The 232693-nt window shown below is 31.5% G+C and overlaps 7 protein-coding genes and 1 long non-coding RNA gene across 27 annotated transcripts; 3 read left to right on the top strand and 5 right to left on the bottom strand.

The window, feature by feature from the left end:
- Positions 1-4798: 4798 nt before the first annotated feature.
- On the bottom strand, positions 4799-10977 carry LOC130897072 (uncharacterized). The gene is made up of 2 exons (XR_009059657.1): positions 10732-10977; positions 4799-5668 (listed from the first exon to the last, which is right to left on the bottom strand). It is a non-coding gene; the product is annotated as an uncharacterized LOC130897072 (long non-coding RNA).
- Positions 10978-11185: 208 nt separating this feature from the next.
- LOC130896993 (hydroxymethylglutaryl-CoA synthase 1) lies at positions 11186-30252 on the bottom strand. Its single transcript, XM_057805448.1, has 2 exons — positions 29596-30252; positions 11186-18485 (listed from the first exon to the last, which is right to left on the bottom strand). Exons 1-2 carry the CDS (start codon positions 30018-30020, stop codon positions 17543-17545), a joined length of 1368 nt encoding a protein of 455 aa, XP_057661431.1. The 5' UTR covers positions 30021-30252; the 3' UTR covers positions 11186-17542.
- Positions 30251-42036, top strand: LOC130896992 (angiogenic factor with G patch and FHA domains 1). 2 transcript variants are annotated; one of them, XM_057805445.1, is made up of 8 exons: positions 30251-30818; positions 30871-31077; positions 32671-32820; positions 35773-35896; positions 36050-36448; positions 40866-41070; positions 41121-41220; positions 41779-42036. In XM_057805445.1, the coding sequence occupies exons 1-8, from the start codon at positions 30609-30611 to the stop codon at positions 41944-41946; spliced, it is 1563 nt and encodes a 520-aa protein (XP_057661428.1). In that variant the 5' UTR covers positions 30251-30608; the 3' UTR covers positions 41947-42036. The 2 variants fall into 2 exon arrangements, with proteins under 2 accessions (XP_057661428.1, XP_057661429.1); XM_057805446.1 differs by lacking the exon at positions 35773-35896 and adding an exon at positions 35651-35732 and having other exon boundaries at positions 30433-30818.
- Positions 42037-45336: 3300 nt separating this feature from the next.
- LOC130896991 (15-hydroxyprostaglandin dehydrogenase [NAD(+)]-like) lies at positions 45337-56594 on the top strand. 2 transcript variants are annotated; one of them, XM_057805444.1, is made up of 5 exons: positions 45337-45466; positions 47992-48118; positions 52208-52311; positions 54896-55233; positions 56194-56594. In XM_057805444.1, exons 1-5 carry the CDS (start codon positions 45371-45373, stop codon positions 56339-56341), a joined length of 813 nt encoding a protein of 270 aa, XP_057661427.1. In that variant the 5' UTR covers positions 45337-45370; the 3' UTR covers positions 56342-56594. The 2 variants fall into 2 exon arrangements, with proteins under 2 accessions (XP_057661427.1, XP_057661426.1); XM_057805443.1 differs by having other exon boundaries at positions 52205-52311.
- Positions 56595-67567: 10973 nt separating this feature from the next.
- On the bottom strand, positions 67568-200933 carry LOC130896962 (protein retinal degeneration B). Of its 18 annotated transcripts, XM_057805390.1 has the most exons (24): positions 200735-200901; positions 190788-190825; positions 187943-188078; positions 147350-147490; positions 139461-139593; positions 135463-135666; positions 127961-128218; positions 123579-123728; positions 122194-122383; positions 118403-118554; positions 116214-116309; positions 113587-113778; positions 111246-111408; positions 109456-109619; positions 106296-106457; positions 106016-106204; positions 104404-104574; positions 104141-104266; positions 98201-98463; positions 95842-96096; positions 95288-95448; positions 92533-92713; positions 91069-91340; positions 67568-74911 (listed from the first exon to the last, which is right to left on the bottom strand). In XM_057805390.1, the coding sequence occupies exons 4-24, from the start codon at positions 147425-147427 to the stop codon at positions 74782-74784; spliced, it is 3690 nt and encodes a 1229-aa protein (XP_057661373.1). In that variant the 5' UTR covers positions 147428-147490; positions 187943-188078; positions 190788-190825; positions 200735-200901; the 3' UTR covers positions 67568-74781. The 18 variants fall into 18 exon arrangements, with proteins under 18 accessions (XP_057661373.1, XP_057661372.1, XP_057661375.1 ...); XM_057805389.1 differs by lacking the exon at positions 187943-188078 and having other exon boundaries at positions 200735-200922; XM_057805392.1 differs by lacking the exon at positions 190788-190825 and having other exon boundaries at positions 200735-200922.
- LOC130897595 (uncharacterized) lies at positions 158836-162131 on the bottom strand. Its single transcript, XM_057806530.1, has 2 exons — positions 162118-162131; positions 158836-162052 (listed from the first exon to the last, which is right to left on the bottom strand). The coding sequence occupies exons 1-2, from the start codon at positions 162129-162131 to the stop codon at positions 158836-158838; spliced, it is 3231 nt and encodes a 1076-aa protein (XP_057662513.1).
- LOC130897594 (uncharacterized) lies at positions 162143-164047 on the bottom strand. The gene has a single exon (XM_057806529.1). The coding sequence runs from the start codon at positions 164045-164047 to the stop codon at positions 162143-162145; it is 1905 nt and encodes a 634-aa protein (XP_057662512.1).
- A 52-nt stretch (positions 200934-200985) lies between the features above and the next one.
- LOC130897250 (contactin-1) lies at positions 200986-229042 on the top strand. Its single transcript, XM_057806008.1, has 6 exons — positions 200986-201178; positions 201503-201754; positions 207703-207881; positions 208079-208208; positions 210013-210156; positions 211412-229042. Exons 1-6 carry the CDS (start codon positions 201124-201126, stop codon positions 211564-211566), a joined length of 915 nt encoding a protein of 304 aa, XP_057661991.1. The 5' UTR covers positions 200986-201123; the 3' UTR covers positions 211567-229042.
- Positions 229043-232693: the final 3651 nt, after the last annotated feature.

The raw sequence follows: 232693 nt of genomic DNA, 5'->3' as shown, positions 1-232693 counted from the left end.
GATCGGCCAAAATTGGTTGTAATTTTGTATGAGGTATGCGAAATATATGTTCCAAAAGCTTCAATAAAGCATGTCAAACATCCTAATACTTTTAAGACTACTTTCTGCGATATCAGCTTCAGAATGGAGCAACGCTCCAACAAAGTTACCAAATAAATTGTTTGTGACTTGACCTTCCAGCTAAAATCTCAACAAAAAAGTAGTTTCAAGTTACGAATAAAAATGACAATTATTCTACAAAAACTATTTATTGATAACTTTGATGAAACCAAAATCAGTAATAATGAAAATAAAAAAACGTGGGTTTCTTGAGATCATGGGCGCAATTTTGATTTATTTTCTCACATTTATTCCGTAGAGACGAATGAATATTCAAATTTTCAAATATATAATAATATAAACACTATACGAGGATATATTGAAAAATTTTTAGCCTACTATAGAACCAAACAAAATTTCAATGTCAAAATATTTTATTACTCAACATATTCTCCTCTTAATTGGATACATTTTTAAAGCGTACCTGCAACGTCTCTAGACCTTGCAAAAAAAATGTTTCTTCTTGCTCTGCAAACCAGACCTCCACAGCTTTTATTACCTTCTCGTTGGAAAAAAATTTACGACCTTTTAAGTTTTTTTTCAATTGAGGAAAGAGATGATAGTCGGACGGAGCCAAATTTGGTGAATAAGGGGGATGTTCTAGTAATTTAAACCCTAAATTACAAATTTTTTGCATGGCAACATGAGATTTGTGCGCAGGGGCGTTGTCCTGCAAAAACAAGACACCTTTGGATAGCTTTCCTCGTCTTTTCTCTTCAATTTTTCCCGTAAAGTGGTCAGTAATGTCGAATAGTAATATCCAGTTATTGTTCTTCCCTTATCCAAAAAATCAATCATGATTACTCTATGACAATCCCAAATAACTGAAGCAAGAACTTTTCCAGCGGATTTTTGGACACGAAACTTCTTAGGTCTTGGAGAACCAGAGTGTCGCCATTCCATCCATTGTTGTTTTGTTTCTGTATCGTAGAAATGTAATCAACTCTCATCCATAGTAACAATTCGGTTTAAGAACTCTACAACGTTTTCAAATCGAGCACAGATAGAAGGTGCGATGCTTCTACCCTTGCACGGATTTGTTCAACATTCAAACATTTGGGGATCCATTTTTCAGCAATTTTTCTCATGTCCAAATTGATTTGAACTATATGATGAACGCGTTCGCATTGAATATTCACTGCTTCAGGTATCCGTTTTAGCCCAATTCGACGGTCTGATAAAATCATGTCATGAACTGCATCGATATTTTCGGTGACTGACAAAGACCCGATTGGTTATCATCATCAATCAAATTTACCAATTTCGAAGCTTGCAGTTCAATTTTTCACGGTCGCATACGAAGGACATTGATCACCAAGGATATTAGGCATATCTTCGTAAATTTGCTTACATCTTTACCCTTTCAAATACTTGATGATGTATTGATGATGGCTCAATACTCCAATTGTTCGATTTTTACAATTTCGGTGGACATCTTTTTTCTTCTAATTTATTGCGTAACTGTGGTTAACTTTTTTGATGTCAAACTTTACACTGACACTTCTAATAAGTTATTGTTCGTTGCTATGGTAAAGCAATATTTTGTTTATGCAAGGAACTGGTTTAGGCTAACTAGATATCAATACATTATCCTATTATTATATCTTTTATGTTTCAGATCTATCTGCCAAGTGATCATAAATCTCCATTAATACCCCAAAACACTTTAGCTTTATCACCTAAGAAAGTCAATGTTAGGGATTGTAAAACATCACTAATAAAAAAACTAAATATGTATAAAATTATTAATTGTAATTAGGAACTGTAGAGGTAATGAGAACCGTCTTGAATGGGGGAAAGCTGAAAAAGTGTCCATTGGTAAACAGTAGATTATTGTCTGAAGATTCACCAAAATAGCGTTAGTGTATTCAATATTTTACTCAACTTGTATAGTTGAGTAAAATCCAGCTACTTTCGTAATCAAAAATAGTTTGATGATTATAACCCATAAATCAAAAAACGTGGATAGTGTCATTAACAGTGCATTTTTATTCAACAATCATGCTGGATATTGTATTAACGTTATTGTTTCTTGCTAAATTACCAACCATATATTATATACTTTATGTTCAATTGTTGAATGGATGTGTATATTAACAGTATTGTTAAAATAGTTATGACATTCCAGTAAGAATTTAATTTACTGTTCCACTTAATAATTTTTACCGTTTTAAAAACCTTTCCACTTGCTACTAAAGCGTCAACTTAATTTGCTACCTTTCAGTGGACATTTTTTGAGACACTGAGATGGTTCTCCTTACCTCTACACTCCATAATTGTAGTTATAGTGACTATCAGCAGGTTATTCAAACATTAAGAGGAGACTGACAAAGAGAGTTATGTGACATTACAATGGGTCGAAAAATGGCACAGCTTGCGTTGCAGTGGTCTCCTTTTATATATTTCTAACATTTTAATCAAAAAATTCGGGAAAATATTAGATATATTTGCATCTTTCCTATTGTTAAATTATTAACGCAATAAATTGTCCACATAAAGAATCTTTTTCCCCATTTCAAGCTCTTATGAATTTAAATGACATGTTTGATTCATCTTTTTGTAACATATTGTTGAATATTGACCTAACAAACAAATATACATAAAATATCAACACTCAAACAGTAGCTATAAAAAATATACGTATTAGTAATGAAAAAGTTATCTTTAAAAGTAAACGCTAATATTTGGAGAAAATTTTGACATTAAAAATTAGTGGGAAAATACATGTGATGCATTAATTTATATCTTCTTCATTTTTCCAACAAACAAAATGAAAATTTAAATATTGCTCTTATTTCGTCAATATGGCAAGAAAACTGGAACTAATAAGCACAAATGGATACCAATAATTAAGTTGGAATTTTTGGAACCGTTGGTGATATACTAAAAATATTGTTTAGAACCACTCTCAATCACACTGTCTGATACGCATATCAATAACCAAGTTATGGTCTTCAGATACGGAAGCTAAACAAATCACGAACAACGTAGTACCGATGTCTTTAAACTTATAACACTAATAGTTTCGGTCCCTCCACCGCTGGAGATTGAATTCCAATATTTTCATGTACCGATATGTAGCTGACTAATTTCAATTTTCGTTCATTATGATACTGTATTTATGTCTAAATTATTTGAATTAGTTACAAAGAAGGAAATTTATATAATTCATTGTTGCGAATCTATAAACTAGATCTTCCGTAGAAACTAATAATAAAAATTTTGCAATTCAAAATATTTCCAGTAGCCCCCATATATTTCTGACAAAACTTTCATACATAGTCATCGACATTCCAAGCTTACTAAGACGGAATTTTTGTTAAATTACGCGATGACAAATACCATAATAATGAATTCACAAATCATTGTTCTATTAATGAGAAAATTTCTGTGAGGGGAATAAATATTTGCATCAAATTGTAATCAAAAAAGTAAAGTCAATCAAAGACCTACCGACGATGTTAACACGGATATCCTTTCTAAGTTTCATTTTCGAACAATTATTAAGCATGTTCAGATTATAAATTTAGAATATGTATAAGTGAAATCCTAATTTTATAATCTCTAATAAAAATAAATTGTCACATGATTATTTTTGTCTATTTTCGAAGTTAGAATTCTACTAGTCAATTGGATACAATGCTGGGACTAAATAATCACTGACACATTTTACTTGGTATTTGACGCATAAATATTTATAACAGAAAAATTTTACAATTTATCGTTCAAATAATTAAAATTATATAATTGTTTTATTCTAGTAACAATCGAAATTAATCAATAAATGGATTAAAGCATATTTAATCGAGTCCATTGCAACATTATAAATTGAAAGTACATTCTGATTAAATTAACCCACCTGTCTATTGACCTCCTGATGGAAAGTTGGCAACTAAATAAACTTGTATCTGGTTTTTCATTATACGAGGGTTGTCTGAAATATTAATATATAACGCATTTACGTCTATACACTTAGTCCAATGATGCTTTAATTTTTATATGCATATTAGTATTGCTCCTAAAGGCTATAAAACTAGTAGATATAAGCTAACAAGACATTTTCTCCATATTTATTTCCATTTTTTAACATAGTCTCCGTTTAAATATATATACCTAGTCCAGCGATACTCTAACATTTTAACTCTTCCAACTAATAGTTGCAGTCTTTCTCTTCAAAATAGGCTTTTACGTATGCGATATTATCCTTGTCTGATGAAAATATCTCTCTTGCAAGAGAAAATTCGAAGTTAGAATAAAGGAAAAAGTCGAAGGGTCCAGATCTTGTGAATACACTAGGTGGTCAACCAATTCGAAATGTAATTCATGAATTGTAGCCATGGCAAACACGAAGTAGGAGGAGAAGAGTTAACCTGATGGAAAAGCACTTTGTTTTTTTTTTAATGCAGTCGCTTTTTGCAATTTTGCCTTTACCTTATCAAGTAATGATGAGTACTTAATACTTAATAATATGAGCCACAGATTACACCCTAAGAAGAAATGCAAACTTAGTTGTTATTCAGTGGGAACAACTTAGCGGTTTTTCGAAGCCAGTGCCCTCGATGGTACACGGCAGAACTAATCTATTTTCGCGGTTCATTTAAATTTACAACACAGAATACCTCCTGTATTCTATGTTATTCATTTCCATCCAGTTCCGATTTTGCAGTTTCCTGAATTCATGAGAAGAAAACAAACATCATAGAACTGGGACACGTTTATTTACAAAATAATATTTACATACATTTTCAACTAAACCAAGGAAAATAGTATATATGATTACAATATCATTTTTAAAATGAAAACTGACAAAATACAGAATTTGCTAGCAAAGTGAAAAGTGTAATATGTAAATAACTACTAAACATAAATAAAACAGTAATTCAGTTGAACAAATTGCACATCATTACATGATATAGTACAAGTACTATCATTTTGGATAGAATCAAGATACGTTAAAAGGTTTAAGTAAATCTGTCCATCAACATAAGTCAAAAATGAGCAATATTGATACCACAGATACATAAAAAATCACAGCACTTTAGTAGTAAAATGAATAAACTACTATATCAATATATCACAGTTGAAATAAAATGTTGTATAGACATCTTTTGTACATATAAAGAGAAAAAATTTTATCTTGTATAGTCATCGTTTTGCTGTATCTTTTCTATGAATATTTCTTAACTCTAATTAATGAATTCTTTCGTTACATTATTTAAACTTTCTTCTATACTCTCAAATGTTCCAATTTTATATATCTCCTTCAAGGTCTTTAACTGCTCTGTATTATTCTTCAAACTGTTTGTCAATTTTGATAATTTAATTATTGTATTCCGATTATAAATTGATACATTACCATTTCCCAGGTGTAAAATCGTTTTTACTAGTTCCAGTTACAGTCAAGAAACCCGATTTTTGTTTGTCAAAACTACTAATTTTCTCTGTAACAATGGAGTCTCAAAATTCACTTGAAAACTTCAATAGCTCTCCTATAGGTAAATTGCCGCATGAATACACGGACTATCAACTTGATGCTCTTCGACGATTATAATATCAGTGTCTACCATACCTATATTTACAGCATATGAATGTTCTTGGTTTACTATACAGTTATTAACTTTGCGTAACTGTGATCATAAATGAAGGGAGATGAGAGGTGAAAAAGATAGGGGGGCTTTATAATTCAAATGTTTTCTATTGAAATTTGTAAAATCAATTTCCAGAAAATGATTTGCACACAAGCCTTAATTTGATGTTGAGCATTGAATTTTACAAAGTTACATTCACATTTAGAACACAAATCAGAAGGGTGTTTGGACAATTGACAGTAATGACACATTTTTATTACACTAGCGCCACGATTACTAAGTGGCAGAACTAAATTTGTGTTGCTGAAATTTAGACGCAAGTCAACCTTCTTATTGGGTATATTCTGTGATATGTACCGTGTAACTAGCGACCCCTATGAAATAGAGATATAAAAACAAATTCAAAGGATTTATCACCTTCATAAAATTTCATTATAATGTTGCCAGTAGATTCGGCACAACCGTATAAAAAATACGTATACATGTTTTCTTCAACGCTCTTTATCTTGAATACGGATGGCGTAAGGAATTTTATTTCTAAAGCGAACCCTATTTTTGTTTCAGTTTTCTACCTATCCTTGAAACGGACTCGCCATTTTTAAACACCCTTTACATAGTATAATATATTTGCAATAATACTGAAATATTTCCTAAGGATTTCCTTGATATTTCCTGGAATCTTGTAGTTACTTTTTTGTGGATCATACATCGTGCAATTGCAACAAGGATAATCTTTATGGTCAACCAATCTTAGATATGGTCAATTTTATTCTCTGTTTGTATCTGCCAAGTGTTTCAATTTTTATTCAATTTCTTGCGAAAGTCACAATGTTCTATAATTGTATCGTTCAAGTATGATTTCAAATCAGCCAATATCAATTGATTACACGCTAGAGTGTTTAGAGATGATGTTGTCTCTCATTATCAACTTGACCATTGGATTTATTTTTCTTTCATAAATACTTCCTAATTATTTTAGTCAATTATTACAATAAACTGCTTCAAACATTCCACATGGTTATTTAGTACTAGCCTTTTTTAGATGTACACCTCTGTTCATTAAAATAGCATACAAATCTTGGGATGAATTTTTGGAATTTTTTGGCTGTCTAAATTTATTCGATATTTGTTGCCATGTTTACCAATATTAAATTATCAGATAAGTATTTACAAAAAATTTTAAACATACCATAATTATTAACCCTTTCAGTCCAGCCGTTACAAGGTATGCTTGAGATCTACAGTGGAGTGTCTTATTTTCTTCTGAAGACTACTAAAGTGCTATAAGTCCAACATTCTTTAATCTTAAAAAATCTCTTGTTACTGTTGTATCTATAACAACAAATACTTTTTTTACTCGATCTTTCTGAATCGACCTAGAAGAGCTTGAATTGGAATGAAGCAAAGAAGGTAAAACGATGAAGTCGTCCAATATTTTTACCAAACAGCCACAGAATGATAGCATAGAAACAAAACGTATTGGTTCATGCTAGAACAGCGAATTCGTTTGCTTTCCGGTCTGATTCCAGCAATGACCTTGGCAATCATTTAGTGGATAGATCTGTCTCCTGTACTGGAAGGATTAAGATAGCTTCCCACGACCATAGGCCGCGTCATATTAAAAGAATCCATAATAAATCTTGAAAATACAGAATAAAAGTAATACTTACAATGTTGATGAAGCACTAGATAATAGAACAAATATTGGACAATAAACAATTGAAGTGAATGAAATTCCGACAAATATTTCCATTAAAATTAAGGTCTTCTCATGTTGTTTCAATGGCTTCCCATTGCTCTTCATGATTTCTGGGACGAAAATTCCTTTTGTAATTTTTTTTACGAAACACCCCTATAAATTTTAAATAGGAAATATAACGAAACTGTTTGCCGGCCACGGTAACGTCTCAATATTGTTTTGTCGAAACCATTTTTCATTTATGCAGTCGGAGTGAACAATTATCATGTTAGTAAATGAAATCGTTTCCATCATAAGTTTGATTTACTGATAGCAACATAATGTTATCTAGTAATTGAGGTAAACTTTAGAGTGGAGGCTTGCACCAATATAATTCTACCACTACACCAACACTCACAATTACACTGTGACAGTGTTGGTGTAGTGGTGGTGTAAACAGTGTATTCAGCTTACACCAATTGTCCAACAAACACCAGACCTATTAATACTCATCTAAACTCAAAGCATTTACCGAAAATTTGCCGGACTCCGTTAAGATAATGCTCTTAAAATCTTGAAATAGGTGGTTTGTAATTCGTTCCCAAAAGTCCAGATCATGATACAAATAATAATTAATTGCAAACACAACTCTCGATTAATTGCATTTTAAAGTAATGCTTCTTCCTAGCACTTGTACTGTTTTTCGAATCCGAAGCTTTAATGCGTCTACATGACGTAGAACGGGATCCTGGAAAGTTTGTTGCGTATGAAATACTAACAAGTTGATTCAAAGGGATGTTCTCTTGGAAAATTAATCAATGTAACATCTTGTGCTTCGTTTGAAATGTTTCTTCCTCCAGACTCAAACTTTCGGTGCAAGGTCCCATCTTGATCCCATCGTTTCTTCACTCTGGCTATGGTAGCCGCATTAAGACCTAGATAAGTTGCCAGTTTTGTGATAAACAAGCTCATCTTTCAATTTGGCAATAATGGCAGATTTCAGTTAACTGAGGAGGCATTAAGTAAACTTCAACTAACTCAAATTAATTATTGAATTATCTGTTACTGACAATGACATTAGGTAGAAACTCTGATTTACGCAGACAAAATGTAAATGTATGCTTTTTGACTGAACAGAAGTGTAATTGTATATTTCTCTAGTCCAAGTGCTTTTGCGCTAGGGATGAGTTCCACCCCAATTTTTCATGTATAACTCGGATACCTTTGATTGTATCACAAAGAGTTTACGAAACGAAAATGAAGCTTATTAAAAAAACAATGAAATTGATTTGTTTGAATCTGCTTCAGGCATTATACAAACAGAGTAATCATTTATTGAAGTTTGAAATTTATATCAAACGAATATTTTTTAAAATGCAACGTCTAGTAACGGAAAAACGGTCTACTGTTTGAGGTAATTGTATAAAATATATTTAAAATAAGAGTTAGTAGACCTCTCTAGCATAAAAACTAAGTTATGGAAAAAAAATCGATTTATATTTTTTTCGTAGAAAAGAAACTCAATTTCACCCTTAACAATACTACCCAAATTGCAATAAATATATGATATAAAATATAATCCAATGATGATTTACTTTATTTACGTACTAATAATGATTTCTGGAAGTATATTTTCGAAAAAAATTATGTTTAAAGTCGAAAAATCATTTTTGAAATTTTTAAAAACATCTCCTTTTTTCCAAAATTTCTGAAAAATTTAGAGAATATACATAAAAATTGATACGGATCAAAAATAGAGTTTTTTTAACAAATATTTGGCTTTTTATTAATTTTCTGTAACTTCTAAAATAACTGAGATGTGACCTTAAAAATCTTACCCTAACGTTTGACTGATATCATTTTCGAACCCTTTAAACATTGTCCTTTGAAAAAGATAGTGCTAAAGAAATTTAAAACGTTTATAAACTTATAGGTTATAAAATTCCCTATAAAACTATGTTTTGAGCAACTAATTTGCTTGAAAGTTAATTGAGATATGGCCAAAAAACTAGATGCACTTTTTGTAATTTTGGAGCAGGTAGATTTTATAGTATAGTATAAGTGAAAGTACGTAAATAATTTCACCATTTTTTGTCCTAAGGTAAGATTTATTGGAGTTATAAATTTTAAATACATAAATCTCACGTTAAAAAAGATAAAAAAATGTCAATTTGAAATAAATGAATCAAAAAATTTTATAACTACGTCTGTAAATATTTTTTTCATATTTTTCCAATATAGAGGATGATTTATATTGAAAATTATAAATACAAAATATTCAAGTCAAAACAGGTGATAAGATGTCCATTTAAAATAAATGAAGAATAAATACGTCAATAAATATTTTTTTATTCGAAATAAGAGATTATTTATAAGGGTTGAACGTTTGGGATGCAAAATATTTGAAGTGAACACAAACAAAAAAAGTTAATTGATAATAAGTAAGCCACCACAAAATATTTTTTTCAATTTTATATTAACGGGGGGTGCTTTATTAGGAATAAAATACATCAAGCAAGGTAGACAAATTATAAATACTATATTAAAGCATTAAATAACTTTTATTAAAACTTTTAAAAGTATTTTTTTACTCATTAAATGCTCATACTTATAATATTATTGCTTTTATGCAATAGGGGGTAGTTTCTAACCCTAAGAGTAACAGGTACCTACATATCGGCATCGGACAGATTTTACTTTAAACTTACTTACTTTTAAACTTATAGAACTAAAGATACTAGATTTTGCTCTCTTAAATACTAATTCTAATGTATACAAAAGCTATAATTATATATATGAACGTCACGTCACATTAAGAAAATAAGTAATTTGATAAGTTAATGGAACTTCAAGTTTCTAAGGGACTTATGGAACCGCTTAAGTATGACATTGAGGACGGTCAGTCTACAAGAAATCTTACAATACAATACGAATACAATAGTAAGTAGGTAGATTTATGATTCTTCACAGTGACAGTACTATACATTAATGGAGCATAAAATAAGAGACACATTGTATGAATTAATATATGGTTAACAGATCTTAAATGGTTCCCACCAGTAGTGGCGATAATAATTTAGGATATATTTTAAAGAAGTGTAAATGAAGCTTAATTCCAAACTTTCATGCAAATCGATGCAGGTTTATAATCGGAGATAATACCTCGTTTTTCCCTTGGTAGCCCGGACTGTAATATTCGCTTGTGATTGTGAAATTTTTGGTGTATAATATGAATACAGTGCTAATATATTGAAACAAGTTAGTGTTTATTTTAGGAGAGGTACTTGTCGAAACGATAAAAAACAAAAAAATTTAAGTAGCGTTTTGTAAATATACCATGTGTTTAATTTCAATTTATTTTCTTACCTCAATGGGCTTCACTGACTACTGCCTTGATATTATTCACATAAATTTAAAAACATCTAGTATGCTAATTTGCACAAAACATGCTAAAATTTATTTCTGGCCAATTGGTTTCTGGAACTGATGGTGAACAGAAGTTCCACATTCTGGTACAAGTTTTGTAAAATGTATCTTTTGTGAGAATTACAAATTTCTATTCCGAAATTTTATTTAAAAGAAAAATTTATTCACAAAAACACGATAAGTGAACTTGAATAATCTCAACAATTGAATTAACAAAATTCATTAAAATTATATTTACAACAACTTCTATTTATATTAAAATAAATGCTGATTAAGTATTTATGCATATAATCTTTTAATTTTAAAATCGTCTGGATTTTTCTAGATGTAACTTGAAATTCAACATGTATTGTTGTAGTGACGAACCACATAAGGCAATAAATTAAACAAATAATTATTTCATAAAATTTTTATTTACATTCATTTAGTAAATATAATAAAGGGGAAGATTGTATTTCAATTTTTTTTGTATACTATAAGCTTGATTCATGTTATACTGATTTCATTTAAAAGGTTAACTTTGTCTAAATATAAGATAGGAATTAAGATCTGTGACATTGTACATTTTACAGATGAGACAAAAATTGTTTTTCTGAGTTTTACTGACAACTAATAATCGAATTGTTGATAAAATAAAACCATTTTCAAAAATAATAATTGATGAATAAATAAAATAATTTTTCAAAACACCTTATACAATTAAAACAATTTAGCACCAATTAATAATAAGTATAATGATTTGTCTTATAAATAAATTAAAAAGTGTCAATAATAAAACAAATCAATTCAATTTAAATAATTAGACTAATTATCACCTACTAAAGATCTAAGTAAATACTACTTGTAAAACAAATTATTCAACTATTGCAGTTTTTTTCTTAAATTACCGTTCATTTAATAATGAATTATAATTTTTTGGAAAATAGATTTTGATTATTATGCATGAAAGTGGTCAAGTAATATGATAGGCACTTGAATCGAAATTAGAGTTCTCTAATATTTTTAAAGATAAGTATGCTGCACATTTGATGCATAACTGCTTTAGTACATATATTATCTAATTACACTACCGGTCAAAACTTTTTGCCCACCCCACAATCCATTCATTAAATTCCAAAATAATACACTTAAACAAATTTCTCCTTCATATTTACAAGCGAAACTGAAAATAATAATGTCCGTTATTTGTTTACTATATACGAGCACATGTTTATGTTTTGTTGGTGAGTCCAACAAGTTGACAATTGCAAGTACCGCCTGATTTGTTTGTTATTCTTCAACTGTGAATTAATTCTTGGGTGTTTATGATTGAAGTTTAATCTCAGTTAGTCCTGTGAGACGCAAGAACGTGCTGTGAAGTATACTTTTTGAACCTATACATTGCAAATTCAAACTGGGATAAAACCAAGGAACTATTGTGCATTAATCGAAAGTCTTTATAGTCTAGGCAAATGTAGACTGCCACCGAAATAAAAAGACTTCGATGCACCGTGAACTACAACGTAAAAATATAAGTATCCACCAAGAGCTCTGATGATAGAAAACGCGCAATGCGGTCTCGCTGAAGATTAACGTGTTGTATTGAACTAGGGATCTGTCTTTGAGTACTTCTAGAGTGAAAAGGAGATTGAGCGAAACTGGACTTTTTGGAAGGAGACAGTGAAACCTCTTTTAAGACTTCAAAATAAAATTAAAAGGTTGCTGTGAATTTTAGACCATAAAAATTTGGACACATGAAGAGTAGGAGAGAGTTTTATGGAGTGGTGAGTCAAAGTTATAAATTTTTGGGTCCAAGAGAAGAGTGTTATTGAGCAGGTCAAAGGAAGAACGGATGTTAGATCCATATGTAATTCCTGTAAAATACGGCAGAAGCTCGGTAATCGTTTGGGGATGTTTTGGAGGATGGGCGACTGGACACCCGATAAACATTAAAAGAATTTTCAAGAAAGAAGGCTGTAAAACAATATTTAAGGAAAATATAGTACGTAATGCATATATTGATGGAAAATAAGGCACCAGCAAACATAACGAAGATAATCCATAACCTAAATAACAATAACGAAACAAAGGTCAAGGTAGGAGATCAATTCACACAGATGTAAGCTGGTGATGGAGAACAAGTTATGCAATTCAGATATCTGGGCATAGACATATCAAGTCCCACGACCCAGTTAAAGACCTAAGAAGCCAGATTAACAAAGCATCCGCACTATCAGGATGCCTACGAGATATAGTCTGGTCCAACCCGTACATGCGCAAAGATAGCAAAATTAGAATCTACAAGACTTGTATCAGACCCATCACGACGTACGGCACGGAAGTCCACGAGGACACCAACAAGACAAAACAAATGCTGAGAACAATAGTGGAGAAATCAAGAAGAGACAGAGTGAGAAATGCAGATGTCAAAGAGTAATGCGGGATACAAGACATTGTGAGATGGGGAAGACAACGTAAGAGGCAGTGGTACAACCATGTAAGACGGATGGACGAGAACAGACTTCCGAGAATAGTCCTAGAAATCAACCCGCCCGGCTCAAGGCCTCCCTGGAGACCACCTAAAAGGTGGAAAGATAGTTGGCAATCCACCTCTCAGGAAAAGATGCAGAGGCAGCTTCAGAATTAACAGATCGACAGTTCTCTAAGAAGTAGAAGAAGAAGATAGTACGTTATGGCCTAGCTCTGATCGGCATAAAATTTATCTTCCAGCATGACATCGATCCCAAGCATTCCTCAAAGTTGTGCAAAGAGTATTTGAAAGAATTGAAAGGGGAACGAGAATGTTGTCAAAATAATGATTTGGTCGACACCATCGCCCGACCTCAACCCGATTTAGTTGTTGTGGGACAAATTGGTCAGGGAAGTCGGAATTTCCTAATTCCACTTCACGTGGAATATCCTGAATAACGAATGGAACCAAATCAACGACTATTATATGTGGATAATGTTGCAGAGTATGCCAAAATTGTGCACTGAAATAATAAAACCAAAAAGATAAATCACAAATTTAAATATAAAACAGATTGTATTTTTATAATGACTATATTGTTTTCTATATGTGTTCTTTAAACAATAAATCTGAAAATCTACTGAATTGTTTTTATTTTTGTGTATTACGCAAACTATAGGATGGTTAACATTTTTTGACCGGTTGTGTGTAGTTTGTTGTATGTTAAATCCAACCAGCACAATATTATTTCATTCGTATTTTCAATAACTCTATGATTGTAGATTCATTTTCATCTTATTTTTTATAGCACAGTATGATAAATATGATGAAAATTTTATAATAAAAATAATTTATTGTGGTGCATCATATGAATGCAGATTTTTTAATAGAAATATGTAAAATGTATCCATCCACAAAATAACTTTGGAATAATGCTCCATAATTATCCATAGTATCCATAAAATAATGGATATTTTGAATTCAATCTCGGAATACCACTTGTGAGAACATTGGTGTGAAGGGAAATCATTTCCCAGTTTCTTTTGCTTATTCTATTTTCACACTTATGTTCTCTATAATCAATGTTCAACTCAGTCAATAAATCAACTTTCCTCAAAGTAACCACAATAAAAACTACTATTAAAGACTTTCTCTAGTTTACTATCTCTGCAATATGTCAATGCAAAAAATTCACATTCGCATTTCTGTGTTTTTATATTATATTCAAGTCATGATAAAATTCAATTTGAAACCTGGAAATAGTTGTATAGTGGAGAACATTAAAATCGACGAATAACACCACTCTGCATCAATTAACAAATGACAAAAGATCTTCTTTAAGCAGTTTTCACGCTGATTTTAAAAATACAATCCTTTTTTTTCCTACCACGTCTGGTTAACTCTTAAATAGATAATTTCTATTGTGAGGATTAATTCCCGGCCACTAAATAATCATACACCCGCGACGCAAAGCGGTGATTAAGCGTGTACAACGCGTAAAGTGTACAGTCACGATTCTCCTGTGAAGTTAGGATTTACATGTACAACGTCGGCCTGTTACATGTTTTTTTTTTCTGTGGGCAACTTACTGACGAGCGCAAATTCCTTCAAATCATGCATCGACTGCAGACATCTTTTTTTGCAAGTTGCCGAAAACAAGTTCATTTATTTTTCTTCATCCGATAACTGTGAAAAAAGTGTCGATTCAAAATGAGCGAGTCGAAACGGAAATGTTTTGTTCTATTTGTGTAAATTTACAGTAGCGTAACAGAGAAGTGAGATTAATGGGTGAATAAAGAACCTGTATTTTGCCTATTTCAACTTAATACTTGGAGATCAAGACAAATCATGGGCTAAAGTGTGTGGCATCTGTGTAGAAGGATTGCGTCTTTGGAAGGCAGGAAAAAAGAAGCAAATGCCCTTTGGGATCTCTATGGTATGGCGCGAACCGCAATATCATGTAAATGACTGCTATTTTTGTATGTTCAACACCAGTCGATACAGTTCTAAAAATAAAAAGAGCAATGTTTACTACAGCATTCCTTTAGCAATACGACCTGTATGTATCAGCTAAATCTGAGAGTGAAGCCCATTCATCAGAGGATTAATTTACACCAGGAAGACGCACACAGCTGTTTACCCAAGCAGAATTAAATGATTTGGTTAGAGATTTAAAACTAACAAAAGAGGCATTTGAAATTGTAGGTTCAAAACTGAAATCAAAAAGTCTCTTAGCCCCAGGTAAATTATTTTCATGGTATCGCTTTAAAGAACGAGATTTACTACTTTTCATTGAAGATTCAATCTTGTTCTGTAATATTCCTGATCTAATGAAATTTTTGAGTCTGAGTCGAGATTTTTCATTGATTCCTCTCAAAGAAGTTCTTCTAGATAATGGCAATAAATACCCATCCATTCTATTGCCCATTTCAATCACATATAAAAATATATTGGTCGGCATCAAATATGCGGAGCACCAATAGCTTGTGTGTGGCGATTTGATATGTCTTCTGTTAGGTCAACAACTGGGTTATACGAAAATTCCGTTCTTCTCATGTGAATGAGACTGTAGAGATTGTGGAAATAAAAATTGTGACCTAAACGACAAAATTTTGTACCTGGTATGAAAAACATCCTACACGAACGTTGATTTACCTTAAGATTTTGCTACCACCGCTGTACAGGAAGCCCTAATTGATAGAGCAATTTGTAACCGTTTTGTCAAAAGAAGGAGCTTCAAGTATCTTTCAGAAAAAGTCAAGGTGGGAATTTTCGTGGGTCCACAAAGCCGAATTTTGAGGGAAGACGCAAATTTAAAAAAAAAGTATGAATCAGAAAGAAAAATTAGTTTGGATGAAAAAACGTGTACGCTATTTTCTGGGCAACAATATTCCCTCCTTGACCATTTCCCTGAGAGCTTAGGGAATTACAGTGAAGAGCAAGGTTAAGTTCTACAAAAACTTTATTGAAATGGAAAAATGGTACCAAGATAGTACGTTACTGTTGAAATCTCAATAGGGATTGCCAAGAGACCCATCTTATCTAATTTTACATACTTCAAAATTTTTGTTTAAATTTATTCAAAATTCATCCTTTGTCAACTATTCATTATCATTCATACATCTCTGTAGCGTAAACGTACTAGTACTTGATATCATGTTAGTATTTGACATTATCGACTTTAATCGTGGAAACAAGGAATTAAAAAACATTTATGACATTCTGCGAACGAAGATAAGTTTATATTTGTATTTTTTCATTAAACTTTGCTTCTTAATTATAGTTATAACATTTTGATATGCAGGTATAGAAGAAATAAGTATTCATTAAGAAAAACTGAATTCTAACCTCTAAATGAGGAATAATCATGGTGTCAAATACTAAACCAAGAAAGATAAAGTTCATAGTAATTTACATTGATGTCAACTACTAGTGTTGAGTGCAGACTCTTTATTTTAATACTTTTTCTAATGCATTTTGCAGTGATATAACTACAGGTAGACTAATATTGAAAACAAAATTTGTATTGTTGATGTGTTTCTCTTCATAAAATCCATATCATAGTCGAGTATAATTACATTATTGAATGAAATCTAGACGTGATAGAAAAAAATGGAAAGCATATATAGAATCAGCTAAAAAAAATTTCAGAAACAGTTATTGGTATAGTTCTTCCAATATAAATTGCAGAAGACAGTTATGAGAGGAACAATAATATTTCATAAATACGCACTACACTCGTATCAAATTAAGATATGAAAAATAATGTTTACTCCCTATACAAAATGCGGTGAAAATCTAACAAACCGTCAATCCACGTGGACTCATATCTCTATTGTTTACTAATGAAAACATCGAATCTTAAACATGCATTTCTATTGGCCGAAGCTGTGGGAAAGCGTATCTACACAATTTCTTTGTAATATTCCTGCTAGACAGTCTGTGATAAGCAGTGGCGTGGCTTATTTAATTCATGAATTTTTCTTAATAAATAGAAATTTGGCGTCCTTTAGACCATGGGCGATTGCCTTTTAAAGAATACTTTCTCGTATAAGATATACATATTTTTAAAAGTATTTATAAAAATAATTAAATCATAAAATGTTTATAATCTGCAATTGATATATGAAGAACTATACAAAAGGCAAATATGCCACATTAATAATAATCAATGATTTTGGTTGGTTGTAATATTAATTATTCACTTTTGAGTTTTTTCGCAGTTCTGCATAAAAATTGTAGCATAATTATTTGTAATTATTGTATCCACTTTAATAATACTAATATTTCAGTAATGAAATACTAAGAATAACCATTAGTAAGTAAGGGAACTCTATTGTAGAATCTTCTAAACATTTCATCAACTTTAACCAAATAGTAAGTACCTGGGAAGAAACTATCAATACTACTAACGGGTTCGTAAGGAGCCTTATGACTGGTTTCTTGTCGTAATTCGAGACTAGCCTCGAATTTTTTGGGTTCAATTTTTTGGCGTTGTTCTAGCCGAGTTTTTATATCATTCAAATTTGTAATTATATTTTGTAAAGAATCAGAATTATTATTTACTGTTATTGAAAACATTGATGCGGCCAAACCAGATCCATAAGAAAATAAAACGATTTTATTGCCGATTAATTCTGAAGGTTTCTTATTAATTAATAAGGATACCAAGCCACCATAAAGTGAAGAAGTGTACATATTTCCTACTTGAGCTGCCATAAGCAGTGATGGTTGAGTTTTTTTAGTAAACGCTTCTTTACTAGCTTGAACGAAAGCCTTCTCTACATCTCTATCGAAATAACTTTCTTCCAACTTAACTTTTTTGAATTTCTCTAATTCCGGATAGTTATCAGAATTATCAAGGAAATCGTTAAATGCTAGACGCCCCACAGATTTTTGAACAAGTTTACAATATGGAGTGTGAAATATTACAGCGTCAAATTCATTTAAATTGACATTAGTTTTTTGTTTTTCTACTACTTTTTTCTTATAAAGTGCATAGCAAATATCTAATGCACTCAAATAACATTGTATAGACAATTTTCCATCAACTACAGGGTATTCTGAAGTAAGATCCGGTTTGTAAAAATCATAAGCATGTTTTACATACGTTGCTCGGAGTCCTCGGTCAAAAACTAAAGGAGCGTTTGGTCCCAATAACATGGCGACGGAGCCAGCACCGCCTGTTGGTCTAGCTGATCCTTTTGCGTACACTGCTATATCAGCTGTTACTACAAGAGCATATCTGCAACAAAAACATATAATGTGATATAAATCACCTAATATCGAATTTTAAAGATTAGTCAATGGAAGAAGTCAGGGGAAATTGATAATATACAGTATTGGAGAATTTACTTACGAATATCAATGTAAAGTCTACATTCAACTTAATTACAATCTATCAGTATTCCGTGACAAATTATAATAAATTTAACTGTTTCACTGAAATCTGACTTGTTTATGTTTATGTTTATTAATGTTATTAAAAGCATGCGCAGATGAAGTTCAGCTCATTGTTTCATGCAAAATCTCGCACTTGCAATTTTATCTATTAGGTGCCATTTTATCTAAGTTTCAATTTTAGAGAGAAATGAGTTTCTATACTGCTTATATTATGTTTTATTTTCCTCAGGAGTTTTTCAAATGTTTCTTCATTTATTCTCAATTAATTTTTCTGTTTTCTCGTCTAATTTTCCAGCTAAACTGTCTAGCAGATTCCAAAAGCAAGGCAGAGGCAGATATTCAGTGTTTGAGGTTACGAATTTTGATTAGTGGCAACCATGATGCAGTAAGAGACTTGCATAATGTCAAACGACGTGCAAAATTCCTCTATGTAAAATTTTGATCTTGCAAGGAATTTCATGCAATTTCTTGCAAGTCTCTGCCATTGTCTCATGATTGTCACTAACTAAAATTCCATAATTAAAAGTAAACAATTTGCTAACCTCAAATTTTATCATATATAATAATTGTGGGCGGTTTACAAATGAAAATAACAACGCTAAAGGCCGCTTGACATGTTGCAATGCAATGGAAAACACAATATTTCTTGATGAGAAGAATGCAAGATTTTTGTGCCATTTTTTTGCGTGAAAGTTGCAATTCTAGGGAGAAATCTAGTAAATTTTGTCTTAACAACAGATCAGCCGACTTTCGTAAAACTTAGCTTCGCTATTTTCATTGTTAAACTAGGCACAAAATATTAGATAAAATTTGAGGTTAAGAATTTGTTTACTTTTATTTATGGAATTTTAGTTAGTGAAAGCCATGATACAATTGCAATATACTTGCATGCAATTTCTTACACTTTGTATTGCATTATGTCAAGCGGCCTTTAGCAACAGAATCAAACATAACTAGAAGAAATTTTGTTATCATTCTTTGAATTAAATAGTATGTACTAAAAATTAAAGAAACATAAATTCCAAAAATAATGGAGTTGTATTATTTGTACATTGACTCGTTGAAATTTGAGGCTCTGTATGTGAATGCTTCTAAATGTTCTTGATTTTAGGTCTCTTCTGTTTTAAAATTAGATTATTTTTTAATATAAAATATTTTGATAAAGACTGAAATAAGTCGAAAAGTCAATTTTTATGTCTTTCAAAAATTATTAAAAAAAACTAAATTTAAAACGGAATAGACCTAAAATCAAGAACGTTTAGAAGCATAAATTATCAAAAGGTCTAAGAAATAAAAAATTAAAGAAATTTAAACATTTTGTTTTAAATATATCTAAAGAAAAGAATCACTTGCGAATAAATCTGTCCATCTGAGTAACCACTTGATCACACAATGTGAAGAAATAATTCTATTGCGAAGTTTTTTCAAATAATTTCCAATCCTACGTTAATAGAAGACACATTTTCAAAAAGTGATTTGAATGATATATTTACCTTCCATTTGACACGGAAAATTATTATAATAAGTTTTTATATTATTATAACATTTAACACCCAGTTTTAAATTTTAACTAAAGCGCACATTACCAATATGGCGGTGTACTGACGTCAGTACATAGTAAGCTTGTAAATAGTTAATGACACTCTACTGTTTATTTAGTGAAATAAAATTTCAAAACTTATAAGTGGTGTATAGTAAATCGCAATGTATTGATATTTCCCGACAGCAATAAAAAATGGAGAAAACAGCTTTATAATAAATATTATTAAAATGTAGAAATGAAAAATCTACATCAGTAACGTAAATATCATAATTTCAATACAAATAAAAAAAGAACAACCTACAACAAGAACAACAACAAAACAAATAGTATATACTTATACAATTATTTTTGAAGAATTTAGTTTCAATTAGCAGAGTAGTCCTCCAAGCAATTGATTATTATTAAATTTGAGTGGAACCTAGTATGGTAATACACATAATCTTTGATGTCGCTAGGAGTAAACAAGTTACTCTAATGTGGTTACCGGCCACAACGGAGTGCACGGTAATCAGTTTGTAGTAGGTAGTCTGTGAGCGCGAGGCTGTCCACAAATAACAAACATAGTTATTTTCAAGCTTCTTACACCCAGAAGACGTAAACCGCTTAGCCCCCAGACAGTTAACTTATTTGCAAAGTCGTTGCTACTTGACTGGTAAACAGATATAAAGATCAATAGCTTAAAGTGTTCACGAGGTAGATTCACGACCTTTACGCACATTTATAAATTCTGCAACATAAAAATCAGTGGCCGCAAAAAATTTTGCAGCAAAAATTGCATCTAGCATTGGGAAGTTGTCCACTTGTGACGAAATATTTAAATTTAGTAACATACTAATTTAACAAGTTATGAAAAAATTGTTTTTGGAATTTTTGAATTTTTGAAACTTTACAAGTATTTTTGAATTCATAGAGAAGTGAAAAAAATATTTAAATATAATGTAATTGTTAATAAAAAATGAAAATTATTTATAATTATATATTTAGCAATAATTTATAAACTTTATAAGAGATTATTTTGATCGGGACTACCGGGATTCTAATCGCGCGCGCTCTACCCTTTATCTCAGAAACGATTCACAGTATGAAAAAATATTTGAAACAAAATTGTAGAGAATTTAATGTTCTGGAATATTGATAATAGAGTAAAACCCATAGGAGTTATTTGCAAAAAATGTGCAAAAAATCGATTTTTTGACTTTTGCCCCCCGATTTTTATAGTTGCTCACATCGAATTATATGTGAGTTGAGAGGAGTTTTAAGATGTCAAATTAACAAAATTAAACGACTTTATAGCTGGATATCTCAATTTTCCTAGGTAAACTACCTTTAATGATTGGACTAGTAAGTCGTTCTGAGATAATTGAATACTTAAAATTCAGAGTGTACATAGTTGATTAATTGGTCTTTTCCACTAACAGTAGACATGAGTAAATTCAAACTTAAATACATTAAGTATATCCTTTTTTTTACAACAGTTGACGCACATACGTACACTCAAGTAATGATAAACATCCTGGATGCCCCATAATAATGAAAAAAGAAACAAACAACGTTAATTCAGTGAAATTTCAGAACATTGACGTTGTTTTTTCCAGCAATCAGTATTAACTCACTTATGTATATGTTTATTTGGCTTATAATTTGACAATGTAATTTGAATTAATTCCGATGGTCGAATTGATGTGAATGTTTTTGCATGGCCTTCTGCAGCTTAATAATATAATAATCAAAGCTTCCTCGCAGTTAATTTGATGCAAAAAGTATCTAGTTGATACAAATTTTAAATGTCGAAAGTTAGCATTTTAAACTGCAATGAGTAATGTGGAAAGTTTGTCGGTCTATCACATTTGAGTTTTATAAAACCGTTAAACTTACAATACCAGTCAAAAGTTTTTGCCTATCTCATAATCCATTCATTTAATTTCAAAATAATACACTTTAACGAATTTCTCTTTCATATTGCCCAGCGAAGGTCGAAACGATGTCTAACAAACCATGATGTTTGTTATCATGATAGCTTAGTGACCCTACCATTGTCGACGTATTAAAAATACCTCGACTTACCGTAAACTATAACGTGAAAAAATTTGCTTCCACCAGGAGCTTTGGCTATAGAACACGTTCAGGGAGACCTCGAAAAACCACAACCGGTGAAGATAAACGTATTGTATTGATCAACGACTCACGGGCCCAGAAGCTCAGATCAATGAAACTAGGGATTTGCCTTCGAGTACTTCTACAGTGAAAAGGAGATTGAGAGAAGCTGGAATTTTTGGAAAGGTGGCAGTGAAGAATGAAATAAAATCATGAGGTTACTGTGCGCTGATAAAAATGGACGCACGAAGAATGAGAGAGTTTTATGAAGTGAAGAGTCAAAATTTGGGGTATTTGGATTTAAGAGAAGAGTGTGATTTCGACTATAAAATACGGCGCGGAAGTTCGGTGATGGATTGAGGATGTGTTGAAGGAAAAACGACTGGAGACAGGAAATCCCAAGCATTTCTCAAAGCTGTGCAAAAAGTATTTGAAGAATTGCAAAGGAAGAATATACTGGAAGTTGTGATTTGACCGTCACAGAGGGTTTTATTATTACTATATTAGTATCTACATATGTTCTTTTAATTTTTTTTTATTTTTAGTGTATAACTATAGGTAGGGCAAATACTTTTAATCCGTAGTGCCTTCTGAAGGCAAAAACATTGAAACAAAAAGTGAGAAAAGCGAACGTCAGAACTTTTTTCAATAAAATTGTGAAATCTTTTGTGATTAAATGAAGCAAATTGGAATTGCGAAAAAAATTTTAAAAATTACAGATTGTTCTATTGATTTTTTCAAAATAAATAAAGAAATTAAACGATGAATAAAAAAAATTTTAGAAACGTATTTTCAATCTAGGGGAAAAAAATCAAAACAAACTATTTATAAACCACGTTTTTATGTCGCCTAAAAAGAGAAAATTAATTTTTTTTAAATTCTAAGAACAGTAATAAAAGAATGTTCAACTAACTGTGAAATTTTGCTCCTTCATAGTGCCCTTCTTACACACATACAAAACAAGATTACACCATAAAAGTTTATAAAAAGTAAATACTTTGTTTATAATAAATTTTTAAGTAGAAAACACAATGATGTTAAATTTTTTTTCTTAATTTTTCATTAAATCATCCTTTTTATGTTGATAAAAAACAATTATTTACTAATAAGAGTAATTTTGCATTCATTTATTTATCAATTATATTATTATTTAATATTATATTAATATTTTATTATATATATTATAAACAAGGTATTTATATTTTTAAAACTTATATCTACTACAATCTTTTTTTGTATGTATATAATAAGAGCTCCACAAAGCGAAAAAATTGTAGGACAATTATTTGAACATTCTTTTAGTATAAATCAACAAAGTTTGAGAAAATTTTGTTAATCAATAATCGTCTAGTTTGTTGAAAAATTGACTTGAATGGAACATTCTGATAGAAATAAATTCTCCAAAGTCTTCAAATTATACCAAATAGTTTTAGAAGGGCTATTTTCAACGTTAAAATAAAATTATAAATAATGGAGGTACAGCTTCGGGTATCCACACCTTTTTTAAGTAAATTTCTCCTTCTCAAGGATGTTTTTTTTTCTAAATTCAAAAATAGTCATACGTTACAAGCTATAAGCGAAAATCCAAACACTATTTGTGTTAACTTTCGAAATTTTTATGGATCAATACGTGCAATAATCTAGGCATCATTCCTAATAGATTGAGGTAATCCTCATAATTTTAGTTATAGTAGGTCGAATTAACACCTATTTTAACTTGTAGACTAGACTAAAACCTCCAATTGGTATTGCCCCAGTCAGATTGCCAATTTCAAATTTTATATAGATGAAACATTTTTTTCGAAACTGTTGCACATTATTATAGAAAATATTTTAAGACATATCAAGAAGCCGCATTACGTTTTTGGTATAGTTGTAGTTATAAAATAAAATTTCATATTGGCAAATAGATTCGGGGAGTACAAAGCATTGAAGGTTTATGTACGAGGCACACTATGTGCAGATGACAATAAGTTTTTTAATTACGAGGCATATTTTTTAAGTAAGTACGTTTTGCGATTCCTCCGCTGCAACCCCAAGGTCGGCGTTCCGCAGATGCGCGCTGGTTACCTACATCTCTTGTCTACGCATTGACGCCATTACAGTTTTAATTCTTCATTGTGTACGTTGTTTACTGAGTGTTTAAGATGCCTCCGACAATCGTGAGTCCCGCCGATTGTGAAGTATGGGCTGTTATACGATTTCTTAGTGCTAAAGGCGTAAAACCGATGGATATTCATCGTGAGATCTGTGAAGTTTATGGACAAAACATTATGAGTGATCATCACCCAAAAAAGTGAAGTTTAAGCAAACAATTTCTGCCCGGAAAATCATGTGGACAGTTTTTTTTGGGACAGAAAAGGAGTATTGCTAGTGAAGTTTCGGCCTCGTAATGAGACAATCATTGCAGCGTCTTATTGTGAGAGGCAAGTTGAGTAAGGGTATCGTTTTGCTGCATGACAATGACCGTCCACATGTGGCTAATCTGACCAAAGATCTCATCAAATCTTTTCAATGGGAAACTCTAGATCATCCTCCCTACAGCCCAGCGACTACCATTTGTTCCTGCACTTGAAGAAACACCTGGGCGGTCAGCGTCTTCAAGACGACAACGGAGTCAAAACTGTTGTTATACAGTGGTTAACAATTCAGGAGGCACAATTTTAAGAGAAGGGTATTCAAAAACTGGTGCCATGTTATGACAAGTGCCTCATGATTCACGGAAATTATGTAGAAAAGTAGATTAAGGTACAGGCTTTCATGTAAAAATAAAATTATTGCGATATTTCTGCACTTCTTTTTTTAATTCCAAAACAGTACTTACTTACTACTTACGTACTACTTAAAAAATATGCCTCGTACATTGAGAAATATTTACTTTCTTTTTTTTAGACGTCATAAAAGATTTATGATATTTATAACAGAACATTAAATATTGCCTGCATAGCCTGTCTTTTCTCCCATACAGATTTTTACTTCGTTTTAGACCATGACAACAAAAATTCCGGATTCGTAAATTAGCAGAAAATATCAGTATTATGTTTAATAAATATGAGATCTTAACCCTTCATTCTCCACTTTATTTTTTAAAAAGTAGTATCAAACTATTGAATTGATCATGCCGACAAGAATAAATATTAAATAATTGTAAGATGTATTTACTACTCAAAAAAGATAAGACAATCATGGTGAGGACAGTAATAATACAATTAACCCGAACATGGTATAATGGTCTATATGCAATTTAAAAAAAGATGTAACCGCAAAACAACTCATCAGTTTTTGTAAAAAAAAAGGATTTTCATGATATCGGCCAAAATAATAGACTTATACCAGACAATATATTGATAGGGATTGAAACTTATGAAATAAAATTTGTGCCTGGTGGAAAAATATCAGTATAAGGAAAATATAATGAATACTTGAAATAGAGAAATGTGAAAACTACAGTCATCCATGGGGTGTAATCCACCTCAAAAAAGGAATATGAAGGCGCCCAAAGTGCTAGTCATCATCCAAGAGATTGAACGGAATGATGATGATGATGATGCTTCAAATTATACAGAAACGGGTAAATTATTGCGAAAACAAGTAATGTTTCAATTTATTTATTATCATTACTCTGTGACATTAGGAGTATTGCAGGATTGCAGCTGGAAGAAATAATTTCGTGATAGGATATGACAAAAATATCAAAGTTTTGCGTTTGACCATGTTCACGAAACCAGGTAGGTCTATTACTATGCATACACTATATCTCAAATATGAGTGATTCAAACGTCGAAACCCCATTCGACCTGAAAAATATATGGAAAAAGTGGAACGTGGAACTTATATGTTTAATCAGACTACGACTATTTGAAACCATGTGCAGATAAAAGATTTGAACCATGAACCAACGGTTTTCTTCCTTATCATGGCAACGCACTTCAACTACTTATTCCCAGAATTAGTAGCATGCCACTTCTGGTTATTTACCAAAATAAAAAATGTACTACTAGAGAAAAATTTCGAGAGTAGAAGATTATGACAGAACAAATAAAAGCCATTCCGAAAGAAACCTCTTAGAATTGATTCTAATTAATTAAATTTTGGAATACATTGCCAAGCAAAGGCAGTAGTTTGAAGGAGATAAATTTTAATTTTATGTCACCTTTTTGTTAGGTTGAAGTGTTTGTTTTGTAACCATTGAGCTGCTAATATGATAATTATTCTCATATGACCCAGTAATTTAACTAATATCCTCATAACATCTAGTGAGAATAAGTTGAATATTTGTTTCAAATAGAAAATGTACTACAAACATTGAAAATTAGCAAAAAATGAAATTTTTATTATTTAATATATTCATTTAACCTGTAAGTCATTAGAAAACCAAAATAATACATAAATGATACTGAAATAATTTTGTAGTAATTATTGAATTGATTATAAAAGTTTTAATGGATGATAATTTTAATTGATAATAATTTTTTATATTACTTAGTATATAATAGTTTTTCACTGTTCTATAATGGTTTTCACATGTTCTTTATGTCCTCTAGTATTCAGTAGTTTCCAAAGTTTATTATTTCATATATACCATCAATCAATAAGTACATAATCTGATGAGTGGGGGTTACCACAAATCTCATATTTATATTTATCTGTTGAAGTACCATCTTTCAAACAGCAAATGACAAATTTTTAGCTCAATCATTGAATCGAAACGGCAGACATATGAGTGGACTGGACCCTAGAAAGTTGTCCTATACATTCAAAAACGTAAGTCCACTATTACTGTACATAAACTATAAAAAGAAACCGCCAAGAATCAGCTCCATATGTAGAAAAGAATATCTTTCATCAAAATGATGCACCATGTCACAAGTCAATAAAAGACTGCGTGTTCTTACTACATTTTCCACTTATTTTCAGTAAATGTTATGTTGACCATAACAATGAAAATCTTAAATTTTATAGATGCACATTCAAAACAAGTTAGTTAATTTGCAAAGTTAATACGAATCAAAATTTGTAATGAATGTGTGACACCAAAACGTCAGGTGGATATGTAGATTACATTATATTAACGAAAATAAAAATAAAATGAATAACTCTCAATTATTTTCCGATATCTTTTTAAATGCATAAACAAAAAATAGTAACAAAAACTCGAGAAATCACCTTTTTCTATTGATATAAGAATATTTGAAATACAGTTGTATTTAACAATTTTCTCTTAAATGTTCAGCTTTGCACAATATGTAAACACAAAAATATTGGACTGTATATAGGTCATATAAGATCTAAGAGGGAATTAAGTTATACACAATATTTTAGGCGAGATGTGAATTTTCCATCCCTAAAACTAAATGAATGATATAGTTTTCTGTATGAGGATTATGATGACATAATCTCAACGGATATAGTAAGCTATCCTTTATCTTGAATCTTGACCTTTTTTTATTTGTTTTGAAATAATTGGACAGTCAGTATTTTTGATGTTCCCTGACAGCTTGACTTTTTCATACATTCAATATTCAATTTACTCAAAACCTAAAGAAACTATATTGTTATGATGGTGTAAAGAAGGTATTGTTAATGTAAGACCTCTAAAACTGCAACCTTGAAAGATTTATTGTGGTATTTTCCATACAATCTTAAATTGCCATGTTCTAGGCCCATCCTTTTAATTTATACAGTTTTGACTCTGACCCCTCCATGTTCTGGTTTTTTTCCACCCGAGCCTGCATAGACCCACACTATAAGTTGTTCTACTATTATCATCATCTTATGGTGATGGCTTCAAGGTCTACTGTCTGCAGTTTTCTGGTCTATGTATGCACCAATTTAAATTCCTCTGTTATCCAGTTTTGAATAGATGCTTTGAAAATGCATGTTGCATTGCTCCAAAAAGGGTGTGACTATGTCATAGCTTCTATATATCCTTTGACTATATGTTAGATTCTTATGGTAATCATGTTGTAAAGCCTTATTTCTTCGAAGCAATGTATACAATCCCTGACCAATTTAGACTTTATCTTCTGGGAACTGATTTTCGTAGTCTCTGAAAAAGCCAAATTCAACATTTAACTTGATAAAATACCTTTCAAATGATTCTTCCTCTTTCTTCCATAATAGTAGCCTAATATATCTTTCCTCAACCTGGCTCTAGACTGACACACCATTTCTTTCATGGTCGACCTCTACTCTGTATTCCAATTTTCAGCACATATCATGGTGTCACCCATTCTGTGACTATGGCGTAGCCACACCTTTTTTCCTTCATTACTATGTTGAGTAACATGGGACTAAGTGAGTCTCCTTGTGTAATACCGCTGTTGACTGGTATGGGGTTTCTTTGTTTAACAATAATGCGAGCCTGAACTTTATTGTATGAGTATATATATTTTCAAATGCATTTTCAGAAATTGACTTCAGTAGTTAGGGTGAATTCTATGTTATTATATATTTTAGATCAAAACAATGAAGGGTGTCAGAGTAATTGTAAGTGTTCAGCAAAAGATAACTGGTACCAAATGAAAAAGATACTGTAGTTATTTGATTGGATTTGTTCAGTAAAGAAAATCAAGACCTTCCCATAATCAAGTATTATAAATGTGGAATACCCAAAATTGTCAATATATGTTTATTGGTTTAACTTTCTCATTTCCCCATAAAATGTTTTTAGTGCATGTTATTGACATTTAAACAGCAATTAGTTAGTTGAACTCAATCATAACAAGGAAGTAAAATAGAAAGCATAAGAATAGTAGTATTGTTCTACTGAATACAAATAAAATTTAGAATTTTAATCTATTAAAACATAATTTGTGAAACTGTATATATGTATATATATAACTGATTCAAATATTGTTTTGTATAAACTTTTAGTATATTTCACTCATAACAAAACTTTCTAATTATATTATAGTGGCTTAAGTAAAAGTACAAATTTTCTACATAATAAGTAATACCCTTGTATAAAGAATAAATATTATTTATACAATGGTAATACTAATTCTTAGTATTAACAAATTTATTTTTTTTTTTTGGAATTTAAAAAGCATTCACTACGATTAAGATTTTAATAACTAGTCCAAATTAACATATCTCTTAAACACTAAATAGAAATATACCACTTTGTGTGAAAATTGGACAGGTAAAAGTTTTCCAAAAGTAAAAGCACTTGCAAATGTGTTTGGCAACAATTATAATAAATTATTATTAATGTATAAAAGCGTTATTATTTTCTCTCTAGATGTATTTATATCATTAATTTTAAAAATAGACAATACCCCTCAAGTTTCATAATAATGAAATCTACAATTACCTGCCATTCCAATAAGATGACTCAATCCACGAAATAGCATTGATCAATGCCGCTGTACCCCCATAACACGCATTTGTTGTATCTACACCCTCTATATCTGTTACTCCAAAAGGTTCAAACAGTTGCATTAAAACTGTTTTTACACTTTTAGATTTATCAATGATAGTTTCAGTTCCCACTTCTAAACGACCAATATCTTGTGGTTTTATATTGTAGTTTTCCATTAATTTTTGAACCACAGTAAGGCATAACGAATTAATATCTTCCCGGTCCGTACAGAACCCCATTTTCTGTTGGCCCAAACCAATAGTGTACTTTCCACTTGAAACTCCATCATAATCCTCTAATTCTGCCTGGTCAACATATAAAGAGGGTATATACAATTCTAGAGCTAAAATACCAACGTCTTTTGGCCACTTATCCATAATTTAAGTCACTACACTACTATAGAGTTAACACTTAGTCGGTATTAATTACAGTTCTGCGTGTTTCAAAATTTACTACTGCATGATACATTTTTATAAGTTCTGTAGTAATTAAATATTTATCGGTACCACCACTCCTCAATGAGTCTCCAATAATAATTTTTTAATCCCTTCTCATCCTCTACAAATCGTCCCCAAATACTTAACCTCATTTACCGAATACAAACCACAGAGTAGATTTAGTTAGATGCTGTCATGTATGATGTCTGCTCCCACTACACAACAGAGTAAAAAGAATGTGTATCGTGTACTTATGATAATGCTTACCGCACTGGGACAGTAAATACAATAAAGCAGTATTTTAACTCAATAAGAGAACAGAGAAATACAGAGATAGAATTGCATAATAGCGATCTATTATCTACCTGGTGAATATATATCTCTGTGAGCAAAGCCATCGAACTTCAGACCAAGTTTTTAGGGTAATACATATATTCCAAGGGAGAGAAATTATATTGACATATGACAGAAGATACCAGTGATGTTTATATTGAAAAATATTCTAAAATAGGTATTTTAATATAAAACATGAATACTACAGTAAATCAAAATAAAGAAATCAAAACAAGTGATTCGTCATGTAGTGAAATAGACATAATTCAAAAAGCGCATACAGATACCAACTTCAAGATGAAATTGTTACAAGATTACCCAGAAGCTTTCAATTACATTGAAAAATTAGAAAATCTTATTAATCGGTACCTGAAAAAAATAAACAAATTGCGAAATAGATTAAAGGTGGTATACCTACCAATTATTTTCTGTAAGTCCTCTGATTAATGTATTTTAGACAAGAAATAAACATATAGATAGTAGTACCCAAACAGAAGTAATCAGTACAAATGCATTAGATTCAGAAACCCAAATGAATGTTCAGCAGAGTTTAGTTGATGATATTACAGAAGCAGCTGAATCAGCTATGCAAAATACTGGTTTTGTTTACGAGGAAACATCAGGATTATACTATGACTATAATACGGGATATTACTACAATGCGGTATTATTTTATCAATTTATCTACTGAACGTGATGAATTATTACAATATTTAATATATACAATAACAAGTTGCTGCCCTAGAGTTACATAATCTTATGTTATAGTTATTCAATTTTGAGAACAACAACATTAAAAATATTTACCTTTAGATCTACTTAAATTTGAACATTTTCTCAATTTCTTACTGTGTCTGAATTTGTTTTTTCAATTTTTATTGGATTAAACAAAAATACGTAGGAATCTGTTATTCTTAAAAAGTTCAAAAATTTTGGATATCGTTAACATAAGATTGCAAAACTTGGAATTAAATGGAAATAAAAATTACAAAAAGTAACAAATACTTATCTTATACTGGAAATTTTCTTTTTTATTTGTTTTTATTCTACTAAAAATAGTTTTATAAAAAGTTTTATCATATTTGGCATCCACTTGTACTTTGTTTTGTGCAAATACCAATGCATAATCATTTTTTTCTCAGTATTTCAGGAAATGTTACTTTCTATTGTAACACAAGATTGTCCCCAACCAATTCTTTGTCTTATACTCGAAGATTCTTATTCAGACTCAGAAAAAGAGCACCTATATCTAATCTCGTAATTTGTTGAAAAATTGTAAGGCACCTTTAAAAATGAAAAGCTTTATAATTCGTTTTAACCAATAGTAATTAAATTATAAAGCTCTTGTTCTCTCATTTGAAGTAAGCTCTTTAGAATTCACTTTTACTACTACAACTTTTTCCTATAACTTATACATTTTCCTTATTGATAGGTCACGTTCTAGGAATTGCCTTTTTGTTTTAGCCCAACAAAAATGTCTCTACTAAGAGAAACATTTTAATATGATCTTTTACTAAATTTTTTCAAGCTTATGGGAATTTGTTGCATGGTTATGAATGGTCTATTTAGGTTTTTGGTTTATAGCCTGTCTTCCACAATAAAAATCTCTACAAACATGTTTATTCCATTATTTAAAATAAAAAAATATCCAAAGCTATTCATCTTGAGTTTTTAGAATTTTTCCCCCTACATCTTCTTTCAACCTTACACTTTGTAGTTGTATATAGGATTAACATTCTCTTTCCATTTGCATCTAACTTATAATAGTTTAAATTTTTTTTTCTATTGTCTTTACTTACTTTCAATCAATCCTTTTTTGTTAAAACGTATTTCTATCCTCTATTAAATATTTTCTTTAGAATATTGTGTGCCCAGGTCTCGAGTCCCTAGTTCTTTTACATGGAAGCTTCTTTTCAGCTTTGTGCACCACTATATCAGGCTCTATATATCCCCAGATTCAATTAACTAACTGAAAAACCTAACCTATAATTATTACGAAACAAGAAAAATTGAGAAATACCAGGGTGTCATCATGTTATTCAAAAGGTTCTATGTATACCTACATTATACACATAACTATATTATCCTAAAATTTAAAATTTTCTTAATTTGTTATGTACATCCTTTTAATACTAGGACAGTGAAGTATTGTATAGATACAACTTCTATATAATTTTTTTTATTTAATGTCAATGTTTATGAGGGGTGGGTGATTACTGAAAACTACTGTACATTATTGATTTTTATTATTTTGTAGGAATATGGTTTATATTATGATGGTACTACTGGTAAATATCTAAAATATAATGCTGATACACAATCTTATGAATTTCATTCACAAGTACCTATTCAAGCAGAGGCAGAAAGTGGACATGTTATTAAAAGAAAAAGCAAACATAAAAACAAAGTAAATACTTTCAGTACATTTATTTTACTGAATACTATACATACAATCAAATAATTGTTGATGGTTTAAAAAGTTCTCACTAATATTTTCAATTTGTGACATTTTTGCATCCAATGAATCCAGTGGTGTCGCTAGGCGTTGGCGGCTTCTCAAGCATTGTAATGATTTAGGTATATTACTTTGAGAACACGAAAATAGTGTCATATAGTCTTTCTTACAATATAAAGAACTTCAGCTTTTAACAAGCAATTCACTAGAATCTATCAATGACATTAAACAGCTCCTTCAGTACATTTTGCTAAATAATTTGGAAGAAGTATGTCTGAATTTTTACATAACAATTATAATACTATTCACATTTCTTGTCAGTACAGCTTCCGCTGAGAGAAATTTCTCATTGTTGAAATTGATGAAGACCTACTTGAGAAGCACAATGATCTGCTTTATCCGCTCTGTCAATTGAAGCTGAAATAGCAGCTTATCTTAGCTATCATATAATCCTGAAAAAATTTAATCAGGCTAAAGGCAAAACATTCATCTGTTTCAATTTCTATTTTTGTAAATAATGTTTGTCATCATTTTATTAGCAATAACAGAAGTTTTTATAATCTGGCTCTTGTAATTTCACATGTTTTTTTTCTCTGGGAAACAAAGGCCTGGCAAACCTGATATCACAGACGTTCACGTGTGTTCTAGCGTCAATACAAAAATTTTAAAAAACCTCATTCAGAAACCCATTTGTAGATCAACATGAGTTTGGTTTTCTCACTTGAAACTAATATATGAGTATCTCAAAGTCAGTAGATAGCAGCACTAAAAAACGAATACCAAAGTTTGCAGCAAAATTTGGTACTAATTAATTAGTTGCCAAAGAATTAATTTTATTGTTCTGTTTGATCCATCGGAAAAACCGTTAATGCTAATTCTACATCATAATCGAAATTTTGTAAATATAATATAAAATCTCTCCATATCGAAAAATTTAATAGCTTTCTCACACCCAGATTACTTTATTTTCATATAGTTTAAAAATGCCTTTGAGATCATTTGGGATATATTGAATTTTGCTATTTCAAAGCCTATGGAATCTTCCAAGTTTCTAAATACTCTAAAATCATTTTCATTTTGTTGTAAATGGATTTTGTCATTAAACTTGTCTATAGGAAATCAATAGAAGAGAAACCCAAATTGCCCATAATAGATGGGAATGGAAATTTACTAACTTCACAATTATTTTTGAATACTGTGAAAATCATTTGGAATTTTTTGTTGTGGTATTTTACTGTGATTTATTATTATCAACAGAACCAGCAACAAAATAGAAAGTAAGAAGGAAGAAAAATAACTTGGACTCTGATATTGCTAGTATCACAGATAATTTTAAGTACTTTCAGAATCATTTTTAATTATTTCTAACGAATTTCATTATAATGATATAGAATCATACAATTGGACATGTTTTTATAGAAAAATATCAAAAGTATCAAAACGAACGTAGTCTCTTTTGCTTCTATACTTTTGCCTGTTTAGTAGGCAATTATAGTAACAAACTGTCTTAGTAATAAATTCAAAATGACTCCAACGTATTTTAAAAAACTTCCAAAATTTAATTTGATGGTCATTTTCTCGAAAGATATGGACGACTTCTTGCAATATGCAAACCTTATTTAAAGTTAGCTGTCAAGCTTTGATTTAATGCCAAGATATTCTTCTCAAAAACAAGGTTTTTTTGTTTTTATTTTCTTGTTAACTCTGTAGGTAATTGTAACAAAGTGCATCATTAACAAATTCCCAGTGACTTCAAAAGACTGACAAAATTAAAAATTTGGGCCAATATGGCTGATGTTTTTTTCTCCTTCTCCACAACAAATTTCAAAGGCACTTTTAAAACCTGAAGAGCTAGTAAAATTCGAGTCTGAGAAAGCAGCTGCAAAGAAAGTAAATTCTTTGACAACTAATCAGCAACCATTTTTTAGTATTGAACAATATTATATTTGCAAAATTTTAACTATCTTAATGTAAAGTAAATATCAACATTGCATTTAAGAGATTAGCCAGAGCAACAAAACTAATTCTTTGGCCACTAATTAACAAATTCTGTACCTTAATGTATTTCATTTTGCTCACTTTTCAAGGTTGTAGTTAGCACACATTAAACAGTATTCGTAGATTTGATTCCTACATTTAAAAAATACACTCTGTAGCAAAATTAACACATAATTAATTAACAATAATAATCCATATGTTATAATCCATGAAGAGTGTCTTTGAGAAGGCTTCTCAAAAGTACGTGGTGATTGTTGAAAGCTTTCTCTTGACTACAAGACCTATTATGCAACTTACCTTGAAGTGATTTTAAGCAAAACTTTTTGGAGTGTCATTAATTTTGATTGATATGGAACCTATCTAGATACTATTGAGATGTAACTGCTGCTAAAGAAGGAAATAGGCACTATTCAAATAGGCCCTCTCATTGTTTTCTATAATTTGTATCAAATTTATTGCACATTTGTTAATTCAGGATATTCTGCCTTATATTTTATAATTTTTTTACATTGATTACAATAATCAACATTACAAAATCCGTTTACTTTGTTGGAGTATTTATTTAATACGTTGAGTAATTGGCACAAATCTATTACTATAGGTATATGATGAATGTTGATGTACACTTGTTTTATATTCTATTGATAAATTTTCAATAACTTTTCAATATTGTAGTAGTTTTATGATCTTTTAATTCATTGTGAGAACAATAATGAAAAAAATTAAATAATATAGTGTTTGTCAACTATTTACGACTTATTATATACATTTTCTTTGTTTTCAGGTAAAGACTACTTCTGATTTGGGCGAGCTATTGTTATCTTTCAATAAAATGACATTAAATAGTCAACGAAATACTGCCTTGGGTACGTATTAAAATGAGTAACTCGAAATTATTCTTTCTAGGGACTCAAAAAAGGGCGTAAAACAGAAGGAAGATCTGGTAAAATAAATAAGGATATGGAAGAAGGAGAATGTACTTCTACTGAAACAAATAGTGATGATGCAGGGGTCGATTCTGATTCTAGTGGTAGTTATTTTTGTTTTTTTTTTCTAATTTCCCTTATTGTTGAAAAATAATATGGCACCTAGGAGTTGAGGATTGTAGCAAATTGCTCACTTTGAACTGCATTGTAAATTATATAAGAGCATGATGCAAATTTTGGATAATTTCAATTTTCAGATATATCCAAAAGTTGGCCACCATGTATGCGAGTAATAGTAGAGGCTTCAGAAATACCAAGTATGAAAGTTGGCTCCTTACATATAATAACCTGTAGTGGAGGTTCAATCGGTCGGGAAGGATCCCATTCGATTCTGTTAAAAGATCCGAACGCAAGTAAACATCATTTGAAAATTTCATTTGAAGAAAAAACTGGACATTACCAAGCAGTGGATTTAGGATCAAGAAATGGGACTTTACTTAACGGAAAACGAATGTCACCATCAAAACAAGAGAGTGAAAGTATGATTATTATTCATGGCAGTAAAATACAAATCGGGCAGACAATTTTAGTGTGTCACATACATGAGGGTAACCAAACATGTGGACATTGTGAACCAGGACTTATTCAAGTTAAAGGTATGTGTAATTTTAATTAGAAATATAGTTTGTTAGATGATAGTTAGATTGAAACATAGCTTTGTTTTACCTCATGGGATATTTTTTCTTTGCTTTCAACTTTGAATCTTTAATTTGAAAAATATTTGTTGTTACTCAAGTCTGTCTTCTTCTACTTTTTCATTGGCAGCAATCTGCTTGAATTATACATACTAATCTGGACAGTTATATGCTATTGACTCATATAAATTTTATTTTACAGTTTTTGATAGGACTTTCCTATTTTTTAGTTTCCTTTTGTAATCTTTTATTTATAATAACAATTGAACAACAAAAATGTTACAAAGCATCAATAGTAAAAGTACTGATTAGTGATGTTTGTTATAGAGTAATCATTGAGAATTCTTAGATTACCGAATTTAGAAAAGTACACATCTTTTGTTCTTCCATCAGTGCCTGATTTACATTATTGTTCTAATTACCCCTTATCACTTTGTGGACTCATACTGGCTTACAACACAAAGTTTAAAGGTAGTGTTATTCGTAAGCTGTGTTTCCTCCAGATAATAAATTGACCTAACTTGAAAGTGATCCTTTCTGATAATTTTCCTTCATTATTTTTTCTCTGACGCATGTTTTCGAGTTTATAGGGGATCTAGTATATTAGTATATATTTAGAATACAAAATGGACAGATATATTTTCTAAAATTGTTAAACTCACTATTTTCTTTATTGAGTAAACAGTTAATTTGTGATGTTGAATATGAATCATCTCTTGAAAACTCACTTTTTTACAATTTTATTAGCTACACTTTTACAAGAAATTCAGCAGTATACACAATTAATAATATAACAAAACTAACACTAAAGGCAGACTGAGTTGTATAATTTTAATTTGATTTGATATCGAATGTTCCAGTGAATGTATTGTATATATATAGCTTTTTCACTTTGCTGAATTAGCAAAGTTATCATTCAATATAATTTGTTTCCTCTAACAAACTATGATGGTTTTGTTGTTTTGTTTCTTTGATTTTGCTGGATTGGCAAAGGCAGCATCAAATATAAATTATTTGGTCTAACATAGTTTGTTTAATCTAACATAAAGACATTCAACATTCTGTAACTTGTTCTTAGAAAGTTTGTTAGAAAATATTTAAAGCTGAAAAAATAATTGAAACAACTTTTGTATCAGTTTATTATGAGTTTCCATGTATAAGTGAAATTATTGATGAAATTTATAGCCACCAGAGTCGTAGCTTATGCTTAAAAATATACTAGATTTTTTTCTATTGCATGCTGGTCGATGAATAAATTTTTAAATATAATTCATTATTGATTAGTATGATCTGTCGGGAAAATATTTTAAATTGGTGAATAAATTATAATAGAAGATATTAATAGTAGGACTAAATTTGAAAATAAAAGCTTACATGTTCACTGCCAGAGCGTTGTTTTAAATATTTGTGCTTGTTTGAAAAAAAATTCTGAAATTTCTACGATAATATGATTATCACGAGAATTCATGAGAATTGTAACATTAGAATAAGTATAAATGTAACATATCGAAATTAAAAACTTAGTAAGGACGAGTATACTATCAACAATGTTCTAAGAAGTGATCTGAAACACTGATCTGCCTATTCCATCACCTTTTTTGGCTGATTCGAAGGCTTCAATCTTCCTGCTCTCTGGAATTCTACTGAGAAAATGGAAGCTGTAACTATAGCAATAAAAATGATGATTAAAATAAAAGATGCTTATCATCCAGAATACCATGTATATTAACACTATCACTGTTGGCTTTGACCAATTTGAGCTTGTGAATATAGGGGTACTATTGGAAGGCTTAGTCTTTTCGGCGCGCATGGGAAGAATATTATTGGCGAAATGGGAAACAACTGTATGGAACTCATCTTTTCAGGAAGATTTAGAGAAAAATTATCATTGTTATTGGCACTTGTCATAATAGAACAGAGTGAGGTGGCATCCAAAAGGGATTAATGATGTTTCCTTCAAATTCAGAATAATTCGAATTGGATTTAACTGGTGTAAACTTTGCATCTAATGCCATTTTCATAACAATTGAAAAATCACAAACACATCAATAGCAAACAGTAGCTAACGGTTTTCCTCAACTGCAGAACACTATTCTACTTTGTAAAACTACTACTTTTGAGTGGGCAGTAATATTGGCAATTTCTGCAGTTTTCTAACAAATAACGTGTGTATTATTCATCTCCTACTAAAATCTGCGTTATTAAGGCCATTATAGTTTTCATAGTCTTCCTTAGCCTGTAATAGTTGACACCAAATTTTAAAAGAACTGGTCATAATATGGGAACGAACGAAAGGCAAATTTAACTAAATGTCGATAAGTGGATGAAGGATAATAACGTTTAAAACTGATAACAGAAGTCCTTGAAGTGATGATTTGAAAAAAATTTGATTCAACTACATTAATAGGTATCTAAATATACAGATAATTCGAATAGATTGCGCTACAACCTTAATGTTTATTGTGTCCCCATTAATAGAGCTATTTTCAACATCTACAGCTCGCCTTTTCTATAGGTACTTAGGTTATATCCCCGATCATACAAGTTTCAAAACCAAAGAATTTTTGTATATGCTTGCAATAGCAAGGCATTCTAGAACCATGTGAACTTGACAAAATCTGAAGTCTGTTTTTACTACCTAATTTTATCTGCGTGCTTCCTTAGGCGACAGTTTAGCTTGTTTATGGTAAAATCCAAATACTTTGGGGATCTAGAAGTATCACAGTTCCAAAAGAATAATCAATACCAAGAAGACGTTATCAGATGATTTCTTCAGTCTCCTCTTTCCAAAACTCTTTTGCGTTTGTGCTCTTTTTTTTGAACTTTGATTCTTTTATGACCTGAAACCCATACTAAAGTATTTTCGCCTATTCTCTTGCAGATTTTTTCTGGTATCTGCTTTTAGTCAATTACATGGGTGATCAGACGTTCTCTAGTATCAGAATGAATCTTCCAGTAGTAAATATGTCTATCTATAAGACGATTATACAGAAGCCTAGATGATAATAATTTGTTATCAGCCCCAAATACTCCAGCATCAGCTCGTAATGTGATGCACACACTGGCAGGCTTTTGAATATTTCCTCATGTTGTTCTGACCTGCTTTAATATGCTAGACTATTGCTGCCCCATACGTATACCCCCATTCTTCTAGGCATTCATTATCTAGTAGTACATCCACATACATGAAATTTTCTACTTTCTCGAATTCTATTAGCGTTCCATTATGTTTATGTAGTTTATGTAAAATTGTTTTTTGTCTTACCTCCACATTTATTCTTTATTTCCATAAACTTTTTTTGTCATTATTGAAAAGTAGTATGAAGTGTAGGCCTATCTCTTCTGCTGCTGTTATTAATTGTATTGTGGTTTCTTCAAGCTTTCTTCTGTTTATTTTAATAATTTTTGTATTTTGAAAGGTTCACTTCTCCTGTTATTAATTTTATTATATTGATTGTGTCTTCTAATGTCATTTTTGGATTAACTTTTTTCTGTTCATACTATCATAAGCTCTTTTAAAATCAACAAAAAGAATCTGGGTTGGAATCTCATATTCATAACAACAAGTAATTAGCTGTTTTATCATAAAAAAATTGATCGGAAGTTCCTCTGCCTTTTCTAAACCGTCCTTGGTACTCTCCTAACGATTTTTCTGCATGTATTTCCAATCTATTTTTCAGAATTGATGCGAATATTTTTATGTGATGTCTAATAAGGCTATTCCTCTATAATTTTCACTCAATGTTTTGTCTTCTTTCTTATAATGGATTTTCTCGATGCTTCTGGCATTTTCTCGGTTTTCCAAATCTGACAAAGTACATTTGTCCTTTAAGCTATTCACCGCCATGTTTTATTTGTTCTTGTGTTACTCCATTGTCTCCGGGACTTTTATTGTTTTTCTTCTTAATTATCACTCCTTCAACTTCTCAGTTTGGTAGGGCTGTAAGCTGATTTTCCAGGTTTTCTTCTTTTGCTATTAATTCGAGTGCATTTTTATTTCTGTCATTTTCGACCTTAAGTATTTCTTCAAATATTCTTTCCATCTTCTTATTTTTTTTTCTTAGACGCGATTACAGTTGTCTTAATGACGGCGAGTATCCAACACATCTTTTTAGCTTTATTAGCAGTTATTTCAACAGAAACTTAATGTTTAGGGTTAATCCTATATATTTAACTTCAGATTTCCACTCTTTTACACCATTTGTTCTTGTCAGGTAAATGGTATTACTGTGGTCTTATTCGTGTAGTAAATCTAGATAGAGGTCACTGAAAGATTATTGTAATTGAGGATTATATTGTTGTATATTTCATAATAAAACACTTCTTTACATTTTTTACACTGCAACAAGAAAATCGGATTGATATAATATTCTCTCAGAACCAGAAAAAGAACGTCTTTACATGCCTAGTAAGTCGAATCAACATAAGAAGCAATTAAATAATTTAAAAATGCTTTATGGAGTCACAGAATTTGAGGGTGAGGCAAAATTAGCCAGTGGATATACAGACAGGGCTCAAAAAAGAAGAGAAACAGTAGGCAGTCAAAATCCACATGAAAAAACTCAAACAGCTTCCGTTAATGAGTAAGTACTGTTTTCCTTGTATTGAATATACGTTATCATAATTATTATAGGTCGATAAATAAAGAAAATAAGGGATTCAAATTACTACAGAAAATGGGTTGGAAGGAAGGAGAGTCGTTAGGTAAAGAGGGAGGTGGTCTTTTGGAACCGGTAAGTTGATTGATACACATATAATATCCAGATATACTTGACTGTATAATTTTTTTCTTTTTTTTTTAACATAATCTTTTCTAATCCGATTTCAATATTTTTAAATCATCGAACGCGTTTCTCACATCTCTATTTGTTGGAAATCTAGTTGGAAAAAGTTTCATCTACTGTTATATGTCGAAATAAAAATTCACTTAACACAATAATTTCATAATTTATATTTTTTTATATTTAGTTCTCAAAATTCTACCTTTTATGTGATAGTAATTCTGTAAAAATATGCAACTTTGGAGATCTATTTTCAGTAAAAACAAAATAAATTCAACATCTTACTTGTAGTGGTATCAATTACAGTGAAATTAGTAACTTACACCCACAAATTTGATCGGAACAAATGACATGGTCGTGAACCAGCTAAATATTTAAAAATGGCAAGTTGAAAACACATTTTAAGTGAAAAAATTCTGACTGCCATATTTTTTAAATAGGGCAATAACATCACAACATACTTGTTATGTATATTTGTTTCAGTAACTTTAAAAGTAACTTATGTTGTAGATTAATCCACAATCCAATCAAGGAACTACCGGAATAGGTTCAAAAAACATAGAAGTACAATCAATTCCAACAAATTCAAGCAAACAAAATATTTGGAAGAAGGCCAACGAACGATTTCAAAAATTGCCTGAAACCAATAATGCATTTGATGCAGATTCAGATGACTAATTATAATTATTTATTGAAAGCAACAATAATTAATTATTTTTTGTATTTATTTGTGAGTTAATTGATTAATTAAATGTGGTTATCGTTAAACTCATTCTTTCATTCAATTTCACTTATAACTTAAAATGCATGGTATGTAAAAAATCCCAATGTCAACAAAAGAATGGATGACAACGATTATCAGAGGAAAGTTGGAGATTTATTCCTCTAGGAAATGGATAAGGATACATTTAGTGAGTACATATCAGTGTTCCCATTAATTGAGATACCAGTGTAGACGTTTCTTGTATGTGTTATTTTCACATTGGTTTACAAGGTGGTCTAAAATTATGAACATTAGTTTGTAGAACTGATAATATGTCTAAAAATAAGATTACTTATGTAGGGACACTTTCTAAAATTAAATAATAAGGAAGATACAACCCTTTAAGGGTGAAATATAGAACCTTTTAATTAACTGCCAAACAACATTTTCCGTGATGGCAAGAGATTCGGTAACTAAGTGGCATAGACTTTTTTCTCTACGCCTCCACTTATCAGTGTCAGTCCTTTATCTATTTTCTGAGGTGACAGTGTCCTGTAGTGAGAAGACATTACAGATCTTCCAGTATTCTGAATGATCCTTTTGCCGCTTAAGGAAAACAAGAGGGGTTCAGGTCAATGGAAGTCTTTTGCGTTTCTTTACAAACAAGCCAAACTTCGGCGCATTATTGCTGTACTGACTTAGATTTCAACTTATTGCTTCTAGAGAAGCTTGCAATCTCCCGATATTTGACTGCATATTTCTACTCTATGATATCTCCATTTAGAGATATCCGGTGGTTCTCTTTTAAATGGAAGTAATATTGTCTTGGTTGAATTAATATATAACATTATGTCTTCATCATAGCGATACATTAGAAGCCAATATCCTTGAGCCTGTGAAGTAGCTCATTTACTTCCAAACTCCAAAGAATTGAAGAAATAACTCCCTTCTGAGGGGTTCCACGAGTAGCGGAGTACTATTAGCCACAAATTTAGTAACATATGTTTAGTTTCATTTCTTATAAAACAAAATATACACCCCACAAAAATTATCGCATCACTCATTATTTTTTAAATATTTTAAATGTGTTGCCTGTTTTTCCAATTTTATTATTATTACGAATTAAAACACCAATAGATATGCCTTTTGCAACATTTATTTTATATCAGTTCAATCTACAGAGGACAAAAAGTTTGATTTATCAAATCATAGAAAAAATTGTACAAAACATCTATACAAAAAAATGAACGATGCTCAAACTAAAACCAGCCAATGAATTTCTAATAGCGTGTGTTGCTGCTCCTCGCTCTAATTACAGATTCCATTCGTCTTGGAAGGCTTCTAAACAGGTTCTGGACTTATTCTTGCGGGACGTTTTCCCAGAAGTTAAAAAGAACATTTTGAAGATCATCTAGTATTCGTATTGGTGCCGGATTTTGCTGAATTTGCCATCCTAGATGGTCCCAGACATGTTCTATTGGGTTAAGGTACGGGCTAAGTACAGGCCAATTCAGGGTGGGTATCTCGACCTCTTCTAAACATTGCCGAACCACTCTAACAGCGTGTGGATGAGCATTATCGTGCATTAGCACAGAGTTGTCACCGATATGAGGCATATAGGGCACTAAATGGGGTTCTAGGAGTTTGGTTATGTAACTGTCAACATTTAGTCTTCTATCATTCACTGGTACTAACTCCGTGCGACCCTCGAAAGAAATTTCTCTCCAAACCATGATAGAGCCACCACCAAAGCTTTCAGTATGACAAAAATTAACCTGATCGTGCCGTTCACCACGTCGCCTATATACTGGTACACGCCAATTTGATGAATACACACAAAATCTTGATTCATCCGTGAATAAAATATTGGACCAATCTTGAATATTCCAATTTGCGTGTTCTCGAGCAAATTCCAATCTTGCTACTCGATGTTCTCTAGTAAGACGTGGACCTCTGGCTCGTATACTTGCTTCTCTCAGCCTATTTCGAACTGTTTGTAGGTTTATTCGGATATTACGAGCAGCCAACAGATCTGTTTGCAGCCTTCAAGCTGTGGTATTCCTAATTCTTCACGCCGTTAACTTCAAATAACGATAATCTACTACCGAAGTTACTCTTCTGCAGCCTTGTCGAGGTCTTCTGGTTAGCTGCCCTGTTTCTTGGTAGCTAATAACAACTCTGGATATGGTGTTTTGTTGAACTCCAATTACTAGCGGCTATTTCATTCGTCACATGTCTTGTTAAATGATATGACACATCCATTATTAACAAAATAAAGTCAAATTTTCACTATACAATAACACAATTTGCTTAGAAAGTTTTCGATCTCCATGCATTCTCCAAGACAGAAATGATTTACTCAAGCATTTTTGCTTCCTAAAAAATTTGTAAGAAATTGTGATATTTTTTGCCCATGATAAGAAACTAGAAATATCTATTAAGTAGATACATATATAGATTGTCCGAAAATATCTATTAAATTGATACATATAAAATATCAAAATTAAGTATTAAAAATATCCTAAAATACCAGTGATACGATAATTTTTGTGGGGTGTATAGTTATTGTAAGAAAGACGACAATTATTTCATGTAGATTTTTCTACGCTGATCTTTAAATTAATATATGTTATAAGAAAGGACTGCTGTAAATTTATACCTAAAACATATTGTTAACAGTTTATGAGCCCAATTAACGCCTTATTTTTTTTGAAAAATTCACGGAAAGTAAAAAATCGGTGAAAGTTGAGCAGCAAGGAGAAAATAGCAGTAAGCGTTTCAAAATTTACGGGAGATAACTGGACAGTTTGGACATTTTAAGTGTCATGAGACAGTAAAAACACAAAAAATTATCGTATTAAGATTAGATGAGCAAGTCATTAAACATATACTGTCAAGCCAGACATGTTTTAAAATTAGTTGAAAACTATTTATGAATACCACTCAACATGAAGTTAGTGTCCATTTGTTGATGCAAAGATGTTTCAGTTTATTATCCAATGAGGGTAATACTGTAGATTTTGTGTTGTTAGTAGTACAAATGTCTTTATCAGAAAGCATGAAGTATTTCGTGACAGCTTGGGAGTCAACTCCTGAAGAAAAATATTAAAAGTAGTTTCCGATTTACTCAGCTAACCGTGCTATATAATATATTATTCTAAACTACTTTGTATGTAAAGCAAAAACAAAACAAAAAACATATTGAAGTTGGAATCTTTTGTAGTAACTCCAAATGCTGGATAAAATAAATAATACCTTTTATCACACTCTTTAAGTAGAAAAGATTATAATGAAACATTATCTAATCAATTATCTAATTGTATATGCATCATCTTTATATTACATAATGTTTATACAATTTATATATTATAAGTACAACAAAATAAGTAGAATAAAGAAATGTTTGATGTTTGTGATAAAGTTGCCCTAATTACTGGTGGCGCCTCAGGTTTAGGATTAAGTTATGCAAAGGAACTGCTGCGCAATGGAATTAAGGTAAATCGAAAAAATACAATTCTCAATACATTGATCAATTGACACTGACATAGTTTTACATAACATTATACCTATAATAAGTTAAACCCCTTGTATCGTCATGGCTCCCAGCCGAACCCAGTACATCCAAAAAACTTGTGGCAAAGATGATTGTTCTTCAAGAAACAGTTTGAGCCCAATCCTGTTGTTCATCTATATTCTATATGAATAACATTAAATAAATTTTGAACTTCTCTCTTAAGTTATATATGATTATAGAAAAGATTATTCACCGAAATTATTTTCTCAATGTCCAGTACAATTGGAGCTTCTAGAAGGCCTTTAAAAGAGATACTCTCTATCATGGATAGACAAGATATTTTCATTAAAGGGTTATTGTCACTGAATTACTTTTTTTTTAAAACATTTCAAAGAGTTCAGTTGCGCTGATTTTAGTTTTCTGAAGAAGTCTATTTGGTTTTTCCATATAGTGGTTTCGACTGATTAAATGTTTCTTGTTGATCTTCTAAGCCCAGCAGTTCTTTGACACATTTGTGGAATCATCTCCCAAAGAGAGATAATCCGAAACAAGCTAGTTGGTCCATGTGTGACAAGCTCTGGCCATTGTATTTCGGCTTCATCCACGAACTCCTGAGGGCAGATTGTTTGAAGTGATTTCGGTTTAGTAGCAAAGAATCAATTATCCTGTTACATTTTACTGCTGAACTCTCAAACCCAGGACAATCCCTGTCCCCGGGGCAGATAAGGCGGGACACGGGACAAGCGAACTGTCCCGGAAATCCAGGATGGTTCGCAACATTTTTTTATCCTAAAAAATACGATCACAGTGTTTTGTAAGGCATAACAATTTTTGAATTATTTTTTCAAGACTTTTATACGGATCTTACATATGTTGTATCTGGTTGGTCTATGTGTCGTGATATTGTCAAGCATAATTTGATGAAAACATCAGATATCGTTGTCATCGCACACTCTTCCAATTACCTTCATAAGACTGATTTAATGGCCAGGTAGATTTAAAAGCTAATGCCACATCTTAACAAATGATAATGGAGATCACGTCTAAAAGTGCAAAATGTTTATATATTAGTTTTTAATACAACTTACGTTTATCACTTAATTTTGTTCTACTTCTACTAAATATTTAGAAGATGTAATATCAATGAAATAAAGAGCTTTTGGATAGATAAGTTTATTAATAAATGATAATCTACTAAGCTTAAATGTATTATTAAAATTATTGTTAGACAACCTAACACGAAACAAATAATCTCTTTCCTGATTCCAAAGGCTCAATCTGTCCACTCCCTGATATTCTACCGAAAAAAGGACAGTTTCATAAAACAATAATTAAAATAAAAAAGGACCGTGGACACTAACACTCTCACTAATGGCATTAAAATAAACTGACAAAAACCCAACATAGTGCCTATACTGGGTACATACTCGATTTTATAAACCAAAATCTTCACTTCATTTCACTCCTTCAACTTCAGAATATTTCGAAAAGCTATCGTGGTAGCAAAACGTCCAAATAGCTTAAACACAATAAACGATAGCTAGATCAACTTGAACATCATGAACATGATTATATTCATCATCATTAGACTCACCCCTCCCCCCGAACACACAATAATGTGTGAAGCAAATAATGCATTTTCCATGCATTATTTGCTTCAAAGCCAGTAATAAAAGCGTTAGTTTTCACTAGGTTCTCGATGGTAAGCAAATTTTGTTTTATTTTAATTATTATTTTTATTGTTGAAGCTTTTCTTTTTGGTACAATTGCAAGGAGTAGACAGATTCAGGCCTTAGAATCATTCGAAAAGATAATATGTTACATAGAGCAAGCATATTGATAACATGGATTTGGATCAGGTTTTACATCGATAAAAAAACCACATTAACCTGCCTCTTAATAATGACTTCAATGTGGAAGTAGAAACGTCGAGAATCTCCGAATTTGCAACAATCCGGTTCAATCAGAGAACCTACTTCATTTTTTCTTAAATTTTCGTATGACTATGCTTAAGCTTTTCCCACTGGAGGAAAATTTAGTATATAAAGCTAGATCAACTTAGTAAGCTTTAGTTTACCTTCGGTCTCTGAAGACGATTATTTGGTTATCGAAACACAGACAGTGTAATTGTGATAATTGGTGTAGAGGCGGTTGTAAATAATCGGTATATATATTTCACACTGTGTCTACGGATCGACATACCTGATTAATTGTAAGTGAGGCTGGCATCAGGGACCATCTGTTGGTGCATTTGATTATTCGGGCCAAGTAACAGAGCTAGTGTCATCATGCCAACATGATGAAATAGCAAGCCATTAGAGTTGAAGAATCGACGAAAAAGTTAGTTTTGCTTCTTAGAAAAAGTAAAACCGTGTTTTTGAATTATTTGAAAATCGAAACTTAGTGATTTAAAATGTTTACTGATACTTAAGTTGTTATGAAGATAAAACTTATTTCTGTATGGATAACACTGTGATATTAGTTTGAAAACGTATTTATTTTTAAGGCCGTGACAATATCAGATATAGACGATAAAGCAGCGGAAGTTGCATTGGCTGAAATTGAAAACGAATTTGGACACGGAAAGGCTATATTTATTAAGACGGATGTGTCAAGTAAAAGCGATTTTGAAGGTAAGATGCATATGAGTATATGTTTTCACATTTTCTAGCAATAATCAATTAGAATAAGAATAATCAAATGTATTAGATTCATATTTCCAAGGAGGAGATATTTTTCAACATGCACTAAGTCAAGCGTAATGCAGTAATCACCAATAAACTCTTTTTTAACAAATTTCATAATCACACATTAACTGTAGAAATCTACTCAGAGCTGTTCAAACATGAATTTAAATAAACCTTCGTTAGTTGTCACAACTCTTCATTTTCAAATAAATAATGATCCATGATAGTTACTTTTTTCTCTGTTTCGTGATCGAGGCTGCGCTGAAAGGGAACACTTGTTATTCTGGATGATGTGACCTTCAGCGTAAAAAAACTAACATTGAATTAATCAGTGTTGATTGTCTTTTAATGACGCAATTTTTGGAGGATGAGTTCCTAGATCCTAGAGATCCTAGATAGACAACACAGATATATCAACAATGTGTGAAACTATTTCTCACAAAATATGACATCATAGTATTCGAACATCCACCGTATTTCTTTTTTCTATTTCTCAGGGGTCAATTCGACATTGAAGGAGAAAAAAACAAGGAGGAACAACAAAAATAAAAAAAAAGATGGTATGCAGAAATGATAGAAATCCTTAGAGAGAAAGAAGAATTTAGCATTGGGAAACGAAAGTAAAAAATAGGGAAGAGTGGAAGGGATGCTATGGGCATATATATATATATATATATATATATATATATATATATAGAAATGTCAACTTCCTCGGAACAACTATTGAACATATATCTGGAAACCCTTATGATTATGACTTGGAATTATTGAAATCACGAATTACTGCTGTAGAGGTTAAAGAAAATGAAATCATTAACAATCTTAATAAAGAAATATCTTTTGGACACTCTATTGATACGAGATTTAATAATCTAAATTTGATAAATAATAATAGTAAAATAATTGTGGCTGCAGTAAACAAGTTATCATCCGATTTAAATGGATACGTTGCACTTCATAATGAAATACTAAACCTTCAAACTATAAACGAATTCCTTTTGAAACTGATTCGAACTATAACTTTATCCCAACAAGACCTTTCGAATATTGAACTCTTTACTTTAGATGAACTGGAAACTTTGAAACAAGAATTATTAGAAACATATTCTCGGAATGCCCTTTTAATCAGTGACGAACATCCCTATCAATTAATTGAAGCTTCTAAATCATTAGTTTGCATTACCACCAAGACCATGCTTATAATACTGAAAATACCCATCCTTTATCCTCATTCTTACCCTACATCTAGAATCTACCCAATTACCAATAATGATCACATTATGATCCTGCCACCCGCACATTACTACGCAAATAATAAATGGTAAGAAATCTGCACCAGCTTAGCGGAACACATCATTTGTACGAAACCTATAAGATCGCGATGCAAAATCCCGAATATAGAGAATTGCACCAAGTCAATCACAACAGAGAACTTTTCACAAGAAACCAGCAAAGTAATTCTATTCTATTATTCTATTAGGAATAGTTCATCCAACCATAATTCAAAACCAAGAAATTAGGAGAAGTAGCATCTTAATGACAAACGAGCCAATTACTATAGAAGGAATACGATACAATAAGAAAACTGTGCAAGAAATTACAGTGCCGCAAGTAGTCCCAATCAAGCTGCATCCGAAGCACGAAATTATGCTAGAAAAACTCCAAATTCCAGAGACGCATGGACAAGTTCAACCCATTGAACCAATTCCACTCCTGCCGCAATTTTCCGCAGGACTCAGTATTGTTTCCTTAATTACAATTCTGATTATTTTAGCCATTTTAATAACAGTCTCTGTAAAGAAACGACAAAGAATTTCCAGATTCTTATATGGTCCCAAACTACACCCACATTCTCCAAGATTTGTTCTCAGAGACTTCGAGGACGAAGTCAACACCAAAGGAGGGAGGAGAAATGTGAAAGGTCCCCGACACTGCCACACGACCAGCGGATTCCAAAGTGCAATAAACAATATTCACATAGTCAACGGATTCCAAAATACGTATCAAATAAATATAAGTTCATTGCATTAAATTCGAGTTCATTCATTGTTTTGTTACTGTTCATTGTTAAAATATTGATTTGTCTGTAAAGTTATTTTCTGTAGAAATTATAAGTTGTTTATTGTAAATAAAAATACTTTTTAAAAAAAGTTAAAAGTGTCTCAAAGAATATTTCTATATATATATATATATATATATATATATATATATATATATATATATATATATATATATATATATATATTGTTATGGTATGAATATATCCAAAATAAATTATTAAATAATAATAAGATATAAATAAAGCAATAAGTTCAGTTCTGTTATTCGGTTACTTAGAGCAGTTTATCACAATAAAATAAATAACATTCTTTATATTAAGTTTTGGCCAACACTATATTCTAAATTATTATTTAATTTTGACAAATCCTGTATAATCAAAGAATTTAATCCATAAATTGACAGATAAAAACAGGAGCACCAACTTCAAAAATTTGTGTGACATACCAACATAAATTTTAAGGTTATAAATGATAAAATATAAAAATTTTGACAACTGCAATGATAAAATTAATAACATAGGAATGAAATAAATACAACAAAGAAATTATAGCATAATATTATTTGAATAAAGTCACAATAATTTAAAAATTTAGAAATGACAATTTAGTAACTAACTTTTAAAATAAATATCATTGGTTAAAAGAAAAAAAAGTTTGTTTAAAAAAAAAAGAAAAACAAGGAAGAAGAGAATCAACAACGAGAAAAAAAATTTTTTTTTTGGCAAGAGAAAAAAGAGTAAAATAATTTTAATTGAAATTTAAAAAAAAATTAAAATCTTGATAAAAAGGCATAAAATATTCAAAGGATTGATAATTAATAATTGTATAAGTGTAGTAATAAGAAATTAGTGAAAACAATTAAATAAAGTGAAATGAGTGAGAATACTCACAAAGGGACAATTTCCAAGATAAAGAAGTTGAGAAAAGGAAAAGAACAGGAATGGAACTACAGCGGAGTATCTGTTTATTCTGCAAGGCCGTAACAATTTCCAATTTAAAAAAAAAAAAAATTAAAAATACAACATAACAAACACTTAAGGTACTGTTCTATTAAGTTTAAGTATTTCTTTTAGTATATAATATTTGAGTTCACATTTCCATATAATTTAGTTTTATGAGTGTAATTATGAGTATGAATGAATGAATGAATGTTTGTAAAATAAAATAATTGTAATAGCTAGTTAAGAAATTGTATATTTTGAATATTTTATTCATTATAAAGAACAGACCCGGTCTTAAAACTATTATAATCTGACCTTATAACCATAACAATTTATCGCAATAAAATTTTTTAATTTGACCTCACAATATAATACCCTGAGAATAAAAAAAATAATAATAACATAATAAAATAAAGAAATTCAAATAGTTACTAATGGCGCCCAAATTAAAATCTGATTTTATTTAAAATAAAATTTATAAAAATAAACATTACACACTATAATACCATAACAATATATATATACTATTATTCAACATTACTACCTTCTTGCTAAACTTCGTGAAAGAATAAGGAAAAAACGGCCCGATTCCTATCAACGTTCAGCACCTGAATGTTAAACCATCCGACTTACTTGTCGGATCTTGCGCGATTAGATTTCTATCTGTTTTCTGAGGAAATCCGTCCGTTGAAATTGTGGAAGAGAAAGTAGCGTATTTTATGAAGGAGGTGGCAGAAGAAGACTGTTCCAAATAATGGAAGACTCGCACGGAGCATTGGAGCGTAGAGGAGAGTTTTATATCGATTAAAAAAAAAGATGCTCAAATTCAGAATAGAAAAGTTTTCAGCGCCTTTCTCGTTATTTAATATTTTCTCCTGAATAGTTGAAAAAATATTTAGAAGTACTTAAACAAATCAGTTTTTGATGTGTTGAGTTTGAGTTTTCACATTGGAATTTTCATCTAAAATCCTTCAGAATATTGAACTAAGTTCCCAAAATTATAAGATAATTATACTTAACATCTTTTTCAGCAGCGTTCATAAGAACTGTTGAAGTTTTCAAGAATGTCGATATACTGATTAACAACGCTGGTATATATAATGATTTACAGTGGGAAAAAGAAGTGGATGTGAATATAGTAAGAAAACCAATTTATCTATTATACGTCATAAAAATATTTTAATGTTTTTAATCACAAAACGGTGGGATAAATTTATACTCACGATGTGTCTTACCTATGTGTTTTATTTATACACTTATTATTCCTAACACTACACGCTCAAATATTCACTAATGTTTATATACACACTTACCATCTAATTTATTTGAATACACTTTTTATTTCACTTATCATTGTCTCGATGTTGTTGTTGTCACATCGACATCAAATTGTTGATTAACTACGGCTGCTAGAATTCCGTTTTATATATCAAAATTATTTCTAGAACCCCTCAATTATCGAAATCTCTGGTTTGCCATAATCAAACAAAAAGGTCTTAGTACAAATTGTCTTTAACAACGGTCACGATATAAGATAAAGGATACAGGCCACAAAAATAAATCCGCCACATTTTAGCTTAGGTAACATATTAGAACAGGATCGGCATCGCAGACTCAGTGGGCAAGTTTGTAACAATATATAATTCGATGCAAAGAAGAAGTTGTTATGAACATGTGAAAATTGGCTGCAATAGACCTAATCTATTTATAAGAACGCATTCTCACATCAGAGCTTGACAAACATAGTTAATGTGAAGAAAATACTAATTTCTCTCGGAATTTTGCACATAATTAAATACGGGGTGTTAATTTGAACACTCACATTAGAATTTCAAATGGGAATTGAGACATCATTTTGATAAGTGCTTAGGTTTCTTTCCCATCAATCAAAATGATATGTCATGTGACCTTTCTTTAGAAAATTCTTATGGGAAATTGAACCCCGAGAGCTGCTCTATATTTTTTTCTGGAAGAAGGATATAAAGGGCGAAAAATTTCCAATCTGAAGATAATACATTTATTCGAGAAAATATATAAATTTATATTTATAAACTTTTATAGATTGGTGAATTTCAGTAACTTCTATTTGTATTCTAAAATAAATATTATTAAACAAAGTTTTGAAAAACCAATGGGCCAAACAACATTTGTAGGTCTGATTGTCGATTCATTTCATCTTTTCTTTTCGGATTACAATCCTACAATCAAACCTATTGGTTGGGAAACAATTAATACGTCTTTCTCTAGGATAAGCATGATCGACCCCTTTGGATATATTAACCGTCTTTTTAAAGTAATTCAAAAAGTTTAGACAAAAAAAATACGACGCCCCGTTGCTTTCACCTTTCAAACAGTACACATCATTCGCTTACCAATTTATCAATTACTTTAATGGCTTTTATGTGCGTTTTAACATTCCTTAGTTCCTTTAGGTTCTTAGTGCAAATTAGTGGATATTAAACATAAATCAGTGAACTTAAACATAAATCAGTGAACTAACAGTTTAATCAACCTCATTATCAACTCATAGTTAGGAAACAGTATTAAGAACCAGTAAACAGCACCTAAAATCGTCACGGCTAGGTCTTCTCATTAATTTTTGTTGTTTTGAATTATTCCTTTTACGTAATAATCAAACTTTAATGAATATTTCGGGAGATCTATTGTATTATCACTAAAACGAATGTTCAAGTTTTTTGTACTAACTAGGTGGTAAATGTGCTACTTGTGGAATTGTGGCGATAAAAGCAAAGTATAATCTTTTTAACATAAATTTTGATCAGTGATTAAAAATATGGTCAAAGTATAATGTAAAAATATGAACATTGTATATAAATATGAAAATAGTGAAAATTACTAATATTGATGAAATTGAATATACATGATTCAAAATCAACATTCGAAATGACAGTAATTATAAATATTGAGTTAGTTTAATTTTATAGGTTACATTTGTTTTGGGAATTGAAAAACATGCATCCAATTCAAAGTTCTGATAAGTAATTATGAATGACGTCGAATTTTTATAGGTTAAATTATGAATGAAATTGAATTTTTATAAGTTGAATTATAAAGGACATTGATTTTTTATAAGCTATATTATGAATGATATTGAACATTTAGATTAGATAAGGTCGTTATGAATGAATCTTCATCGGATAGACAAGGTTAGGTTGAGAATGAATGAAACTTCATTTTTTATGGAATTAGTTTTTCCAAAATCTAAAAGAATTACATTAAGGTTATTCCAATCATCCTAACCTAACATAACCGATCAGATTCTTAATAATATCTTGATCATAATGAGCATTGTTGGTATATGTGGATTGCTGGAAATATTATAGGTTCAATTAAAATTCAATGCAACTCTGTAATTTTGCTTTTAAACAAATTATTCATCCTACTTTTTGATCACCTCTAGTGAAACTGAAATTTGAACTGTTATTTAATGTTCGTTTTGGCATACAATAAGCAGTTCTTCTTAGATAGCTAATACTGGTTTTATAGTTAAAATTAAAAAAAAGTGAATTTAAATTGATAATTATATTGTGTATTTAATATCCTATCCAGAGCATCGCCAATGTTTTATACTTCTGGATATAGACATATTCGTTCTCGTATAGATCTAATTACAATGTTTTACATTAACTAAGTGAAGTGCAAGGATTTACTACCTCCCAGTATACTCTATTAGTTTAAGGATTTAAATTTATTATTTACAGAGAGGAACCATTAACGGAATTATTCTAGGCCTGGAGTTGTATCTCAAGAAATATAAACAAGGAGATGAAGCTGTTATCCTGAATACATCTTCAATAGCTGGTATTAGGCCTGGTCCTTGGATGCCCATTTACGGTGCCACTAAATTTGCTATAGTAGGTATGACGCTCTCTTGGGGCGATGAATTCCATTTCCAAAGAACCAAAGTAAGAGTTCTAGCTATTTGCCCAGGAGGTACACATACATCCTTATTCAGAGTGGAACAATGTGCTTTACATCCGGATTATATGGAAGCGCAAAAAATGGCAAACGAAAAAAGTGGACCTGCTAACAGACAAAGGTATTCTATCAAATATCAAAATAGTCTTATCGACCCTAAGCCTATCATTCAGTAAAAAACACTTGTGATACATCGGTGAAGATATTGATAATATATTTCATTTTATTTATTAACTTAAATCGAGGTTTGTTAAAGTGTACACCTAAATTCAGATTTTTTTCTTCTAAAATCATCAACTTTCTTGTTCTTTATACATATAATTAAATTTTCTCGATTTTCTTTCGAAAGTAGCCGGAATAGATTCAAAAGTTACAGGGGGAAAAAGAATAGCCTAATAAACAGTATAACCTATCTAACCTCGTTACAATGTTAATAGCACTTGGATTCTAACAAATTAGGAATGAAACTAGTTAGCTATATTGTCGGAAAATAAAAACAATCGATTTCAAGCACGACCGTGACAATTTAAAACTAAAATGGCAGATGCGGAGCTTTTGCTAAGTACTGTTATGGATAAAAATAACTTAGCATGAAAAAAACGTTACAGTACACTAACAGTTCCATTTAAACAGAAACTGGTTTTGATAAATACCATAGACTTACGCTACATAACGCTCCGAATAGTTAGTTGAAAATTCAAGATGCGTGGCAAATAATAAAAGTATTCCGGGCGGTGAAGAAGAAATATCCTAGTGCAGTGTTAGTTATTACAGTATTTGTTGTGTTGTAATTAGTGTGGTCAGTGATGTAATGAAGTTTTAAATGTGAAATTAACGAATACAATTTTATCCTCGAACCTTTTACCTGAGAAACGTTACAATATCAATAATGTAGCTGACTAATTTTATGTTTAGTTTGTTAGACTAAGACTAAAAATCTTCGATATTTTTTGTGGTGACATGCTTGCTGTTAGTAAAGGAATAAAAATAATATAATTTCAATAACTCGTTTTGTTAGGTAGTGTACTTTATTTCCAATGTTTTCAATCTGTGTCAATGTAAATTAAAATCTATTTTTTAGCTCTGATTTCGTCGCAGTAGAAGGCGTTAAACTTTTAAAATATGCACATAACGGATCACTATGGGTTGTTGAATCTGGAAAGCCAGCATATGAATATGTATTTCCTGTAAGAGATAGTTTTAAAAATAACGTCGTAAAGGAAGTTTAAATTTGATCTAAACTATTTGTATCACAACTTATAAAACCACGGAACCACAATATTTTCTGAAAAGTTTCTGATATCATCCTGAAGATATCAGCACTTATCAAGAAAAGTTGAGAAATATATTTGCGCATGTTTCATGATATTCTCACTAAAATTTCATGTATTCTGGATATTTAGTTTTTATTCGACAATCATTTAAATGAGTTTTGTGAGATTTTTCTGAAAATAAATAAAAGGGAATCGATCTGTCATCAAACTTTTATTTTTAAAAAGTACACAAATGAAAGAGAAATTAGACACTGTGTACGGACACTCTGCACCATTATTTCGGACCGTAAAATTTTGGTCAGCTGAAAGAGACTTGTCCGTATCCATAGATCCGTATCCTATAGCCAACTCGAGTTCTCATTTCAGCGCCATCTCTTGGTTCATGAGCACTACACGTATTGAACAACAGTTTCCTTTCTAATTTTGGCGGCATATTTCAAATTCAAATCTTTCGTCCAGCTATTTTTCGAAACAGTTCAATGGAATTGTATCAACCAAAACTATGATATCATTTTGGTTGATACAACTCCATTGAATTGTTTCGAAAAATAACTGGACGAAAGTTGGTCTTAAATATTCTCTAATTTCAATTATGGGGAGAATGGGGCTTCTGAAATGAAACAAGAAAATGAAACAAACGACAGTTTTTTATTATATTCGAAAAAATACTAAATAAGCATATACATAAATACATGTACGCATGTATGTATAAGAATCATCATATGTCATCATGTACTAACACTTTTAGAGAATGTGGATAGAGGTTTCGTTCTCTGCGGAACAAAATCTGCAGGCTCCATTATCTAACGTCTTCAGGTGTCTTTTGAGGCGACAGTGCCTAAGAAAACCAATAATCATTATAAAACTACCACTATACCGTTTTTTGTATTTTTTTAAGTGAGACCTAAGGCACAAATGCAGTTTCTGTAATAGAAAAAAAAAATAAAATGCAGTATGCTTCTTAGACAACAGTTACAATTTAAAATTTTACATTAAACTTATCTGAGGGCGTATTGAAGCACTCACAAGTATGTTTACAAATATTTTGGGAAATCTAAGAGATCCCCGACTCTAAAGTTCGTTCGAACAGTGATGAACTATCTGAGAATATATTTCTTGAAGTACTAAAATTTTACCTAGTAACAGATTTCAAGTAGATATGCCAATTATAGCAAACCCAAACAAAAAGTTAGGACACTCTCTCTTAATAGCAAAGAAACAGTTCAGTTACTTAAAAAACAAATTTGAAAGTATTGAATTTTTTTAAACTTATAGACAATTTTTGTTTGATTATTTCTCCCTTGACCACGTTAGAGTAGTACCACTATATTTGTTTTGCAATATATCGAATGAACACAACTATTTCGTTCTCCACAGAGTTGACGATCGAGATTCTTCAGTGTCTTCTAATTGACGTATAGTTCTTAATTTTTCCTCTCGAACTGATACTGGTTTTCCTCGTAACGATGTTGAAAGAATATGTATGATAGAAATCAATCCCCCTTAGCGTCATTTGCAAAATGTATTTTAGCATGAGTCCTTTCGTTTAGATGTATGCAATTTTTGCAGCTTAGTTTTGGCCAATCTAGTACTCCTGTTCTCGCTACCAGAATGTTAAAGGACATCCTAAAGAACAAAAATCCCTCATTCTCTCTCGTTAGAACCGCAATTCTCTCATATAAATATATGAACGGCATCATTAGTAGAGTCTCTGAATACAATCAATTAAAAACCCTTTATGTTGAGTTAACATTTAACCGCTACCTAACGGTATCTCATACCGCCGGTGTTGAATTTCCCGCCTTTCAAGGTTACGTTGATGCGTACATTAATAGCGCGCTGGCGGTCAGTGGAATAGCGATTTTTTGAGACATACCGGGGAGTAACATAGGTGCTGGAATTTTTGTTATTGTTTTTTTATTTCTTGTTTTTTTAGGGTTTTTCTTTTATAAAGATGTCACAGAGGGCGGGGCCATCGTCGATGCATCCGGATGATCCAAAATTTGAGGAATGGTACTTGAATTAACTAGAAGACAATAATTTCATAAGCGATGAGGATGAAAGTTACGTCTCTGAAAGTGAGCATGATACAGAATCGGAGCAATCCGATGGTCAAAACAACCGCCTTCAGCTAATTCTAGAAGAAGAAGTCACAACTTAATGAAGAGTTCATCCGGGTACGAGGTTCAGCAAAAGCATTAAGAGAAAATGCAAGCCCTTGCAAGTATGGGAACTATTGTTTAGTGCAGATATGCTGTATGAAGTTGTTCATTGGACAAATCGTAAACTTTCTCAAATTCGGATAAAGTACAAGACCCAAAACCATTCACCATTGAAAGATGTAGATGTTGCTGAGATGAGAGCTTTTTTGGGGTTGCTTACATACACAGAAGTTTTTAAGGCAGGAAGAGAGAGTTTAGAGGGTTTGTTTGCCACTGATGGCACTAGAAGAGATGTATTTAGGTGTACAATGTCAGAAGAAGGTTTGAAACTTTATTAGTCGCATTAAGATTTGATAATGACACGGATAGAGCAGAGAACACGAAGGAAGATAGAGCTGCAGCTATTTCTGGTCTATTTAGGAAGTTTATTGATAATTATCAAAAAAACTTTTCCTTGGGTACACTTACTTGCGTGGATGAGAGCCTAGCGGGTTTTAGAGGCCGATGAGGATTCGTAATGTACTTGCCAAAAAAGCTTGCAAAATTTGGCATAAAGATTATGTGCCTCACAGATCCCAGAAATAATTATTTGTATAATGCTTACATTTATTGTGAAAAAAGTTCGGATTGTCATGGATTATCAGCAAAAGAAAAAAAATTGCAGGTTCCCACTCAGTCTGTGGTAAGGTTAGTAAAGCCCATAGAAAAGACCAACAGAAACATGACAGCAGATAATTGGTTTAGCAGTTTACAACTTGTAACAGAATTACAAAGCAGAGGACTAACATTTTTGGGTACTTTGAAAAAGAACAAGCCAATGATTCCTGCCTCTTTTTTGCCAGACAAAAAGAAAGAAGTCGGTAGTGAATTATACGGATTCAAAGAAAACATTACTTTGCTTTCCCATGTTCCTAAGAAAAATCAGGCTGTATTGCTAATTTCTTCAATGCACCATTCTCCAAAAGATGACCCAGATACTGGAAAGCCAGAAATGATTGCTAATTACAATATGTCTATCTACGGAGGTGTAGATAGCTTAGATAAGAAATGCGAAAATTATTCTTCTTGTAGAAGGACTCGCAGATGGCCTATAGCTGTTTTCCTACAAATAATGATTATGTGCTTAATCGACGCCTACATTGTGTATCAAATTTTGTATTTTATATAATGACTCGATACTCAAATTTTTCGATTTTCACAATTTCGGTGGACATCTTTTTTCTTTTAATTTATTGCGTAACTCTGGTTTACTTTTTTGACGTCAAACTTTACACTGTTACTTCTAATAAGTTATTGTTCGTTGTTATGGTAACGCAATATTTTGTTTATGCATGGAACTGGTCTAGGTTAACTAGATATCAATTCGTTCAATCAAGATCGTAATTAGAAAAATTTGACGAGTTGTAAAAAATCAATACATTCCACTTACAACACCTCGAATCGTACATAGTGCTCCTACTATGATGACAGTTTTTAGTGGGTAATAAGAAGTATCAAAGGATAAGTTATCACATTTTATTGCAACAATTTGATACATATATACATATAAATATTTAAAATACATAAACATTTTTAGAATCTATCACAACCTACTGTTGAATTTATGCAGTAGGTTAAATCAAGAAAATTGAGTAAATTGTAAATGAAGTATACATATTTAATTTTATTTATAAGTCTTCATAAAAAGTCATTTTTGAAAAAATGTTATTTCTACCCTTAAGCACAATATACAACAAGCAGTTACTTAATACTTTCAGTTGATACGAAGTTAGTCGACAATAGTAAGTTTTATAAAAATTCTAATAACAACTAACAATTTTTGCAATATGGTGAAACTGTGAATTTCATACAATTTACCTAATTTAGATTTTTTTGTGATTTTTAAATGGTGGCGATCAGTCATATCAAGAAACCGTATGTGAAAAAATGTATTAGTCGGAGAGCTGGTCGCCACTTCGACTAAGGTATTTTCACAAGGCTGAACATTTTTCTACTCATAAATGTTATTCAACATACTCAAAGTAAAAAAATCAACTTCTGGCAGGATTAACGCGGTTGCAACTATACCCACTGTTTTTTGCATATTGCAAATTTTTTATTTAAAAAAATGTATGTCCACAAATCTGGGTTTGTGGACAAACGGATCGAAAGTTGCTAAGACGGGTAGTACAGTATTTTCATCACAAAAGTCTACCGACCCTGTCGACCCTTCAGCTGAAGAATTTTTACCTGAATATAATGTTGACATACAGGTAATACATTCTAAGGTAAGGGAGTAGAACATTTTAAGACAAATATCTGTTAGATTTGTTTGTTGCAACGCTGCTTATTTCAGAGCAAGATGACTTACATAGTTTCGTCTAATGTATTAACGAAATACATAAATAATTGTATTTTTACACTATCTTTAGATACTTGATTGTTCAATATCTATTTCTTTTCATATTTGAGTGTTTTCGACTCAACTGTATATTTTTTTCATCTCATATCTCAGCTATATTATTATGATCGGTTGTGCGTAATAATTTTCAATAAGTAACAAAAGAGAAAAGACTACTTGCCTTCAACAGTTATGGAAGCGCAAGAAATGATGTGTCTGTTTTGTAAGGAGAACAATAATAATAAATTCATTAAATTTAAATCTTTGATTTTATCAGTATTGAACATAAGAAAAACTCTGAGACATAAATATAGTGATATTGTTTTACCTGATGAAATACACGATACAGCAGGATATCATAGTGGATGTTATAAAAATTTTTCTGCAATAATGACAAAATATTCGTCGGTCTTATATGAATCTGCAGGTAAATATGTAAATATTATCTCTTTAATATTATATTACATATACATTTTTTTTAATACTTGTTATATTAAATTTTTTATTTTTATAAATGATGTGATCTCACATATGTAGAATAATTATTTCGTATTATTTTCTCCAATATATTTTAAATGGCACGATCGATTGTATCGTACCATCATCTATATATGACGTTTTGTTAAAATCCAATGAATTACTACTTTGGGTGAGGAATTTTTTACATTAATTGAATAAAGTGTATGACCGTTTATGTGTAATAATATTAAGTATTTATAATAATTTCTTTTCGAGACAGCGAAGAAAATGTAGAGGAGGACGATGTAATTTCGAGGGATGAGATCATTTCTTAGGAAGAGGGAGACGAATGATTAATTATTGGAAAAAAACTTATTGTAATCAAACAATTAAGCTTTTGTAATTGAAGAAAAATATGTATGAAATAACCTATATCATGATGTTTTATTATAAATACCAAACTTTACAAAATACTTTACAAGATATTTTCTTTAGGAATTTGATTTGGAAGATTGTACCAGCAATCTGGCAATTTTTTTATACTCAAAATTGTCTAATTAAAAATATAATCGAAAGCTAGATTTGTGAAGATACATTTTTTTTAAATAAAAAATTTGCAATATGCAAAAAACAGTGGATATTATTGCAACCGCGCTAAACTTGTCAAAAGTTGGTTATTCTTTAAATATATTAAATATATTAAATATTAAATAACATATAGAATAAGTTTTAGCCTTGTGAAAGTACCTTAGTTTAGTCGAAGTGGCGACCAGCTCTTAGACCATATTATAAACTATAGGCCTAACAATTAATTTTTACCCTACAGGGCTCGTGAAATTATTTGATAACAGGAACATATCTACCATATACCATACGTAAAATGGTCTGATTCATTAATTGAACATTTCTGCGGTTTACCGTGAGAGCGCATCTTTTCTGGAACAGTGGTATGTCCCTATCCCTGCCACAATTATACGCTACTGAATCCTGAGTGTGACGTATCATAGTATTCATCGTTCTCTTATCTATGGAATATTTAAATGTTTCCAGCGATTCACATTTATTTCGGCTCGTAATTATTTGATCATAAATTGTTATTGATCATTCCAATGATCGTCAATCGTTTATAAACTGAAAAAATAATCTTCAATATTGAAAGTTTCCTATTCCATTTCAATATGACCTTCCCTTCGTTCTAAAGCATCTGATCCCAATTAATCGACATCCTCTTTCCTTGCGTCTTTTTTTATAAACTCTTATTTCAAAATTGGACATGTTTCCTCGAAGTACATTCCACTTACTTAAGACTTAATCAATGGAATTCGTAAATTTGTCGCGATAATTGTAAGACAGACGATCTCTTGGGAGCAGACAATCGTGAATCTTGTCGTAAAGACTTCATAATACTCTCAATATTGTCTTCGATCCTATGATCCTTACAATGACCTTTTGTTTGTAGTTTAAATTTTGAACCAGTCTATTCAAAACGCTTTATCCATACTATAATTACATTAGCATTCGAAGATTTATTAATTCGCCGCAGTCTAAGTAATTCATTGTGACTAAAACTATAGATGAACTACATCCTAACTAAAGCTCCAAGAGGAAGCCTATCCAATGGTAAATAGGTACATCCATTCGCGAGCTTCCTATCCCGCAAAAAAGATTATGTAGGTAATATGCACAACGTATATGAATACAGAATAATTCTCTAAATATAAGAAGTATGTATTCGACGAATCCGAAGATATATTGAAAATTTGTTATAAAGCATGATTTTCAACAATAATTAAAGTTAAAGTTTTTCATCAAGTTGAATTATTGTCTATTTGATGACTTGATGTATTGCAGTTTGTAGTTTGTAGTAAGGTGGCGTAAGTGAGTAAGCGGGGTATGTAATAATTTTCAAATCTAGCCACATGTTAAATCATGGGTAACACAGTGTGCAACAAGTGCAATTTTTCACTTCTCATGTGATCTCAATTAATCGGCATAAGAAACTGAGTTGTTTATTCAAGAAATGTGTTACTTAACGGAGGTATGAATAAGCATAAATATTTATTTCAATTCTATTAAAATACTTTAAACCCCATTAAACAATCATGTCGGGGCCAGTGAGTAGTAAATGACGTAAAAATTTTTAACTTCATGTAGATTTTAATGAAACTATTATTTAATATGATAATGAAGCTATAACAGGTATTATCTGAGATGTATCTACAATACGTATTTTAATTTCCTTATATAACAAAAATTATAAATAATGTCATATAAACAGCTTATTAAAAATACCAACATTCCGTAGCACATATTTCATATACATTTACAATAAGTTACAAGCTTATTTGGCACAGACGTTAGCAAATATTTTTTTAATTATTATCATTATATTTGAAAATCGCTGCAGCTTAGATATCTGAAACAGTTTCCTAATAAAGTTTAGATTGCTAAGTTTATTTACCACTTCTATTTTCGCTATGTTTTTATATTAAAGTTAACTTATTTAAAGTGTGTATTACTAGATTTTGTCAAATATTTGAAACGCTTTTCTGGAACAAACAAATATCTCTGATTATAAAAAAACTTTTCTCATATTCATTTGCTATAACATGTAGGTAGTTTCATTAAGTTATTTTGATTAAGTTAATCTATATAGTACTTATTTATTTATAATTTTTTTTCAAGGTTTCAAAAAAGACCGATTTGCTGTTGTGTGGCACCGTCATTTAAAATAACTTATTACCTCACCTTACATTGTGTTTTTTAGTAATAATCACAATCATATGTATGTGTATTAAACACGACGCAAAGAAGATGTTATCTCTAAAGAAAAAACAAATTTTTGTTCTGTGTAAATATGTACTTTTTACATTTATTATAGCATAAGCATTTGCTTCGTTTTTTTGATGATATCCATTGAAAAACGTTAAATAATTTCACTGACAAATGTTTCGACTGAAACGCATGAAATAACGGTTTAACAAGTGATTCGTTGCGGAGATAAAACACAAAAACAACTGGAAATATCTCGAATATTTCAAGATAAATTTCAGGATTTGTCGCCTTCAACCAAAGGAGCAATTGGTTTGTGTACGCTGGAGCATCACCACATTATAGCAATGTACGGTAGTACTTCGACGCCATTTGTCCAAATAGCTGAAAATGAAGGCAGGGACTGATAAAATATTCAGCATATATCGGAAGACAATTTTATAAAAATACAATATCCTTTATTTCAATTCAGAAACTCATTGATTGAACTGATTTTATGAATTTTTATTCAATATATTGTAGAGCCTTATTGTATATCTGCATTTTTGCTTGTTATAATATTATGTACTTATATTTGTTATATAAATTAGAACTCGAATGAGCAAAAACATATTTGTGGTGAAATTTGATTTCCTAAACAATATAGTATTTCAATGCCTTCTGTACATACACTTTCCAATGTATAGTGATTATAAAATCGAAAATGTCATATTTTTGCAACAGGCACTTGTGACGCGCAATAAAAACAAAGAGTAGGGCCGCATTAATTCGAACGCTTCGCATGCCAATATAATATGATTGTCCCTGGCTTGGATTATGGCAACTGCTTTATACTGTAGAATGGTGAGAGGAACATAAGGCCTAAAACCAAAAGTGATGAACTGAATGTACAAACTCGTTGTGTGACATATCATAAGCTATAGAGCTTCCATATGAACATAGCATACAGCCCGGCGACCTGACTGGGCATCTAAGCATTTTAAAAGAATGTATGGTGCCCATAGATATGATCACAGATGCCAAAAAAAGTCACAATAAAAAATTGATAGCAATGAGCATATGCAGAGTTTGCGTTTCCACAAGGCCCATTAGTATTCTACACTGATGGCTCGGAAACGGAAAATTTAGCGTAGAAAGATATAATCCAGCTCGCTCTCCCGATTGGCTTAGAACCTTTTATTTTCCAAGCGGGAACTTACTCAATTCGTACGACATACGACGTAACTATTAGATTGTAAAGATTGTTAAGAGATAAGCACTTGACTCTTATGAAATTGAGTCAAAACTATTATGGGAATGCACCACCCCATCTTTGAATTTACTGGGAGCAAACAACAAATTTATTATTATGTGGGTACTTAGCTACACCGTGCAAAGCAATGGAAAAAACTGATCACCTGGTAAGAAAAGGCGGGACAACTCCTTTCATAGGACTACGGCCTGTTATAGATTTCTTAAAAAGCCATCAATCCATGGTCAAGAAAAAATGTGAAAACGAGAAGGATTCAGAAACTTGGAGTAAGACCCCAGGTTTATAGATTTTTCTTATTCTACCAAAGAGTCTAAAAAAGTCATTTCATTAAGCAAATATGAGCCAAGAAACTGTTAATGGTATGCTCACTGGATACTGCCCAATGAATTCCCATCGGAGAAATTCCCGATAGTTCTTATTGAAACCAAAAGAAACAGCCGATCGTCTCCTCTGTGAGTGCGATTCTGTCCATAGACAAAACCTACGGTACTTACATCTTCTCTTCTCTTGAAGCAAGAAGAGGTTAGTCGAATAGCTTCCAGACAGGTAACTCACTTGCGATTGCGTTGCTACCTGACTGGTAAACACTTCGGGGCCTTTACGCCCTAGCTCATCTAATCTAATCTATAAGTAGTCACTATTTTTTTTGTATATAGCTGAATAGATTGTCACATAATCTACTGAAATAACTCACTTGTGGAACTGATAATGATCTATATACTTACAATTTCAAAAATAATGCAAATATTTGGCTCGGTGATTAGATTCTCCAATTTATATTCGAACACGTTAGACAAATAAATATCACACACATTGGTCCTTTCCAAAACGTATCACTCAAAAATGATGCAATCCAGGAAGAGCACCTATTACTCCTTGTCGTTTCAATCAATGGGGTCATGCATTTTTTTGCTGTTCATTCTCCTTCCTTCTTTCATGGGTAGTGCCTTTCATTAAACTCGTACTTCTTGTTTGTCCAAATTCGATGAATGAATATATTCTAATAAAAGCTGAGCCTTATTTTTTGACTCCATTTTACTTAAACAATGATAGTATCAGACATTTTTTATATTATAGAGAGGTAATTTTCAATGAATCTATTAATGTGAGAAAAAATTTATAGAAATTGATCAATTTGACACTTTTCCTAAAATAATTATATTGACAACATTTTATGTTTTTGATTTAGGTAAATTATGTCAAGGGATGTATCAATTAGTTGTAGAAAGTAAATACATAATAATAGATAATTAAGTTGATGATTATTCGAAAGATTCTTGATCACTCCAATAATAATACAAGAAATTTAATAAAAATGATAGTATAACAGGAAAATAAGCTTATGTAAATATTTGAAGAACTATAATGTTCAACAAATGCAAGAAAATGTAAGTAAGTACCGCTAAAAAGGAAATCATTTTCACTATAAATTTGCGTATCAAAGTGAAGCTGAAACGGTCGCCATGCAATGACATGTGCACGGTCGAGTTGTGCTCTTACTGACATCGTTTTGTATCTACCGTAGAGTAGTTTGTAGGTTGAACGCTCTAAACGCGTTTAATTTAAAAACAATCTTCTAATGTTCCATAAGTTACATATACACACGGTTATAAGCTATATCAGGTCAGAAATATGTGAGTAAAACCGCAGAGCTAAGCTTATCTCAAATAATGAAGCTGATACTTACTTTAACAAAATAATTGGAATATTTAGTGTTCTAGATTTCATACAAGAATAAATTTTTATTTCTCCTTCTTAACGTTATAATTAAATGAAATACAATTTGAAGTTGGTTTGATTTTTTAAATTACTTTTTATTTTATAAGATATGTTATTGTCAAATGATTAACAGTAAAAACGATGAGTAATCACATTTGAAACAAATATGTGAAAATTGTAGATTTACAATCCTTCAGCTTGATTAAAATTGTGTAAAAAGAGAATAAATACGGGTTATATCATCTGCAAATTAATATTATTCCTTTTTTAATAATATACCCTATATGGATGGTATATCAAAAATTTTTAGTCAAATGACAATTATTTATTGACACATAAATAATTTCTCATTACTTTGTACTTCTATTATATCTACTTAATATAGATTTTTCATCGACACGAGATACAGGTAAAAAAATATAAACAACAACAAGATCTATAACACTAAATTTGTATCAACAGTTTATTAATTCTAATGTACACAAATCGGAAGAAATTTATGAAATTTACATTTGAAAACTTCTTCATTACATAATAAGCTACTGATCATGAGACATTTTTATAGTTAAAAATATTGTTTAGATAAAAATACATTTGAAAAGATAGATCTGGCATAAATGATTAGATGTATGTAATGAAAATTAAGCAGAAATAACAACAATGTTGAATTTATCTCCACACTCTTCTTTGAAAGAGAATCACAAGTTTTCGTACCACAAAGTCTCTATTCCAAGATTGATGAGCATATGTGCATATCATTATAATATTTCACTTCAAATCAATAAAATATTTATTTGTTTTTATAGTTCTTAAATTTAGGTATTAGCATATCTAATGCATAGTAGCTTTTCATCACTACTATTTACATATATCTTCAATTTTCGCTCTCTAATTACAATAATTTTATAATGTCAGATCATTTAAAAGGTTAAAATATTTTGATTGTACTTAATAAAGTAGATTTAACTACAACAATCGTTATCATTTGAAAGTCTTTTCACGGGATTTTAAATATTTTACAAAGAAAACACAAAACTAACGATTTAATTTGAAATAATACGTATTGTTACATAAGTTCACTTATACATATATACACATTTTCGAGCCTATTATACCAATGAATTTTTGCAAAATGTATAGTATAAAAATATAAAAAGGAATAGAAATTATACAACAACTAACATAAAAACTCAAATGAAATGATACTCAATACTCAAATTGAAAGTAGATAAAAATATATTATGTGTCAGCTCAAGATCGAAACTTTTTTATTTTAATATTAAAAAGAATGTTTCTTCTTATACTGGTCTGCAAGGTAAAAACCTAAAATGTAGCTATCAGTTCTTGGACTTTCCCCCATCATACATGAGGTATTTTGAGAAATATGAATAATAATTTTTTTAACTACTATCTAATAAACAATCTTTCATAAATAAAGTGATACATAATAATAATGCAATGATTTAAGAATAAATACTGTATCGTATCACTAAATGGCGTAAAGTAAAAATTCTTTCCAAATTTTGGTCGTTGTTTGTATACAATTTCTTCTAAGTAGTCCCAGAATAAATAATCTTATGAACTGAAAACTGATAACCAAGCTAGCCAAAAATCTTTGAATATATTAGTATTAATTTTCCATCAAAAGCATTTTCCAAATATTACTTTATTTCCAAGCACTTATACTGCACCACCCTGGAAGTACTATACCTGTGGACTTTATTTATTGATAAGTCATTAAGAGACTCAAACAATTGACTTTCTTTTCATCTTTTGACGATATCTACCTACTCAGTGCCTGCCACATGTTCTTTGCCTTCATGTAGGGTTTTATAAGTTACGTGGATAATCTGATTACTGCATACTACTAACATGGGTTTGGATCAGTTTTATATTAAGGGTCATTTTGGAAATTTGATTACGAATACGAATCACGTCGAGTCTGCCCGTCAATTCTGCGTAGGTAACTCATTTCTATGGTTTGCAATCGACTGATCCGTTTTATGGTGGGAACCAATAATATAGCACAGTTTGTTAATGTAGGCAAGTACGATAAACGTTAAGCTTTGTCGATTTCTTAGATATGAATTCTGCATTTATATCATAAATTTTTTCTATAGTGCTATCCTTGAGGTTATCTCAGCATCTATTTTTTTTATCTTGATAAATGACGACATCAATATACTTGAAAGAGACCTATTCGAGTTTTTCTAATTTCTTTTAAAGGAATGATTAGCAGGGATTCAGGAACAAACCATTGTTTTGGTTTTCAATAGATGAATAATAAAACCAAACAATTGAGTCTTGAATACTTCGATATGAAGTCATGAAATACCAAAAAAAAACGGTTCGATAAATAAATACCAAATATTTGTTTTTAATGAACATTAATCATGCATAATTCTGGGAGTTAACCATTTGAAATAGTTTGTCTGAAAAAAATATTTTTTAGCAATAAAATGATCATCAAGTTTTTCTTTGATAAGAATACAAAATTCTAATTTCGTAAGATTGATTGTGTGAATAAATTTCGGTTGAAACTTATTTATCTTAAAAATTTTTTAAATTGCACTTTTACTTTTCATTTTAAGGAACAATTCTCTCTTGCACAGAGAATATGGAGTATTTTGTACAATAGGTAGCATCAAATCTAATTCCATCATTTATTTTCAATACCGTCATATTTTGAACTTTTCCATAATTCTCATTAATTTCGTATTTTCTATCTTTTCCTTGATGCCTGTTATTGAATGTTTCAGCTATCAACCGATATGTTTTATGATTATCTATCTTGCAGTATATAATTATTATATTTTTTGGCTCTTGGGGGTCTAGTCCCCTCATCCCCCTCAGTCGCCGCTGAGTTCGAATATGTAAATATCATAGCAACTTCTTTAAAAATGTATTCAGGCATTTATTACTGTTATAGGGTGAACAATAGGAAAATGTATAAAATTATTGTTTCAACAGTTTATAGAAATGCTTAATAACTATTTTTAATATCATAAAAAATTAATAGCTGATGGTATCAAGTTAGATTTTACACCATGCAGGACTTATTAAGAATAACCTTTTTAATATTAATAATAAGTTTATTATTAATTTTGTTATTAGAAATTCCCACATGCTGTGAACTTAAATGGACACATTGTACATATATGATTATACGACGAAAAATAAGAGTTTTGTTATCCAATTGAAAAATAAAATATTATATTTATTTATCGATAAACATACCATTTACAAAAATTTTATTTCCACTTATTAATAAAATTGATTGTCCCCAAATTATTGAAATGTAAGTAATGATATTGAACACTGTATATTGATATTTGATCAATTAGTTCTTTTTTTAATCCAGATGTATTAAATATACTTTTTCTTCCGATTTCAACAACACATAAACTAGCTTTTACTATATATAAATTTTCTGATTCCTTATATATACAACAATACGAAATTTTTTTATAAAATATTGCTAGTTAACCTGTAAAAGATTCACTGCATTTCAAAATAATAAAACCTAAATCTTCAAATCTACTAACACCTTACTTATATAACTTAAAAATCTTAAAATATTTAGTAAGAACGTTTTGACAGTAATTTAGTTAAGAAGTTATACCGACCACTTTGGAATTTACTATAAAAAATTATACATAAATATGCTATCATTTGCAGTAAATATTGAAAAATTTATTTTTACTGAGGTTATTTGTGCCCAGTTAGCTGTTTTTTGCACCATAAAAAACAAGAAAATGATATCTCGCTACTCTGCTCATTCACATTTTTCTGGATTTGAAACAATACAAACGAATGAATCTCTTGTGTTTAGTTTTTGTACCAAGTTCAAAAACTGTGTGCATCAGAATATCTTTCGAAATATATTTTATTTACTTACCTTAATTTTATAAATAGAATAAAATATCAATCTCACAATATGTATACTGAAATTAAAAAAATAATTTTTTATGTGAATTTTTAAATATGCATATGATAGCATACTTTGGCACAATTTTTCATGTCGAGAATATCACCCCTAGAAGGAGTTGAATAGAATTTCTCTTATTTTGTTTTTTCGAATTGCAAATGAGAAATCACTGGTAATTTTCTGTAACATTATGAGGGAGTGAAATTAGCAAGCTTATTTATTTATATATTGAATCTTCTTTCCAAAATTTAGATTTAGAATGTGATAATATTATTTAAAATGGCTATTTATTTGAAAATATATCTAGTTATTTTCTAGAATCAATCAATCCTTGAATTCATTCAAGGATATATTTTTATTTTCGAAATCAAATCTCCAAATATTGAATAATAAATAAGAGTTGCTAATCTCCCTGTATTATAATATAACAGGAATGCTGAAAAATACTAGTATTAAAATTTTTATCTTGCTTAAATTTGAGAACAAAATAAAACTACTTTATAGAGGAAATTTTGTTAAAGGAAAGACCCAACATGATTTTATACTAGCAATTATATCTCTGGAGTCTTGTCGCATGAATTTAGAAATACTCCGTGTTTAAATTTCCATATTTTTTTACTTCTTATACCTTTTTATATTAATTTTTTCAAATAATAATTCTTAATAATTGTCATAATTTGATAATTAATGTAATTTGTTTTATATATAATATACGACGTTTTAGCCTTTATATCTTTATTAAATTTATAGTTAATTCTATAACAATACACATTTCAAAGCTTTTGTGAATTGATTTTCGTCGTTACACTAGTTTCTGTCAAATTTAAGGTTATATACCATCTAAATGGAATAAATACATTAGCTCCGTTAATATGCCTTTTTCTACATAATTCTGACAAACGTTTTTTGCCATTCATAAAATTATGTAGAACTGTTCTAATATATTTCTAAAACCTCCATCAGGTGAATGTTGCAACGTAGGAGCTTATATGCTGGCTCATTTGAAAGATCTTTTATTTAAAAATGCTATAGTTTTCAATTTTTCGTAGAAATCAACAACAAAAGTGAAGTCCATACATTAAAAAATAATAAATAATGCCGTTTTGTAATAATATGATGAAATGAAAACAAATTCACTCTCTTAACATCTCATCTGAGAGAAAAGTTCAAAAAGTATCCAACTGGTTACGATAAATAACATTTCAGAAGTATCCCAGAATGACATTGGTGTAGATGTAGACAATATGTATGAATTTAGCAATTATAGAAGAATTGAGGTATGCAGAATTACAAAATTTAATATAATTCTGACTCGAGTAGTTTATTATTGAAAATTTCAAAGACTTGTGTTGGGTAAAATAATGTAGTAAATATAACCAAAAATAAATTGGCCCTGACGCTAATGTGGCGCCATCCTTATTCAACACATTTCGACGGACACTTTTTCATATACACATATATAAACTCTTTATTCAGCGATTTGTAAATCGTAATATTGCCGAACTTTAACTTTGTAATGTTATTGTAGACCACATGATTTGCATTTAGGTATATAAATGTCATTGTTGTTACATTATCTTGAAGTAGCTTGAATGAATTTTTATATTCGAATTTCCATCAATGAAGAAAAGATTAAAAATGCAACTTTTTACAATTTTTTTAATTTACAGACAAATGATTTAATATATCAATTTATTATATAAACTTGAATATCTTTTACAGAACATTTGTCTAATTATTATATTCATTGCACCTCAACATTTTCATAAAAAAGTAGAATTCTTCTTCAGTACAAATTGTTTATTTTCTAACTACCTGAATTTTGGGTTCAAGCTTTTCATAAAAAAGCTGAACACCTTCGAGAATTAGATGCATGAGACTTCTATTTTGTCGCAAGTTTTTAACCAGATAAGAATAGAAAAGAAATAGAATACGAACCAAGTAACTTCTGGAGTTTATTTCGTTTATTAGAAAATATTACTGTCTCTCTAATGTTCTGTTTCTTGGTTCTTTCAAATATGGCGCTAAATGCTTTTAGCACTTTTGTAGCAGCTAAATAGGTCGTTTCTCGACAACTCCAAATGATGCTTTCCTCATATGTTATCATAGTAGTAGTAGTTTATAGGCAAGGGCATTTATTGCTTGTTACTAATAACAGTTCAGATCCCCAAACTGACGTAATTAATTTTGTTTGTTATAAAAAACTTTTTTCGTTTTTGTTGTTAATTTAGAACCATGGCAGTTTTGAAAAGAAAATGGAATATAAAAACTCCTATTTCCAATTTACGTAATATGATCTAAAAATGCATAATAATGGAGTTGCTGTATTTACTCTATTCGGCTTTATGAAGAATATAATATTTTCCACAATAAAAATTATCTAATCAATAAATATATATGTAACACCTCTCCTCCTTATATGGCAGACATATTACATTATCAACATATTTTAATAGTCAAAATCTAAAACACAAAAATAGTAGTTTATAATGTTTCTTGCAATAATTCTGTTGGTGTTTATATAGGTCAGATTTATCAATATTTAGAAAATAGATTGAGAAATCATCAACAATTCAAAGATCTCTGGTGCGAAATCGAAACCAAAAATGAGGATTTTTATAAATTTTTTATAAAACTATGGGAAAGAAGACATGATTTTCTTTTATAAATTTCGAATATCAAATATGGATTGATACTTGTTTCTTTTGGAGATTAACGAGCTGACAGAAATAAGAAAGAGAATAGCCAAAAGGAAGAAAGGCTATGAATCATTAATTAATTGATAAATAAAATAAAAAGGAGTTATCTAGAGCAGCCAAAATTAAAATACACAGGATAATAATATGACCAACTATAACATACGGAAGTTAATATAGATTTTAACAAAGGCTGAAGGAACAAAACTGCTTATATGAGAAAGGAAAGCGTTGAGAAAAATTGTAGAATAAAAACACAAGTGAAGCCCAAATTGTAGCTTGTGTAGAAGTGGAATCAGTTGAAGACTGATGAGAAAAAAAATTAGATATCTGTAGTACAGAATATATACTGTATATATATATATATATATATATATATATATATATATATATATATATATATATATATATATATATACCTCTTTTTCGTATAACTATTGAAAGTTGAAATCCAGATCTTTGAATCACAGGACTGTATATAAATAGGTCTAAGAATTGAAAAATTATATAACATATATGTTAGTATTTAAACGGCATACAGGATTTTTCACAATAAACAATAAAAATATGTGACTAACTGACTTTATATAAAATTATATAAAACATTTTACAAGTTCCTAATTTTGCCCATTCCGACAGTTTAGTGCTACAGATCTTGTTTTATTGTGAAATAATCTGTATAATAATATGCTTCAGAAACTATAAATAACGTATACAATTGTCCACATAGTATTGAATGTAACAATATTTTCTTAACAAATAACGCGTTGTTATCAATAAAAATATTTACAAATTGTTTAATATAAATGCGTCACTTTTGTAATATGTACAACTTAGGGGAAACGTATTGACTAGTATCTATATTTATTTTAGTTATATTTTAAATTAGTGAATTGAACAAATATATAATAAATCAATATTTTTGATTGTTTATGCAATTTAAATGCTAATTACAATAATATTTTATTACACGGCATTAAAATTTCAGTTTTGGAAGAAAGTAGTAGATAGTTTGTTAGCTGTAACTTTATTTTCCAATTAGTGAAATAGAGAGCATCGGTTTCGGCAACTGATATCTTCGGGTACTCAACGATCTTTCCATTAGTTGTGTTGAATCAGGAACTATCGGATAAGACGTAGCTCTCTTTGCAGAACGGCTGTTACATAAAAACAAAAAATTAAAATAAATTCATAATTTTAATGAAATAATAAAAAAGTGGGTATATATTTCTATAGATAAAGTTGTTATTCTTACTTTGGAGGAAAGATATATAAGATGGAAATGAAATGTGATACAAGTTTCTTGGTAATAATTATATCAAGAATTTGGAGAAAAGACTAGTATAGGCAAGAATAAACAATTAATTAGTAAATAAATCAACACTCGGATTTTAACATTGTTAGTAGTTGCTAAAATGTTTATTAATTCAATTCAATATTTTAAGGACGCTTAGCATGCAGTAATCTAACGTGCAATACAGTGATCAAAAACATACACACATAAAGTTCGCCTAATTGAGTCATACGAGGATTTATTGAAAATTTTTTATCCGACTATAGAACCAAACAAAATTTCAATGTCAAAATTTTATTACTCAACATATATTAATCTATATATCTTATACTTATATCTATATATATCTTAATTAGATATATTCATTATAGTGAACCTGCAGCGTCTCTAGACCTTTCAAAAAAAATGTTTCTTCTTGCTCTGCAAACTAGACCTTCACAGCTTTTATTACCTCTTCGTTGAGAGAAAATTTACGACCTTTTAAACTTTTTTTCAGTTTAAAAAAGGTATGATTCGGTCGGAGGGAGCCAAATCTGGTGAATAAGGGGGGTGTTCTAGTAATTCAAATCCTAAATCACGAATTTTTTGCATGGCAACTTCGATTTGTGCGCAGGGGCGTTATCCTGCAAAAACAAAACACCTTTGGATAGCTTTCTACGTCTTTTCTCTTTAATTTTTCCCGTAGAACCAGAGTGTCGCCATTCCATCGATTGTTGCTTTGTTTCTGGATCGTAGAAATGTATCCAAGTCTCATCCATAGTAACAATTCGGTTTAAGAAGTCTACATCGTTTTCAAATCGAGAACAGATCGAACGCGTTGCTTCTACCCTTGTACGCTTTTGGTCAACATTCAAACATTTGGCGATCCATTTTGCAGCAATTTTTCACATGTCTAAATTGACGTGAATTACATGATGAACGTGTTCGTATGAAATATTTAGTGCTTCAGATATCCTTTTTAGCCCAATTCGACAGTCTGATAAAATCATGTCATGAACTTCATCAATATTTTCGTGGCCTTTCCGATCGGTCATCATCTTCAATGGAAAATTTACCTCTTTTGAAGCTTGCAGTTCACTTTTTCACAGTTGCATATGAAGGACATTGATCGCCAAGGGTATTAAGCATATCTTCGTAAATCTGCTCACCTCTTAGCCCTTTTAAATACAGGTACTTGATGATAGCTCGATACTCTCAATTTTTTGATTTTCACAATTTCGGTGGACATTTTTGTCTTTTAATTTATCGCGTAACTCTGGTTTACTCTTTTGACGTCAAACTTTGTACTGACACTTCTAATAAGCTATTGTTCGTTGCTATGGTAACGCAATATTTTGTTTATGCATAGAACTAGTCTAGGCTAACTAGATATCAATACATCCTTGTACAACCTAATCGATTTCGTGCCATTTTTATTGCATACCAGTTGCAATTCTAGTAAATTTATTTACTTTTAAATTAATAACTAACTAAATGTCTGTTAGATTAGCTGAAGATATTTTGTAATAACAACTTTTTCCTCTTCTGTGGTAATTTAACCTTATTTCGCTTTCAAGTTTGTAAGTATTGGCAGACCAACAGAAGAATAATAAGTATATAATGTCAAGCAACTTGTGATACTCTAATCTAGCAAGAAATAGCATGCATTCTTTTGATGGACTTGATTTAAATTTGTTTTTACAGCACACCTAAAATAAAAATTAAAGATAAACAGCAAAGGATGTAAAATCTATATATGGAACATTTTCTTTGAATTCTATCTTCAATTTATCTTCAACTTTCTCTTTATTACTTAAATTATTTGTAGAATCTTAGATATCATCTGAAGTTGACTACTTGCTAATTCAAGTGTCGAATTTCTGCGGTCATAGATTAACATTTTTTCTAGAGATTGTTGTTGGAATTTGGCCAACAAGTTACCTATATTTAATCGAGTTTATTTGTAGTGAATTCGGTCTTCCGTTCGGTATCACTCTGGAACTCTCAAAGTTGATCATTTGTTATTCAACATTTGATAAAAAACTCCAGATTTTCCTTTGTACATGTGTCACAATCTTTAACATCAGCATTGAAAATTATTTTAAGATGAAGACAAAGCTTTTTGGAATTTGTTAGAACAATTATTACATTAATCAAATAATGTAACAATATCAAGTTATATAGAAATATAATCACAATTTATTCCTTGGCATTTTGCAAGAAAAATCTGAAATCGTATCTTTGACTTCATCATCAAGTCGTTCAAACCTTACAGATTTTGGCTAGTGCTAATTTATTGAGTTATAGATTGATATACTATTGTCATATTGGAATCTACTCTGTCATTGTCCAGAAAATTTTCGAGGTTTTCTTCATTATATGTCCTACTCATTGTAATAGTTCGGCTTTTATGATCTTTATAAGGTTTTCTCGTTCCAATACATTTCATTACTTATATTTCCATCTCTTGTAGTGTCTGTCCCAGAATCGTGCGCATTATTTTCGCTCTACTACGAGATTATTTTTTATTGTGCTTGTTTCTATTGCCTCAGTGGTAACTGATCATATAATTGTTTATTTGTTTATTTTGTAATATTGTTGTTTTTCGCCATAGACTTAATTTTATTTTAATATCCTTTCTGCAATTCGTTTTCTTACAAATCGTTCCCAAATATCATTCCTAAATAATTCTTTCTTACAACCGTAGCTTATCTAGATATTGTATATCGTTATCTTCTTCCATGTATAACATCCATTTATAATGTGCATCTCATATGTTTCATTTCTATAATCGTGTTCTGTTTTCCCAGTTCTGTCTTTTATTCTTCTAATTATGTTTCTTCGGTGGTAGTGTTGTAGTTTTACATTGTTTTAATTTGTTATAAAACTATTTTCTGTATTCGTTTTAATTCATAGTTAATGCTATCATATCATGTTTTTCTGTTCTTTAATTCATTATCTAGAAAATCTTGTTTTTAATCCATTTGTTGATCATCTGAAATTCGAAAGTGTTTTTTCAATGGAAGCTTCATCGATACTCAGATCAAGATAAAAATTATCAAAAGCAATGTTTTATACATATTCATTATTTTCACTTGAAAACAAAGCTTTTATTCGATTATATGGGCTCATAATGAGAGAATATATGTAATAAATTTGAATTAATCGAGATTTGATACCATCAAATAGTTTAAAATGATTTGGCTGATAGCTCACATGAATGCAATTTTTAACAACCGATTTAGATACAATTACATCCTGATAAAATTAGGTAATCCTTTGCAGTTGGATGTACTTCTATTCTAAGCTACGTCATATTACTGTAAGAATCCATATTTTTCGAAAAGTTATGTTAATTTCGGGTCATAATAACTAACACCCATAAAATATATTCAACACAATATGCATTAATTTCAAAATTCTAGTATATTACACTAATTCCCTCAAAATATTTTTTGGAAACGCTAGAATAAATAAAAGAATAATAAAAAATTAAAACAATTCACTTGAAATATTTTACTGTGATAGAAAAATTAACATTTGGGGAATGCAACAAATAAGATCTTTTTGTAAAATATTTCAAGAAATAAAAAAGCATCCGATGACCAGGCAAGGCAGTAATTTTAAATATATGATTTATATTAGTAAGATTTTATTTAATTATTTGTTTATATCCAAATGTTTATTTTAATTAAGGAACCTCGAACTTATGGAGTGAATATTTTTATCATGAATGCCAAATGAATTAATTAGTAGAAAATCATTTATAATGATGTTATTATATATTGAATAATATAAACAACAATATAAATGATTTTCCTTATTCTATTAATAAACTGAACAAACCAAACATCTAATTTAAATACAATGCTACCCGACTTGAGTAAAATGCACTGAGACGTGAGAAATTCTAGCTGGCCTATTTGACAGTGATAAGAAGGTAAATTGATAGAGGTTGTTTGTATTAAACTCTGACATAAAAACGAACAGCAAGGTGTTAGTAGATATAATTTTGTAACAATAATTTTAAGTAAAACAAAGAATGACGGTGTAGATCTAGGAGTATTCAGGAAACGTTCTGGCGAGCGACTGACGTGAAAAAGTGAAGAAAGATTATTGAACAGTTGGGTCTCTAGGACCTGATTTGCTTTGGTATAGGTGTATATTATACTTAAATAATATTTAAAGAAAGAAAAAATGTAAAGCTGTAGATGTCACATAGACCTTATTCAACCTAAAAATAAAATAATCCAAGTAAGTAATATATCTTCATATATTATGAAGTACCTAATCTAAAAGTGTTAATAGAAATATTGATTATTTGATGACCTTAATTTATGATGGTTATTTAGGCATTTTTTACACTGGTTATTAATAAAAAAATTTGTTTCGCTCGAGCAATTTTTATTTAAACAATGTTTTTCCAAAAGTATTATGAATAATGTTTGACAGTGGACGGAAGAAAAGATAAATGAACCATAAATTTGATTTATCATAGAATTCTACTACATAGTGAAATTACCAATGGATGTATTCGTTTCTGGGTTACGATAGAGAGTATTGATATTAGCCTGTTGTCTATTAGACTTATATAGGACTACTAAATAAATCTTTCCCTAATACTTGCTTTACTCCTTTTCCCTCGTAATTCAACAGCCAGTGGTGGATTGACTAATTTGCCGCCGGTAGGCTATTTATGTTTTGCCGCCTCTACTGACCTCTTAAATCGATATTTAAGTTCACAATTATTTAAATTACATTGTTTATCAATGAAATTTCAACTTATCAATGTGAGAACTAATAATTGTTAAAAGACATTATTTTAAGCATATTTTACAAAGGGCTGAGCAATTGTTCATGTATTTTTTTGTTAATTTTGTAAATCTAAATAAATAAATTTCGAACAAAATTTGCCTTCCTTTGAAATCTGCCTCTCCTGGCTAAAGCCACCTCATCCTGCTGGTAAATTCATCACTATCAACAGCATAATTACAACATATGTAAGAATTAAGGTGTGATTAAAATCAACAATACAATGTATGTACCTACTCGAAGATAATAAACACGAGTGAAATATACGTAACAATACTTTACATGAAAAAACAGAAACTTTCTTTTGAATCGGTACCACAAATCCAAACTTCATTGAACACTCATCAAGATAAAACCTATTGCCGAAATTTCATATCACCAGGATTGCGCGAGTGTACGTAATGTAACGTAAATGTTTTTTTGTGTACATGTTACGATCAACTTCACGTGACATAAAGCGATAGTTTATGAATGTCCATCTATTACGTCCGGTACCGTTATTCGTTTGGCCAATTCATGTCACGGTGCGTTCAGATCTTATAGTGTTACGTTAGTAAGTAAATAATGAGTTTTCCAGTATTCCACCTCTGAAAACCCTCTCTTCATAATCAAAAACAAACTGTACAAAAACAAAAAAGAATTCTAAAAATGCCACACGTTGTTGGAAATTATTTTAAGCAATACAACAAACAGCTGAAAAAATTAATTCTTCTGAAATTGCCAAAAAAAACTTTAGCATGATAGTCAAATGATTACTTGAGAGACGAAAATTACCAACAATTCATGAAAATTAATATCCCTGTTACAATAATGAGCGGATAAAATGTATTATCATGACCCAACTAAATTCAAATCTAACACCAATACATAAATTTTAGAAGAAAACTCAGAATAAAAAGAATCAGTAGAAGATTAACAAATTTTGCAATAATATTTTTAAAAAACAAACTGTAAATAATAGTTTATCCGATGTAAAGTGGTTAATTTTTGTCAGTAAGAAATATTGGAGCTGATAGAGAATAAAGGATTATGGAATGATAATCAATATAATACTGGATGAAAACAAAATTTTTAATTTAAAACGAACCAGTGAAAAAAATGTGATTTTATTTTGACAAATTTTTTATTTGTTTATTTTATTTATTCATTAAACTGAAATAAATATATAGTCTTTGAACCAAATAAATAACTTCATTTAGTTACCGTACAGACAATTCAATAACGTTTTTTCACTGAAAATCAGATAAAAGCGTAAATATATTTTCGTATATGCTATAAATAATGATAATATGAGAAATATGAAATAACTATTTAAACGAACCAAGGACCTCAAAAATAGTAATAGTACTAACGGGTATGGCTAAACCGACTAAGCAGCTTCTATCTTAATTACCACACGAGATGTGTTGGTGGTAACCAGTTGCGGGTGGGGTGGTCCGCCTTTATTCCGTTGGCGATCCCATTCCAATATATAACATGGTTTGGACCGGTGCACATCGTGGAGTTGCTGTATTCCCAAATTATAAAAAGAATAGATCTATGATAGCTGAAGAACGAACTTTTTGGCGACACTTTAATATTCCATGAAACAATGCCGTTCCTTACACAAAGACGATTTAGTCCTAGATTTGGAAATTGGAGAAAACTAGTAGCACAGAACAGATACACCCCAGTGGACTAAGCCAATCGTGGAAGTCAAGTGTGAGCAAATACTTGCATACATACATTCAGTAATGACGAGGCATATATTTTCCTTAATTATTTAAGAAAGACAACATTCTTCATAAGTGTGGTTTGTTACATTTTGTGTCGCACTATTGAGCTTATTGAAGGAGAACGGCGTAACTGTTACTGTGAATTCCAAATTTTACAATCCTCCAAAGTTTATTGCTCCCATCGATGTTTACTTGTTGTTTTAAAAATAAAGTTTCCCAGAAGTTCGCCTCTTTGAGGGGTAATATCTGAGCCAGAGCAGCTCAAAACTTAAGGGACCGTCTACAACAATTTATTGATGGTAAGGACTGCTATTTCGAAGAGGAAGTAATTTTAACACTGAATGAATGTAAAATAGTACGCTCCACTAATTTAGAAAAAAAAACTTTTATTTAAATATCGATATTTGCCGCACTCTGTAATACCGATGTCCTGTAAGCCATTGCATGAGGTTAAATCATATCATTCTAAATATGAAAACATTGGAACAATTATAAATTACAAAATTGCATAGATAACCACAGACTAACGGCAAAGACTTTGTATTTTGTTAACCTTATCTACTAAGAATTATGGAATTATTCAAAATTTACAATTTCTTACAATCGTTTCCGGCATAATTCAAAGACAATAATGAATCATAACTAATTTGCTAAGTACTTAACTCCCACAAATATTTGTAACACAGTTACACTCCATTTCCGTTGTAGAAGCAACTTGAAACAACTTCATTAGATATATTTTGGGTCCTACTTATACAACCTTGTATACGAGTGAGGTCTTAGGTGAAGCAACTAAGCATTGCGGCGTTACTAGAAGGAATTTTTTAAGCAATCCTATAAAAAGAGTAGACCAGAGATAATTTTTCTAGTTTTTATATCGTTATTGAAATTAGATTTAGTTGAGAGTTTGACTTGAAAAACCGTTGTTACGGATTAGAAAAAAAAAGACTTTTCTTCCGCCAAACAGACGTCTGGCGAATGAAAAATAACTAAATAAAGATACATTTAGAATAAAATTTCAATATACAGAATAAAACCACAATGAGTAACAGAATTATAAGTAATAGATAACAATTAGTATAAAGTTGTATAGTCCATAGCAAAAATTAAACCAGTATGCAGCATGCTCGGAATTAAATATTATTATTAGAATAGAAGTCGTTTACAGAGTAGAAGACGGCAAAATATGATATCGATTTTATTTCAATTGGCAAGTGATTTTGCATTTTTTTGCATTATAAAATATTGAGCCCTTAACTAATTCTGAACATGAAGTGAGTAGGTGAAGGTCGTGCTTCGCGTTCCTAAGTGGATAGCCGTGCAACGATCTTTCTCAAATTGATCTCACGGGAAAACAGGAGGAACTTAATTTTTTAGATAAGGCGGCAATATGTAACTCTTATTTCAAGGAATTGTCCACAACAATGTTGTAGAAAATCTATTTTAAATGTCTTATAAAAGAAGTGTTATGAGTTCATCATTTTATTACTCTCTAATGGATTAAAATAAACTATAGTAATACATCGTTTTTCAAATTTCTCCACGAATTTCAGCATCTTCTATTTGATTTAAAAAAATGTTTTGCATTTCTAGTGAAACTGGAGTAACAAAGAGTATGGGATGTGTTATTGTACGTGCCTGTAGTTTCATAAAGACAGCTTCATTATTAATGCCGCTTGCATCACAAATGTGGTTTGACATAAATAATTGCAGATTTTATAAAAATAATAAAGTTAAAAAGAGTCTTCAACAATTCAAAAACTTATTACTACCGTTACTCCACCAGCCGATTGAAAAAGTAGTGATCATTCGTGAAATCTCTTTCTGTCCATTGCAGAATAGCAGCAATTCTTTTTTTTTGATACTGCTAGAAACCATTTTATATAATTGTGAATTTTGACAACCTACATAATTCTCAGTATTAAAGGTTCACATAGTTTAATTTTAATTTTAGCATATGAGCTAAAATACTTTGATTACTAAATTTTCGTTGCATTGTGCACTTGCACATAATTTTATGATACCTTTTACGGCCGGTTTCATAATAAATTCAAACGAAGTTCGCAATAGATTAAGTAGCGCGTTTCATAATTGACATTTAGCTTAAATGTTCTTTTAATTTGAAATTTAAGGTAAAGTAATGTTTTACAGTAGCATATTAAAGTCTACTTTAGCGGCAAAGAGTCAAATGCAAACATGGGCTGGGCTGTATTTGAAATCTAAGCTCACCCTGGTGTCTTTTTAATAAGCTTAAATAAAATTCAACTCATCTGAAGACGAAAAATATATCGACATAGAAAAAACGAATCGAGTAGTCAAATTTCTGTCGACAATAGGTGCAATCGATTGCACTTTAATTTTGATACAATCACTAGGCGACGAAGACGTAGAAATCTTTAAGAGCCGAAAGGGCTTTTTTGCGTTAAGCGTACGAACTGTATTCGATGCTCAGCTTCTGATTGTAGCTAGTTAGCCGTTTACGATCAGACAATATTCAATAACAGTGGATTGAAAAGGCAGTTTGAGGAAAGACACGTTGGATGACATCTTTTAGTGGGTGACAGCGGATATCGCGTTCGGAGATACCTCATGACAAACTTGGAAAATAAAAATGTTGCATTAATTATGTAAAACCTTTACTTATGATTAAAATTGATAAAAATAAAATTATTGAATAGACTAATTGAAATGAAAAGTTGAATTTAAGAATTAAATTGGCAAATACAAAACACAACAGTACTTCCCCAAAGATCAAGCCAAAAGAAATGTTTATCGATAAAATGATACTGACTTCTACGTTTCATTTTGTTTCTTTTTCTAACGACACATATTGGAAAAAGACAGAGTGTTGTCAATCTCCTTTTAACGTCTTAAAGGAGCCTTTACTTGATAGACCATTACAAATAGATTATGGGACCATTCACTTTAAAGTTAAAGAGTCCTTTAATGTAAAGTAACCTTTAATGCCAGTTAGGTGGGATTATGGAATCGGCCGTTAGACTTGTAACAAATTTTAATATTGCTTTGGTACCATCAAAAGTGTTCCTAATTTCAAACCTCATATTAAATATAATGTCAGAAAATATGTTATTATAAAACGTTAAAAAATAAATTTTAAAATTTCAGTTATATCAATTGTTTGAAAATATATTGAATTGTCTTATTGGGTAATGCAAAAAGCACCGCACTACTGGACACTACTGAATAAATTCCAATTGTGCAAATCTACGACGATTGTGCATTGGTAGTATTATAATTACCATTATAATAAATTAGCGAGTGACATAGTTAGACATGACTAATGTAAACCTTTCTTTTGAGAAAGCCGCTGTTACGAGCAGGAGAAGATAAACCTGGATCATGGCTGAAACATTCATTATCATCACATGCATTATAAATTCAAAGTTTTCAAAATCATTTTAGAATATCGACTAATTTATATTCACATTAAATCATATATAGTACTGGAAAAATATCATGGAAATATCAATATAAAAATTGCGTGATTTTCCCAGAACAACAGTTTAGCCGGAATTTTTGGATCTAGCAAATGTTTGAAACACAAGTTAACTACGAATATTTTCGCAATTTTTTTTTAGTTTTCATAATTTAAAATCATAAATACAAATATAAATATTACAAAAAATGGGGAGGAGAACTAATAATGTAAAATCGTTACATAAGTTATGTAACATCGCTGTGTAACTTTAAATAATTTTTGTCAACACAGTTTAATGACTTTATTGACTATTTATGTAATAGAGCATAATCGCGGGTAATACGTAGAAATCAAAATACACTCTATATATAAAAAAGAATAAAAAGTTTATCAAATGGATCAACGACGTTGTATTGTTATTACTGACAATAATGGCAATAAATATGTGCGTTGGATACAAGTTTTGTTACTATATAATAAAGAAAATACACCAATTAACCTTTTCCCTGCGACATCCTCCTATAGTCGAGCCAGTAAGGCTTTCTCAGAGAGCTACTTCCCATTTTAGTAGATATATACCGTCAGTGATGCGGACCATGTCTAAAGTTCAACTAGTGCTACCGACTAAAATAAACCCATACATTTTCTTAAGTCAGCCCTTTAATAATTATAGAAATTCTCACTAAAAGTCCCAATTGGTTATATTACATTTGCTTTCTTGAAATTTTGGAATTTCTATAATTAATTTGATTCACAATATTTTTCAATCAAATTAACGCTAAATAGAATTATTTCCAATAAATGCGAAATATCAGTAGAAACAATGATTGTTTGAATGAAAACCTAACCTGACAGATGTAGAAATACTCAGGACAAGTTCAAGTGGGTGAGGCCAGCACACAGAGCACAGAAAGCTCTCCTTCTTGAAGAAGTGTTTGATATTACTACACTCGTATCATGTATTCGCAAATGGAACTTTATCTTAAATTGAATTATCCAGTGGCGAATCTACATCTAAAAATTTTTTTGTAAGAATCTAATTTTTTCACAAATATAATTAGTTTGATATCCATTGTATGATATCCGTTACCGTTTTAATACTTTGTATAATGTACATTGACTTTGCCTGCAATCAATCAACATGAAGTATTTTGTCCGTTTTTCTAGTTTCATTGAAATGAGGGCGCACTATCGAGGGCGCACATATAGTGACCCGGCGGTCCTTTCACAAAATTTTCTCCCTCCAGATTTCCCCTCTCCCAAATAAAATTCTAGATCCACCACTAGAATAATCCTGACAAACATACGCTACTATTATAAAAATCGGCAGCAGTGGCAACTAGTTACGTTTTAGAGAGTTTTAACAATAAGAAGATTATTGAATAAAGCCTTCAAAACATTTTAAATAGGCATCGTTTCTCGGGTTGATAATCGTACCATGGACCTCAAAGAACTTTACAGAAGCTGTGGCGTACTTTAAATAAGCAGAATAGTTAACCAATGACAAAATATAATAAAATTAACTGGATTACCACTCTTTGAGTACCCTACTTTTCTGTCATTTCTCTAGTATCGAAATCGTTGTACCAAAACAAGACCTGGGGCTGTACGTCTAGTGCATAATTATAAAGTTTTAAAAGAATAATCATTGAATTAAATGAATTATTTGTGTAAATGAATTAAAATATGGAAGCTATCATTCAATGCAAAAGTTATATCATTGTAACAGCGACAACAATGCATCACCGATAAAAAACGAGTTAATATGGTGAAATTTCTACTTAACAACTAACAATTGATTTATTATAAAAAAAAGCTTTTGTAGAAACCACACATAATGAAGGTTTAAATGTGCACTGAGACGTGAAGAAGTGAAAAATTGGAGCAGGATAGTCGTGGCAGATATAGTTGGTACATACGATGACAGAAGTTGGTAATTTATTATAATAATACCTGCTTGAATTTTATATATTCCAAGAATAGTATATGGAATTGTGTTATATTCTATCGTGGGCACTTCGTCCAAACATGAGGGATTAAAAAAAATCTTTTTCATGTATGAGGGGTATTCAAATGAAAGGTACAAGACGTCGAACCAAACTGGATGAAATTTGAAAATCTCACTTTGGGACAACGAGGTGAGACGCAAATGTATTGTCTGGTTTAAGTATGAGCATTTGTATGTGCGGGAGTCCACATATGACGCAGATAGTTGTGTGTATGACCAATTGAGATAGCACTGCGTATGTGGGTATAATGACATCCACATAGTAAAACTCTACGATTGAAGAGTAGCGAGTTGTTATCAAATTTCTGTTCACGTAAGATCTTAAACAGACTGGTATTAATCGCCAGATGATAGCCATATACGGAAAATACTGGATGTTCGACAAATTAGTAAGAAAGTGGAGGAGCGTCGGTTTTCGTTGTGAACGGGAGTGTTTGAGTGATGACCCGAGACTAGGTGAGGAGAACACGTAATCACTGTCGAACAAGGAATCCTGCAGCGTGTTTAAACAGTGGCACCGTTGTGTTCAGGCCTCTGAGGACTACTTCAATTATATCCACAGTGTTGTTCGGTATTTTTTCATTTGAACATCTCTCTGTTTTTATGGATTAGTTTGGAGAGGAGGAGAAGCTGTAAATTTACCATTTTAAAAAAGAAATTAATTAAGATTGAACTCCAAAAGGGGATTTTTAATTTAATTTAATATTTTATAAAACATTGGAAGACAGTAAATAGATGACAAAAATGAAATTTGAAAATTGCAGTTTCAAAAAATTCAAGAATTGAAATCATAACACCTGAAAAACTTTTAAAACTCCTTTTTGGAAAAAATACAAATTTTAAACTTCAGTACAGGTACTCTTGGTGTCAGTATAGTACAGCATGAGCTCTACAAGGTCCCATAATTATTCAACCAAAATTGGAGTTGACGTCACAATTAATATAATTACTAACCATTTAAACTGTGCTAATATATTTTTCCAGTTAGCCAATGTAGCTATTACTCTAAAAAAATTAAATATTCCCAAAATAAACTTAGGGATAATCTAGGACACGAGAAAAAAAAATGGAAAACAATATTTACATAATCATTTGGAAACAAAAACTGATATTATATATAAATTATATAAATATCGGGAAATTTTGATTGATATTTCAAGGAACTTATGACTATATATATATATATATATATATATATATATATATATATATATATATATATATATATATATATATATATATATATATATATATATATATAATAGGATATAGAATCCGTTCAAGAATGTCAGATATTTATCGGATTATGTTGCACAGTGAATTGCAAGCAAACAAAAATCGGTTTAATTTTAATTTTCTATAATAATTTTACAAATTTCCACCATTTTAAGAGCCAAAGATAAATTCAGTAAACAGTGTTAATTACAATTTATCGAGGAGACGTTCTATTTGAACTTAGAACTGGTAGATTAGTTGTGGAATTTTATATTGATATTCCAGATTGAGATTTTTTTCCGATACTATATAAGATCAATAGTGAAAAAATATTTCTCTATATATCTTTAATTAACATCGATTTTGAATTTGATTTTGGAAACATTTGAACCAATACTAGTTTTGTTAAATCTAAAATATATAATTTAAGCATATTTACAAACGTTCAGTATCTAAAAAATGGTGTTTTCGAAATCTTACTATCTAAAATCAACTACTTATATAATAATAAACAAGTAAACTGTAATGATTGAAAGGTAACAGTCAACAAAAAATTGAATAAACATAAATATTCCATTTTCATCGACAAAATTTTAATGTGTATAGTGAGAAATTCTTCTTTGTCTAAAATTAAACTATATGTTATGATTTTTTAACATTTAATATTATTTTCACTGGATTTATAGTCATCGACAAATGTTCTTATTATAGTGTAGTTGAAATTCGATGGTATAGATTAAATTCAAGAATAGTATTTGTTGAGTTGTAATACTCATGATCTAATTAGGTTCTTAAGAGTCTGCCTATATTTAATTATTTTATAGAGGAAAGACAGTATAAACGCTTTAATTTAGAATAACACACCCTTGTAACAAAGTTTACGAAAAGCCTCGTTCACATCTACGAGTATTCCTGATTCTTTACCACAAGAAGATTCCAAAACGGTGAACATTGGTTTATACAATACAATTGATCTCAACCCGGTTGAAAACATCAAGCATCAATTTAGGTATCTAGATGATTTTCATTTGAACTTACTAAACAATAACTCAATAATTTATAAGATTAAATTTTTGCTTCGATTGACGTTCATACAAATTTTTTATTTAAATGGTTTATTCACAAAAAATTAATTTGAAACTATAATACAGTAATTATTTTAGATTATAAACGATCTGCTATTTGTTTTAATCTTGTTGATTTTTTTATTTTACAAAATATGCCGGTATTTAATATTAAAGTATTATAACAGCAAATTGAAGATGAAATTCCTTCAATTTCTTTTCAAATTTATCATATTCATATGTGGAATTTATAGAACAGAATTATCGGTAATAACTCAATATTATTGATGCTATGTCATATTTTTTATCCTATTGATGACTTTTCTAAATTTACAATGTTTTTTCTATGTAAACAGCACTTGTTTGCCACTGTTTGATTGTTAAATAACGATTAAGTTTTTTATGATAAAAATTGAATGTATTCGATTCGAAGAAAAATTCACCTACATAAGGGGAAAATATTAGTATATTCATATAAAATTTGCTTGTAATAGTTTCCTTAAAATATTACATTACCAATTTTGGCATAACCCTTAAAAAGGTTACTGCAAAAATATGTAATGTTTATATTTGTATACAAATACATATAAACGAAGTACCTAGTGACAATTGCAACGCTCTTTACATATGGTAACAACTCAATATTTGGAAAATATATTTTCATCAATACTATAAAAAATTAAAGTCACCACACTATAGTAAAGAACATAATTTAATCAAAAGTCTAAGTTATTGAAATACAATTAAATTCATAGAATAAAAAACTTTTAGGAATGTATAATAAAAAAAATAAACAAATGGATAAAACAATGTCGGGTTTATATTTTTAAATGATTTGGTACGCCATATCATACATTTTGCAATTTACCGCACGTCTTAGCACTCCTAATATCGTTAATTTAAATTGTTTACGTCACCAGTGCCGATAGAGTTTCACCCGCCAAACTACAGCAGCATCCATAGTTTTGTTTTACCATCCTATAATATTCCATTGTACCAAAATGTAAAAACACCACTAAGGGAAAAAAATAACGGAACAAATAGTGTCATGCATTGAAAAGGGACAGTAAAAGGAATACTGTTTTATCAAGTATAAGTAATTGATTTTGTTGCGAAAATAATTTCGAGGTAAGTACTTTCGTTTTTTAGAAGGCATAATTAAAACTTAAAACTTACGATACAGGGTATTATAGGGACGTATAATACAGGGACGTATTATTCTAAAATCAAATCAACAGACTTCTAAAATTTGTATGTTTGCTAATACTAATTTAAAAAATATTAATAATTCTATTCAATAAATTCCAATGTATGTATCTGTGAATTTTGAAAAATATTAATTGCCTTGTTTTCATATATTAAAACTTAAATATTAATACTAAATAACTCGAAAATATCATATAATTAGAACAAATGGTATTTTAAATTAAAGTTGGCGCCAATCCGAAATTGCTTGAAATCACACAATGTCAATATTAAAAAATTCCCATTGAATGTTTCCTTTCAAATCAATAAAATTTTGGAAATCATCAGATGTGTAGCAAAGTAGAGTTTTTATAGAATTTAAAAAGATAGAAAAACTGTGAATAATCTCCTGTTAAATGACAGATGATTGATAAATATAAAAAAAACTTATTCATATGTAAATGAATACTATGGAATTAACCTAATTTAAAAGTGACTATATATCTCAAATAAATTAATTGAAAAATAATTCACATAACAATTAAAATACATTTTTCTAGATACTGAAAATGTTAGAAAACTGAAATAATCCAAAAAGGTTACCTTCTTCTTCGGGAAAAACTTTGTCCTGGAAGACCGAAATGTCCTCTAGGTATAACCATTCTGGCGTTACCTTGAGCCGGCCGTGATCCACCGTGTGACATTAACATTGTTAAATGTGCTGCATAACCATCTGTTAAAATGGTAGCTTGAGATTGTTGTTTCTTTGTAGCTTTGCCAATAATGAATATCTGCTTTTGTTTCAATCCAACAGAAGTATATACATTGATATCTTTTGCGCTACCATAAGCTGAATGTATAACTACACCATGGTTCTAAAAGGATTTTATTCGAAAAACATGAAAATTTATTAATACAATTGAATTTTAACAACAATTTGTTTTTATTAATTCAAATCTCGCCTATTGTGGCTATTATAGGCTTTATCAACGGGAAATTTTTCTACTTCCTATTTTTAATTATGAAAATGTTGAAGTGAATTCATTCTATATTTAATATTGTTATAAACATGATTTGTTTCTTTAGAACTTTTATGAAGTCGTGAATATTAAAACATGGCTTATTGAATGAACTTCACTGATCACTTACTCATATTATTAATAGTTTTTAAGAATCTGTTAGTTATTATTATTATTGGTGGAGAAATAGAGTGGAGTATCAAAGTAAACTCGAAAGAATGTTAAATCTTATTACAACGTGTTTGTTATAAAAAATCTTTGTATCGACGGTAAACTATGCAAATTTGCATTTATAATAATGGTGTTTTTAGCCGCTAGTGAAAAAAAGGCAGACTTTAAGCTAATCAAACATACAAGAAGACTAGTTAGCAAGTCCAATATTAATTGATTCTCTTCCAAAAGCTTGCTAACACGCCATTGTTGTGGATGTTGGTATATCGATAAGTTCATGGATTCATTTTACCTACATTTGTAGAAGTATTAGGAGTGCTATGATATATCTAATAGTTTTCAATTTAGTCTGAAAGTTTTCAATACATGTTTATCACGACTCAATGTAATCTTACCAAAAATTTTGTTGTAAGAAACAAACTTTTAGATATCTTTTAGGATATGGAATACCTTATGTATTACTAATCAATATCCAACCTAACACTGAAAATCGATATCAGTGAACACAATAAACAAAGTTAGAAGGTGAATGTATGATACAGCACGCTAGAATAGAGTATAACCAGAATTCTATTTTTCCGATCTATTCCTGATTTGTGGATACGGTTAGATATTTGAATGACTTCCATCTCGTTTTCATCAATTTTTTAAGTCAAAGCAATTTCAGGTAATGCTTATTTGTAATTTTGGTAATCCTGATACTTTGGTGATCCTGAACAAACTTCTACACCAGATGCCAAGGCATAATTTTTTCAAACTTGACAATGCTTATCTTAGTAAATCAGAATAGCTGCCGTTATAGATCAAATCCACCCAAGACAAAGGTTTAGCAACAATTTTTGCTTCTAAATTATGTCCGGATAGAACAATAACCTACCTCAACTAAGTTGTTTAAATAAGCTGCTTTGTGACCAAGCGGATCTGTTGATAATCCATCTGCAAATGATATCAAACCATGAGGAAAATTATGCTGAGATAACCAAGATACTACTCTTCTGTGTTGCATATCAGGTCGTCCGGTGATATAGATGATTAGGAATCCCAATTCTTGCCAATGCCTGAAATATTTATTTAATGAATAAATGCAAAGAGTTAGAAACAACATGAATTGTATGATTGAGAAATGTAATGATTCTGAGGTATGTATAACACACATTACTTGGAAAAAAGTGAGAAAAATAGATTGATGGTGAAAAATCTAACTGGTCCTTCAAGCCTTCAATAGGTTGCTAGTTCATGTCTGGCGTAAATTACCAAACAGTGCAGTTGTGAGAGTTATCAAATGGTATTTGTTTGGTGAATTTGATGTAATGTAAAAAATTATCAAATGAAAGAAATAATATTAAAATAATTATACTTAATGACACTTGAAACAGACCATTTAAAAATAATTAGAAACGCAAACCAGATAAAATAAGTCTATCAATTTGATTAGAACTTTTCTATAGATTAAAAAGACTTGACAATAAAAAAACTAATGAGAACATTTGGATTTCAATCATTTGAATTTTATATAGGTATTTTCGGTGACTTATGCAAATGACTATAATACTAGTAATTATAGCACGCCATAAACGTAACTGAATCGGACTTTACTTTCAATGAATATTGCAATACTCAAACTTATAAATTAGTGATGTGAACTTGACAACTTGAATACTAACAAATTCTATTTTCATATTGTAGGGGAACAAATATCATTTCATTATGATTCGTGTGCATTTTTACAAGCTAATTTTCAGTGTCACTGTCTTAATAGTAAAAATAAATAGACACACATGTCTTGTTCGTAAACAATCTAGTCATTTGTCATCAGAAATTCATTTATAAAAGCAAAGAAGTTGGTTATTTTAATTATTTGAGGATATGAAAGATTATCATAGATTATTATATATTTTCGGGCAAAATTATTAGAAATTTCAATGTTTCAAGTTTCAATGCTAAACGATGAATGAAGAAAATCAAACCAAAGCATATATTACATTATATTTAATGTAAAGTAGATTCTTATGTGTGCTATATATTATTTTTTTTTTCAATTTTATTTTTTCAATTTGTGAAAATTATTCAACAACACGTCATTCCTCCAATAGATGGGAGTTTTTAGAATTATTCATTGGAATAATCTTCTTTGTCGATTAATATTTAAGAAAACATCCTTATAGCTAAAGTATTTCTACTATTATTTTTTCATTTTCACTCATTTCCTTTCCGATGGGACCACTTAGTTGATAGAATATTAAATCGGTCTGGATACATAAATGTAGATGATTTGCCATACACTTTGTATTAATCGTGTTGATAGGGTTAATTCATTTTCTTAGGTAATCCTCCCTATAATTCATTTTTTGAGTCATTGACTTTCTACTTTACGCTGCAAAATAGAAATTGATGGTCACGTATTACAGCAGGTACTAAAATTTTGATATTTAGGAATAGACATAACGAGCTATGGAGATGTCGAGAATGAGGTGCGACAGCAGGTCGTCAAAACAAATAAAATAGCAAAATGCTTCAACAGCACTATTTGGATAAATAAACATCTTACAAATGAAACAAAAAGCAGAGTATATTAACAATTAGACCTATAATGACATACACAGTAGAGACAAGACCTAAGACAAAAAACTATTAGAGACAACGGAAATGAAAGTACTCGGGAAAATAGCAGCGAAAACACTTTTAGAAAGAGAAAAAAGTGAAAACATAAGAAATACGTGCAAGGTAGAAAACGTAATTGACTGGGTACTAAAACGAAAACAAGAATGGAATAGTCACATTAGCAGAATGACAAGTGAAAGACTAGTGCGTATCGCAAGGGATAAATTGCCAACAGGCAGAAGAAGTATTGGTGTGATAATTTGGATTCAAGAGGCTGAAACCGAAGAAGAAACAGGTTTTAAACCTACCATACAAGAAGGAAGAAGAAGGCTTTTTTAGACTCTTGAACCACCAAATAGATTCCTCTTTTGATATACAAGGAATACAAAGAAACTATCTTTTTTCTTTTATCACCAAATGCGTTTCACTATATGCTCAGTCAATCTACCATTTTAATTGAGTTTGAGTTTGGTTTTCAAAATGAATTCTTTTTTAGGAATTTTTATCTTGAGATTCCGCTAACGGTTATTTAGCAGAACTTGTCATTGCACCATTGATATTGTATCATTAGACTTTTATAGTAGCATATTGAATTTCAGCCATAACTGAGTTTTAGAAATGAAAATCAGAAATTATCATATAGAGGAAATGACGAACTTCAATCATCAATAAAATAAAAGAAGGATCAGTTAAATTTCCATGGATTTATAATGAGAAGGGGTCAACAAAGAATGATCAGGAAAATTATCGTGGTAGGTAAAGTAATGTAAATGCAAAGTGGAAGACTAGGGAGACAATCAATTGTCCAAGAAGACAAAACAGGAAAAATAAAGGGAAGACTTTGGAAAAAATGAAAATAAGTGATATTAAATGAAAAGTTTTCAAAAATGGATAGAGGAGATCTCAGGATTTCAATCTGATGTTCAGCAAAGCATAAAGATAAGATAAATATGAAAGGATTCAGGAGTAAACTTCATTATTAAAACAAATTTTAAATAGATTAATAATTCATTGTATTATATGTGAATTACCTCACTACATCCACTGCGCCCGCTCTAACTTTCGGATCGCGTCCAGTGACAGATACACTTGCTGTAAATGAACCATCTATACTAAATACAATACATTCAGTTTTCGGAGGAACCACGGCCAAGAAGAAATCTACTGCTGTATGATCTCCTCTAACAACCATCTGTAATTGAAAATAAAAAAAAAACTATTAATAAATTATAGTTAATATTTATACAACGTTTTTACATAACTAGATAAAATGGTCTCGTCTATGATTACTTTATAATTTTCATGAATACCAGTTGGATATCACTCTGAAAATGTAAATATAACTGTATATAAGTATATGTAAATGTACGTAAATACATATAAAGGTGGATACGATAAAATGAATAAATGACTATGTTTACTGACAGAGCAAAAATTTTGGTAGCAATAGGTATCATATTTGATACAATTTTTATTCATTGCATATGGGATCGATCTACTTCGTATCAATAAATAGTTGAATATGCAATACCTTCAAATTTTGATCAACATTGCAATGATCTTATTTCATTCATATTTTTTTTACCTTAATTGGGTATAACCCATAACTTAGCGACTTTTCTTCTGGAATTGTAAATGTTATTCGTCCAGTTTTATCAGTAACTTCTGTTGCCAAATGTGACCATTCTCCCAATGGAGCATCTTTCATAACATGGATATCCACTTTTTCTCCAGTCAGTGTAATCATATCTAAAGGTCCATACATGAACCTTGCTGTTAGCGTCTGTGCCGCACCTTCTCGGACAATAACATCATTAGCTCGGTGATTTGCAGTCACATTCTGGAAAATAAAATTTTACTGTTTGTACATAAAAGAACAATAGGAAAAAAGGAGTAAATGTTGTCAGGAAAAGTATTATTGTCTATACCTTAATTCGTACGTTTTTTTTTCAAAATTTAAACTTTTATTTAAGAAAAACTTGTACAATAGTATTATTCAAAGTATTGCCCATCTGAAGCTATGACCTTTTTCCATCTTTCTGGCAATTTTTGGATCCCATCCCAAAAGAACTGTGCCGGCTTGGCAGCTAATAATGAATCAAGCCAATTTTTGATATCTTGCTCTGATGTAAACCGTTTTCCAGTGAGGGCGTTCTGCATCGACCGGAACAAATGGTAGTCAGAAGGGGCGAGGTCTGGGCTATAAGGCAGGTGAGGTAAAACTTCTCATCCACTGTTTTCCAAATAGTTCTTAACCGGAATAGCAACGTCATGATGAAAAATTATTGCCTCGTGTCTGGTCGCATATTCCGGGAAATTTTCGGCTATTGCTCTTCAAACGAATTAATTGTAATCGGTAGCGTTCTCCATTAATGGTTTCACCCGGATTTAGCAGCTCATAATAAAACACACCCTTCTGATCCCACCAAATAGAGAGCATTACCTCCGTATCACCAGTAACAATCCGATGCAAAAATGACTTCATTCTATGGCGTTTCCGCAGCATTTCGGACATGCAAAACCGCCTTTCGATGTCTCTCGACTTGAGTTCATGTTGAACCCAATTCCCTTGCTTTTGAATATAACCAGCTGCTTTTAAAAGTTTTGAAATGGTTGTTTGAGTGACACCCAAAGATTCTGCGAGCTCGTCTTGTGTTTGGCAACAATCTTTATCGACTAATGCTTCCAGTTCTTCATCTTCAAACTTTTTTGGCTGCCCAGGACTTTCATTGTCTTCCAAGCCAAAATCACCACTTTTAAATCGTGCAAACCACTTTTGGCACGTTCGTTCAGCTAGAGCATGTTCACCATAAACTTCCACCAAAATACAATGATTTTCGGCAGCATTTTTCTTCATATTAAAGTAATGAAGAAGAACTCCTTGCAAAAACAGTTTTTCGGGAACTAAGCTCTACATATTTGAGTAACAAAAAATTATTGTTGTTAACGCTTCAAATGAATGACATATACTGAAAAGAAGTACAATAAAAGTAGTAGCTTTCCAACGCTTGTTCGCAATATTGGAACGATGTAATATTATACAAGTTACGCCATCTCTTATCAAACCGCACGAATCAAGTTATAGATTATATCTTTTCACAACATTGTCTTAAGCAGATTTTCCAGGGTTGTATTTGTTATTTGATTGATTTTAGTTTGGAGTCCATTCAATCACTTATTTGAATTTACCATTGCCTTGAAAATTTTGATTATATAGAGAATTGAGATTTTAATTTTTACATAGTTATTTTTAAAGATAAACAAATGCAATTTTAAATTTATAACCCATAGAGGGCTGAGAAATGCTGAAACACAAATTTTATGTGCACGTGATAGGAACTGACAGACCTTTCAAGTTGTGACAATCGAGAACTTGTGGCACTACACCGCTCGATTTTTATTTTTGGGGTATTGTAAAAAACAAAATTTTTATAAAAATTCTCAGAAATCTAGAATTAGACAAATATGTCACAAAATTAACATCTCTAAACTTAGACGGGTAGCTTAACTAAACAAAAAAATTGAAAAATAGCCTAGTTAAGGCTATATACTTTATATACTTATATACTTTTTCCTGAATTTAACACTATTGTCAATGTGTTAAATTATTACTTTTCCAAACAAACTTGCTATCAAATAAAAGCAACAGTATAGGAAAATTGGACCTATTCCTCAACACATGATAGGCATAATATAAATTACAAATTTGAGAGAGATTATTTTGGTAAATAAGGCCCTTTGACGGTAGAAATTTAAATCTAATTCCGTAAAATAACAAAAATATTGATGTGCCTTCTTCTTAAATGAGATACATTCATACTTATTCAAGTGTAATAGAAAGAAATAATATTAGATATTTTTCATTCGCAGATTTTTTAATAATATTTTCAAAAATAGGATGTTAGTTTAATGTATTAGATTTGTACTTCAGTATATTTTCTTACCTTAAGTTTAACGGATGTTCGTTTCCTTATCCATTTTTCTCTAGGCTGTCCGGGTCTGAAAGATTGCTCTCTGTCATTATCACCTGGCAAAGATGTCACTTCTATTCCCCCTATTTGTCTCAATATGAAAGCAATAACGTCACAGCTTTCCCAATAACTGGCATGAAATAAATGTGGAAGAGCATTTGTCGGAAAATTTGACAAACCTTCTGGACAATACAGTGCATAATCCATTCGTTTACTACCCCACCATTTTTGTTGCACTGGAAATGATATATATTTCAGTATATATAAAGTACCAAGTTACTGTTATCAATTGTACTTCAAAGTTTGAGTACGTTTATTAATATAATATATTATATATAATATAATATAATACAATATAATATAATATAATATAATATAACATAAATCTATTCGATTTACGCAACTCAGGCTCCCTACATATTGAGCTCACTCACTATGTATGTATTCTAAGCATTTTCAGTTTTCTAAAATTCTCTCATTTGCATTAGTTTGGTAAGATGTCCTTGTATGAAAAAACAAAGTACTTAAAGAGTGCAGATTTGATATAAGGTTGGCTACCAAAACATACAATAATGAAAGATATAATTAGGTAATAAATTAAAAAAAGCCCAAAAATAGCAGACTAAATTAATAATTACTTGAGATATATAGCAAATAGAAGGATATGAAAGTTTAGCTGGGAACAAATGTAGACTGTACCGTTGGCTTCAATGCTGATCACATACCATACATTACAAATATATACAGTATTGGAAAAAATTTTAGAATTTTGACAAATGATAGGTGTGTATCCAAAAATCGAGATCAACATGGTGCCGAAGTGTGCAACCTCCGCCGAAGGGATGCCATCCCTTTTTGGAGACGGAAAATTTTTCACCCAAAATAACCCCAGAAATCTAGAGATTAGCAAATTAAAAGTAAAAAATGTTATATAGAGTTTCTCCGCCAGATCAATAGTTTTTGAGTTATTCGTAATTGAAAAGTACGATTTTTCGTCAAAAAAACTGCATTTTTCGATATTTTTTTACGTATAACTCTATAATGATGCATTTTATTGAAAAAAGTGTAATGAATAAAAATAAAGCTTATAAAAAACAAAGAAATTAAGCTATATTTTAAGATCTTAATGTTCTACCTAAAGCAAGTTATAGATACTTGAATAGCTTTTGTTTTACGTAATTGAGCATTTAGCCTCAAATAACAGGACAAGGGGTACATTTTTCAACAAAAAGTCATAGAATACTTTTTAAAGAGATTAAAAAGACCTTTCAAATGATAAAAGTCGTTTCGACTGAAATTTCATTGACATATGATGTAAAATAGTAAAAGCTAAAAAAAATTGCACTAAAACTGTTGTGGTAAAAACAACGTAAGAAATATTTCCCAGAAACAATTCAAACAGAGTGAGTTATTATTATTCAAAATAAAGAGCAATTTTTTTAAACCTATTGTTTATGGATGGACTTACGATTTCAGTAAAACGATTTTTCTGCTCATAATAAACACGAGATTACATATATTTAGAAAATACTTTTCATAATAGAATTAGTTTTTCACGCGGTCGGCTTCAAGTCGCCGCTTAGACCACCATATTTATCTCCAAATGTTATTTAAAAAAATGTTCATAGATATGGCTTTCAAATACCTGGAAATATTAACGAATAAAGGGAGGGAATAGTTTAACTTTGCGGCAGGATTTCTGCTGAATAGCTGAGAGATATAATAGATATGTTTAGCTAAAAGAGTTGTATTGTATGAGCCCTTGTTGAGATGAAATGAGACTTTTTTTAATATTGGTATTAATATAATATAAAAATTTCTTTCCCATTTAATTTTTTTTGAAATTTACTTTATATTCAAATTATTTCGACAAAAATATAATAATAGAAATGTGAGGTATTTAATGAGTGTATCAGAAGTCCTGTAAAACAGTTGAGTTGTAAATTACGATTTATCGCGATGGTCTATTCAAATTTAAACTAGTATAATAGAATTAAATTGATTAACGATTTCACACTGATATTCCTACGTTCCTCACAATATTTTCCAGTAGAAGCGTTAATTATTTTAGAGGACTAACAGCCCATTTATTGAGCACTCACATTTGAAATTTTCTACATATATAAACATCAATAATTTTTATATCGTAGGCCCATTTATAAAGCATTACTTTTGCATGTTGTTAATATTTTACAAATTCCCCGTTTCTATCTGAAACTTCAAACAATCTGAAATAGATACCATGAAAGCAAACAACAAATACGTCTAGTAAAACTAACATTTAGAAATCCGTTTCGGGATATTTAATTGGGCTTTGCCAAAACAAAATTATTGTCAGTAAAATAGCTCACCATCTTTGCTAGTACCTATCAATTCATTATTAAAATTACTTGAAGCTCCTATTATCCGTGTACTCTAGAAGATAGAGTTATCGTTTTTCATATAACGATTTTATGACTTGAGATAAAATAGTCGCCTTCTGGTCTAAAGATATCAATGGGAAACCAACATTTTTAATTCAGAATTTTCAGTTTAGATTCATGTTGTTTTATGTAATTTCATATTTTTACACAAAACAAACTCACGAATAACATCATTCGGCACATACAATAAAGAGCGTGATGTAAATCGACCCTTTTGCCAATATTAACATCCCCAATGGCTCGCAATTGCAAGGAGAGGGTGCAACTACTGACTAGTTTAGACGTTATTACGGCTAATGAGAACAGTTTAACACCCCTCGTTCGGGACTAAGACCCGAACTGAATACAACGTCAAACAGCGTCTCATTCAGTACATGTAGTTAAACATTTCCCAAAAAATGCTAAGTGGCGCCGTCCTCACTTCCAACTGCGAACCATTGGTCAGGTAGAAATCTAGCGTAGTCGTCGAAAATATAGATTTCAATGGTAAATGAGGTGTGCAAAATGTATCGAAATAAAGAATTCCTACTATTCCCCTCTAAAATAATTTCGAAAATCAATATTTCGAAAATATATTCCGCTTTTCGAAATTATTTCAGAGGTGAATAGTAGAAATCCTTTATACTCTTCTGTTTCAAATTTAGTTTTTTTATTAATTTTTAAGAGATTGATAAAAATTGACGTTTCGGCGGGGTAAATCACCAGTAGTGTTTGAAGTAAAAACCAACCGAAGGGATCTTACCATAGTCAGATAGCGTTATCTGCATTAAGAACCAGAATATCGTTGGAACACCATCCACTTCAAATCCAGTAAGACCTAATAAATCGACCTTACAGAGGGGTTCCGTTCATGGGACGTGATTGTTCCAAACAAAAAACCCATATATTGGAGTTGCAAATTTTGGAAAATGAAAACTATTAAACTATAAGATGTGGAGTGGAAATAGGATACTGATTTCAATTTATCTCATAACCACTCAATCGGGTTGAGGTCGGACGACTGTGACGGTCCTTTCAGTACATTCTTCCTTTCCAATTCTTTCAAATACTCTTTGCACAGCTTCGATAAATGATTGGAAGATAAATTTTCTGCTGATCAGGTGCTGATCATAACGTACCACATTTTAATTACAAAAAGGCCAGCTTCTCTCAATTTCCTTTTCACATGACTCTAAATTTTCGGTTTTTAGTTGGTTTTTTGCTTTAATTTTTACAAATTATATTCGCACAAGAGAACGCTTGCTCCGAAGATAGTTAGTACTCCAAATGTTAACTTCTTCACTTCACTGTAGCAATCTAAAAGACTATTCCATGCGTCGAATATAAGAGCCTCAAATCGCAGCATTTCTTTCAGAGCCGTCCACTTTTGTCACATTTCTGGATCTTCAACTCTTCTAACTTGGTTTTCAACTCTGTAAATATCCCACTCCACAAAGTTTTACTTTTTTAAATCGATCAATTGCATTTTTAGAGATTCAGTTTTAATTCCAAATGGCTTAATGTAGGTTTCGTTACTATTTGTGTTGAGAGGATTTACTATGAATGCTAGAGTAGTTTTGTTGGTTTTGAATTATTTAAATTCATATTTAATTTTTTTACAAGTGTTTTGCTTTAAAAATTGAAAAGTAAGTAATTAATTTTTCCTTAAAACAGGGTTTCCCTTTCCTTGCAATTTTAGATTTAGTTTATTTAATTTTACTGTGATTTCCACCATAAAGATAAAATTTTTACCACCATTTGTCGCTCTTTAATTCAGAGTGATTATTACCAAGTGTTTCTTTGTGTATTATTCAATGAAAATTCAGAATTTCGAGGTTATTTAATCACAGTATTTTTGCATGGCATTCGATATATCTTTCCCTCTAGTTTGTCCTGCGACAGTAGCAATCCTAGAAGTTCTCCTTTTGGACCTTAAGAAGAAATATATCTGATAAAAAAGGAACTTGGGCCGGGTATTTTATATCGCATGACTCATCTATAGTAAATGATAAGGCAGAAGAAAGTAGAATATCTTCCACCTGCAAATATTTAATAGCAAACTTAGTATGTTTTTTAGTTGTGTTTCTTAAAGTTTGCGAGTTTTTCGTGGCGAATGAGCTGGAATGCCACCTGAGTTGCATATGATAGCGAACGACTTCGTCCAAATCTGATTAAATTTTCGATGCACTTCTTCAATTTTCTCTTTTTTCAAGTGCTAACGACTGCGATGACGTGTGTCACAGGAGAGGAGGCGAAAAGAAGTGAATACAAGTTGCCGAGAGACAGTCTAGGTGCCTACTCCTCGTTAATAGATTTAGAATATTTTTTTTAAATCAGTAATATTTACCAACCCCTGGATTAGATATTCGTAAAATCACATCCACTATCCATAGTTTGCGTTTGGCAGGGAACTCTATTGTAAGGAGGCCAGTCTTTAAATTCGAAAACATTTTTCATTACTACACTATCAAAATTATTCATGATTAATTTACTACACAAAAATGGTGAATAAAAAACATGTTTCATAATTTTTTTTCAATATTTGTCCAATATGAAATATCTGGAAACGATATTATTATTATTATGTTTTATTATATTAGAATATACAGAAGAAGAAGAATAATAAAATGAGGAACACCGCATGCATATAGTTATTTATTACTAAAAACCTATATATCTATAACAATTTATATTTAGTAATATAGAGAACCTTTTTACAAGTTTTATATTGTTATTTTGAAAAAGAAATGAAATGAAAATATTGTAGATATTCTCTATCCGCGGAATTGAAAGTTAATTTTAATCACCTTTTTAATTTCAGTTGAAAACGTAGGGATATACTCGTACACATATGACTTTCAATTAGTCAAATCAAAAAGTTACTGGAAGACCAATGTATGATTATTTAAATTGTTATACAATAATATAATTAATGGTAATGTGGTATTACTATAAAGCCCGTTACTTTGCATTTAGAGCTGTAATAAAACAAACAAATAATGGAACAGTCAGGGCAGACAGACCCACCACAGTTTATATACAAGATCGTCGAGAACAAATAAAGATCTTTGTACTCAGAACACCTGAGTACAAAGATTTGTATAAAAACATGGAACTTATAAAAACGAGTATCCTGTTAGATAATAGTGGTGTGGTTTAATTCTAAAGATAAAATTCAGAATCAACACAAATGAAACCAAAGTGATAATAATTCACAAAAAGATAATCATCTTTAGAGAAATTGAAAATTGAAAATGAAACAAGAAACAAGACAATAAAAGAAGACAGAGGAAGAAAAGGAAAAGAGATGAAGACAAATAAGACATGACTCTTTATTAAAATAGTTTTGAAAGGTATTAATGATCTATTTTTAACAATAAATCTTATGTTATGAAACTAAAACTAAAGACAAGTTTTCAATTGAAACATTCATTTAATAATCATTCTTAATGAAATAAATAGAAATAGCAGTTTTTGGTAATAAATAACAAGTTTACTAATAAGTACTTACAAGCATTAATAGCTTGGAAGGGAATATCAATCAGTCCCGAAACAGTGCTTTGTATCGAGACTTCTGATAGACGTCTAGGTTGTATGTTATCATTGAACATTTGGGGATTCGACTGAAGAATTTCGACTAGAAGAGCGGAATAGAGAATTATTAGTTCTAATTGGGTTACAAAAATTTCATATGCATAGATAACAAAACCACAGAAAAACTTCGAATTCAATTAATTATAAATAATTATTATATAAAGTATATAAAAAACTTACCTAAATGATATGGCTGACCATTTCCTAATGGATACTTGGCGTATCGTGGAATATTTACAGGTGCGAGAATGGAAAATCTAGCAGATAGCAGAGGTTCAAGTCTGGCGGCAACAGGGTCAGTTGGATGGAATAAATTATACACTTGTAGACACACTGGACGGGTTATATTGTCTAAAAATAAAGATATGTTATAAAATAAGCTAACTGATGATTTACCTTTACTCTCTACTCTGTTATACACGAAATTAAGCACACCACAATTCTAAACTAATTAATTCCCAGATGATAAATACATTAGCATTCGAAAGATCGAAAATATCTTAAAGTTTTGCGCCACAATCCCACTATGAAAACGCTCATAATCTTACTGGCAAATTTACTCAATTATCTCGAAAAATGTTAAACCTAGAGGAGGCTTAATTTTTACAGCAGTTTCGAGTTTTATACTTCCAGTGCTACGAACTCGTCCACAACATGGGCCGCGAAGCCAATCCTGTTCGGTTATGATGAAAGAGTCTAAAGTTTGCGGATGAGGCGGTTCTCGGAAAGGCTGTTTACATGTTTTATATATACAGCGGCGATTTGTTTATATTGTTTTTTTAGAACAAATTTCTAGCAAGGCCTTTTTATTAATTTGTTTGTTTTCTAGAATCGAATTAATCCAGAAATTCTTTTTGATACAAATATTGTTTTTAGCGAGAAAATCAGTAAATAATTAAACGTCACAGTGAACGGATCAAAATAATAAGTAATCGGTGAATTTAAATAAATTATATAAGTTAGTGAATAGTTATTTATTAGTGGATAATTATTATGAAGAGTGAGTAGTTTGGGAAAGTGTTTAAATAAATTAAGTAAGTAAGAAACTGGGTGTATAAAATCACCCCACCTTTAGAGACAGTTTAAATGAATAAGAAAAGCATCATAGTATTTAAATTGATGGGTTACTTTGTACATACTGCCGTTCAAGATTTCTCAAAAGGTGGTTCTGGACGCTAGAGGCATGAAAAGAGGTTTGAACTGAGCTAGTTTGGCTCAATATCCCAAAGATTTTGGTCGGAATCTTTAGGGGACTACATTATAGATACCTTCTAGAATAATTGAATTTGATTGAAAATAAACATTTGGAATCTCTACAAAATCGAATTATTTCTACAGTTCTATCACTTATTGTTAAAAAAATTTGGTTCCAGCACTACGATTTTTGAATTATTTGTGACCTGTTTTGTCACAAATTATATTTTTAATTCAATAAATTATGGTTCAAAAATTCTCACTTCTATGTACTTTTATATACACCTTTCCGCCCTTGTTTTGTTCCTAATAGATTTTGATGCTAATACTGTTACAGACAAGTGGGTTACTCAAAAAGTGAAGGGGGAATCCAATTAAATTTATTATGATTTATCACGACTTCCTGTTAAAATTTAAACTGATTGGAAATAGTTCGGTTAAATAGTTTGCAATGGTATTTCTATGTTATATAAAATATTCTCAATTACAATAGAATTAGTTCCTCTGCAACACTTGAAATTTTTAAAAGATATAACATGAAATATTTTTCCCACTTTCAGTAACAATCACCAATCACCAACATTTAAAAACAACTTACTTAATTTATCATCTTGAGAAGAAATTTTTCTATAAGCAAGTACTAAAGCGAGAGGACTTCCAAACATGAAGAAATCTGATACTTCGAATTCTAACTTTATTTGACCTTGTTGATCACTAGTAGAGGATGATCTTCGTCGGGGAGTAGGTGCAGTCAAATGACCAGATTCGTTTATATGTACTTCATCTACTGCGATAAAAAGGAATAAATATAACTTGTTACAGCATTATTTCAATTTGGTGAGAGTAGCATTTGATATATTGATAAAATTCATACTTACATTTTTGTAAATCACTATCCAGTATACTGTTTTCACTTCCATGCCTTGAAGCATATTTAGTAGTTCTAGACAGAGCATCATAACCTAATATTGATCCCATTGAATCTGCTACGAAACATACTTGGCCAGCAAAACCTTGACCTTCTTCAGACTTTATGAATTCTAAAACAATAATGTTCATTAAACATGTTAATAATAGTCACAGACAACAGATTGTACCACGATTAGGTGGCAACAATTTTATTCATGATAAGAAAAAAACTAAGAATCGGGTCAAAATGACCAGAATATGCTTGAAAAATGTAAGAAGTTTGATAAAACTATGAAAAATTTAAAAAAAAAACGGAGTAATCAGAAATGATCACAGAACTTGAAAATTGCGTATTTCACTCAGTAAGTTTTTTGGAAGGATCAGAAAACTTTAATCAAAAATCAAGAAGACGAACCTTTTTTGATAAAAATTACAGTTGAAAACAAACGAAAATGGTATAGTTATTTGAGCTACAATGTGAAAATTATTCTTAATTTAGTATAAAGTACTCAACATTATTATCATTAAAATTTCTTACTATTGTTATTCAGAAATGCAAGTTGGTTTTAAAAAATTATACAAAGCACCACGCGCTCAAACCGAGCCATCACTTGAACCGTCTATTTTGAAAGTGACTTAGCTCCATTATTGTTCAAATCGAGATATTTAAGGGTTTCCCTTTCAATGAATTCAAAAATACAGAATGCTCCGGGATTTGATATCAAAAATTCGGGAGTGAGTAGATAATGTTAAAATAATGTGACATAAAAAAAATTATCATTTGACCTCTTGTTTCTGAGTTATGGTCCTTTGAAATTGTCAAATCAGTACCTTATATTCAAGTACATTTTCTAAATTATATATTTGAAATGTAGTTGGTATCCTAGAGCTTATCAAATAAAAACAAAAAAAAAACTATAATAAATGTCAGAAGCGGGCACCTTGCACTTCTACAGACTTCCGGAGACTATGGAGAATATTTCTTTGAACTTTAAGCGAATAAATAGTATGCTTATGTTAGGCCACTTCCAAAATTAACAATCAGATTCATTATAAAATTTGAAGGTGTCCAAGTCCATTCAACATCATGCTGCAAATTGAGAAAAAACAATACTGAATTTATTTTACATCTCTTTAAAACACTTGTGAAACATAGTTTTAGGCTATTCACAACATTTTTTAACTACATAACGTCCAAAATTACATAAATTTACTACAAAACAATTTACGATTTAGATAAGGATATATGGTTTTGAACGTGCTTTTTCCTTTCCTAGATAATTTTGTTGATGATCTAACCATAATGCCACGTAAACCATTGCCTACATTTGGAGAGTTGAATACTTGTCTTTCAGTTACTTTAAAAGTATCCGGAAAGTATTTTTTACAGAAACGTTTCAGATTTCAAAATTTAAGAAATATCTGAAACCCAATATCTTAGCGAATCTTTTTCTTTATTGGACATCTTCGTACCATAATTTTGCGCTCAACAGCTTCGTAAAGTAATATATTTTGTTTGTTAAAATCTCCCAAACCCCAAATCTTTTCTCAAAAGTATTCTTTCTTTCTTCTTCATCGAAATTTTTTGTGCAAGTACTCCGTCAATGGCCATATTTGTTCAAGAAAATTTTTCAGGTACAATATATCCCGTAAATTCCATTAAATTTTTCACACTTTTTGGATGTACGATTCATCAATCTTTTCAACCCCTGAAGACGAATATTGTTTAATAATTCTGTTTCTTTATCGATTTTTTAAATTATTGGTTATTATTTCTTCTTCACTATCCGAAAATTTGAACTGAATGGTCTTATTATGTTCTTTCCCAAAGGTGAGATAATTCTATAATTTATTCATAAATGTTATGTTTTATATTAATTTTCGTATCCATATTTTACACCACACCTACACGTTCAAATTACGGACAAGAAAAATTACCTTCTACGGATAAATTAATAGATAAAAACTAAAAAAGCGTTTCCTTATTCAGACTATGTTTAGCTAAGTTTATATAATATGAAATACAAAAAAAAACAGAGAAATGCATACCAGGCTCTATATAATTGCCCAGTCTCTGCTTTCCGAATTTATCATTAGTAAATATAAAAAGTATATAAAAATGCAATCAGTCCACTTTCAAACTAAACGGTTCAATTATTGAACTAACTCTTAAAACTTAGGTGTCAAGAATTATCGTATTTGTTCGAAATAAAAGATAACTAAAATACTTTACTGATACATAACATGAAGTTGTACATGTAACCATGGTAACCGGAAAATATTGGAAAATGGCTACTTTCAAAATAAATAGTTCAATTATCTGTTTTATATAAGGATATTAAGAATTATTTTCGACTGTTTAGCTGGATTATCTATACAAGCGTGTATTACACTTTTTTATAATTTAATTTTTGTTTCGCAATCTAATCATTTAATTCAGACATTACACTCTGAGTGTGCGATTTCAAGTTTGGGAAACTCGATTTTGATTGGGCTTGGGATTCAACTTTAAGTCCTGTTCGATAACTTTAAAGTCTTTGAATTTTCGTTCAAAGTAATCTTGAAAATACTTTACGTTTTCTTCATAACTCTTAAGTTTATCTTCCGCAACTGCAATAGTTTTTTGTCTTAAGTGGACACAGTGTAAAGTTAAGTTACTTTTTTCGCAAACAAGATATTCAGAGAAACACATTGGCATAATTATAATTGAAAAAGAATGTAATGAAGATAAACAGAAGTTACTTACTACTCCAGTCCTCATTATTTCTTATAAAACATCCTGTATATTTCTATATAATGGTCACCAAAAAATATTGCATGCGTATAGATGGAAATTTGACAGCTTAAAATTTAATAAATTATCAGAACAAAGTTATTCCTAGGTTAATAAACTTATGTTCCCACTCAATATAAGTGGAATGAGAATATGACACAGTGAGACATGTGCCAGGGCCAAGATATTCTAGAGAGCCTCTCAACGTTTACAAAAGGGATGAAACACTATTCATGTTTTACAATAAAAAAATCTGACAAAAATAAGAATTCTAAAAATAGTTTCACATTTTTGTGAAATTTTAAATAGTAGAGAAGTAAATAACAATTTTTATATAATGCACAATTGAGGTATACCTTGATATGCAGTATTAGCTGCACTGATTGTCCTAGAAACGGCTTCCGCATACTCTGAGGTTGAAGAAGCCAAAATAGGAATAGCACCAATAGGAATCGAGTCGTGTGTTATCTGAGGAACATCGGTACAAGATGGTGAAACATCGAAACTGTAAGGGCTAAGGCTAAAACAAAAAAATATTACAAAACTTAAAATAGGAAAAATAAAATTTGTATTAATAAGAAGATAGGACTATCACAACCGATTTATCAACTGGTGAACGAAATGGGGTTAGCGACGAAAGGCAATTTCATGTAATGACATTTTAGGCTACAACTCACGTATATTATAAGTTACTTTATATTACTTATAATATATAATAAATTTTTTAAATGTATTGCCAAGCTTTTTGTCTTTAATATGTCTCGAATATGTTATGGTTATATCCAATTGATAATTACCTTCTTAAAAGAATTCATATTCGACTTAATCTGTACAGTACTTCTAAAAACTTCAATTGGAATTTCAACAAAGGAATGAATAAAATTTTATATCTAGGGGAAAATCAAAAATTTATTGCATAAAATATTTTACTACTATATTCATAATATATATCTAGTTCTGTCTAGTAAATTTTAAAATGAATTATTATATGCTACATCATTTTTAATTTATATCAATAGCATTTAGTTGGCAAGTAAATGAATTTTACGCATTGTCTTATTAAAATAAATATTTGTTCTTTTTTATTAAGTAATTGATGTCTGCCTTTCACTTTACTGAAGTTGTTTTCTTAAATGACGGCTACGGTATAGAAAAACCATCTAAAATACATCTTGCTGCATATCCTCCGGATATCGTCCAGTTTGAGTGAGGTAAATACGTTAGAATCACGTTTTAAACATCTCAGATTATTTCCTATTTGTGTAACAATGAGATCTTCGTCGAATGTTCTTTGAGGCCAGTTGATGTTAATAAAAGTTTATAGTGAATTTTTGATATTCAAACTCTGAATACACTGTTTACACTACTACTACACCAATACTCATAATTACACTTTCTGACGCGAGTTTCGATAACCAGGTTATTGTCTTCCACTAAAAGTGAACAGATAAATAGTTTACCTTTGCTGATCATGTACATTTTAAATAATCAAGATCTCGTTCTGCGTGATCTATATAATCCAGGGTCATAATTTTCGAAAAGCCCTATAGCATGTATTGCTTTTCGTACGATTCTCACTAAATGTTTGAGAACTAGAAAATTGGTTACTGACAATCCTGACAATATTAAAATTGTATTACAAGAAATGGGCAATGGTCTGAGCAAATAATGGACGAAATAGAAAAAAGTTGAAATGAAATGAAATGAAGGTCACGGAAAAAATCTCAAATGAAAGACACTAATAAAACTAAAATATGCAGAAAATAAAATATGTTCAACCTATGATCAAAATAAAATATGCGGTTGTAAAAAATATTCATTTGGTTAATATAGCAGGAACTTTTTTTATGGAGAAAACACCACAATATGATGATCAATAAATCAATGGAAAATGTACGTTGGGTGAAAATATTTATTAATTCATGATTTCGATGTACTTATTATGGGAACACAGAAGTGACTATGTAATAGAATTAATAATTTGTAAAAGCTGAATGGAATATCTCATTTATTTCTAAAAAATTTTAAATGTTTCAAGAAGTCAAGTGTCAAATTAATTCACGACTTAAAGAGCTTGAGATGTGCGGGCAGAACTATTGAAAAGAAAACAATATTATTGAATTAACAGTTAAAATAAACTACATACCTGGATAGAATCCCTAAGCCTTCTGTGCAAATGGAAGGGCAAGATACCAATCTTATTGCTACATGAGCTATCAAGGAAGGATAATGTTGGCGCATTACCAATTCGAATGCCCCTTTGAACGTTGTTATATCAGACTTCTTTGCAGTCAAGTCTACATTAGCGTCTAAAGCAAATCATTTAATCAATTTAACAGAATTATACAGAGGTAAATTGATTTACATCATAATCATTATCTTTATTATGGTCACTACGATACAGACACATTTTGTTGATTCTAGTCATTGAATTTATAAACTGTTCATAATACGTATATCCATAAGTTTGCAAGCACCCAAGTAAAACAAGGTTGTCCCCCATATAGAGTTAAAATTAACAGTAGTTTTACTTAACTAAAGGATTGTTTTGCAACTCTCTTATCCATACAATAGTGTAATTTGATTGATTATTTCTTTTATATCAAAATTTTCACATTATTAGAGTAATCAAAAACCAATGCTTAGAAAGCTTCATATAGCAAAATTAATTCACTAGAACATTAGTGAGATAGGGTGGTTAAACTATATTGTCATGTTTAACACACTGCATAACAAAGTACTCCTCATATTTATATTAGTTCAATAGAAGTAAGTTTTCATTCAACCTTATAAAGTTAACACACACCACAGGAAGACCCCGGATAAGGCTGAAACATCATCATTATTTTTAAACATTCAATGACTACTTCTCAGAATCCATACAATTACAACATCGATATTTCTAAGGATATAACTATGGATATATTTAGACATTTTGATAGTTTGACAAAGTATTAATTTTAAGTTGCAGATGTCGTAATGAGTCATTTTGGTGAAAATTTTTTGCTCGCGTAAGAATCCAATGAAATAAATTGATTCGAAGTCATCTGATTGAAGACAACCAATCAGTAGAACATTATACTGAAAACAGATTTCATAGGCCGTTTTCACTTTATCAGGTTACTAAGGATACTTATTGATTTATTTCGATTTTCACATTTCAAATATTTAATATTTCAAATTGTAACGATTTTGTTGTAATACTGACGAGAATATGAATGAAATTATAGAATCAAGCATACCAAAAAATACAGTCTACAGTTAAAAATTTTTATGGAAAGCATTTATGGACTTTTGCGATGATAGAAAGTATCAATTAGATGGAAGTGGGACGACAGAACAATTGGCGTTGATTTTAAAGGATTAGGCTGTGAACATGAGAAGAAAAGATGGTAGTTACAGAGTTTAGAGAAACAACGGTGTAACCTATCAAGTAAGCTGTTACAAGAAACATATTATAAAGAAATGAAAGTTATCATTGACCCATTCAAATTTGTTGTATATCAACAAGCGCGAGCTGCCCGCGATTCTACACGATGAAAACTGCAATCAGATCCCTGTAAAAGGAAACTCAGTTCTGTAAAAATAACGAAAATGATAAAATTCTATCAGATAGCAGCGATAGAATTAGTTTGGCGAGGTAGGAAAACTGCTGCTTATTCGACTGAATTTTTTTGTATCGAATCAAACAACGATGGTTCTGTAACAAATGGAGTTGAATATAACTTGCCGTATTCAGCAAGACTTGCCAAGATAGTTCAAGAAAATGTACTGAAAATAAATTTTTATTATAAAATATTAAAATCAACAGATTCTTCCTAAAATTAAATCTTTGATAGAAATTCGAAAATGATCACTGGTATGATAATATGCCCATTAGAGGAAATACGATTTAAAATTGGATAATATTGTCTGCCGAAATGATCGGCTTGAATACCGAGGAATAAAAACATCACTGTAGTAGAAGTTTTGTTTACAAAATTTCCCGAATCTAATGCATTTTGTTGCATCTTAACCCGCCTTACTGCTCAGAAATTCCTAGGTTTTGCTTTTTTTGTTCTTCATTTCTTCGACTATAAAATTTGATAGAAATCGCTAAAAACTGATCAATAAAAGTTCTTAAGCACCTAAAATTTATTATAAAAATTAAGAAATACTACAAAGAATACAAGAAAAATCATGAAAAAATTAAATAAACTAAGCCAATCAAAAAATGATTTTTTATTTTTACTGTTCGAAAGCTCTGAGAAAAATCTCCTTCGGCTCAGCCGATAAATGAGTTATTTGCTCATAGTATCGAAAAAGACCTTGTCACATTAAAATAGCAAAATGCATATTTTTTTGGATTGTCTTTTGAAATAGGTTGTCAAAACAGTGTGCTCGATAAATCAGTTTAAAATTCCTGTGCTTGTGTTCCATATATTGAAGATGGTGAATATATTTACATACAATTTCAATACAAGTTAAGTAATATTGTGGTAACTTACCTAACACGCTACCGGCATGGAGGACTAAAATTAATACTGTTGTTTTACAAGGATTATGGGCAGGAGATGCTAATGGTGATTCCGGACAAGATGCTTCGACAGAATTGATTTTTCCCCTTAACATTGCTCTTCTATTTCCTCTTTCACTAGCCACTCGTTGAAGGTACGTTGGTGAAAATATACTATCTTCAACTAGAACAAATTAGTACAGTTTTCTTAGAAATTAATGATGCAGTTAATCAAAACAAATTATTACAAGATGAAGGATACACAAGTGTTATAAATGTATACGATTAAAATATTACATTAATTAATTTACATAAATTGAATAAAGAGATTTGAATCTAGACCCCAGGTACCTTGCCTCTAACATCTTTACTTAGCTTTACATTGACCTTTTTTACTATGAATCCCTTGCAATTCCAGTTGGCCAACTATTGATATTATTATATTATTTAAGAGTGTATAAATGGATTTTATTATTCACGAGGTGAAGTTTACTGCCACGAGTGCTAGCACGTGGAATAAATCACCGAGTAAATAATAACTTATTATATGCGAGTAGAATATTATACTTTATCTAAAATATTTATACTAAATATTTTTGTTGAAATTTTTATGTGGAGAAATTTTATTACATTATTCAAAACACTATTATTTTATAACAAATATTTCATACAATACATTATTGCGCATTTTTACACAGTACGTCGTTATCTAAAATTATAATTAACACAAAACTCTATGTGTTTAGCTTAACAAATATCACATATATAATATTACAAGATGATGGTACTTATTAATAGTTATTAATAATTCCTTTTACCAGTTCAACAAAGATTCATACGCCAAATTATATAATTTTCTTGACTTTTCCGGTACTAAATTTAATGAAACAACTTCAGCAGCTTTTTCAATTCCTAGTGCTGTTAAACAAAAGACATTTTCTATATCCATTTTTAGTTGGTTTTTTAACACAATTTGAGTCTAATTTAATTTGGTTCAAAAGATACTTCGATTTATAAATTGTTTCAAAAAATATTGTTTTAAGAAACACATATAAGACATGTACATTCCAAGTCAATGAGTCAATGATTGTCCAGTGTAAACTCTACTGTGGGTTCCGAGTTTGAATTTGATCTAGGAAAATTAACTTTTTTAATTTTTTTCATATGTACAAAACTGAATTGAAAATATTTACTTTTTTTGTAGCAAAGCAATATAATATTACTATTATTAAGGTCAAGCAAGCGGACGTATAATGGATACATTATACAATAGTAGCAGATAAAAGTTTTTAATATTGATCTATTTAAAAAAATACACAAAACAGTCAAACTTTCATTTAACATACAATAAAGAAAAATTAAACAAATGGTTGAATTTGAACAATGATCAATTGTAAAATCCTAGTATTGAGTAATATCACCTTTATAGTTTATTAAAGCAGAAATTCTTTGTGGTGTGATATTAACTAAGCCTTTATGTCTGGTGCAGATGAATCCCATATATTTTGAGGTTTTTGTTTAAGTTCAGGTATTGTTCTTGTAGGAAGTTTTGAAGGACCTTTTTCACCTCATGTCACAAAAATATATTAGTGATAAGCCGGAAATAATAGAAACTTATTCTGAAAATGAGATAGCAAAATCTTTTGTCCACTTTAGGGCTTGTGTAGACGTATGTGTCAACATATTCCATCCTGTTGTCAAGAATAATTCCATAGTCAGTAAAAGTGATTTCTCCAAAATAATCAAATATTTATTTGTATTTACAATTCCAATGCATTTTCTTTTTCCTTTTGAGTCAGTCTGGATGAAATGCCACATGTTCTTGTTAAAAAAATTGACTTTTGCTATTTCAGGTACAAACTCGATTCGGACCCGGTCATTTTATAGTAGTGCATCCCATTGATGAGATGTCCAATTCAAATGTTATTTTCTCAAAATTTTCTCTGTTTTGCGTTAATAGTGGTTTTCACTTAACCTATAACAATACCTTCATTTTTAAGAAATATTTTATTGGTTAGTGTTTTGAATCCTTATTTTATTGTTTTTATATTGAAAACTTACTTTCTAAGTAATTAATCCCAATTTGCCTTTTGACATGAGGATTTCAAAATTGGTTCTCAGTTCATCGAGCACTTAACTCAAAATGGTTTTCTTTATTTTTCATCCATACCACCTATCAGCATTTGTAACGATTTTGCTTAATTAGCTGCCAAGAGATTGATTTATCTCATGAGTTATGTACGTATGTTTGTTGCCTTTCAAAAGCAACAGGTTGCAATACTGCAACTGCGATACATACATTGATACATATGAAAATAAAGTTTTCTAGTTTTAATTGTAACAATTATAAATTGATGAATTTTAAATTAATTCATGATTTTCAAAAGTATATTTATATATTCTAATTATCGTCACAGAATGGAAATATCAATAGGTGAGCCAACTAAAATGTGAAGAAAATAGCATATTAATAGTTATGTGGATAGTTTTCATAGTGGAGACACTGGTTATGGTTTTAATAATTTGGGAATGATTAAAATCAGGAAACAGTTTGACAACTAAAGGAGATATATTTAACGTTGATGTATATAATATATTTAATATATTTTCTTAACTAACCATCTTGTTGTGAAACATGATTTATAGGAGACGTTGTATCTTGATCTTCTTCCATAAGAAGCTCCAATGAACTCCACTTAGCTAATGAAGAAGAATCTGTAATAATCAGAATATATTTCAAATAATTGCATTACTTGATATAAATTATTAAATCGTTATGGAAATTCGTAGAATTTACATCAATGAGTCAGTGAAAACATTTTTTCAAATGGCTATATTAATATAGTAACTCTTATTTTTCAAATACAAACTTTATATAAAATATTAAACTAACAAATTGCATAAGATTTATCAAAGAGATTGAAGCTAATCATTCAATAATTGAAGACCTTAGACCAGTGTTTCTCAACCTTTTTGGACCAAACGCTCCGCTTGTTAATTCGCCCCCTATAAATTTTAACAGATAAAAATTGTACGATAATCCTTAATATAAGGTAGATTTGGCTTACATTAGGCGTTAGTAAGATATATCCAAAGAATTTTGAAAGGAACAATAGTAGAATAACATTTATTAGTTAGAAATTTTATTTAATTTGCACAAAAAGTAAGATACATATAGTAATGTGTTTTGATTTTAACATAAAAAAGAAATAATAAACTAAATGAAAGTTCAGTGACAACCTTGAGGTTGGCAATCTTGACAAAGTTTTTTAATATTGGGTTCTAATTTTGACAGATATAATCGTAAGTCACCTTGTTGGCAAATGTTGAGGTGATTTCTTTGCTTAGTCAGCATTTGAGAAACCGCACTAAAACCCTTTTCCACTAGGTATGACGTTGGAAATGCCATGATTAATAGTGTTATTTCTATCCATAGTTTCTGAAATGTGTTAGTACTGCTAATTTTTATCCAAAATTCTTCCAAAGTACTATGTTCAAATGAATTATTCGCTTCTACATTTGCCTGCAAATCTATTAATATTTCTTGAATGTGCGAAGGAACAAAATGGATTAATAACCCAATCAGGAATATGAATATTTTCAACATCTTTAAACCGAAATTTCATATCTACAATTAGATTTTCCAAATGATTATAATAAACTGCAATATTTTCGTCCTCTACAATTATATTACATAAACAGGGAAATAAAGAAAAATCTTTTCTACCCATGTTATTTTTATAGAGACTTCATTTATTTATAAAACCAATAATTAAACTTTTCACTTTAATTATGGTCACATTGTTTCCTTGCAGTTTCAAAAGTAATTCATTTATTTTTGTATATATATCTGCCAAATAAGCTATGTCACTCTTTAAAACAGATATCTCCATTGGAAAATTATAAATTGTTGATTCTAAATAACTAATGACTGTATCAAATAGGTTGAACATTCTTCTGAGGCAACTTCCTTTAGATAGCCTCCATGTGCAATAATAGGCGCTCATATTCTTCGTCATTTTCATGGCAAAGTTGCCGAAATAATCTATCATTAAGTGAGTGTGCTTTTATTTTGTTAATTATTGATTTTACTAAATTCATTGTTTCATGTAATCTCCCGCCAACGGATTTGGCAACCAAGTGTTACAATGAATTGTAAAGATATTTGGATTTTCTTCCTTCAACATCGTTATAAAACCACGATGACGTCCTACCATCGAAGGAGCACCATCCGTTGTACAGGCCAATATATTTTTCAAAGGAATTTGTTTTTCATCAAAATATCAAAACCCATGTTAAGTCACATTTTTTCTAAAATAAATCCTTTTTTATGTGAAAAAACATTTTTTTAAATAATAGTTACTAATATTTTTCCCTTGTCCACATTATATATTAACAAAATTTGAAATATTTACATCAAATCCAATTTTTCACAGCTTTTTTCAAAATTTTCAACTGAAATATCTCAACTTTTGGATTCTGAGACTTGTTGCTCTAAAGTCTTCAATTAGTCTGAAACTAGAGCATTGACGGAAGAGTTTTATAGTTTTGTGTAATGTACGATGGAGGTATTTGATTTTTTTACTGGCTTACTTGCGCTATTAAGCATTTTGATACACATCCGTATTCCATTTATAGGAGCATAGACTTGGACTTGATTTATACTGGACTACGAACTAATTCGGTATTAGTTGTGCTAGTGTTTTCAGTCTACACTTTCATAATTTTGGTTGTTCTTTCCAATAAGGCGACACATATTTATTTATGGAATTTAAAAATTAGTAACATTTTATTAAAATGATAATTACCCTCACAATCAAAGAATTCTTCATCAGAAGACGAGCCTGAATCCCTCCCAAGGCTTTTTATACGCCAATTTGCAACTTGTAAGTCAAAGCTTTTTATGGAGGAAGAACTTGGCGAATGGAGCGTTCTTGATTGTTGCCATTTATCTTCTCTCCTACAAAACAAAACAAAGAAAAAAGAGAGAATGTTTAACAAATTGATTTTATAGCATGATCAGTCACTTAGTATTATAAAACTATGATCGTTTGTAGCGTTATGTAAACGATATGCCAAAGGTATACCGTGAAATATTTATTGTGACTGAAGGTTCGTTAGAGTTATTATGTCGGTTTAATCATATACAAAATGATGATGATGATCATGTTAATTTTCTCAATTAGATAATTAAATCGAAATTTCTGGAACAGTTGGCGATATTCATACTGAATACACTGTTTACACCACCACTACACTACACTGTTTGAGACGCGTTTCGATAACCAAGTTATCGACTTCAGAGACGCGAAACGCGCGTCAGACAGTGTAATTGTGAGAGTTGGTATAGTGGTGGTGTAAACATTGTATTCAGTATCAATTAGATATTGTATTACTGTAATTTTACGATCAAATTTTTACGCCTTCTTCAGTTATGGCAATGACATATATTACTGTTTATCTCCCCTTATTTGAAAATCTGATAACCAACTTTTTATAGATCTTCCTTGTAATATTTTCCCTTCTCCATTCCCCTATCTATAATTTATTATATACTGCTTTATTTTATTCTATTAAACTATATTTTACCTTCTTTTTATACCCCTTTTTATACAGACCCTAGTTAGATTTTTGCAGTAAGATGTGAAACGCAATTTACATAATATTATCATCCATTTTCTTATGATAATTTTCAGTCTTTTTAGAATCAAATGCGTTTAAATATATTTCAACACATTTTTAATCAATACTATTATGGGTAATAATAAAGCGTTTTCTCTTTTTATATGTAACTTTTGAGTCTGTAAATTGAATTTATGTTTGTTTTGTACATTTAATTCAGGCAGAACTATAATAGTACATGCTCAGAAACACTTTGAAGGCCTAAGAAACACAACAAGCAACTATCAAGCAGAAATTTATGCAATTGAAAAATGTGTCCAGTTCAATTTAGATAGGAACTTTGGTAAACAGGAAATCATCATCCTGTCCGATTGCCAAGCAGTCAATAGAGCTAAGTGGAGTGAAGTGAAAAGAAATAGCTGACAGACTCGCTTTAGCAGAGGTGAACAAGCTCCTCATAGGACCTGAACTCTTCTGTGGTATCATCTACATAACAGTGGAAAAAGCACTGGAAAAGAGTGTAGATAGTAGTAAAATCAATTACTTAGACAACCTACAAGGGTTGAAGATCTGTTGAATGTCAGCTAAATAGAGAATAACATACAAATCCTAACAGGAGTTCTATTGGGGCAACCTCTATCCACATTCTCTCGAAGTGTGATACACTATGAAACTTCATAGTACTACACCTGGGAGAGTATGATATAGAAGAAGAAGATCTCTGGAAGCTACAGCCATGAAATTTGTAAGGGGAATGGGATTTACAGAATAGCTGTAAACAGTGGGTTCTCCAGTATCGCAGCAAAAAAGATCCTTTGAATCGCGGTGTACACGATACTCTAATATACATACATTTAATTTCAATTTTATTATCAATGTAATATATTTTACTTCCATCCATTTTTCCTGTAACTCTTAATTCTTTCGAAGATATTGGAATACTATACAAACAGATTAGTCAAAAAATTTTGGAAATATATAAAATGAGTAGAAGCAGAAGGTTCTTTTAAGTTTGTGAGAGATAAATAGATTTTGCAAATGATATGCATTCTGCTATGGTTAGACAAATATAGTATGCTCCCCATAATATATCCGCTAAATTTCAAAAAAATTTCCACAACCGTAAAATAAATAAACCTTAGTAGACCTGTTGGTAAGAATATGGGCAGATTTCCATGTGTGCTTGTCGCCAATTGGCTGTCAGGTGTACCCCAAAATCGCAATGCCTCATATATCTCCCAAAATCGCCAAATAAAAAAATTAAAAGGATATTGAACAGGAATAGAAAATATGAAGCTTTGATCACTTAAAAAGGTGCATTGAGAAATAGTCAATTTTCTTGAGTTTCTACTCACACAATTTGTTTTAACTCACTTGTGAAAAAATTAAGGGCTCAAATAAAATTGGAACGAAGAGAAACAACATCTACATAATCTCTGGTTTTCATTTTATATCATAATATTTCTTCTATCAGTTCCAAAGCATCATTTTCTGTTTCATTAACATCTGCCTCTAATTCTAAACTTTGTACCTGTCGGCGTTAAATCTTAATAGCATATTACCAGGCTCCAAATGTTTACAGCATATATCGTTTACTGAGAAATGGTATTTTGTTTGCATAATAGAATTTAAAAGAGACAGCATCATTTTATTTCGAATTTGGATTTCAACAATGTTCATTATGAAAATGTTTTCTCTACTACTGCATGAGGGTAAACTCAATATTCTAAAAGCGAATAATGATAAATCTGGGAAAAGAAGTTCTCCTGAGGCATTTTTCAATTTAATTATTTTTTGCCAAAACAGAATAGAATTATCTGGGATACCGTAAAAGACAACGGGAGCATTAAGAATTTGGGCCTAGAAGGGTTCAATATTAAGTTAGGGCTTAAATTTTTCATTGGTTGAAATATATTTAGAAGTGTTGGCACATATTTAATAAATTCTTGCAATAAAGTTTTCATGTATAGGAAACATACTTATTATATCATGAGAAGTTGAATCATGCTCTTTCTTCTCTAATTCCAAACTAAATTGATACCCAAAATCGCAATCTTCACTAAATGAAAAACTTTGTATATGTGACATTGCTTTACAAAGTTCTCAGACTGAGCATGATCTATTATATTCTATCCTTGTTTTCCCTCATTAAAAGATAAAAAAGTGAAAGATGTTCTATCGCTAGAGCACGGATCACGAACAGGAACGATACCGTAGTTGTAAGTCGTAAGATATACAACCTGTCCTATCGCTTGTCAGCACAGATTTGGGCAAACTGCAGCGATCAGGATCGATGCAATAGCGATCAATATTAAATTCGACTAGGCAGCCCAAAAATCGCTTTACGATTTTCCTAAAAAGACAGTTGCAAAATCTTCTAAAAAGTTGCTAAAATTGCAATAAATCGCGCAATCTGGCCACACTCGTGGGTAAATACGATCAGCCAAAGGGTTGTTTTATTTGTCTATGGTTTTTTGAACATTAAAAATTATTTATTCCCCTTAAATGGCTGTTTACTAATTACTCTCATGAGAAGCATCATGGGTAGGTTACTGAGGTATGTGACTTTTATAATTTTCAGTATTTGAGCATATCAATAGCTTTTTAGAAGTCAACTTTAGTGAAAAATCGTTAATTAATAAATAGTTAATTGAAAAATCAACAGTTCTTTTAGATCATATTGTAAATTTGAAATATTCACCAAAAAATGATCGCGACCTTCGGTTATTGTGATCTGAATCGTGGTTTGGGTTAGGATCTGCAATAAGCTGATGGATGATTTACGTAAACCCGATGTTTTCTTACCCTTAGCTTGTCATTACCCCGAGAAATATAAAATAGTTTGAGGCTGTGTAACTGCTTTACTTGCACATTTTGTTGTTTCATATTGCAAAGATGTTTGAACTATTTTGTAGTTTTTCAATTGCCAATAGTCGAATGTTTTACCAGAAATTTATAGTATAAGCAATATTCTTACTTCATTATGCCCATGTCATCTTCAGGTGATAGATCTGTATCTGAGCTACCAGCTGTTTGTATTGCAGGAATATTTGAATTTTTCGTCATCAAAGGACTATCTTCGGCTACTTCTATACTTCCTAAAGTAGCAGCTAAAGTTTTACCAGGATCTTCTTTTGACGTACTATTACCTACATGGTCATCTTCATCTGGAGATAAAATAAAAAATATTGCAATTAATAATAATTAATTAATTAATAATAATTGCAATTCAAATGAACAATTTATTGTATTATTTTAGAAATGGTTTTGTAATTATTTGAATTGAATTAGTTCAATGGAAAACATCACTTTCCCAAGATAACTCCAACATCAAAATCAAACAAACTATGTTTGACCAAAAAAATTTCGACTTTACTGACTTTTGGACCTAGACTGTCAATTACAGTAGTATCAAGAAGTAAAATATAAATTTTACTATTACTTCAAATAGCTTCTTGTCCTTTAACCATTATTTTTGGTTTTCTTTCTTACTATGAAATAGGAACTCCGGGACGAAAGAATAATCGTATTTGAAGTGAAATAGATACGTTCCAAAGTAGCCATGTTTTGAGAGTATCTGTATCAAATAATAAATTACCCCAAGACAATTTACACTGCACGACCAGGAATGTAATTTCTCCTTATTAAGGAAACTGCAAAAGTTGTGTTATTAGCATTGACTGGCTGCTTCTCAAGCAAGGAAATTCCTAAAGAATTTGTTTAATAGAAAAATATTTTTGAGAAGTTCTAAAATAAGCAAATAAGTTCTGAAAATCTTAATACTATTTGTAAATAAAACATGGACAATGGATGAAGGAGAGCAAAAAACTTCAGCCAATTGGAAAAGACAGTATATATATTCAGAATTTATATGGGAAAAAATAGGTAGAATGTGGCGCAAAGACGAAGTAATAAGAAAGTTCAACCAATGGGATATAATAGGTACCTTAAACGAACACAATATATAGGTTAAGAAATAAAAATTACCTCACAATAAGAGAATACCAAGAAGTACTTTTAATAATTACTAAAAATTACTAATAAGGCATGAAAAAAAGCACAAAATAGAATATTTATGTTATAGATTATGATATTTAAGACAAAAGTATTGGAGGCATTAGGGGATATTGATCTGATAGCCACTACTTCCGTAAATACTTAATATATTTCTTCTTCTTCTTCCTGCTGTGTAAAGGCATAATAATTGCCTGTTTTTCTTCACATCATTGCCTCTGCTCAGTCACCTGGGAGGTTGCCACTCACATAAATAATACCAGTGAGCTGTGTCATGCCGCTATAAATAGATGTCTGACCATAAGATAATCACCAATGTACTGTACAAGGCGGTAGAAGAAGACTTACCAATCTCATCTCCTAACTGGCCCATTTTCCTTCTCAATGCCAGTTGTGTTTGCCTTTCTATTTCTCGAATATCTTCCATTGTAAGACCGTGCCATTCATCTTGCCACGCCCAAGCTTGTCGGTGAGCTCTTAGCATTGTCTTCCGAAGAGCTATTTTACAGAAATATGAACATTAACTTTAACATCTGACACGATACTACATTCAAATATGTTGGACGGTTTCTCTTTAAGTAGACTACACATCTCATTTGATTTTAAACAATCGTTTGGGTAGTTTTTTTCGAGAAAAAGAAGTTACATACTGAAATGGAACAATTTTTATACAAAATCAAAATAAATGCTTCACTTTCTAATAATTTAGAGGATGATTAGTTTTTATTAGAAGTAATGCTAGATATACAAGTATATGAGTATTAAAGTATAAGATTTACATCCCGCGTGTTTTAAAGACCAGTTATCCACGAATACTTCATACTATTTTTTAAGTGGTTGAAATCATACAAATATGTCCCTATCCCTATATGTACATGGGTCACGCGTTTTGACGTACATCTGCTACTATTATGGCAAACAGTGGTATGACAGTAGATCAACTCTAACGACTAGTGGAATGGAAATCGGGGACTGTGGCAACTGGTTACTTGAAGAGAGTAGTAATTAGAAAAATATTTCGCATATTATAGAGTATTAACTTTTCAATACCAACATTCATTTGAAAATTTTAGATTAGATTGTTGAATATTTGAATAAAGTTCTTGAAGTATTTATATATGTATAATCAATAAAGAAAAGTTGACATTTAGGGCGCATTCCACTAAGTACTCATGACAAATACGTTCACAACCACGATCTTTCCTGCTCCACTTAGTCTAGAGCGTTATAATCGTGAATCCAAGTGGAATGGATTGACAAAACAAAAAAAATGAAGGGAAAACTTTAAAAGGTTATGTTATAATTTGTAAGTTATTATATTTTACATTCAAGTAAAATCAAAATATCTTCTGCGGCGATAGTAAAATATTTAGTGGTGCGTCACAAGGATGCTTCAAAAGTACTTATCCCATACCGCATCAAATAATGAGATATATTCTTATGGTTGCAATACGCGTCGCTTGAGTTTTGAAAATTCCGCTAATTCTTTCAACGCTCACTTCGACCTACCTCTTGACAAGGGTTTTCGTGAACGTTAGTGATGACGTCATGAGTGACATTCTATCCACGACCATGATATAAAGACTACAAGGGCTCATTTTCGACTCGTTCTGCGCATCTCTTTGGAAGCAAATTCTCATTGGCTGCTTCCCAGTTGGTGCGCATTAGCACACCTTGAAGTCTTTACATCCTGTAATCAATTCAAATGTTTCAAATTGGCGCGTCGTTTTGGGAGCGAATTCTCATTAGCTGCTTCTCAGCTGGTGCGCTATAGCACACCTTGTAGTCTTTACATCATGTCCGCGACCACAACGATTGTAGTTGCTATGTGGAACGTCCAAAAGAGTATTTCAAACGCCGTGAACGCTTAGTGGACTGCACCTTTAGATTTCACGTTGTTTTTAATGATAATAACAACACAATTTTGAAATACGCTAAGGCGTATTTAAAATAAGTAGAATAGGGTACTAATAAACAAATTTATTAGATTTTTTCCAACTTATTATTAAAATTCAGTCATTAAAACTAAAAAACTCCGCCTGTGGTTGGTTGCTGACTGGATAGAGTAGACTGGTGACAGCCATACCAGGGTAAAGAAGGAGGGTTGTCAGGTGAGGCCAGCAACCTGCCGGACGTGAAAATAATTCATCTACTTACAGATCCAACGATCAGCCTCGGAATAGGACGGTCCAAGCGTTGACGAACTCGACTAGAAATTGGAATATGAATACGAAAAACAAATTGAACAAGAAACAAAAATGGAAAAAAAAAATATAATACGAACTGCTTGTTTGAACATTATGTCATGGAACACCAAAAATTGTTAAATACTTTTAGAAATGGAACAACATAACATAGATATATGTGCGCTATCAGAAACAAAGCTCAAAGGAAAAGGAAGCATCAAAATACTGAACTACGTACTATTATACAACAGTGTTGCCAGGCATAAACGAGCAACAGCACTAGTGACAATAATCATAACTGAAAAATACATCTCATACAAGACATACGTAGACGAAAGAATCCTCAAAGTTTTACTGAATATAGGAACAGGAAATTTTAACCTTATAAGTGTATATGCCCCGGACATTAGCAAGAGCAAGGAAGACACGGAAAATCTTGAAAACGAGCTGAGAAACATACCGGTAAATGAAAAACTAATCGGTAAGAATGTATTACCCGGAATAAAGCACCACTTCGATGAGGAACACATTAATGAGAACGGAGAGTCACTAATAGGCCTATGCGCACATTACAATACGAGAATAAACAACACAAACTCCAACACAAAATCACATGGCAGAACTCAAGGGGACAAAACTCAACGATAGTCTACATAATATCGAACAGAGCAATACACCCAACCCAAATACTAGTCACAAAAAGCCTGCCTTCATCGAACATAGCATCTGACCATTTCCTAGTTGTTTGTAAACTACAGTTAAACATACAAAACGAATATTACCGACGCAGCTATTGAGGCGCTAGGCCTAAAGAAAGTAGGAGTGAGCAAGAACAGTCGAAGGAAAGAATGGTATACACCGAAAGTGAAAGCTTTGGCTAAATAAAAACGGGAGGCATATTTATGATATAGGAGCAACAAAACACCCGAAGAAAAGAACCACTCCATTCAAACAAGAAACAGAGTTAACACAGAAATCAAAAACATGAAACGAAGCTTCTGGGAAAACTTTACTTCCGAAATGGAATATGACCTATACGGAGCATTAAAAAAGGTATCGGGAATGCTAAGAAGGAGAAGACATGAGATAGTAGAATACACACAGACGCAACAGATTGACGAATCCCACTGGAAATCCTATTTCGAACAACTGTACGGAGATGAAGAAGAAGATGAAGAAAACAATGAATCCTTCGAGGTATTAGAAGAAGTAACGATAAAATATGCAGAAAAGATCAAAAACAGAAAAGCACCTGGATTAGATAACATACCACATGAGTTATTGAAATATGGAGGACAACAACTAATGGTAGAACTTACAAAGCTTTTCAATAGAATACTATCAATCAAAGAAGTTCCTAATGAATGGAAAACGAGCATAACCATTCCTATATTCAAGAAAGGGGACAGGAAATCTCCAGAGAATTATAGAGGCATAACCCTTCTATACACAACCATGAAGCTTTTTACAAAAATCATTGAAACAACATTAAATGAACATTTAAACACATCGGAAGAACAACAAAGATCCAGGAAAAATTGATCAATCAGACCTCTTCACAGCCTTCTACGTCGCTCTAGTGGAATGGTGCCGAAAAGTTCAGTTATTCTGAGAAAAAGGCGACCATTTTCTTCGAAGTGCTTCGTGTGCGTTCAACTTTTGTTGGTCTTGAAAGACCCATAAAGTCGATTTTTGTTTAGTTTCTGGTTCATTCATTTCACGCAATTGAATTTTTTCAGCATTTCTCTACACCCATTGACACAAGTTTTTATTTTTGAGAGATTGTCAAATTATGCGGTATCCAACGTGAACAAATTACTTTAACAACTAAATGAATGCCTCAACCTCACGGTGTGTCTTATGACAATCTTGCAATATAAGTTTACGCATAGCACCGATGTTTTCTGGAACAACAGCCGATTTTGGACCAACTTCACGAAATTCATCCTGTAGTGAGGTGCGACCACGATTGAATTAGAAAACCAGCGATACACGGTGGCTCGAGATGGTAATTCATCACCAAAAGTCGAACCGAGTTGATCGGCACGCGCTGTTGGTTTAATTCAAGTCAAAATCATCGCAAGAAAATGTTCACGATTCAATTCCATTTTTTGACAAAAATGAATGTTTCAAGTATCTGTAAACAATTCAAATAACACGTTCTGACTAAGTTCACCATTAAAAATATTTTATGACGACATTGTCAGATTCGACATATTCACATCAGTGTTTTCATATTTCAAAACTTAAGTAGCAACCTTCGTACTAGTGTAGTGGTAGCGTGGAGTATCCCAATGCGGCTCTGTTCTGTTTGCAATTATCGTGCAAATTAATTGTAAGTAATTGTATTTACTCATAACCTATCCGTAAAATGACATATATTATCTGTAAACAGATTTGTTTTCTTTCTTTTCGATTTAAATCCACATTTGTTTTCTTATTGATTAAACGATTTGCATAAAAAGAGTTTTCACGAACGTATTCTGCTTCATATATTCTAAAATAAAACATTGCAACTATGGATATAATGGCTTATTTACTTACCTGTGTCATGGATAAACCGTTCTATTTTTGTTTGCATGCCCCAATATCTGAATTCCACTTTACATAACTTGTAGGCGCACATAAGCGATTTTCCATTAGTTGATGGCTGTTGTTTTCCTTTAACACTATCCCAATATTCTTCCAACCAATTTGTAGATAATGGACCTCTGCCAGACTTTTCGGAAACATAATATAGAGGATCTTCTTCTTTTACGTAATCGGCACCGTATAATTGGTCTTTTACTACGTCTATTACATCTGAAACATATTTTAATTAATTTCAAGATGTTAAGGGTTGCACAAATTAAAAAACTGAACACATTCTATTGTTAAGTTCATAAATGTTCTCAAAGAATACAGGTTTCACAAGTGTACATTGAAGAGTACTGACTGACTTATTATTTATAGAATTGCATCAACACCAAATGGAATAAAATCATTATTGCGGTTACTATAACTGAGTGAAGTATGGACTTATATCTCGTTGAAAACCCCAAATTAAATTATTTCATGCTTTATTTCTAGTGAATCATTACCTTTTCATTTAGAGGTCGTTATTTTTTTCGATGTAACGTAATTCTGGTGGGTTTATATAGCGTTTTTTTTGAGAACGTAGAATTCATTTATCGAGGTCGCAGATATCGAAAATTAGATTTTTTGTTTTAGCAATGATTGTGTTCGTTAACTTCTGGATCGGCTTTTTGAACTGGATTTATGAATTAGCACTTCCAGTTAAGGGGAACTTCCATTACGAAAAGGAAGTTCCCCTTAACAATATATCGCAATTAATAGAAAAATATCCTTTTTTCTCAACTTATCCGTCAATTAAGTTAACCTAATCGAAGCTGAAGTAAACTTCAGCTAACATAACCAAATCAGAAAAATGATCCGTTACTCGGTCTGCTTACAAAGATATATTGAAAAATTCTTAACCTACTATAGAACCGAAGAAAATTTCAATGTCAAAGTATTTTATTACTCAGCATATTTTCCTCTAGAAAATAGTAGTAGAATAGTAATCTCCAGTTATTGTTCTATTATTTATTACAGGGAACCTGCAACGTCTATCTACCCTTATCCAAAAAATCAATCATGATTATACTCCACGGCAATCCCAAAAAACTGAAGCAACAACTTTTCCAGCAGATTTTGGACACGAAACTTCTTAGATCTTGGAGAACCAGAGTGTCGACATTCCATCGATTATTGCTTTGTTTCTGGATCGTGGAAATGTACCCAAGTCTTATCTATAGTAACAATTCGGTTTAAGAAGTTTATATCGTTTTCAAATCGAGCACAGATCGAACGCGATGCTTCTATCCTTGCACGCTTTTGGTCAACATTCAAACATTTGGGGATCCATTTTGCAGCAATTTTTCTCATGTCCAAATTGACGTGAACTATATGATGAACGCGTTCGTATGAAATCTTCAGTGCTTCAGACACCCGTTTTAGTCCAATTCGACGGTCTGATAAAATCATGTCATGAACTGCATCGATATTTTCGGGAACTGACACAGAAACTGGCCTTCCCTATCCTCGTAAGAACATGAAGAGGAAGTTGCTAATTCGAATGTAAATAACATAAATAAATAATAGCGTGAAAAACAATTATTTTCTTAATGTACGTCTTCCCTTATTCAGCTAAGTCACCATCTCCTGAAAATAGGACACCATCAATAAAATTTCATAAATTCAGTTCAAAAAGCGGAAGTCAACCGATTATTGGCAAAACCGGAAGTACTAATTTCCGGATATCTGGGGCTTGATAAATGGATTCGACTACCTCCTTAAATACTAAACTTTATTATGATACTAAACCAGGCACATACGGAAGTATATGAATTCTACATTCAATATACGACTATTTCGTTTTGTATTGGATGAAACTAAGAATGTCAAAAGAATTATATAATATGGCAAATCACGCACTAGTGTCCTGTCAATAGAGCACTGTAGAATATTCAAATTTTAGCGTATGTACCACGAATTCTGAGAAATTTAATATTTGTCACGAAATAAGTACAAGAAGACTGAGAGTTTAATTTAGTTCAGTAGTTTAACTAGTGTTAGAAACGAAAACTCGAATCGTAAGCAGTAAATATAGATTATATATCTATAAAATATGTGACACGAATTTAATGACTCCCTTCCGTCATTGTCACACATTGTCACATTTATGAGATCTCCTGCCCCTCCTAGTGTGAGGTCACACATTTTGAAATTTTACATCTTAAAGTAATCGATATAAAACATTAAATCTCATATTTTTTGTTTACATAGAGGTTTCTGTTTTAATAATTTCGATTTTTACGAGTGACGTCACGAAGCGGATGGCCCTATATATCTCTTGTTACAGCAAAGTTCACTACTCCCCTCCTTTCTCTTGAGATGTGATGTAATTTATGGATAGCCCCTTAGTGGTTAATGAATAGTACATTGAAAATATTAGTATTACACTAATCCAAAAAATCGACTCCATGTATATTTTTCTTGCTTTTCTCGGAAGCAGGTTTTGAATTTTAAAAATTCTGCAATTTCAGAAGGGGTGCAATCAGATTCTTTTTCCAAGTTTATTTAGCTTCACAATCAGTGTCTTATCAATCAAAATTTGAAAAATATTTTGCAAAACGACGATGACGTTTCACACTACTTAATGACAGTACAAAATTATTACAATTATAGAACCTTTGACAGAACACACAATTTGATAAATATACAAGTAAAAAGAATGTTATAATGATTATACCATTTAAAAAGCATTGTTCTTTTTCGCACGCTTTTAGACGTATGTATAATATTTAATTTCACATAGATAAAAGTGATATAGATCAGCACTTTAGTGCAAAATCCATTTGAGAGGGTAAACAGTTGATTGAAAAATCAAAAGATTTTGAATATCATCTTCACTAAAATGTTGAACAAGTGAGGAATGACTTGAGGGTAAGTTTTCTGAACATAATTTCATAAAATTCCAATCTTTAGTCTGGTGCTTAAGTTATATGCTAGAAAAAATTTCTTTTTTAACACAATACAACAACTCAATTCGTTTATATTAACGTATATTCAAAGTAATGATTCAAAGGAAGAAAAAATAGTATTCACTATCTTCAATTGAAGTATTTGTCCATATGGGCTGAACGATGGTGTAGCGTATGTATGTCGAAACAAAATATCACTTTTTTATCTAGTTGTGTTAGTTCTTTTGGAGAATATGGCTTATTTTGACAATAGGAAAATGAAATTTCACAATTAATTTGGAATATTAACATATATCAATTTAACTACGAAAAGTTGCACATACAAACCCTAAAAGTTATTTCAAATAAATTTGATTATAGTGAAAGGGGAAGTATGCAACAATCTGCAATCATATAGAGAATTGCAGAGTTCAAATGATCTTTTATGCATTTATCGGATTATCGCGAAATGATTCGTTGTGAAATATGTTGAAAATATAAAAACATACAAAATGGAATTTTATAAAATAGAGAGAACTACGCAAATGTTCATATGTATAACTATTTATATTTTATTAAACGAGACAAGTTTACGTTGGAAGCTGAGAAACAAAAATATACAAACATGAAGACATTGAGTTAAATTCTAATAAATCATGGTTTTAAACAGAAAAAACTTGTTATAGTTCTTCCAATATCAATTGTAGATTATAAAAACCCTTGCCGACAATTGTGTTTGATCTACCCTAGGTGTAGATACCTCATTTTATAAATTTATTATTCTTATGAATACTTTTAAAAATATGTATATCTTATGCGAGAAAGTATTCGTTAAAAGGCAATCGAATCATCATAAATTGGATGGCACTATACGCCGTTATTTAGACTTAATTGAAGTCCTACTTGGAACTTGGAAAAAAATCATTATTATACCTCGTTAAATTGCTATAACTGAATATTGATTTATAAAACGTAAGTAGACGAGTAAAATGTACCTGCCTGTAATGGAGCCTTTTTTGCACCCCATTCGTTTTTTTTTGGAAAAAGAACTTTCAAAGCAAAAACCACAAAGAAAAATAAATTCTTTGGAAATAAAACAAAAGAAAAAAAAAGCGACCACAAGAGGACACCAACTCTTAACAAAAAGATCTTCAGAATCTCCCGTAGAACTCAGGTGTGTATGTGTATGTTCATTAAGAATATTACCTGGAATTTAATACCCAATTCACTTTGTAAAGTTAGAATATCCAGAAATAAAGCCTAGACTTTCTAAATCCTTTAAATTTCATTTTAAATTAAGGTAGATACTAAGCAATATCTAAAAGAGAATTAATTTTTAAAATATGTGGAAGCCGTAATTTGTAAAATTCCATATAACATATTACTGCACACTTGCAATGGGTTGAAATTCTACCCCCAATATTGCCACCAAATTGTCAAATTAAGTGATAAATTCGTTGCTCTGTTCTTCATTCTGTAAACAGATAACTTGCTGAGGGTGTTTGTGTTAAAAATGGCATTAAGTCAGCGAGGAAACAAATTGTTAAAAATTAATTATTTTAAATTTGAAAAAGAAATTGCAAAAAAGTATCAAAACTCTTTAGTGCTGCTCAGTAGAAGGATGTAAAGCAAAGTGCCATACAGATGGAGGTAAGTTACGTTAGGTTCATTTCATAATTAGAATCCCGTGCTGCATAATCTTCCGTCACGAGTTGTCTAATCTTCATGACAACCACGATTAGGACATTGTAATAAAAGAAAAAAATTTTGGCGCACGCCCGAAAAAACGAAGTGGGCTTAATTCATGTCTGGTACGCTGTTTAAGCAGAACGCTTTTGAAAAGTGGTGAGAATGACTAATATAGGTACACATATATTTTCACTTATGGCATATTTTCTCTTTTAGTTTTCAAAATTATTTAAAGAGATATAATAATTTCCATATATGATGAACAATCGACACACTTCCATACTTTTACAATTGTGAATGGAAAAACTATAGATGCAACTTGTATTGTGGAAAAATTAGGATTTACTACCATTTCTGCGATTAAATCAATTATTTCGTCATCAATGTATGGTGTGGCGTGCCTGATCGTTTTGTATCATTAATGCTCTCCCATTTTCAAACTTACGAAGCAGCTCCTTCAAATAGATTCTCAAACTGGGGTGATCGCTAAATCTCTAATGAAAAATGCGTTCCGTTAAATGAGTATGTTGTCTATATTCACAAAGTATAAAATCTTTACAAGTTTACAGCACTTTTTTTCCGTTTGAACAACTTACAGTGTGATAACGAAATATATAAAAATTTGGAGACTTTTTACAACTATCCATAGGTCTACCTTGAATTCCGACTTTTTCGAATTTGATTATTTTGTGATTTAACGTATTCCAACTACAAGGAGTCTCAAAAGAAAATTCACATTTATAAAATCAATTTTAAGGAAAGTCAGGAGTTTATTGAACAAATGTTTATTACATATTAAAATACTGAATTACCTATCTATGGAATTTATCACTTAAAACTAACATCTTTTAAATGTAAACTGTTGAGCTCACGGAATTCATTTATAGGCCAGGGCATTTACGAAATTACGTGACAAAATTAATAGAAATACTTATTTATTTTAATTTTTATTTAATTTTATATTAATAAAGACACCAAAAAATCGGTACAAATTTTGTTTTTTGCGTTTTGCGCTGAACCTATGCAAGACTCGTCTTTGTTACTATTGGCAATATTGTATAGAATTGAAAAATCTTCAAAATAAGCTTTTATAAATTAAATTTCGATAATTTGTTGCTTAGATAATTTAACCGAAAGGAGAAAATTTTTAATTCTTTAAATTGTTTATAATTTGTTTAATTTTAAATATAAAGGTTTCTTATTCACTGAACACTGAACACCGAGATCTCGATGTTCAATGCTCTAAAGATGGGCCCAGTGGCCCCAAGTTTTTGCAAAATGGCAATTAAACCATAGGAGGTCCTTTTTTTCAAAGGGCCATTCTTGCTCACCGAATGGCCCTATCATCGTTTGGAAAGTCGCGTTGGAAAGAAGAAGAGTTGAACTAAAAATAACTCATCTCTTTTTTGAAAAAAGTGTTCAAAAAAGGGGTGAAAAAAATTTATTGTTTTTTAAACCTTTTATAAAAATATCGTAATACCAATGTCATATTCGGAAATTTGGAGCGAAGTTAGACATTTTTTTTCAAATTCACTGCAACAACATATAAAAAGGAGTATTTTTAATTTTTTTGTATGAAACCTATAAATGCGTTCAAGTAAAGCAGTAAATACGAAATATTTCCCCATATACTTAAGTATTTTTACCTAGAATACAAAGTATTTTATGCCAGCTTTCATCCATGATCACAGATATTTCCATTTCGCCGTAAAAACATATCAATATATCTACTGAGTGTTCTGAGAGTTGCAAGCACATAACTTATCCGTATACGAATAAACGGTATGCGTCATTACCGAAATGATGCCAATTAGAGTAGTAGAAGAAGATCGACTACAACGAGCTCTGAAGAACTAAGAAGGGGTAAAAAAGAAGTCGTTGGCATATGATATCCATCAGACATACCCACGGAGAGGTGACTCACTACCTGACACATGTAATTTTTGGATATGGATACCTCAAGAGAATATTTTCATAGATTTTTCAATTGTGCAAGAGTAAACGAAATACGGACCACGTAGTATTAATACACCCTTAAGTTTTGGCTTGTTTGGTCGTACCTGGGAAACCGCACAAGGTGAGGAAACGCTCGGAAAATATAGGCTATGCTTTCATCAAAGATTGCTTGATCAGCAATGAGTAAGTTCGCAACTGAAAAATTTGAAGAACTCTACCGGAAAAAAACGAAAGAGAAGGAAAAAAGAGAGAATTCGAAATAGAAGGAAAAATTCAAGGAAGGACTGTATAACTAGATCCTCTCCCCATTAAGTAAGACCTAACGGCAACCCACGTAGTAAGCAAAAGCCAAAGGTATAGACGATGACTGAAAGTATTTTTCATCCAACCTCTATAAAGACGCACATGCGTGTACACACACACGTACAAACAGATATTTAAGATTTTTTCTTTTCAAGCCCGCATATATATACAAGGTGATCCCGTCTCTAGGATAAAAAAAAACAAATAAATAATAGGTTGTTCAGTAAAAAAATTTCGTAACGCCATCCGTATTCGAGATAAAAGTCTTCGAAGAAAATAAACATATTTTTCAAAATTCAGTAGGCAACATTGTAATGAAATTTTATATGAATAATTATGTTTTGCAAGCAGATCCTATCACATTAATTTGTTAATATATTTGACTCTCATAGAGGGCGCTAGTTACACGGTTCGAACCAGTATTTAACATGACTTTTTCAAGGTTAGATTTTATGTTATTATTATTATTGTTAATCAGTATGAATTATGTGAATTAAAAATATGTTGATAGTTATGCAGATAGGTCAAAAAATAAAAATATACGAATATTTATTTTTCAAATTTTAGATTTGCTATTAAATAATTGCAACTTACCAACAATTCTATTCCTCAAGTCACTGCCCGACAGCTCGAATACATTCTCCTGGTGACCATTGTCTGGATAATAGTAAGTTTCGATTTCTAATGAAAATTTTTCTACGAATGGGCAGGTATATCTGGTTTTTGTATAAGGGTATGCATTCCAGGCTTCTTCTTCGACCATAAGCGCCGTCTTAGGAAGGATGCCTTTTATCCATCCTGTAGAAGAAAACTGTTTATACCAGAAAAATCCTTCTATTTATCTGTATAAATTATGAGGCAGCAATTTCGAGGTCTGACTCGCAGGCACGCTCTCTCTCGGACAATGTGACGTCACGTTAGAATCAAAATGTGAAATATAATGTATGTGTACTTGTTAAAAAGTTCTATTTTGAATCTCCATAAGTAATATTTGATGCAAATACATGTATATATATATATATATATATATATATATATATATATATATATATATATATATATATATATATATATATATATATATATATATAATATACAGTGCTTTTCAGATAAAAGTATCCACCTTTAATAACTTTTGTAATACTGGTATTTAGAAAAAATCCAAAAACACGTCAATTTATGTTGGAAGGGGCAAGCATTATGGCTTATTTAAACTTACTGCAAAAGCCACCCCCTCACCCCTAGCAGCATCCCCTTTATTTTTTTAAATTACTTTTCATATTTTTTATGTAAAATTTGGATACTCCTCTTTGAGCTGATTTCAAAAATGTATAATACTTGTAGGTTAAAGTGGTTAGTTTATGAGATAAACAATTTTTCTTTTAAGAGCACAAATTTTACTTATTATTTACTTTCACCTTATTTGCCTGTTCTAAAATGGGTTGTACAACAGTTCAAACTCTTAAAGGTGGATACTTTTATCTGAAAAGCACTGTATATATATATATGTATGTATGTATATATATATATATATTATATATATTATATATATATATGTTTTATTTATTTGGTTATTGAATTTACCAGTTAAATCTCACGTTCTTAAGGCCGCTTGCAACAAGGAATATAATTTCCTGCCTGTTCCGAGACTATTTACAATATGATTAGCAAAATTATGAAATTATCAATTTGATAATATCGTTTGATACATTATGGGTATATTTTATTGATTTCTAATCATATATTGTTACATAAACGGTTTTTAAAACTAGACACATTATATTTGAAATGAATGGGACAAACACGTGCTGGAATAAATAAAAAAAGATCTAAATAATTTGAGTGAAATTTATAGTTCTTCTATAAATTTTAGTACAACTAGGAATAATTTAATAGATGGCTGCTACATACTTTCTATTTTAATTTTATTTTTATTTCGATATTCTAGATGTAGGTGATCTTTTGATTGATATAAATACGTAAGTTATCAAATCATCGTGTTAAGGACTGCTAGTTGAAACGTCCATATCATATGCTTTTAAACGGAATTTTAATTGATAGAGACCTAAAATCAAGATAATTTATCAACAACATAAATAACACATAAATAAGGGGTATCGTATTCAAATATATCCAACCAGACTGAAATCGTTTTTGTTTATAATTCTACAATAGTCCGGTCAAATTAGACCAAAAAATAAGAGTGAAGCTACATAAATTCCCATCAAGCTGAAAATCAGTAAGATTGTTTAAAATACAATTGAAAATAAAATTTGAATGTTCCCCATCATTTTCGTGTATGGAAAAAATTTTATTCAAGGTTAAAGGTCAAAAAATGAGTTTTTCGCGATTATTAGCAAAACCGTTTTATCATGAAAATTCCTTAAACAAAAATTGTAAATCATAAAATTATCTACAAAAAACCTGTTAATACTTGTTTTTCTACAAGTCACCGTTTCTGAGATATAACGATTCAAAAAGTAGTAAAAGTTATGTTTCAGATTTACTGTAGTATTTAAAGGCTATAATGATTGCCCGAAAAATACCAAAGCTGCAGAACAACATCGTCGAACTTTAGCAACATCTTCATCAACTGATAATTTCTTACAAAAAGTCTGATAATATCTTACAAATAGTCACAACAAATCTTGGTTCATTTCAATGTTGTAGAAAAAGTTTACTTCTGAAAATATATTGGTGAAACCATTAAATACGACAACTTTTATAACTTTTTGAATCGTTATATCTCAGAAACGGTGGCTGTAGGAAAAAAAGTATTAATACGTTTTTTGTAGATAATTTTTTAATCTACAAAGGTATTTTCATGATAAAACTTACCGTTTTGTTAATAATCGCGAAAAACTCATTTTTTGACTCTTGACGTTGAATAAAAATTTTCCCATACATGGGAATGATGGGGAACATTCAAATTTTATTTTCAATTGTATTTTAAACGATTTTACTGATTTTCAGCTTGATAGGAATTTATGTAACTTCGAATGCCTAAATTGACCGGGCTACAAGTGAATCGGCAACAACATAAAATAAGTATAATTATTGTAAAAAATAGGAATTATGCATTATTTTGTGATTTACGACATTCATTTACGATATTCTAAATTCATTTTATCGTCTTGACCACAGGGTCATATCCACTACTTCCCCAAGTAGTTTTTTTTTGAAACCAAAGTAATAGTTGTTTCTTTGTTATTTCGATTAGTGTTTTAGCAATTACTTTATAATCATAAAAGAAAGTACAATAGCAAAAAATAGTGGCAGTTAGGTCAACTCTATAATAGTCGCTAAACACAAAAAATATCACAAATACAGAAAAACCCAATAAACACGTACAAATACAACCTAATCTTAATGGCCAAGAAAACATTCTGATTCAAGCGTGACGTCACGCACGAGGCGTTATAAATTTGAGCCGATAATTCAGCATACTGGTGTATGTGTACCCTGGACGAACTAAACATCAACCTCGAAACCGTTAGGCAGAATTGAACTCGAGTTTTCGCGATAGAAAAAACTCAACAATTTTTCCAAGAAACCTGCAAGAAGAACAAAACTGTGTTTTTTCAAAACAACCCCCAACACGAAACGCCAGAGTCAACAAGTGTTATCACTAAAGTGAAAAGGATGTACAGTCACGGGACGGTTCATAAGGATTTCGTTCTTTCAGAACAGATTGTGAATGAAGTTTCTATCGCGCAGTAAATTATAGACTTCGTTAATAGAGTGCGTTCAGAAAATATTGGTTGCTGCATCACGATAGCGCACCCTGCCACTGCGCGTTGATATGACGTAAATTTCGCCCTCCAGAAAGATTCATGTTACCACAGTCACTGTATTCGCAAGATCTATCACCCTGTGATTTTTCTCTCTTTTGCAGAAAGATCGTAGAAAATACGCCATTTAAACAGAATGAGGATATCCAAACAACTGTGACGAGTCTGCTTGTCTGACGTTCCAGTCAAACTCAAACCGTTGAAAACTGTGTATTAGTGAGAAATCATATAATTGCCGAATAATATAATAAATAGTTTTTACAGTATCAGTCTTATTACTTAATTGCCAGGCTTCGTAGCTCCTTCGAATAACAGTGGAATACAACTCATAATCAAAGTCAAGGAAACATTCAATTGGACAGTAGGCAATGCTCAAAATATTAGACGTGGTCAATAAAGATCGATAAGCCTTAGAAACAGTTATCGTTATCAAATGAAATCACCTATTGGAACAATGTGAAACTGGACAGAGGGAATATTCCACAATCTTACGAATGAAACTGCTGATATTAAAATCATGTTCAGACTAACGGTTTAGTAATCCATATTAATTTTTTTATATATACACTCTGCTGTTTCGAGAACGATAAACTTTAGTAGTTTTATCGTTTCACAATCGAATACCCCAAACTACTCATTGATTCCAAACATATTTTCCCAATAGTTTCCTTAAGAAGTTGTCGAATCCATGAGTGATTCTTCTTCAACCCCCCCTCTATCATAGGTTCATTTTGGGCGTTACATTACGTCATTAGGTTAATAGTAATGCTCTCGAATTAGCAAATCAGAATTATACATTACCTGGCAAATGGCTGCCTACATGATATATTTTCTTTGTGTATTGTCCTTGTCCGCCAGGCCCATGGGTATAAGGTTCATTTATTAAAATCTCAACACCGCTACCAGCACCACTACTTTCTTCTCTACTCTTTTTCTGAAATGAAATTGATATTTATTGTATATATCAATAAATCGCAATGTTTCGTGTCATTTTGTTTTACACGATAAGAAATCTTGTCAAACAACCGTAGAAGCTATCAGGTGCAATCAAACACTCACTTCGCTAAGACGAGCGTATCTGTTGAGTAATAACAGAATGAAAAATAAAATTCATTACCCGTATAACATTGAAGTGGTTGGCATTATATTTGCCATTGATTGTTTCACCCTATTGGATATAGTCAATGTAAATTATACCCCATATATGCCACAATATGATCCCCACGATTTTATTGGCTGCTAACCAACCCGGAATTCTAATTGTTTTGTTTGCTGTTTGATCTCTAGTGTGATACTTGATTCATTCGCATTGAGAATGAACAACGCCACACACGATTGTTAGGAAAAGTGGCAGCCCTTTTGTTAAAAGAGTTCGCATATTCTAGTGATGATAGAAAATTGAAACTCCCGAACCATGTGAAATCCCTATGAAATACCATATTGTGAATTTTTTCAATTGGTTTGGAGATTCAGACCTTAATTCAGTGTTCAAAGCGTTTGGTATCTTCCTTGATTCTACGGTCACAACGAAATTCGGTGTAACACATTTTTTTACCATTAAATTAAATTGTGCAAATTCTGATAATACTTATCAAGCTTCCCCTTGCTTTGAGTAATAGTTTTTCAGGAACCAAAAACGTTTAATGAGCATAAGAAGTTTATTTATTTTCAATGTTATCTTTTATCTGCTATCAAAGTCAAACATAAAAATAAAGGAAGACATTCAAAAAAGCGAAGCATTATCTATCTGCGTTCCTATCACCTCGATCGAAATCCGGTTGTAGGTTCGCTTTTTGACGGCTTTTTCAGGTTTCACATTAGTTTCCCTTTTTAGCAGAAATATGATTATTTATGATACAACAAGTAAAAAATGAATATACAATGTGGTCCATATATATGAAATAAATTCAATTTTAGCGTTATTATGTACTATGTGAAAAAAAACCTGAAATAGGTCGTTTTTTATTCTTAAATTGACAATTTGAAGCTTGAAAATAATGAAAATATTTTCTCACTTCACCACCCCATCTGAATTATAACCTAACCTAACCATCGAAAATTTTAAATAAACATGGTGGTCCCTTGTTGAAAAGGGATTTTAGTCCTCTGCTTAACAATAAAATAAAGTTTTTTAAATTTGGTACAATCATAACAGATGTAAAATTTTGGTAATGTCTCTACAAAACTTTGTATGTCGCATAATATTTGGAATGTATTTTTCAATATACTTTACAATTGAATTAAATGTTCAAAATTAACACCATTCACTTCTTGACAATAACCAAGGCGATTTTGCAGTTCTCGTACAACATTTTGTTTGACCTCGGGAGTTATTTTGTTAATTTCTTCCGTTATCCTAACTTTTAAATCAGCAATAATGTCTGGTCTATTAAAATGTACTTTAGATTTCAAATAACCCTATAAGAAGTAATCGAGAGGAGTCAAATCAGGGGATCTAGTCGGCCATTCGATCGTTCCACGTCTTCCAATCCACATATTGGGAAACACCTCGTTATTTCTAACTGTACGTGCAAAATGCGATTGAGCTCCATCTTGTTGGTAGTAAATCGATCGATCTATCTCATTTGGATGATACACATCAGGAAAACTCTTTGTAAGGTAGGCACTAAGAAGTTAATAAGAAAATCTTGCTCCCAACAATTTTCTTGTTATTGATATTGAATGTGAGCCTCACACATCTAGTGAGGATTTTCTCTGCTCCAATATTTACAGTTCTGTTTGTTGATTGTTCCTTTCAAATGCAACGCCGCTTCATCAGAGAAAACTAATTTGTTTATGAAATGCAAATCTTCGTTCATTCGGTTCATTATCAATTTACTGAATTCTTACCTTCTATCAGATCTATCTTCATTTAACTCCTGAACCAAATGAACTTTGTAAGGGTGGTATTTTTCTTTATGCAAAACTGCAAAACTCTCAAAATAGATGATTTAGTTGAGATAACAGAAAAAATTTACAAAGGTCATACAAAATGTTATACGAGAACCTAACCTAACCAAAATCGCTTCGGTTATTGTCAAGAAGTGAATGGTGGTCATTTTGAACATTTAATTTAATTATAAAATACATTCCAAATATTATGCTACATTATTATGTATTCTGAAAACTTTACCATTTTAAAAATTAATTATCTCAGTTATGATTGCACCAAATTTAAAAAACTTTATATTGCTAAGCAAAGGATTAAAATCCCTTTCCAACAAGGTGCCACTCGACCCCCTTTTTTATTTAAAATTTTCGAGATGGTGCTTATAACTCAGAGGGGTTGCTGTAAATTGTCAATTTGAGAATAAAAATCGACCTGTTTCAGGTTTTTTTCACGTAGTACATAATAAAGCTAAAATTGAATTTATTTATTCATGAATAGGTCAAATCTTTAACCCACTAGGGTTTACAAATTTGGTATAGAAGAGGTAGTATATATCATACACTCTAGTAATTTCTGATTTTTTACTGATATTTATATTAGTCATCCTTACTTATATTATAAATATGACTGTACTTTTGTTTGTTTCGCTTTCAAGCGAAAACTAATTAACCGATCATCATGAAACTTTGTACACATATTTTTTGGGGTATTATAAGTAACATAGGATACTTTTTATGAAAAAAAAATATTTTTTACGAAAGATAAAAAAAATATTTGTCAAAAAATTTCAAAATCTATCTTTTTCAACGCCATCTAGCTGTCCAGTAATGAAGTTCCAACCCTGAGTAATGTAATACCGTTGCATTGTATTACCGACGTAATACAATGCAACAATATTACTCACTCAATATTACTCACGTCAATATCCGTCCCAATTGACTACAGTTTCAGCTGTTTGGAATTTTTCTTTATTATTATTTTTTTCTGTCATTATATATGCAGTATAAAACTATTTGAATTTTTGAGGTAAGATGTCATTTTTGCGGCTAGATGTGAAACTGTAGTCAATTGGATGTTTAGAATTTTTCTTTCATTTATTGTTATTTTTTTCTGTCATTATATAAACAATATAAACTATACTTTGTTTTAGATTTTACTCGTTGGTTTTAATTCCTACTTTGTTCTTCTTTAAAAATGCCTCGAAAGCGGAAATCTATCCAAATTTGGTCGCGGGACCGTGCAGCAAAAGTTGCAGGAAAGAATCTTCGGTTCACGCAGAGCTGGGAAGACAACAGCAAGCAGAGCTACAAAGTGTTTTGAGAGCATCTGAAACTCCTCTTCAGGTATATGGGATAGAAACGCCAGAGCAATCGCAGACGAGAAGAATTCATAATGCAGAAATGCAGACCACGCGCCGTCGAAATTTCATGCGAAGGATTGGTTGATATTCAATGGTACACTGGGTTTCAATATGATCTTTCAATTGAATACCATAATCACCCTTTGATTGGAAAAATGGAACTGTTGAAATCTGCTGTTCCAGTGGTAAAGTTTCACTTCCACTACTTGGTGAACCAGAAGAGCCTTTAAAAACTTTATTGTTAAAACAATTAAGATGAGTGAAAGCAATTTTTAAGCAAAATAAGAAAGTATAACACTTACTTTAAAATGACATCCCTTGGAGTTGATAAAGAGATAAGAGAATAGAACATTCGTAACACTACAATTTTTGGATGTGTGGTTGTTTTTCTATCAGAAAAGCACTTTAAACAGGTATCTTATTTTACTATTTAGACGAAAATAAAACTTTCTATTTTTTATATAACAACAAAATTTGTTGGTATTCCGGCTTTATTGTTGAAGTTTGAAAGAAAATTAACAAATGTCGCCCACTTCGTAATTTACGCGAATAAATCTATTTGAATTTTTGAAGTTAGGTGTCATTTTTTGGTTAGATGCTATTTATTATAATTCCAATTATTCCCACTGAACTTCCCATTCCAATTCAAAACATATCAAAGCAAGAGCAGATATTAGAGGTCAACTATATGTAGCCAGTTTGCGTGTGTCCGGAATTTACACATATTTGCACTCGACGGAAAAACTTATAATATAGTATACAATACAAAAATGTTTTAGATTAATACTCTGCATTTATATCTTTTGAAATTGTTAAAATTCAATATTATTTATTTAAGTTTCAGAGAAATATGTTTTAACGTCTGTTGTTATATTTTAATAAAGTTTCATGTTTTTGAAACTTCATGGTATGTTGTAAATTTTGAAAAATTAATAATCCCAGCCAAGCAATAAAATATAGTTATCATATTGATTGATTTATCTCTATAAAAGCTAGTACTTAATAATACTATGGAACGAAATAAGTTTAACGTGATTAACTATATTTAAAGTAACGATAATCTAAATTAAACAGGGCACAGGGCACTCATGTCAAATTGTAGAGGTTATTCCTAACATGTTGCGAATTTTCTGAAGTATTTGTCGTATTCTGCTTATGATTGATTTCCAAAATCAAACTGAAGTAGAAAATGAAACCTTGGCAGACATAATTGCTTAAAAAATTTTGGTAATTGTATATTCTTATATAAAACGGTAACATTGCTTCTGCCTTACCAATTAACACGTAGCCAAACTTAATTTCGTTTATCAAGACAATTTTTTGAGAGTAATACAACCAGTCTAACGTATTTTCAACATCCATCTCAAAATAAGATTTGTTTTAATGATTGATTTTTCTTTCCATGGAGCATTCGTCTTAAAACACCGAGTAGTCGCTCAGGAGGAGATATTGACAATATAGAAAGTGTAGGAGCAATCGTTTCATTAACTTGTGACACGGTATATTATCTTGGTGAAAGAGAATCTTTTCCTACCTTCTACCGATTAACAATATATCCTAATATTAACAACGTTGCCAGACGATAGTTACATTTTGGTTTTCTTTGGAAAACTTTCGCTAAATCTAATCTACTCAAATTTCTACCTTTTCGATTCAGGTGTATCCTGTCGAGCTCAAATTTAATTCACTGGCACACAAAATTATTTTTATTAGTTTCAATGTGAGGACATGTGCTACCCATTCGGAAAGAAGTATTTTTGGGCTAAAATGCTCATGTAAATGGTATAAACAGTTTCATATTATATCTTAGTGATGTATACTATGTTTTCCAATTACATTTTAGAGTTACCCTTCCGATTTTCACGTCTCTCGCTTATGCTTGTTCGGCCACGCTTGAATTCCGCATACCACCCGATGATGGATGATTCTTTAGGAAAAAGCCTAATTTAGACACGGCTAGTAATTTAGTAGTACAGCTAACTTCTAAACTGCTACGAAATCAAGTCTGAACACGTGTGTTTAGTCAAAAGTATTAGTTTACAATACAAAATACCAAAATTTCGCGCTGGAATGAAGTTGCGATATTTAAGTTTGTTAATGGTTATTTGGAATAAGACATATTATGGAACGCTAAAACGATTCTCTCCCACTTATCCACTTTCTGACCCACTTATTTCTCGGATATATCTTCTGCATTCTTCTTCAAAATAATATTCACGATCGTTTTTTATAGCTTTATTTAAATACGTACGACGTCTTTGCCTGTCCATTCTGACCATTATTTGATGTTTGCACTGAACAGAAAAATGACTAGTGGATACTGACTACTCGTCTAAATCACTGGCTAACTGACTAAATTATTAGCCATTCTGAATCAGGCTAAAGAGAGTCTATTTTATCTTCACTGTTAACAAAACTATTTGAGAAAATCAGCTCAAAATTACACTACTGTCATTCGGAAGAGATTATACATATTATAAAAAGGAGTTTATTGATTAATGGTATAATTACGAAGCGCACGAACATTCCAGAATATACAGTATGGTGCAAATGAAAGGAATAAATTCATTATTTCGTAAGCCGGCGGAAAAATCCTGAAATTCGTCGACTTTTATTTTTAAACAGGCTATTCGTAAGAATACCTTTTTATTTTTGACGTCATCTATATGAGCGTGATGACGTCATCGCTAAAATTTTTAAATGGAAATGTGGGTGTTGTAATACATTATTTGAAAGGTCTTTTAAATACTTATTTAGCCATATCAATATGTACAGTAATTGATTTGCGTATTGTCACAAATATTATTTATGAAATTTCAACAGATTTCTTAATAAAATGTATTAAGTATTGTATGATGTATTTATTGACACACAAAAATAAATTTTGTAAAGGCCGTCACTGGTAATGAAATGCCTTATCTACCTACTTTTTACCTTTTTTAAAAAACTAGTTACCTTATCAACATCAACATTAACACTTGGACATAATTAACTTTCTGTCAAATGATTGATAGTAATATTGTATTAGATGAAATCAAAAAGTCTTTGTATCTATCAACATGAAGCTGACTGAAACACAAATAAATGACATTCTAATAATGATTGGTTAGGTTTGATGGAGATAAAGCACGTACGCAGAAAGAAGTATGTATGTACGTTATTTGATAATAAATACCCCAACCGAGAACCAATTTCACAATCCACTATAAGCAAAATTGAGAAGAAATTCAGTGAAACGGGTCATGTCCAAGACCTCCCTAAAGGTAGTAGATAACCAATATCAGAAAACAAACAACTAGATGTTTTGTTAGCCTTTCAAGATAATTCCCATACCAGTTCACGGCAAGTAGCATTAGATAATGACATGGACCACTCAACAGTTCTTAGAAAGCTAAAGAAGGAAAAGTGGCATCCCTACAAAGTAAGTTTAGTACAAGAGCTTATAGATTTTGATAGACGAATTGAGTTTTGTAAAATTTTGATGGAACAAAATAACAGAGATCCAATGTTTTTAAAAAAAGATTCTTTTCTCGGATGAAGCTGCATTTCTACTAAACGGTCATGTCAATCGTCAAACTTATCGGTACTGGGCTACAGAAAATCCACACTGGATGCAAGAGTACCGTACTCAATACCCAGAGAAAGTTAATGTTTGGGCGGGAATAATGAGTAATAGGATTATTGGGCCATACTTTTTTAAAGAAACCTTAACAGGTCCTCGATATTTAGAATTTCTGTTTCCAAACAGAAATGATTTATGGCTGCAACAAGATGGTGCGCCTTCATACTATTTTGTATTGGTGCGCAACTATTTGAACAACGTCTTTCCAAATCGGTGGATAGGTCGAAGAGGAACAATAGAATGGCCCCCTAGGTCACCTGATTTGAATCCTCTTGATTTCTTTTTATGGGGATACTTGAAAAGTAAAGTGTACCAAAATAAGACCACAAAATATCAATGAACTCAAAGAAAGGATACGTATTGAGATTGTATAAATAACTCCCGAAGTTATAGAGAAGGTTCGAGAAGAGTTCGCGGCACGTCTTTCTCATTGTATTTTAGCTGAAGGTAAACAATTTAAGTATTTAATTTAGGTTTCGTAGTATTTAATGCGTAATGCATAATAAATATTTATTGTAATAATAAAATTTTATTAATTTTATTATTACAATATAGCTATATATAATATAACTATTAGCGAAGTTAAAAATAGACTTGTGTAAACTCGAAATTTACACGATGTATGTGGCAGCACAATACCCATCGGAAATCCAAGTAAATACGAGTACTAATTTTCTTTTGCCTGGGTATCGACAGACTATTTATGTTCATCTCTTATCTGTATTTACCAATATTCGCGATCTGTTTGGAACTGCCATAAAGATGCAAAAGACAAATATAACTGAGATATACATTTTATAGCATACTCTGATACTTACTGCTATCATATAAAGTTGTGCTATTCTGTATTCTTCTACTGTTAGAGGTAGAGGAATACGGTATTCTTTGATGAGCATGGCTGACGAGGACTATAGCATTATGTTATACGAAAAGCAATCCAAACTCTCCTCATCTTCTCTCTAAAACAAAAAAAGAAGAGTTATTATCAAATTCACTTGATTTATCTATTACGTTGTACAAAAACACATGTAATTTACGAGGAACTACATATGATAAATAGATGTATTAATGAAATAATTTTCATTTATTTAATAATATATTTATATCTATTTTTCAAGATAATTTTTTGATGTTATACCTCTTATTTATAAAACCAACTCTATCTTCAAGATATTTGAACTTTTATGCCATCCTATTTGTCAAAAAGTATCATTGATTATCAGGTTGGCCACTATAAATTTCCAAATATCAGATCTTGAAATTAGATCACACCTTTTTTAAAAGGTATATAGCGCTTTAAGAGAAAATTATTATCCTGATACAAAGTAACAAAAGATATCAATAGTTTCTAAAACTATTTCAATCTAAGTCATATAAATAATATATTCACAGATATTGTAATGGGAGGTAAATGACCGTTGGGAACATATGTAAATCTTTTGACAGACTCCCAAAGTGGTCTCCCATATTGACCCCTTGGGGTCGATATCGGTTTCCAAGGGGTCGACATAAACGAAAACTGTTTTTGGGGGTCGACGATGTCTAAAAATCGGCCCGTATTAACCTCTGATTTAAAATTTTTTAGATACTGTATAACTTGTTCTAGAGGTACCGACTAGTTATGAGAATGACTAATATTTTAGTAGGAAGTATCATTCTTATACTTAACAATCGATAAGCTTGCACACGTTCGTAGATGATGAATAACTTGACTAGTTATAGAGGTAGAAAGTCACCAGATTCATCCATCGCACTGATTTTTCAAGGAAAAATTAGACTATTACGGTAGGCATGACTAGAAGAAAAATGTATATATATATATATATATATATATATATATATATATATATATATATATATATATATATATATATCTGTTTAAGCTACAATTCTTATTTTCGTCTCTCGAGCAATTGCTATGGTTCAAAATTAGCATACATGGCTTTTTTGGCGGCGGATTGATGTTATTAGAGTTTGGTTGAAAACAAATGAATATTTCGAGGGGTCGCAGTGCAAAAAAAGTGGTTTTTGACCTTTGCTCACCTCTGCAGGTCAAATGAAAAGCGACTGAAAAATGAAATTTCACATGTAGGTTCAATTAGTTGCGAGATGATTTCCTGTCTAAGGTCGAAACTTTCCATCTCCACCCCTCTCCATTTTATGGTCATTTTTGTTATATTTTCTTATTTTTTGGCCAGAAAAAGTTTAACTAGAGGGTTCGAACTTCGCATGCAAGTAGGGGTGATGTTGAAGAATTGTCTTTCTCAAGTTCAAAGTTTTCTTCTTCAGTTCTTCTAGCATAAAACGCCTGAAATCATTTTGATCGTTGTAATTGTTGAACTGGACCGCCTCCTATTTAATTAATAATACGAGTATGATCGTTGCTAGGGTGATTTTTTTACTTCCCATTTTCGAAATTTCTTGTCATTATGACAATTTTTTTTTGTTGTCAATTGGAATTGAACAAGAGGGTTCGATACCACCGGGTCTATTGAAATTATGAATTTTCATTCGAGAGAGAGAGAGTTAACTTGTGAAATGAAAAGTTATTGAGGAATAGCAAATTTTCCATATAAAGAAATAAGATTGAGAATTGATATCATTTCCAAGAAATTCATTTTATGGAAAGATTTGTTTGTGTATTAGTTAAATTCTCCATTCGACTTTTTTATTTTATCTTCACTTTGCGATTTAAATGTTTTTTCAAAAAATCATTTCTACTCAAGTATTCTTACGTAACTTGTATAAATAATTATCAGTTACACTTGATATTTAATGAGTTTTATTGTATTTATTTTGATAAATTTTGATGACTAAAGAATGTTAAGTTCATTCAATTAACCAACCGCAAAGTTTCTAATTTGGTAAGTATTTTGTATCAATAGAAAAAAAATAGAGATAGAATTTTTTAATTAATTGTAAAGTAATTACGGGGGTCTAAGATATCAGATCAGTTAGGAAAAGGGGTCTCTTGACTAAAAGGGTTTGGGAATCCTTGCTTTAACGTCATTAGGAAATCTCTAAAACTGGACCAAGTGTTTTAACCTCACACTAATGATGTGGTCGGCAGTTTCTCTCTCCACCATGCACTAGCGGAGATCGTCCATGGCGCCTATAATATGAAGATGTCGTTTTAGATGATCTCGGCCGGTTAGAAGTCCAATGACCAGTCGAATTTCGCACCTGTTCAAGTGTAACAGTTGTTTGGTGAGAGATCTTACTTCTAATAATTGTGATATTGTTTACATAAGACAGACATCGTAATAATTGTAAAAAGATTAATAAAGTCATCAATACTGTATTTTAAAATATTGAGATGAATGTCTTATTTGAACAACATTACAATTATTACAAGAATCCTCATATAGAGGGTGTTCAAAAACATTCCTGTCAAACTGCCTCTTAAATTTCAAATATGGTATATTTCATAAGTCTGAATAGATAAATTATTAACTTCAATACACTGTTTTAGTGCCGTCACAAGCGACAAACTTACAACGGCAACGATTAAATATATCCAAAGTTTCTATCTTCAACCTTTATCAACTTCTCCGTTTTAGAATCAATATTGTAATGTTTTTCTAGTTTATATAAACAGTATTTTATCAGAAATGAGCGTGATGAATTTATACACAGGGTATATCTTACTTACGTAATTCATGTACAACACAACTATTCACTTACACTTACAACTATTCATTAATATTTATGTACACACTTAACATCTAATTTCTAAAAATTCACTGTTTAGTTCACTTTTGTATCCATTTGTCACTGTCCCAATGTATTCACTATGTCATCAAATTATCGAGTAACTTACGGCTGCAAGACTTTGGGCTTTGTATATTAAAACCACGATCCAGCCTCTACGACATCTGGAAATCTCTAGTTTGCAATAAACAAATAAAAAGGTTTTCTTAGAAATTGTTTTTATATAAATAGTCACATGAAGGTAAACAGATCTATAAAAAAATATCTGGTTTGATTGTGGGAGATAATCATCGAGAAGCAGTAGCTATGTTTATATGCGGACATGTTAGGCTGATAAGATTTTGTAACTAAGGGCTGGTTTCTTCACATTCTAATAAAGTGCCAAATAATTATTAGCCACATAACTTTAGTGGGAACTTTTAATTGTCAAATAAATGTTTATTGTTTCTTTACCCTAGTTGTTTTAAATCCGAACTAACTAATAAGTATTTGTCACTTTATTATGTATTCACCAAATAATTTACTGTTGGTAACACTATGAAAGATGCCTATATAGCAATCGTCCATGTATTGAATATAGAAAGAAACAAGCGAAAAAACGTTCTTCTATTGACGGTTTCCTATGATTTGTGTTTGGGACAACGATCTGTGCGTAATTAAGGAAAAAGAAAACATTAAAAAAATTTCATCATTGGACAAAAAATTGTATTGATCAATTTTATGACAAACGGAATAAGCTCGTTCTGAAATTTTCGGTGTTTCCTCAATCAATTCTTCATCAAACAAATCTTCTAAATCTTGAAAAGCATCCATATTAAATATTTAATTATTTGTATGACGAGTATTTCCAAAAATAGACTAGTCAAATATAGGTATAATAAACAAACAAACCACGATTGATCTATATTAAAGGTTAAGTTTCTATTAAACTCTTTAATTAACAGTTGTTACTGCCTAATAACTTATTTGGTAAATAACTCGATTTACTCGGAGGTTTATTTTATTAGAAGGTGAAGATACCGAAATTTTTGTTATTCGGTAAATAATAGTTAGTAGGGACTTTATTAGGAAGTGAAGAAACCGGGCCTAAGATTTATGAGACAGTCCATAGTTCCAATAAAAAACACCAGAAGTGGATTTTAAGTGATCTACAGTAGAATATCTTGAACTTTCGATGATAGAAAATTGTCGTTGATTCGATTTGAAGGAAGAGAGATGTCTAAAGTTTTGAAAAGTAACAAATATCGAATAGTTCATATATTTAAAAAAAATAGATTATAACATTCTGTTATAATATAAAGAGAATAAAAAGATGATCCCTTTTATTAAGAATTATAACACCACACGATGTTGGTAACATAGTTTGAACAATTTTATTTTTAATGTTTAACAGAAAAGATATTCATAAAGGCGTAATATGTACAACTTTTCAATGTGTTCTTTAAATTGTTTTCCATTTACAAACAGTAAATTATTTATTCTCTTATTTAGTTTACATTTGAATTTTGAAATGGCAAGTCATCTACGCCACAGTAGCAAACTTTCTCTTAACAACTTTTGTTATATTTGTGGAGAATTTATGGCGAAGTCACACGCCAGACCATTTTCCAAAAAAGTGAAAAAGGCTCATTCCTTGTTTTTGGTGTTGTAATTGGAGATTAAGACAAACAAAATTTAGTGATTTGAAAATTATCGCAATTTTTGTAAGCTTTCAGGGAGAGTTTACGAAATTATTTTTTGTTTTTTCTGTTTCTGGGACAGTTATGCAATGATTCAATATTATGCGAGATAAATCTGCCCAAAAGGTCCGAATTTCAACCGGTATATAAAAATGTTAAATATATGCTTATTGTACACTAAAAATAATGGAAAGCTCTGCGAAGGTTATGAATAAAAGGGGTGAAAAATTTAAATACCTAAGAGAAGTTTTTTCCAAGTTAAATGACGCCAAGTTAAAGATGAATATTTTCATTGGTCCACAAAATAGGCGTGATGTTAATTTTACAAAAAAGCTTACCGCGCAAGAACTAAGAGCTTGGAACTCGTTCGTAGGTGTTGTGATAGGATTTTTGAGTAACTATATAGATGTAAACTACAAACAGCTAGTTAATGAACTTCCACATCAAAAACTCATTTTGTTTATTAGCATTTATCATTTCTTTCTGAAAAGTTGGGAGGGTGGAACCATCAACCACGATATCAGAGCAAAGGAAATTTGATACTAAAAGAGATGGGATCCAGCTATAATAGGTGATTATTGATGGTTTTTGAAAAAAAAATGATATGTTTTACAAATAAATAATAGTTATTGTATGGTATTAATGAAATTTGGTAATTCATTGGAGTTTAGAAGAGAGTGATTGACATTAATAACCAAAGCACGTCACTGAATACATTGTTTACACCTCCACTACACCAACAATCACACAATCACAATTATACTCTCTGCCGCCCGTTTCGATAGCCAAATTATCGTCTTCAGAGAATGAAGGTAAACTGAGCACGATAGAAAAATTATTTAGGAAATCTGATTCAGTGGTGTCTCAAGGAATAGACATCTATAGAACGAGATAAGCTAGCAAATAACAGTTAAAAGTTTTACAAAATGAAGCTGTTTGGAGTTGTTGAAAATCTGAGCAGTTTTGAAAAAGAAACGAGAGAGAGTAAATGTATGTTTTTGTGTTTTGCTTGGAATAAAACATGTTTCAAGAGTCATGGTCTTAACCATTTTGCTAATATGTGTAAAAAGAACAAGAGATACATTGAAGAAAAATTAAATCAATAGAATATTGGGTGAAAAAAAACAGTACATAAGATGAAAATAAAGTATTCCAGTAAAGTTGATACTGTTAATAATGTAAAGACGTCAATGTCATCGTAGCAAAATATTATTGCTGAAGGTGGTACCACAATGTTTAAGCTGTATACAGTATACAGAACCAATTCAACCACGGAGTCTAGATAGGAAGAAAGACGGATAAATTATTTTCGTGAATATGCTGCCAGGAAGTTCACTAATGTCCGGCAAATGATGTCTATTTGTTATTACTTAGTAGTAGTAAATAAGTTTTAAAAGTTGTGAAATAATTGAATGTTGTGACGATCATTAAAAAATGGTAAATCGTTTATAACCTAGCAATTTGAGATATACATTCTCATTTACTGTTAAGATTTTTTTGAATAAATCAATATCTTTTCTGATTGTGAGCTTATTCAGAAATGCTGTGTTACCGTGTCTAAATCTATCGGGAAAGAAAAATTATGAAAAATGACTTCATAAACGTTTCACTTTATAATCAAACTGTCACTAGAAGAACCGAAGAAATAAGTTATCACATATCAAAAGTATTGAATAATATCTTATTGCATTTTGCTTTTTTCCTCTGACTTTGGGCGAATCCATGATATGACAGATACTGTTCAATTGTCGATTTTATTAGAACTATAGATAAGGATTTCACAATAAGTGAAAATTTAGAATCTCTGCATGTTAGCACCACATTACTGATTCAGTTATGAGATAGTACTGAATATCATTGGAGACATAAAGAATCTCTCAGCGTTGGTAACAGACGATGACAAATCAATGGATGGATCTCAAATTCGCCTGGTTAGTTTATTGAGATTGGAATTAACTGTTCAGCATTACACTGTCTGACTCTTGTACACATATTAGCATAAATGTACAAACACACGAATATCAATAAAGCACATGTTTTTACACTCTATTAAAATCAGTTTCCCCGGGGTTTGTCCTCCTGCAAAATGTTTATCACTCCTATTTTTTTAATCTTTCAATAGCCGACAAGTATCTAACAATACACTTTCTTGACACTAGTCGTGAGTACAATTTTGTTCCTTACTTGCAACAAACATTAATCGAAGTCCATAACATTTTATTATTGTTTGTTCGATATATTACGTAATGACTTGTTAAATGAATTCTACGATTATTTCAATTTAATCACTAAACTTCCTTCCTACTCATGCTCGTGTGTTTGTATTTTTTTTATTTCTGCTGCAGTTATTTTTAAAAATTATGTATGATGTTCATTTTACTATTTTACTTTACTTACAGTTTTTCTCATAAAATTTGTTATTTACGTATGGGTTTCATAATTCACCGGTAACAAAACATTATTATTTTTAGAAATTGTTCATTTGTTTATAAACTCACAATTTTTATTATTTCCGACTGAATCTTGGAATAAACTAAAGTTTTTCGGACAGTAAAATAGTCTTCTTCGATACATCATAAATGTAATGAGATTAATGTAAACTAGTAAGTCTTCCGAAAACAGCAGAGCTTTAACCAATGAAAAAAATAATGTAAATACTTTATCAAGGTTAATTTAATTTGAAAGTCTGTACCTTTATCGCTAAGAGCATGATTTGGAGGGATCAGTTAGAAAATAACCATAAATCATAGGCGTTACATTTCATTCCATATTCAAGGCACAACTTCGTTGACGTTTAAAACAGAGTATTATACTGTAAATATTTAAGAGTAAGGATTGCGTAACCACTCACGCGCCTTTAAAAAGCCGCAAAAGATCTGGTAGGCTTGGAATTAGTTAAATATCTGACACATTCTCCAGATTTGGCCGCTAGCGATTATTGATGTCTGGTGGTTTTCGAAATATTTAATTTCGAAATAAGTGCATGATTCGGGATTTCAACAGGCAGGCATACCTTTTATTATTAACACTTTCAATGGTGCAGGACGGCTGCCGCACGTGAACGGCACCTGATCTTGAATCACCAAACCTGTTTTATTCGGCATAGAACATATATTAAACGCCTAGATGGTTAGTGTATTGTTAGTCGCGTAACGGCTTTCACGTTTTTTGTTATTATAGCGCACGTGGTATTTTTTAGTTATTGCTATTTTTAAATACATTTAAAATATAGAGTTGTGACGAAATATTACCAGAAGTGAGTTAGAATGGGAGGCGCAAAGAATTATGGATGGTGAATTGGACAGTGAGAGTTATCTCTGACCTTGACACCAATCTAGTGAAAGTGAGCAATTTTCTTCATCCGTAGAAGAAGAGCCATTTGTTTCAAAAAGAAAGGCAAAGCAAAATTTAGTTCTACTTTTTATGCGTTTAAAGATTTGTGCATTGACGAAAACGGAAAAAATTTATGGGTAGACTCTCATTTAAACAATTTATCCCTCCCAGAAGAAGTATATTTGGAATTAAACTTTTTGAAATTTGTGACGTATATTTTGGGTTTTATTATATATATACTGGAAAAACTACCACCGAAAATGGAAAATTTGAGAAAATCTGGACAGATTATGGTATACCAGCCCAGATCTATTAGAAAATAGGAAACAAGAAATTGGAGGTTGTGAAACTATAAAACCCACTAGGAGAGGGATGTCAGAAATTAGTAAATCAATACCAAAAGGGAAAGTTAAAAGTGCATGCACTGAAAACTTGCTAGCCATTAGGTAACATGATTAGAAATTTGTTCACATTCTCAAAATGGGATCAGTTGACAGAATATACATGCAAGTTAGTTTAGTAGACTATGCGAGAAAATCATTTAAATGGTTTTTTCATTTTATGGATCTGTTTCTGTACAATGCATTTGTGTTGTTTGAAGTGATAACCGGAAATAAACCAGGTTTTTCTAATTTTCTCTTAGCAGTTGTTACTCAGCTATTCGACAAATATTCTGTACCTGTGAAGACACAAAGAAGAACGGTATGCGTCGATCATCCACTTCGACTAAGCGCGAGATATTTTCAGTCCCGCCCCGCAAACTGCTGTTCAAGGGATCAGAACTCAGAGATGTCACTTTGTGCAACAACAAAGCGATAAAAGAAGAAACTCAGAGATATACGATTTATGTGTAAGGACTGCGATGTTGCATTATGTGTGCACCCATGTTTTGAAAAGTTTCACACTTCGTTTTTCACAGTTTCATCGATTTGTTATAATAGGTTTAATTTTTAGAAAAATTTTGTTGAAACTTTGTTATGGTAGTTAAGTCTTTCCATTTATGAATTTTTTATTGTTAAGTATTAAAATGTTCACCAATTTTTTATTTGCTGGGTTTCGTAAATTTTTTATAATAAAATGCAATAGGGCAGTAAAAATGGAAGAAATTTAAAATGCGTATGGCAGCCGTCTGAAGTCATTGCACAAGAGCTCGTGCAAGTACGGCAACTAGCCGTGAATGTATACCTTGGGTGCAGTACAAGTACTTCGATCGTCCTGAAAGGGTTAAAGTTAAGAAACGTCTAAACTACATGCTAGAAAATCATATGCTGTGTCAAAATGTACAAATACAACCACCAAGATACCTTTCTAAGGGATGTTCAAATATGAAAGAATCTGTAATATAATTTTTTGACATGAAAAGAGCCGTAGATATTTTACAATATGCACACAAATATAACAAATAATAAAGTGATAGTGATAGAAGGAACAGAAAATTTAAATTCATCAATAGAAGAAACCAGAATTTGAACCAAGAAGAAAAATTGGAAACTGAAAGAATAAAAAAACAAGTTTTGCAGTCAAACTTTATTATAGTTTGAATAAAAATCCTGTTTGTAGAAAGAAGATATTTGAACGAACCGAACTAAAAGTTATAGTATTAATATATCGGAATGCGCTTTTGTAGGTGATATAACTGGAACCAAACAGAATGAAAATTAAAAAAAATGATACCAAAGTTATGGTAGTAGCAAACGTAAGAGAAAAAATCGAAATAGGGGTTGCAGAGGTACTTACAAAGAAACAAAAATGATAGTGTTCACAGCAATTTATAGGGCACTTCTAACACACGACTATGAATCTAGGGTATTGACAGAGAGAGAATCAAGAATAAAATTAGTACAGCAGAAATGGGATACCTTAGAAGAGAAGCTTGAAATGATACTCACATATAAAAGAATATTTAAAAGTTGAACATATACAAGAATACATACCTACAAAGGATGGATAAGACAGTGCCGACGATGAATATATAAGTATTCAAAAGCTCGGAGAATATATTAAAGTTAGACCACTTTACTGTTTCGTTGCCACGTTCCCAATAAAAAACCGCTCTTATAATATATATATATATATATATATATATATATATATATATATATATATATATATGATATAGTCATAGTCTCAGTATTTAGAAAATAGACTAAGAGGTCATCAATACGATAAAAAAAATAGAGCCATGAAGTATTAAAAAAGCATAAATTTAATTATAAAGATTCAAAAATAATATACGAAAAGAGAATTTTTAGAAATGGTTCACATCCATAAGAACGAAAAAGCTATAAATGATAAAAAGACCAAAATAATTTAGGTAACATTTATATTTCTATTTTGTAAATTCTAAATAAAATAGTAATTAAAAAAAACCGCCTGTAAGGATAACTACAATTAAAAATCAACTGAAAAGACTGAAACAACATGAAAATTCAATGATAAGGTATTTTAAAAAAATAATGATTAGGTACTTAAGACCAGAAACATAAATTGAAACAGTACCAAACCAATGTACCTGCATATTGTACACTTAGAAATATCAGCACTGTAGTTTTTTCACTTTTTTGCAACATTATAAAGAGAATTACATTCGGAGGCATGCACAAAGAGATAATAATTTATCAGAGCATTCAATTTTATGCCTCCGACTGAAATTCTGTTTATAATGTTGCAAAAAAGTGAAAAAACTACCGTGCTGATATATCTAAGTGTACAATATGCAGTTATATATATATATATATTTAATATTAAAACTGCAAGTTATATACATATTTACAATCAGTGTTTAAAATCCTTCATTTTGATACCCAACTCGATATGCTTGATAGTAAAAAAAATTTTTTTACCTCACAATATGGCGTCCAAAATCCGCCATTTTGGTTTTTTTAAAATTTCTCCTATCTAAGAACACTTGGGCTAATGAAACGAATCTAACTATACCTCAAAAGTGAAAATCCGTTTAGCGGTTCTGGAGATACAAGGTAATAAAGAATATTACGTATACATACATACAAGATACGCGTTAAAAACATAACCCTTCTTGGCAGTCGGGTAAAATATATAAATATAAATAATTTTTGAAAGATTCAAATTGACGCTGGATAAAAATATTGAGCTCATTAATTATGATTGTTATAGAAATCGTTAATTTTCATTGGTTCAATTATGACATTAAATTTTATAGGTAAGGTCGTTATGGGTGATGTTTGGGGAAATCGGGTTCAGCCACAAGCAAACATACGAACTTAACAGAAGAAACGGAAACTATTTAATCGCAACTATTTGAAGATTACACTGACTGACAAACTTTTTAACTAAATTTTTTTATATATATATATCAAATTTTGACAAGACATGAGGTTACTACGACGCGATTAAAGCGACAACAACAACCACTTACTTCACTATACCGACTACAACCATGACAGACACTAATTCCACAACATCCTCCCACCTTGAGGAGAATAGCGACTCAACTATCAAACTGAATTCAAGGACATCTAAATTTCTCACAAAAACTGCACTTGAAAGCGACTTCAAACTTTGAGAAACTGAAACACTTGAACTAAAAATAACACACGGAACTAGGAGAAACGACTTGGAACTTTCACCTTCCTTCCGCATCTGGTTTCCACATGATGAAACTTCATCAGAGGGTCTTCAGAATTAATAGGTTGAGCTTCTTGGATTTGGGGTGGTGAAGCGACGACCTTGACTTGTGAATCAACTAGAGAACCGCCGGTAGCTGAACCACCAGAATCACTTTCTGGTTCGACCTCAGCTAGAAGCTGGCCTTGATCCATTTCTTCTTCGAGAGGAATTTCCAAGGGAAAAACTCGCTGGACAGGACGCGTCAGTTGGCCATCCTGCGTTCGAAGCTTGACAACTCGGCACCGACCGTCAACACCAAGAATCAGTTCTTCAACCACTGCCATCGGCCAATGCATCCGCTTCTGATTATCAGCGCCAATGAGGACTATTTCTCCCACCTTGGGCTCTCTCGGATTCTTCAAATTGCTAGCAGTCATGAACATCTGGCCCAAGTATTCAGACCGGAAACGCTGCTTTAGGTTGTCTCTGATCTCTTGGCGACGTCTAACTCTTTTGTGTAAACTCTTCGCATCAACTTCGTCCAAGTCAGGGACACCCATTTCTTGAATATCTCCAATGAACATTTGAGGAGTAATAGGCACCGGATCACTCGGGTCATCCGATGTATAGGTGATGGGGCGAGAATTAATATAAGCAGTACACTCACTGATCACGGTGTTCAACTCTTCAAAAGTGAGTGAAGCCCGTCCCAGAATTTTGCGAAGATGAACTTTCAAAATCCCTATTAAGCGTTCCCAGAACCCGCCCCACCATGTTGCTGTGGGTGGGTTGAAGCGCCATTCAATTTGGTTCACCAAACCGCGGGACGCTACTCTCTGCCAATCAATTCCATCGAGAGCATTTTTGAACCCCTTATAGTTTGTACCATTGTCACTGTACATGAAGGAAGGTCTGCCCCAACGCGCAATGAAACGTCGAAACGCCATGATGAAGGCTTCCGTTGACATGGCAGTAACCAATTCCAAATGTGTGACACGATAAACAGCACAGGTGAATATGCACACCCAAACTTTGTCTCCATTTTTAAGGTAGAGTGGACCAGCAAAATCCGTGCCACTGATTTCGAACACACGAGCGTCCCTTACCCGATTCTCCGGGAGCGGTGGAGACTCGACTTCCAATGCCTTGGCCCTATAACGCCTGCATATCACACACGCAGACACAATTCTTCTCACAGCTTGCCTCCCTCTAACGATCCAGAATCTTTCTCTTAGAAGGTTCAGAAGACCTTGCCCTCCAATGTGTCCATTCTGCGTGTGCAAGTCGTGGATCAATCTGTCAACAATGACATGCTGGAAAGGAAGAATATAAGGTGCACGGAAGTCTTCAGGGTCTTTTCTCGCCCAAATACGGGTTCTCAAACGCATCAGTCCGACTTTATCTTTGTGTGGCTTCAAATTTTTGAGCTGTTTATCACCTAGCCCTTCAAAAGCTTCATCCTGTATCGATTTCAGAACCACCTTTTCAGCTCTTGCGATTTCCGACAAAGACAGCTCTCCAGAGCGCTTTTCCTTCTTTGAATATTTGTTCCACAGAAGCCTTATCATCCATGCAACCATTCGAACGATCCGGTGATAAGAAGAAAAGTACCGGGCTAATCTTTCGCAGCAAAACACACCTGGTTCTTGGGATAAAGCTGAAATCAAAGGCGTTTTTCTCCTTTCCATTTGAACTTCATTTTCATCAGGAGGGACATCGCAGTTAGGCCATTCAGAACGCGGCCCGTACAACCATCTCGGCCCCTCCCACCATTTGGAGTCAAGAAGTTCTTCAGGAAAACAACCCCTGCTAGGAAGATCTGCTGGGTTCATCACCCCTGGCACATGTTTCCACGTATCAGGATCAGTCAGAGAACGAATTTCCTTAACCCTGTTGAACACAAATACTCCCCATGGTTCCTCTTTCTTGATCCAACACAGAGCCGTGGAAGAATCTGACCAAAAATGGCACTCTACATCGCCAATCTCTTTTACAATACTAGAAGCCATTCGCGCCCCAATTGTTGCAGCCAGAAGCTCTAGGCGAGGAATTGTAGGTCTCTTAACAGGGGCAACACGAACTTTCGCTCCCACCATTATCACAGATACCGTGTTATCTGTTTCAACTCGCAAAAATGAGATGGTGGCATAAGCGACCTGACTTGCGTCACAAAATGTGTGTAGAGACACATTACCAACGGTCAATTTCAACCATCGTGGGACTTCGATTTGATTCAAGACATCAGCTTGACTCATCCACTTACGGAACGTTGCCTGGCTTTGCTCATTAAAAGGGGTATCCCAGTTCCCAGCCTCACCCCAACTTTCTTGAACTAACAATCTCGGTATCAAAATGGCGGGTGCACATACACCGAGCGGGTCGAAAATACGGTGTGCTGCTGACATCACTGTTTGTCGCGTGATGGCATCACTTTCCAAAGGCTTGGGAGGGTTTAACCTGAGAATATCCTCCTTTTTATCCCACAGAAGTCCAAGAACGGGGAAACTGGTGTGAGCAGCACAATCGGGGTCGCTCCATTCCCAGCCACGAAGATCAAAGCAGGCTTTCATAAAAATTTCCCTGGCTTGCGACATGAAGCTCAAAAGTTCCTTCTCATCATCAACCGAAGTCACACAGTTATCAACGTACAAGCATTTGCGCAACTGTGAGATGACAGATCTTTCATAAGGAACCTCTTTTGAAGCCACTTTTTCCTCACACTTTGAGAGATGATGGTCAATAACGGCCCCTAGCAAATAAGGGCTACTGGTCACCCCAAACACCACCCTCCTGTGACGGTAGATTTTCATCTCTCCGACCTCGTCCTTCCATAGGAACCTCAAGCTATCCCGATCCTTTTCCGAAACAGAAATCTGTAAGAAGGCTTTTCCTATGTCAGGAATAACGCCTATTGCGTTCAGTCTGAATCGTAGAAGTATCGATGGGATTAACTCTACATAACTCTCCCCTTTTTCTAGACACATATTCAGGCTAGGTTTGCCTTTCTCTTTGGACGAGGCGTCGAAAACAGGACGAATTCGGGTGGTACTGGCTTCCTTAACCACGGCTCGGTGAGGCAAATAATGTCCGAAATCCCACTTATCAAGCTGTACCTCTTCAATAATTTCATCTTTCAGCCATTCTTGAAACACCGCTTCATATTCTTTCACCAAATGACCGTTACGTAACTTGGCTAGGGTCGATTCAAGTCTACCACGGGCCAGATCGAAATTTCGAGGCAGCGGGGGATGTTCCTTCAGCCATGGAAGACATACCTCATATCGTCCATCAGGTAAAATCTTAACTGTTTCCAAGAAGTGCCGACGCACAACCGTTTTTGCCCCTTTCTTTGGTACTAACCAAAGCGGGGTCCTCGATGCCCAACACATCCAACCTCCACATATCAGAAGGGTCGAACTCCTGGGCGCAGCGCAAACTGATGTTAACCATACAACTTGTCTCAGCGTCCTTAACGCGGCCCATTATGGTCCAACCTAGGCTAGTTTCGATAGCAACCAAACCACAGCTTAATACCTCGCGCCTCCCGGTGAGTAGCTTTCCCGCGACGTCCGCTCCAACAAGAATGCCAATTGGGCCCTCTCTGTCGTCAGTCAACTCGATTTTCTTCTCGCGAAGTTCAGATACCCATAGACCTTTAGGAATGGAGGGAATGGCGTGACAAATCTGTTCCGAGTCAAGAACTTCAAAGTTGCAGGAAAACGCACTCATCAAACTTTGCAGACGGATCTTATAGCATTGATGCGTCTTGGGTTCAGTCTTGCTCCCACCAAACAATGCATGAACCAAGTTCTCAGAGCGGATCGGCTCATAGCGCATTCTGGTAGCCAGCGCTTGAGTTATATAACTTCTTTGAGAACCTGTGTCAATCAACAACCTGGTGGTGACAGGATTTTCTCCTTTCAAACGAACCCTCAACGTTTGCATCAAAACTGGTGCACTCTGGATACTAGCATAGTTGTGCTCTACATCGTTTTCTTTCTTCGTTGCCTTACTAATTTCAATAGACGTTGAATTCCGGTTACGAGAAATTGGGCAACACAGCTTTTCCTTACAAGGCCGTTTCCCGTGGAATTTTTTCAGACACTTAAAACAGCGGTTTTTAGCTTTGAGGAGCTTAATTTTCTCCTCTTTGCTCTTGTCCCTCGCCTCTGAACACAATTCGGTATTGTGAGAATTTTTGCAAAAAATGCAACTGACATCTTCAGTGCCTTCAGTGGACTCAATACCAACTAGGTCAGCAGCTGTGGTGTACTTTCCAGTCGAGGACTTGACATTCCCAGCACTGCTCTTTGGTGCAGCGCTGGGGACAGAAAACGTGCTCCTAGCTAGCAGAAACCGCTCCTCGCTTTCAACCTCTCTCTTCAGAAAATCTCGCAAAATTGACTCAGGAAGTGCGGATTCAATTAAAGGCGCGAGCATGCACGCGTATTTTTCTGATGTAACTCCCAAACTCTCCAAGGCCATTAGCTGGGTTTCTAGCTTGTCATGAAGCTGTGCGAGAGTCAAAGAAACTTTGCCCGATGCCTGTACCAAGACCAATGAGAGAAGCTCCCTAACATACAACTCAATCAGCAATTCATCACGGCCAAAACAGTTTTTCAGTTGGCCAAAAGCCTTCGGATAATTGGCCCCCGATGCAGGATAGCTACTCAACAGTTCCTTTGCTTGGGTACCATCCTTGGCAATACGCAACAAAATCAAGAACTTATCCTCAGAAGGCAGGTCCTCTCTTTCATGGATTTTCTTGAAATATGCCCAAAAACTGATCCATGTTTTAGGCGTGATGTCGAATTTTGGGAGATCCAACTTAGGTAATTTGAGGGTGAGGTTATCACTAGGAGCAGCAGCAGAAACTTCGGTAGGACACGCTGTGTTGGCCTTGACTTTTTCCAGTAACTCATTCTTTCTAGCACTCAAAGTTAGCCAGGTGTCCCTGCACTTCTCCACAGTTTCAAACTCCTTACCTAAATCTTCTTCTTTGACCTGATCCAATGACTCGAACATAATTTCTTTTACTTTATCATCGAGAAGAAAAAGCCTATCAGCCTTGTCGGTAAGCTTAATAAAAGCAACAGTTACCTCCTCGACGGTTGCCTCAGGTTTTCCAAAGGTTTCTTCACAACCATTCGCGGCAATCGTGAAGAATCTTCTAAGTTGCGCTCGTTCCGCGCACAAACGTTCCATAGTTCCAAACTGCTGTAACAAAATGACGTCGACGATCGTCCATCCCCACCAGGGATGCCAGATGTTTGGGGAAATCGGGTTCAGCCACAAGCAAACATACGAACTTAACAGAAGAAACGGAAACTATTTAATCGCAACTATTTGAAGATTACACTGACTGACTTTTTAACTAAATAATTTTATATATCAAATTTTGACAAGACATGAGGTTACTACGACGTGATTAAAGCGACAACAACTACAACCACTTACTTCACTATACCGACTACAACCATGACAGACACTAATTCCACAACAGGTGATGTTGAATTTCATAGGTTAGGTAAGGTTAATTCGTTGGCGATGGAGATGAATTTCTTTTTTAGAATTAGTTTTTTCAAGATCTAAAAATATGCGTAATTTACACTAAGTTTATTTAAATTAGTTTTCTTATGAATACATTGATCATTTTGAGCAATATATGTTGTTTCTAAAAATAGACTTTTTTGTAGTTTTTGTGAGAGATTATCCGATTGGTGAGTGACCTCTTCCACTGATCAATTTACTGCTTGTCACAATTTAAACAAGGAATTTCATATACTATGTTAGGCAATTTATTTGTTGGTGTTTTATCTTTAATTTTAGTGAAAATAGATTGAATTTTAAGGGTTTTACTGTACGTTATTTTAAAATTGGGTTGTTTAAATATTACAGAAAATTTAGGAATAACTGATTTAATATAAGGTAAAGGTGTATAAATAGCTGAGATAGAAATGTCCGAATTGACATTAACGATGATATCGGTAAGATGTCAAATATGAAGGATATGAGTTTTCAGTATTTTGAGGTTCTTCTTATGAAATAATGTACTTGAAATTTTAAGAATTCTTTTCATCTTTTGATTAAATTGAATTGTATATATGAGGATCGAAACTATTGAAGTAAAATAGCAAATTATCAATTTCATTATATGGAAGGGATAACATTATATCATCTACATACTTTTTGAAGGGTAAAAAAGATATTACAATTTCCAAGATATAATCCATTACATAATCTGCTAATATAGGGGATGTTGAAGACACCATTGTTCCAAAAATTTGTTGGTAATTTTTATTATCATAAGAGAAATATGTATTGTTAAAAATGAATGTTATCAATTCCAATAGAGTTTCTTTATTAAGTTTGCAATTTCTACTTATATCACTCCATTTATGTTGTAGAGCTGTAAGACATATATTTAAGTGGAAATTACTAAATAAGGATATTACATATAATCCTAATAAGATGTAATTTTATGGTAATATATAATAATAATAAACAGTTTCATCAATTTTAAAGGAGTCTTTAATATAATAATCATTGTTACAAAATCCTATGGTTATAACAATTTAATATTCCTATCAAGCGTTAAGTGAAATATTGAATTTTGAAGTTGATAAATGTAATTTTTTTCAAAAGATATTTCAAAATTTATCACATCGCAATTCTTAACTAATTAACCCCAAACGAAAGCTCGGAATATATTAGAGTTAGTATACTTTGGTGTTCAATTTTGCCACAATCCCACTACAAAAACTTTTATATATTATTATTCATTGGCTTACTTTAAATCTGTTTAATGAGTAGAAAATAAATTTCAAACTTTTTATTTCTTATTAAAATTTCCCAAACATTTCAATGTCACTATAATTTATTAAGAGGTTAATATGGTATTATCGGATATGTAAACAGAAGATATTGGTAATTAATTATTATTAATGAAATTTAAGATGGAGACTGTATTATGCAAATGGGAGTTCATACCCTGACTTTAATTCAACTTATTTCTATACCATTATTTTACTCTTAATTATATTGCAAGTCGCGCACTTGAGGTAAATTCACTAAGTTCTATATCTTAATTAGTTCACCTTATAATAATCCTAATAACTTGTTACATATTTGATGTTATGTTGTAGTTTCTTCCTAACTACGACTTAACTATATTTCAACTAGCACACTGTTAATTACTACTGCTGTTAATACTGATATCTCAAAATTGATTAGTCAACTTATGTTTAAAGCCACCTCGTGTGTAACTTATCAATTTGAAACAAATCGCCAAATAGGTATGTCGTCAATACTATTTAGTTTTACAATTATGAACGACCGTCGACAATCACAATTCAAAAGTATAATAACTGTAACAAACTATATTTTCGTTATTTTAAGGATGTGAGATTTCAATTTTTGTGTAGCTATTGATCTTTCTTTCTTAAATAATCAACTATCATTTAATATGCTCAGCTTACTTCAAATTATCTAAATAGAGAATTTTCAAATAGATGTATAGAAAGTGGATGTTCACGCAGGCCACCCTGATCTCCATATCTGAATTTGATGGATTTCCTTAGTGCTCAATTTTCATGCACTAAAATAGAAAACTAAAAGAAATGCTATTCGATACATTGAAAATAAACAGGGTGTAATAAAGTAATTGCTATTTGAATTTGGTCAAAGTTAACTTCAATATTTGAACGCGCCATTATAAAATAATGGAATAATATCATGATTGATATTTCAATAATTCCAAATTACTGTTTCACTTATTGATTTTATTGAGTTAAATGGATTCATCGAGGTTGAATCTCTACTCCCACTCTTTATTTCCAAAAAAATGGAATATCACAAAAACGGTAACGCCTAGGTACATGAAACCATATCAAAATTTTCCGTTCAAATTCGAAAATGCAATTAAATATAAGGCGTTCCATTTAAAAATAGGTATATTTCATTTAACTTTTTTTGGGGCATCTTGTATGATTGTAAATAATTTGAGATTGTAGCCATAGTTGATATTCATATGGCTATGATTTCAAAAAGTTTAGCCATGACAGACCATATAAATACAGGTGCTCACTTTGTATAAATTGTAAAAATGCTAAGAGCGAACATTTTCAAGTTATACAATATGAGTAAGAAATTTGCAATTTCAATTACATTTCTATTTTGAAAAATGCCCCTTCTATTATTATTTCCAATCACGATTTTGTACACAAAATAATTTACAGACATGACGTTTTTATTTCTAACCAATTATATAAAAAATCAATGTGGATAATGTTATTTCTTGAAACTTAGTAACCTTAATAAATTATTATTTGTTTTGAAGTTTAAAAATATTGGTGAGCAAATTCAGGGAAATATTTTATTTTGTAGAAAGTCTGAATAGACCTTTCCCCTTTTAAATGAGCATCAGTAAAGTGAGGACCTACTAATTGGTCATTTATGACACCAATCCACTCGATAACCGAAAACTTTATTGGGGAACGACATTCTCGAATTTCATGAAGATTTTCTTCTGCCCACACATGTCAATTACGCAAATTATCTATCCTTATAAATTGGGCTTCATCTGTAAATAGTAACATGTGTAGTTAATCCATCAACAAAATTCCAACGTATGGATTTCATCTCTAGGATGTAGTTGCTGAATCATTCGAACTTTTGATCGAGTAACATTAAATTCTCGACTTCATTGTCTAGTGATTATTGTAGTAACACAATAGTACGTAACGTATATGCACACAGAAGACATATGTACACTTCTGTTCATTGAAATAGTCTTGGGTCAGATTATTCCAATTTTTTGGCTGTGTAAATTTATCCGACATTCGTTGGCATTTTTACAAATATTAAGTTATCAGGTAAGTATTTACATGAAAATTTTGATTATACCATAATTTTAAACTTTTCAGACCGACTATCTTCCAATTTGGCAAATTTTGACAAATCATAGCCAACACACAAATATTTGTTAAATGATTAGATATATGTAAATAATCATTGTTTTGCGTAGAAAAATTAAAATTTCTCAAGAACTAATAACCTTAAGTATGTTTGATAAAAAATAAATATGTTGGTAGTACTGTTCAACGGAAAAAACCGAGAACGAAATGTATTATTATTTTGATTCACCCTGAATCAGAATCAATGAATATTAACGAAATAAATCATTTTCCAAAATTTTTACTACTGTTTGAATACTTTGGCCGCAATAGATCTTTATTTTTGAATTTCTCTTGCACTGTACAGGGTATTGAGATTATTACGATTTTTATAGAAAATTGGTTATAACTTTTTTAGTACCGCGTAGAACACATCACAACTCTATATCATTATTATGGAGAAGTCAAGCTGATTCCAAGTATGTAATAAAATATAGAGTGTTTCATTTAAAAAATTAAAACTTTGATATGACACAGCATTCTGAATCACCCTGTTCGATTGTAAATAATTTTAAAATTTGAAGACCAATATCCGTCAAATTTGTCAAACGACAAATGAGGCACTGAACTTTATCACACTAATCAATCACCCTCTATATCATTTTTGGAAATTAGTTTAGTTTCTGGTGTTTGAATTCAATTTTAGTGCTTTGTTTAGATTTTTATTAATTGAACAACTATTTGAATGTATTGAGGGTTATGGATTTTTGAAGACTATTTGAGGTAAATGATGGAGAGAGAGAGAAGGAGAGCTTCATTGTCATTACAAAATTTTACGATTTTATGGACAAAGCGAGACAATTCCATATTAGATAATATAAAATAACAATTTGGCATTGTCGAATACTGATAAAGTGTGAGTATGGAAATCAGTAGAAAGTTTGTACATAAAGATTTATTTGTCCACAAAATTATTTTGAATATATTTAGGTACCCAAGACGAGAACAAGGAGATAAATCAATTGTAAAGTAATAAAAAATGACGATGCAATCAAACGTATTATTTGGCCGAAACCTGGTCAGATACAAACGACTCCGACGTATGAGATCATGGTGGATTGATGATTCTATAAATTGTGTCTTAAATACTTGCTCAACGTGTAATTGACTTCATGCTGGTAGTAAAGACGGACAAGTATGTTATTGATAGATAGCATTTGTAAGAATCACGTTTGGCAAAAACAACATTCAGATATGAATTTGAACCAATTATCCTTCGTGTCTCCTACTTCGAGATTATGAAGGTAGTATCACTACTTTTATGTCAATAACCACAAGTTCAGAGCTAAAAAATAAAAAACAAACGACTCAAAATTACTAGGGCACTTTCTTATAGTTGTTTACTTATTCGTTTCTTTTGTGTCAGACAAACGACACGTTAGTGCATTAAGTAAACATTTTTAAATATTATTAATTATAAGTAATGAGTGGTCATAAAAAGAGATCCAGAAGTCGTGATAATTCGAGCGAAAGACTCCCAAAATTAGATGACAGGATGGAAGAAATCGCAATAAATCGCAGAAGTTACGCAATAAATTAAAAGAAAAAAGATGTCCATCAAAATTGTGAAATCGAAAAATTGGGAGTATCGAGCCATCATCAAGTACCTGTATATGAAAGGGCTAAGAGGTAAGTAGATTTACGAAGATATGCTTAACACTCTTGAAGATCAATGTCCTTCGTATGCGACCGTAAAAAATTGGACTGCAAGCTTCAAGAGGTAAATTTTCCATTGAAGTTGATGACCGATCGGGTAGGCCAGTGTCTGCGTCAGTCCTCGAAAATATCGATGCAGATCATGAAATGATTTTATCAGACCGTCGAATTGAGTTGAAACGGATATCTAAAGCACTGAATATTTCATACATCATATAGTTCACGCCAATTTGGACATGAGAAAAAATGCTGTAAAATGGATCCCCAAATGTTTGAATGTTGAACCAAAAGCATGCAAGAGCGTGCATTCGATCTGTGCTCGATTTGAAAACGATTTAAACTTCTTAAATCGAATTGTTGCTATGGATGAGACTTGGGTACATTTCTAAGATCCAGAAGCAAAGCAACAATCGATGGAATGGCGACACTCTGGTTCTCCAAGACCTAAGAAGTTTCGTCTCCAAAAATTTGGTTTGGTGATTTGGGGTTTGAATTACTAGAACACCCCCCTTATTCACCAGATTTGGCTCCGTCGGACTATTATCTCTTTCTTCAACTGAAAAAAAGTTTAAAAGGTCGTAATTTTTTTTACGAGGAGGTAATAAAAGCTGTGGAGGTCTGGTTTGCATAGCAAGAAGAAACATTTTTTGTTTAAGGTCTAGAGACGTTGCAGATTCGCTGTAATAAACGTATCCAATTAAGAGGAGAATATGTTGAGTAATAAAATATTTTGACATTGAAATTTTTTGGTTCTATAGTAGGCTAAGAATTTTTCAATATATCCTCGTATAACATAATACGATTTAGTTATTTCAATAATGGGACACCCCAGAATTTTTGCTTTTTCAAGTAAGAATAGAATTACTTTAATAATAAAGTGTTTTATGGATTTCTCATTTGATACATATATTGTCATTAAGGAATTAAGTGTGTAATATAGACTAAAGGGAAATGTAATTTCATCAAGACAGACCAGGTGAATCGAGTAAAGTGTTTTAAATAATAAATAAACGAATCAACCTGTTCTAGGATATTTTCATGTTTATCTATGTCTAATAATGGACTTATGCTTTACTTTGAGGACGTATAGTATATACAAGACTTCCTATACACAATACAAGACATATGGGGCTTCCCATATGTTAGCTGACTTCGAGCTGTAACAGGTTATCAGATAAAACAATCGTATTAACAAAACATCGATAGATATTAAATTGTATGCAAAGATATTCTTATAAAGAGAGATATAATATCAAAATGTTTTCACACAAAGTTTAATACATATTATATTGATATGAATCTATTCGGAAAATAAGACAAGGCACATGTATCATATAACATTATCTTTTGCTTTTGAATAAAAAAAATATTTCTAAGTGCATTCTAGAAATAAGAACTTTATGTGAAGCAAATTAATGAAACTAAAGCTTTTATAACCATTTCTGTACAATAAAAAAAGCGATGATTTTTAAATATTGTACTACTGTACTACTTATAAAAAGATTTTGAAAATGTTATAAAATCTCACTTCACATACTCCCACGTATCGCCTCTATATTATACAGATAATTTCTTCCAAAATAAACTCGAGTCAATATTTACATAATACTGTTTGTTTATAAAATTCGAACTCACGTCACTTTCTCAACATCACAAAAAGAATTATAAAAATTATACCAATACAACGACACCACCGAGCAGCTGGAGTTACTCCGCGGAGACGTTGTTCACCATCCGCACATCAAATCCGATGTGGGTTATTCGGAAATTACGAATAGTTCGTTTGAAGAGCCGAAGTTCTATTGATCGCGAACGTGGACTCCGAGAATTATTCAAAAGCTAGATATATTGTGCGATTACCTGTGAAAACCTTCGAGCGATACTTTTCTGCCAGCACTTGCCAGTAATTCACTAATTTGAAAGATTTTCACCTGTATGATGATGTGTAACAGGTATCTAGAATACATTACATGGACGGAAAATGTTAGAATGTCACATGAACGATGTAAATTGCTCAGAGGAGGGATACGATTAATTTAATTTTAATATTTATGTTATTGCTTCAGTCACAAATCAATTGACTAAATTTTCAAAAAATTTCCAGTAATGTTGTAGTTACTTAATTTTTACTTTCAAAAGAATGGAAAAATATAGTGACAAAGAAATTTTAGTAGCTATCTCTCCAAGACTTGAGCGAATATATTCACTTAGCTACCACGAGCCAATATGCGAAACAGAACGAAAAAAATGTTTACTACCAATATACACTAGCGGTCAAAAGTTTTTGCCCATCCTTATAATCCATTCATTAAATTTCAAAATAATACACTTTAACAAATTTCTCGTTAATATTGTTAAGCGAAAATCGAAACGCTTTTACAAACCAAAAATATTAGTGTCCGTTATTTGTTTCCATATGTTTGCATGTTTATATTTTGTCGGTGGGTACGACAAGTAAAAACTTGCATGTACCGGCTGATTTGTTTACTATTCTTAACTGCGAATCATTTTTTCTGTATTTATGATTGCAGTTTAGTCCCAGTTAGCCCTGTGAGACGCAAGAACGTGTTGTGATTCATACTTTTTGGCCAAGACATCTTTTTGTGAAGTTCGGATACGAAATGGGTAAATACAAAAAACTATCGCTTGAAACTCGTACATTAATCGCCAGTCTTCATGGTCTAGGGTGGCCTCGAACAACCACAAACGTATTGTATTGATCAGTACATGTGATCGAAGACTTACAAGCTCAGAGATAGGAGCTCAGATCAATGAATCTAGGGATCTGCTTTTGAGTACTTCTACAGTGAAAAGGAGATTGAGAGAAGCTGGAATTTTTGGAAAGGTGGCAGTGAAGAAACCTCTTTTAAGACGTCCAAAAAATTAAGAAGTTTCAGTGGGTTAAATAACATAAAGAATGGACGCAGAATGAAGAGTGGGAGAGAGTTTAATGGAGGGATTAGTCAAAGTATGAGGTTTTTAGGTCTAAGAGAAGAGTATTTGTGTAAAACACGGCGGAGGTTGATGGTTTGGGTATATTTTCGAGGAAGGCCGGCTGAAGACCTGGTAATAATTTAAGGGATTTTGAAGGAAGAAGGCTAGTAAAATATATAAAATATCAAATAAAAATATAATATGTTCTATCCAGCCCGAGATGGGTAGAAGCATTATTCGCAGCTGTGTGATGAGAAAAAAATTACTAAAAGTATTGATTTGTGCACCGAAATAATAAAAGGGGTTACATTGATAAATCAAAAATTAAAATATGTAACAATTACGATTGAGTTACATCTAGAAAAATTAAGAGATTAAATTTCTTAAATACTTTATCAGCATTTATTTTATTATAATTAGGAATTGTTGAAAGCACCTATTAATGAATCTTGTTAATTCAATCGTTGAAATTAATCAATTCATTCATTTGTAAACTTGCGTTTTTGTGTGTTTGATAATTAACCATGAAACCATTTATGTCACTTTATAACAACTATTTTAGGCACAAGAGCTCCTTTATCCTATAGCATTAATGGTGTCAAATTCAAATCGTTCTTCTTATTGTAATACTTTTTGCCTTACTTATAACTTACACATCTTGAATTGGCAGGAATTTTTGTTTTTATCAGATATAAACGTTTCATCAAATGAAGGGTAAAGTAAAAACGTAATTTGGTTTGAAGTGGAAATTTGAAATAAATTTTTTTAAGTGTTCTAGAAAAAAACTCGTTTCTGAATCATAATTATTTATTTATATCCATTTAACCATGAAGTTCTCATAAAATATTATTTCCACTTGCATTTTTAGGTAATAAAATTATCTAAAAAAAGCGAACACGTTATTATTAGATTCGGTTTTCAAATCATTATGGATTTGAAAAAACCTCACATATTAACAGTTGTATTTAAAAACTCCATATTTTTTAAATGTGTATTAGCTTTTTTCTATTTAATGGATAAGCAAAGAATAGAAAAATATACGACATCATTCTTGTATCATAAGTCAATAAATAAATGAACGAAGTACTTTGTATATTAGGTACTCCCTATTTTGGGATATAGAGCCTTCTACCGTAATGAACTGATGATGATCTTATGATACCTACTAATAGCCTAATTACTTCAAAAAGCCCAATTCTAGTTCCCAATTGACATAACTTTAAATTTAGTCGATATGATTTTTTTTATCCGAAGAGGAGGGAAATGCTCATCCGCACCATCAGGGGTTATACAAGACCGACCGATATGAGGTGCTGTACTTGTACGATCCACTAAAACCATTCCTCTTTCATCTAAGCCTCTTTGAGGTGCTCATCCTGGACCGTTCCATTCGTTGCACTGTAATATCTTCGACTGTTGCTTGGAGTAATCTGGTCATCGACCAAACCGTCCCGTTTCTTCATCCGTAAAATTGTTTCTACGTACTCAGCGACGCGTTCCAGTTCTCTAGTGTGTTTTGCGCTGTCCGTGGCTTGTCCGCAAGTCCGTAAATTTCCTCTATGCAGCCCTTTACATATGTTAAGAGGCTCGAAGCGATCTACTTCGTTGATCCGTATCATACCTCTGCTGCTATTGATCCATTGTTGCGAATATTTCTTCCTTCGAGACTTCGAATTTGTCGATGATTTCGTTGACCTTTTCTCCGTTGCATATTCTATTGTATATTCTCCTGCGTTCGAGTACTAGCAGGTCTACGGGGATGGTTTCCACAATAGCTAGTACTGCTGGTTCTGATACAGAGCGATATAAACTTCATACTCTAAGAGCGGCTCTATGTGGACCCTGGCTACTTTGTTGCGATGAATCTCTATCTGCGTAGTTTCTCCTAAATATTTGAGGAATTTTTTCGTCTGGATGAAGAGCTCTTCGACTTTCATCGCTCAGATATTGTCAAATGTTGCCTTCTTCTTCTTGTCCAAGAAGATCAATCGGTGTTTTCCGTCTCTGTTTCTTCCATTTCTGACGTTAGCAATGTCGTCGGAATAGCCTATGAGATAGCATCCATCGGCAGCTCTCAGAATATAGTTATAGAATATGTTCTAAAGCTCTGATCCTAGAACTGACCCTTGCGCGGCTCCGACAAATACTCTTTTACTTCTCAGACTATTCCGTGTTTCATAAAGCAGCTGCCTGTGCAGAGGTAATTTTCTACCATGGAAGTAAGTAAGGGGGAACATTGTATTCATCTCTTAGGGTGTTCACTGTATTCTCCCAGATCATCGAATTAAAAGCATTCCTAACATCGATGGTTCCTAGTAGGATAATCCCCATCAAGTGTTGATTCTTCTCTTGTTCGGTCTGAAGCATTTCTGTTATTAGTGAAACCGCATTGGTAGATAATTTGCCCATTCGAAAACCAAATTGCTTATCGGATAGGTCACCTCTAGCTTTCACTGTCGTTTGAAGCCTCGGTATTATCAGTTTTTCTAGCACCTTTCCTGCAGTGTCTAGCATATGCCCTGGCATCCCCCTACATCCTGTAGATACTATCTTATGGAACGTGGACGAGTATTGTCCGGCATTAGGATAAAATTTTCCCCGATGAAACTGGCCTAGAGAACGACGTGTTCCCCTAAAATCTTTTCTATGAATATCGGTTCGCCGTTAATCTCCCCGCTCCGCCACCAGTTTTAACCAAATCGAACTTTTTGCTTCCAATGAAATGCCCTGCCCTGCCCAAACCTCCTCCAAAAGCCATGTTTTATTTTTGCAACACTGCGAGAAACTTTTGCAAGTCTTCTCTAGAAACGTCTTCTTCTATGGCTACCATGCAGGCACACTCTGCTTTCTTCTGAGAAGAGAACGGATTGTTTGTCAGTCGAATTAACGTGTTCTTTAGCAAATCGTAGAGTGGCTGCTCGGCGGGCTGGGGTTAATTTGGAGTCAGTAGCTGGCCTTTTGAATTAAGGTTAGCTGCCTCAAGTCTTCTTTTAACTGTTCAGTCACTCCTCGCGTTTGCGTGCACCTTTCCTTTTCCGAAATCGCGTTTTCGATATAAGCCACTTTTCGGTAATACTGGCCTTTTCGCAATAGTGATCGATTGAGTAGCTTTATCACTTTATCACTATCCATTTTCAGGTAGAATTCTTATTTGTTGTTAACGGAGATGTGTATCAGTTGACTTTTGATGGCTAACTGATAGATGGGTGAGATAGAGAGAAAAAGAGATTCGTTGGTATATTTTGGGTGGGATGAAGAAATTTTTTTATGATGAGGAGGGTACTTTGGAATTGGTCCTGATATAGGAGTTGATCCTCTGCAGAGCTCATAGTGGTAGGTGGTAGGGGTTCATCATATTATTTTTAAGCTAATACTATTAAATTTCACTGAGGAAAATACTATTTCGTGTTCAGTTTGTTGCCAGTGACTACTTGTAGTTACGGGAGGTGTTGCCTGAGTAGACTTTTTTTTCACTAATGTAGTCGGTGTCCACTGCAAAAAGTGATTTCATCTCTTTCTGATGGATCAACACGAGATACAAATCAGCGACAAGAGATGTAATGTATTTCAATTTCATATTATTTCTTTATATTTGTAGAAAAAATTTCATCAATAGATATATTTGGTGGCATTACTTTAACTTTATTACAATCACTTTTACATGATGTTATTAGTCTGTGAATCAGCTGAAACATACTTATTCAGTATACAATAATTCTCAAAAATTCATGATGGAAGTATCGTCCTGGCATAGATTTTTTATTAGAAAATAAAAAAAATAGGATTGTAGGTATTTGAGATTTTGAAAATCAGAAAAAAATTATTAAACGAAAACGTTACATTCATTTGCTACTTTTAACTGATTCCATAAGGAATTCATAATTGTTAATTAAAAAAAGTCTCTAAAAAAGGTTGTTTTTGTCAATTTGTCTAATCAAATTGTTACTTTGGTTCGACTAAGTTTTGGTTTTCGTGAAGGAAACACACCTTTATTGATGGTGATAAGAAAGATATTGAATGCACCCAATTTTTTATTTGTTTCTGTCGCGGTTTTTTATGGCGATGGGGTGGAGAATTCCTACACAAGTAATCAGTTTACGTCAGCCGAACTATCAAGACCTAAAATAAATTGTTACTAACTTTTTTTTGTCGTGATTTCTGTAACTGATTTTTGTTCAAAGAGGTGTGATTCATGTAGATATTGTGGGAGTTGCTAACAATACCACTGTATTTAAAGTACACAATCTATACAGCATATGTTTCAAGTTTGAAGACGCCACGTTGTTTAGTATTTGTTTGGCATCAATAGTGAACGTTTTCAGTGAATTTGTAAACATGGAAAAAATTGGTCATCGTTAATTGATACAATAATTTTATTTGAGACGTCTTAGTCCAACCAATATTTAAGTTGTACTAGATTCTACTCTGGGTGAGACTGCTCTTTCGTTATCAATAGTAAAATATTGGGTAGCAAAGTTTAAACGGGGCTGTACGACTTGCGAAGACCAGCATCGCAGAGGTCGACCAAATGAGGTGACTGAAAGTGCGCGAGCTAACAGACATAGTAGGTATTTCAAAAAGTGCGGTACATCCCATATTAAGTGAAAATTTGGACGCGAGATGGGTGCAGTGTTTGCTCACAATGGAACGAAAGCAGCGTATTGAAGATGTTTCCATCAAGTATTTGGCAATGTTTCACAGAAATAAAGCCGACTTTTTGCACCGTTTCGTAACCATGGATGAAACGTGGGCCCATCACTTCACACTCAGAACAAAAGAACAATAAAAACAAAGGAAAAGAGAGAACCGGCTTCAAAGAAGGCAAATACCGTTCCATCTGCAGGCAAGGTCATGGCATCGGTTTTTTGGAATGCGCGTGGGATAATTTTCATTAACTATCTTGAAAAAGGAAAAACTATTAACGGTGAGTATTATGCAAACTTATTGCAACGTTTGAACAAAGAAATCAAGCAAAAACAACTGCATTTGGCTAAGAAGAAAGTGTTGTTTCATCAATATTGTAATTGCCAAAATCAATTAAATAAGTTTGAATTGCTACCTCATGCACCCTATTTGCCAGATTCAGCTTCCTCGAATTATTTTCTGTTCCCAGACTTGACAAAATGGCTCGGTGGTCAAAGATTTTCCAACAATGAAAAGCTTAACGACTCTTATTATAAAAAGGGTATTGAACTTAATGAACATCACTGGGAAAAATGTATAGAGCTATAAGAAGATTACATTTAAAAATAAATATATTTTTCTCCAAAATTTTTGTGTTTTCTTTCTTGTGCTACTCCTGGGACCATACTGGTAGAGTAAATGATTTTTGAGGAATCAATTGCTTACATACTACAACATTTTAATATTTTTTTCTGTGATATATACACAAGTGATTTGAATGTGGAATGAGATCAATGAAGGACGGGAAACAATCTGGACGTTCTTCGACCTCTATAACTGATGAAAATAAGTAATAAATGGACAAACTTGTTCATTCAAACAAACTATTGCGGTACGGAACGTTTGCAATACTATACAGGAAGAAAGAGATCTAAAAAGTAGGCCAATTGCTTATTTTATTATGATGACAAAGTCTTTTTGGTAGTTAAATGTCTTCCTGACTGCCAATATTTGTCTTATCAGGAATCGCACCAAGCGACTTTATTTTCTGAAAGGAAAAGGTTTTGACATTGTTCCCGACAATAAGAAGGCCACGATAGAGTAGATGAGAGCCATTCCGAAAGAATATTTCCAGTCATATATTGGGCGTTGGAATAATTCACTGTATTTTTTATCTAACAATATTTTCTTTTAGTTTTATATCGTAATATAAATTTTTTATGTATATATTGGATGGCTAAATACAAAATCATTTAAATATATAAGATTCATTCACGTAGAATGAATCTTATATATTTAGATAGCTATAATAGATAGCTACTATTAATACAATATGAACAATAACCAGACTTTGCCCATTTATAACGCACGAAATTTTAACGTCATAGGTTAAGTGAGTAGAACCAGACCGTAAACATCCAAATTGTTGATCAACTCCATGTTGACGTGGAATTTTACTTTTTCACCATGTCGAAATTTTTATTTACTACTAGTTTCAATTTAATTTGTTTTTCTGGTTTCAGATGAATTATAGTGATAGGTTTTAACGCATTGCCGAACATCGATTTATAAAAAAAACTGTCACTATTTTTTTAACTCTAGGGATGGATCAAGAAACTATGTGCTTGTTAATATAAATACTCTATAAACAGAGTTGCGCGAATATCCGAAAGTAAAATTATTTTTGCTTAATCTAGAAACAGGTGAATTCATTTTGACATGTACTTTCTCTTCTTTCTTCAATACTTTAGCTATGCAATTTTTTTCTTATGCAAAGGTTTGTCGTGTGTAGAATAAAGCTCGGTAAAAATGGAAACTCATCATTCCATCCCTTTTTCATTTGTTAATTGAAAACAACAAATCGCTTTTCTCTACTACTTGTCGGGCTCCCAAGCGATGGTAAACGGATGGTGAACGTTCCGTCAAATCTTCATCTTTAAGAGCACAGCAACTCCAAAATGTAATTTGACTTTCTCTGTTTTAACCCAGCTCGTTCTATTCCATTCGGATTTTCGGTAATGTTTACAGTTAAATTTTGAATTAGCAAGATCCTCATCATCCCGTAGATCAAGCTACAATTTTTTTAGCATGATTTCAATAGCTCAGTCAAATTTTTTCTCTTTTGCTTGTGACCCACAATTCTTGATTACCACGCAAAACCATTAGCAGAGCTATCTCTTTAGGAATATTTTAAGCACGAGAATTTAACGATAAAGCAATAGAGGTTTAATGACACAATTCTAGATGCAGTGAAATATAGTAGCATTGTCTGCCTGAAGTTCAGGAGCAGACTTTTTGCTTTTAGAAAAGAATTTTTTGCTTTTTCATTATAGGTTCGTATCCTCCATCAGTTAGAAGTTTTTTGGACATCTGTATGCTGCAGTATCGTCTGCAGATAGAGCTTCTTCATCGATTATAATGCTATGCGATGATCGTTTGAAAAACATCGACTTCGCTGGTAGTGGCTTACATAGAAGGAAAAGCCAAACCACTAATTATAGCAGTGATAGCATTTGAGAAGGCATAAGTGATATTATACTTTCATATTCAATTTGCCCTTTAAAGAAAACTCGAAATACGAAAACGTAAAAATAAAGCAACGTTGCCATCAATCCGCGTCGCAGTCATTCGTTACGCGTTAGTTTTTACTAAACACATTGTTTACAGTACCACTACATACACCAACACTCAATTCCCCTGTCTGATGTACGTTTCGATAGACACGTTATCGCCTTCAGAGATTGTACTACAGAGGTTTCCTACCTCAAATTTCATCCATTTTGAACACTTAGTTTCTGTTTAACAATCGTATTAGTGAGTCATCATGAAGAGAAAAAGAGAAAAAATTGATTATCGAGCTGTAACAAAATACGATAGGCAATACGATTAAGCAAATTAAAGAGGAGTTAGACATTGTATACGGAGACTGCACCATCATTTATGACCGTCAAATTTTGAGCAGCTGGATTCGATAAAGTAAAAAAAACTCTTAAAACTAAATTGTTTAAATATTGTTTGTATTAAAAAAGTAGTCGGCTGCTTTGTCGTCAATAGTGTTCGAATGTCATAAATTATTTATCTTTGTTATTATAGAGAATTTACCAACTATTGACTTAGATCCAAGCGATATACGAATAACCAAAAATATCTATTACAATCAAACGGCGTGTTGAGGACATGGAGACAAATGAAATCGAAATTCAAAAGGGAGTTCGCCAAGGCTGCGTTCTTTCTTTCTCTATATTCTCAGTTTGTATTTCAGAACGTGCTGGAGGAGAGACATGAGGGGGGAAACATATAATAATAAACAATTCAAGATTGAAAAAACTAAATTCATGGTTATATGTAAAAACCAAAAGATTAATATAAACCTTATTCTCACACTGAAATTGAAATGACTCTAAAAGAATTTGTCAAGTACTCCTCAATGTTTGCAACAAGAAATCTACACATCCACGTCAGAATAGGATTCATGGAATGTTATGTGTGATCAGTACTGCTGTACAGAGTGGAAACCTAGACCTTGGAAGCACAAATGATAAAAAAGCTTGAGGCATTTGAGATGTGGCTCTATAGACGCATCCTGAATATACCCTGGACTGACAGATTCACCAACGACACACCAACATAATGCAGTGCAAAGTAGAGGGAAAGAAAGGCATCGACAGGAAAAAGAAATCCTGGCTCCGTAACATTAGAGAATGGACAAATCTCGTCGGAGAATTGTTTCATGTTGCGAGGGACAGAAACGCATTTAAAAACGTTATCGCCAACTTTCTATGAGCAAACGGCATGAGAAGTTATTAGGTCATTGTAATAAGGCACTCCCAAAATTTAATTATGTTTACCCATCATGAAAGTATGAGGATTCTATTGATGATACATATCAGTATTCGTCAAAAAACTTATGATGCGGTAGGTCACTTATTTATTGATACCCAACCAAATTACCAGGACAACAATTTGGAGAATAATGAAACTATTTAAAGAATTGTATTCGATCTCCATAAAATTGGCCAACTAAAGATCGTAACCAATAATGAAAAATCCTTTGATATTATTATGAGTTTTATGGAAAACCTTTGTACATCCCTTCGGAAAATTACGTTATAACAAAGTAACGCTAGTACAAAATTATCTGATAATCATGATCGCAGATAAAAATTTTGTAGCTCATTAGTGCAAAAAGTTGATAGAGATCCTCATTTCACAAGTTTATGTTAAATAGCACAACTTTAGATACTGTTGGAGTGATACCAATCTTAGGCTAGAACAGAACAGAATGTATTTGAAAGGTGATATTCAGGCAGATACGAGGATGTATTGATATCTAGTTAGCCTAGACAAGTTCCATGCATAAACAAAATATTGCGTTACCATAACAACGAACAATAAGTTATTAGAAGTGTCAGTGTAAAGTTTGACGTCAAATAAGTAAACGAGAGTTACGCAATAAATTAAAAGAAAAAAATGTCCACCGAAATTGTGAAAATCAAAAAAGTGAGAGTATCGAGCCAACATCAAGTACCTGTATTTAAAATAATTAAGAGGTAAGCAGATTTACGAAGATATGCTTAATACACTTGGTGATCAATGTCCTTCGAATGCGACCGTGAAAAATTGGACTACAAGCTTCAAAAGAGGTCAATTTTCTATTGAAGATGATGACTGATCGGGAAGGCCAGTTTCTGTGTCAGTCCCCGAAAATATCGATGCAGTTCATGACATGATTTTATCAGACCGTCGAATTGGGCTAAAACGGATATCTGAAGTACTGAATATTTCATATATCGCGTTCATCATATAGTTCACGTCAATTTGGACATGAGAAAAATTGCTGCAAAATGGATCTTCAGATGTTTAAATGTTGACCAAAAGCGTGCAAGGTTAGAAGCATCGCGTTCGATCAGTGATCGTTTTGAAAACGATGTAGACTTCTTAAACCGAATTGTTACTATGGATGAGACTTGGGTACATTTCTAAGATCCAGTAGCAAAGCAACAATCGATGGAATGGCGACACTCTGGTTCACCAAGACCTAAGAAGTTTTGTGTCCAAAAATTTTCGGGAAAAAATTGAAGAGAAAAGACACGGAAAGCTATCCAAAGGTGTTTTGTTTTTGCAGGACAACGCCCCTGCACACAAATCTCATGTTGCCATGCAAAAAATTCGTGATTTAGGATTTTAATTACTAGCACACCCCCTTTATTCAACAGATTTGGCTCTGTCCGACTATCATCTCTTCCCTCAACTGAAAAAAAGTTTGAAAGTCTAGAGACGTTGCAGGTTCGCTGTAATAAATGTATCCAATTAAAAGGAGAATATATTGAGTAATAAAATATTTTGACATTGAAGTTAGCAACAATTTTGATATTTTTTCATTTCAGCAGGACAGAGCATCACCACACCATACAAAACTTGTATTGCTGTTCAAAGTTACTTGAATTTTTCAAGACATATGGAGTGGAATAATAGAAAGGTAATTTCTTCACAGAAATCCCAACAATCAAGATGAATTGAATACTGTTAACAAATCGGCGATTGCGTAATCCTATATCAGATTTTTATAATCATTTTTGGCAACGCTGTATGAATAACGATTCATTGATATGATTAATATGATTCGAGAATTATTGTTTTGTATATTACAAAACTAAAGGATATATTGCAACTAGATATCCCCTTATACTTGAAGAGAAATGTTATGGATTAATGTGTATTGCTTATGGAGCGAGCAGAAACTCTCACACTCAGAATTAAATTTTGTGAATAAAATACATATTGTATAGAGAAAATATGGGAAGATCGATAATGGGCCTTTCTATTAGATATTAGAGACAGTGTTCTGAATAACCAACTGATATTACTGTTGAAATTGAGCGAATTACAAAGTTAAAATGGAACTAGGTTGGCCACGTAGTTATGCTTGCGTGTAGACGCTGTGCAAAAAAGGTTTTTAAGTGGAGACCTATAGTAGGGAACATCCATCAATGAGATGGTTCGAAGATATTAAGAGAATGCAATCAAAATAGATGAATGTCGCACAGAACCGACTCAGATGGATTCAATTACGGGGGCCTTATGTCCAGCAATGGACTCGAATGATGATTATGAAATCTGATTGTGTCTTGGATTCTTTCGTGACGCATTCAGGCATTCAGCTTCACCAAAATTGATTTCAGTTTTTCTGAATCTGGACATGCGTCACTCACATACCAAACATTTTGGAGAGAAATTAAAAAGAAAAAAAGAAAAATTGCAAAATTTTCAAGTTTCTAGGCTTAATGAAACGCAAATAATAAATAAAAACCAACCTAAAAAAATCACCGTCGAAGCTGAAATTGGATATTTCGTTGTGCCCAGTTGACATCGAACTAATGAGCAAATTTTCATAACAATAACGAAATTTTTACACGTAAGGAATATTACCAATAGTAAAACATCATATTGAGAATATTACGTAATGTTTATTGTATTCCTCTATTACAATGACCTAAGCAGCATCACTAATAATCGTTACGTAGTTGGTATGATCAATATAAACATCTTTGATGGTCAAGTGAACCACAGGAAATATTGACAATATTATTTTTGATCGGCAAGTAGGAATCCGAGTTTCCTGCAGTTTTTTTAATACATCGTAGGCATAGATTTTTATTTGCGACGGACGAACGGATACCATTTTCATATTTTTTGAAGAGTATTTATCTTGGAGACTCTCTAGGTGGCCAAAAATCAGAAACGATCAATTTGCAGCACTGTGATTGGATGAACCGGTGTTATTATAGGGGCTTGAATTTTCACAGTAAGTATGGAATGTTTTCTCGTATATATACAACGTGCCGAATGCCCATATTCGTTCTCGTTACTACACTAGGGGACATGCATACCCGTTAATAAATTGTAATAATAAAAAATTGAAGAATGTAGACAATTTAAATATCTAATTAAATAAGATTAATGAATTACTTGTTTATGTTAATTAGTTTTGTTATGAAAATTCTCCAATGAATTATTTTTTTCAATAACTGTAGAATAAATAGAGTTGTTATAAATAAAAGTGTGGTTTTGAGAGTTCTAATTTATTTAACACATTACGAAAAACTACAACTATTTACCATTTTAAAATTATGTTAATAGGTTATTTTGACGTAATGGTATACCCAGTAAACTTCTAATTGACTTATTTATACTGAATTATTTGAAAAATAAATTATTTAATATATCGTTAAAAAAAATCGAAATATTAGTAATTTACATAGTGCGGTCCAAGAGTTCTTAATCTCATATACGAGGATATATTGAAAAATTGTTAGCCTACTATAGAACCAAACAAAATTTCAATGTCAAAATATTTTAATACTCAACATATTTCTCTTCTCAATTGGATACATTTATTACAGGGAACCTGCAACGTCTATCTACCCTTATCCAAAAAATCAATCATGATTACTCCATGGCAATCCCAAAAAACTGAAGCAAGAACTTTTCCAACAGATTTTTGGACACAAAACTTCTTAGGTGTTGTAGAACCAGAGTGTCGCCATTCTATCGACTATTTTGTTTTTGGATCGTAGAAATGCAGCCAAGTTTCATCCATACTAACAATTCGGTTTAAGAAGTCTACATCGTTTTCAAACCGAGCACAGATCGAACGTGATGCTTCTACCCTTGCACGCTTTTGGTCAACATTCAAACATTTGAAGATCCATTTTGCTTCTGCTTACCTCTTAACCCTTTTACATATAGGTACTTGATGAGGGCTCGATACTCTAATTTTTCGATTTTCACAATATCGGTTGACATCTTTTTTCTTTTAATTTATTGCGTAACTCTGGTTTACTTATTTGACGTCAAACTTTACACTGACACTTCTAATAAGTTATTGTTCGTTGTTATGGTAACGCAATATTTTGTTTATGCATGGAACTGGTCTAGGCTAACTAGATATCAATACATCCTCGTAGTAAATAGAATACGTTAGCTAAAATCTTTATCGGTGCATCAGTGGCAAGTCCTAACAAACTTTTCACAAAGTTTCAACTTGCTGCTTCGATCCATAGTAGAGCTTGAATGACCACTACTTTTTTTTCGAATATTAAATGATTAACAAAATCAAAATAGATGTTGATTACGGTAACCTGTGTCTATCATTTTCAACAATCAACTCTAGAAAACATTTGATTTGTGGAAGAAATTGTTCTAAATGACCGGCGCCAAAAACAAAATAAATTGCAGCACAGAGTGGAATTTTCAAAATAAATGTTCTAAGAATCATGACTATTTAATAATGCAGATCTTTTTCTAAACTTTTTAACCTTTCAAGGAAATCTGAACAGACCCGTTGACGCAAGAGCTTTTGATTAAGAGTCAGATTTTTTGGCACCAACTTCACACAGACTTTTGTCATGTGTAATTCCTCGTGTAAAATTTTTCTAACCGTTTCTTTATCGGAGTTAAAAGTCTCGGCAATCATCTGGTTGTTCATTCGACGATCTGCACGCACAATTTGTTTGATTTTGATTACTATTTCGTTGAAACAGTCACAGGACGACCTGGACGCTGGTCATCTTTAGTGCTCTCTCGGTCCTCACTGAAGCGCTTACACCACACGAATTGATTGAACACTCATAAAGTCCTGATCTGGCCCTGTACGAACATTTGACTCTTAAAGATGCAACATATTTTGATAGTGGTAGAGAAGTCTTAGTCAGACGTTCTGATAATAGTTTGGAAATAAGAGAGAATATATTGAAAAATAATCACAATTTTTTATCAATGACCTTTCTATGTTAAGTTATGCACTACGTTTGTACGTTACTTTATAAACATATTAAATGATAGTTTTATTAAAACTAACATACTGCAAATACCCCTGTTAATACTGAAACGTTTTTCTTATTTATTTACATTCTTTCTTTTCGTAGGGTGAATTAATAAACAGTCTTTTACCTTCTTAATTTATTTACACTATACAATACACTTAACTTATAATAATTTACTACTACTATAAATAATTTTTGCGATTACTTTTACTAATTCGTTCTTTCCATTACGACTATTTATAAGTTCTAGAACAAAAAGAAATAAATAAATACTTTCCTAGAAATTATTTGGGAGAAATACTGTGAATAAACCAACTACTACGAAAAAAATTATATACAAATAAACATAAAACGACTTGCCCCATTTATAAAAAATGTGAAAAGCGCCGCCGGAATTCACTCAATTTTTAAAATTCCGTAGTAGCCGAACAGGGCCAGCCTAGAGAATAATTTTACGAACTTGTTCGTAACAATTCTCTAACTAGATAATACATCAAATTTAATTTATGGAATGTCTATTTAAAAAATTTAAATATTATTTTATTTTCATAATTAGGTTTTCTACAACACATGATTTAAATATTATTTTATTTTCATAATTAGGTTTTCTACAACAGATGATAACTTTTTTTGAGATTGACACGTTATAATCCACATCGACTACCTTCAAAGGGGTAAAACAACAACGGTTGTTAACTTATTGAGTCGATCTGATAAGGATCTTAATCACGGCAATTATTTATTCAGTTAACATAAAACATGTTAAAAGAAATAGTTCAGTTCAATAAAAGGAGATATGAAACGTATGGAAATACTCCTAATCAATAATTCAATCATCCATATAAAAGAAAAATAATGGAATATTCTTGTTACGTTTGCGTGAGGCAGTGTCTTCATGGATTTCCATTAGTAATGGAGCTATAACACTTGATGCGGATATACCCATAGTACTAGTACAACAATCGACTTGAGGTATGTCTGTTTGTAAAATTGTAAAGGGAATATTTTTATACAGTGAAACTCTATCCAATGATATAAATACATATATAGAATAAAATAATGAGGTAAGAGCGTGATAACTTGATACATTTGTCGAAGAGGTATGTCAGGTCTATAAAATATTGGTAGTCCTTATATTGTAGGAGACGAGATACTATCAATATATATCTTTGTATCTGTTGATGAAATAAAAAATAAAATGACAAATGATTTTATTTTATTTTTGATAGGAATACGTAAGATTTTGTGTAACTGCTGAGATGATGAGGAAAATATGTAAATAGAACAGCGACATCATTTAATCAGCATTTGACTGCTAGATCCCTCTATTTAACTATTTTGAATTTCTTTTTATGGCAGAACTAAGACGAAAAATAGTACAGGAATACAATGTAATAACCCCTAAAAGTTTACAAAACGGTCGACATAATGTCGAATATTGACTGTACAATCAGATCAGATAACATACCATTTTGAACATATAATTGTAATTTGGTTGATGTGACATGAAAAATAATAAATTAGTACACCATAATTTTAATATTTAAGACGTATTACACTTCAAAGTAATTAACTTTTATGACTGTGACAGTAAGGGAGTTGACAAGTGAAAAAGGTCTTTATTGTAAAAAAGTATCCCTCTTAAAACAAAATCCTTCGTGTTTCAGAAATTCGTTAAAATCTAATGAATAAGCAAATATCAGGGTGGACAGTTTTTTGTGGCCTACTTTGTATTACATGTAGATGTCCATTTAAAATAGATTTCATTTTAAATGAATTTGTCTTACATAACAGAGTTTGCGTGCGGGTAAACTGAATGTGCAATTTAAAAAGTAAATACAAACAAGGATTTCAGAATACATTGAAAAAACCATGAAGATATAAATAGAAATAATTAAAAACTTTTAATTAATTACGGTAGTTCAAGTCGTCCCACATTTTTATCTAATTAGTTTTAATGAAACATTCCTTCGTTATAACTGCTCAGTTAAGTTTAGGATTGTTGTTCAAAGCAAACTTTTTATCTAGCACTATCCATATTGAGAATACCAGAATAACTAATTAAGAGAAAATTTGCAAATATTATATTATAGTTCTACTCTTCCTACCTTTAAATGTATCAAATATTCTTGGCTTAACCATAATTGGTACTATAGTTCCTACGAACCATCTATTTTATAGACGTTTCATACAAACCAACCAAGGTTTGTGTGAACCAAGTTAAGTTTAGTGTCCTAGATGGATCTGCAAGCATAAGTAAATATCAAGTCAGCGAATTCGACAAAAAACTGGATAATTTAATGGTGGAATGAATTGTTCAGTTTGTTTATCTGTGTTTCTCTTTTAGTTTTGTGTTATACTGATTATTTATTTTTAAAATATATTGTCTTTTAATAAATATTGCGAATATATAAATGTGATAAATTTTTCCCATATCCTATTGAATTACTTGAGGCTAACAATACTAAATTCAAAGAATTTATTATACATTTTAAATTATAAAATTTGTTAAAAATAAGTTTAATTATCTTATATGTAACATTTCAATTGGCTATCTTTATATGCAATATTTTATTTATACTTTGAATATTTTATGAAAATGAAAGTGTGGTTTCTACGAGGATGTATTGATATCATCTAGTTAGCCTAGATCAGTTCCATGCATAAACAAAATATTGCGTTACCACAGTAACGAACAATAACTTATTAGAAGTGTCAGTGTAAAGTTTGACGTCAAAAAAGTAAACCAGAGTTTTGAACCAAATGTATACATTAAAGACAAGTATGTTATTGATAGATAGCATTTTTAAGAATCACTTCTGGCAAAAACAACATTCAAATATAAATTTGACCCAATTATCCTTCGTGTCTCGTACTATCGTAAGTTCAGAGCTAAAAAATAAAAAACAAACGACTCTAGGTTACGGCACTTTCTTATAGTTGTTTACTTATTCGTTTCTTTTGTGTCAGACAAACGACATGTTAGTGCATTAAGTAAACATTTTTAAATATTATTAATTATAAGTAATGAGTGGTCATAAGAAGAGATCCAGAAGTCGTGATAATTCGAGCAAAAGGACGTCTAAAAGGCTCCGAAAATTAGAGGACAGGATGGAAGAAATCGCAACGGGTTTTGCTGTGATGAGAGTAGACATTCTAATACGAGAGGCTCCAGTGTCGGTGACGCCTAATACAGACAAACCAATTATTGAAGGTACGAGGATGTATTGATATCTAGTTTGCCTAGACCAGTTCCATGCATAAACAAAATATTGCGTTAGCATAGCAACGAACAATAACTTATTAGAAGTGTCAGTGTAAAGTTTGACGTCAAAAAAATAAAATTAAGTTACGCAATAAATTAAAAGAAAAAAGATGTCCACCAAAATTGTGAAAAACGAAAAATTGGAGTAACGAGCCATCATCAAGTACCTGTATTTAAAAGGGTTAAAAGGTAAGCAGATTTACGAAGATATGCTTAATATCCTTGATGATCAATGTCCTTCGTATACGACGTGAAAAATTAGACTGCAAGCTTCAAAAGATCAGGAAGTTTCTGTTTCAGTCCCCGAAAATATCGATGCAGTTCATGACAGGATTTTATCAGACCATAGAATTGGGCTAAAACGGATATCTGAAGCACTGAATATTTCATACGAAAGCGTTCATCATATAGTTCACGTCAATTTGGACATAAGAAAAATTGCTGCAAAATGGATCTTCAGATGTTTGAATGTTGACCAAAAGCGTGCAAGGGCAGAAGCATCGCATTCGATCTGTTCTCGATTTGAAAACGATTTAAACTTCTTAAATTGAATTGTTACTATGGATGAGACTTGGGTACATTTCTAAGATCCAGAAGGAAAGTAACAATCGATGGAATGGCGACACTCTGGTTCACCAAGACCTAAGAAGTTTCGTGTCCAAAAATCTGCTGGAAAAGTTCTTGCTTTAGTTTTTTGGGATTGCCATGGAATAATCATGATTGATTTTTTGAATAAGGGAAAAACAATAACTGGAGATTACTATTCGATATTACTGACCACTCTACGGGAAAAAATTAAAGAGAAAAGCCGTGGAAAGCTATCCAAACGCGTTTTGTTTTTGCAGGACAACGCCCCTGTACACAAATCTCATGTTGCTATGCAAAAAATTTGTGATTTAGCGTTTGAATTACTAGAAAGGTTGTAAATTATCTTCCAATGAGGAGGTAATGAAAGCTGTGGATGTCTGGTTTGCAGAGCAAGAAGAAACATTTTTTTGAAAGGTTGCAGGTTCGCTGTAATAAATGTATCCTTGGATATATTGAAAAGTTCTTAGCCTACTAGAGAACCAAACAAAATTTCAATGTCAAAATATTTTATTATTCAACATATTCTCCTCTTAATGGGATACATTTATCACAGCAAATATAAACTCTGTTTTGTAAGACAAATTTATTTAAAATGAAGTCCATTTTAAAAGGAACTATACATGTAATACAAAGTAGGCCACAAAAAACTGAACAAATAATTGTCCACCCCGATATTTGCTTAATCATTAGATTTTACCGAAATTCTGAGACATAAAGCATTTTGTTTTAAGAGAGACATTTTTTTACAGACCCTTTTCACTTGTCAACTCCCTTACTTTCGCTTGCCCAACCTATTTTTAAACAGAGATTTCACCATATGTGGCGCATCATTGGGAGGCATTTAAATGAAATATTCAGGCATAATGATAGTACATAAAAGATTTTTTCGATATTGTCTTAGTAAAAATTAATTACTTTGAAGTGTAATAAGTCTTAAATATTAAACTTATGGTGTACTTATTTATTATTTTTCATTTCACATCAACCAAATCACCATTAGATGTTCATATAATTGTAGAGTCGATATTTGACATTACGTCGAACGTTGAACGAAATTCTTGAATTAGGGTTTGAATTACTAGAACACATACCTTACTCACCAGATTTGGATCCATCAGACTATCATCCCTTTCCACAACTGAAAAAAAGTTTAAAAGGTCGTAAATTTTCTTCCAACGAGGAGGCAATAAAAGCTGTCAATTTTGCAGAGCAAGAAACATTTTTTTTTTAAAGGTTATCTTCGTATAGCAAATAATAGCCAAACATATATCGAAAACAACATAAGTACCACTCCATAATGTTTTTTAGATGAGTTTTGATGCTGATGCCTATGGATTTGGGTATTAGTCTAATTTATTGGGGGGCAAAACCAGTGTGCTTCCGTCCTTGAGGAACACCAGCGGTGACCTCAAACCTTGCGAAGCCAGTTGATAAGTAAGGATGACAAATCGAACGATCTTAATTTAGTTAGAAGGTTGCCATACCAAACTCTATCAAAAGCCTTCGATATATCGGATGCGATTGCTCGGGATTTCCCGTATTTTTCTAGCTTCTAGCTTTCGGTGACATAGGACAGATCTCCGGTTGATCATGAGTATGAAATAATTTCAAATATATTTGTGCCGTATGGCAGTTATCAGAAATTTATTTAGGTGAAGTAAACTAAAATTATCTCTATTATTGTCAAGTATTTTTCATACTAATCTGAAATACAAGTAAAAGTTTTGGAATTCAATGATTTTCCAGGTAAACTTCTGATATAGTCACAAATTATATTTTTGATCTTCTTCTTCTTATTCATTTTTAAGATCTCATGATCTGTTAATTTTGCAGGTTCCTCTATATCAGTTTCTGGGAGGTGGACTGCCAGCTGTCCATCCATCTCTTAGGTTGTCGTCCGGGTTCTCTTTTCCCTATTGGTTTCACTTGGAGTACGATGCGTGTCAGTCTGCACTCTTCCATTCTTCTCACGTGCGCGTACTAGTATATTTTTCTTTGTCTCCCCTTCTTACGGTGTCTTGCACCCCACATTGTTCCTTGATGTCAGTGTTCCTGATTCGATTTACTTTTGTTTTTCCACTATAGTCCTGAGCGTTTTCATTTTGGCAACCCGAAGCATGTTTTCCGTTTTGTTGGTGTCCTCTCTGGTTTCTATTCCGTATGTCATGATTGGCCTGAGTCTTTAGATCCTAACCTTGCTATCTTTTCGCATGTATTCGTTGGCCCATATTGTCTGCTTTAAGCAGTCCGATATGGCAGTCGCTTTATTGATCTGGCTTCTTAGGTCCTTCACTGGGTCGTGATAACTCGATAGGTCTATACCCAGGTATTTAAATTGTGAGACTTGTTCAATGATTTTGTCCTGAACTACCAGCTTACATCGTACGGGCTTTTTAGCAAAGGTTATGCTTTTCGTTTTTTCTGTGGATATAGTTTACGCTTGGCTGACCTGGCAGAATTTGTGTAGTTGTCTCTGTAAGTCGTCCCGCGTTTCCGCGAAAATAGTTGCATCGTCGGCGTAGCATACCATGCTGATTTATTTATTCTGTCCAATTCGGTATTCCATATTTATTGATGATACTTCCTCTATAATTCTGTCCATTAAGAAATAGGCTGAGGCTGTCGCCCTCTATGGTGCATCGTGTTGGTATCTCTTCCGTATAAGTGTCTCCTGCCTTTAATTTGGTCGTGTTGTTCATATCGAGACTGCGGAGTGCTCTTACGATGGTGTCTGGCGTTTCTTCCGTCCTTTCTTAAATATAGGAATAGTTATACTTTTGTGCCATTCCGATGTCTCTAAAATTTTGTTATAGAGATTGTTTAAATGTTTTCCTAGCTCGGGATCGGCATATTTTAGAAGTTCGTTTGGAATGAGGTCTGTTCCGGGTGCTTTTCTGTTTTCCAATTTTTTTTATTTTTACCATTACCTCTTCTTCGTTCAGTGATATTTGATGATTTGTCGCGTAGTTTTCTATGGTTATGGCTTCTTCTGTGTTATAAAGTTTCCTGAAGTATTTTTCCCATACGTCTTTGGTGACTCCTTTCGTTTGCACAAACTGGTTTGTTGGCTTTTTCTGTTCTTGAGCATCTTCCACAGTATGGAAGATATTTTTGATGTATTCGAAAATTGTTTATAAATCAAATTAATTGAATTTTACGTCGCATATACTCTCAACAACACTATAGACCACATCTGACTGAACTACCAATCGATGCACTTATTCTTATATGTATACAATGCGGATCAATGAATTGAAGGAATTCGTCCAATACAAAAAACACTTGAGTTAACGTTACGAACTGCCGTTGAGCGTGTGTTACAAATATATTCTGCTTTAAAATCGTATGTTACATCAAATGATAAGCGTGCCACAATAAGAAAGAAGAAAAAATTCAATTAGATTTGCTTTTATCTACGCTATACTACTAAAAACAAAAATTCTGTATTAATATCAAACAAACTCTATCCTTGTTAACATCTATAGTGTACCAAATAATTTGCAAGTCATTTAACATTTGTGTAATTATATGTAGCAACGACGTTTTTTAAATAAGGGCGTCTCGAAGAATGGTCAACATAAATAACAATCGAAAGCAGGATTGAGATTGAGAAAAGAAAGCACAAATATTTATTTGAAATAAATAATATGAAATGGGAAATTATTTCTTAAAAATAATATCTTCCAAGTGGCCGCTAGCTCTCTCGAAACCTGGTTCTTAGATTTTCCAAAACTCTTCGACACATAGCGCTTGAGTGTGTTACCCATTTCTTGACTAATGTTCTTTAATAGGAGTATTGTTCTTGGTTTATTCTTTTAAGAAAATCCCATAACAAGGAATCAGCTGATATCTCCTCTGTGCGAGACCAATTTGTCATATTTCTTTGACCACGGGTAAACTCTCACTCTTGGATGTATGGCACGTTATACCATCTTGGTGAATCGATGTTCTATCAAAAACTGTGTTTTAAAATAATTTGGTAACATTTTCATATATTTTGTAGAGTTAATAGTTACTGAAGCGCCGCGTGCATTTTCATAAAAGTACGGATCAATTATGCGCTTTGAAGAAATTTTAGAATTTTATTAAAGTTACCAAAACGACGAGTCGATGAAATTTTTTATAGAATTTAAATAATTTTCTTTCATTTCTTGTATTAACAGTTCATAAGGCATACAGTTTTAAGTCCAACTTCAATATGCGATGCAAAGTTGTTGAGGGCATCCCAAAAGAATCTGAACGCTTGTGTGTAGATAATCTTGAATCAGATTCGTTTACATACGCCACGGTCTCTTCGCTTTTCCTGTTTTGGGGTCGTCCTGTTTATTTTTTATTAATAGCCGTGCCTCGAAGTTTTTAAATTATGATTCAATTAAATTTACACTTGGGTGCAATATTGTGTAATCGATTAAACGTTAAATGTCCTAGAATCGAGAAACTGTGCAGGTGTAGCCACGATCCCACAATTCGTACGTTTTCTACTAAAGACCTGTTACAAAAGTGTAAAAATGTATGGCCCACTCTGTATATTTTAAGAAAAAGGTCTTATCAATCATTGGATATCCTCTACTCATTATTAAAATACGACCTATTATTTTTGACACACTGTATTTTTCATTCCAAAATGATGCCTGCAATTAAGAGAAAATTCATCTAAATATTCTTCATGGATCTAAATCCCAAAACCATTAAAATACTGTGGATTTTACAGGCAAATTCTGTATCCTACATTCCCTATTTTCAATTTCAATCCCCCAATTTCACTGACGGCTTTATCGGCTGGAAAGCGAAAATGTCAAAGGTTACTTGCTCGGTTACAGCAAATGTAGAACGAAACGGCGCCGATTCTATAGGTAAATGATATTTGCTAACTCTATTGATGTAATTCTATTTTAATAATTCGGTTGAAGAAAACTTTGCTAATTATAAAATAGAAATTACTCGTAAATCCTGATTGTATTATCAAATTATACTACAATAGTATATGCTAAACGAAGTAGAATTAATTATTAAATCTAACAATGTCAATTCAATTGAAAAGATAATTACATTTTTTAAAATTTCTAAAAAACGATTGCTTCCGGTAATTAAACATTACATCACGCGGTTGACGAAACCAAATATACCTAGTGAGCTAGACTATACAGAGCGGTTTTATTGAAAAAAAAAACATTTAAACGAAAGGGTCTCAAGGTTATTACTTCAGTTCCTAAAGTGAGAGTTATTTCCAAATTTCAAGTTTATTCTGTTCATAAAATCCATGAAGTTTCAATAAAAACACTTCTGTAAACATTCGTGAAAAATGAATATTATGAGAGTTTTTACATTTGGTTTGTGGCGAATTCAATCAAAACATAGGTAGAGTTTTATGGCTTAACCAACAACCAACTACAAAGTAATAAATAATAAAAGAAAAAAAGGCGAATGTCATTGGTGTCTGGTTCTACAGGGTCATTCACGGGAACTGAATGTTTTTGAAGTGGGTTGTACACGGGAGTTCATGGTGGGAGAGGCATGTTTCCTTTCTTCGTAGCATTTACATTTCAGTCATTCGGATGGAACCGTAGACGCAAGACCAACGCTTGTACGCGTATGACAGTTTTGTGCGAAATGACGAACTGCTGTTCAGCGAGATTTCCGCCGTCAGTTTAATATCCATCGTAATGCAAGTGTCCCTTCTCGTAACACAATATTGCGATGGGTAAACAACCTTCGAACAAGTGGATCAATATTGAAGAAAAAACCAACGAACTGCTAGTACTCCGGAGAACATTGAACAAGTAAATGAAGCCTTTGTCAGAAACCCACACCGCTCTATTCAGCAGCACTTCAAATAGGCGCAAGTACGGTAAGACGAATTCTGCATACAGATCTAAATTTCCATTCTTACAAGATAGCCGTCGTGCAGCAATTAAAAGAGCAAAATTCCCAGCAGCGATTACAATTTTGGCGACAAATGCTTACCATTTTTGAAGAAAATTAAAATTTGATATTGTTAATTAGTGACGAAGCCAATTTTCATCCGAATGTACTTTGGAGGACCCAAAGATCGCAATTCGTCGACACGTCACCCAGATTGATGTAGACATGCTGCAAAGAATTGAAGCCAGTTTCCGTCAAAGGCTAGAACAATGTATTGCCCAAAATGGACATCACTTGCCGGACATAATTTTTCGTAAGTGAGTAAGTAACAAATGCTATGATTTAACAAGTGATTCTGTACAAATAAAACTTTTTTAAAGTAAATATTCAATTTTTTATGATTATTTTAAAAACATCCGGTTCCCATGAAAGTCCCTGACTAATGGTCTTCTCTCTTTCCCTTTAGGAGTATAAAAGTAGCAGTTTCGGCATGGCCGTAAATTATAGGTGCGTTACAATATACACTATAGACTAAAAGTTTAAGAACATTCCAATTAAAGTAGGAAAATCAAGTAAAACTCTAATAAAATATTAAGTGTTCAATTAAACCGTTAAATCATCCAATAAAAAATTTTTTGATAATCAATATGATTGAAAAGAATCTTTTAACAGTTAATGCTAAAACAGGCTATCCTATTTATCTAAACTGATTTTTTATCAAAAATTGCTCCTTAACATTCTATGACTTTCTTCACAAGTCTCGGCATACGGACAATCAATTTGTTGATAGTGTCTTTAGCATAAAGCATTCGACATTTCTTCTCGCGAGGATGGACAACAATTACGAATGTTCCTATCGAGTTTTTCCAGCCTGTCTAGGTGAAAAAATTCCGGATTTTCAACATAGTTGTTTTCCTAATTAACTAATTCTTGCTCAACTGCAACAAGCTATTTTTGAAAGCCTTCAAGTATTTTTTTTTCTTCCCTGTTTTCAATTTTTCTCTCTGTTTTCTAAGTTTTCTTTTATCAGTTTCCAGCTAATCTTGTGATTTTTTGTCGTTCTGTGCTACGCCATATCTTGAGTAGACATTCCTCATAGAGTATCATAGATTTTGGATTATCTACATTTTTTAGACCACCAAGTTTTTGTAGAGAACTGTACACTAATCTTGGGCATATAAGTGATTTTTCTTTTAAATTTTCAACCAAAATATTCTTATTTACAAAAAATCCTTTCTCTGCAATCGCAATACCGTGAGAATTATTAAAAAAAGTTGCACCACCTCGTTTACTACAACTACTGTTTTCGATTATTTCACTCTATCACATCTGGAATAGTTTTTCATCTTATTTAGAGTGTCCTGATTCGTCATAATATCCCTAAAACACTGCCAGTTTCTACCAATGTAGTGGAGTTGGATTTGTTTGCAGTCAACAAAATGTTGAATGCTTCAGACATCAGTTGAACGGATTGTTCTGGATAGGGGTGGCCAAAATAATCGATTAATCTATATATATATATATATATATATATATATATATATATATATATATATATATATATATATAAAATAATCGGTAATCGATTAATAGAAAAATATCGATTAATCGAAAAAATCGAATATTCGGAAATAATTGGTTAATCGAAAATAATCATTATATTTCCTTTACTTTCCCAATGTGCAAAAAAGTTTTTCTGTATTCAAGCTTCCAGTATTCCATCTGAGCGAGTATTTAGCAAAGGTAACTGATCTAAGAGCGTCACTAACTGGAGATCATATTGACCAGCTTGTTTTTTTAACTATGAATAAGACGTTTGTTAACATTCCTAAAAATTTATGTTTATGAGCTGTTTGATGGCGTACAGTTCTTGGAGGTACTTGACCCATGCTTCCTTTTGTATTTCGTTTGTCTCGAAGAGCTCATTGACTTCTTTTCTTTGTCCTTTTATCATTCGCCATATCTGTTTCTGGAAGCCGTAAAAATCATTCTCCATCTGTTTGGAAAATTGTTCCCAAAATTTGTTCTTGATTTCTCTGACTAATGTTGTTGTTTCATTACGTACACTTTTGTAACCTTCGAACGAATTCAGGGTTTTTGACGTTCTGTATTTCAGGTAGGCTTCTTTCTTTTCTTGACATTTAGATCTCACTTCCTTACAGAACCATGGTGTTTTAGTTCTTTCTTATTTGTGTAGTTTACTGTTCTGGATCCAATTGCCTCCGATGCCGCTTGTTTGATGTTTGTTTCCATCTTTTTCCAACTGGTATTCACGATTTCCTGTGTCATTGTCATTCTGATTTGGGTATCATTCGTCCTCAAGATGTATGGATTATCATGCTTTCACTTATCTAGGTACTCTGCTGGGAAAGCTTATGTAGTAAAACTTAGCTGCATGCATTCCTTACATGGTATACCAATTATTGGTATTAGATGAAATAATTAAATTGAGAAAGGATAGACGTCATGATATTCTTGTCTTATATGATTTAACAAATAAATTATAGTTTTATAACAAGCTTTAATATTTAATCGAGCTAAAAAATAGAAAATAATAAAAAATAAACTAAAATACACAGTATTATAGATAGTCAAATTAAAAAATTGAAAATAATTCTTATAAGGATGAAATAACCGTAAGAATATTAATGTGACTGTTATAGCGTGGGGAGCTTTATACATTTTTCTATATTATTCATATTACTTTTATATTAAAACTTATTTTTTCACTTCTTTATTTGGTTAAGTATGAAAGCTGAATTCTAATGTTTTAACTATAATTTATCTCTATCAAAGTAATATTATCTGGCTCTATATGATATGTATTTCTAAACTACTTTTATTAAATACAAAACAGCTGTTCATAAGTCAACCTTGGAAGTTTCAAAGTCCCCAAATATGTGATTAAATATTTTCCTATAAAATTGTACTTTGCTTCCTCAAGGTAACAAGTGATATTAACATGTTTAATATAAGTACATGCATCCTTATTACTTATAATTAACGATTTGAATGTCATGGAATAAGATTTATTTTGAGTCAATATAATTTCTGAAGCTGTTCATGATATTCATTTCATATAACACTCACAATAACATTTTAACTGTATAGATTAAGATTAATCTAGTTACAAGAAATCCTTTTCAAATGAAAACTTCAATTACAGTCTCTTTTTATCAGTATAATGCTTCTTCCATTTATTCACCATAGGTCAAAAGATTAGTTAAATTTTACTTTCGTTCTTCGCTCTTGTGTTGTTAGACATTGTCAGCAATATATATATATATATATATATATATATATATATATATATATATATATATATACATATATATATATATATATATATATATATATATATATATATATATATATATATATATATATATATATATATATATAAAACCAAATAAGCTCTCACAAAGTTAAAGTTTTTCATGCATGGGAAAAAAATAAGTGGGTAGTTTATCTTAAATGGGCCACACCACCTACGGCAAATATACTGCTTCCAGATTTTAAATTACACTTCTCTTAGTCCTCCCATGAGTAAGGCCCTTGAGTGGGGCCTGTCCCTAGAATTTATTAGTTAATATCAAGCTATGTGGATGTAACAAAGCCCTTAAACCACACTAAAAATTTTATGTTGGTTCAAAAATCAAGGCACAATAATGTGTGATAATTGAAAACTCAATCAGAAACTCCTCAAAAGATCAACACCAACCAAAATAAAACAGATACAAATGAACAGAAAAACATCTCTGATCAGGCTTTTAGTTCCTGTTTCAAATGAGAAATTGTATTATTCTTCAGAGGATGTCTTGGTTTTGCTAAAGATTGGTTCATCAAAAATGAAATTAAAAATATGAAAACTATAGTTCTACCTCAACAATCGATTATTCAAGCAATTTATACACCAAAAAACACACTGTAAAAAGAAAATGAAATAGAAGGACAAAGAAAGAAACAAAAATCGTCACTTCAACCATACTTAAATTATAAGACTCAGATGATTCTAATGTTTTTGAGTGTTATCCAATAACAAATAGATTTGATGTGGTAAAACTTGATATAGGAAATCTTAATATTAGTGTTTTTTTATTGACACATTTAAATATGACAAAATGGCAACCTAACCTAACCTAACCTATGTATGGCTTTGCCAAACATGTCAGGATAAAGTGGATAATGTAATCTTTTTTTCATCTGGATTCCTAAATTATTTATTCAGAAAAGTCAAAATATGGTTTGGAGTAACTAGGTATTTGTTATACTACTGCAAGTGAATTGCATTTCCATTTGTTTAACATATTTTAGAGGTAGTGTCTAAAAGATGTACACTTTGCCCCAAGATACTCTAAATTTAAAACTAGTTTACTATAAGCGGTACTCTGATCCCTTAGTATCAATTATTGAGAAACTAGTTACAACTTTTTTATTTTCAAATTGGAGGTGACTGCATTACTCTTAATAGAAAAGAAATGTAGGCATATAAAGTTATATACTCTTTTACTATTTCTTACTCCCATTTCTGATTTTTGAGAATGGTGTGTTATTATATCATTATTGAAATATAAAAAATAGTACACAGTATGATTTGAATTTTAACAATGAATTTACTTGAATTACTTGATATTAATTAACACAATCTAGACATTAATAATGGTAATTGTTTGTTTCCAAAACCATTCTTGTGATATGTTGCTTCATTGGATAAGGCAAATCACTTACAATAAAAAATTTAATATATTCAATTTGTAATTATATTTTCAACAATTGAGAGTAGAGAACTAACAGTAAAAAATTACTTTCATCAGTTCGGATATCAATAAGAATAGAAATTTCTGGTCAAGGAAATTAATAATTATATATCTTAAAGTAAAATTGTAGAATAAACAATAACGAAAGATTTTCCAAGCTTATGATAGTAAATATTATATAATAAATACTTTTTGAATATTAAATATATTAATAGGCTAAGATGACAATTACATTCAAATCGTAATCAAATTGCAAGAAATTGTTGTGATGTGTATATATTCTATCAAAACATTTGATATATTCACATACCATATATACAATGAAAACCTAACTGAAAATATTAAATGTTGAGTTAATAATTTCATAACTTAACTCAAGTAACGATTTAAAAATAATGAAACAGTATAATTCAAATATTTATGTTTACCTTATTGATAATCATAAGATGATTATTTGTAGATGTAACTTTGAAAATATGAAATAGACACTCGACAAAAAACACAAAGTTAATAATTGTATAATAAACAAATGTTATCAATAAAAATCACAGCAACTCTCACTGTATTATTAACTGAATTTTATCTTTTTCCTTGGTGGCTATCAACACGTCAAAAATTATCAAAATCAAATAATTCAGGTCTACCAAGCTAAGCAAACACATAAATCTTTTTGAGCTATTTTCGTGTTACAATGTTGGCGATCAATAATCACTATTGACAGTTACGTCTGATATTAGAAACTCTATGTATTTACTAAACTTTTATTATTATGAATGATTAGAAAACTATAAGTTTTGGACCAATATATCATGGAAGAATGTATAAAACGATAGGATTTGTTGTGTATTTATACATTTTATGCGCTATCAAAGGTAACATTTATTAACATGTTTTATATTAAGTATTTCACACAATAGAAAAGAAATATCAAAGTCTTTTTGCTTAAAATATCTTGTTTTCTAACTAAATAATATTTATTCATATATGAATGTAAATTCCTGAAATGCCATATAACATATACAAAACATTATTTTGAATTTTCATTAAAAATAGAAAGTTATATCTGCTTATTATCTACCTAAACAAAACCATAATACATATTTGTTATGTATAATACTTATTTGTTACAACTGTAGAATATACTCTAATAAATTCGTTTTTTTTTCAATTTTCATTAATATAATTTTGTTTTATAGGCGAGAAAATCAGAGAAATAGCTGTAAATATTGGAAAGAATATAACCATACCATGCCCCCTTCATCAAACAAGAGATGTAATGTGGGTGAGAGAAGGCAGAGAGGAGCAGCAACATGCAAGAATGTCAATTTTGGAAAATGGTTCATTGCTGATAACAGAAGTTGATCAAAGTGATGCAGGATTGTATTCTTGTAGTCGAGAAAATGTTGTTAATTCAGACGTTAAGGCAAAAGTGAAGTTGGCAGTAAGAAGTAAGTATCCTTTCTTTACAGTACAATGTTTTTCATTTCATTGTTAAAAGTCTTTTCCATAAATATAGGAATTGAACTATCTCAGCTTAATTTACAAAATATATTCTCCAAGTCAAGGATACACAGCAAAACAAATTTGAATTGTGACACTAAATTTTCACTACAGTACCTACTTCTTACATAATGAATGAGTATTTCTTATAATTTATTGTGGCATTTTCAAGAACCTTATGAAACTAAATTGATTGATTTTTGATCAGAAACTTGTACATAATGTGTAGTGAAATGCATTAAAGTGGTGCCCAAATAATTATTTAAAATGATAAAAATTCACTTTGGCAGACGCAGCAGTTTCATTGAATATTAATATGTCAGATTTTACTTTTGATAAATAAACAGTATGGTGCAAATGAAAAGATTGTGGGTGTTGTAATACAGTATTTGAAAGGTCTTTTAAATATCTATTCACCCATTTCAATATGTCTGAGTAATTGGTATTTGATATTTTTTGAAATATTAATAAACTTTCATTATTAAATTAAATGTTCAAATTGATTACCTTCAGCTGAAATACAGAAAGACATGCTGTGAACTCTTCTTGAACCTTTTATGTAACTCTGGGAGTTATTTGTGCAACCTCAAGACATATCCTTTCTTTAAGTTTAATCATATTTTATGATCTATTTTGGTTCATTTTACGTTTCAAGTATCCCCATAAAAATAAATCAAGAGAAGTGAAATCAGGTGACCTAGGTGGCCATTTTATTGTTCCTTTTTGACATATCCATCAATTTGGAAAGATGTTCAAGTAGTTGCGCACCAAGACAGCATAGTATGACGTCTTGAAGTTACACAAATACCTTATCGTTATAGAGACCTTTCAAGAAGAGTTCCCATCTTCAAGTTCTATTCCATTCTATTTTAGCTCAAGGTAAACAGTTTGAGCATTTAATTTAGGTTTCAATGTATTAATGAATAATACAATTTATTGTAATACCAAAAGTTTATTAATTTTTAAAACATATACAAACATCAATTACTCAGACATATGGATATAGCTGAATAGGTAATTAAAAGACTTTTTAAATAATGTATTACAACATCCACATTTCTGTTTAAAAATTTTAGCGACGACGTCATCACACTCACTTAGATGATGTCAAAAATAAAAAGTTATCCTTACAAATAGCCTATTTAAAAATAAAAGTCGGGTTTCAGGTCTTTTTCTTAAAGTTACTGAATTTAATCCTTTCATTTGCACCATACTGTGTATTTATTGATATTGAATTAAAAACTAACTTTCACAAAATAAAAATTTTAAATAAAAAAAGAAATTTAATTCAGAAAAATCGGAGTTTGCCAAATCAAATATCAATTTTAAAATAAACTATATGTGTTTTTTTTTGGTATCTAATACTTACAACAAATGTTAAATTAGATCTACTTACAATCTGAATTGTAAGTAGACTTTTTCGGAATAGTCCACACTCTAGTAATGTGCCTTTTGGTAGTTGAACATTAATTTTTTATAAATTGTGCTTCATTCTTCCATATCATATTATATTACGTTTTCATAATTTATTTCTGTTTCTACTAAGGAATTTTCTGGATACCCTCAAAAATATACCAAGTTTGACTTCATTCTCCTCAATATATATGACAAATCTAGCCTTTTTTTGCTTTGCAACTGCCTGTTTTGTATTGTGATAAAATATTAACAAATCGAAGTAATTAATGTTTTTATACTGAACACACTGTTTACAACTTACAATTTATTTCTTGAGTGAAAATAGTGCTCAAGTAATAAGACTTTCTGTTAAGTAAAACTGTTTGAAATTATTCTTAAATTGATCACAGTACTACAATAAGGACACAGTTCATAATAACAGAAACATCAATTTTCCAGAATAAAAATAAAATGATTGTGCTGTAGAAATAAATATTCATTATATTCAGATCATTCAGTCGAGAATTTTTTCTTCAATCTTGTATAACTGGAGGATTTACTGGGAAAGCTGATTCAATACAAAAAATAGTTGTAATTTTTATGCCATTTCATGGGTTTTGACAAACATGATATAGAAAATAAACATGTGGATCCAACCAATTTTTACAAATTCTCATCTATTTCAAGTGAATTAATTGTGAATCGACGTTGTGAATTCCAAGAAAAAGTTGAAACATGTCAACAGTTCGAATATTACAAATTATGCATTAATGTAAAAAATTATGTAGTTTTTATAATGTATTTTTGAGGTTTGGTTACTAATAAAACAACATGATGGATTCTCCTCTTTTATATATCTGCAATGGTACCTAACAATCTTTTAAGGATAGGTTACAGTACCCATTTAATCTTCAAATAAATAGTCACTTAGGCGGATACATGATTAACCATTATCAACTTAAATATGTTGATTATCTTGAAAATTTCATGTACATTATTAAATTATGTTTTACCATATAATTTATATGAATATCTTAGGAGTTCCCACATATACATATATGTGCGCAAAAACAAATTCAAGAGCATCTCTCCCCAATATTCATATCTTCAATTACTTTGTGTATGTATAGATTTGGGGCCTTGTGTACACTGCGACCCAAAGGTCTGCTAGGCCTAGCGTCTTCAGGTATTTGTTGAAGCGACAGTGCCCCGATAGAACTCCTGTTAGTATTCATAGATTGTTCTTACTTAAGTTGATACATTCTGCAGATCTACTCTGGTAATAGTTTTCCAGAAGAGTCTTTACCTGTCTCAGACCTTGTAGGTTATCCCAATAATTGGTTTTGATCCTATCTACTTTCTTTTACAGTGCTTTTTCAATTGCTTTGTAGCTGATACCACAGAAGGGTTCAGGTCCCATGAAGGGCTTGTCTCCCCCCGCTTTAGCGAGCTTATCAACTAATTCATTCCCCTTCTCTTGAGTGTGTCCCGAAATCCATTGTAGGGTAATTTTATTTTTCTTGTCTAGCTCATTTAATTGTTCTAGATAATTCCAAATGAGTTTGGATTTTATGATATCGGAGCTTAGAGCTTTAATGGCTGCTTAACTATCGGACAGAATGATGATCTCCTGTTTGCGATTGTTCTTCTCTAGATTGAACTGAATACATTTTTCAATTGCATTTTTGCTATATTCTGCCCTTTTGTTTTCTGAGACTGGATCGCTGCTTTCCAGAAAGTGAGTCTTCAGCAAGAGCTGTACTCTGTCCTTCTCACTCTCCATGAAGTTGCCATCCGGTTTCCTCAATGCCATGGTTGTATTGACTTTATCCTTCGCCAAGACTTTGTGTGTTCTTGAGGCCGCAGGTGTAGAGTAAATTTCCTCGCAGAATTTTCTGAAGCTTTGTCGCTTTGCTTCTCTTATTTCTTTGTTGTACCCAGTGATTTTCAGGTGTAACTCTGCCAGTTCCCGGAACACTTGGCTGTGGTGTTTCACAGTCGACCAGAATTAGTCCTGGCCGAAAGTGGATGCCCCTTAAAATGGATCTTATGCTCCCATCCAGAGAACATCTCATCCACTAGTGCCTCCTCCACCAAAGTTTGTTCGGCCACGCTGAGAACAGTTTCAGGGAACGAGCTTGGCGGCAGCCGTGTAAGTGCCCCTCTTAGAGTTTGAGGCGGTGTCTTTGCCCGCGTCTTCTCTTTTCTTTTTTCCAGGATTTTGGGTTGGGGTAGTCTCAACCCTTTTCTTGTTTGAAGCTGGGGGTAGTGTTTTCGTTTCATTACCATTTGATTTATGCTCCAATGCTTTGGATCTGTATTCCTCTGGTTCAAGCCTATTTTTGAGGTAGCGCAAATACCATCGGCAACAAAAATATTATCATACAACATATGAGTTTGTAATTCTTTTGGTCAACAGTTTGCTGTCTACTTATTTACTGCTAATGTTTGTAGTATTATCATGCAAGCAAGGAGGCTTTTGAGAGTGTCAAGAAAACTCCTCCAACGAGTTTTGACTTAAATTTTCAACGTGATGTTTATATTTTTTCTGTGTTTATCTTACTGAATAAGGCATTCAGTACATGAAAATTTTCAATAGTTTTGGCAGTTTCTGTGGAACTGTTTGTGAATGCTTGTGATGATTTGCAACTGAGTATGTCATTACACAACAACTGCAGTGACATAAACATCCTAAAGCACCAAGATGAGGATATTTCTCAGGCAACAAAGTGAAAGCTTTTCTCATATTAGATGCATCGTCTACTATAACAACGTGAAACTCTCCCACATCCTTATTTTCTTTGGTAGCAGGAAATTCTGTGAAAACTGATTCAGGTTTTGATATTATTAAGATGATAATACTCTAGTTGCCTATGTTACTCCAGCCGGCCACTTTGGAGGAGCAAATTTTTGGCTTCAGTTAAGGAGACGAAACATATTTGATGCCAGTACCTGCATGATGAGATTGTGATTTGAACAGAATATGTTCGTTTTTATACAAAATCAAGCAGAATTTTACGTGCATAAACAAATAAATATACGAGGATGTATTGATATCTAGTTAGCCTAGACCAGTTCCATGCTTAAACAAAATATTGCGTTACCATAGCATCGAACAATAACTTAGTCAGGGTAAAGTTTGAGACCAAAAAAGTAAACCAGAGCTACGCAATAAATAAATTAAAAGAAAAAAGATGTCCACCGAAATTGTGAAAATGGAAAAATCGAAGTATCGAGCCATCATCAAGTACATGTATTTAAAAGGGTTAAGAGGTAAGCAGATTTACGAAGTTCTGCTTAATACCCTTGGTGATCACTGTCCTTCGTATGTGACCGTGAAAAATTGGACTGCAAGCTTCAAAAGAGGTAAATTTTCCATTGAAGATGATGACCGATCGGTAAGGCCAGTTTCTGTGTCAGTCCCCGAAAATATCGATGCAGTTCATGGCATGATGGCGGATATCTGAAGCACTGCATATTTCATACGAACGCGTTCATCATATAGTTCACGTCAATTTGGACATGAAAAAAATTGCTGCAAAATGGATCCCCAAATGTTTGAATGTTGACCAAAAGCGTGCAAGAGTAGAAGCATCGCGTTCAATCTGTGCTCGGTTTGAAAACGATGTAGACTTCTTAAACCGAATTGTTACTATGGATGAGACTAGGGTATATTTCTACGATCCAGAAACAAAGCAACAATCGAAGAAATGGCGACACTCTGGTTCTCCAAGACCTAAGAAGATTCGTGTCCAAAAATCTGCTGGAAAAGTTCTTGCTTCAGTTTTTTGGGATTGCCATGGAGTAATCATGATTGATTTTTTGGATAAGGGTAGAACAATAACTGGAGATTACTATTCGACATTACTGACCACTCTACGGGAAAAAATTAAAGAGAAAAGACGTGGAAAGCTATCCAAAGGTGTTTTGTTTTTGCAGGACAACGCCCCTGCACACAAATCTCATGTTGCCATGCAAAAAATTCGTGATTTAGGATTTGAATTACTAGAACACCCCCTTATTCACCAGATTCACCAGATCAACTGAAAAAAAGTTTAAACGGTCGTAAATTTTCTTCCAACGAAGAGGTTATAAAAGCTGTGGAGGTCTGTTTTGCAGAGCAAGAAGAAACTTTTTTTTGAAAGGTCTGGAGACGTTGCAGGTTCGCTGTAATAAATGGTTTAAGAGAAGAATATGTTGAATAATAAAATATTTTGACATTGAAATTTTGTTCGGTTCTATAGTAGGCTAAGAATTTTTCAATATATACTCGTAATGTAAATTTTTTTTCATGTTTATAAGATCTACATAATAAATTACATTAGAATTCTAAATAGTCTAGACATTCTATTACATTTGAATTTAATCCACATCTTCGACCCATCAAGGTGTTTCGACAGACAAAACATGTATGCATAATGTACTCAACTACATACGGCGGGTCATAAGTAAAATGTTTTTTTCTTAAGTTTATAAATTGAATATTACTGGTGTATTTCAGCTCCACCGCCTCGTTTGTCTAACGTAGTTGTAAGGCCTAGTACAATCCTTGCACTTTTATTATGGGAAGTGGATGGTACAGGTGGATACCCAATTATAAATTTCACAGCTCAGTATCGACTAGGTTATACTAATAACAGTTGGATGCCTATTTCACCAAATCACATCCCCCAGAATTCAGTAAGTTATCAGTAGTTGCAGAATTGTATTGCTATGAACAGTCTAAGAAACCCAAAATTTGATATATAGAAGTACATTGATAAAATCGTCACTTATGTTACTTTTACAATTCAATTACCAAATACGCTTGGCAAACTTGTTGTCGATTCAATATACAACACCGTATGAAATGTTCCTATGGATAATCCAATTTTCAGAGACAAATTGAAGTTTACAAACTTGAACCTAATACAACATACCAATTTAGAATATGGGCTACAAATCAGTTAGGACGAGGAGCTATTACTGAAGTGTATGGTACGACGTTGTGTGAATATACAGAATTAGGTAAGTGTTCATCTTTCAATTACACTTGGTAACAAATAAATTATCATTTTTTACCTCGTGTATATGATTATGTGACTCAGAAATCTTATAAAAAAAATAAATAAGAAAGGTGGAAAAAAAATTGGGATCTCGTCACATCTTTGAGAGAAATAAATGTATTGTTTTGAAAGTATTTATGAAACACCAGTTTTATTATCAGCCTCAAAAAAACAATGTTTTCTTAGACCATTTCACATGTCTCCTATAACCGGAGTCCGGAGTATCTCTAATTCTTCTTCTTTCAGTGCCTGCTTCATTCTAATGAAGGTTGGCAATGATCCTTTGGAATTCCTCACAATCTTCAGTCATGCGTATCAGATTTACGGCATCACGTACATGGAACCAATCTCGAAGGTTTTTCAATCATGAAAATCTTTTTATACCCAGGCCACGCCTGTCTTCCCTCTTCCCTTCCATGATCAGCTGTAATAAGGCATATTTTTGATTTCTAAAAATATGACCAAAGTAGGAAGCTTTCCTTTTCTTTGCTGGAGACCTTCAAAGTCCAGCTCTCAACACCATAAAGTAGGGTAGTCAAAACGTAGCATTGTGTTATTCTCCAGCGTGTTCTCAGGTTAAGGTCATTACTTGGGAGAAGTGACTTTAATTTAAAAAACGTGCTCCTGGCTATCTCTATTCTTGTCTTAATTTCTTCATCTGGGTATCACTCGTCATTCAGCCAGCTTCCCAATTACTTAAAACGGTGTACTCTCTCTATGGGTTGGTTATTAATTGACAGAGACATTATTAATACGAGTTTTCGATATTATCATTTTCACTGATAGTATTTACTCTGTTTAATATCTGTTGAATATCTTGAATGATGTGGGCTATTATTACAGTGTCATCTGCATACCTAATATTGTTTAAGATGTTGTCTCTAATTAAAGACCAACAATAGTCTGCAAGCATTGCTGGTTCCCATTTTCCCTTGTAGTGCTCCCCATGTCCGCCAATTAAAGCGCCCATATTTTGCGGAAAAAATTTCATGCATTGAGCATTTTTTTGATGAGGTCAGAATATTGAGGAGATCTGTAGTTACCCAACAAGTTTTTAGTAACTTTAACAAACGCCATCCAAGCTTCTCTCTCTTTTTCATTTGAGGTCGTAACTGATGCCGGATCAATATCAATTTTTCAATATCGGGATCAACAAATATACCTTCTTTTATTTTAGCCTCATTCAAAGAAGGAAATTTTTCTTTTAAAAAATTTCAAACCAGTTCCATCTTTGTGTAGCCAATTTGTATTCTTAAAACCAAAGCAACAACTTTCAAATCAGCACAGATTTACTATTGGTGAATGCAGTATTATATCTTTTCTAACACTAGTTTTAACGGGTGATTTTTTTGCTGGTATCTTTTTGGTAACACTGTGCCACATGCCACACGGTACGCGAAACAATGGCCAAATCGAGAGCCGCCTTCTGTGAACAGTTTATGACACGGTTGGGGTCCGTCAATTGACCGCCTAGATTGGGTGATTTAACGCCTTTGGACTATTTCTCGATGGGCCATGTTAAGGCTAATGTCTACAGGGATAAACCAGCAACGATTGATGCAATGGAGGCCAATATTGAAGCATTTATTCGTGAAATATTGGCCGATATGTTGGAGAGAGGGTGCCAAAATTGGACTTTCGTATGGGCTATCTAAAGCGGAGCCGCGGCCAACATTTGCATGAAATCATCTTAAAACATTAAATTATACTGATCCTGATTTTTTTTCTAATAATACCATTTATTACATGTATCTAAATTATTTCAGAACTAGCCCGACATTTTTTTGACAGTGCTGATAAATTCGATACGACAGTTTGGGCAATTGCTGTTGGAATAGTCATGGGTACTCTCGTACTATTGGGCTTAGGTACATGTTTTTTACTCTATCAAGAATGCAAAGTACCAGGAGGTAAGTCAACACGATTCTTATTATTAATCCAATTATTTTCCAGTATCTGCTCACAATGTTTCTAAAGTTACAGAATTCATATACAAGAAATACATTTATGTGAATATCGTAGATAAATCAACGCCCTATAGCTTACAGTACATCGAGGAAAAAAATGTTATTGAACCTAACAGAGTTTTGTTATATGATACAATATCTCCGTATTCAATTAAATTTTAATTAGTTTATTGCATACAGGGTGGACGGAAATTCCAACCTTTCATTTTTATTCCTCTTTAAAATGGAACACCCAGTATTTTATAGCACAAATGGAATCTTCTGTTATTTAACATTTTTTTTAAGCATTACCTACACCAGAAGTCAGTCGTTCATGTCTGTATATTTTATTTCTTAAGGAGGTGTTCTGGTCTAAAAGCCTAAATTTCAGGCATTTTTGAAACTAAGGTAAAAAATACTATACTCTTTTTATATGATGTTTATTGACTTTTCAAGAACATAGAAAAATTGTAAAAAAATCATAATTTCGATAAATTACACGCTGGTAAAGTGGGGGCTGCAAAAAAAACTGTTCACCCTCACAAGTGACTTATCGGTGAATAACATCGAGAAACTCCCGAAAGATCTTGTCGTTTCTAAAAAGAACCAAAAGAAACATCTCCTTTGTAAGTGCGAGGCTATGCAAAGATAAAAGTTGCGGTATTTACATTCAAGCTTCTTAAAGCCAGAAGAGGTATTCCGGATAGCTCCCAGACAGGTAGCTCACTTTGCAAAGTCGTTGGTACCTGACAGGTAAACAGTCCGAGGAACACAATAGTTCAATAATTCAAAATGTTAGCGAGATAGATTCACGGCCTTTACGCACTAGCACATCTAAACTAATCTAAAAGGTTTTCCTGTCTGTCCTCTCATGTCACCAACTTTATCATAACCAAAATGTTTAACATTGAAATAAGTTCATTGTTAGTCGAGGGCAGTACTACAAATTTTATGTTAAATTAATTCACAATATTTCTGGTCACCTAAAATTTCGTAAAATTTGGTTTTTATCAGATCCGCAATTTTTCAAAAATACTTCTAAAAATAATTAAAGCTATTGAGTTTTATTTCTCCTTTATATAAATTTGAATAAGCAAACCCTATCCTTATTTTTTTAATTTCCACCACATTATATGTTATTGTAGTGATACCAGTTTCGTAATATAAATCAAACCCCAATAAACACAACTTTTTATGTAATTCTCTTCTATTTTCGCAGTTGTGGAGGAACATGAAATAATAGAACTAGTACCTAATATTATTCTAAACCCAGGATTTGATCCAAACTCCAATGCAGATCAACTCCCAGACGAGAATTCCAACAGTGAAACTCCTATGTTATTAAATAATAACACTGTGGTACATAATTGTTAATTTATAACAAATTGTATCAGGTCATTCGTCGGGAATGTTTCTTAATTATTTTTTGAGCTGCAAATGAATATTATAAGAAAAATATATGCTGTTGCTTCAAATTAAATATTTCCAAAAAAAAAGCTTACTATAAACCAGATAGGACTGCAAATAGGTACTTAAGTACATGATAATATATTCCTGTACTTTTGGCCGACTCATCTTATAAGCTTGTGAATAAATTATCTGAAATGTAATTGTACTTTTAAAAAAATGTAAATGAGTACATTTATTATTCTTGGGTATACTTCTTTTTCTAGCACATTCACCTGTAGATTCTCAATTTTAAATAGCTTTATTTACAGTAACATTGTTTATTCTAAGAGCAAAATTTTATTATTGAATCAATACAGCAGGAGCCTATTTAAGTTGATTAAACATTTTTATCATACAACTTTTCACTATATCAATAACCTCGTCAAATTATTTCTTTATCAAGGACGTTTTTAATTTAATTTTTTAATTATCATACATTAATGAACTTTTGTCTTTTTTCTAGAGTTGGATATTGACTTCTATCCATTGTTCTTCTTCCTATTTTGATGTTCAGAATGCGTCTCTCGTTTACAACTAGAAAGTTCTTTCCATGGCTCTTTAAGTTACTTTTAGCTGTTACTCTTTTTTTATTAGTGCCTTAGTATCTAGATCATAAACTGCAACAAGTAATCATATAGAAAATGCAACTTCAATTTACTGTCTATACACATGGGCAATTATTCAACATAAGAATACTAAGACACTATTATAGTGTCATTTTATTCATGAAAATATACTGAGAATAACCTATCTATAGACCAGGTTTAACCATTTTTGAAATAAAAAAAAACAGTAGTTGAATCATACCCATTTTAAAAAGGAGAGAATGTAAGAAAAATTAAAGAAACAATAATTAGATTAGACATAATTACACGTAACCTCAAAATAAATGTGCAAAATTCAAAATAAATAAATTTTGGTTTTTTATTTTTATCTCTTGAAAAATTATTTTATTGAAATTTTCCTGTTCATGTCCCAAACGCACAGTAATTTTTTTTTATTTAAAATGTTTAATTTCTCACCTTATTTTGACTCAATTGAAAATTCTCATTCTTTTTTCTTTTAAAAGAAAAGGCTTTTTGTTTGTTGAAATCTATACTTTTTGATGGCGTGAAAAAATTTATATTACTATGGTTTTTTCAAAAAATGAATAAAGAAAGGGAAAAAATTAAGTAAGTAATTAAAGTGGAATTAAAAAAAAATTCTGATTCGATTTTTTTGCAGTTCTGAGAAAATTTCCTATAATAATGCCTATTTTTTCACACACACACAAGAAAGTACAGATTTCAAAGAACAAAAAGCCGACATGAGAATTTTAGATTGAATATTAGGGTGCTTTTTTAATTATAAAGACAAAAGAAGATAAAGAGAATATATTTTAATTGAATAAAAAATATTGGGTGGTTTGGGACATGAAAAGTTAAGCTTCCACTGAATTTCATGAATAAAATCTTTTTTTAAGATAAGAAAAAACTAAGTTATTTGAATTTTCCACATACATTTTGAGGTTATATATTATTCAAAAGTTGTAGAATTTTTTTAATACCTACAACTTTGCTATTTAACTTTTTTCCATGGTACTAGTAATTTTATCGCAAATCCAGATGAACAGCTTTTGCCCTTAAAAACTCCCCCTTCCATTTCCCGGCCATCGCCGGTGAATAATTTTTCTTCCATTTTTGTTATATTCTCTTCCAATTCTAATGGGTTTCGTTCTACTACTTTTTTTATTTTTCACCATTTTAAAATGCTTTAACCTTGGTCTACTAATAGTCTATTTAAAGTAACAGGCAGTGATTCAGTCGTGCAGCTGATACCACTGCTTAAGTTAAGAACATCTTCATAAAACATTCAGTTAACTCACATTCATTGACTGTATGGAATTTTTCTTTATTAACTTGAAATATCGCATACAATTTTGATGACGATGAAAGGATCAATGGAAAAACTGTTAAAATAATTGATCATTCAATTAAGCTGCATTTTTTATATATCAATTACAGATAATTGTGAAGAAGTGTGGTGACCTAGCAGTTGGGTCACCGCCTTTCCAGCTCGAGTTCCTTGGTTTAATTCCCGAAGGAAAATACATTATTCATTAATTCAATTTCAAACCATCAAATAAACTACTCAACACTTTAAAAACAAGCTTGCAATACTCTTAAAGAAGACGTCATGACTATTATATTTTTAAATTTTTTCTTGACTAGATTTTATCAACTTTTTACTCTTTCACCCAATAGCTTAATTAGGACTCAACTTTTGGCTTTATTTTTAATTTTTTGGTGAAAAGTATTATGTGCTTTATTGTTATAATAATTTTCCACAATCAATATAGGAACTTAATTTAAATTTAAATATTTTTCTTAAGCATCTATGTTGTGAAGGTGAATCAAATGCAGCTGTAGAAGCTTTTGATTGATTTCAACATTGATTTAATATTCCAATATTCCGAAAGTAATATAGGTAGATTCAGCAGTAGGTTAAAAATAGAAGAACTATCTGGTTTGTGATACAATTCAATGTATATCTCATTATTTTAAAACACAATTCAAGAATATTTGTGTTCATATTTTTTATCTCATAACTGACGTATGGCCGGAAAATCGAAATGCTTTGTATAGAGACTGATACATCACTTTATTAAGAATAATTTATATGTACCGACTGTTTTTTAAAATAATTTAGCTTATGCAACAATTGTTTATTATTTTTGCAGTCAGTAAATACCTGACATAAATAATTTAGATAAAAAAATATTTTCATTTAAACAATTGTGGCATATACTTATATAAGTATGTATTTTTAAGCTATATGTGATTTTTATTTAGTGATATTTTTGAGAATATTTTATTTTAATATATTGATAGCTTATTTAATAATAGTGCTCCCGGTTAAATTTTGATTTATTTATTACTGTAATAGGAATTACGCGAATCTATCGTGATATAAAATTTTTCTAGTCAAGTACAAGATTGTTGAACAGCATATCTAAAAAATTAAATTACCAGAACAAGAACTGACAATAAAAACGTAAGAACTGATATTTAAGCAACTATACTTTATCTACTCTAGGCGTTGGGTTTATACAGGAAATAAAATACAATAGCATAAAATGAAAAAGAACGGAGCGAAAAATATTTCTTCAGAATACATAACATATATATAAAACATAACAAATATTGCTTTGCTAATAGATATATTTCCGTGGAAACAGTAATTAACTGTGTAATAAAGAACAATATTGGTCTTCCTGTTTCCAATATTTATCTATTCTCATGTTTAATAATTAAATAAAAAGTAGCGATTATGTAATTTTATTACTGATATATCAAGAAAAGAAAAACACTTCCTCGTAACACAAACCACAAAAATGCGTATTAACAAAAATGAAATATTGAATAGTCTTACAGTTACATTTTCAGAAAATATGAAATAGATGAGTTAAAAGCTTGTGAAATTTCATATTATTTTATTCGCAATTTTCTGTATAAACCTTATAGTTTTACTTTTATATTTTATTTGTTATTTTATTTTTTGTTATTGGAAAGCATTGTCGGTTCTTTAGTGGTGTTAAAACATGTGATTTTTCGACAGTTTCAATATATATTTACACAGTTGTTCAATGATTCTAATATTTCTTTCTCAAAATCGTTAGAAATAGCTAAATGTGCAACTAATAATAATACATAATAATTAATCTAATAATTGTACATCTTAGATGTACAACGTACTGTGCTAGTTATAACTAAAATATTTGCAGTATATAAAAATCTCTTGATAGTATACTGTTTGAATTTAACAAAATTGAATACAAGAATCACCAAAATCCTACAGATTTTGTGAATGTTGGTAAAGCAGGATACATTGGTTGTGTGTTTAGTTTTATTTTTGTAGGTTATTTAGATACTTTATTGCGTTATATATAGGTCAAATGAATGTCAATTAAATGTTGAAAATCACGTTAATTTAACCAGATTTAAAAGGAACAAAATCTATTTTCACATTAACAAATAAATAGGATAGTTACAAAAAAACTATCCTGGACAATCAAACACTGATGATTTCTCATATATCCCCAAAAAATAATTTCATTTGAAAATTTATTGCTTCACTATTAGCTTTCACAGAAATTTTTTCTTTTCCTTTTTAGGTTCCAGTTCCTCTTTGATCCACTTTTACACTTTTTTGTCGTTTGTAATTTTCTTCAATTAATCTCATTCTGTAATATTTGAACCAGGGTCGGTTTTGATTAATTTTTGTTTCAACATTTCCAGTATTTTTGAAGTATGAAATCATATTGCTAACAATTCCGTAAGCCTTTGTTATAGGCCGAAACAATAGTTGGATAAAAACTTTCGCAAATCTTTTTGACAATTAACTAAATCGAATCTATTTCTATTTGTTTATTCAAAATTATTGTAGATAATATAAGTATAGCTGTTGGCAATTTGCCAAACCATTCAGTATCAAATAAGCCTATTCGTTGAATTTAAAACAGTTTAATTATAATTGAGACAAATAAAACTGTTGCATAACTTCTAGTCAACAAACTGATAGTATTCGAAGATAAGTTTTGCAGCCATCACACAAGTCGTAAATCACTTTAAAATAATTATTTTAACGGTCAACAAAATGAGAAGCGTTTCATAATTCTACCAAATGTTTATCTACATTTTTAGACCTTCTTCACCGCAGCCATTTTATTTTGAGTTGAATTCATTTTTGCTACAGACTTCCACTCACCATATATTTTTAAATAAGTCACTGTTAACCGATAGGGCAGCCTTGTGCTTTTCCATTTGCCCTAATTTTATTGATTTAGGGTAGTTCATATTTTCGTATAATTTATAAAAATCTATTTTGATTCCATATTTTTTGGGCGCAGGTCGTCAACACTTTTCTTCCAGTTTTAGTTAGTATGGACAATCTCGATCTACATTGGTCGTGATTCACTTGGAAGCAGATTTATAATTATTTGATGATGAAATTGTAAAGTGCAATTATAGAATTTGTAGGTAGAGAATAGAGTTATTTTAATTCCAAAGTACAAGTTTAGAAAAAAACTGGAGCATTTTTTGATTAACTAAAACTATGATTTATTATGTCTATTCACACAACCATTGTTACTGTAAAACATCCCGGCTTTAATTGTTATACTTTGAATTAAATCAATATGAAAACTGAAAAAATAAGTGATTGTATTTCATTTGGAAAGGAATCCAAGATGTCGTTTTCCAAATTACAATGTTTCATTCCAATTTATACTGAATATCACAATTTGTGACAATAATTTTCAATGGATTACCTTTTTAAAGAAATATTGAAAACTTTAGAGTTGTGAAATATTTAATTCCACCACTTCTATAAGGTTGATCAGGGTGATATATAATTTGAAAGAAAATATAAACACACCTTGTGTTCACAATAGTTACTATTCCGAGGTTGTTTAACTGTAGTGTACGACTTGTTAAACACAGATTGTGTACTCAATGGGAATAAAAGTCATGATTTTATTTAGTTCAAAAAAAATATTCAATACTTCAGAAGATTTTTTTTAATATGCATCAAAGAAATAATTCATGTTAATAAGTTACATTTGGGACATGCAAAGGTACGATACCACAACTGCATGCATAAAAATATGAGTAAGGTATATTGGGGAAAACACAGTGTAGTGCAGTTATTCTTCTTCTTCTCTCTCTATTGGCCTTTTGTCTGACGACATACAGCCAGGATCTGTGTTTTGCTAGTTACCAGTTTATTTGAAGAGTGTACCACATGGTACGTCTGAACACCTGCTTTATGCCCTTCAAAATAGGATTAGTAGTATTTGTAGTTGTAGCATGGATATCCCTCTGTGATTTCCAGATTATCTATATATTGTAAGGCTAAATCTAAACCCTCCAGTAAGTTTGGTGGAAGCCCTTTTCTCCAAAACGTCGGCTCATTATATGATTGATAAAACCTGATCAGTGATCTTCCTATCTCATCAATGATAATAATTTAAAGCAGAATTTCGCATTCAACCTTGTATACAATAGGCTAGTTTCTAATGCCTCCGCAAGTAAAACGTTGGTACTGTACCTTAAGTGATCGATATTAAAGTGTGAGTAAGTGTGTGAGTAACTTTGATAGAACAATTAACCTTCCTCAAACTTGTTGTGTCGACATTGAATTCATAGATTGTCTCATAAATATTCTCCTTGCTGTCAACATATCTGTGATTAACCGAATAATGTCGGCATTGATTTCCATGTCATTTAGGTGTTGTGCTAAATTATCCTAAAGAACATTATCATAGGTTGCAAAGATATCTAAGAATATGCATAACGTTCTTTTTCTCCAACCATCAAAAAATGTTGACTTTTTTGTACTATTTTCAGGTGCAAAAGCCATCAATTCCCTTACCGTACAAAAATTTGCTCGTTGCTTAGCAACACTTTTAATCCTAGGATTAAAAACGCTACTTTTAATCATAGGACTAAAAGTACTACTAAACTACTACAAAAATTATATGATTAGTACGTCTACTTGACAATCGATATTTACCAACAATACCAGATATCCATGACTACCGACTTGCTAACGCTGTTATAATTAATAGGTGTTCAAATTTATTACCAAATTATTAACGATTTTTTAATAAAACTAACTTCATTTTAATTTTGACTTGGTTGGAGACAAAATAGTATATATCATACGGACTAAAAGTGCCAATTTTTACTCTTAATTTTGCATTTACTCGGGTGTGTTGCACTCCTCCTCGCAATTGCAAATATTGCTCGTAAAAAAATATTCACTTTTAATCCTTATAATATAATATATTATTTCCTTTCAGTACATGCCGTATTAATCTCTAGAGATAATTTTGTGAGGCATTCCATTACTCCTCTGCCTTTTCTGAAGCCGACTTGTAGATCATGAATGTTTTGTTGCTTTCTAAAAAGTGATCTATTCTCATGTGTATTACGTTCTCTAGCATTTTACTTACGCATGATGTTAATGCTATTGGGCGGTAGATAATCGTGGTAATGAGGGATTTTGCCCGGTTTTAGAATCGGTATTTATTATCGATGTTTTCCATTGTTCAGGTAAGGGCAAATGTCCGTTGATAACGTTGTTGTAAATATTGAGCAAATTTTTGATCGTGATCTCTGGTAAGTTAACTAGCATTGAGTAAGTTATATGATCTTTTCCTGGTCATGTATCTCTCTTTTTCTTCATTAGAAACGAACGTAATTCATCCTCACTAATTGGTGGCGAAGGAGCTGAATTTCTAAATATAACAACTTCTTCGTCCCTCGGAATGATTGTTGAGGTCATCGCGTCCAACATTGTTTCTAACCATTGTTCCGACTCTGTACAGTGAGTCCCACTTTCTATACCTCCTTTTGCATATCCCACCATATTGGCTTTTGTAACTGTTTTCTTGTTCTCATCGTGATTCTTGTTTCTGGGATACCTATATTAGCCCCTTCTTCAATTTTTATTTCCCACTCCTCATAAGTTAAACCTAATTCAACGTTTTCCAGTGCCTTCGTGTATTTATTCCAATCTGTTTTCTTTCTCCTCCATTTTTTTATGGAATGGTTACCATATATTGGATAGATCCCATTTCTTAGATTGATTGTAGCAGCTGTGGGCACGTGATCGCTATTTCCGGCTGTTTCTAATACTACCCATTGACTAAAGGGAGCTAATTCTGGAGTCATAAATGCTATGTCCGTGACACTTCGATTTTGACCTGGTTGTGACAACCGTGTAACTTCTCCTGTATTCAAGTATAGTAGATTTTGCTATTCAATAGCGTCCATTAAGTGTATACCTTTCGTATTCGTAGTGCCTGATTCTCAACTTTGGTTTTGGGTGTTCAGAACTCCCATGATGATAAATGGTCCGCGTATTTTCCTAAATATCTCTAGATAATTTTGTTTTTTAATGTACAAATCCGGTGGGCAATAGATTGTAACTATTGAAATTTCTTTAACCTTTACTCCTAAGATCTGAAACCGGTTGGGTAAACTGGTACAAATGTTATTATGGCTAAACGGTATTGTTAATAAGGATAGCTAAGCCTCCCCTTCCATCAATTCTATCTTGCCGTATGATTGTATAATGTGAGAAAGCAATGCTTTGATCCAGTTTGAGAAATGTTTCATTCAGAAGAATTATGTCTGGCTGTTTTTCATGTATTAAAACTCTTAACTCAGAATAATTCGAATATAAACTTCTAATGTTCCAATATAGAATAATTAATTCTTTTTTCCTTTTCATTTGTGCGTCAATAATATGTACTTTGTGCGTCAGATTCATCAGGGCTGTTTGGTATTGGCATCTCATCTGTATTCATTTTTTGGATCGTTTCAACTTTCTGTTGTAGATAACCACTAGCAATTATTTTGAGAATCATAGGCCTATAAAAGTACTCACTCCAGTTGTGTCCAAATTATACAGGGTATTTTATTTAATAATATAATAGTGTATACTGCTAAAATATACCACTTAATATTTCACCGTTCACCGAAATGCACAACTTTGAGTACAAGTTTATAGGGCGAAATATTAAGTACCTATTTCGTAGTTCGCCGCAAACTTATTGTATGGAAACTCAGTATGTTAAACATTGTGACAAAATTCAAAAACCACAAGCGGCTGAGGAATCGTTTATCATATTGTTGCACCGATAATAGAAGTCCTATTTTCGCACTATTTACACAATATACTAATTATTGAAATTCTGAAATTGATTTGCTATTTCTTGGATGCTTAAGAAAGATTAGTAAGAAGTCAAAGTATAGTTGTAACATTATACATTTAATAATAGTAAAAATATAATCAATATGTGTTATGTTTTCATTTAAAATAACAAAATCATTTGTATACGACCATTTAGTACATCATCTTTGTTGAGCAAATATTTATTTTGAAAATAATAGACTCATGAAAATCTATGCTCGCTTATTATAAGTGCAATAATTTTTTGTTATTTCTATAATATGTAAAAGTCATCAGTGCCTATAATAGTTAGACATACAATGATAGCTTTGCACATTCATGTAAACTTCATGGATATATTATTACATTAGGGACACCGACTGATTTACTTTTCGTCAAATAAATTTGTAGGAGTAATTTGCAACAAATTATTGTCGTTGTATAAATTATTTCTGCAGTAAAAAATTTGTAACGGATTGCAAAATTTTATATGCTTGCTTTAAACATTTTATAGGAAATATTTAGCGAGCATGTGGCTTAACCAATATCCGTTACAAAATTTTCAAGTTTAAAAACTAATAGAAATTTGTACTTGTACATAAAAACACTTTTCATATACATATTAATGTAAAAGTATATATAAGAAGTGTCACGACTATCTGTATACTATAAATTATGCACAGGATTAATACCAAATTTATCAGTGGGTGTTATACATTGATATTATTCTGTGTAGTCACCCCTTTCCCACAAAATTAGATTGCCCTCTTCAATATTTATCGTTAAAACTACTTATTTTTTATATATAACAATATAACATGGAAAGTCAAATGTTACAATCCTTATACAAAACCTGTGGGGAACTTGACATGAGTTGGAAATTTTTTACTAAAATTATATATTTTCAATTTACTCATTCGTCTTAAGTTGGATAGAGTTGGTGTAATTTCTACGATCATCAACTAAAGTGCGAGAACATTACTAAACGGTAACCAAGGTGACGTATTTGTAAACGCACAAATATCTAAAAAATCTGTTCCTCAATTGTTCGCACCTTTACTATTTCTCCGACCTCCCCGATTCTCTCCTCTATATACTGAAGATATTTTTATATTGGATTTCCCACTCACAATTTATAATAAACAAATATGTTCCTGCGCACTTGTGAAGAAATTATTTCTAAAAAATTTATTTCTCCATACTGGTGCCTCTAAAATTAACTCTGGTGGTGGTTGCACAGTTACTTCAAATCATGAACATTCTTTACCTTCAACGTGTAGTATTTACATTGGTGAACCATAGAGCATTTTTCAGGCTGTCAAATATATCCCCCACCTCCCACATATATGTATTTATGCTCTTTCTTCCGTTCAGGCAATTAAAATCATTTTCACCGCCAAACATACATGATATCTGCCAAACTCCATTTGCTCATGATGTAACGGTCTCTCTTATCGGGCTTCTATCTTCCACTAAAAAATAAAGTCCAAGTTGCAAGTGATGTCAAGCTCAGCTTCAAAAAATATATCCGAGAGTCTTAATGTCAACGTATGACAACACTTTACAATCTCCACTCATCTATTTCTCTCTAAACTTTTTAAATACAACTTAAGATAACACTTGGAGTTAGCCGCACCAAACACATACACAACTGATATTTTTGGAAGCCGTCTTGTTTGCCGTAATTGTAATGTTTTTGTAGCACTCATGCTCATTTTTACCGCAAGCAAACAATATTCCAACTGTACTAACAATTTGACCTCAAGCCTAACCTTAATGGAACGCTTCACTGTTCTACTTGATCAAAAAAGTTCCTCAAAGTGACCAACCAAACAAAATTTGGTAAGAACATTCTACATAATTGGGGCAGTATAACATATGTTTACAAATAAAGAAACTATTAACAACTATCACTATTAGTAAATTTGATTTTGTATTATAGGTTGGTAACTTTGAGGAACCATCTTGATCCAAGTAAAACAGTTAATTGTTTCATTAAGGTTAGGCTTGAGGTCACAGTGCTAAAATACACAAGAGTACTAAAAAGAATAATTTAATATATATTGTTATACAGATAGTTTAAACTTGTGATACACATTGCATAAACATATATACAAACTTTAAGTGAGATATAGTATTGTCAATAAGTACAAAATAAAATTATAAATATTTTCAAATGAATGATTCTTATTGTAACTCATCTTTGAATTAATACTTGTCTGAATTATGATCAGTCCAACACAAGGTGATATAACTACCAAAAATTAGTTTTATTTTTTTACACATGAACCCTATCGTATAAAACATACCTATCTCACTTTTTGTTTTTTTTTTTATGAATTAAATATAGTTTTAAAAGCTTTTTATAAGATAATCATAATATATATGTGCTTTGTCTTTGTCATATCAAACAAAAAGGAAAATGATATACATGAACTTCTTTAAAAAAGTCTGTTATTTTTATATTTCCATTTTGATGAAATTTCAAGAACAAATTAAGTTGATATCATCAAATTGATGGTAATAAGTTTGAGTGGAGTTATATTGAGGTAGATAGTAGATAGATACTTGGATATTGATCTTCTGAAGGTTATAGTATTCAGGTAAGACGTGCCTTGGTAGCTGATTCCACAGGCTTACACTTCTCCAAAGAAAGGTCTACTGATAAATTGACGTTCTGGGCGTCTGCATGCGAACTCGGTGTTCAAGAGCCACGTCTTTCTGTTGAGTAGGTCTTCCAAATACTGCTCTAGGCATGATTATGTTTGACAGCTTGGAAGAGCATTTGCCATAGTAGTATCGTTAAAACAGAGTCAGGTCATTTTTCTATGCTCTAAGCTGCCCCAAATCTCTGATCAAGTCTATTGGCCTATTCTGTATTGAGTCGAGCATCCTCAGGGTATTCATTCGACTTCTACATTGAAACTAAACCACTGACTGGCTTCTCTAGCGTGTTTGGATTTCTGAAGACAATAACTTATCAAAACAGACAGTGTAATTGTGAGTATTAGTGGTAGATCGATTTTCAAGTTTTCAATCCTTCGATCACTTCATATGACAGTGCAGTCCCGGCACGTTTGAGATAAATTAAGTTTCTACAAAAAAAAATGATTTAAACCTGTCTACACCCGCAAAATTTCAGTAGGTAAATTGGGGCGGGAAAATATTTATTTGTCAAATTCTCTGTGGAAATATTTATCCATAGTTCATCAATTTATCCCGTTTGGTACATATTAGTCACTATTAATGCTAAAAATGTATTCCAACGTGTATTTATGTTTCAAAAGTTTATTTTAATTTATCGTCACGTGACTTTATTGTCTATATTTTAGTTTATATTAATATAAACAACATATATCTTCACAATGCCGTACTTACTGACTTGTCTTTTTAATAACGTTGTACTATTCATATGTTGCTGATCTGACTCGAACATTCTAGATGTTTCTGATCTCTCCACGTCAAGTATCAAGGTACAGAAATATCTAGAAAATACCTCTCGAACAAGACCGCACTGATCAATTCTCATAGATGTACCACCAATTTGCTGATCATTCAACATAAATATATTTTGTACAGACTTTGAAGAAGTTCCTGTAATAGTTTATATTTACGGTATAAGAATCAAAAGTTTTCACCTTTTGTAAACATTTTTGTATGGACATTATGTATGTACCTAATTGATAAAAAAAATGATTTTTATAAAAGTTGTTTGTCGTGATATTTAATATTTATATATAACTAGAAGATAAGTTTATGCAAAGCTTCCTGTTGTTTCAACTTACTTTGTCGAGCTAATTTGAATGTCGAAATATATCCATAACCATATATAGCTTTTTTCTTATTTAAATTATTATAGACAGCCATTCCAATCTTCAATTTTAAACAGTGTGTATTGTCTAAAATCCTTTATCTTATTTTTTGTTCAGAATCAGAAGAAATTTGGCAATGTTATCCTGGAGTCAAATATTTGTTGGATATACAGGGTGTTTCTAAATTCATGCGGTGTTTACTCGTATAAAATTGAGGTTTTCCCTATAACAAAATTGCCTCAACCCATCACTTTCAGATATATCACTCGTATAAGGTGGTGTTGAGTTTTTATTTTTTTTTTCTAAAATTTCAGTAATCTTATAAAGCTGAAATTCTGAAATCGGGTATTTTCTCAATATTCCTGTTACATTAAACGGGAGTGAAATTAGCAACTTTTACTTTATTTCATATCAAAACTTTTTTTCAAGATGAAGTTTTATGAAATAAACTTATAACTAAAAATCCTTGTTTTGTTTAAATATATTATTAATTCTTAAATTTATTTAATAAATTGAGTGGGAAACAGTAAAGACGTAAAATGTAATATGATTCATAATAAATGCTGGAAATAACCACCTCTAGCTAAAACGTAGCCTACGTGTCATTTTGTTATAGGAAGGTCCTATCTTATTGTAATATGAACAATCACCTCCTGAATTTTGTCGCACGAATTTAGAAACCCTGTATGTGGTTTCAAAATCCATTCTATGATCGGGGTCATCTTCTGTGAAACGATGAATCTAGATATAAGTGTTTAAATTGACGTATATCACTGGTGTGTCCAGTGATACGAATTACTTTTTCTTTCTGTTTTCGCCTTACTTTTGCCCAAATTCGACTGATGTAGTTATTCGAAATTTCAATAGTAGTGAGTACTCAAAAAATTGGTAATTTAATACTATTTATACTATTAGGAATGTAAATAACATTTACTTTTCGCATGAAATTATTGATAGCTTTGATTGGTTTCTATAGCGTCATTAGTATTGTTATTTTATTAACAACGTCAAGCTGACAATTTATTATCAAAAATTGAAGGAAATTGAAATTATTGATTTGTATAACAACCAAATGGATATAGAAAAATCAGGAAATATTGCTTATCTGTCACTGTTGCCAGAAGAATCGAGGAAGAGATACGAAGCAAAGTATCAATACTTCAAGAAATAGTGGCAAACACTATTTACTGTAAATTGAGAAAAAAACGAGAAAATATTCAACCAACTTTTGTTAAAAAATTTAAAAATTGTACTGTTAATAATCATATCACTTAATATTATTCAATTTTCAGAAATAATTTTTGGCTTGAAGTTGCTGATTAAATAAATGTTTATATAAAATACCTTAAAAATGTAGGATTTTTTAAGTAAATAATATTACCACACAAGGGTGGTAAGCATTCTTTCACTTTCATCAAGGGAATCGATATCTTTTTGGTAATTGATACTTACGTTCTTTGAAACAGTGTGAAAATACGTTGTTTACATCATAGGAATAGTAAAAAATACATTTCCTTGATAAAATATTTTCAAATAATTCCAATTTAGTGGGTAGAAAATAATTGAATGTATTTTGAGTTCCATAAGCTTTTCAATAACTCAACAATTGCTGCATAATTCACAATGCAAATTATTATGATCAGTTGTAAATTGTTAAACTTGAAAAAACACATTAGTTACTATATAATTATTGATGCAATGTCTTTGACACTTTAATTCTGCTATGATATTTACTTTTTCATTTTATTCATTCTATTAAAGCTAGTTAGTATCAAACACTTAATGAAAAAATTAGGATTTTAGAAGGCTTTTGAAATTCATGTGAAATTATTCTGCATGCCTTTAATTTTTCTCAACTCTTGCTTTTTATACTATATCACTTTTCATCATTGCACTTTTAAACTCATAGATTTAATAGGCACATGGATACCCAACTAAAACCGTATCTGAAAGACATTTATTGGATCTTTCCTCGAATGTAATCGTTTGACATTCATATTCTCTCTTTACTTCATAATTTAATGGTGCTGACGACACTACATTTAAGGCACATTTTATCAGAAATGTATTCAGTGGTAATTGGCTTCACAAAAATCTCAAACGCTTCTATATATTAGTTAAATATACATTCATTATTAGTCAAAAACACAAATACACACGCAGAACATTATTTTTATTTCTTAGTAACATCGAAGTCTACGTCAGTTGTTATATTCTCAAGAATTGAGAATTAACAAACCTCGATACATTTGTGAGTGTTATTTAGAATTCAAATATTTTTATTTCCATAACGAGATAAAAAAGAACAAGCCCAACAGTTGTTTGTAGACCTTATGAAGTCGTCGATATGATCTGCGAGGCGACAATTCTATCGCAGCCTTATAAACAATATTCAGCTCCTCCGCTGGAATTGTTGCTACACTTTTCGATTTTTGCTGTTTTTATTCACAAATTTTCATCAAGTATCGATTTCGATGGACCATGTAAAATTTATCGTGAATTTCATGAATAACAAGAAGTTGGATATTTTTAAAGCTTCGAATAAAATTTCGAAATTTCATTGCGTTCATATAAATTATCTGCATCTTCCATGCTATTAATTGTGATGTTCCGTAGAGCATCGACCAACATGCGTAGTCGACACGCGTAAATTTTGTAAAAACAATACAGATTCTGTAATTGTCGCACTATGTTTAAAGTGAAAAAGTGAATTAAGAATTAGCTTTCTGCTTTCCATTTCCAAGAAAAGCTACAAAAATCGTTAAAAAGTTAAATGTTAAAACGTCCATGCTTTCCATGCATCTGGAATAATTAATCGATTTCAACAAGTTCAGAAATGATAATAAATGCTTAAAATTTCGAAAAAAAGGTTCATCGTTTGCAATCATTCCTTCTCTTTTTCGCCACATTGATTTTTTCTCCTTTTTGTGTTTAAGCCTTATAAAACCCAATATAAAATCACCTAAACTAAGACCTGATTTCGCAAAGTTGCCTCTATTGAATTAATTATAGTGAGCGACAAATTTCTCCGGTAACTTGGTTTAAAGATTTCCCACCTACTCAAATTTCTACAAATATAAAACACGTCTATCGTGCTACATGTTACTCTAGTGGTATTAAGTTTTCAGATGTTCTTGAAAGTAAACAAAATTATTTGAAAATAAGAACCTACTTTCAAATAAGAATATCAAATAATTTCACTATGATTGCACCTTAGATTTCATATTTGACAACACTTTACTATAAGTACTTCTATATTAGTTGTTGCTTAAAAATTCCTGTTTACAGTAGAAAGGTAATCATAGGTGGCACAACTGTAAAAAGTAGATTTGAACGTCTTCCGAATCAGAAAAAACTACTTTCTAAAATGATAATAGTCTTTGACTATTTTTGGCTTTTTATATTTACACCTAAGGTAACTTTATTTTTTTACTGTAATTGTTTATGTTATGTTTTATAATAGTAGTACATGTCACAGGAACGAAGTTTTTCTGATGTCTATAGTGGAGTGTAAAACGAGACTGACAGTCTGAAAAACTTACGATTTCGTTCGCCTGACATGCATTATATTCGTTTCGAATGTGAGCAAAAATTGAATTTGAAGTATGGATGTTTCTCTTAGCATAGTTAAACACATTAATGTATTTTTATACTTCTACATCAGATACAAATTATTATCACACCGATTAATTCTTCAAATTTGCCAATTAATTTAAATTCACAAAAGTAAACTTTAGTAAATTTGAATTATACATGTAATGTTTTTCTTCATATAATAACGTTATTGATGAGTTTTTATGTAGTCTTTGTAATAACCGTTATGCTACGTTTACATGCTAGGCAAGCACAAGCGTGCAAATGGGTTGTTGGTTTTTGAATAGAACTCGAAGGAAGCTTGTGACAAACTCTTACGACGTATTTACATGTTGGCACGTGTCAAGTGTCGACCACGAGCTGCTGCTGAATGGGTATTTTCATGTTGAGCTACGCGCTATGTACATATCGATCATGAGTAATTGATCACTCGGCGATTCTTATGGCGTGCATTCCACTAAGCGTTCACGGCGCCTGAAATACTCTTTTGGACGTTCTACATAGCGACTACGATCGTTGTGGTCGCGGCGAGAAAATCACTCATGACGTCATGACTAACGTTCACGACAACCCTTGTCAAGAGGTGGGTTGAATTAGCAGAATTTTCAACACTCAACCAACGCATATTGCAACCATGAGAATCTATCTCATTATTTGATGGGGTATGGGATATTATAAGTACTTTAATGAAAATCAGTTAAGCACTCCACTAAAAAATTAAATGACATAGAAATTATAACGTAACCTCCTAAAGCTTCCGCTTTATTTTTTCTATTTTGCCATTAGTTAATATTTATCTCAAAGATCGAAATGCCTCGTAAGCCATTCCAGTTGGATTTACGATTATAACTCTCTGGACTAAGTGGAGCACGAAAGATCGTGGTCGTGATGGTGATTGACGCTAGTGCTTAGTGAAATGCACCCATGGCCTTCCAATATTTGGCATGCTTGTAAATTATTATTGCTATTGTAATTGTAATTATGTGATTTATGCATATGATACAAATACGAAAAGTACATTCATATTACATATTCCATCAATTTATGTCACATTCGAGTAATTAAACTTCTCTGTACACTTATTGATCTATTGTGCTTTCAACAACGTCAATTTTCATCTATTTTTGTAAATGTTGCTTACATTGCTTTAAACAACACGCTGTTAAAACACACAACTGTGCCATATTTGAGTGATTTGTAATTTAAGTTTAATATGTATATCATTATTTTACGATTATTTAATATTTATCATAGAGCTAAATAAATAATTTGAGAGTTTTGTTTTTTCAATAGTTTCCTTCCCAATACATTAAACTCTTGATTCAAATCTCTATAAAAATTACATAAAGCCACACTAAACGAAGCCCCTACCATAATATGCAGTGGTACATATGTTTGAAATATGCTTCTGTAAAATATTTGTAATGGAAAAAAATGCATCAACGGCATCTGGGAAAGGTGGGTGGGACTATGTCAACCCTCGAAAAAATCATTCAATAAATACACTTTCCCGTATTGTTAAGTGAGCTGATGAAAGATTTGGGATTGACAAAAAAAAATAATTGCGCGCGCATCTTGAGCATGTAGCAGATTGAAGAATATGTGATCTCAATATTCCAGAGAAAATCTAAAAAGATTATTAAAGTTTTGCCTAGTAAATCTAAGTTGGAATTTCTGGAACCGTTGGTGATATTCATACTGAATACACTGTTTACACCAACACTCACAATTATACTGTCTAACGCACGTTTCGATAAGCAAGTTATCGTCTTCAGTATACTAAAATCTAAATTGTGGAATTGTTGAGAAAAATACTTAAATTGTATTTTAATTCTAATATAATTTATATTAATGAATTTCTACATAAATAAATAAGGAAAGAAAGAAATATTCAACTGATGTTTTTATTAAACGTGTTATTTTATAGATTTATTATTGTCAAAATTAATAAAAAATTTGAGAACAAGTTCTAATTTCAATTCTCTTCTTCATCATTGTCGTCATCGTCCCTCCGAAGAATTTCAAGTCTTCAACGACATTTGTCTCCAATTCCTTCAAGATTTCGAGGTCATCATTAATATCGGTCTGATATAATGACAGCAATGAAACAAGCTTGTCCATTACACTGGTCGCATGCTGAAGAGCACTGGAACTCCGCTTCCCTGCATCGGTATCATGAGCCACATCTACTTTTGTAGTTACAGAATTTTGTATCGAGTAATTTATCTGGTACAGGTAGTAAATAGTCATTATAGGTTCCAGGAATTCGTTACGCATTATCCAACCTCATTCCTGGGGTTCTAGATCATATCCTAATCAAGTTTGAATTTGATAATAAATGCGATTGAGCTGCTCCACTCGTTGATGGAATATTTGATAACTGCACAGATTTATTCAACTTTGTTGACGTGACTTATAGTGCATATAATAGGGGTCCGATTCCCAGGTATAATTGTTAAAGTTATGAAAGAATTTGAGAGCTTACAGATTCTAAATAAGATGTAATCAATTATTTTCTACTTCGAGTGCTATTATCGAAAGAGATTATAGTTGTTATTAAATTGATAAATTTTAGAATTATCAGATAAAAAGATTTGTTCCCTATCACGAAAACAGTTCAAGGTTTAGAAAAATATTAAATAGAAAAGCTATAGAGAATTGAATTCTCTGCAATATTTATAATAAATACGAATAGCGTAAAACTGATAGAAAACGAGATATTTTCAAAAAATGTAAAAAAATCGATTTTTATGACATTTGACTTTAAAACTTGCCACCATCCAATTATATGTGAATTTTGAGAATAGTTTAAGGATGCAGATATACAAGTTTTTACGTGAAATTATACTGGGCAAGGAGGTTTTTACGAGGTGCAGGTGGCATAAATCACCGAGTGAATAAAAACTCATTATATGCTAGTAGAATACTATAATCTATCCAAGACTAGCAAATATTTTTATTGGAAAATTTTGTTACATTATTAGAAATACTATTCTAACAAATATTCCATACAATATATAGAGTGAGTTTTATGGATGGAATGCCTTGTATGATTTTTATAAATCTTTGTGTATAAGGGTCTTGTGATATGTCTGGTATTATTGTGGTATTTACATTATTGTCAGATCTTTTCTTTTTTCGGATAAATGATGAGTTTTGTTATTTCAAATGGATCAACCTTTATATTTTTCGCTATTCCAAATCCTTAAGAAATACTTAATAAATAAATTTTTATATGTTTATGTCCTGTTAGAAGACGATCCACACTTGAATATTAGACAAATATCCAGGGAACTTGACATTTCGCAATATTGCATAATGAAAAGTATATGTAATAATAAATTTCATTCATACAAAGTAAAGTTGGTTCAACAGTTGTCAGATGATGATTTTGATAGATGTTAAGAGTTTGCAGACCTAATGACGGAAAAATGTTACAATCAAAACGATCCAAATTTTTTAAGTAATGTTATGTTTTGCGATGAGGTCACTTTTTGTATTAATACAAACGTAAACCGGTATAATTTTAGATACTGGTCACGTAACAATCCTCGTTGGATGCGTAAATCCCACACCCAATACCCCTGAATGTGTATGGGCTGGAATAATAGGCGACAAAATAATTGGTCCCTTTTTCATTGAGGGTAATTTAAATGGTCCGATGTATTTAGATTTATTGGAAAATAGTATTATACCCGAGTTCGTTCGGATGTTGCTAAATCCAAGTAAATATGTTCAGTTACATTTTAAAAAAACTTCGTTATTAGAAATTTTCAGACTATAACAATATCCCAATCGACAATATTTGGCTATAACAAGATGCTGCCACATCTCACTACGCGTGTATGATGAGGTACCTAACCTAACCTAACCTAAATAATGTGCTTCCCAGAAGATAAATTGGAAGACTTGGTTTAATCAAATGACTACTTCCTGTGGGCTTATTTAAAAAACATTGTTTAAAAGACAAAACCTGCCAATATTCAGAAATTAGAAGAATTACTATAGAGATAAGAAGAATTGAGCAGTCACGCAAAATGTATTGCAAAGTTTTAAAAATCGCATGGCCTGTTGTATTGAAGTAAATTGAAAACATTTTGAGCATTTGCTGTAATCGCCTTTACTGTATGTTTTCTAAAATTCGTAATTTTTCTATTTCACAAATGTGGATCTATTTCTGACACAAACATTGTAGGCTATAGGTTTTCTGCACCATGATTTGGATAAATATTTTACTGCACCAGTTTCATTATACTTTCCACTAACTTACTGATACTAGTCCTTATTACGAGATTTGTTTTAGCACATAAATAATTAAAGAATATTCAAATTAAACGAGTTTATTCAATTCAGTCATCTAAAAATTTGCTCTGATACCTTTCAATCTTCTTTATAAGAAAGGGTTGAAAGAAAAATTTAACAGAGTGAGTTTCAAATTGGTTTAGAAATCCAACAATACATTATAACAATTGTTGGGCAATCCTAAGGATAAAATACCAAATTTGGAAAAGAGTAGTATTTATGAAATTTGATGTGGTGATTGTGACGGAAAGTATATTGGCCAGACTAAGAGATTCGTTATTGTCCAGTTTAAAGAGCACATACTCGTAGCTCATTTGAAATATGGACGGACCGAAAAATCAGGTATTGCCGATCACGCTGCCAGTCACAATCATGACATAAATATTAATAATGTAAAATTGTTAGATAATAAGTTGTTGGATGCATTTCAAAGCTTTGAAATTGCTAGATGTAAGAGTAGCTTAAATAGGGACAAAGGGCTAATTCCTTACAGCCCACTCTATAGTTTAGTAGTCAAAGAATTAATATGAATATTCCCGCCAAGAAGTTTTTTCCCGCTGGAATTAGTTTTTGCGGGAGAAAGAGAAAAGAAATAAAGAAGAAAATTAAAACAACTTAAATATGGA

Source organism: Diorhabda carinulata, chromosome 8, assembly GCF_026250575.1.
Source record: "Diorhabda carinulata isolate Delta chromosome 8, icDioCari1.1, whole genome shotgun sequence".
NCBI lineage: Eukaryota > Metazoa > Arthropoda > Insecta > Coleoptera > Chrysomelidae > Diorhabda > Diorhabda carinulata.
This window is presented reverse-complemented; position numbering and strand designations above follow the sequence as displayed.

Coding starts and splice junctions, on each gene's coding strand:
- LOC130896991 (XM_057805443.1), top strand. CDS start 45,371: ATGTTTGATGTTTGTGATAAAGTTGCCCTAATTACTGGTGGCGCCTCA. Junction 45,467..47,991: donor TGCTGCGCAATGGAATTAAG/GTAAATCGAAAA, acceptor TTTATTTTTAAG/GCCGTGACAATATCAGATAT. Junction 52,312..54,895: donor AAGAAGTGGATGTGAATATA/GTAAGAAAACCA, acceptor TATTATTTACAG/AGAGGAACCATTAACGGAAT.
- LOC130896962 (XM_057805391.1), bottom strand. CDS start 147,427: ATGCTCATCAAAGAATACCGTATTCCTCTACCTCTAACAGTAGAAGAA. Junction 104,575..106,015: donor TTCTCAAGATGATAAATTAA/GTAAGTTGTTTT, acceptor CTTTATTTTTAG/ACAATATAACCCGTCCAGTG. Junction 74,912..91,068: donor AGTTTTTCCCGAAGAAGAAG/GTAACCTTTTTG, acceptor TTTATGTAACAG/CCGTTCTGCAAAGAGAGCTA.
- LOC130897594 (XM_057806529.1), bottom strand. CDS start 164,047: ATGGAACGTTTGTGCGCGGAACGAGCGCAACTTAGAAGATTCTTCACG.
- LOC130897250 (XM_057806008.1), top strand. CDS start 201,124: ATGTATAAAACGATAGGATTTGTTGTGTATTTATACATTTTATGCGCT. Junction 201,179..201,502: donor CATTTTATGCGCTATCAAAG/GTAACATTTATT, acceptor TTTGTTTTATAG/GCGAGAAAATCAGAGAAATA. Junction 207,882..208,078: donor ATCACATCCCCCAGAATTCA/GTAAGTTATCAG, acceptor TCCAATTTTCAG/AGACAAATTGAAGTTTACAA.
- LOC130896992 (XM_057805445.1), top strand. CDS start 30,609: ATGAATACTACAGTAAATCAAAATAAAGAAATCAAAACAAGTGATTCG. Junction 32,821..35,772: donor AAAGCAAACATAAAAACAAA/GTAAATACTTTC, acceptor TATTCTTTCTAG/GGACTCAAAAAAGGGCGTAA. Junction 41,071..41,120: donor CAAACAGCTTCCGTTAATGA/GTAAGTACTGTT, acceptor TAATTATTATAG/GTCGATAAATAAAGAAAATA.
- LOC130896993 (XM_057805448.1), bottom strand. CDS start 30,020: ATGGATAAGTGGCCAAAAGACGTTGGTATTTTAGCTCTAGAATTGTAT. Junction 18,486..29,595: donor TCATCTTATTGGAATGGCAG/GTAATTGTAGAT, acceptor TTTTTGTTGCAG/ATATGCTCTTGTAGTAACAG.